The following is a 288,358-nucleotide window of genomic DNA, read 5'->3' as shown; positions in this document are numbered from 1 at the left end:
TGTCTAATCATTATCGGGTTGTTTTCTGTAGAGGTTAACTCTTCAAGCACACTTCAGTGATTTAGAAGCCAAAGGCTCCTTTTAGAAATTACATGCATGTCTAGGAGCCTTAGTCTTTTTGCAAGACACTAAAACTTAAGCTTATCTTGAAAATAGTATCAGTGGTCTTAAAACGGCAAGAGCCTGCACCTGTGTTGTGCAGCATAAAGCCCCCAGATTAGAAAACAAGTCCAAAGCAAATATTTAATTGAGGATAAACAATTAACAGTTCAGGGAGATCAAAGAGAGAACTTACACTTCTGACTAGGATTGTTTAAACTTGCCCAGCTGCAGGTTAGGAGCAGTGACCACTTCGAGGTTGCCTTCACAGGCAGAAGCAACAGCAACAGGAACCTTAACATCTAAGCAATCTCAGATCTCCAGGCTTAAGATCTGTGGAGAGCCCTGAACTCCAAGATAGCTACACATTTTCCAGGCCTGAGGATTTCTAATGTCTCATTTAATAACAATCTCCAACCATGAAAGCCAGTGGTGATCACAAGTTCTTAAACTGTCAGTTATCTGGTATTTGTATCTCTTGTTGAGGGGAAAGAGCAGGGTGTGGAAAAGGGAAAGATGGCATGCAAAGTAAAACTGAAGTCAGAGACATCTGCAAACACACAGGCTAAAAACCCAGCTGTTAAACTATCCTACAATATGGAGACTCAGGAAAAGTTAGTAATGGGGAGCTCTTCTGGAGGTGTCAATACACTGAGAAAGCAAAATGGTAGCATGGCTTAAGGCAGCTTAATGAACTTAATTTTCTTTCCTGACCTTATACTTTAACTTGATTAATTTAATATAACCAAGGAGATTTAATACTTTCATCTTCTGCCTCCCTTGGACATGGTGGTGTCAATTAAAAATTTGAGACACAAAGGTATGTCATCATCATATATTCTTGGCTAAACTTAAAGACCTCGCCTTGTAATGTGAGTAACAAAAAAAATATCATTAATCCTAGCTTTCTGAGAGACAAGTATTTTCCATGAGGAGGAGAGATGATTTGAACAGAAAAATATCTAAATATCAATACAAGAGACTCATAGGTTACCTTCTTTCTGTGTCTTGCTAGTGGAACATGACCGAATGTGTCAGGGCTTGCTGATGGACCTGGTGACCTGACCACACCAGGCCTTCATACTGTGAAGTTTCGGGATTCTGTCTGAGGCTCTGGAACAGCTGGACAATGCTGTTCCAGTCAATGTTCCTCCCAGTTCACTGCCTTGAAAATATTAACAGCAACAAGCTTCTTCTCTGTCAGTAGAAGGGCTAGCATACAATAAAATGACCAAGATGAAGGTACAGAAGGACCTTAATGCACTTGAAAATAAAGACTACCCTGTGTGCAAAACAATATGTAAAATACAGAACTGATGTCTTTTTACAGTTCAAAATGGAAAAGTCAGGGCTCCAAAATAATAATTTTAAAAGATGTGTTTCTTGTGCACATTGTACAGCCTTTACCCCCAGTCTTATTCGCCCAGCACATGTGCCAGCATGAATGAGATGACATGGTAGAGAGCTCCCAGGTGTCCCAAAGGTTACAAAGTCCTACTGTACTAAGGCTCTGCCCCACAGCCAGCATCTCTCCCCTGTCCCACTGCAACTGTTCTTGTGGCCGCAGGTATTCTTTACCTTTCCTTTTATCTTTGGATAGTTGATGTACATCAGCTACCCCAAGGTTAAAAAAAAAAATAAATGAGTAGAAAAAGCAGCGTTTAGCACTGAAGACAAGCCCTAAGGAGATACTGACAAGCAATCTGTCTTGGGGGGGTAATTTCCAGATGGATCCAGTGCAGAAACCACATTCCTGAAACTAGTAGATGAAAGCATGGCAGCTGATACAGCTTAAATCTGTGACTCGGGCAAATCTGTGTTTACCAAGGTAGGATTAGTGCTGATACCAGCCAGAACTGCAGTCACTTAGTGCCAGCAGTAAGAGTTCTGGGGTTGTCCATCTAAAATGACTACTTGCTCTACTGGCTGCTGTGAATACACCATTGATTTCTTCACTTATTTAAAAAATGACAAAACAAACACTCCTTATACAATCTGGGCTTTCATTTGCAGGAGGGCTGAGCTGGTTCAGGCAGGTTACAGTAATTTGTCTGTTGACATTCTTCTGATGGACAAAATGCCTAGTATAAATAGGTTTGTTGCTTCTCCCACTCTAGTGGCCTCTCGCCAAAGGTATGGTCTGATACTGACTTTAAGAGTTTGCTCTGAAGATACAGTGCTCCCAATGCAGTGCAGCTCCGAACACTAAGAGAAAATTAATCAGACATACCACCAAGTAGAAAAGGGAATTTTAGAAGGTTAAATCTTTCCACAGTGGAGTGGAAGAGATGGGAGGCACGTGTCCTTCAGTGGATGGTGAATTCAAAGCCTATGAAGCTCTTACATCCCATTTACCACGAAAAAAAAAAAAAGGATGTAAATGGTCCATAGGCCTGCAAGTGACCTAGGTGGTTTCCAAAAAAAATAATTTAAAACACTGATCTCTTTAAACCAGCTCATCTCACAAACCAGGTCATATTTCAGACATAGAAATATTAGTTCTAGCACAAGGAAGAAGGAAGGAATATGAAATTGGGAAGGAGAGAAAGGAGAAGTTAAGACTAAGGCTGCCCAAACTTAAATCAGCTCAAGGTGCCTGGAACCCTACTGAGAGTTTCAGCATATGCCTTTCAAGGTCTCACATGCTTTGAGACCAATGCAAAAATGAACTGAAATGCTACATGTCTGTTGAGCTGATGTGTCTGCAATTGTATTAATTGTATCAGAGAACCAAACATCATTCATTTCCCAGGGTCCAGCACTCTTCAATTTACTTCCATCTCTAATGCACACTTACTCAAAACCCCTTTACATGTTTAACTACAAAAAGTTTTCAGGATCAAAGCTTGCAGCAATAAGATGACACAAGGTGACAAAAAGGGGCTAGGAAATTCCATCCCTCTTCCCGACCCCTCTGCTTACCAGAGGGAATCAAAAGCGGAGAGGCACGCTGCTGTCCCAGGCACCAAGCAGGATGCCCAGGGACCGCCACAGGACCATGGCGAGCCACTTCTGCAAATCCAGAATGGAGAACAGAAGAGCATGATAAATGATCAAAACCTCTCACAGGAATAGAGATTGGAAAGACTGATATTTTCATAGATCAGAGGCAAGTAGGAGCTACATGAGAAAAGTACGGAACATGGCAATTGATCTGGAAAAAGAAGGAGACTAGGAAATAAACTAAAAGAACAGGAGAATATCTTCGATCTTACAGCCCAGTACTTAAACCACTCTGGAGCAGATGGATTTCCATCTGCCTGCTGCAGGCTTCTTCTGCCTACCTTGTTAACCTCTGGTCTGACCACAGTCTCAGGTGGGCTTGGACTAGCTGGATGTTCAATCTGATTTCTCTTGGAAATTCCTCTGTTCTTCTAATTGAACAAGGCTCTTCATTCAAGGTTCAAATCTGATTGCTGTGGTGATCTTTAAACACATGTTTAAATGCCTTGCTAAACCAGATTTTATGTTGGTACCTATTCTGGGCATTGCAGAAGTTGCACCACTCAGAGGAACAGGCCTCTGGCCACTCAGGATGGGAAAAGATGCAGGCACATGACTATTACCTCTGCTGGATTGATTAACACATGTTAACCACTTGGTCGGATGTTTATTTAAAACCATCTGCTCTGTTAATCTGTGTAACTATCTGAAACAACTCCCGAGGTCAGTCTTTTAAAGAAAGGGATTGTACAAATGGTCAGCTTTGCGATGCAGGTGGAGCACTACAGGTTTGAGGAAGCAGACTTAATTCCAATATACCTTGAATTACCCACTTTTCTTGCAGTTGTTGGATTGTTAGAGCTGTTGCATCAGTTCCCAGGCGGTGCTTCTGGTAACATAATCATATTAATTCATGCTGCTAGTAAGGTCTAACATCTGAGACCAAACATTAGGGTATATGCATTTGGACAATAGTTTCACTGCTCAGCTTCCAACTACCACCCCACAATTAGCAGCTGCTGCCTATTCAGCTGAAAAAGCAGAACCGTCCGAGTGTGGACAGCTTTAGACCCCTTCTTGAGGACATTTAGACCTGGCTGCTTAGTTTGCACTGCTGTGACTTACTACGGTTGTGATCAGTTGCTGCATCTTAGCTCAAGTGAAGTGAAACTAGCCTCTGGGGGCTGCTAACTCCTTAAATTAACTGAAGAGAACAACTGACTCACTTATTACTTCTGTAGGCTTTGCCTGGGTAAAGTCAAGCCAACAGCCTCCCTACCTGTGTCTCATTTGCTCTATTTACAAAGGAAAGTGATAGCACATATCTGGCTCCTCCATGATGCATGCAACATAATGAGAAAATACCCACATTTTCTAAAAACATCCATAAAAACACAGATTGTTCTCTAGTTCTTGCAGGGGTACCACATATTGAGCACAGAAATCCCATCAGAAAAGAACAAGCTATGTTTGGACATTTTGATTGTCCTTGAAATCTTACAGAAATGTGAGAGCCAAATGGTAGGTAAATAGTTAAAAATATCTGTTTGGCAATGAGGTTATCTGTTTACAGTGTGATTTTTTGGTAAAATCTGTTCTAAGCAATTTCATCAGACACATCTACTATATAGCTGTCCAAATAATTGATTCTGTGGCTTGGCAGACAAATAAAAATTTGAGGGAAAATTCAGCTGGGATCAAACAGAATTTGAATCTTCTTGCCAAACAAAAATTAGAAATTTATTTAATTTGACATGTCATGTTCTAGCTAACACGAATTATTTCATTTGAAGAATTTTCACAGAAGCAGAATTATAAATATGTAGAGAGGTAGTAGTTCTCAGAACTGTTGCTGGGGACAATGTTGCCCCCTCGTTCTGTGTCTCAGGGGCTGTAGCACTTGCAGAGGACATGAGCTGTCCAGATTCAACTCTGTCCTCTGTCTCCATTGCTCACCTCCTGGAAAAGTGGCATAATCACCACATGTGGTTAAAGAGCTGCTCTCCAGTTATCTGCTGATGCACTTTCGCTTTGGATAAACATTTGCAGGAGCACAGATTGGAGCTCCAGCCTTATAGGGAGTTTATCACACATCAGGTGGAGGTGCACTCCTGAACAATTTTCTGTGGTCTTTCTTTTGTAATATTTAAATGTTTTATGTAAAGCAGAGTTGTGGTGCTAACCCAGGGTTACTCACAGCCCAGATAAATACTCTGCTCTCAGGCTGTTAGATAAATCCAATATCTGTCACCTCCTCCTTTATCTTTGTGGTAAAAGAAGAGGAGGACCAGGTTCTAGCCAAAGTTACCTAATTAATTAAAACTGAATTTGTAAATAACATTGGGACAAAGAATCCAAACATACTTTGCTGAAAACTGGTCTAGTTCTGGTAATTTCTTTGCAAACTCTTGAGGAAGGAACACATGTTATATATATTGTCTGACACTGGAAAGCTTAGAGGATCCAAGGAGATGGACCATGGTCAAAAGGTTTTAATTTGATCTCCAATGAATGTTTACAGTATATAATAGTCTGCACGAATATATGAGAGTTACATGAATTAAATACAAAATACCTGTCTGGCCTGGGCAAGACAAATTGAATATAAAATTTGCATTAAAGTGACTGTCATTAAACATTTTTATACTTCAGATGTACAGTCATATCTCCTGAAAAAATTAATGCACATTCATTGGGAATATATTGATCCTAGCCTCTAAAATACGACATCTCTGTACTCCTTATCAAAGCGGTTGTCAATTAGCTACTTTTAAATTCAAAAAACTGTGTAGAGAAGACAAATAGAGGCAACTCTTTTAAGGGGTCATTTGAAAAAGATCTAAGAAGGCATGCTGTCTCATGTGTTGCTGCTGATGCACAAAAAAACTCCCTGGAAGAAACCAACACAGTGTCAAGAATGCTGGCATAAGTAGATGAATGACCAGTGCCTTTGGGGCACTGATGTTTCATTACATAGACAATAATAGACAAGACCATCACATGCATTCACATGTAGCAGGAATGAGGAAAAATTCTGATTCTTTCTCAATGTAAAGAATCTAACCCAGGAGACATTTTGAAATACATTAACAGATCACAAGATGAAGAGGAAAAAGGAGGGCACGCAGTGGCTTTCATCTTAATTTTCACTCTTGCAAAAATCAATTAATTAATGAAAATAAGTCATATTTTAGACCACACCAGAAATTACTGCAGTCTAGTGCTACCAACCTTAGATGTAGGTTGAAACGTAAACTCTGGTCAAAGGTGATATCAAGACCTTTCCACTTGGATACAACAGCTTTATAACTGAGGCACAACTTAGTGTTGTATATTCCTGGTGACTAGTGGTGGCAGGAAGAAGAAACCCAGCCCAGCCAAACCAGCTTCTGCTTTGTGTAAAATTCCAGGCTGCTAACATTGTACTTAGGACAAAACAACAGTGGCCAAGTTTCCAGCAGATGGGAACAACCCAGTCCACTGGCTAGCCAAAATACCTGCTCAGCTACAAGCGAGGATACTAAGGAAGTTGGCTGGTTCCCTAAGAAGCTAGCCAGACTGTGAGCCCATCAGGCAGTCACACCTTTAACCAGGCAGCCAACTCGCCTGACTTCTGCCAAAAGCTTTCAAAGTGCCAATATGTCTCCAGAGGGGAAAAAAAAAAAAAGAAAAAAAAAGTTTAAAAGTTACCAGTGAAAAAGAGATATTTTCTGGAAAATGTGTTTTGGTGGAAAAATTGTGGCCAGGTCAAGAGGCAATTCTGTCTGTGGTGCTTAAATAGCCTCCATTGCCTGAGGCCTGGAATCATTACAAAATATTGCTGATGCCAAAAGGGAGGTACACACTGGAAATATGGTACGTGATGTTGAAGGACTAACTGGTGAGGTAGATGGTAGTCGGACTCAAAAGGCTAGCCACAGACAATACACAGAAGCCTACCATGCTAATAGCACTACACTGAATAAGGAATTGCTGTTCTTCATATTCTCATTACTAGCTGGTGTTACCCATGGGGATAGAGCACTTGAGAAATTTTGCCTCTAAATTTGCATGCTTGCAAATACAGGGTAATAAAAGCATTTGCTAATATTTACAAACTTCATACAGGGTATGTTTAATATGCAACAGGACTACACCAAGAATCACATATGTCTGAGGCATAGCTGACTCCAGCCACAGTCCAAAAGTTAGACATTTTATTTTTGTAAAACAACCTCTTTATTATAACTTACACTTGGCTTGCACACTTACATGTCCTAGGTTGACCCTCATTTGGGGTGAGTATTGAATAGAAATCTTCTCTTCTTGTTTGCTCCAGTAAGTTTCTCCCTAAATGTTCCTTTTATGATGCTTCCATAATGTGTCATAAAGACTTAATGGCTGTCACTAGAACTTTATGGGACTCGATAGTCAGAAATAACAAGGGCCATTGAACTGTGATGGACCACTTACAGACCCTTGAGTACTCTCCACTTTCCACTTGTACTTTTAACTGACAGAAGCTAGTGGGAATATATAGCAGAAATAAGGCACATTCTTTGCAGCACAAATCACACAACCGTGACAAGTTAGACATTAAAGTGTGTCACTGAGAAACAGCAACTTTACCTTTAAAGAAAATTTTCACTAGTGCTAAGTATTATTCCTGCCCTGATCAGAATTCACATATCCTGCCAGTATCCAAAGACCAGCCAGTTTCCAGCTCTCAGAGGGACTGCAGTTGATATTGGAACCTTTGATTTAGCCAACACAGACCTTGAGAGTATCCCCATTTTCATATTTATATAATAGAAATACTTTGCATTCCTCTAGCACCTTTTATCAGAGGATTGATCTCCTTTACAGACAGTAATGAATTAATGCACGCAATGCCAATGTAAATTGGCATTTGTTTTCCTTGTTCTGCAGATGGGAAAGAATGAAGCACAAAGATGATGCAACTCATTTAAAGAAGGCCTGGCAGAGCCAGGCATAGAATCCAGATCTCCTGATACCTGAGCCAGTGCCTTCACCTCGCTATCATTACCCTTTCACCCGCACTCTGTGCAACAGGCTTTCAAGCTGGACACAAATAAAAAGAAAAGCTTCACCTGTTTTTAGAAATGGATGCCTAAACTCATGGGCTCGTAGCTAGACACCAAGTGTGCTAAATGTCCAGGACACCTTTGGGCATGAGATTTCACTAGCTCCAAAAAGCACAACTTAGTGCCTAAATAAGGATTAAGAACCCTAGTTGTATAAATGCATTTTTTAAAAAAATAAATCTTTCCCATTTCTAGTAAGCACTTCTAAGTGGCTATCCTGAATGTAAAAGTATCACAGAAAAGAAAACTGATATTGTGAAAAGAAGAAGAATCACACAGAATCACAGAATCTTCTAGGTTGGAAGGGACCTTAAAGATCATCTTGTCCAACCGTCAACCTCACTGACAAATAGATACTGCTATTAGAAGGAAGGTTACCACAACATTTAACATTACAAGAAAATACTTGACCAATGGACTTTTAAGTACAAGCAATTATCATGCCTGCAGCAGTGCCTCAATTAGGGATCATTTCATCTAGGCATGACTAAGAGAGACTGCAGGCTAGGGATAGAGCCGGCATATGACCCTAAGTGGCTGCTGCAGCAGTACTCCAGGACAGTATGTCTTTGTTACTGTGAGAATAAAATTAGCATATATTCTTCTGAACACCAAGACAGCTAGCATGGGTCCTACATGAACAGCAGCGGGACAGAAACTGGGGTATTTTATATTTTCTAGACTAAACTGTATCAAGATTGTAGGGAGTCAATAATTCAGGACAGAACGCACTAAAGATGTGGAGTTCCTCAACGAACAAGTTAAGCAATCCCAGAAAGCCTGGTGTCTATATGTCTATCTGAGATGTCGTTATAACCAAGGCTGAATTTATTTGTAAACATTTGGCAAAGCTTCCAGGAAATATGTGCACGCACTATACCTGACAGTATGAAGTTTTGAACATAGAAGCCCAAGTTTTTTCATAGGTTGACTATCAGTAGAGCATCCTGTACCATGCAGCCACCTTTTTTTTATCCTACCCAATTGTTGTGTGAAAACATTTCTAAGGTACATCACAATGGCACTATCTCATTTCCCACTTACACCAACTTACATTCACACGTCATGTCTATGCCAGCCAGACAAATTACTAATATTTGAAGAAATAAAAAACCCGTAATTGACATCGTGTGACACTCAAATCCTATGTGCACCGAAGACCTTGTTGGTTACTGTGATGTGGATGTATTCCTTCATCGAAGGAACACGTGCTAAGCATTGTTCCAGTGAAAATAAACAAAAGCAGGTATAACCTCGAATACATCCCCATGCCTACCCCCCCAGTAATTCTGTGGTCCTGAGCACTTTTTCTTTCACGTTTGAGGTTGTTTCTGTTGACATCTGCCTGTTCTTGTTCCTCTTCACACACAGGGAGACATAGCCTCTGTGAATCCACTGATTTAAGGGATATAGCTTCAGATCCAACCTTTTTTGGGCTGAAAGTTGCTGTTCAGCTCCTGATGTTTCCTTAAATCCTGCTCAGAGAAGAGTTCTCAAAACTCCTGTGGCTTCATCCAGAGCCACAACTGACAACGGTTATTAAAAAAAAACAAAAAACCAAAACAAACCAAACAAAAAACCAAACAAAAAACCCCCAAAAAACAACAACAAAAAAACCCAAACACACAAGGATTTAAAACTTTCTAGCTTGAAGACAAGATAACTGGGAATAATAGATGATTTTACAACACAAGGATCTTTCTTTTTCTCTTGTAGACATCATTTGAGAAGTCAGCATGGGTTTCCCCGTGACAACACTAAAGAAAAAGACTGAATGCCACTATTTAGCCAGTTTGTTGTTTTTTTTTAAACTGTGTTTGCTTCATCTTTGCCATAGCTACTGGTCTGTTCTGTCATAATTTCAAGCCATATGGAGACTATGTACAGAAGGAGTCCATTCCTGTCAGCTACGGTTGTTTACTGAGATCTGAGGGAGAAAAAAAAAAATCCTACTGGTATTAAAATATACTATGAAGGCAATTCACTCTAGCTTGAAGGTCTTCTCCAGTCTATAGAATTTTTTTCCATTAGCAATTCCTTTACTTTCCTGTCTGAATGGGCTTTTTGACATTAATTACATTGTATTTCTAGTAAAAATCCAGTCTCTACAAAAGCCAGCTTTTCTGATGTTATCTCTGACAAAAATTGTTGTCAGTAAATACACCAATAGATTACCGTCCCTGATGTAACTGTACTGTCAGATTAAGGTGTTAGGGTTGGTGTGTGCACTGCTGTGCTAAACACATACAGGCCAGTCTGAGAGCTGTTCAGGCATCCAGACCAAATTCACAAATTCGGAGCTTCCAGGACCAAGAAAGCAAGTTGTCTGCAGTTAGGTGTTTGACTGTGATGCACAGATACTTGATTTGTATCTGTACTAGTATTTACTAATTGCACTGACTTGGCACAAAATTGTATATGGCCACTCATTCCTTGTCTGTTTTTTGGAAATCACTCTGATCCTAACATGTGCTCTGATCCTGGCTCTTCCTGACTTGTTTTTTATGTTTTCATTAATAAGAATGTTATTGCCCTATATATTTATATAGCAAGTGACCACCACAGTCACTCTATTTTTCACAGTCTGTTTCCAAGTCAGATTTCTGTTTCACTCCACCCTGGACTCCGCAGTTCATTCTGCACAAAGTATCTGGGATTTTCAAGCTATAACCTTTGGTCAGGCCACAGACATCCCCCACTACCCTCAGTTTTGTTCTTGTCCTTTTCCACAGATATTCTCTGTATGAACAGTATAAACTGCATAAACTGCTTGTTTCCCCATTCCTTTCGTCTTGCTCATAAAAGCAGTCAATTAACCTTTGAAACAACCAGCCCCAAAACCACCCCCTGGGACCAGCCAGAAGTGAAAGCCTCCCTGCACGCTTCTCTGAGGGGAGGCAATAACCAGCATTCACGATACGATTTTTATATGGCTGGCTACCACATTATACTGCATGAAGAACCTCTCCTACAACAGGGATTTAGGCAGGTGGGTGGGTCAAAGCCCTTCCTTAAAGCAGAGATGTTTTTCCAGTCTTTGGGTTTTCCTAACCTGCCACTGATCCCTGTTTTCCTCCTAGTCACACTGTCACCAACTCTCAAGCAAGCCTACAATGAAACAAAACTTGGACTAAAACCAAGTCCAATTCAGTGGCTTTACACAAAGACAAGGACTCCTCATCTACTCATTGCCGTAAGGAAAGACATGTATGCTGCCGAAATACCTCTCTACAGAGAGCACCTGTGCACGTAGCAGAGCTGAGTCAGCAAAAATAGCCCATCTTTGGGACAGTGAGGTCAGGAAGGCAGGTCAACGTTAGTTTGTTTAACCTAAGGCAGGGACAGAGGTGTCATTTTTTGGCTTGCAGAGACACTAACAATGCAGTTCCTAGGCAAAAGAAAGCAGCAGGGAAAATAAGCACATATTTTTCTTTGGGTGCTTGACTTTATGGAGTACTTTAGTTCAGAATTTGGTTTTCCATCTTTTGTCATCTCTGTTCTTTCTTACAGGTCTCACTGGTTTGCTCTGAGGAAAATATTTCCTAAATATATAGTATTCAGCTCATTCTTATCACTCGGTACATTCAGGTGCTTTTGATTTTAAATTCTGAAGTATCTCCCATAATAGTATGTTTAAGGTTCATAGTCATAACATAGAAATATTTCCGGACACTGATGAAGACAATACATATGCCTGATTTTAACCCTGTTACAGTGCAGCAGCTTTCCTGAAATGCAGTTGCCTTTAAAAACCTAGAAAAATATAGGTGCATTCTGGAAGATGAACTCCAGGACAGCACATTCAGTGCAGCTGGACAACAAGGGTGCACAATTAGCTAACACAATTCCAGCCTCACCTTTCCTAATGTCCAAAGGGGCAAACAGAAATTTATCATCCCGTTGGTTAACTGTGCTAGTTAATCATAATCCTGGGTTATGTATATAGCAAAGGTATTTTCTTACCTCATACAGAGGGTTTGAGGCTTGATGTTTGAGTTCTTTTTGTGGAAGATCACTGACGCGGTAATTCAATGTGCTGGCTAAAGATCCCTGGCTGTTGAAAATCGAGTGGAGGGTGGCAGTAACAAAAGAGGTTGCTTCTATGTTGCAAGGCAAGGTTGTGGGGCTTCTCAGGGACTTCAGCAGGGTAGATAGGACCGATCAGTAATATGCCATTGCTAACATGCAATTAGGAACTACAACTGTAATCAGTTTTGATACAAGTCTGGAACTGTGCAGAATACCCCCAGATTTTCCACTCCCTATTTTTGCATTTTTCAGTGATTGAGAAATCTCATAAAGATTGAAATTTTCTAGCCAAAGTATATGGTAACACTGAGCAGAGATGTTCTCAGACAGAGAACCTGTAATTATGCTTGGCTCATCAGAATGACTGTCTGGGCTTTTGGTTCTGCAAGATATATTTTAATTCACTTATCCTAGGACACATGTACACTAAATAATGGAAAGCAGTACAGAGATTCCTAATTTAGCATCTTCAGGTGGCCCTGTGTGGAGGATAAACACTCGAGACACTTGCTCAGGACCAGAGGCAATATAGGTCCATGATATACCGGCTGATAAGCCCTGCCACTCCACAAGGCTCATTATGACATCTTGGGACAGCCTGGATTTTAGTATCCCTGTCTAGAGTGCATCAGAGATCCCTCGTGAACAAAGACACATTTGTAAACAACATCCCGGCGCACAGGGCCCTGACCTGGGATGGAGCAAGGTGCCACGAATCAGCCATCCCACAACGCTGCGCAGGGAGGCAGCCGCTCCCGGGATTGCTCCACTGCCTCCCTCCCCGTGCAGCTGCAGGAACAAGGCAAAGCTGGGCTGTGAGGCTGGGGGGGACTCGCCAGGGGATGAAGGTGGGAAGGTGGAGGAGCTGGAGCCTGGCTGGGGAAGCGGAACAACCATAGGCATATCAGAGACATACGGTGACATGGTGGAAGAGGTAGTTGAGGTCTCAGACTAAGGTCTGAGCAAAGCAGAGTGTAAGGAGGGATAATTCCCTTTGTGTCTGTGTGTATCCACACTTTCAGCAGCTGCAAGTGCCCATCTTGGCTCATTGCCCTCCAGTAACTGACTGGAGAAACAACGGCTTCGATTCCTTTCACAGCTCTCTGCCACGCCAGGATAACTGCACTGAAGACAGTGATCCCATCTACAGATACCTGAGGCAAAATTTAATCCCCTGTGTTTAAATCACAGCACATGTTTTTCATTTGCCTGCAGCCCTTCTGCATTCAGATGGTTCTGAATTCTGCATTCATCTTGGGTACATGCTGTTTATCTACAAGGAATCCGAAGCATTTAGTGGCACGCCAGCACCAGGCAATTACTGCTGTGCTGGAGCTGCCCCTTGGCTCTGATGTGATATCCTGTCTGAACTGTTGCCAGTGCTCTGGTCTTGCCATTCTCGTGATCCATCTGAATTTGCAACATTCATTTGAAGGTGAGCTGAGGCCACATTATTTTGTGTCTGTTTGAAAAGCTCTGTGTGCATCTTATGGACTATGAGATTCTCCTAGTTTTATCCACCAAATAGTAATGTTTTTTATGTGACAGCCTAAGGATGGCCTGAAAAAGTCATTCTAATTTAACTTGAGAGGTGGATTTATATCAGTGTGGGGAACCCGATATGGTCACTTCCATCACAGCTTTGACAGATGAACACCAACAAAACTCACTTCTCCAGTTCAAGAGCTACTCCCTTTGCACTCGATCACCTTGTTCAGTAGGAAGAAAACCATGATGGGAGTTTATCCACACCCCCCTTACCCCAAAGGGGGACATAATCCCAATTCAGACAGTAACTTTGATATATATTTTTTTCTCTCCAGTTTAGCTTTGGGTTCTTTGAATAATTCAACATTGTAAACTGAAGAGACACTTCTCTTCTATAAAATAAGGTGCATGAACAGTATATATGCTAGTTTAGGGAGGGCTATTGTTTTTTAATGGAAGTTCTATAACAGAAATACATATGTGCCATGAAGTGGATGAACATCCAATACAGTATGGCTCACAGGACTAACTGCACAAACTGCGTAGATTTGATCTGTACAAAACTGGTAGAAGTTTCTCTTTTTTCTTGTTAGATAGTCCAGGCAGAGCTGTACTACTGTAGTAACTGTACATCTGATACTGATACTGGGCATCTGGACACAATCTCTGGGCAGAAAGAGAGGACGCACCTGGGAAGACATGGAAGTATGAAACTCCTAATAGTTAGGGGCGTACACCGTGTTAGGAAGCCTCCAGAGCATAACTGAGCGTGATGATTTTAGTTCCCCAATTCAATTGCAGAATTGCCTACCTGTGTACTCCCTCTGGGTGCCTATATGAGGAAACTGTACCATGCTTTTCATTAGCTAATTATATGAAGATAATGAGAAAAATATGTACCATGTAGGCAAGCACTTGGACAAATCTCTATCTACACTTAATTAAGCCACTAATATTCTGAAATAGGAGTATCTACATAACCTTTTATGTTGTTTAAAAACTCTTCAAGTTACATGAGAGTAGCTTTTCCTTGCAGAGAAACCCAAATTGCTTTGTACAATCCTTTATTGTCACTGATTTGACCTTTTTTCCTTTTCCAGGCCCTAAAAACTGCTTTTATTTTCTTATTTAGATCTTAAGTTCTTTGGAGCAGAAATCCTGTTTGTGTGTCTTTGTACAGCAGAAGCAGGTCTTGCTGTATGACTGTGGTTTGTGAACATTACCACAATATAAATAGTACATTAATCATTAATTATATTGGTGATACATTGCTATGTCTTAAGCGGTGGCACTGTCTATGAGTCTTCAGCTCCTCAGAGAGATGAAGTCAAGACATTTCCAAAATTAAAACATTTGTTTGAACTCATGGTTGCCCCAGATCTTCCTGGAACAGATTCAGAAAGAGAGACTGACATTGTGCTGTGAACTTCAGTTGCCTAAGATAGCAACCATATCACAGATTGGCATATTTTGTGAAACTTCAGGAGATTAAAAAGTATTAGGTTAGGTATGTGCATTAATTCTTGTGCCTCTACACAAAATTTGATGCATGTGAGAATCCCAGGATGCTTTGCAAACATTATTTGGCTTCCTATAATGGCACAAAATACTATAATCTCAGTTTAACTCCAGGATAAACTACCATGTTTGGTTAGCACATTCACAAAATGTAAGAAAGTGGGTAAACTTGTCTGCTTGATGTGTATAAGAAATAGCTAAATACTGGACTCCACAAATTAGGTGCAGATATATTCAATTTCTTGTGATAGCCAATGCCTAAAACATTGAGTTCACTGCTATTTGACCTGAATTGATCTGATTTCCAAGGTCGTGCTGGAAATCTGTGGCAAAGCAAAAAACGAAAGCAGATCTCCTAACTCTCACTAAATAACAGTTTCTGAATTATAGCAACTGATGGTGAGATCCATAACAGCATTTAACCACATAAAGAACAATTTAAGACAATTTCCCAATTACTTGAGGCAAATAAATCTCATCTGAACTGCCTAGGGACACATAGCTTGGACTCTTCTATCTATAGAACAGATCAGCAACACAGAATACCTAACCAAATGTGGCCTAGGAGACACAGGTCCTCCCCTCCTTCCTGAGTGCCCAGGCACTGCACTGTGGTGGCATACCTTGTGTCCCTCTTGCCAAAGCAGGACACATGGTATGCAGGTATAGGTGGACCTGCTTTGGCAGGTGGGTTGGACTAAATGACCTCCGAAGGTACCCTCCAACCCCTGCAATTCTGTGATTCTGTGACATGCAGAGAAGATGCACAGAGAAGGTGCAATGCTTAATTATCAGAGGAAGCAGGAAGTCACTATGGAAGAAATGGCTGGACTTTAAAAAGAAATGTATCAAGGACTTAGAAAACCTTGATTCCTTTTATTACTTCTTGCACAGTAAAGCTATGTGCAAATGGTGTCTCAATGCCTCAGTTCCTCTTCTGCAAAAGGAAGAAGAGTGCTGGTTTGTTCTACATGAGTGCTGTGAGGATAAATTGAAGTATGAAGACAAGATGAGAACAAGGGTCAAAGGCAGAAGTGATAGCCTTGAGTGATTATAAGTCAAGTTTCAAGAACAAATCACATGCATAGGGAGAAATTGCTGTGAACAAGCCCCACCTTGGATGAGGCTTTTTAATTTATCCAGGGGTTGTCATACTGCAGCAGTTAGTTTATCTGCTTCTGAGCATGCACTTAGCAAGATCATGAGGAAATTCTTTGAGCTTTACAGGGAATATGAATCCCCTCTTGAGCTGTGCCTGCTTAAGCCTTTCCTTTCTGACTGTGACGATCATTTGCTACTGTTTGAGTCCCAGCAATCCTACAGGCCTTCATATGTAAACTACAGTTCTAACCCACATCATCCTCAGGCTGCCTCTATGTCACGTGTCTCTAGAGCAGAGAGGTCCAGGCTTTGTCAGGTATAGCCATTTCACGGGCAACGGTAAAACATTGATCAGTAGAACATTAGGATCTGTATGAGTGCTTATTTTCTTTTCCACCCTTATCAGGCACATGTTTCCAAGTCTCTTGAAATCAAGGCGTAAGAGCAATTTCATTGTTTGTTCATTATTAGAAATAACATTCATCATTCAGTAGATGTGTTGATGTTTCTCAGCAGAGATCAAGTGCAGCCGTGTGGGTGGAAGGTATATGCCTAAAGGTTAGATGTCAGACAACCCGTGAAAGCAATAAAGTAAATGGAGGTAGGGGAAAGGTAGGACAAAGGCAACATTTTTCAGCTGGACAGCTAGGGAAAGTGAATACCCAAGTACTTTTCTACCACTTTAAAAGCTCATATTTGGTAGATAATGTTACAGAAACAAGGTTCTGGGAGAGGTCTGGAAGGAGAGACAACAGTCTCAGTAAGCAGAGAGAAGGGGAAGAGTTTCATGGAGGAAAAGAACACAGTAAGGTGAGATCAGCAGAGACTTTTCACCAGGGAGACTTCACTAACAGCACGCAGGCTATCGGCCTGCCCTTGCTGTTCATTTAGAGTAAACCACTAAACTTTTCTTTAGTAGCAGTCATCCATTTTATAGGGGCGTCTTAAATTCACATGCTTATCATATACTACAAATGTACTAGAAGATAATTAACCAACTCTAATGAAAGTTGGCACAGTCAAGTACTCTCTTACAAGATTCAGCTGGGTAAAGGTCAGCAATTCTGAAAAATTAACAGCTTGATTTAGTAAGGCCCTGCACTGCCTCTCATTTTGAAGTTGAACTTAATAGATCCTCAGATACTATTTACCTGTCACTTATGTAAGGTAAGTTATATCCTGTTGTTTCTAGTACCCTGCTTCAATTAAGTTATTTTGCAGCATCATTTTCTACACAATATACAGCTTACTCCTCCAAATAAGTCTTAAAAATATCCTCTCTTTCTGCCACCATAAAATTGGAACATGTAACATTGAAGTCCTGGAAGAATAAGGTGCTCATTCTTGTTAGTGGAAATCAGTGACATTAGAGTAGTAGTAGAACAGCAGCAGCATGCGGGGTGCCCAAGAGAAAATTCCTACTGTTGTGGAGGCTGGAATACACCCAAAAGCAGTGTGCTACGCTGATGCAATCTGACTTCACATCCAGTCAAACTCTCCAGCCAGAACAGAGATAGGATCAAACGGGAAAAGTCTATGGGTTTAGGGCACTTGAAAGCACACAGCTGGAATGAAGGGGATGAAGCATATGATTAGTACATTAATGTGAAGAAATTGGAAGACCAGAAGGGCATAGGCACAAAAGAAGTGCATGAAGATTGAGAAGACCAGGATTAGGTGTATGGGAATATCATGGGTTAGTGTATTTTAAAGATGTTCAGTCTAATTCCTCATCTGAGCAACTGGTGGACAGTCCAGGGTTGCTTGTTACATACCCAGATGGAAACCCTGATTAGTTCTGCCTGTCCTTGACAGGAGCCCTGTAACCCAGACAGACATCCACAGCCGACTTGGGAGGCTCACAGTCACTGGTTGCATCCTATTTGAACTAGGGTGCACTTAGATGGACAGTTGCAGTTTTCAAGTCATACAATAGTTATTCCAGCTAGTGCATATCACTGTCTCTTTAAGGCAATCAATATCAGCAACCCCAAATATTTCAGTCCTATAAATAACAGAAGAATCACTTGAAGATCACATAGATTCCTTTATATTTAACTAGTTGCCATAGCATCTCTACTGTAAAACTGTGATAGCTATGGCTATCTAAATGGTCTCTAACCTTTGCCCGAATCACAGAACTGTAGGTGTTGGAAGGGACCTTTGGAGATCATTTAGTCCAAACCCCCTGCCAAAGCAGGTCCACCTAGAGCAGGCTGGACAGGAACGCATCCAGGTGGGTTTTGAATATCTCCAGAGAAGGAGACTCCACAGCCTCTCTGGGCAGCCTGTTCCAGTGCTCTGCCACCCTCAAAGTAAAGAAGTTTTTCCGCATGTTCAGACAGAACTTCCTGTGTTCCAGCTTGTGCCCGTTGTCCCTTGTCCTGTCACCAGGCACCACTGAGAAGAGCCTGGCCCCATCCTCTTTACAACTGCCCTTTAGATATTTGTAAGCATTGATGCGGTCCCCTCTCAGTCTTCTCTTCTCCAGGCTAAACAGACCCAGGTCTCTCAGCCTTTCCTCAAAAGACAGGTGCTCCATTCCCTTGATCATCTTCACAGCCCTCCACTGGATTCTCTCCAATAGTTCCCCGTCCTTCTTGAACTGGGGGGTGCAGAACTGGACAACAGTACTCCAGAGGTGGCCTCACCAGGGCAGATAGAGGGAGAGGATTACCTCCCCTGACCTGCTGGCCACTCTTTGTAATGCACCTCAAGAGGTGCACCACCATTGGCCTTCTTGGCTACAGGGGCACATTGCTGGCTCAAGGTCAACTTGTTGTCTACCAGGACTCAAAGGTCCTTCTCTACGGAACTGCTTTCCAGCAGGTCAGCCCCTAACCTGTACTGGTGTATGGGATCATTCTTCCTTAGGTGCAGGACCCAATTGTATTTCTCTGTCTGCTTGGAGAAAATAAATAAGGATACGAAATTAACCTTCAAATAATTTTCTTGAAGCGTAGCTAAGACTATCTGATGACGTCATGTGCCTTTTTAGAAAGTATCAAGTCAGAAAAAATCAAGATTATGAACACCAGGAGTGAAGAATTAAAGTACATGTTCAGGCAACCTTTACCCTGCCTGGCTTGTGCAGCCTCTGCTCCGGGAGTAGCTCCCATACCGGAGGGTGTCTTTGAACTATGCAGGGGGGAGGTGGCTACACTTGCCCTCCAGCCAAATTCCTGGCGCGCCTCACCCCCAGAACACCAGATCTCTCACATTTGATAAGTCCTTTGCATCTTTTTTATAGTCTCTTCGCCTTTATGCACTTGACGCAATCTAACTCTACACTCACCTGCCATTAAACTTGTCATGCACAGACACAGTGCTACAGTTGCCTGTTGACTTCCTTATTTATAGGACCAATTCAATGCAGTGCTTAAGTGAGGAGTGTAGGAGCTCTTGAACACACACGGGAGCCCTCCTTTGATCAAAGGAGGGTCCTGTCAAGGAATTTTCTCCCCCATTCACAGATGGGAATGGTCCATCTAGATCACCTTTTAACAGTAATCACAGCTCTGTTGAGCTGCTGTGACTAATCTGTCTATTCACACCTCACACAGGAAAAGCAGCTGGATGATTTGTACATAATTCCAGTCCTATTGACAGGGAAGGGTGAGTGTCAAGGTTTCGAAGATACATCCTTTCATCTTTTATTTCCCATTTTTTCAGATGTAAGAGTTAGACCTGAAGTGTGCCTGAAGGATGTGAAATACCAGTGGACAGCTTTTACTCTGCATTAATGATTCTTTCTCCCAGTGAATGTAGGATCTGGCACCGAATACATGAACCTCCCTGATGTGGGAGCTTGCCAAAGATCTTGTCACCCACTCTAGAAGTACTAAAATGAAGCAGAAAGCTGAGCTGGGAGATGCCAAATAGTCAAAGCTGCATCCTTGTGATGCAAAGATTAGAAGACCAAGGGAACTCACAATGCCCTTTGCACTAGATGTACACGAGCATTCGAATTAACATGCATTTGAATTAACATGGTCTGAGGTCAGAAAGACTCTTTTTCTGCTATTATTTTTTTAATGACAAGACCTAATCCCCAATAAATCTATGACACACCATTCCGTAGCACTATTGTCTGTAAAGCAGTGTTTAACTGTTTGTCTCTTATAAGTGTGCATCAGTTTTTATATTAAAATGAATCTTTGGATAGGTTTCATGATTTAAACGAGGATGAAATACAAGAAGATGAAATGTACCTCTACTTATGACAGCATTTGAGAATTCACCCTGCTTTAGAAGAAATTGCTTTTAAACCATATGAATGGTAGTTTGGGTTTCCTCTTCAGTATATCAGTGAGCACTTTGGAAGTTCTGTGGGCTAAAGAAATAAGTGAAACCAACTGTTCAGAACAATAAAAATATCCTCTTGCTCTGCTGTGTTTCCATCACCTGGCTGCTTGCTGTAGGCCTCTTTCTTATGAGTCACTGTGAGCAGGACAGTTTGCTCAGCTGAATTATCTACTGGAGCTCAGGCTGTGTTGTGAGCAACGTGTGTTATAAATGAAGTTATAGGCAATGTGATGCAACCAAATATTTGCATACCACTGAGGTATGTGCTCTATAAATACATAAAAGCAAACAGACACAATGTTTCCCCTGTGGTCACATTGGTTATTTACTATACAGGTGTCAGCCTCTTGAACAATTAAGATACCAACTAAGTTTAGAAATGGCTTGTATTTATTTATGTCTGTCAGGTATGCAGGTAATATTGAGAAGTAACTACCATTAAAGGGCATTAACCAGCACTGTCTTTTCCAAGCTACGTCTGCTGTATGACAGCAATGCCCCTCCTGAGCTGTTCTCCTGGTAATCCAGTTTTTTCATCAGCACATAAGAGAACATTCAGGTGCTGTTATCTGTTTTCCAGGCTTTGTAAGCATAGCACAAAAAGTGAGAGGGATACTAAGGTTATCATGCGGAACTTGCTAATTAAGTAATATGAATACCTTTTTTGGTAAATATACAAGTTCGAGGTTAGAGCAAAAGGCCAAGTGCTAGGCCTCCTGGGCTCTGATCTCTGGGCAGCTGCTAATGCTGAGCGTCCTTGGACAAATCTCTTGCCAAGCTCCGAGGGAATTTTTTGCTCTTGAAAACACAGTCCTGAATTTACATCCTCCTCTCTTCTGCCACTGAGGGTGCATCTCAGAGACATGGAACAGATTAGCCCTGGTATAGTACTATGAGATCAGCTGAAGAAAAGGACTGGACAAATGCAGTGTTAGAAAATAAATGTATAAGTATATTCAGGACTTCACTTCTTTCCTCACTCCTCCTTCAACACAACATAGAAGCAACAAACACAGCAAAACACTGCAAACACTAAAATCACCTAACGCAACCCTGAACACACTAGAAGGCTATCAGCAATCACTATTTCCTGTTTATCATGCTTCAAAGTAGAATCACATTTTAAAGCACTGCATAGAGCTGGTCAGGGGCTGAAGCACTTCAAATTATTAAGTTCTAATTGCATACTAGCTATCTAAAAGACGTTTTAATATCATACAGGCTGATTATGAACTTCATTTTTAGGACCCTCCAGCTAGTATCAGAACAGAAAGTAACAGTTGTTTTCCCAGTTCTTTTCTCGATAAATGGATGACAGTAAGAGCCTGTTTCACTGCTGTCAACAGCAGTTCACATCTGAGATTTTCAGGTGTAACTGGGTGCCATGCAATTCAAAACTTTTTTCAAAGCTGGACTGATCCAATTCTTGTTCAGTCAAACAGAAAAAAGAAAAAAAAGGGGTGGGAGAATCAATTTGTTTGGCTGTTTTGAATTATAATACCTCTTTTCCTCTTTGCTCTCTCTCAGCTAAGCTGCAGAGCTAACATCCTGCAGAAATAATTGACTACCAGGTTGGATATGCTCTGGGAAAGATTTAAACTTCTTTTTTTCTGAAGGATGTGTGACAGCATCTTGTGTTATAAAAGAGCTCCAGAGGCTAAAGCACAAGATAAATTGGCTGCACTAAGATAAAATTCTTCAGCTGGATTTTGCAGAAGTTGAACAAGAGAATTGTTACAATCTCCTCTGCCATCATTATCTATTAATTTATAAACATGGATTCCTCAAAACATTTTGTCTAACACTTTCCAGCAGCAAACATTTAAATTCAAGGGAAGGTAAAGCCTTTTGTGAGCAAAGTGTACAAAAAGAGATTCAAGCAGCAAAATATCCACAGAAATAACCTTCCAACCCATTAGCTGGAGCACAAAACTTCATGAAGGAGTCCAAAGGGAAATGTGCTCTTCCTAACATCTCATGGTGGCATCCCTTCACACGCTCTGTTGTGGCTGTCATCTGTCCCTCTTCCCTCAGGTTTCCTCCTGTGCTACTTCATTAGGCCATACACTGATTTCCAAGCTATGATCCACCACTCACAGCACTTTGATGAACACTTGGATTACCAGATGTAACTTCAATGATATATAAATCAATTATACCTATTTTGTGTGTTCAATAAAGGGCATACCTAAAACAAGAAAGACCCTCAGTGCCCTTTCCATGATTAGTATGTTTGATCAAAGATCACAAAGCCTATACGATAGAGTAAGTTTGGTCTCTCTTTATTCCCAGTGAGTTGAAGTTCAAAGCAGTCCATCAAGGGCAATAGAGTTTGCAGAGTTTCTTTGGGTTGTGCAGTCAGTGGCTTCATCTCTGTGGCTTCACTTGCAAACAGATTTTAACTCATCTCGCAAAGAACAGTGGTTTCCTGACTGCACTGTAAATTGCATGTGGCAGTTTCAGAAAGTTTTAAGGAGTACCTTTCACTTTTAGATATCTTTCAGATCCTTCTTCTCTTCCAAAACAGACAAAATAGGGCAATTATCTTCTTCCACTAGAAGCAAGACAGAGCCTGTGATTAAACTAGACATGCTCTGGTAGATGAAAAGAGTTAACCAAGCAGGTCCTCATTTCCTACCAAGGCTAACCTGATACCTGAAGTGATGACGGTACGCGGGGAAGGGGGCTGCTAAGAACTCCACAGTGACAGAGGCAGTGTTAGTGATGCAGGAGGCTGGAAATACAGGAAAAACTGGGATAAAATACAGATGTGCAGTTTCCAGATGTGAATGCCATCCATCTCGGAATAAGGTATATATTGCCTGCATTTATGTTTCAAAATACTTAAAAAGCTTTTTTCCTTCTGTTCAAAATACCTGTAAAACCTTCCTCAGCTCCTCTCTGTCTAAGCTGGGCTGGAGCAATATGCTTCTATCCCCATAGCCCAGAGCTGTGGCTCTGACTGAGATAGGGCTGGAGCTGCCAGACCTACTTCAGAACTCCAGGATCAGGAGCCAGCAGAGAAGTGTCTGGCAGTGACAGCGCAGCATTCAGCTGTGCAACACTCCTATCCTCCTAATGCATTTCACACTCAGCAGATTGAATTGCTTTGGTCTTCTCATTTATTTTTCTTCCAGCAAGCAAAACAACTTTTTCCCTCCTTTTCCTTGACAAAGAGTTTTGCCATATGCTCCAAATCAATTGCAACCTTTTTGATGCTTTGTTACCGCCCACATCTTGGGCTGCATTCAAAAAAAAAAAAAAAAAAAAAAAGCTTGTGTAGAATTTAATTATATTGCATAAAATAATGTCTGCAGTAAATTCCTGAAATTAATAGAGTACTTTTTTTTTCTTTTGAGCCAAAGTAACTTTATTTTTACATTTTAATAAATACAAAATTATTGATTGGTCCAATGTGGCGTTTGAGATTTTATATCAATAGAAGTTATGGCAGCCATATTTAACCTTTTCTACAAAGTTATTTTATTAATGGGACCAAATATACCAGATTAAATAAAAGCCGCCTGTACCTTGCCTCCTCTCAGGCTTTACAGCCAGGGTGAGATAAGGATGCAGATTAGCGTCAACCCCACATTTGGGCTCAATAAAAAAAAAAAAAAAAAAAAAAAAGAGGCAGCTTAAGCGTTTCTGTTTCTGCTCCAACCAAACTAAAATTGAAACATTCTGTTCATTAATTCAAGGGTTAATGTGTCTTATCACTCCTCTCTTACTCTGTACACGAGCAACTTCTTAACTAGAACTGAACCAATTCTTTGTTCTAACTAACACATCTACCTGACACATTTTTGTGTTTCTGCATGGATAGTTGTCATGAATAGAAAGGAATTTGCTCATAGTCATTCACCGATCAACATTATTTATTGACTTAAGATATACTTCCCAATTATCTTAATTTGATTTAATGCTGCATTTCATGCATGTCTGTCCTGTCCTATGTGCTGCCACTAATCCTTGTGTACCCACCCAGTCAGCTGGGCCAGAGGGCCTATCTAGGAAGAAACAGCCTTTTTATTGGTAAATCTCACTTTGAGGAGGGGCAGTTACCATGTGAGCATCCCCTAGTGAGTGTCACTGTGGCCCAAAGAATGGGCAGAGCCCTCTACTTTCAGCAGCAGAGGCTTCTTAGACAAACTTCAGCTTTTGCCTGATTCTGGCAAATAGCTATTGGGCTATGATATTCTAGGTGTTAAGGCATCCATACGTCGTATTAACTCCTAGTGAGGAGATACTTATAGGAGTAGAATGGTCCTACACTCAGATATAGTGAACTACCTATTACCTCACTAACTGCACTGGCAACAGCAACTCATTCGGGGAATAACTGGGTCAACCCTAATCTATGTGCAGGCACAGATCATACTGGTGAGGAACCATGCCCTTTCCTCCCCTTAGCTGATAAAAGTAGACCCACAGAAATCTGGTGGGTACTTCAGGATGTGATTTATTTAGAGGAATAAGGAGGAAAAGAATAAGGCGGCAAATAATCAGAGCATGAAAACTTCATTGCTTAGATTTGACCCAAGATTTCTATCTCCACTACCCCACTTCATTATTTCCCCCTTTTCCTCTAGGGCCACTGGGAAGGTCACTCTGTGCCTGGGGATGAGAAAAAGTGAAGCTAGTCCCTAATGCTATGTGTCCAGCTTTGGAGTACCATGAGTATTGCTTTTCATTCCCCTGCTGAAATGGGTTTTACAGGTACCTGGCTACTACTTCCTAAACTGGTTTTACTGAAAACTTTCAGTTATTTGATATGTTCAGGCCTTTTCAGTCTTTGTGTGCAGTCGTTCTGGGAATTGAGAGTTGCATTTTCAAGTTCTATGCTTATTTTTTATTTATCTAATTTTTGCTGCAAATTGACTTTGTTTCTATTAAACTACTTGAGTTTGCCACTGATAATTTTCATGTAAAGCAAAAGAGAAGGGATGCAAGCCCAGAAAAAAGAAGGAAAAATAAAATCATACCTCTACTTATATAGACGCAGTCAAAACAGAAGGAAAAAAAAGGGGGGGTGTGTGGAATTAATCGTTTGGGTCATTTAGTTTATTTAATTCAGCTAATTAGTTTACACCCATCAAGTATGTCTCCAGTAGGAAGACTGTGAGTATAGCTACCCTGGTATAAATATATTCATGGACAAAATCAATTTAAATGTTGAAACGAAAAGCCAAAGCACATTTTTCCTCTACTACTCCAGGTCTGCTTTTGCATTATAAGAGCATAAGCAGCCAAAGTAACCTAACTTAGTTCAATTTACATCATGTGATAGAAAAGTGTTTCTGTCACCTTTTAAATCATAGAATTTTTTTTAATAGCCTTAGTGCTTGCCTGAGGTAAAATGCATTAAATACTTTCCTTATGTTGGTCCTTGAAGACAGCATAGGCATGTTATATGACTGCAAATAGAAGAAAGCAGTTCTTCCTAAAGGAAGGAAAAAGTGAGCCATTCACTGGAAAATTTGAGAACAGCTGACTATGACAGATAACATTTCAGGAGATGTGAATTCTCCCCACCTTTTCTCTTCAGCTCAACATCCATCTTAGCCCAGCTGGTCCCATGCAGCTAAAGCCTATGAAACAGACTGATCATCTTTCCCTTGTTATCTGGGGTGTTAGGAGTTAAGTTATTGATGTCTGTATAGTACATTGGCTTCTGGAGACACAGGCCCCATAGAATTATTACCACTTCAAAGAGGTCAGCTGCTCAAAAAAAGGATGAGCTGAAATGACATGAGGCAGTGGGGGTGAATCTGCACCCATCCGAGTGAGCAAAGGCAGACATTATTTGGATTCACTTCAGATTTTTACATTTATAAGGCATAAAGCCCTGAGTAGCCATACTCATTCATTTCAGTTCAGTTTTTGTTTCCAAGGGCTGTTTCCATAAACTTGCAATCTACAGAAGGTAAAGACTAAATATTCTGTATTACATGGCTTGAGGTTTAATCAGTTCTGGTGTTCAGTCTCCTAAGGGTTTTGTTCCACAAATGCACAATTTGCACATTGGAGTTACAGATGCAGTGCACAAGTGTAAAGAGGGAGGTACACCAGCATCAATCATGCTTGCCATTTTCTACATTTAAATTTAAAAATTTTGGTCTACCCTAGATAGGTTATAAATATGTTGATCAGAGGTGCAGTATCTTGTTTTTTGCCGGAACAATGCTTATGCCGTTAGAAGCCCCAGATAAAGATACCTGACACTAACATAAACTATATTGATTCTCAAGCCAAAATTAACTGCAGCACTTTCAGTTGATATCTTTCTATTCGCGATAAAGCACGGGGAAAGGTTGCTTGCTTTGACTATACAAATACAGTAAAAGCGGCAAAACTTTGTAGAACTAAGGAGCCTTTGGTCATTGAACCTCCTTTTCCCTAAAGTAATGCTTGTTATTCTGGTTAGTTTTTTTTTTCCTTCAAAGTAGATAAGGTTTTATCATCCTTCTCTGGAGTGTCAAATGGAGGGGTAATTGCAATTAACCCTTTGATGGCTGAAGGCAGCTGCAGGGTGTGGCCCCACAATTTCCAAGTTTTCATAAGCACTAAAGCTGGAGAAGGAAATGGGTGTCTTTGCCTGTTCTGTAAGCAATAACAAACATGGAAGAGGAATGCTGTTTATTTGGTGCAGCTGGAAAGAATGAAGATGATCTTCTTCCTTTATCCCTTTCAGGAATTCAGACCATTGTTAGGTAACAAGAAAACTATGCTAATAATTTTCCACCTAAGTAAGCAAGCATTTCACCACTGGTGCAGCAATGGCTTCTCTACTGCTGCCAAGTTGCACAGGTAATGGATGAAGCTCCTATAGGGATCCCAGATCCACAAAGAAACTTTTCTGCCTAACTGCACCATAGAGATTAAAGCATTTGAAGACACTGAGCAGAGGAACAGTCAATTATCTTTTTTAAAAATTATTATTATTTTTAACATGGCTAATATAATTTAAGTGCTTAGTTTTAGGACAAGATCCATTGCTAGACTGTATTCCTTCCCTTGCTTAGACTACGTTCGTTTTTACAGCATTAGATGTAAAGCTTGGCTTTCTCCTCTTCAGGATGTAATTTTCAGAAGTAATGCTTTTAGATTATTTACCCAGTTCTCCAGTTGCACTGGACTCAGGGAGTCGGGGCTGGATGTTGCTCTCAGTGGTAGGACAGCTGAACATTAGACTGCAGTATGAAGTAGCATTTTGCTTTCTAGATTTAGCCCCTGCCTGCTAGCAATGAGGAGGGTGTCTCTAGACAGGTGGGTGCAGATAGTGCCGGGGCTGGTCTGCTTGCTCCCCAAGCTGCCTGGATGCAATCCAGTTCTGATACAGAAGTAATGGTCTTAGTGTGGCACTTCCATCTCAGCTCAGATCCTCTGCTGCTCAGCAGAGCTTATGTGCTCAGAGGCAGGACCATGGTAATGACTGCATGATTTCTGGTTTGGATCTGCTGGCAGCCAGGAGAGACCATGGGGATAGCAGATGTGTGGATGTTTGCACTGGACTGAAGCTGTGCTTCAGTTTCACCACCAATACTAAAGGATTCAGTTTCAGAGAGACCTAGGAAGACTGACAGAACTATTTTGGTTTTGGGCACATAGATAGTGTTTTACTCCAAACCACAATGTGAAGACCATGACCGTAGAAGAGTGGCAGTGTAGGGTAATGCACTCAGTAGATCAACACATGAGCTACTCATGTGGGCACCACTATCAGAAGACTAAGTCAAGGAAGGGAGAGTCTAATAGCGGGTTATGTGAGTGCCAATGGAATTTAAAGGAGACCCTGAAGAAAACAATCATTGTAGGCAGGAAACTGCTAATCATGAAAAGTCCTTTGTTACTCCAGAAGATAAAACAGCTTTTCAGTTTCAGGAACCTGAGATATTCCTTATAGTTGTGCTGTGAAGGGCTAAAGTTAGAAGAGAGAAGCTGCAAGGGGAAATGTTGAAGGGCTCTGTTGTTCCCTTTAACATGCAAAAAATGCCTGGTTTGTGGCTAATGACCTTGATTCATTGAGACACCTGTCCTGCAAAAGGCTCCACATACTATATGCTCCATGCCCTGCCACAGACCACAAACCTCTCTACCATACCCTACAGCCAAACTCAGTCGGGAAGGCTACGACACAAACTGTAGCATAGGAAAACATTAGGTTGTCAAAGGGTGTTACTACTGCCCTGCATTACTGCCCTATAAACGGTATATTAGATAAACAATATGCAGCAGATTTAGGACTGTGGCCCTACATTACAGGAGAGACAAAATTAGATAGATAGATAGACAGACAGACAGACAGATAAAACAGTTCTTGGCAGGTTGAACTGAGGGAAAGTTCCTTCCAGACCCCATATTTTGTAATTGTTAGGCTTCACTCACACACTGGTGGCATATGAATTTTCCAGTGCCAGTGTCACTGGAAGTAACAGTGCATGCCAGTGGCCATCTGACCAAACTGGGGTCGCCAGTAGACACAGAGACCTCCCCCAGCCAAGTTATAGAAAAGGAGCAAATTCTAAAGTGGGAAAACTGAGCTATTATATTTCACCCTTCAGGAGATGGCTTACCTCTCTGACACATGGGGAGACTTAAGGGCAAATACAGTATTTTCCATCATCTGCCTGCATTTGAAACAGGGCCTGTCTTACTCTCTGCGTGTAGTTGTTTGGCAAAATGGCGTGCTGATGTTACTGCTACTGTATCAACTCTCTATCACAGTACAACCCTTAAAACACAAGTCATATTTTCCCCTCAGGACCTTTGCCTGATAGACAGTCTCACTATCACAGGAATAGCCCACATCTTTTCCTTATCTCTCCTGAGTCAGCATGGCCAGCCAGTAATTCAGCACTGACCTGCAGACCTCGCCTTCAGGTGGGACTGGGTGTTGGTTCACTGGCACTACCTGCCCAGGCTGTACTGCCATGAGATGGGGATTTCAGCAATGAACCCACCTGGGGAGCCCCTGCCCCCATCCCATCCATCTTCAGCTGCTCATTCATACCGGCACTTCCACTGCACCAACACAATCATTCGTGGGGCCGTACTGAGAACCACAGCACTGACATGAACCTCAGTAAAAATAGCTATTTGGGGGAAGCACAGGATGCACCTGTTTGCAACTCATCCCCATTCAGTGGTCTAGCCCATGGCATGGCTCCACAAATAGCCATGTCAGCATGAGTGAGGGATCAGCCTGCAGAGCTGTGGGGACAGTACTCCCCAAATCATGACAGGATAGGGTCACCTTCACCTGGTGCTGCTGTCAGAGTGCTTACACTGCTGTGTGACAGCCTCTGTTTGTGCTCCCATTTCTTCCAAACACAAGAGGAACAGGAGGAAGGAAATTACTAACAGTCATCTTGTCAGCATGTGCAAATTTGTTAGAGAGGCAAAGACTTATCAAGGAACTCTTATGTACTGTTAATTACTTCTTTTTGACTGACTATAAATAGTCTAAACTCCTATTACCAGTTTGGGAATAATCTTGCATTTTGTTATGAGAGGAATGACTTTGTTCATAGTGCTGTGTGGACAGTTTCATCAAACGCGGGCTGAAGTAGAACACAAGAACAATTAATTAAGCATATCTGGGTGTGAGAGTGGGAAGGGAATCGCAAGCTTTAAACAGGAAGGTGTATCAGTTTAACAAATAGTACGATGCTGCACAGATTTAGTTGAAGAGCATGATTCTACATAAGAACATTCTGACATTGTCTTATGTGTTGTTTTCACTGGATGTATGCCACAGAAAACAGATATAAATTAAAACTACATGTGCCAGTACTGGGGGTTGGAATTATCTAAGACATAACATCATAATTTCAATTTAAATACAGCAAACCCTTTGAAAGATACATGCTTTAATTCTCATGTATATCATGAAACTATATCTTCTTGTAGGATCCAATTAGTTCTTGATATGGCGAGGACATAGCTTGATCTTGCATGAAATACTTTTAAGTGGTGAATTTTAACCAGACACTTATATCTTTGTGCAGCCGTTGTATAATCTACATCTATATAAGTTCAGGAACTTAACTAAAATAAATCTGCAATCTGATTTGTGCTATAACCATGTTTGGTGCAGTGTGTGTGAAGTGAATTGCATGCCTGTCAGCTAAAAAATGCCAAAAAATAAACCTACAGTATGATAGATTTCTTGGTCTGTAATTCACAGGGAGAATGGGCAAAGCAAAGCCAGAGAGAAAGTCACAGCATACTATTCAGTGGTCAATTAGCAAGCAAAATCATTTTGCTTGGTTGATGGCTGCTGACAACTATGTGGTCACAGTAGATGGGTGGTCCTTTTTCAGCTTATATAAATAAACACTGCAAACTCTGATATGGCTGGACCAGAGTGTCTGTTAGTATAAATCCCATCCTCACAAGAGAAAATATAGTTTGCTTGCTTTGCTGGCAGATATTTCTCAGGCTGGGCTTCCCTGAGATGGTAATTCCACTTTCAGGGCAGATAGTCATGGATCAAAATCATTGCAGTCTCAGGATGCGCTCTCAGGATTACACTTACTCCCTTTCCTGGCTTGAAGATGTTCACACTGTTTTGGAGGGATAGCTCAGCAGGTAAGATCTGCTCTCCTGCAACTAATCTGTCCAAAAGAGCATCCTAACCTCATGACTCATCCATATCAAATGTGCACTGCCACATGATCCTGCAGAGCACAGAAGCTGGTATTGATGGACAGGGAACTGCAGGCTTCTTGTTCCAGCTCAGCTAGAAGATGGTGTAGTGCAGAGTTTCCCCTCCGTTTTAGCCCAGACTCTATTTAAGTTAAAGAAGGAGTATTTTGCAGCACAATTCAGGACAGAGTGGGAGCCCAGTAAGTGACCTGTTGCTTTTAGCACTTCAGAAAGAAATGTGCTTCACAGACTAAGAAAAGCTCACGGAAAGGAAGAAAAAAAAAAAGGGATGTCAAGGCAGACTTTAAAAGATTGTCTGCAGTACATAGGTATAGGGAGAGTCCCCTATTTTAAACATTGTATAATTTCTGAAAATAAAAAACACCTGGAGACGGATGAGGACTGTCAGGGCTGGTAGTTTTAGTTAGGATTCAGATTCTAGTTTGTTGGCTGATCAGAATTACAAAATAGTTTTACACTCAAGAGCGTGGTTCTGTTATTTTGGCAGGCTCTTGGCACAAGAATGAAAGTTATTTCCTTAATATGAAGACCGCATGAGGACAAATGCCTGAAATGGTGGAGGTTTGGCTTCACTGCTTGCTTTGAGGGTATTCATATCATGTAACATTAAACACTTCACTGTCTGGGGTCCCTCTACAATCAATGAAGAGAGATAAGGACTCCTGCTCTCCATCAATCTGAAAGAGCTTATCTCTCCCTAGTGACCACAGAGAAAGCCCAAGAAGATGAGCTAACTGTCTTCGGCTGCAGTTTTACATTAGAAAGAGTTTCACAGCTATTCTGGTTTGAAGTATCATCTCCTTCCTTTCCTTACAGACCCCTCCCCAGAGATGCCTTCTCTCATTTACACCCCATCCAGTGGCACGCTAATCCCTGGGCTGTGCGGCTCCGCTGTAAACAGCCTTGCATAACCACTCCAGTGAGAAAATAACAAAAAGGAAATTATTTTCTAGATGGAGTCTTCCAATCTGGTTCACACAGTGACCACATAAGCAGCAATATCAGCACAACTGGTACACCCTCATCAGGGGCAGGGTAAAGCCGCAAAAGGGTAGAAGCAACAGCACTGGCTTAGGGTAGTCCTAATGTACCTGAGCACCTTGATCTCCCTCTGCGCTTCTGGAAAACACATCCATATTCCTGGGACCGGGACATGTCACAGCTATGTCCAAGGACCTTAACAGGGTAAAGCTTAAGCATGCACTAGGCCCCCTCTGTCTTTTTGTTCCTGTTGTTCCTGTGTTCATGAGAAAAAAAACCCAGGTGAGAGCAGAGCAAGGGTGTGCTCCTGCATGATGCTGCAGGAGCAAGATCCTCTGGCTCCTCTGGCTCATTCTATCTATTAAATCTACAGATATCTACTGTGAGCAAAGTTACATGCCTAAAAATTAAGTTGAGCAGTTTCAATCCCTGCACTGGTGTCTTGCCTTGGGTAGGCATTTGCTTGAGAACCTCCTTTTCCCATATAAAATTAGAACAATAACACTTCTCCGACTTCCAACTTGTATCAAGAGCTGCTATGAAGACAGAGGCCATCAGATCAGTAAGGTTCAGGCAAGCTCAGAAAATCTAGATGACTGTAGTTCCTTTGATGCCAAATTTGTTGATAAGAGAATTCAGTGTAAGTGGGAGCCAAATTCTTCTGGCTGCCTATTAAAAGCAGACTCATGACAGAGCTCTCTTGTGATGTGGCTTTACTCTGTAACTGCTGATTGTCAGCCTCTATTGTAACATCATTCTGCAGTAAGGCATCCATTCCTTGTGGGCAAAAGAAAATGGATGCTTTGTACCAGCAATGAAAGTGCCATTGATTTTGTTGAGAGTTGTTATTACAATTATAAAAAGGTCCCTTCAGACTTGCACACTGACACATGAGGCAGTGAAAATCAAAATCACCCTCTTAACTGCAAACAAGCAGCCTGCTGGAAAAGGGAGCAGAGTAGTGGGAGTCAACTAAAACAACTATGTAGTCATATTCTGAGATACTGCCAGAAGCAAAGTTTGCAGGGGCTTTCAGAAAAGGAGGGGGAGTGACGGCATGAGTTTGATGGTAGGCCCAAAATGTATCTGAACAAAATCACCAACTTACACAAGAACTTTTAACTCCCTCAATGGAAAGGAGCAGAAACAGTATTCAGAAGCAAAGTTTTAAACAACAACTAAACCCCTTGCCTTCAATGCAGTCTGCAATTCAACAGCCAGCAAATATGGGTGTAGAATTCTACGGACAACAACGGGAGGAAAACTCTGGCAACAGATCTTCAAAAAGGATGCTCTCACGTGCACCTTCTCTGCTGCTTAAAACAGTAACAGGATAAATAGGCATGTAGCAGGTGCCAGTTCTCACCTCATGACAGCTTATGAAGATGTGGTAAAACCCACGTGGAGAGCAAGGGAAAAGGTTGAGTGAGCTGCAGATGGGTCTGTGTCTCTTGACCAGGAACGTGCACACAAGACTGGACTATGCTTATGAAGAGAGTATGCACCTGCACCCTGCTACATGTGAACAACTCCTCTCCACCAGTAGACATAAAAGAAGGGCAAACCACTTCTTTGACAGCCGGATTTCTATTTTCTCAGGCTGAAGGCTGAGCTAGCACAAATGCATCAAGCACCACTGGTATTGCAAACTGTCAGAGAGCACCTCCTCTGTGAACAACAGTTTAGACTGAGAAGAAGCCATTCACAATTTGCAGGAATCCTTGATGCAGCAATGCAGAATTGCTCCCCAGCATTGATTAGTTTTTTTGCTTTTTTTGCTTTTTCTCTTTTTTCTTTTTTTAATATAATTATGAGTGAGAAAAACAGACAAATCTAATCACAGAAGCACCAGCATTTAAACAATCCCTACTGATAGCTTTTTTTTATTTAGTTCTAAAACACACTCAGATTTACCCCAAGGAGACAAGTCATTGCCACACTGCTGTGCAGAGCTGCTGTAGGCATGTGTTGCCTACCTGGAAATGACCACCTGAGTGTAGAGGACTGGGAAAGTTATTGTATCCCTTCTGATTTCTCTTTCTTTCAAACTGAACTTCTGCTTGTGATGTCTAGCTGCCATTTTAACCTTATTTAATCTTACCTAATATATTGGATCTTTTGCCTTAATTTCTCATGGTACCATTTTCCAATACAGAGCTGTAATGTGGGCATTGTATTCAATGAGATTGTTTATTTCCTTAGGCCTGTTGAGCCAACGTCTTGCAGCTTCTCACAAGTATCTCCACTTACACAGTTGAAGTTCATTGTCCTCTTACACCTTGATGACTACCATTTCCTCTTTTCCTTCCTCCTCTACTCTAAAGGAAATTTTTATTGAGCCCTGCTTAATTCTACACACTTCATCCCTATTTAGTGCTGTAAGGCTTTCCTGGCTACTCACAGCATTGTGCCTCATAAGGAATAGATCTTAGGGTGGAAATGCTCAAAGGAGCTATCTCTTACTAGCACTCCAATCCTGAGGGATGAGTTTTGCTTATTATGTTTGCATCCACCCAAGCCTGTGGACTCTGCCTGATTAGGGGGCTGGCTGCCAGTGTTAAGAGTGCAGGATCAGCGCCTGAGTAGAGGACTGTTACAAAGAGTATCCACAGCAGTATCAAGGACTGAAAATAATGATAAGAAAACAGGGGAGAGTTTAGAAGGATGATGCATAGGATCTGATGCTTTTGCTTCTTTCAAGATAAAAGCTCCTCACTGTGACCTCAAGTGGTCACAGATCTATGAAAGGAATACAAGCACAGACTGTCCAGCACAGCTCCCTTTGCTTACGGCCTTGCTACAGCACAAGAACATCCACACAGAACACTAGCAGAGTTACTGCAGTTGTGTAAGTGCTCTAACAAGCAAATAACAGTATATTTTTGCATAGACAACTCCTACGGTAATCAAATAACAAATGTTCAATCTGGAAAGAACCTCAGAGTGTGAATGCCACTGAACACAAGAAATTGCTGCACATACTGTTGCTCCGGCTTCTTGAAACATATTGCTTTCTACATCTGTGTCCTCAAATAGGTAAGCTGACGTCTTACCTTTTTTTTTATTAAACTCTGCAGTAGTGTAGAAGACAGAATCAGTCGGTTTGGTTGAGAAAGAAGTGCAAGGCTGGAGAGGCTGTCGGCTGAACACTGACAGGGGTGGGACATGCACTCCTCACACTCATGAGTAATGAAGCTGTTACCAAGTTATGCACGGGCTGATGAGGCCTTGATATTGATAAATGCCAAGAAGTAATGTGAAGCATTAAAGGTATGTGGGGGAGGAGGAAGAAGAAGAAGACAGACATGATATTTTCTATAAAACAGAGGCCAAAAAAAGCCAACCAAAAAAACCTTGCTAAGAATGGGAACTTTTAAACTACAGAACATGTAGTAGCAAGGCAACCATCAGAGATGCTGAGGACATTGCAACTGAACTGATAGCTCTTGTTTGTAGCATAAAGTTAATTACAGAAGGGAGCCTCTGCCCTAAAACTGATGAAACTCTCCTGTTAACAGATGTACCCATATGCAAGTATCCTCCTTGAACAGCTTTCTTTTCAGGGTTGCAGGGCATCCCCAGATAAGGTGCATGGCAATGATGTCACTAAAACTTCGATGACTCAATTGGTGCCAAAGCAGAGATCTCGCTGCCATGTGGGAAGTTGCAGGTTCAAGGATCTGTGTAATCAAAGCTGTGCTGCAGCCAGAAGGGGAGGAAACTGGGCTCTGCTCTAGCACTGCGCTGCCAGCCAGCTAAGGACAAAGTCCTAAGCAGATGCTCTTGTGTAAGACGTCTGAGTTTTGGCAGCTTTATATGCAAAAATTTTTGTAATCTGTTTCTGGCCCAAGAGATAAGATGAACAAGAAAAAATGAAATTAACCTTTTAGTAGAGAGATGAATCATCACTAGTCCATGAGGCTGCTAAAGGGGCTTTTCTTGACTCAAAAGTCTGGGTATTAATATAAGGTGGAGTACACAGCATCATATCATCAGGCATGCTAGCTAAGCAGGATAAATCGAAGCACGAGTTAGGGTGTGTGTAAGGCTCTCAAGGGAGGTGCATGGGAGTGGCTCTTTACATGGCAGAAAAGAACGACAACATTTTGGGAGCAGATTTGTTCAAGGGAAGGCATGGGAGCTGAGGCTGCTCACTGAGGACTCAATTCGGATTTGGCCAACAGGAGGAAATGTGGAACTGGGGAAAAACCAGCCTTGCAAGCAGGACGGTGTTCAGGCACTACCAAGGAACTGAGGTGAGCTGGCTGCTGAAGGACTCCGTGTACGGCTGTCCTGGGTCTGGCAGTGATGGGGTTAATTCTCCCCAGGACCTAGGAGGGACACAAGTATTCCATCCCATGTGAGCCATGCCCAAGGGGTAGCCGGAGCTAGCCGGGAAGGGGAGGGGACAGGAAGTTGGGGAGAGGAGGCGGTGACCCCCGGAGGAGTAGAGCGGTCGGGGGCGTCCCGGGAGCGGTCGGCGCGCGGCGGTATCGAGCGGCGGTATCGTGATCGCGGTTGTATACCCCTCTGTTATTGTTGTTGTTATTGCTCTTTGTTCCGTTCTGTTAAAATTGCCTTTGTCTCAACCCACGAGTTTTGCCTTTTTATTCCCATCTTCCCCTCCCGGCCGCGTGGCCGTGAGGGCTCTATTGTGTGCGAGCGGCTGCACGTGGGCCTTTGTTGCCGTCTGAGGCCAAACCACGACAGTCCTTTTTGGCGCCCAACGTGGGGCACTCGGAGGGTTGAGATTACGGCAGATCCGACCAGGGCATGTTAAAAGGAATTTTGTATCTGTGTTCATTGTATTAGTTGCTGGGCACAATGTTGTTTCGTTTGTTTTCATGGCTGTGTTATGTGAACTCTTACATGCCGTATGTACTGCCCGTGATGATGTTTATCACTTCTGGGAGAGGGATCAGGGTTATAATTTTGCTGTCTTGTGCTATATCAACTTATGATATGATAGCATCTCTGTTCAGATGGTTTTGTTGGGGTGTTTATTCAGCGCTGCTTTCCTGCCCATATCTCGGGGAATTTATTGATAAACACACTGAATCTATGAGGGAAGCAGGGGGGGATATTTTCCCCAGCTCTTTCACCTCCTTTTTTGTGCTGGATATGTCAGTTTTTGAAAATTTTGAATACCCTTGGGACACGCAAACCAGTTTGGTCTTACTGCTAGGTCTCCTGAATGTGTTTCAGATTTTGTTTAAGGTTAAGCAACTATTTAAGGCTACCACCAAGAGATCTGCCCCAAGGCTGGAGGGTCATGGGTGGCATGGCATGTGGGAGAACATGGGCAGGTATCTAGAGACCTTTTCACCTCCAATGGTCTGGGATCTCACCACCGAACAATTACAGGACCCTGATAAAGTGGTAGAATATTTGAAAGGAAAATGCTGTGGCTATTCCAGAGAGGCACAGCTCACTGCATTGTGCTGGGCCTTGGCCAGTATCTACCGAGCACTGCTCAATGTTGTGCAGCATCCTCAGGGGGAGGACATGGAAACCAGGCTGACAGACACTGTGGCTGCTCCAACCCCTGCGACAGACACTGTGGCTGCTCCAACCCCTGCGACAGACACTGTGGCTGCTCCAGCCCCTGCAACCAATGCTGCGGCTGCTCCAGTCCCTGCAACCAATGCTGTGGCTGCCCCAACCCCTGCGACAGACACTGTGGCTGCTCCGACCCCTGCAACCAGTGCTGTGGCTGCTCCGACCCCTGCAACCAATGCTGTGGCTGCTCCAACCCCTGCAGTAGACACTGTGGCTGCTCCAACCCCTGCAACCAGTGCTGTGGCTGCTCCAGCCCCTGCAGCAGGTGCTGCGGCTGCCCCAACCCCAGTGGCAGTCACTGCAACTGAACCAGAAAATCAGCCTGTGCCCGTGTCAGTCGCCCCTATCCAGAAGAAGAAATGCAACAAGAAATCAGTTCGCTTAGTGAGGGATGACAATGAAGCAGGGTCATCACGAGAACAAGAGGAAGAGGCAGAATCAGAGATAATCACTCGATCCCTGTCCCTGAGTGAGCTGCGGGACATGCGGAAAGATTTCGGCCGACTTCCAGGCGAGCACATTGTCACCTGGCTGCTCCGGTGCTGGGATAACGGAGCCAGTAGCTTGGAATTGGAGGGTAGGGAGGCCAGGCAGCTGGGATCTCTGTCTAGAGAGGCGGGCATTGACAAGGCAATTGGGAAGAAGACACAGGTCCTCAGCCTCTGGAGGCGACTCCTATCAGGTGTGAGGGAAAGGTACCCCTTCAGTGAAGATGTTATATGCCATCCGAGCAAGTGGACCACCATGGAGAGAGGTATCCAGTACCTGAGAGAACTAGCCGTGCGGGAGATGATTTATTGTGACCTGGACAATGCACAGTCACCCACAGATCCTGATGAGGTCCAGTGCACAAGGCCCATGTGGCGGAAGTTTGTACGGAGCGCCCCATCGTCATATGCCAACTCATTGGCAGTGATGGAATGGAGAGGCGAAGAGGGACCAACGGTGGATGAGGTGGCTGCCCGACTTCGGCAATATGAAGAAAGTCTCTCTTCTCCCCTTGTCTCAGCTGTGGAGAAACTGTCCCGGAAGGTCCAGCAACTTGAAGAGAATATATCCTCCCCGCCTGTACGAGCCAGTATCTCAGCTGTTAGAAGCAGACACTTCTCCACTCAAGATAGAGAATACAGGGAGTACACACCACGAAACACCCTGTGGTTCTGCCTGCGTGACCACGGAGAGGACATGAGGAAGTGGGATGGACAACCTACTTCAGTCCTACGGGCACGGGTACAGGAACTGCAAGGAAGAACCACCACAAAAGGGGATCCCTCCAGGAAAAGTGCTGCCCCAGTTTCCAATGTGCAGTTCCCCAGACAGTATAGAAGGCCTGAACCTACTTCTGATCCCCTTGAAGGAACCTCCAAATCATTTCTGCAACAAGCAAGTAACGGATACTATGACCACTATTAGGGGGGCCCTGCCTCCGGCCAGGTGGGGGAAAGGGACAACCGGATTTATTGGACAGTGTGGATTCGATGGCCTGGCACGTCAGAGCCACAGGAGTATAGAGCTTTAGTGGACACGGGTGCACAGTGTACCATAATACCATCAAGCCATACAGGGACAGAACGCATCTGTATTTCTGGAGTGACAGGGGGATCCCAAGAGTTGACTGTACTGGAAGCTGAAGTGAGCCTAACTGGAAATGAGTGGCAAAAGCATCCCATTGTGACTGGCCCAGATGCTCCATGTATCCTTGGTATAGATTATCTCAGGAGAGGATATTTTAAGGATCCAAAAGGGTACCGGTGGGCTTTTGGCATAGCTGCATTGGAGGCGGAAGAAGTTAAACAGCTGTCCACCTTGCCTGGTCTTTCAGAGGACCCTTCTGTTGTAGGGCTGTTGAAGGTTGAAGAACAACAGGTGCCAATTGCTACCACAACAGTTCATCGGCGGCAATATCGAACTAACCGAGACTCTCTGATCCCCATCCATGAGCTGATTCGTCAACTAGAGATTCAAGGAGTGATCAGCAAGACTCACTCACCCTTTAACAGTCCCATATGGCCGGTGCGGAAATCTAATGGAGAGTGGAGGCTAACTGTGGACTATCGTGGCCTCAACGAAGTCACGCCACCGCTGAGTGCTGCCGTGCCGGACATGTTAGAACTTCAATACGAACTGGAGTCCAAGGCAGCCAAGTGGTACGCCACAATTGATATCGCCAATGCATTCTTCTCAATCCCTCTGGCAGCAGAGTGCAGGCCCCAGTTTGCTTTCACTTGGAGAGGTGTCCAGTACACCTGGAATCGATTGCCCCAGGGGTGGAAACACAGCCCCACCATTTGCCACGGACTGATCCAGACTGCACTGGAAAAGGGTGAAGCTCCAGAACATCTGCAGTACATTGACGATATTATCATATGGGGCAACACAGCAGAAGAAGTTTTTGAGAAGGGGCATAAAATAATTCAAATCCTTCTGAAAGCTGGTTTTGCTATAAGACGGGGTAAGGTCAAGGGACCTGCACAGGAGATCCAGTTTTTAGGAGTAAAATGGCAAGATGGACGCCGTCAGATCCCAACGGATGTGATCAATAAGATAGCAGCTATGTCCCCACCAACTAGTAAGAAGGAAGCACAAGCTTTCCTAGGCATTGTGGGTTTTTGGAGGATGCATATCCCAGATTACAGTCTGATTGTGAGCCCTCTGTATCAAGTTACCCGGAAGAAGAACGATTTTAAATGGGGTCCTGAGCAACGACAAGCTTTTGAACAAATTAAACAGGAAATAGTCCATGCAGTAGCCCTGGGGCCAGTCCGGGCAGGACAAGATGTTAAAAATGTGCTCTACACCGCAGCTGGGGAGAACGGCCCTACCTGGAGCCTGTGGCAGAAAGCCCCAGGGGAGACACGCGGTCGACCCCTAGGATTTTGGAGTCGGGGATACAGAGGATCCGAAGCCCGCTATACTCCAACAGAAAAGGAGATACTGGCAGCATATGAAGGGGTTCGATCTGCTTCAGAAGTGGTTGGTACAGAAGCACAGCTCCTCTTGGCACCCCGGCTGCCAGTGCTGGGTTGGATGTTCAAAGAAAGAGTCCCTACCACACATCATGCAACGGATGCTACGTGGAGTAAGTGGATTGCACTGATCACTCAGCGAACTCGAATGGGAAACCCCAGTCGCCCAGGAATTCTAGAGGTGATTATGGACTGGCCAGAAGGCAAGGATTTTGGAATGTCACCAGAGGAGGAGGTGATGCGTGCAGAAGAGGCTCCACCATATAATGAACTACCAGAAGATGAGAGGAGATATGCCCTGTTCACTGATGGGTCCTGCCGGATTGTGGGAAAGCATAGGAAGTGGAAGGCTGCTGTGTGGAGTCCTACAAGACAAGTTGCAGAAGCCACTGAAGGACAAGGTGAATCAAGCCAATTTGCAGAGGTGAAAGCAATTCAGCTGGCTTTGGACATTGCCGAGCGGGAAAAATGGCCGGTACTTTATCTCTACACCGACTCATGGATGGTGGCAAATGCTTTGTGGGGGTGGTTACAGCAGTGGAAGCAGCAGAATTGGCAGCGCAGAGGCAAACCTGTCTGGGCTGCGGAATTGTGGCAAGATATCGCTGCCCGGGTAGAGAATCTGGTTGTGAAAGTACGTCATGTAGATGCCCATGTACCCAAGAGCCGGGCCACTGAGGAACATCAGAATAACCAGCAAGTGGATCGGGCTGCCAAGATTGAAGTGGCTCAGGTGGATCTGGACTGGCAACATAAGGGCGAATTATTCTTAGCTCGATGGGCCCATGACTCTTCAGGCCATCAAGGGAGAGATGCTACATATAGATGGGCTCGGGACCGAGGGGTGGATTTGACCATGGACATTATTGCACAGGTCATCCATGAATGTGAGACATGCGCTGCAATCAAGCAAGCCAAGCGATTAAAGCCCCTTTGGTATGGAGGACGATGGCTGAAATACAAATATGGGGAGGCCTGGCAGATTGATTATATTACGCTTCCACAGACCCGTCAAGGCAAGCGCTATGTGCTCACAATGGTGGAAGCAACCACTGGATGGCTGGAAACATACCCTGTGCCCCATGCCACTGCCCGGAATACCATCCTGGGCCTCGAAAAGCAAGTTCTGTGGCGACATGGCACCCCAGAGAGAATTGAGTCGGACAATGGGACTCATTTCCGAAACAGTCTCATTGACACCTGGGCCAAAGAGCATGGTATTGAGTGGGTTTACCACATTCCCTATCATGCACCAGCCTCTGGGAAGGTAGAACGGTACAATGGACTGTTAAAAACTGCACTGAGAGCAATGGGTGGTGGGACTTTTAAAAATTGGGATACACATTTAGCAAAGGCTACCTGGTTAGTTAACACCAGGGGATCTAGCAACCGAGCTGGCCCTGCCCAGTCTAAACCCCCACGTACTGTGGAGGGAGACAGAGTCCCCGTAGTGCACATGAAGAATATGTTGGGGAAGACAGTCTGGGTCAGTCCTGCCTCAGGCAAAGGCAAACCTGTCCGTGGGGTTGCCTTTGCTCAAGGACCCGGATGCACTTGGTGGGTGATGCGGAAGGATGGGGAAGTGCAGTGTGTACCACACGGGAACCTGATTTTGGGCGAGAATAGCCAATGAATGAAACTGTATGATGTTAATTGCTAAATGACCCTGCCATCTCACTTTGGTGACTGCTATTGGTTGTACTATAGTAGGAATCACCCAACTAATGACTGATGGACTCTGATGAGAAATCAAGTACGGTGCAGCCTTGAAGAGACCAGAACTGACCTCAGCAGCTGGCGCCCAGCAATTTCAATGAGACCAACGTCTTCAACCCATGGACATGAGCTACACCGGATACATCAGCCACAAGGCCCAGAGAAAAGATACAACATGCAACAGTCCAGCCCCAACATACACCATCTTGCATGCCCTGAGAGACTGTTCTAACAGATGGAGGTTGAAGTCATGGGTTAAATGAACTCAACAGACATTTTAGAGCGATGGCCCATAGACTAAGGACATTATACCTATATGTGTATATATATATATATGTCAGGAGAAACTGACAGTATACAACTGGAAACTGTAGGATCTGGGCATGGCATGAAATGGTATGGAATAAGGGGTGGATGATGTCCTGGGTCTGGCAGTGATGGGGTTAATTCTCCCCAGGACCTAGGAGGGACACAAGTATTCCATCCCATGTGAGCCATGCCCAAGGGGTAGCCGGAGCTAGCCGGGAAGGGGAGGGGACAGGAAGTTGGGGAGAGGAGGCGGTGACCCCCGGAGGAGTAGAGCGGTCGGGGGCGTCCCGGGAGCGGTCGGCGCGCGGCGGTATCGAGCGGCGGTATCGTGATCGCGGTTGTATACCCCTCTGTTATTGTTGTTGTTATTGCTCTTTGTTCCGTTCTGTTAAAATTGCCTTTGTCTCAACCCACGAGTTTTGCCTTTTTATTCCCATCTTCCCCTCCCGGCCGCGTGGCCGTGAGGGCTCTATTGTGTGCGAGCGGCTGCACGTGGGCCTTTGTTGCCGTCTGAGGCCAAACCACGACAACGGCACTGCTCCACAGAAGGTGCAGAAGACAGACCTGGCCTGGGACATCACACAGATCTACCTTGTCATAAGAGGGTGTCCTAAAGTGTGCTAGCTGAGAGGGACACAGGGCATTCAACCCCCTTGGCAATATGCCTGTTGCACCTCCAGTTCACCGTTTCCTCCAGGTCTGGAAGATGAGCCGAAACAGGCAAAACTCACTGAGAGACAGAAGGAGTTTGGTCCCATTTCACATTCAGAAGAAAGACCTTTAGCTTTTCCTTCAGATACTTGGGCTGTTTCTAGAGAGGTAACTTCTCTCTTGCACTAGCACAGGTGCCTATGTGGCTGAGGGAATACCTGTGTGGCAACACTTGTGCTGCCACTGTGTTAACTAGGCTGGTCATCTCAGCTGGAAAACCTGCGGCTGTAAATATGAGACCAAACAGCGTATGAATAACAACCATTAATGGATTATTTTACAGTGTGCATGTGTATGCATGTGTTTGTGTGGGTGGTGAATGCATACAAGATGTTCCTACAGATTCTTGTAGAACGGAAATTTAAAAGTGGAATTGAAAGTGGTGAAATTACTGTGTGCTGCATGAAAGTTAATAGAAATGTCGTGCAACCAGATGGTTTTTCCGTAAGTCATTGCTATAGACTGGTATTGGCCTCTCTATATTAGTAAGATTATGCTTGCTGGTAAATGTCCATACCAAACTGATGATGCATTAAGGAACAGTGTTTTTAATCAGTAAGTGTTTGTCTGTCTATCGTGTTGATTTTATTCTCCTCGGCATATTCACTTTCGTAGTGGAAAGATCTTAAGATGAATGAGCTACAGCATCAAAAGAAGATGTCAGAAGTATCTTTAGAGGTTAGGATCTTTTATGTGGATTTGGAGGTTTTAGACACTTGTTAAATTTAAGAGTTAAAAGGGAACAGCTTTGACTGATGATGCAATGCAATGTTGGGATTGCAGGAAAAGAAGATCCCAGCAGAAGGCCAGCACACAGATGTGTCGGATGATACTGCATTCCACACACTAGAAGTCACGATCTCCTCACTGAGCCATCAGACCTTCTCACTGAGCCATCAGCGGCATTGCTTGGCCTTCCTTACATTTGAAAGTACTCAGACATACTGGAAGAAATTCCAGTCAGTGCAAATAAATTTAGCCTGCTGCTATAGTAAGTGATAGTACCAATGTTCTTTACTTGGAATCATAATCCTCAAAACAACTGTAAGCTAAGAACACACAGAGTCTGGTCCATTTAAGTATTTTTCTTTGCTTCTTTGTTCTAATGGAGCAAGGGAATTATTTTGTGACTTAACAGTTACATATATTTTTCTGACTGTCCTGTTCTCTGTTATACACAGGAAAGAGAGCCCTTTCAAATATGAAAGATTCTTCAGCCCCAACACTTAAGAGTCACAGAATCACAGACTAATTCAGGCTAGAAGACACCCCTGAGGCCATGGGACCAGACTACCTGCTTATAGCAGGGCTAATTTCAAAACTAGGTCAGCTGTCTCAAGGTCTTGACCAGCTGAGTTTGGAAAATCTCCGAGGACAGGACTCCACAGCCTCTCTGGGCCCTGGTTCCAGATGCATAATCACTTTCAGGATTAAATTTTTTTTCCTCATATCCAGTCAGAGTTTGCCTTACTGCAAAATGTGTCAATTGCCTCTTGTACTTCTGTACCGGAACTTGTACAGACGCCTGGTGCATCTCTGAGAAGAATCTGTCTCTGCCTCCTCTATAGCCTCCTGTCTGGCAGTGGAAGATGGCAATGAGCCTTCCCCTTTCCCTTCTCTTTTTAAAGCTAAACAAACCCTGTTGTCTCAATGTCTCCTCCCATGTCATGTGCCTCCAACCATCCTTGTGGTCCTCTGCTAGACTACCTCATGTAAGCTGGACACAGTTCTCCAAATGCTGCCTCATGAATACCAAAGTGAGGGAAATGTCCTGCTGGCAAGCTTCTTGATAAGATCTTCCTTCTTGCTTTTCTTGGAGGTGGGTGTGACATTTGCCTTTCTTCTTGACATCGGGGACCTCATGAAAGTACCATAATCTTTCAAATATGATAGAGCGTGGCCTTGCAATGACACCAGCCAGCTCCCTCATAAACCTTGGATCCATGCCACCCCATCCCAAGGACTTGTACACATCCCCATGCTTATGCTGATGCATTTGTTTACACAGTCTCTGACTTAATCTTCCCCTACCATTAGCAATATATGTTTCCTACAAACTCTGCCACAAGGCATGCAGCTTCGGGAAGCTGAAGGCAGACTTTGACAGTGAAGACTAACAAACAGAAGAACACGAGATGTTCAGTCTTTTCTCGGTCCCATATTACCAGGTCTTCTGCCTTATTAGATATTGTTTCTAGCTGGTAATACTTTATCCAGAGGAGGTTTGGGTGTTCAGATTCTGCAATAAACTTTCACTTCTGAAAATCAGGTCTGTTTCTGGCATAATTTAAATATAAAAGTTTTGTAAGAGAAAAGAAAGGAAGAGGCTGTTGAACATGAACGTTTGCAGAAAAAGAGAGTTATGGATCTAAACAGACAGTCTCTTGCTGGGCTGTTACTTGTCAGATTATTCCTCACATAATGGCAAACATTTCCCATTTTTAAAATTCAGGTAATAAAAAAAAATCATTATACGGGGAAAACAACCGACAAACCCAACAAGTCTTAATTCATTTCCCAGACTGTAACTCAACACAAAAAGAAAACACAGATGTTTCATAACACAGCTGTAGAGTGAGCTTTTCCAGGTTTGTGAATTTGGCACCCTCCTGCCTCTTCGGGACCCAAATTAATGGCTCAGGGCAGATGGCCCCTCTCTGGATGTAGCTCTGACTGTGCTGCTGCAATAGGGATCAGAAGGTAAGCACAAGCTCCACCAGCACAAGCTCTTGGGATCTGATGGAGACTGAACCTGAGATAATTTGTGCCATGGGTTTCGTTGTTTAGGTTATCCCACAAAATCGTAAGTCATTTGCAACTACATAAGCAACAAACACTGACTTCACAGCCCTGTGCAGGCTGCCCAGACTAGAAATATGACAAAGGGGAATTTGTAAGATTTGTCACCAGTTTAAGCCATTTGTAGAATATGCATGGTAGAGAACGGGTGTAGCTTTTGCTCAATCCTGTGTGCATCAGCTGGAGTTGTATTCCAGTTGCCTGAGGGATGCAGTGACTGTTGTTGGTATAGCTGTAAATTATGACTTGCTTCAAGTGAAAAGGGGGCAGGAAGGCTACTATTATCCAAAAGGGTGCTCTTGAGACAAACTGCCGTGATTGTTCCTGTTAACAGTGATGATAACAGTGCTCTTAACACATATGCCTTGCTGAAGGCAGGTATACCTAGTCATAGTGTGGCTGCCCAGCACAAGGTTCCTTCCTACATGCATTCAGTGACCAGACCAAGAATGTCACTGCATTACAGAACATTATTTTACAAATCTCTGCCATTCCACAACTCCATGATGTAACCTCCTTCATTTCCCTGCTCCTGCAGCCAATTCCTTCTGGTTGCAAAGTCTGTAGCCCCCCTTCCCACCTCTCCTGAACCACATACAAATTCAAACACATCACTTCAAATTCACCTGCATTCAAATACATTTTTTCACAACTAAAATTAGTAGAATTCTATGTCTAATAAAAAAAAAAAAGAAAAAAGAAAAGAAGACGACTTGACGCAGAGGGGTCAAATGATAATTGTTGGAATGAATTCTCTGCAATCTGATACTGCAAAGTAATCAGGTCTATCAGTTCCCATTGCCCCACTGAGAATGAAGGATCATCAGTGTTTCATGGGTTCAGCTGACTACCAAAGAAAGATTTCCTCTGTGAAGAATTAAAATGAACAGAGAAACTCTAGGTACCAGGCAGATCTCCTGTTCTGTAGTCACTGCAGTTTATACAAGGAACCACAGCAATGCAGTAAACTTTCTCCCTGTGGGACCACGGAAATGGGTCAGTCGTATCTTTTTGATGTGCTTTATCCAGATTTGTTTGGCACACCAGCAAGCAGACACTTATTGATTTCCGAGCTTAAAGTTCCGTCATAATAGGGACAAATTTTTCACACGGGATTACTTAGCCTCAAGGGACACAAGGGGACAGAAAAACAACATGACATTTTAAAGAATTAGACATTGCTTTTCCACTAATAGAGTGCGCAATGAAAGCATGTTTGATCTGTTTCTAGAAAATAGATGAAATAAAAAAAGATTTGGATCAAGCAGAAAAGAACAGGATTTGCTGGTAGCAAATAGACAGCATTTTTCACCTCCTGAAATACCTAGCATGCTGTTTGAAGTAGATATGATAATTATGAGCACCATGTCAATGCCCAGAGAGATAGAAGAAAGGAGTCATACCGTCTATCACTGGATAATTAAAATTACCCTTCCATTACCATCCAAGAGGGTGGGATGAGATAAACTGTGTATGTGGCAGGTAGGACGAGCAGAGCAGACCACAGTGGATCAGAGATGTGTGAAGGCAAGAAGCTAACCAGTATGCAAAACCGAGAAATAAGGGTCCAGTAAAAAGAAATACTTCATCTCACTGCCTCCTCTTTCCCTTATGGCAAGCGACAACACCAGAAACTAGAACGTTCTCACTTCCCTCAGCTCTACTTAACATTCTTTAGCACTGCTTCAGCTCCAGGCCTCTTTATTTCCTAGTAAAATCTTGCAATCGTCCCCAAGGAAATGGGCAGTTCTGATAGCTTTCATTTCACTTACGGGGTAACAGAGGCCAAAGATGTAAATGTATTCAGCTATAGAAATCTTCCTCCAGGAATTCTGAAGACAGTTGTTTGATTCAATAGAAGTCAGATATGAAAGGACTTCTGAAATACCCACTAACCACCTGCCTTTTTAGGCACATATATGCTTTTAAAAACTAGATACAAGTGACTCATTTCGAAAAGTGATATAGAAACTTAAGGCTATGCCTTATGCTAGGTCTCCAGGGAGAAAGATCACAGAAGTTACACTTTAAGTGCCCTTAAGTATTTGGGTATTTGCAAACCCTTTGTGGGTCCTGACTTTTAACTTGCCCGGTAGGTCAAGGTAGCTACTCAGCAAGAAATCTGAACTTGATTGTTCATAGATGGAAAGAAAAAATGTCTGACTGGTATAAAGATGACTGCATAACATCCTCAACTCAGCGCCCTTGCTTTGTCTAGAGAATGGCTATGCCACCTCTGACATGAAGTCTGCTACTTTCTCAAACCGCTTAAAAGTTTCTTTAGCGGAGGACCAAATGTCATTACAAAGTTCAGTTTAAAAATAGGAGATGCTACACACAGGAGGGCTGTCTGGCCAAGTCTGTAGACCAAGGAGCAAGGCTTTCACAAAGACTCACTTGGCTTGGCCTCATGTCTTCAGTTTCCTGGGTCTGCTTCATAACAATAAATTCAAGGTCAATAAAATAACTCTTGTGCATTCAATATATTAATCTTGTTGAAAGCACAGATGTCCATTTCTTCAATGGAATAATAATAATAATAATAGCTTGTCTTCCTTAGAGATTGGAGCAGTGTGAATAAAAGAGCTCTGCTAGACAGCAAAGTATGCCAAATGGGCATATTTTACTAGATGAGAAAAACAGCTTGTCACTTCTAATTGTTCAAATTATGTGTGATTCAGTTCTTCCTGCAGTTATTTTTAAAATGTTGTTAGGAGTGTATAATGTGCAGCTAAGAATAAAAAGGGTGTGAAATTGTTAGCTCCCCTGGTAGGTAGGTGGTGATAATGAACATTTCATAAAGTTCTTGCTAACAGACAAATCTCTGTAGTGGTCAGGAAGTCTCTCATAGCGTTAACAGTCTCTCACTAAAGTAATGGTTCTTATGGAATACGCACAGGTTTGGATCTGCTACTTTTACTTCTCTTTCTTTTTTTTTTTTTTTTAAATTATGACTTATAGAAGTGACCTAAAATCAGAGTGAGGGGTCAGAACTCCAGGATAGCAAGCATTATGTATGTTGGTATCCCAAAATGGCATCCAAACCTGCTGGTTGGGACCTCAGTGCATGGTCTGCAGCTGGCTCACAAGTCGCGTTGGTGTGCTCGGCACCGTGCCCATCTCTCTCCATGAGAATGGCTGCAGCAGACACTTCTCTGCTTGCGTGGCAAACCTTGTAGCAGGTCTCACTTTGACAGCACAGCCCACAAGTCTGGCATTTGGAAACTATTGGCTTAGACCTTTTTTGGCCTATTAAGTCTTGTCCTTATGTGGGTATATAAAAGTCCTGCTAGATTTCTCTGGAATATCAGAGGAACCTAGCTCATACTTGGGCAAGATTATTTAGGTTACTGAACCACTACAGTTGACAGCCAGATCTCAGCCATAGACCTCTGCCTAGTGTGGCGGGGCTTGGAGACCAGTGGTCCCTGAAACAGATGGCCATGCCAGCAGAAGTCTTGTGTGCTGATGCAATTTTAGCAGCAGAGCTGTGCTTCACCAGTAGAGCTTGGCTTGTCCCTGAGACTTCACCTGCTGCTGTTTTGCCAGGCCATACAATATCTGCAAACCTACAGGTGGCAATCTCCACACATGCTGTAGTCACCAAAACTCATGTAGTGGTACTTGAACTGACTTCAGACTATTTGCTTCTCATCTCTTCCTCCTGGAACACAGAAATCACTGTATTGAGTAGAGATTGAAACCTGGGATATGGAGGGAATGGAGAGATAGAAGTGGCAGTCTGGAGCCCAAGAATCAATGGGAATGTCAAATCCCATTCAGGCTGGCCCAGAGTCCTTGGAATAGGACTAACTCATAGTGTAGACAGGGGACAAAAACTGTCACTGCTATGGGGAACATCACATCCTCACACAAGAAAGTGCTCACAGAGCTTTCCTGCCTGCATGTCTGACATGGAGGCATTTACAAGGCTGAGTGTATCAGTTTCATAAACATGCTCTTGTCTTGCTAAAGGGCTGCTTTTGCCAGGCTCCTGTGTGGCCTTATCCTGCTGACCTTCGTTCTGGATCAATTATCCAACGTGGTGGATAACCAGAGGCCCCTCAGACTATGCCATACCTTGCTTTTTCTGGCAAGTTTCTTGCAAATCTTGTTATTGGCATTTTAATTGCAAGCTTCCTGCAGGCACTAAAGCTTCTGACTTGTCCAGCATCCTGCAAACACAACTTCTTTTCTGACTGTGGACTCTGGCACTACAGAGTTTGCTTCACAGGGTAACCTCCACATTTGTACTCAACTTTTGTGTGGTATCTCATCTTCTGGGGAAGCTTATCTCATCAACTTTAGATGTTTATGATGTGAATCTCTATCTGAGGTAGTCATGCTAAGCTCACTTTATAGCTAATGGAAATAGATACTATTATAGAAAGATTTATCTGCTTGTCTTTTCACCAGCAACTTAGGAACTAAATGAATCATGCCCTAACCATCTCTTTTTCTCTCTGTTAATTATCAGGGGCACTTAGTACCCCATTCAGATGTGAATGTCCAGACTGAGTAAATATCACCCCATGTGACTCCCTCTGCCAGGTGTTTGTAACATCACCTAATTGTAATTCAGATTTAATTGACATAATTGTAACTAAAAACCTCATTAGTTAGGTCTAGTTTGAGGTTAATGAGTGATTTTCTACCCATGGTCAACTTGTCTGGGTATTGGAATTGATCTGACCTACAAAGCAGAACGAAAAGGGTTCTCAAGACACGGGAGTAGGCTAATACTTTTCTTAAAAATGTCTTGACATGTCTCTTTAAAGAAGTTTGGTTCACATGTGTTTGAAAAACACATTGCCGAGTAAGCAATTTTTAAGATGGGAAGAACTGTCATAGAGACAGGACTTCTGAGTCTTACTCCTACCTGTAGCATCAACTTTGTGGCTTCAGTTGACTTACAGCCAGCCACTGCTCCAGGAGATAATGTGGATTTGCAGCAGAGACAATAAAGAAATAAAATTAATTCTCAATATCTTGAAAATTAGTTTTAACAAAAGTCTCAGACTTGGTGCATAATTGTGATGAAAAACAATTCAGAGTATTGATCTGAGGCTTAATTATCACAACCATAAAAGGCTTTGTGAGCTAGAGAAAGACAAGAAATAGTAATCTCAGTCTTAATCCCATGATGTCAACAGAATTACAGCTACCATGATCTGAGTTTCCAGACTTCATTTTTAACCATTAGTTATTCCAAGCATCCACAAAATACAAGGCACTTGATGGACAGTTCAATAGACATGTTTCTTTCTTGGAAGAACTTAGCAGCCCAATCCATGTGCAATTTGCTATACTCTGCCAATACACCACTCAGGAGCCTGTTACTTCCAAGGTAAAGGATTTTGGCTCTCCACCCTTTTCTGTAAAAGCAGTACTTCTGGGATGCTGTCATTTTTAATGGTGTTAGTGGTACCATACAAACTATGGTTGGGAGCAAGAAAGGGAGAGAAGTTTACACGTACACAAGCTGAACGAAAGCTACAATATCAATTTTCTGCACAACCACTTGGGAGGAATGAGGAAACAACTCTTAATTTCTTTAACTATCTGGTCATCGTTCTGGTTCCTGGTTCACATTCCAGATATGGGTTAAATTATAATCCAATGGGCAAATGACTTTGAAAAGAGTGATTCATTTACTATGTTGAATAACAGAGGTTTGTTTCATGGACAGAACACATCACTGGTCAGATTAGTATCTTGAATTATTGAGGCCTGACACTACTTAATGGTGTCAGGAAACAGCAACAATGTGGACAGATAAAGGGATTCGTGTGGGTCTTCATACCTCTCAACTCATCAGCAAAATTGTCATCAGTAATCACAGCTTTGGAGCAAGCAAAGTGAGTAACCTCATACACTGGACAATAAATTAGCGGCAGCAAAAATTATAACATTCAGACATGAAATACTTGATATTTGCCAGCAATAATTATTGAGAAAAAATGCATAGTAGTGAGGGTGATGAATCCTAATCTCTTAAATATTATTGAAGTGTTAAGAAATTTTTGTAAGAACAGCAACTCCCGTTCTGCCTTGCCTAGAAATGAGACTCAAACCAGCACAAGTCATGGATCAGACTGAGTGGAAAAGAATTAACTTCTGCAACACTCAGCTATCCCAAAGTTTGAGAGATGAAAGGCCTTTATATTGAACCAGTAGGTTTCTTTGCTCATGGTTGAAGCCATTCAGATAACACACATGGAGTACAAACTAGGAAACAATTTCCTCTGCGCTGGGTCCCATTCTGATGGGTTTCGGAAGGACTCTGCAGGCCTCTTGCTCTGGTGCAGCTCCTCCACCATTCCTGGGAGTGAGAGGGCAGAAGAGAAGGCGACAGCTTGGAAATCCCTGCAGCCAGTCACACCAGGACTCTTCACTTTGGAGTGAGGTACAGTGGCCAATAACTGGATGCTGGTGGTTGCATGGTTTGCAAGGAAAGGGGAGAATCTTACATATAATTTTGGTGTCTGCTGTGCCTACCTGGCTCCTGCTTGGCTGCAGCCAGCCGCTACTCTGCCCCTCTTTGTTGGGGGTGATGGTGGTGGTGATGTGGGGGAAGTCTGGGATACAAATTATTTCAGTCCACAGTTCTCCTCAACCCAAGAATACATAACAAACGGCATTCTCAGGAATCCACTGATTAGCAGATGGGAATAGCTTGAGCATTATCACTTAATCCGAGTCAAGCAAACAAGATTTTTGTGCAGACACAGTAGGGGGTTTAGGCAAATGCACCAGCAGAATCACAGTTTAAGACTGCAAACCAGACATACCTTGAAACCTTGATTCCATTGACTTGTATACTTACATCCAGTACAGACTGTGAGTGAAACCCATCAATTCGAATAGACAAGATGAACAAAGAGAGGTACCAGGGTCAAGCAGCAGGTCAAAAAGAAAACAGAACAGAATCCAGATCTCTAAACTACCAGCTAATCATCCAGTTTACTGGTTTGCACTCTTCCTACAATTCACCTCTACGGTTAACATGAGACATGTTCTGCCTCAAGTAATGCAGACAAAGAAAAAACTGAGATTTAGTGTATGAATGCAGATCTTTTTGGTGTAGGTTTCCATATAGGCATGCATGCTTTTATAACAGAAATTATGATCGAAATTGATATCTGGCTTGTCTGTCTGAGTGTGCATGAGTGACCCAGGAATAATAAACTAACCCTTGCATAATTCAGTGTTCACAAACAACAGTACAATACAAAACATCACGCAGGCCAGTTCTCGTGGGCAGCTCTGTAATAACAAAAGGGCAGGCATAGCCCGGCATTCACAAATCACTTTATGGTAATAAACCTGAATACCTAGTACATATGACTTCCCCAGCAACAGCAAGACAGTTTGTACAGCTGCTGACTGTTATGAGCACCCCTCTCATCCCAGAGTATAAAGAAATTCCCACCAGAGACAGGGAAAACCCTGGATCAGGTAACCTTTCTGCTGCAAGGCTGTGAAAGATTACATATAAAGAGAGGGGAAAGACAGTGATATTGAAAGTAATGGAAAATCCTTTCCCAGATGCCAGCTCCAATGATCAGGGTGTTTTGTCCTTGTTTCAGAGCTGCTGAGACCACTAACAATAAGCAGTGGGATGACAGCAGACTTGAGCCTGGCAGCAATAAATGGAGCAGTGGGGAAAGAGAACCATGTTTATGGCTGTTGTTTGGAAGCCATTCAAGGGAAAATGAAGGATTTTACAGCCTGGATAACCTACATCATTTATAGCTGGACAATGCTGCTGCACACCCTCACATCATAGCACTTGTAAACTCTGCCAGAAGACAGGGTGAATTACATTTCATCACTGCTTCATCAACTTCAATGCACTTTGCCACTAGCAGTACTTTGCCTCACCTCTGACTTGCTGCTCTGCCATTCCCAGACTCCCATTACAGACAGCATCCTTGGCAAGGCCTTCAGGATGCCAACTGCTGCATGGCTCTGTAATGCGGTCTCCCACAAAGCAGACCCTGTGCCAAGTGAGGGAGCCCTCAGCACCTCCCATAGCTAAAATCTCAGGAGAGGGACAGGGACCTATCTCAGTCCCCAGGATCATCTCTTTTCTTTTGGTGGGCTCATCAAGAGAAAAAACACCACTGCTCATCGTGTTTTAACTGGCATCTTTGCATCCAGCAGCTCACTCCTTTTGTGCTTTCTTCTGTTCAGGTAACCATGACTTCTGAGCTATGCTCATGTCTCACCCACTAATCTGCTCATTCATCTATCTGTCTGCTCCCCAATCTAACTGCCTTAAAAATCACTTAGAAACTGACACAAAAGCATCCACTCAGACACTGATGTTAATTTAAATGAATCAATCTGGATCATCCCCTTGGGTCTGACTCTCATTTATATTTAAAATTACATTTCATAGATCCAGGAAATGGAAAACTGGATCTTTCCAATTAAATTGGCACTTTCCATTAATGCCTGAGGTCTGCTGTTTAGTGAAGCGGCAATCAAACCAGTTCAACATGTTGATTTCCACATTCTCCAATACTGCAAAGAAAATGATCTTCAAAGAAGTCTGAAAACATCTTAGCTGAAGAAGCAGAAGAGGCTGAACCATTTAATGCATCTATTACAAAGGAAAAATTAGTCCCCACAGATGATGTTATTTGCTTTTGGTGTCTGATGGTGTTATCTTTGAGCTGATTCTTTATCACCTGCTTTCTTCATCTCTGCTGGCCCTAGAATTGCCATGTCTTTGTTATTCATACAGAGACATCCAGCAGGCCTTTTTCTCCTCAGTCTTGATTATCCTATGAAGGAGAAGTCCATGCTCAAAAAATATGGGGTAGTAAAACCTTTCAACAGTATCTATATGGAACATAGAAAACTGAGATAGAATCAGAACAGATACATTCCTGTAACTCATATCTCTGCCCTCAGAGGGACTGGAGAAACCATTACAAGTCAGGTTTGTCTGGCTTCTTAATAGCTGGGTATTGCATTATGTGGTCAGATAGATACATAAATTTAAACCATTTAATTAAAAAAGAGAAAATGCTTAGAGTACAGATGGACTCATCAATGGATTGGAAATGGCTCTTGGCCTACCTACGAGCACCCCTATATTTAGATTATACTGTGCAAGTGAGAATGTGCACATCTGACCTAAAACACGCCTCAAACAACAACAGCATAGACCGGCCAAAGTATTTCAGACAGGTAAGTGGTCTTGTCCAGATCCAGCTCCTGCTTTGTGTCACAGGGAGCCTCCTGTGCTTCGAGGGATGTAGCAGCTGCTGCGTCCACAGAGGAAAAGGGAAAGCAGGAGTGAAAATTAGAGGTGTCCCTCCTGCACCAGGAATGTACAAGACACCACTATTCTTGACTTGGCGCTTAAGTGGGAGGAGCTCTAAGGTCCCAACTGGCCTCCAGTACAAGAAAGACTGGACAACCCTGACTGACTTGCTATGTAAATCGCTCATGTTTATGAGTTAACCTTCAATTCAAGTTGAAAATGTGACTGTAGACCTACATTCTTGGCTGACATAAATTTGTACAAATTTACATTGTTTGAAGATATGATCCACTGCTTTTAATCACCATATGCTCATTTATCCCATCAAGAATCTGGTGTATATTTAGTGTTCTTCCATTATCTTGATCTCTAGACTTTTATGAGGGGGAGGAAGGATGCACATTGGATCTGCAGTTTAAATGAGAACTTCTCAATGGGAAAATGGTTGAAACAAGACTTGGCTTTTAGAATCAATTTGCAGTCAGTGCTGGCTTTAAACGTTCCCTATGATTCCTATTTGGAGGCTCCCAAGAACATATTAAGGTTCCTAAGAACAGCACTCTCCACCACATGGTAATGAAGTGGGGGTGACAGCAGTGTCTTAGTGATGGCTGTTGGCACGTATACATCTCACAGGAGAGCATGGGTGCAGAGACACCTCATCCAGCAGCACTGCAGCCAGCAGCACAAGTTGGAAGGAAGGGTCTTTCCAAGGAAGCTTGCTGCTTCTAACCCAAAGCTATTTTCTCCAAAGACAGCTCCTGTGCATCATTCAGATGCGCCAGCTTACACAGCAGCAGGTCAGCGTTAGTCCATGTAACTGCACGTCCAGGCCTTTTCCAGCTCCCAAAAGGACTGGGCTGTTAAAGAAGAGTTTTAAAAAAACTTCCACCTCCATCAAAACCAAGCACAGAACCACACAAAAATCCTGGGTGAAGTGTGGAAAGAGGAGATCTTTAAACATATGAAGGGTATAGGAATAAGTAGCTTGAGCCTGGAGCTTACATTTTGGGATAGAAAACAAGAAAACTGTTTTACAAAGCGCAAGAGTAAAGAAAAACGTTTGAGTTTTTATCTCTTTGTAAAGAAAATAATTGGCTTGGATTGAGCCCTTCCCCGGGAGTGTTTGCAAACCAAACATTACACAGCTGCCAAGTGCCTGAAAACCAAAATGTGAAACTGACCTAAAACAAAAGCAAAAGCGATTGCTTTATTTCCATTAACACAGAAGAACACTAATCAGAGGCCTAGATGCCGGGTGACTAAAGACTGCTAGGATGTGATTCATCCGACATCTTAATGAGCACAATGCCAAGGCCTCCGATACAGGCAAATGAAAGACATACACGCTGTTCAGGTGATATTCATCTTATCCTAAAAATGGGTCAGAGAAATCATACCCTTGAAGTGCCTCTTATTAAATTATATATAGATGCCTAATACCGAGTGAGATCTTTCCCTAATCTTTAACATAAATCAATCTGCAACATCACAGTGCCCTTTTCAGCCAAAGTAAGCATTTTAGAGAACAGCAGAAGCAGAAACAAGCACAAGATTTTAGAGATGGAGGAGATAAGGGAAGGCTGGGACTGCTCTGTGGTATCTGTGCAGTGACAGCGATTCCCCGGGTTTCTTGTACACCAAAAGATTTTACCAAAGCTACCTCTCGCTGGCCGTTGGGAATTGCATGCCTACAGCCACACACACTAGCTAGAGCTTAGATTGATGTGCCCAAGGAAGCTTCGGGTGCTTCAGACATTTTTCACCAGCAGAAATGGGAACTAGATTACTTCTGAGGAACCAGCAGCCACGCAGACCACGTCTCACTTTCCTCGACAGCTGCGTGGATACTGCCACCAGCTAGAGACACCACCTACTTTAAGGGATTGCGTGGGTGCTGACAGCATGCTAACAGCACTTCGATGCATTAGCAGAGTGCGCTAGAGATCTCATTTCTGAAAATATTGTACACATCTCAAGTAGTGACTTCTCTCAGTATTTCTGGGAGCTACAGAATAAGGAACATTAATTCCATTTTATGATTGGCAAAGTTGAATTACAGAGAAGTAAAAGGCTAAAAAGAGGTCTCACTTCTTGCAAGATTTGCCAGCCTAACTGTGTTGGTCCAGAGAGTGAATTCAGCAGTTATTCCAGTAAGATAAGCCTCTATTTCCTTGGGGAAAGTGATATGAGCTTTATATTTGTTAGGAGGGTTTCCTGGTATAGCAATACCAATTGAAGTTCACTGGCAAATACTTCCTTGTGCAGATAAGATTTGATTTACTCCAGAAACACACGTTCCTACAACATGATCCTATATTTCCCCCTACTGTACTTCGCTGTTTCTCATACACATAACCTATTGCATTCAAAATCCTGCTGCTGTACCTTATTGTGTACCGCTGTGTGTGTCTGCCCACATGTTTCAGCATCCCTTATGGCTCAGGTTAGAAGCGTCCTGACCCACAGCAACTTGCTGAACTGTACAGTGAGGTAACACATCTAAACTGAGACCTAAAGAAACCCTCCCATGCCTGTCTGCATGAAGGCATCTAGGGCTGCAAGCCTGAAAATTAGTACCTGTGTGTGTTAGTAAATCAATAGATTCCTGTGCGGGTCTCAAACCAGATGTGAGGTCACTCACACCAGACCCTGCTTAATCAGCTGGCTTTGCTCAGAAATACGATAAGGGAGGGCAAGGCTGGGAGACGCGGCTCCTATTGGCAGTCTCTGTCAGCTCCCTTTTATTGCAAAGCAAATGGTGTGGAAGATTATAGGTGAGAAACTTGCTCACCCACCCACAGTTTGACTTTTTTCTGCACGTCATTTATTTGTGTAATGGCATTGCACAGTTGTTCCAGCTGTATGTACAGCTACAGCCTTTAAAACAGATCATTCAAGTCTGATGTAACTTGAACGAACTCAGCAGAGCTTAACCATGCTCTGCAGTTCTGCATTTTAGCTGGCATCCTCAGGGCTCTCCAGTGGCAATTGCTCAGTAGGTGCCTCAGCACCCCTATTTAGGGGCTAGTGACCACCTCAAAATTGCTACTAGCTACTCAGCAGGTGCTCACTTGGCATTTGGGGCCAGGATTCGAAGCCTCTGCGCCTCCTGAACTGGGGCTGCTAGGTACCTTAGTTGAGTCTTTTTCAATCTCTGCAGATACACTTCTCCCACTTGGTGTAACTATTTAACATTCATGGGAACGGATCCTAAATGTCACATTTTCACATCCTCCACACCTTCACAAGTGAGCTATAGAGTCAACCACTGGTGCTCTCCTTTTTATTCCTGCAACAAATATCTGGGCTCAGGAGGGTGCAAAAGACTAACTTCTGTTTAGCCTGGGGCCTTTGCTGTGATACAGATTTAAATCCCTTTCTTTTAATCACACAGAAATATGAGCCTGCATTGCTTTGACACAAATGACTTCCTTAACCATTTGGCTGCTGGTTGTTTTGAATTGTCTCTGTTGGGTTTCCACAAAAAGAAAAATCATGTGTAGGTGTCTGTCTGCTGAGGGAAGCGTGACCAAGTGCTGTAGGAAACAGATGCCTATTTGAGTCAGTCAGACGTTTCTGCACCTATTCTTTGCTCTTCCCATTTCACTTTGTTTTTGCAAGCTCACATGGACAATCCTTGCTTAACATCAAGGCCTCACAGTCATGTATTTAAGTATTCCCAACATTATAAGTTGAACACGCTAAGGGCTCTGTACAGGACAAGTCCATCTAATACTAGTACCTGGGAACCAACAAGTATCTAGACTCACGAAGGCTAACTCAACAACATCTGTAACAGCAATTCTCCACACCACTGGCTACTGCCACCCAAGCACTGGACTAGTCTTTCTTTTCCTATTGTAGTCATTCCCTAAGGGCTAAATCCACATAAAGATTTACACATGCAGTGATTCACCATGAGAGAGAGAGGGGAGGTAATAGTTCCACACCTCACGGTCAAGTTAATAATTTATGAGCAGTGAAACAGCTTCAAGGGTGGCTGAGATAGCCTGCCCATGAACCTTAGGTAGATGGCATTCATGTCAGACTGCTCACCTGTCCTACCTGAGCCAGAGTGGAGACTTGAAAACGGGTCCCTCCTTGCCAGGTATGAGCCCTAAGCACTTTAAAAGTGCTGGCTTTACAACTAACATCTGGACATAGTCCAGACAATGCACTTCACTACACTTGAGTAAGACTGGGGTCCCATCCACCTTATTTTGCCTTATTTTTTCCACTGTCTTGGTTAGTTCCTTTCACGGTTTTCTGGATTCAGCGAATCCCACTGTTAGCTACTCTATGCACAGCAGTGAATATTTTACTGTTAGCCTGAAAATTAGAGGTTATATAGGGGGTGATGAGGATAGAGTGGTATATATCCTTATTTGTGAAATCATGCAGGAACTCTGTGACAGGTACCAAACTTTCCAAAGTTTTAGTCCAGTGTCATAACAAGAACACTACACAGTACGCTCTTTTGTGGCTACTAGTTGTCATCGTTATACTTTGTGTCACATCAAAAGATATCCTCATATTCAATCCTTACGCCTTCAACTCATTGCTCAGCTGAAACATTCTGTTCTGAGCTCAAAAGGCGACAGTATCAAGGAACAAATACTAAAACCATCCAGGGTTGCTGGATCTCAAGAGAAATCCCCAGAGAAAACTATTCCCTGCTCAGTTCCCTAGGACACTCATTGCTGCACAGTACTTCCTGGATTACTGCAGCCTAATGCTGTCTCAAAAAGAAGACAAACTTGTGTGAAGCCATCATCACCTTCCTTCAAGCTTTTCCTGAAGATCTTAAGTGTTGCCAAGTCCTTCAAATTTTCCACAAGTCAAATGAGTTTGGAGCATGGCTGCAAATGACACCAAAAGCTTCAGATTTCCAGTAAATTAGAAACAACCTGAAAACAAGCCATCTGAGACTGTCTGGATGCCTTTCCTCCCCTCATGCAGAAGACCAGTGATCAGAAACCTGGTGTGTATATTGGGGAGATCCCAACCCTCTCCAGAGTCAGTATCCTAAAATTAACATCATTAAAAAAGCAGAGACAGTGAGCAGGAAAAGACATTCCTGCAAATCCGGTGCTCATTCCCCCTCTCTTTGTTTTTCATACAATGCTGGCCCCAGCATAGTGGAGAAGACTCTGCTGTATATACTTCTTCCTGGCACAATAGAAGGGTTTGAGCATAGACAAGAAAAGCAAGAGGAGCAGAGCTGATTTTGGCCTGAGAGTGGTGAGGGAACTCACTCAGGAGCAAGACTCATTAGGCAGAAGAACAGAAAAAAGGATGAGAAATAAATGCTTTATGGAGAAATCATGAAAGATTGTTTTATTTGCTGGGAAAGGGATTGGAGCCATATAGGGAATGTGCTGTAAGAATGAATGTGACCTTAATATACTTGGGAACACTGGAAGTACCATTTCTTTTTCTCTTTCTTTCACACAAACAGAGACACAATGCTGTGCATTGCAGTAACAGTTCAAAATGAAAAGGGTAGACATTGAAAAGTATGACTCAGGATTTTTGAATTTCTGGGCTTGAAAATGCTGTAGAACTTCAGAAGTCCCCTCATCCAGATGGTGATGATGCTTGAGTCTCCTTGTTATGCTTCATTAAAGTCTTGACTTACATTCATTGCTTATTAAGGATGAACTCTCCCTTATTTTGAAGCCCATAACTAATTAAACTCCCCACTGTACTTCATTGACAGCAAACCCGTGTAAAATTAAGCTGCTGTCTACGACAGTTCTAGTACATCAAGCAGTCATCCACCCCATTTGCCTTCTAGGATTATATTTTTCTGTGCTATCCCTCATAAAATTAGCATTTTTACATTTTAGCCCAAAGTTTATCAATTTACACTTGTATTTATATAAACATGGTGCCTTCCATTTGAGATGCAGGGGTACTTCATTGCCAGGATAATGTTCTGACTGGGAGGATCCAAAAGAGTAATGGGAAAAGGGATTAACCACAGCATTAATCTGGAAAAGAACTGAAATGCTTTAAACTCATCTTGCAAACTCAACCTGTAATAGAATTACATATCGAGTAATACCAGTTGTGGTACAATCATGCCCTGCTGATCAGTATTTATGCAAATTAAGTTAATCCTAATTCTTTATTGTATTGAAAGCTCCCTCAGTATCCACTCTTCATTTATCATAGCCAGCTGGGCAAATGCTGCCTCACTGGATTTCTGCTTGCTTCAACTCATCTTTCTTTTTGACCCTATCCTCTTTACTGTGTGCCTCCCTGTTCCATTTCCACATCTGTATCTTCTTCAGTTTTGCCTCTGGAGGCAGATTTGTACAAACCCAACTTTATGCATTAGTCCTTTATATTCACTTGGATACTTGGCTGTCCTAAGCCTTCCCATTAATCACTGACTAAACACAAACTGATTTGTTTATTTATGAGATAGTTTTTAAAGGCATTACCAAAAAGAAATGTATGAACCTAATCAAGTTTGATAAGCAGGTTCCTTAGGAATGACTAAGAAACTCCACAGGCTTCTCTCCCTCTCCACATTCTCTTTTCTATTATTTTCCCTCTCTGCTTGCTTCTGTTATAGCTTGCTTTGGTATGCATGTTCCTGTTTTAATTTAAGAACTTTTGGAAAATTGTGTTACTCAAGAACTAAGTCTTATGTTCCAGTGATTTTAAGGCAGTAGCAGGGAACATGGAAGCTGCAGGTGACATGTTACCATAAAAAATAAACCCGTTTCAAAGCCTCTCTTACTTACACTGCATTGCTTCTGCTCCAGCACATAGACTCAAGCACCATGGATCTATCAATCTTTTACTGGGAATGTCATCTTGTACAACTTCCCTTAAAAATAAAGGTACCTTAGCTCAAAACTTGAAAAGGAATAAAAAGTTTTGGAGATCACATCTGCACAATACAATAATCTCTTGAAACCTTGCTCAGCATTGAAAATCTTGAAATAGTTTTCATGGAGTTCATTTTGTCCTATCCCAGTACGCATAGTTTCTGAATGCCATGTTGCTGCTGTCTCTCCAACGACAGTGACAGCTTTTCAATCGCTCTTATTGCGCCATGCATTGAACTTGAAGGTACAAGATCTGCTCTATCTGCTTAGTGCTATCTGAAAACATGTATATCAGTTTATCTCTAAAAAAAAAAACACACAAACACCCAAACTAGCTGTTTGGATCTCCGTCCTGAGAGATGAGAATTTTTAAGGGCCTAGATATTGTTCCATTGTAATCACTCATCTTTCTGAGAAACCTTTGAATCTTTGCCCAGAACTGCACAGCATTACAGATAGCTGCCTAGATGTTCAGACTCAGCTCTGCTTCAACTGTAAGTTTCCACATAGTTATCAGAGATAAAAAAAAAAAAAGTCAAGGAAAAAAGAAACCACCTAAACCCAAAAAGGTACTCAATAGCAATTGCAAAAATGATCTGCCCTGATGCTACCTCTCACACAGCCAGGGCTTCTGGGAGACACTACCAAGCACACGGTTCCCTAGTTCATAGCATAACAGTACTGAAAAAGACCTTTTTATTTTGAAATTGCATCCCCATCTTCTGTTAGGCAGAATATTTAATTTACAGAGATGGCAGGTACCAAGCTCACATTGTAAGACCTAATTACATTAGAATTTTGCCCTAATTCAACTGGTGAGTAGCCAATTAGTACCTTAGTAAGCCTCTAATTTAGAAAGAGTAAACTAAACTAAAAGTGAGGTACAATTTGCCATACCTGAAGTGTCAGAGATGAGGTGTTGAGTCCTTTTGCTGGAACTTGTAGGCAGACACATAACAATGACAGGATGCTACGCCAAGCTGAACATTATTGCACATTTTAGGAACAGCACAATGCACTCTAAACACCTGGAGCAGACACACACACTCGCCCTCACCCCCCACAACTAATTGTATCTGTCTGTACCATCCTATGTATAAAGCTGTTGCAAGATGTCTGAAAAAGAATTAGCGTCTACAAATTGACCAGTGCAATAGAGCCTAAATTTTGGTTGATATCTGCATAGATAAAGGAAAATTCTGTAACTTTTTATTAAAAAAATATACATAAATATATTGAGTGCCATTGATCTCACTTAGACTGGAAAGATCCATTTCTTATCTAGGAAGAATCAGGTCTACCAGGCCTACTGTGAGTACAACCCAAATGCTTATGGAAAGAGTTTGATGACAGTGGTAGACCATGGACTATGAGGAAGAGGATGGCTTGACCTTCAAATGCAGAATTGCAGAATGGTTGAGGTTGGAAGGAACATCTGGAGGTCATCTGGTTGAACTCCCCCGGCTCAAGCAGGGTTACCTACCTCAACCAGGACCGTGTCCAGATGGCTTTTGATTACCTCCAAGGATGGAAACTCCACAGCTTCTCTGGGAAACCTGTGCCAGTGCTGTCATCCTCATAGTGAAAAAGTGTTTTCTGGTGTTCAGAAGGAACTTCCTGTGTTTCAGTTTGTGACCATTGCTTCTGGTCCTGCTACAGGGCACCACTGAAAAGAGCCTGTCTCTGTCCTCTTCATGCTGCATGTATTTATACCTGTAGGTATTTATACACATTGATGAGATCCTCCTGGGTCTTCTCTTCTCCAGGCTGAATAGTTTTAGCTCCCAAATGAGCTGGGACATCAGTTGAAAGGTCATCAGCCCACCACTATGAGAAAAATGACATCCTGGATTTTTTTGACTCAGAGACATTATAGAAAAATGTTTTTTTCTTCTAGTCTAGGGATTTTAAAATACTGTAGTCCACTAGACTATCAAAAACTGTGCCATCTGTACTATGGTGCTGTAACATTACATATTTCTGGATGTATCTCTCCCCAAGGGATAAACATCTCTCTTGGACTAGCTGAAAGAGCCAGTATGAAAAAGACTGAGGCCGAAGACAGGACTTGTCCTTGGAGTAGTGGAGCTAGAGAGAGGCCTGTTTTCTTGCTTTAAGGGATTGATCTCCTGGGAAACTGTATAAAGGTCAGAAGCACATTATGCTCTGTGTGATTGTGAAAAAGCCTCTGGACACTGATGTTACATAAATATTTACAACTACCACTACTAACCAAACCTGTTTCCAGCCCCTGCTCCTCCCAAGGAAGAAAACAGGATAATACAGAAGAATTGACTAGAGAATAATAGCAGTGAAAGTCTAACCCAAAATCACTACTGGAAACTCCCCACTTATACAAACAGGAAGAACCATCAAAAAAAAAACCAACCACACAAAAACCCACAACAACCAAGGAGCATCTGTAATTTTCCAATGCAGATTACAGAAGACTGCAAGTCAGCCGTGACAAGAATGATAACAGCACGATGCTTTTGTTTTCTTTATTTTACCCTTGAGGAGATAACCTTTCATATTTTGGTGGGGTAGACGCATTGGTGATGATATTTGTGTGATGTTGCAAAACTCCACTTTCTTCTCATCCCTCTGGGAACAAATTCATCCATGTCATTAAACCGCAGCACAGCTTTATAAAGAGCAGAAAGACTAGAGGCACAGCAGTTTGTGGGTAGAGACAATAATATCTATTGTCTGTATCAAAAGCCAGCTGAGGAACTGTCAATACAAGGATATTTGTAAGTGACAACGTGCTAATTTAGGGTCAGTGAACCCAGGCAGAGATGATATTTGACTCACTAATTTAATTTTTTTTTTTTAGGTGATCCAGGACACAAGCAGGCAACTTGCAGCTCTGGAGTCACACACGGCTTGCATGCAGTTCAGATGTGTCTCCTGTTAGTGCGTTGTATCAGACGACAGCTAGTGGCAGGACGACACGAGTGGGGAGCTGCTGGATAATCCAACAGCACAGCTGCAGAAGGAAGTGAACCAGCAAGGATCTGAGTCACCTTGAGACCCAGCCACATGCTTAGGTTTGTGGCTGAACACTGATATACAGTAGAAGCACTGAGATCTATGAAAAATTAATGGTTTTAACTTTTTTCAGGACTACTCCTAGAGTTCCTCTTCCTTTTAGCTCTCAGAAGTGTAAATGAGCTGGCCTAAGGCATGCGACTCCAGTGGGACCAAGGTGCCCAAATTTCTAAGGCACTTCTGAAAACCTCATCCACAAACTATAAATACATGGGAATATGAATTCAGTGTAATTAATAAAATAGACATTCAAATCAAGAAGAAAAAAACCTCTTCTCAAGATAAGCCTTCACATCAAAGAGCAGAGCTGGCAGAAATCCCCAGAGCCTGTGACAGCTCAAGATTTCAAATTAAAGTTGAAATAGATTTAGCATAGTCCTTCCCATGCTCTCGACAGTGGAAATTCCTACTACCTTCTGGGCATCCAGATCTTCTGATACAGTTATATTTACTAAGTTTTGCACCTGAAAGAAGGTGAAAAGGATATGCATAAAAGGATATCACATTTTATGCTGTGGAATTGTGATTCACTTAGTTTTAAAGAAATACACTTTGGTCTTACCATAGGCCAGCCCTTTATGAACATTAGTAAAGCCTACTTTATGTACCCATCAGTGAAAATAAACTAGACAAAACACAGAAGAAATATAAAACTTTATGCTAAAGGCTGTTAAAGAAATTACCCAATGCTCAAAAAATTGAAATGTGTTTGTTTTCCAAAATCAGTTTCCTAACTATGAACTGAGATTTCCACTAACTCTCTTTCTTATCTCTGCTGTCTATTGAAACACTATTTGAGAAAACATTTATTACTATGGAGTCAGCAAAAGGCTGACTAAATTTCATCCAGCAGATTTCTTTCCTGCGTTTTCTCCTGTAATCAGTTCTACCACATATCAACAAGTAGACTGGCCTACCCTGGAAATACTTTTTCATGATACATGTTCCAGAACTAGTGTTCCTGAATACCATAAACTTTTCACTCCATTTCTGTGAATCCAGCTATGGATATTTCTAATTCCTGAGTCCCATACTCCAACAGACTGTGTTGTCAGTCTTTTCTCCACTGTCCATGTGGAATCTTTGTCCAATGCAGAAACTGAAAGCTCACCCAAATGCTTCACTCTGGTTTAGTACTATGGTCAAGTTTTTAAAATTAGTGCTCTAGGATGCAGTACATCAGGAATAAGAAAATAAGAAGATTAAATATGGGTATATAAATGGCAGCAGGAGTTAGACTCTGTTGGTCCTTTATAAATGGCATAACTTACCAGAAGATTTCTGAGGATTTAATGGAATTAATTTAAAAAAAAAAACCCTAAACAGTTCTGTTTCATGACTGACACAAAGGTCAAATAAGCAGGTCTGGTATTCCACAGACCAAAAGACAGTTGTACTTTTATAAGAGATATTAGGTAGGACAGAAACACCATTTATGACATTAGAAATTCACCAGAATAGCACCTCTTGCTCGCAGTTGAAGGTTCTTCAGTCTGTTTTTGGGTGAAAGTAGCCCTCGCTAACATTGGCCATGGTATAACATTGGAACAACAGGCACTTAAAACTGCCTCTAGTGCTCCTTCTCTAGCTTCCAAGATGTGGCAAAATAAAATTCTATCTTAAAAGAACTTTCACATTTAGCTGATGACATTTGGTCTACATAATACTTTACAAAGGATGATCCGTATATAAGTTCTGGAATAAGGAATAGACTAACTACCTAGTTTCGTTTTAGTATTAGTGGACTTCTGATGTATAAAATGCTTTTTTTAAATAAAAGAATGATCTGTTTCTATAGGCACCTCTACAGGCGCCTCTATAGGCACCTCAGTGGCCTCCATGTAAAAGAGCAAAAGCATGTTACACCTTTGGCAAGCACAAACATATAAGTGTTGGAGCACATTGCAGTGACTGCCAGGTGGTTTTAAATAGTGCATTTCATTAAGTCTTTTAACAATATGCAATGTATTTTCTGCAGTAAGTGGCACTTATTTTTCTAATTGTGGTATTTGCAAAATGCCATAAGTACAATTAGAAGCTGTAAGAACTTTGCATGCAAAGAGAAGGACAACAGCTAGTGTCGCGTACGGATGCCAAAGTTTACCTCATGTATTGAGGTGAGAAGGTAGGTAATATCTCTGTAAATCTAATTTTGGCTAAGAATGTCACTGGTAATTTTTGGTGCTGCTGCAAATGAAACATTTTGTTGCCATTGCTCAATTCAGAATAGAAACATTTCATGCTCAATAAGCAAGTTTTCACCCCAAACGAACATCAGGACGGCTTCGTTGCCACATTTCTAAGTGGTGCGTCTCCAGTGCACGAAAACCTAAGGGATACCAAGGGCACGTTTCTTCACTAGAGTGCTTCTGCAGGAGCTGTGTAGGTGTGAGATTCATCTGGTCCTTTTGTTTCTGTGTCTTTGTCATTGCAATTATCCACACTGTGAAGTCCCGTTGCACTATTTTTGTTGGCATCCATTAAGTCTTCTGCCATCTCTGTGCTCTTCTTGTTGCACTGACAGAAGTCACTGGAGCTTTCTAGCAAGTTGATGCAAAGTTTGATAACCAGTGCTAGCCAGGCCATCCCAAAGAGGATCCACAGAGAGATTACATTCTTGTACCAGCCTGGATAGGTGCGGTCTGGGTTCATCCCTACAAGAGAATCACCCGAAACTTTTCTAGATTGGATCAAGAGTGCCTCAAAGAAGACATTACATGTAAAGCAAAGACAGCAGAAATATAAAACATGAGTATGCCATCTACTTAGCATGAACAGACATTGTAAACAAGTATGTTTCCTGACAAGTCAGCAACAGTCTAGAACTCCCTAGGAATTGTAAAGATTACTCATAAGAAAGAAAACTAAATGTGAAATTATTTACATTTAAACGCATGGTTTAATTTCTCTACTTAACACTCAGCATCACAATATTGTATTAGTATGTGACGGGGGTCCCCTGCAGGCAGTGATGTCCAAAGTGATCATCAGACATCACTCCTGACACGTGATATACCCCAGAATTTACCTGACACAGAACAGTGCCAGAGATCACACCAGTGGGGAAAAAATATGACAGTCACAAAAATAGTGACAGTCACTTGAACCCATGCCCTGGTCCTGCTCATTTTAAAGTTGAGACAAACCACAAACACAGGATTGTAAGGCCAAAATGGTTTGGCGTCTACACACCACAAGTCACTGATGTATTTAGGTATATGTACCTAGCGTAACTATGGCAGCACGCCAGTCACAAAGGTACCATACAGATGAAGGTATGCCTGGAAGTAGGAGGTATACTAGAGAAGAGCTTCAAAGTTAGATATCGGGAACCGAGAGACGGAAAGTTGCTGCAGCACAGAGTTCAACATCATCTATAAAATCAACACAGGAAAACAGTGAGCTAGCTAGCTTTTGTTAAGCTCCATCTGGCTACCCTTACCTAAGCCAACCTGATTCCAGCTCATTCTAATGTGCCTACATAAGCTCTCGTCATTACTTTGACACATTATAGACAAGTCCTAAGATAACCCCCACTTAGTTGTCAAAGCATCAAGCAAGCACTACGAAGAAAAGAAAATAAAGAATCCATAATAAGGTGTTTTAGTCCTTCTGTCTCCCAGGGATTCAAGGGTGCATGTGTTTCTATAATCAATTTGTTTTTAATGAGAAAGTCTTTATCAAAAAGGTGTGTCCTGTGTTTCAGCAAATGCATCGGGCGTGGGTCCAAACCCATTTCCTCTGGCAAAGGGTTTTGGCAACCAGAACAAGGCTGTGCCTGGTGCCTGACAGTCTACACCTAAGTGACTTAAGCTGCCTTTTAGAAAGCAGTTTTCTGGGTTTTGACAGAGGAAATGGTTACTGTTTGTTAGCGGTGGCGTGGAGTAGCATCTGCTTAAAACTAATCACTCCCAATGCACCGAAGCACACCAAGTGTGCCACCAGCAAGTGACTGCTGTGATTGAAAACACAGCACTCCAGTCTGGTGGTGTAGTCATTCAAGGGACAGACCACATGAATGCTGGAAGGTTACTCGTTGACTAGGAAATTATTTCTTAGCAATGCCACATGTGGAAGAACAATCTCAGAAATCATGTCTTCTCCAACCTATCAAATACCTAACACAACATATTTATCATCAGGTCTGTGGATTGCTGGTGGTGTAAAACTGCCAAGTTGGGAGCTTCGTAGGCGACACATTTGGCTTTGATGTTTAGAAGGTGAAAGCAACAAAATGTGAACTACTCACCAATCACATAATCTCCAAACCCTATAGTGCTGAGGGTAATGAAGGAATAGTAGAAGCCTTCTTCGTAAGACCAGCCTTCTTTGTCAGAGATCAGCAAGGGAGGTAGCAGGAGGAACAGTAACAGGCCAGTTACCAGCGCAACGGTCTTAACCAGGAGGGAAGCTTTTTTCTGGTAAAATGAGGAAAAAAAGAAAAGGAAGACACTGTCTCAAAATGGGTGGCAGAAAAAAATCCAGCTCAGTTTCTGGTTGAAGATGATGCTGGACTCCATGCAAACACACAAACATTCAAGACGTTTTACTAGAATAAATGGCGCGTCTCTCCCAGTCAACACAAACTGGTCATCACCTTCCTAAATTCATAAATTTAAAGCCTATTCCATAAATGTTCCCATGTAACTTACACGTGCAATTCTAACTATGATGATAAACAGACCAGATATTCTAGGACTGTGCATGTCTCTAAGGTTCTGGCATGTCTGTTGCTGTAGGGGAAGTCATTCATCACAAAAGTTCCCTCAATTAATAAACAACCTTATCTGACACCTCATAGGGATGTCATAAACTAAATTTATTTGCTTCCAGTTATTCCCAAGTATTATTGCCTTTTTGACCAAATAGGTAGGCACGCTCTCCTTGTGAGTCAGAGGATCCCATTTCTGTCTTTTCTTTCCTGAACTTGAGGGCGAGATGTACCTGTCCACGTTGCTTACCTGCCAGTGAAACACTTCCTCTATGCGATGGGCACAACGCTGGACCCCCAACAGCATCAGCTGCCCAATTTCATTCAGAAGTACAAGGTTCAAGGGGATGCCAAAGAGTGCAAACAAGATGCAGAAGATTCGACCAGCCACAGTGCTGGGGCTCAGGTTCCCATAGCCTAGGCAGAGAGAAACGAGGTGTTAAATTTAAAATATTCTCTGCGTGCCCTCCCTCCCCTGGAGGGGTGAACCTCCATCTTCTACAAAAGTTAGACCAGAAGGTCACTACCCCAAAAGGACCTTTTTTATAAATAACTGTAAGTTACATCCATTGTTTGTCATATCCTATTGTAGGCTGAAAAATAACACTTATTTGCCTGCCAATTTTGTTTAGTTCCTTTTCCATTTACCAGTGAATTTCCTCTCCCCTACCCACTGTCCTGGCTGGGATCTGACGTAAATGCAAAACTTCCGTTTAGTTGAGTTTTTGTAAGCGTTGTTGGCATAGGGTTTACTGGTAAATGATCCTGGTTGTCAGATGATCTCTGAATCATAACAATAGTGTTTTAATTATAACAATCTTTTTCTACCTTTGTCCCACAGGACTAGTGACCTTAACACTGCCTGCTTGCTTATACTCCTCTTTGATCCACAAGTACCAAATACACCTTATGCTTAAATTATCAAAATGTTTGCCTAGAGTCAATAAATAAGGAGAAATTACATTTAACCTGAGTAAAATACTTCAATTTCAGACCTAAAGGGAAAAAAAAAAAAAAGAAGCGTTTGAAATTTTGCCTCTTTCTTCTAATCATACAAATTGGTCTAATAAAAGGTACTGCCCTGCAAGCATAGCCTTGCTTGTACCCTTAGGCCATCATTTCTTCAACGCCTCTGCTGTGCTATATGCCTTCATTCCCCACATTTTCTTTTTAAGATGTCCTGTAAATTTGCAGACTTGCACTTCTGTAAATTCAAGTGTTTTATGCCACAGGAAAGTGAGATTTAACTTTGGGTGTATTTTTTTTTTCCCCACAGGATGCTTTTTCAGACAGGGGAATTACTAGCACATGATGAACATTTCAACAGGGACTTAGCCAGCCAAAGACTACATTTCAAAACCACATCCACTCATCAGAGATTTTTGTGTGTCCATATACAAGATGGACATAACCTGGCAAAGCTTATCTTTCCTCCCAGCGACATCGACTGTTGGCTCAGTACAAACACAGAGGTGCTCCCACCACTGATGCCTTCCTACCACGCTTGTAGGTGGCATAGCCCCAGGGCAAGTGAGCAGCCCCCAAGAGGGAGAGGTCCAAGGGCTGGGCTCCATATGCAAGGTAAGTGAGAGCACAAAAATCTGCAGCTGACTAGATGGAGTCCCCTCCCTTCAGTAACCTCTGTTCCACACCAGCCACTGATCAACAACGTAGAAAGCTGTGCCACTCTGAGCTTGGGATATCTACACATTCTGTGCCAAGTCTTGTGCTGACAAAACATCTTGCCATGGACAACTCCACAAATAGTTGATTATGCACGTGCACTGGCAAACTACTCCCAGGAAAAAGTCTGGCAGCAAACTATTTCATAGTATATAGGCTGTCCTTTCATTTCATTCCCACCCCTGCAAATTCAAAAGTCTTCCTATCTGGAGGACTTTCCATCCAGTAATTCTAGGCTTGAATGGTTTGTGAGCCCCAGGGTTTAATGCATGAGGTAACACATAATGTACTTCCAAAACAATAGACCCAGGAGCCTGTCCCTGGGAGGGGGCAGAGCATCCCCTGGGAAGAACGGGCTGCCCTTCAGTAACTATAGGTTGTTTTGAAATACAGTCAAAGGGGATAAATTAAGATACGCAACAGCCATGATTCCAGTGCCATGTTCCTCACCTATGAGCAGCTCCACAATGTTTACACACCTTTCTCTGCCTCCACACCCCGCCTGATATAATCACCGATTTCTGCCAGCATTCACCATTTCTAGACTTACAGGTGAGATTCATGAGACATGCAGGCAAGTACATCTGGTAGATGATCCCATCTAAGTGAATTTAAAGGGTATATGCCTGGTGTGATCTGTTTCACACTGGCTGTGTCACATTTCATTGAATTGATTCCAGTTTCTCTCTGTTATAGAATTTGCATGTTTTTCGGGCTAGTCTGGATCCAGGAGGTGGGCATTTACTGTAAGGCTGGAGGCTGACCATGAGTCACACACATATAGGGCCAGCCACTCCCTGGGTTTTGTTTTTTTTTTGATTTGTGTTATTTTGTTGTTGTTTGTTTCCTTCTTTCCCTTCTAGATCAAGTTTAAAAAGACTGTGCGATGGTTTGGGCAGTTCTTTTTCCCCATAGCTTTCCAGGTTATCTGGTCTCCAGAGGAAAACATCAGATAAGAGAGGAAGAAGGGTGCATGATCTCAAGTCACTATGTGAAGCACACCAGCCTTCAGCATCTTGAGGACCCCACATAGTGCTGATTGGAGAGTACTTAAGGTTAAGCTGTACTTTACAGTTAATTTAGAGCAGCAAATTCAATGATGTAAGAAGGTCCAATGCGGACAGTAAGACCAGCAGACTAAACACCAGATCTGCTTTGCATGTGGTTTATCTGGCTTCCTTTTCCCCTGGGCTCAGCAACTCAAGACGATTTCCTGAAGACTTAGTGAACAGTTGCTGTAAATATGCCAAAAAGCCATGTCCAATAGCTTTTTATACAAGATACAAAGTTTGATCAAACAGCACAGGATACTAATACAAAATAATAATGCAAAATGGCTAGCAATTTAATTCTGACTGATGACACACCCTTGCCTTCGGACTAGACAAACAGATGCCAATTGAGTTTTATATAAACCTCAATCATACAAAACTCAAGCAGGAATGAGTAAATGGGACTTACCCTCTTCCATAAATGGAATGAGGGCAACCAGTGTCTTATACCATGGTGGGCTATACATCAGAAGATATGAACCAAATTCAAAGACTAAAACTGCACTGATGCATCCTTCATGAGTCTGCTACAGGGATGTCACCTGGGACATGTCTGCACCAATAGACACCAAGGGATGCTCACCAAAAACTGCATAGAGGTCAAAGTGTAAGCATTTTCACTGAAGCAGCTGGATTAAATGTCTGTATAGGTTCTCTCATTTTGAAATATAGTACAGTGTAACTTAATCTTCCTTAGAAGAGGCAAAATATGAGTGGCTTTATTTCTAAATGTTCATATCCACACACGTTAACCCATGCACTTCTGTTGCACATATTAAGTAAAGTCAGTTTTGTTTTTCTGCTTGCCTATTACAGCTGTGTACAGAAGGGATTCACAGGCTCTGCAGAGTGAGGATCTGCATCTCTGAGGAGATGACCGATGTGTGATTAATAGATTAGTAATAAAAGATCTCTTCATTCACATGACAGTATTCTACTTGCAATGCCCCTGGTTCAGCCGAGGTTACTGCAACTTCCTTCTGCCCACAATGGGAGGTTTGTTTGGCTCCTGTTCTCACTGCCCAGACATAAGAGTATTTTAAGCAAAAACTACTTAGAATGAAAAAATGTGTCTATCACAGGTTGAAAATCATCTGCAAATTCACCAAATTTCAGCTGTGGGGAAGAAACAGAATTAGATTTAAAAAAAAAAAAAGCTGCAGAAGAGTCACTTCTCTAACCAGTAACTTTATCAGTTATTTGAGCAAGCACATTTTTGGGGAGGTTTAGTTTAATTCTTTCTTCCTGCCTGAATAGACACAAGCCATCACTTCCCACAGGCATGACCTAATCCCAAACTTACAGAATGTTCTTGTTGACAGTATTTTGCCTTGAACACCCAGACGCTCAGCAAAGCCTGGGAGCCAGATGTCATGCCTAACACAGGTGTCTGATCCACAGCGCCACTGGGCAGTTCAATAGCGGGATGCCAATGCTAGAATTACTTTATTTTGCATTACACATTTACATACTCAGAGAAGGATGCTCCACTTAGCAGTTGGGGTGATCTCCAGTGAGCCACAATTGTGTTCCCCAAGCCACAGGAGGAAATTGCACACTGTTCTCTTACATCCTCAAGGAGTGTTCAAACCACAGAGCCTCTCCCACCACTGGCTCCTCCTCTAACACTTTTCAGAGACTCTAAACTTTTCTTTCTCTTGTGCTCCTTGCATGTAATCTAAATGTTTTAATGTGGGTTAAATGAAAGTTCTTCTTCACGACTAATTCAAATGTTGCATTGAGGAAAAAAAATATTCAAATTTAGTTTTGATGGAAAAGATGTCATCTTGTAATTCAGCAAAGTGGGGAAAAAAACAGCCCCAAACAGGCCTATCGATTACTCACACAACCTTAAAATATGTTTGTCTGGTCTTGAAAGTGTGAACATGGGCCCATCTTCGCTGGAAGGTCTCTCTGATAAAGCCCTTGGTAACCTGGTCTGATCTCATAGCTGGCTGCTTTAAGCAGAAGGTTGCATTAGATTAGAGACCTTCTGACATCCCAGGAAACCCAAGTTATCCTATGATTCTTGTAAGCATTAGGATTTCAAAGGTCATTTGGTATCACCCACATTCAACTGAACATTAGCAAGTCTGGGGTTCCTATTCTCCCTCATACTTTTGAATGTCTTCATGAGCACTAGCTACACAAAACAACATGCTTGGCTTCTCAAGCTTCTTGTGAGATTTCCCATTACACCCACCAAGCTTGCTCTAAGTGCAGGAATACTTGCCAGCTGCACATAGTCACTGAGGTCAAAACACCTCAGATGGGAAGTCAGTTCTTTCCAATTCATCCACCCATGGATGATGACTTTCATAAGGGCTTCCAACTGTGGCAGAGGCAGGAACAGGACTCAGCAGCCCCAAGAAGCCCCAGTACTTGCATTGGCATCTCAGCTTTATGAAAAGAACATGCCAAAATTTTTGTTAAAAGCTAGTGTGGCAGAATCTCAGGATCTGTGTCTTATATGGAAAAGCTCACTGGGACTCTGGCAGGTTGAGCCAGGGCACACGTGGGAAGCACATGTCACTATTCGTTGTAGCTGGTACTGTGATGAAGTAGAGACCAATAACAAACCCTGGTAGGCTGAAAAACATGTGTGAACAGAGTTATTAACAATGTTAACACTATGAAGTTCCAGGCAACAGCAACATTTGGTTGCACACTCCTTCAGTAAAAGGCCAGAAAAGTGCTTGGGATAAGTATACTGCAGTCTTCTTCTATTTGTTATATTTGTACCCAGAAGCAGGGTAGTGCACTTAGTCTCAATAGGGCGAGATGGCATGCAGTCAGAAGAGCAGACCATATTTGCTAGTGCTCAGGAGACATCTCAGAGGATGTTGTTGTGAGTGCAACCCCAGTGACCTCCCACAGACCATTGTGTCATGTCCCACTTGGGCAAGCCTGTTCTGCCAGCTGCCACAGCACAAGAAAGAGATCAACGCATCAAAGGTGTGGGGGTCCTCAGCAGAGAACTCCCCTAAACAAACCTGAGATTCACAGGATTCAAATGTCAATGCAGCCCTAGGCTCTTACTCCATGCTTTAACTACTTCAAGACATCAGGTTGCTTTAACCAGATTTCCCAATATGGCAGGTTCTCAGGAGCTCCACCACATTCTGGGCAGCACTACAGAGGGTGCTTAGAGAAACTCTTGCTGGACCAAAGCTCTATATTGCCAGGACTTCACAGCCTGTTGTTTTTCCCCCCATGGGAACCGTCTGTGACAATGTACTAAATACCACCCCTCACTCAGTAGCTTACTCTTTGCCCCTCAGTCCTTTGGGGGGATTGCTGTTAGGAACTATTTCACTGTGTTAACAAGAGAAGGGAAGTACAGGAGGAAGGTTTTCCCCTTTTTTTTCCACTGTGAGATCACTTACTTGCTTTTACTACTCTATCTTATGTTTAAAAGAGGCCCTTTGAAATTCTTACCAGTGAGTGCTTAAGCTTTGCCAGCAGAAAATGGGATGGCAGCACACACTCAGATAGAGGAGGATGTTCAGGCTAGAGAGGACAATACTCTTCCTTCTGTTCTTGGACTAGCATAGACAACCTCAGTCTCATCACAAATCCTTTCCCTAGCACCTTCTCTGAATTTACACCACCCTGAGGTGCTTTGACTTTAGGAACTTTCATCTTGTGCCCCATTCTGAACTTGCTTTAGCCTCTGCCTTGTTAGTCTAAATTAACTAGGAGGAGAGTAAAGACAGAGAGATTGTGTCAGCAAGGGACAAAAGACATCTGAGGAATAAAACTAGCAGCAAACTAACTTCTGTTTCTTTAATCATGTTTAGTACTATAGCTCTAAGGGAACTCTGAGGATGATTCTTCAAGGCATTGAACAGAGAGTGGTCCTATGGAAGGAACTGCTGCAGAAAATGAGGTAACACACAAGATCTGGGATGATGTGACATGTAAAAGACAGCAATGAAAAAACCACAGAGGCATAACAGGGAGAGGAATCAGCAGAAGGCCAGGGTTGCTCATCCCACATGATCAAAAGTTATAAATGCAGTTTCATTCAAATCACAAAATTGACCAAAAGCTTCATATGCTTTGGGGCACTTTAAACAACAGATTTTGGTTCATACCCCAATTCCAAACATTTAAAGAACAGATGTGTATCAAGTGTGTCCAGCCTGCAAGTTAGACCTTAGCTTTGCTTTTTAAATAAAATTTGCAAACTGCTTTTAATCACTACTGGAAACAGATGAGGCTGTCATTTAAATGGAAGAAGGGTACAGCACAGAAGATACTGCAACAGGAGACATGGTGATTCAAAATGTGTTGGTGAGGAAAGAAGCAAGTGTCCCTCAGTTGCTGTTAATCAGTAAAGAAGTAACCCCTTTCCCAATGAGACAGTGCTCTGGTGAGGATTTGAGAAACAGCCCAAGCCTTCTGGATGGGGGTTAAAGCAGAAAACAGAAGCTGACGGAGTGGAAAGAGCATCTCATAAAGGAAAGTAATAAAAGTAAATGTGATAATGGCTTTAGCAGAACTGTTTGAGAAGATTAAGGAAGAAAAGCTGATGCAAAAGCCACAAAGACATTACATCTCTTAAGCTGCCAGCAAGGCATGAATAGCACTAGTTGCAGAGAAAGAATACGGAAGACAAACAGGACAAAGAAAGACTTGCAGCAGTCTGAGCACATGGAATAGAGTTCACCCAGATTCTTCAAAGTCTTTATGTGGTACCCCTAAATTCCTGAGAATCTTTTTTCCCCATTACCACTTTAACTCTATTCTTTCTGAACTCATTTGCCAGGATGCCTTGGCTTAACTCCTATACATTAATCTTGTGAGGCTGGACCTGTTTTCAATGGTTCCACACTCACAGCCTGGGTTAAACTCTTCCTTGCCATCTAAGGCACACAAATCTCAACAAACCCTTATCAAAAAACCTTGACAACTGTGTCATTTATCCTACAGCCATGCCTTGGCACATGAAGCTTCCTACTGCGAATCAATCCTCTGAACTTACATTAAGTTCTTTGGAAAGGACCTTGTCTCTTTACTTGACATCATCAATTATCCTTCTCAGTCATGCAGTGATGTCTGGGTCAATGAGGCCGCACCACCCACTATGTCAAGAATTTGCATGAAGTAAGAGGATGGGAAACAAACTCAAGGTAAGACTATCTGTATTTTGCTCTTCTACTACATACTATTATCAGTGTTAAGATACTGACCTGCACACAATTAACAATTTAACTTAAAAAACCCAACAAAGTCAAGCACCCAGTTGTCTCAAGCTGTCTGCGAGAAGAAATTTATACAGCATTCTCAGCTTCTTAATTGAGAAATCATGAATAAGCCCCTACAGTCACAGCATCAGCTTTAAAACAATGAGATATAGACAGCTGTAATATTTGGCTCTTTATTTGCTCCCTGCTATCAAGTTATTCCACGCACACAGAACCATCAGGGCAAGGAGTTTACTTAAAGAAAAAAGGAAAAAGAGTAGCTTAGTAACAGCCAGAAATGTTTAGTCTAGACCTCTGCCAGCATCACAAAACCCCTTATATTTTAACATGACAAATTTGATTCTTCCTGAATGTGGTTAACTTAAATTGGTTGTGGTAAAACAGTCACTCTGACAGTTTAGAAACTAATCAGGATTAACTACAGAGGCAGAAAAAGCAGCTCTCAGCATGTGTTGCTTTGTACCAGAAGCTGGAAGGAACTGCCCCAGCTTTATGCTGGAAACCCACAGCCCGTGTAGCCCTGTCTAATGAGTCTCCACTGCCATCATCTGGTACAACCCGTACCTGGTAGTACAACACACCAAACATAGCTCCCAACCAGGACAAAACATGTGCAAAAGAGCAGGGCAGAAAGATGTAGTGAGTCACAGGAAGGTTTGGAGACTTCCACCCCACAAAAACCTCTCCTTTCACAGAGGTCTTGTTTTGGGGCTTAACATTCTGAAATCAACACATCTTCAACAACAATCAGAAATCAAACAAAGACCCCACCTGGATGCACAAAGAAAATTCTCAAAGGTATTTGAAATTGAAGAGAATTGACAGATTCAACACAGATCAGGAAACCTGAATGGGTTTTGATATTCAACAACTATCTCCACATATTCTCACCCCATGGTTTTTATAATACTGGGTCACACAGTAAGAAAAAGATGCCAGCGCAAGTTATTAATGGTTTTGTAGACATGCACTGATAATTAATAGGATCTGCCTTAAGTACCACTGTACCTAAATACATTTCATTGTTTCCATTCTCTTCCCCTCATCTCCCCAGGCTCATTTTGATCATTCTTTTATGGCTTTGCATTACTCTGATGCTGAAACTTGACTCATCTGAACTGTTTCATGTATCCAGGTATTTGACTTTCACCTAAGCAAGCAGGACCTCAGGCAATACAGGCAGTAATAAGAAAGAATAATTACAAAAACAGCCTCTAAGGAGTCAACAGCCAATATTAAGAGTTTTCCAAAACTCTTCCCTCTCCTTGTGACAGGGAAAGCTTATTTCAATGCACAATTCAACTCAGACCTCTCAGAGAGCACTAGACTTTGAAAAGTACAGGCAGTGCAGCACCATGAAGTGGTGCTGATCACTTCAGCATCTGATCATATAGGTCCTCATTCCCACTCCTCTCCCACCTATGAAGTGGTCCTGAGAGCAGGGAACTCTTACCAATGGTTGTTATTGCAGAGATGGAGAAGAAGAAAGACCCACTGAAGTCCCACCTGCCTAGGCTTGTGGTGTTTCCCTGGAGGGTTATGCCACTCTTGTAGGCTTCGATGATACCCTGCAAAGAGACAATAATGTGAGATCCCACAAACCCCCTTGTGGCAAGTTCATGTGGCTAGCATTTTCAGTACTAGCTGGTAAAGTCACAAACTACTACTTCCAACTGTTTCCCTTTTAACAGAGGATATCCTGTGCCTTAGGGACCAAAAAGTTGAAAAGTCAGAAAAGCAAAAAGCCAGCAACTTTTTTCTAAGGAAAGAGCATCCACAGAATAAAAGAACGTTGCACATGGTAGATCAAACAGGTAGATGTGGAAGAGATTGGAGGGCAAGACCTACCTACAGAAAGCCTAGCAAGATAGTTATTGAGACTGCCTTATGACACATTCATTACAAAAAGAAAGTGTTTCCAGATAGGATATTCTGATGGTAGAATTCCCAAAGCAGAAAAAAAATGAACATTACATAGATCCCTTGCCTGTACTGGGGAGGAATATATATGGTGTAATGTTGGAGATGGAGACAACACTATGGCCAGTCTACTAGTGCTGGGCAGTATGTCCCCACATCAGGGCTATAAATATGAATAAACGGACTAGATTAGCACGATGCCTGATTCTGTTCAATCCACCTGGGAAAGACTCAGAAGTCACTGTGCTGAATTGTGCAAGGTTATGTCAAAATAAGTTACCAGATGTCTTAACAGTGCCCACATCTAACCATACCTTCTCATGGCAACTTTAGTTCATGATATTGAACTGACTTGTGTCTAAAACAACACTAATCACAGCACATACAGTAAACATTTCACACCCACTGACCAAGAATTCTTGAGAGTTGATTATCCTTCAACACAAAGCCTGGCCTAGAATAAACAAAATTGCCTCTTCTTCCAGGGCTGGTATCTGCATTAGGGTTTGTCCCGTTGTATAGGATGCAGGCTGTGACCTTTTTCTGTTCTCCTTGATCTCTGAGAACACTTGACCTCAGGTTTAAGTAGTCTGCAGAACTTCCTATACAATGCCCTAGTCAGGAATCATAGTCCCCATGAACATAAAATAACTCCAAAACTAAACCATATGGCAAGGGAGACACTGGAAATTTATGAAGTTGACCTGTATGTTTTTCTCCCCTCCAGAAACTAGTGGTTACATTTGAAAAATAAAAATCTTGTTATTCTCTCAACCTTTCCTTCTGTAGCCTGTGACTTCCACAGTTCTAAGTAGTTGGCCTTGAACACATACCTGCTGCAACAGCAACAGTCCAGCTCGCAGATATATTTATTATCAGCTTGATCAGAGATTCAAAAAACCTACACATGCAGCATGTTTGTTGTCTGGTCTCCTGTCTGATGCAAGCTCAGCAGTTGACAACATTACACACAACAACAAGCTTTTACAGCCAGAAACACTAAGGACCAGAGAAAACTGTAAAACTGTGGCTGAACTGGCCCAAATAAAAGGAAATTTCTTCATGCAGAAAGCAGAACTAAGAAGCCTGCACAAGACATCACGTGAGAAGCAAGCAGCAGTAACCAAGTCATTAAGCATCTAATTTCACATCAATGCAACACTTCCGTTCTGCAGAGTTGAGAACCAAGAGACTGAGCAGTTGTGAGCACCCATGCCAGCTTTGCAGTGATTTATAACAGTGCAGCATCTCAGAGTCCTTGTCTTAACTTTCTCCGAGGTGATGCTACTGCCAGGAAATACAGCTTTTGTCTTAAGAGTTTGTAGATAGGCTGAAGTATTTCCACTAAAGGGCATGATGATCCTGCACTCACCTCAATGGGAAGGAAGGTGCTGTGTAGCTGTTAGTCACTGGCAAAGAGCAAAGACTGAGCTTGCAGCTGTTTTCTGGGATTGAAGCACTTTTAAATTTGCAGTAGGTCTTCAAAAGCCTTCAGCAATAAGCCTCTGGATAAGCATTTCCTTGTTAAATCTTGTTAGCAAACATCCAGATAACATCATTAACCATTAAGCCCACTGTACCTCTCACAGCCTGATAAGGGGACCACTGAGTGCTCATGCAAATCAAAGTCACTTGAATAAACTGATACTCCCAGCAGACATTTCAAGTTCATTACTGTTAGGAAGAAAAAGCTACTGATGCTATCCTTAAAGGAGAGGCTTTGTAGAGGGTAGAGATAAAGATACGGGCTTTTGCTTTGTGGTTTAAGTAAAAAAAATGTTTTATTATATCTAGAATCAACCTCTAACAGCAAAAATGATAAAAATTAAGACTGATACTTCTGAGAACAGTAGAACCAATGGAGCTTGCCTTTGTACAGACGCACACACAGAGGCAGATCCATGACAAATCCACAGACAGCTATTAACACACAGAAAATACTTCTGGCACAGGAAGTCATTGGATTGCAAACTCCTGGAGGCTGAGAGAGCACTCAGGAAGGTATCAGTGTGTAGTTGCCCTAACAATATGTTCCTCTAGACTTCAGTTTTTGGCTAGTGCTCTTTTGCACAGAAAAATTTTAAGTGGCTTATTTTTCTTAAAACACAGGAAAACCCCAGCTAATAAACACTCTAATAGAACAGCTGAATTCTCCCTACTTTTCCCATTGAAGGGGCTCCAATGTGTCTCTGCTTCTGATTTTCGAAAAAAAAAAACCTGAAGTACACTTTGGCCTGTTGGTTCAAGATTTACTGAAGAGGAACAGAATCACACATAGTGGGTCACATCGGCTCAATTTCCTTAGCCTGCCTTTCTGAGAACCAGAAACACTTCTTTGTTTTGCTTCAAATTGATCTTGAGATCAAGTTCTAGGTATTTTCCCTTTTCTCTTAATTAGGCTAGCAATTTATATGATGTCTGCCCCAAAACCTGATGCGTTAAGAAGTAGTATCTCAAATCCAGTGTTTGAAAGCAGGTATCTACCTGATCTAAGACTCCAGTCAATACCACCAACTGCTCAAACACAACAAATCTTGAAATTGTGGTGCTTCAGCTTGATATTTTGGGAACTTGAAAGGTCATGTGCACGACTCAAAGAACAGGAAGGAAACAGGTGGGTGGTTAAAATGATCAGTAAGAGGCAGAACTCAGTTCCACTTTGGTTTCTACTGACAGACAAGCTACACAAGATAAAAGTAAAGTAATTTCACTTCACTGCACTTATTCCCGCCCCCCAAATGCTGATAAATTACAGCTCACAGCAACGACTGCATTTCTAGCTGACAATGCTTATGTCATTTGAAACTACAGATAAAAGTTTTTGTGGAAACTGCTATAAGATTTATAAATCAGAATGTTTCAGATTCTTACTCCTTCATGAGTCAATGAAACTTTATTTGCTGGCTGCCACATTTTCTCATCAGGTAGGCTGTTCAATGTCTTGATAGCACCATGTAAAGCCTACTTTCATGGTCAAATATTGTCATAGCTGGTAATTAAAAGAAACCAAACCAGCATGACTTCCATTCAAAGTAGTCCATTTAAATACTGATGTCTGTCCTATTACCTTTGGTATAAAACATGCCTCAGAATACCCAAATTGGGCCTTCAGCTCTGTTTTGGTCAACTGTAACTCTGAAGTTTCACTTAGGAACATCATAAACTAATGCTTGCAAAATGCACACTTTATGTGAGATCATGATATCCCAGTGCAATCAAAGCCTAGTTTTGTGCATCCTTCTGCCGGGAATTACCTCCTTTAGTTCAAGCTCACTGGTAACTCCACGAGGAAACTGGATTTTTGCTGATTCCCTTATCTAACATATCTCTGGCTTAAAGTTATTTTATGACAGCAACACCTGTTCTTTCCTTCTCATCCACCACCAATTAGATTAATTATTTCTCATTCTTCCTGTAGAAGCATCTAAACACAACATTGTCCCCGCTTCCTTATTGAATCAATTTTTTAAAAGAAATTTAAATAAAATAATCATTGTTTCAGCCTGACTGCCTTTTAGCTCTTCACAACTCTGGGGCTGTATTGCCACAAGTGATTGATAATGAACGCCTCATCTATCTTGGAAAAGTCTCACAAATCCATACAACTTTGAGCCAACAGACTCAATGTGGCTACAGTCATACTAGCAAAAATTAAACCACCGGATTGAATTACACTCTCAAAAAAGCTCTTGTGTTCATATTGTCTAGTTTAAAAAAAAAGAACAGAACAAAAAACACACACAAAAGGTGAGGTTGCTGATTCTACCAGGACACCCACTTAAGTATCCAGAAGCTTAATGCAGACTCAGCCTACAGAGTTCAGTTCCCTCTTGACAATATGAGAGTTAGGTCTTTTTCTTCCCTGCAAAAAGCAGGTTTATTCTTTTCTATTTGCTGTGGGGTCACTCTATGCTTCAGTCATACTCCTAAGTCTCTCATTTACCATGAGTGCTGTGGTATCAGTTCTAGGCAACTCCCAGCTCTCAGCTCACACACTTTTCTTCTAAAACCCTCTTATCACCTGTGAGCCCCTCCACCTTCAACTTATGGCTGCAGCAGTTTCTGATCACCAAGTCCTTAGCACCAGCTACAAATTTCATCTTTGCCCTCTGCACTGAGTCACAGCTGCATGTGACAAGGGTACAGCTTTCAAAAAAGGCATTCAAATCAGCAATAAGGACTGAATGCATGTGTACATGTGAACTGAGGCACCGCTTTCCTTGCAATCTCCATCTTCAGAGAACTATGTTGCTCTTTTATAATCTTTACAGGAAAAAACCACCTTTATATGACTGACTAATCAGACCAATTCTAATCTATCTGCCTCCCATAAAAACTGCGAGATATAAATTGAAAAGGGGCAAACTAAAGCCCTGGAAGATTATGACCATGCCAAGGATCTCTGCAAGAATGACTCTCAAGCTCAAAATCTCTTATTTCAGGAGGCAGGGGGCATGGGGAACAAACCACGTTTTTCTGGAGCAGAGTATCATGGAAGGAGTCATACAAATGACCCTTTTATAAAGCACAGCTCCAGCCACTGTCCTTGCCCTGTGCTTCTGAACTATGGCATTTTGGCCAGAGTTCACAGGAATCTTGAGATAACTAAGAAATACTGCTTTTTCCCGCAAAGGTGTATTTGAAAGCAATTCTCAAGGAAGATAGAAAGCATGAAAGTGGACTGGAATAATAAACTTAATTCCCAAGTTTAGCTGAAATTTACATGTTCACATATATCTAAATATCAACTTTTCCAGGGAGCACATGCCTTCCAGAAAACTGTTTGCTTCATTTCAGACACTTCCTGTGCTCACCTCTGCAATCTATCAATGAAGGGAAGGAGGTGTTCCCAAGGCACTAGACTACCATTTAGTTTAATGGGAATATAAAACTCACATAAATGTAGTGCCCTGGAAGTTCTGTGCAATGTTGGTGTATAAACATTAATTTACATCTCACAGAATACCAGACATGAATCAGAAGAAAACAGTTAACATTAACCTTGGCATCAAATTGTGATGATAAATGTCAATTGACTTCAAATTAATTAAAAAAGATTATGAATCACACCTTTCCCAGCCATGAGCTCTGATCCTGTCCTTGCATGAAGTGGAAAGTTAGCTGAATTCTGACCAAAAGAAGAGCAGACACAAGATGCATTATGAATTCAATGGAACCCAGCTGTTTTTTTAAGTTCATGTCACCTGAATAACCTGAGACCTGATCAAGTAACTGCCACCACCCTCGCCCTATTTGCTAATATAATTGGTAGTATTTCCTCTAAACTACATGAATCTTGCCAGTAAAAGCACTTTTACTCTGTGGCTGGGCCTGCACTACAGTCTAGAATTTATCTAAATTCGCTCTTCAACAGAAAAGGAGCAAGAGGTGTAGCAAAGCACAGTAATGCTGCAACCAATGCTACTCTAAGCCACTAGTACTTTTTCTGAAAATTAAGGTTTTATATCAAGAACAAACCTGCAGCATGATTCATGGGACAAAGCATTGCTGAATTCCAATTGCTTCCCAAACACCAGTGATACAAGTAACTTGAGAGTTGGGGTGCAACAGAAGTAAGTAGGGCCTACTAAAAAGGAGCTGTCTATATAATTTACGGAACAGAGCACAGCAGGTTGCATTGCATCATCCTTGTAAAACTGAGAAGTTCTTTCTCTAGCAGTTATTTTTCTTTTAGTTGCATTTAAGATAAATAGAATACAATGAGCAAGTACTTTGAAGAGTAACCCACATCTTCAAACAACTGACAAGAATTACTATTTCTCTTTTTAGAAGGCATTTCCCTCCCCACGTCTTCAGATATCCACAGCTAATAGTGTGTCTCAAACCTGCCCAGACAGATTGAGACAGTTATTAGTTAATTCTGCTTGCTATACTTCCTTACTTGTTACTTCCCACTAAGCCAGACCAGCTGAGAATTTCATAATATCAAACATACCTCTTTAGGCAGAAGCATATAAATATAATAGGTGCCTTTGCTTCCTCACACCACCCCTCTTCTCTTTTTTAACACAGGTACTATACACTACATCATTGACCAGAAGACCTAGGAGTGAGTCAAATAACCAGAAACAATAGTTCATCAGTAGGTCTCCTCCTCACCTTATGGGAAGTCTGACATTACTGCACTAGGCTATTGCCTTACAGAATACTATATGCCTACTGCCTTATACTATAAAGATGTTCTTTTGGACAGCTTCTGGCAAAGGTACACCATAACAGGATATTATTAGCACAGAACACACATTCTTGGTAAGGTACCCACCGTTCTTTTAAATTAATAGGTCTGGAGAAGAACTGGCTACAACTTCACCAGAATAGTAGCACATTTTTATAAGAAGGAAATTGGAAAGAACAGTCACAGAGGATCAGCCTGTGACAAGCCAATGGATATTTTACTAAAGAGGGTTCTATACAGATGTCACTGCTCCACAATACCAAGAGCCAACACTGTTCCTTAAAGTTCCTTATCACTACAGGCGATCTCCGATACTGTATTTGCAGGGCTGTATTTCCTGACAGCTGGTACAAGTCTCTGCTGGTTCAATGTCAGTGCAAGACAAGGTATTGATGAGGATCTGTCAGCCACATGGGATCTCATTGCTCTTGTAAACATGAACTGAGGCACTCTGTGTAGCTCTAGCTGTTGACTCTGGAGATAACAGTATCTAGATGCACCTGCAGGCTTTCGTTTATGGCCTGCCCTTTAGATTTAGGTCCTTTTCACTGCACCTGAAGTCTTGCTAGACAAAAATATATTTATTTAATTTAGTTCAGTTTTCATTTTCTCCTTCCCAGTTTATGTAAGTAACTGGGTTTAAATACATTACATACCCACTATAATAGAAAGTGGGTAAAACAATACAATAAATACAGAAAACAACTGTATTAGGGAAATATGTATATAACAAAAAAGTTTATAATGGAAAAGGAAGGGTAGTATGAAAAGGATGTTGTGGTAACAGCCTAGCAGAAAATGCACTGTTCCAAGCCAGGTTGTATGAACAATCATCTGACAAAAGGGATGCTGAAAAGTAGAGCAGCTATAGCTACACTGGATCACTGAAAACAATGCAGGAAAAGGAGTTTGGAGGACACCTAGGCTGGAGCACAGCTGTATATATTCACCTCTCACCAGTAAAACTGAGACACCTACACACTAGAAGCACATCATGCTGGGTAGCACGTCTAGGTGACTACCAGCCCCAAAAGAGTCAGAGAGGGTCTCAGCTCTAAGAGATATGCCAGTACAGAGAGCACACTCTGTGCGTGCAGCCTCACTCCCCAGACACTTCTTAAATCTGGAACCAACATAGTTTTTGCCTGGACAGAGACTCTTACTGTTTTCCCCTGAGGGGAGCTAGTAGTTTTCACTGTACTGAAGCAACATCACCTGAAACGTGCCTTATCATTGCATCTATTTACATCTTCTGTGACTCTTACCATAAGAGCTTCCTTTGATGTGACCTCAGAGCAAAAAATTCTGTGATGTAAATACCATCACCGTATTTATAATAAAAGCCAGGAATTGCCATCTTTGTACATTGCCTAATAGTTCTTGAGAAACTGTTTTCTCTGGATGTTGTTCCTCCATGATTAAGCCACTGTCTGTCGTATTTACAGCTAGTAAGGAAAACCAATAAAAATCTGAATCTGTCTTCCCTATATATGTACACACATGTATAAACAAGCAAGCATGCAGTTTGCTTATACAGGAAGCTTTGCACACAGTACCCTCAGCTATTCCGACAATGTGGGACTGTTCAGCTTCCTGGAGGGTTAGAGCCAGCTCATCCCTTAAGGCAACCCCCCTGCCCCCCCAAAAAAAACAGCTGTGGGAAGCAGGGATCCACCACTACATGTGTCACACACTTTTTAACACTTTCTCTTCTGCTGTTCAGTTTTTGCTACTCTGCTATTTCCATCTTCTTCTGTCTTCTTAGTGAACTAGAAAAGTACATCTTCACTGGAAAGGGCCTGAGCCATAGAAATTACTCAATGAGAATTCAGTGGTGCAGCCACCACAGCACTGTCTGTTTGCCTTTGCATTTTCTCCCGCCCATCCTCACCCTTTGCTCTCCTGCTAGCTCCTCAAAGCAGGACCTAGCTATTGCTCCCCACCTCTGCAAGGGCTGGAACAGTGGATTTCCACTCCCAGTTGGTAACTAGGAATTGATAAACAGATTATAAAATTATGTTTGTACATTGCTTAGCAAACTGGGATTTTATTCCCTATTGGCCCCATACACTTAAACAAAGTTTCAAATTATCTAGGATGAAAGAGCTGTAAGAAAACAGTGAGGAATTGCCAGTAATGTCAAAGTAATTAAAATCTGCAGGATGTTTTATGTTTTCACAAACACTCTTTATAGGTCTTTCTTAATTAGCAAATAATCAGATGTGTATCTAGAATACAAATTTATTATCTGAAGAGAGCCAGTGATGACACTGCCTGATAAACTGTGCAATTTACTGCAATGAGTTTGCTGCACAGCAAAGTGTCTCATTTTTTGAGCACAGTGACAGTATCCAAGCAATTGCCACACAGGAAATTAGAGCATAGGAAAGAAGCAATCCTGCGAATTATCTGTTTAAAATTAATTTCTCACTGTGAAAGTTATTTTTCATAACACACAAAGCCATTCAAACTCAGACTATGGTTCCTCAAAGCATGGAGACATGCACAGACACTCAACAAAATGAAACAAAACGTCTTTGGAACTTCCTCATCTAGGGCTTGCTCAGGTCACAACTAAGCACTTGCACTGTACTGTAACAGTGGCTGCTATGAAGGGATTTGGGCAGCTAGCCTGTTCTCTCCACTACCAAGCAGTACCAAGAATTAGTAGAGGACACCATACAGTAAACCATACCATCAGAACAAAATTAGAAAGGCTTTTCTACTTACTCAGTTGTGATCATCTTCTCTCCACTACTAGCATCTCCTTACTCTAATTCAAGCAAGACCTTTTCAGTCCCAGAGCAAGGGAGATGCCTAGTGCTCACTGCTCAGTGGACCAGTGCTGAATGAAACTCAGCTTAGAGCTGCATTTATGCCAGACTGGTCTTCTCTGATGTATTTCTCACATATTTCTGTCTATTTATATTCCACAGCTGGCACAGTACACAGCACATAATATAAGCAATGAGCAGATATCCCAGTAGCTTTCAAGGACTCTAATATCATGTCTTCAATATACTACCGACTGCCACAGAAAATTTACAAATTTACCACCTAGGAAGTTAAGGGATGAGAGCCTAACATAGGCTATCAGCATAATGTTGTCTGCCAGAGCCTTGCTGAAACTCCTGACAAGATTATCTGATAGTTTCTGTGTTTTTCTCTCTGCTGAAAAAAACCCCTGAAAACACTTTTCCAAGTCCCTTTTAGGTCCTTAGAACTCAGGTGGCCGATAACTAAGGTTTCAGCCACCACTAAACACCATTTTTACCAAAGAACAAGAGTGTTTATTTGTTTGGCAACATCTTTTTCAGGCCAACAGCCAAAAGCAAGCAGTACCTATTCAACCACCATCACCTGCTGAACAAGAATGGTTTGGTTCAATATTCAAGTCACTTCAATATTGTAGGTTTTTCTTTTTCTGTCAAAAGCTGAGTAAGGAAACATCCCATTCATCCCCCTTTGCTCATACCTATATCATAAAATGCACCTGCTTGTAATTGAGTAAGATTGCGTTTGGTCCTGCTCCACATCTTGCAACCACCCTGTTAATACCCTCAGAAGCATTTTAAGGCTCTAATTTACATTGCAAGGATTTTTCCGTATCCTTTTAAACAGCGAGTAGAAAACTGAAAAAGTTGGACACTTGTATAAAAAAAACCAATTAAACTTACCACAAAAAAGCCTTTCCACTAGAATATACCATTGAATATAGAAGAGAATATAGAATATAGCCATAGGCTATAACCCATTCTTAAGAAGTTCACCAGCAAGGGGAAACCACCTGCAGCTAACCCCAGGGCATCCCCTACCCGGCTCCCCTGCCCACGGAGCACAGAAGTTTTTCCACGCTGCGGGCAGGACGGCGTGGGCGCATAAAGATACGGAAAGAGTTGAGGGTTTGCTTTTTCCCTTTAAAAAGAAAAAGGGTATTACCGGCAGACAGGAGGGCAGGTTGGGGCCGTTACCGCCCCCCATCGGCCGCCCCCCATCGGCTGCCCCCCGGCTCCCAGCCCGGCGGAGCGGGGGCTCACCTCGATGAGCCGCTGCAGCGCGGGCCCCCGCAGGCAGGTGTAGTTGGCGAGCAGCTCCCAGTGCTCCCGGAGGAGGTGTTGTGCCGCCCGCACCTCGGCCGGCCGCTCCAGCGCCTGCAGCACGCCGGCCCCCAGCCCCACATAGCCCACGTAGGCCACCAGCAGCGCCGGCAGCCCCCAGCGCCGCCGCGCCTGCTGATGGCGCCTCCCCGCCACCATCCGCTCCGCCGACACCGGGGCCGGGAAAAGCTGCGGCGCCGGGAACGGAGAAGCCCGCGGGGGAGAAGAGGAGCGATGAGCCGGGCAGGGCAGGGCTCCCCGGCCGGCCCCCAGCGCCTCCCCCTTCCCACCCTCCGCGGCGCGGAGACAGCCTCGCCGAGCCAGGCAGCTGCTTCGGCTGCTTACCCCTGCGGCAGCCCGCCCTCATCATCCTCTTCTTCCTCTTGTGCCGCTTCCTCGGACGGTCCCCCGTCTCGGGGACGCAAAACTGCCCGAGGGCTCCCACGCGTATCTGGGCACCGGGTGACGGCCGCCCCGGGCAGGGCGCTCTCCGGGCAGGGCGCTGCCCAGCTCCGCTCCCGGCAGCAGAAGCCCTTATGGAGCCAGCTGGGACTCGTTACACATCATCATCCCCACAGCCCGTGTAAACCGAGCATCCTTCACTCAGCTGCTAAAGCCAATTTAAAAGGCAGCAAACAGGTGTTTCCGATAACGGCTCTTCGATAGAAACAATTGCAAAGGCAAGAAGTTTGTGAGAGACTCTTTCCACTGTTTGTGGTTTTTCTATGAACGATAGGAGCCCCTTCTTCATGCGGGTAGTTCCCAACATCTGTTTGATGAATTGTTTTTTTTGTATAAAATTGCATCAAACCTTCCTCTCTGTTCTCTCACCAGTAGAAAAAAAAATAACCAAATTACTTTGGGAGTATAAAAAGTTTGTAATTTATCTATTTTGTTGCAGACTGAGAAAAAGGGGAATAAACCTGCTAAATTTTGGAGCAGGATGCCTTTATACACCATCAGACAGTAATGTCTTTTCATATTGCCCTGTGTGTTCTGGGTTTTGTGTGGTGGTTTTTTTTTTTTGTTGTTGTTTTTTTGGGGGTTATTTTTTGGTGTCAGGGGAGTGTTTGTACTATTACAAATAAAGAAATACCTTTAAACAGGTACTGTGCCACTGGAACAGTCCTGGGAGTATGCTAATTTATGTTTTCCTTAGAGATGCTTTAAACTGACTCATGGTTTTACTGGCAAGATGCAAAAGTTAATATGCAAAGGACAGACCAATTCCGTGGTTTAAAGATATCATCCTGAACACGGTTTTAAAAAATAAAACAGTTATGCTGCTTATTGCTCAGTCTTAACTCTGCCTTTTCAATGTATTCATTACTTAATGATGTTTAAAATGGAAAAGAAAAAAGCCTTCTGTGAAAATATATATGAGAAAGAAAAGATGCAAAGATACTAAAAAGGATACTTAAGTTTCCTCTTTCATTTAAGATCAGAAAATAGACACATCTGAGCTATGTTTTTACGTTTTAACTGCAGTAAAATCAGGTATTTTATACAAAGCACACTACTAAGTATAACCATGCTGAAACATTACAGACTAAACATCTAACATTTAATGTTTCTAGTTAAGATATATTATATAAAACAATTTACAGGGGAGACTCAGGGTTTGTAACAACAGGCAAGACTGGAAATCCAAGACACCAAGCATGTGTGTGCTAGAAGGAATTTAGTGAGGAAGAGGTGAGATCATGATTCACGACAAATCTTCACAGAATCATATAAGATTTTAATGGCTGATTCTCTTGAATATTCTCAGAAATGTCACTTGTGTGTCAACCTTCTATTTACATCTCTAGAGAGAATGGCTCAAATATTTGCCCATGATATTTTGGTGTTGTCTGGAAGGTACCAATAAACCTGAGGATGAGGAAGGGCTTGCTGAGTAGGCTTAAAGGGTTAATGTGAGCCTGGAGGGGCGTTTGCTTCCCGTCCTGTGCTGGACTGCAGGTAGTAGCTGCCCAGGACAACGTGCTACTTTTCCACATTGGAGATGAACACTCCTGGGCTACCACTTCTGCCACGGGCCACAGAGCCACATTCAGAAGCTTCAGAACTTCTGTTTTCCGTGCATCTGACCTGAGCACCTTGTAGCAAGTTGTGTGATCTCCATCCTGTGCAGGATTGCACCACTGGAAAAATGGTGCTATTAAAAGAGCAGAAGAGTCCCTTTTGTGCGCTCCTCTGACTCCTAGTAAGACTTTATGATTGCACAGTTCTTCCATGTTATTTTTCTTAGCTGGTCAATTGAAAGTTGTTGACTACCTCTTTGTTAGAGGAAGGGTACTGGAAAACACTTGATCCATCCACGCTCAAGAACTGGACCACTGTTCCCAGTGTGAATCTCAAAGTAACTTTGATTAGAGATATGCATGGGCTTTAGGATCTTTTCAGGATCTTGAAAAATTGACAAAGTGAGTGAGAAATTTCTATCACTTGTGTAACACAGCAGAGGTCATCAGTATCTTTTCCCTTTTCTGTTCCAACTTCCTCATGTGCTTGATTTTAGGTATCTTTTTGAGTCCTCTGGCAGGCAGCTTGTGAGCTGCTGCAGCTACTCTCAGCCTGACTAAAAGCAGCAGTAGCAAAAAATTCAGATGATAGTCTTACCATGCTGCTACTTTGCAAAATCAGTATCAGGTACAGGAGCAACTTTCTGGATTGCAGTAAAAGCAATCCAAATTCCCTGCTATCAGATGTCAAGTAAGAATGATTTTAATGAACACTTTGCCAGTAAGCAGTGCGTGCATGCTTTCCATCCCTGATAAACCTATTTATCATTTTTTATGGCATGCAGCATGGTGTAAAACCCTGTATAGGATCACTTTAGACTACCGCATGTTTTGTGGCTGCATGTGGCTAGATAAAGTAAGGAAGGCATGGAAAAAGGCAAGGTGATGGGAGCAGGTCAGATACAAGGGTCAGTAGAACTTTGGTTTTGTCTTTCACACAAAAAGGCCTAAAATGTCTTGTGGTGTTGACACAATGCAGGTAACAGAGTATAGTGATGGTAATGATGACAGCAAGTGCAGATGCAATGGTCGAAGAATAGAGAATGCTAAGAGAGAAAGTTTCCTGTGAGATTTGCAAAGACACAAAAAAACAGAGAGGAGAGAATTGGCTGCTCTCAGTGAAAGAGGCACAAAGAAAGGCGTTGCCCAGATTTAGGGGAATAGCTGAGGGCATTGAGGAAGATCAGCGCAAAAGCGGAGGAGGTAAAATCTGTGAGGTAGGTAGTGGTAAGGCATGAGGGAAATCTTAGAAAGGATAAGTATTTGAAAACTCAGTGTTGAAATGAGTTGAATAAACCATAGCTGCCGTTCTTATATGCCAGCATTTCAGATTTGAGTGGCCATGCTGCACTAGGCAGGAGCCAGCAACTAGCAAAGAAAACAAGCACCGAGTCAGAAGTAAGAACAAGTGTCTGTTGTCACCCTCCTCAAAAGTAAAACTCTAGCACAGAAATTACGTGGGAAGAGATTTGGGACCTACACTCGTCTCTACATGTTTTATGAACATTTCCCTGAAGTGGAATATCAAAGCAGCTGCTGAAAAGGCTGACATTTCATGTTACCATAGCCTACCAGCCACAGGCTAGCTTGGGGCTAGTGTACACTCCCAGTCATATTTCACTTACACTTTTCATTCAAGTTCCACTTCTAAATGAGTTTAAAAGGAATAATCGATGGTTAGTATGGGTTGTAAACATGCTGAATAAACAGCAGTATGTACATAATCACAAGCATACCCACGGAACACGTTAGTGATGGTCATAAACAATCTCCTGTGGTACTCAATGAAAGGATAAATTGTTTTATCAAGCTTTTATAGTTTTCACTCAGAGTGTGACTGCAGTTTTATACCTCAGTAACTAGCCTGTCATCAGGTGCTTATACCTCCTTCTTTGGCTTTTCTGCTTCCTTGGAGAGGACTACTGACTTACAATAACTGTGATAAAATCAAACTCCCTGTTTCTCACAGGTGACACTATGAGCGTGACCGAGGATCAGATGTAACACAGGAGCCATCATCAGCCTTGGCTAGAGGTGAAGGGACAGCATCAGCCCTGGACGGTGCATGATAGTTCTTCAATGATCTGGCCCAAAGCAAGTGCCAGACTAATAATATTTGTGATCTGCCTGGAAATAAGGAAGTCTGCTTGTATTTAGATTTAGTGTAAAGTGCTATTTTCAAGTGGCTGTGAAATGAACTGCCATAAGGACCTGCTTTGAGCTGTCAGTTTGCAGCTGAAATGAATTGTAACAGTCCAGGCAGTGCTGGATAGACACATAATGTCTGCAAAATTTAAGAGAGAAGCATTTTAGTGCCGAAATTATCATTTTATATGAAAGCTGCTAATTTCAGATGATGTCAAACTAATCTTAATTGGATGGATGTCACTAAGGAGGTGGTCGCTAATATTGCTATTCCTCTGTGGCTTTTTTTTTCTGTTTGGAAATGAAGGAAGATTTCTGTACCTGACTTCTTCTATTTGAGATTCTTGGTGACATGACTTCTCATTGGAGCTGGGAGGCAGTCACTCTGGATTTTTTGAAAACGAGTGACCATAAGAACTGAATTCCACTAGAGAAAGGATAATTGATTACTTCAGAGGAAGTTGCCTTTGTTGAATGAGAAGTGTAAAATGAATCCTGGGACCATTGTTTTATCGTGAGTGCTACTTCTTTGGAGGTTCTGATTGGCTGATGCCTACATAATGAGTAAAAATTTCAATGTATCAGAAACATTTCCTCCTCAGGAAACAGTCCACTAAATCTGTGGTTTAGTCCTTTATCCACAGGGCTTGCTTAGTGAGATATAGACGAATGATGTGCTTTCAAGACTGCTTTCTGTGTATCTTGCTCAGCTGGGGATGTGGATCCTAGGCTGCTCAGGTTCATCTTCCAGTTTGATTGTAGCTCCTTCTGCCAAGCTTAAGTCAGGCTTGTGCCAGTTCAACTGAAGGAATTTTTCCATCAAGTCAGCTCCTACATTGAAGACCAGAGCCAGCCAGGCCAAGCCAAAAACAATCCAAATTGCAGTTAAGCTCCTGTACACTGGGATATAGTGCTTGTTAGGGTTTGTGCCTGAAAAATCCAGGAAACTTTGCATATTAATCTCGATAGCTTCAGTCTGCCAGACAACATACATACTCATACACCCTCTTCGCCCCCTGCAAAAGCACATGTTTAACATGTTTGCCTGATCTATGAGCATTCTTCTTTTTTCTTTTCGTGTTCCAACTCTCAGGTTAAGCTCAGGACATTTGGCATCAAATCTCTGAAGCCAAGGGTATATAATAAAAATATCCATGTCTAGTGTTAGTCAGGCTTGCACAAAATTGAGTGTTCCTAGCCACTGACAAAGGAAAAAATAATTTTGGAAACCCAATGTTGAGTCATATTAGCCATATTTTACTCAAAAGATACACAAGGGATCTCAGATGATTTTGAAAGATACAGTTTACTATCTCAGTGATACGGTGATTGATTTTATATGGGAAATGCAGCCATTTTAGGTAAGTTGTTATGGAAACCTTAATTCCCAGTTTGATATTTCCACAGCATGCACAACTGTTACAGCTGATACAGGCACAAGACAGAGATACCACCCATCACTCATTGATCACATTCATACCAGCTTGGACATAGCCTGTTGAATGGGTGGTCAGTGGCATTTGTGAAATGAGTTTGGTGACTCTCAGCTTAGCTGCTGAGAGCAAAATGCCCATGTCATATAGTACATTAGCTCATTATTGCCAGTCTGGCTCAGCTCACTCAGGTACCAGATTTATAGTGGAATGGATATCTCTGCCCTCTGTATTTAGCTTTATACTAGTGTAACTAATTTCAACAAAGCTCAATCCAGTTCACCTTCTTTATTACCTACTACATAGTCCCCAAATCCAATGGTGCTCAGGGTGATGAAGGTGAAGTAAAAGCCTTCTCCATAGCTCCAGCCTTCTACGTAACTGAAGACCAATGGTGGAAACACTAGAAAAAGCAAGGTCCCAGTGGTCAGGAAGATGGCCACTGCTAGTGTTTGAACCACCTGAAAGATAAAAGGAAGACGGCAGCTAAATGGCACTCAGCAGTTGTCTAGTGGAAGTCGCTGGATTTGTTTTGCTCTTGAATCACAAATCCACTCCAGCTGGGAGCAATGTCCAAAAAAGGAAGGATAAACCAATGCTTCCATTCAATACAGGCTCACCTTGCTGTTTACCCTGCACATAGGTATTTTACCTAATCATAATTCCAAACCCTCTCAAAATCAGGAAAACAAGGAGGACTTTTTAAGATTTTTGCAATGAGTTTTAAAGTATGCTCAAGTCATATTTTCAAACTTATTATGGCAACCACAGGAATAAAATACTCACTTTACGATTTCAATTCAAGTAGAGATGTTCTCATAATCTCTGAGGCTCCTGTCTTTGAGGAAAATCACCAAGTATTGCATAACTCATGATACAAAGATTGGCAACAAATTAGGGTTCTCTTCCTCACAACTGCTTCCAAAGATTTATAAAGTGCCTTGCAAGAGCTCAGCCAAAAATATGTTTGGACGAAATCTAAAGAAAGTCAGTTTGCCTGCTTTTATTTTTAACTTCCAGGCACTCAGAGCAGAACTGTTTTCTGTCAGCACAGGGCAGAGCTGTGTCTCTCAGTACAAACATCTGCCTTCTGGAAGATAAGTTACCACATATGTGGCTGCAATATATAGGTACACAGAACGGTCAGTGGATGGGTCATGACATGAGACTTCAGCATTAAGGATCAGGTACTCATGGATTTCCAGGGAACACAATCTGGTGAATTTTTGACTAGTGATTCAAACTCATTGCAATTGTTTAAAAAGGCCCTTGAGGGCATTCAGATCAGAGTGTGATTTTCTATGCATGTGCCTATTGTGACTGGATGAGAAGCCAAACCACTGTTTTTAAAGTGGAAGGTCCAGGTATCATGTTTTCCTTTCTCGCTTTGTATTATCTCACATATAAAATGGTCCGCTGAGCTTGAGAAACTTGGCATGAGCCTATTGAGTGACTTTGACAAATCACTTCTGTATTATGTACCACGTCTCTCCAGCTGTATAATAATACTTACCTCATTTGCAAAGCACTTTGAGAATTACTGATCGACATAGTTGGTATCTGTTCTCATTTAGTTTATTCCAGAAGTATGATAGCTTTTAATTAGGTAGTAAAGTTTGCACAAATTTGTATATTGAAATACATAACACTACCTTTTGCTGTGGCTTTTAAGAACTTTCTGGTACAAACCTATAACATAGGGGACAGTAAGTTAGGAATGAGGAAGAACTGATTGTAATTAATTTCCAAAAGCATGATTAAATTGTATATAAAAGGAGATGAATTAACTTTCTGGAAGAGGCTTTTCAGAGTGAACAAGCAGATAGAGCTCCAAAGCTCTGTCTGATCGTAAGAGTTTTGCCAGAAATTAGGAACTAATTCAGAAGTGAAAAGAAAACAGACAAGAAAAAAGAGATGCAGCTATACTAGCATGAAAATCTTCCTGGTGGTAGAGCTGCATGTATCTGGGGAATGGACACAGGTAATGCAGCTAAAGAACTTCTTGCTCATATAACCGTGTCTGCATTTGACACCTTTATAGCTTTACCAGCAAACATTGCCCAGTGTAGGTGGCAGTGACTCAGAGATTTTACAAATTTTACTCAGAGAGTAGAATGCAGTGACTTGGAGATTTTACAAATGAATAAGAGAAAAAAACGGAAATATTTTAACATATCTAACATATCTAATCTCCTTTTCTCTAACTTAAGGGATCAATTAATTGAACCTTTACTCAGAAACATGCACTAACTTTATTATAAATGACCTTCATGTATTTTCTATTATCAGTGCTTTCCTAATTCCAATACATCTGGACTAGTTCAATGACTCACCAAAAAACTATAACTAAGGAGAAGGAGCATTTATTTACATTTCAAGAAAAGAAAAGGAAATGCTAAATTGCTGGCACAATCAGAGAAGGCAATTCAAGACCGATTAGCAGGCCAATAAAAATAAATTGTCTTTACACAGTGTAAAGATAGATTTTGGATAGATACTAGCATAGGCTAGATAAGAAGAGCTGGATTCAGCAATGGGTTCTGTATTCTGCGTGTGCATGTATTCTGCTGAGGTCACCAGAGTTTAAGGACCCTGCTCAAAATTGAGGCTGTGCTTGCTTAACAGTTTTGCTGAATCAAATTTCAAAAAGGCAAATCTAGACTCCCTCAAGCAAAAGCAAATTTCTTTAAAGCTATCATAGATAAATCACATATATCAAGTTTCCGGTATAAAGGATCATGTAATTGCTGTGATTCAGAAAAATTTAGGCACACACAAGGAAACCAAATCTAGCATTGGCAGTATCTATCTGAGAAGAGAAATCTAATTAGTTTCAAAATAGTGGAAATAAATGATAGATTGACCCTGTACCTGGGCACGGCCTGGCTTTTGCACCCATCTTTCCAGGGTAATCAGCTGAGCATTGAGGCCCTTCCCCAATTGATTAAGGAAAGCCAGGTTGAGTGGCACTCCAAATAAGGCATAGAATACACAGAAGATCTGCCCTGCCACTGTGCTGGGGGACAGGTTACCATAACCTGGAAAAAAAGAAGAAAACAGCTACATGAAAAGGCTTTACAGTCAGGCTGCAGGCCACGATGGGAAGTTTTAGGCTTGGAAGCTCAACTATGTTAAGCTTCAGAAATGTGGAGACCTGTGATTTTCTGCAATTAATTCTGCCAACAAATTGATGATAGAGCCCTGTGCATTAGCTACTACTAACAGAAAATCCAACATGAAAAATATTACTTACAAAGAGTATTGTAATTTTTTACAGGTCTCTGATTTTGTGGTGAGTACAACTGAGGGCTTCAAAGCAACCTCAAGTTGTGCTGTGCATGTACAAAATCATATTACATGTACCAAGTAGGCACTCAGCTTTTTTGCAGGTAAAATATGCTGAACACACAATAATAACAAGTATAATTGGAAACCAATAGAAAAACGTAACCCATAGTAGTCAAGATTGTCTTGCAGGTGTATTCTGTCCACCAGATGTAGATTTCTGGGGGCCTTACAGGACAGCTGGAGTAATCCCCAATTTACAAGGAAAGAAAATACCTCACCTATAGTGGTGACAACAGTTCCTGCAAAAAAGAAGGAGTTGCTGAAGTCCCAGTTACTGGGATTCGTAGAGTTTCCTTCTGGGTTGACTCCTTTTTCCCATGCTTCCATGAGGACCTGAGGCAGAAGAAGTCAAAGCAGCAAAGGCAAGCAAGCCATTGGATCAAATCAGGAATAATGCCAAAAAAAAAAAAAAAAAAAAAAAAAGAATTTTTCACTGAATTTCACTGAATTTCTAGAGTTGGAAGGGACCATAGAGATCATCTAGTCCAACTCCCCTGCTGAAGCAGGATTGCCCAGAGCTAGAGCATGTTACTCAGGACTGCATCCAGGCGGGTTTTGAAAATCTCCAAAGAAGGGGACTCCACAGCCTCCCTGGGCAGCCTGTTCCAGGGCTCTGTCACCCTCACCGTGAAGAAGTTTCTCCTCATATTTGAGTGGAACCTCTTATGTTCCAACTTGTGCCCGTTGCCCCTCGTCCTCTCCCTGGGAACCACTGAAAAGAGTCTGGCTCCCTCCTCCTTCACCCCTCCCTTGAGATACTTGTAGGCGTTGATAAGGGCTCCCCTCAGCCTTCTCTTCTCCAGACTAAAGAGTCCCAGCTCTCTCAGTCTCTCCTCATAAGGGAGATGCTCCAATCCTTGAATCATCTTTGTAGCCCTACGCTGGACTCTTTCCAGTAGTTCCCGGTCCCTCTTGAACTGGGGAGCCCAGAACTGGACACAGTACTCCAGTTGTGGCCTCACCAGTGCAGAGTAGAGGGGGAGAATGACTTCCCTTGACCTGCTGGTTACACTCTTCCCTATACAACCCAAGATACCATTGGCCTTCCTGGCCGCAAGAGCACACTGTTTACTCATTGTCATTTTACTTTCCACCAGGACCCCCAGCTCTTTTTCTTCAGTAGTTGCCTCTAGCGGGTCCACCCCTAACCTATACTGGTACCTGACATTTTTCTTCCCCAGGTGCAGGACCCTACACTTTTCCCTGTTGAACCTCATGAGGTTCTTCTTTGCCCAGCCCTCCAGCCTGTCCAAGTCTCGCTGGATGGCAGCACAGCCCTCCGGGGTGTCAGCCACTCCTCCCAGTTTGGTATCATCAGCAAACTTGCTGAGGATACACTCTGTCCCCTCGTCCAGGTCACTGATGAATATATTAAACAGCACGGGTCCAAGTATTGACCCCTGGGGGACTCCACTGGTTACAGAAGTCAATATTGCTTTCCATCTTGAGCAAGCAGAGCAATAAACAGTGTAGATAACAGGGGAGAGTTTGACTAAAATGGCCCTGTGCTGACATGGCAAAACTTGAACTGGCCATTGAAGAGGACAGGTTCCATAGTAAGTTGAAAGGCTAAGGAGAAGGGAGTGGAGGGAGTCCCCAAAATGATCGAACAGGGAAAAGAAAGTGAAATTATGCCATAAAAAAAAAGGCAGTTCCTCTTTTCTCCTTCTGTAGTCCAGTTTTTAATTTGGGCATGTATAAATGTATGGTTGTGTCTGTGGGGAGGGGCATGGGCAACGTGCTTATTTCTGTTTCTGTCATGTAAGTACTAGTGAAGATGAATTATTATTTTTGACTATGACTTCCCAATAATTTTCATGGAATATGAGGCTTCTCCTAGTCTGAAAGATTAGCTAATGAAATATTTTCTGCTGTTCCATATAGCTCTTACCAGATGACCAAAGCTATCACGTGCAAAAGACCTGCTGCTCCTATTTATGCATCAAATATCTTGTTTACTGCCTTCGTGAAGGTTGTGTTCCTTTGTTCTCTCCAAGGATTTCTCTGAAGGACACTGGTTACCTTCTGCTCAGTGGCTGGGTTTCAAGAATCTCTCTGTTTGTTCCATACCAATTTTGAGGTCCAGGTCACAGCCCTCATAATTTTGCCCAATGCCTGAAGGAATTACTTGTTCACCTCTTCTAGAGACTTTTATGTGATGCAAGATATGAGCAGGATTCCACAGCAACCTCAGCTTAATTTTGTTCCAGGAGTATGAGTCCAAAGAAGATATTCTTTTTTGATTCAAATGTGGACCACTGCCAGAAAGATTGCCTATCTGATTAACATACCCCCTGCAAGGTATCTGATTTTGCATATGTTCTGCAATATTAGCTGATCTGCGCTGGTGGATTGAGTATCCTAAGTTTAAAAGCTAATGTTATTCTTTCAGTAAAAAAACCTACAGCATTGGTCAAGTCCATCAGATCCAGCTGCTAGACAATTGTCACATGTGAACTCATGATTCAAGTGCTAGCAGAGTTTCTTTTCAATATGACAAAGAACTTTACGTTATCCATTAAAAGCCTGTTCTCAGAATGGGAAGAATTTGACATGTCTATCCAGAGTTTACAATTTTATTTGCTGGCTAGAAGGAACACCTAGAAGCTACTGAGGTGTAAATCTTTTGAAATGTCTAAAACAATCACAGGTTTAATTCATCCCTGCAAGGAATTTCTATCCATTTCAATGCACAAGAGTTCAGAGGAGCTACATTCACATCATGAAAGCCAACATGGAAGAGTAAGGTAATGTTGAACAGTTCAGACAGTCTGCCAAGATCAAATTTCTTTGCATGATGGCTGCTTTTAAGTAGAATGCCATGAAAGAAATGGCATCCTGGCCCCCAGGAGAATCATTCCTAAACAAACAGGTTCATGTGGGACAGTTATCATGGCTCCTAGCTCCTTTCCACCTACACCTCAGGTAGCAGTTATGGCTGGAGTAAGAACAGAGCAGCTGTTGAATGGTTGGTGAACATTAGCTGTTGCCTTTGGGAGCAGAAGTAGCCAGTAAGTAAAAGCAATGTGCTATAATTTACAGTAAGGGTATGGAGCCTACATAAAGTTATACTAGGATGTGGACAAAATAAAAGCTGCCTGCCATTTCTGCTCCTGTCCCCCTCTCAATGAACACTGCAGCTACTTGGGGTCATAGATAAAGATTTGGTCAAGATTTATGAGTTCCTTTGGGGCTGAAAAAGTATGGACATAATCAAAACTGGGACTTTAAAAATATACCTCCTTATTCAGTGAATCTGCCTCTCAGTTACGCTGTCAGAATGGCATAATTTCCTGACCAAAGTATGTTTACCAGAGACACATTAGATCACAGAGTTTAGATTTGCACTTTCCCAAAGCTCCAGGCTGTTCACCTTAGGAGCTCAGGCTCACCTCTCAGCTATGCAGTTTTAGCCAAGCAGAGCCAATGCAGATTATGGACATGGAATGGCAGAATTTGCTTCGTGCACAACCAAGTCAACAAGTGGTAACTCTATTCTTAGTGAAAATCAATACACAAAAAGAAAACTCTGGGTTGATTCTCAGATTCCAGGATTTAGGCTTAAAGAACTGGCAATAAGACAAGGCAGTTTATACTTGTCAGCTGAGCAGACTGGATCTAGTGGCTGTGTCTCACCACAGAATGAACACTTTTCAGACTAGAACTTCTGACATGATGAATACTCCACCTTAACCATATAGTTAAAAGTACAGATAGATGATTGCTTCCTTGCATTGCTTTTAGAGCTTTAATATGGAAAGAATTCAATTCCCCACTATTACTAAGAGCTGGACAAATTTCTTAAGAGGCCTTATGAATGACAGGTAAGCCACAGGGCACCTGCACTTACATTTACCTTAAGGACCGTTAAGTCTAAGTACGTTGAAGCTTGATTTATTGTAGCTGATAATCTAGCGCCCTCAGCCGGTTTTGTGTGGAACAATTTACAAGCGAAATGTAATTCAGCAGAGAGACAAAAAAATGCGAGTGGCCTGGCATTGCTAAGCAAGCTCCACTGAAACCAGAGAGAGGAGAATCTGAAAACTGTAAACCCTCCCTAAAGTTTCTAGGGTACCGGAGATTTAACTAAAACTTTCAATTCAATGATGTGTCTCAATTTGGTTTACAATGAGAATCAGGGATTTCTTCTCTACCATCATTGTCACAGAGCTAAGGGAAAGACAGGTAACATCACCAACAGGTGAAGTTGAAAGAAAGGCATGTTTTTAGGCATGTCAGCTTTTGAAAATGCTAGTAATTTTCTGGCCAATGCCAAATGCTCTACAAGAAACATATCACGGTATTAGTAGAGGAACATTGTCCTTGTAGACAGAAGTTCAGACACCTTCTCTTCCCTTTCTGATCTGAATTTCACTGTTTGCTTAAATCCATTTACAGAATCTCATCTTTCTGTTGATCAAAAGTGTACACCTTCATGGTCTTCTGACTTGGACAGTGCAAACTTATAGCATGTTTAGAATTTCTTTCAGGTTTAATGACGTGGTAGAAAGCGTTCAAACCATCTCTACACCCACCTCTGCAACTGGGTAAGTTTGGAGCATGAAGAAAGTGATAGTTCAATGACTTCTGTTGAGTTCTTGCAATATGAGAATGACAGGATTTGTCTATAATAATACCAAGAATGTTCTTGTAATTTATCTCTAGCCTGTTTTGAGGAATAGCTTAAAATGTAATTGAAGATGTCACTAATTAAGAACCCACATTGAACAAGAAACCTTTCTCTCTTATAATAAAGTGACAGACAACACAGCTCATGAGGGTTGACTGTATCTTTTCTTTAGAAGCCTGGAAGTACAAGACCACCTCCAAAGGTGGTAGAAAATTTCTGGTAGAAAATACTTGCACAGATTTGGGCTGAAGTGTCATGGTAGGGCAAATTACTTCTTGTAGGTTTGGTTCTTGGCTTTTGTCCCAATGTATAATTCCCATGTAATAATTAAAAAAGGACATGAAAACCATGAAGTTGAAATTATTGCAAGATAGCATGAAGGTGCATCAGCAGATTTGCAAATTTTGAGAGTTCATGACTGCAAAAAGGAAGTACAATAGATCAAGATAAAGAGGTATGCAAATGGGCTTGAGAAACCTGCCTTTCTCTTGTTCAGTTAGTCCTTTAATCTCATGGACAACAGATCAATTTATGACATGCATGGCCAAAACAGTATAATTTCTTTTAACTGAAATAATGCTTGAGCCAAAATAATGAGACCTCGTTCCTCTTACCTGTACGAATTGCTCCAGGGCTTGCCTGTCCAAGCATGTGTAGTTCTGCAGGAACTTGAGCTTCTCCAGCTGGAACTGGTCCCGAAAATGGGTCTCTGCCTGCTTCTCCAGCAGCTGGAACACCATAGCGCCCAGGAGGAGGTAAAAGAGATACCCCAGTACCAGCAGCGGAGTCCAGCTGATCTGCTGGTTGTGTACGGTGAGGAGGGGCATGCTGCTGCTCTGGTGCTGCCAGTCCCTGCTTGGTACTTAATAGGTTACTGCCCCAAGATGTGTGCTACCAGGGACACCCGGGAATCAAACACCCATGTTCCCACCTACTGCCCTGGAGAATTTTTTAACAGAACATATGGGAATCAGGGCAGGTAACAAGGCTACACAAAATGAGACTAACAGGCAAATTTTAAACCTCCACATCTTTTCTCTATCCAAAATAAATAGAGAGCGTTTACAGCTCAATAAGAATGAATGTGAATCGTAGTGTCTTTCTCCTGTTAAAACAACTTTTATCCAGAAATCTCAATCAAATCAATGAAGCCTGACACAAGCCCTCTGAGACTGGTATTGTCTTCCAGGCTGGGAAAGCTGAAGTAAAACTGTGGCTCAATGACTTACCCAGGCTCATATGAATAGAGTCACAAATAGACTCTTAAAGTCTTGACAAGTAAAGCCTTGCTCTAAACACTAGACTTCTGTACAAGAAAACACTATAAACTCTCTAACTAGAGCAGACTCCCAAGAACAAAGAAAAGTATGGAGCTGAATAAATGGAAAAGTCAATAGGTGCTGTCTGTACCAGACAAACATTGCTGGCACCAGTGGGACCAGCATGATGAAGCTCATAAACATCCTGAATTCACCCTGGTCACAAGACTGACCTTATCTTTCTTTTCTAACGCCAAGAAGATCACTCCCCTCACTGCCTGGCCTACCACTCGTGAATTCTTTGTGGGATGACTCCACCCTTTAGTCCATAGAGTTAGAGAATGAACCACTCATGCCTCCTGCTTTCAATCTCTGTATTGCCCTTTTAATCCAAATACATAAAGGGGAAGGAAGGCTTAAGGTTAATCGTTAGCTAAAAAACTATCAGCGGTTCACTCATGGGAGCCTAAATGATTATCACACAGTGGAAATGAGCTGGGCTTGCATATTTTTCTGTAGGAAGAGTTTTATGGCTAGTGTCATCTATGCCACACTCCTTCTCAAAGAAAATGCACACACGCAGAGCAAGAGGGCCATGTGGCTAGCCCTGCAATTTTGTTATTAAACTCCCCTCCCATTAAAGTGTTCTGGATACAGATATCCCTCCTTTGCTTAATATTCAGACTGTTTTTCACCTACCTTCAAACAAGAGGTAGTGCTCAGAAAAAAAGAATAAAAAAATAATTTAATTCATATCTGTATCTGGGAAAACTCTGGTACTTGCCATTTGAACTGTGCTCCTAGCCTAGGGCCAGTCATGTCCACCCAGAAGAGGATGACTGACTGGCAGCAGAAGGGCACTTGTCACTCTGAAAAGTGAAAAGCATTATGGAGAACTCCCAGAAGACCTTTGTCTGGGACCACTCTGTTGCTGTGACTGGGGGACAGAAAGAATTCAGTAGAGAAGTTCACCATGCAAGGACTCAGAGCCTTGGTGCTCTGGTGTTTCTTTTCAGTTGAAGTGAAACATTTGGGAGACAGAAGCTATAGTGTCATTGATATCACCAAGCGCTGCAATAACACTATGAAACAAACTGATCTTAGGCAACTGAGACATCCAATGGAAGGCCCTCTAACTTATCACTAATGGAAGGCCTTCTCTTGGTCTATTCTAAGGATGATAATTACTTTCAGAGTACCTAACCAGAACTTCTCTCTTGCATCTGATTTCCATAATTAAAAGGTGCAGGTTGCTGTTCCATACCTTGTGAAATGATGCAAAAAATAAAAAAAAATCAATTGTATGTGCACAAGAAACTGCAGAGTAACCATGCAGTTAGAGATGAACCACTTCATAGGTGAATGACTCACAGATAAATGCAAGTGCAAAATCATGAAGTACATGTTTAAGAAAGTATATTCATAAACATGCACAATTCCATACAGGTGAGCAAAGTAGTGTGCTCTGAAAACGTGAAAAAAACCCAGCCTGTAAGTTGTAAGATGCTGCCATATTTACTCCCATGGAAAAGCTATAGAAATATGTACCTATAGATTTCAAGTTACAGATATCATAAATCTTCTGTCTGCAAAGGTGGTTGGTTTTTTTTTTTTTTTACCCTACTGTCAGGTTGCAACATAGGAATAAAACAAAACAAGATTCTGTGCAGTAGCCCAGAAGTTAGGTCTTGCCACAGGAACAAAGAAACTCAAATACGTTGAGTCCCTACTTCCAATGTATGCCATTTGGAAGTAAACTGACGCCTTAAGATTTCTAAGTGAGTCCTGAATCTGGAAGAGGGAGCTCAGCATGGCTTACCACATTGGAAATGAAATTTGGCTTCCAGGTAAAAAGGCATAATAGTACAGTATGGCAAAATAACGATACTAGCAGATCCTTTTGATGATGGGATGACAAAGCACACTGTCTAATCTAACTTCTCTTGTTGCTCTTTTAATGTTCTTCTGATTAAAAAATAAACAAAACCTGAGATCACAAACATTAGAAATAAAAAATGCTAAAAGCAAAAAACTTATTAGTAGAGAGTAGCTGAACTTGAAAGTTCACTATTACTTGGAGGTTCTGCTGTTCCAGTGCTCTCTGCCAATGTTAAACACAAGAGTGTATTTGATCTCAAATCTAAGGAATGAATTCCCACAAAACATATTTTAAATCCAGAGCTGAACATGAGCTCCATGATTACTCCTTCAGTTATCATATTTTCCTCCCTCAATGCTGTTGTAATATGTGACTGATGCAATAGGATCCAGCTTTTCACAGAGAAAATTTGAGCCACTCTGGAAAGGACAGATACCAAAACAACATCCTGGTCTACTGTCAAGATAACGAATCACTTCATGTATATTACCTGGAGCAAATCAAAGGATTCAGGGTTCTCCCATTGCTGTTGTTACAGTCCCTAACAATTCTTAAATACGGACAGATGCTAAACAAAAGATAGGCCAAAAATAACTGACATGGTTTCCTGACTCTGTATTTCAAAAGCCAGAAAAAATACCATAGTGATCAGTAAGAATATAATTTACACAGACACAAATAAGCTGTTTCTAAAATAAGTAATTAAATGGTTGGAAGATACCTTGGCTGATCCTGTCATCCTCAAACTTCTGATGAAGTGAAGATTTTTAGACTAGATTCTCTGGAAGAAATGTCTCTGTACAGAACTAGATGACAAACTGGATGCAAAGATCCAGGGACCCATTCTTCCACAGGGTATGCATTTCAACCTGAATAGTTTGTACGTGGAAATACTGATTTATTTTTAATTTGCTTCGCTCCTTGAATGACTTTTAAACCCTGCACTTCAAAGAAGAGTTAAGGAAATTATTTTAGAACCAAGTTAAATATAAGTAACAGTAACATTGTATTTCTTCAGGCATGACACTGCCATCTGGCAATTTTCTAGTTCTAATTTTGTTCTCACTCCAAATTTAAACCAATCATTTTGACTTCCTGATTTACACTCACATAGGTGAAAACATGAAGTGTTTTCAGATAAAAGGTAGAAAGAGTTCCAAGATTTCAGTAGTATTTTTCTCACACAGCTTCTATTAAAAAAAAAAAAAAGTTTCCTTGAGTAATGTAATTAGTGTTTTGGTGGTAGAACTTGTTGTTTCTGTTTTTTAACTGCATAAATGCATTTGGGTAAACCCACTGCTAGCCCACAAATATTTGTTTAGTTCACCATTTGTGTCAAATGAAGACATCATCTGCCCCCAAAAATGAACAGAAGATAATCTTCAAAAAATCTCAGGTGTAGGCCCTGAGATTTCTCTCAAGGAAAGGGAAAATGAGGTTTTAGTTGAAAGTCTTCAATTTTATTGGGGTGGTGTCAGATCAAGGCATGGCATGGATAGTAACTATTATAAATATCTAGTTTACATTGCTTGCCTTATTAGTGAGGTTTCAAAGCGAACATTGCAGGAAGTGAAACAGAAAAAATATCAGAAAAAAATCATTTAACATTGATTTAAACAACAATAAAAGTGATTCATATGAAATCATCTAAAACCCGAAGTTCAATTGTTGTTGTTATTTAAAATGGACTTTGAAATGACAAACACAGCTACCAAACATATTCTATGTAACTAGGCATTCTCAGATTTTCGTCTTGTTGGCACCCATATTCACCAGCTGGGTATTTGGTACAGGCAACATTTAAAAGATCTTAACATTTTATTACATTGAAGGGCTCTCAGTTATACTATTGACAAAAAACATTTGCATCCTATGATTGATTAAACCAGATAAGAACAATAAAATCTTTTGCTGGAAAGCTATTACAATATATACTTACACTGTTACATGTGTGAACATTGTCACTTCAAAGCCTTTTTCATAATAAAACGCAGGAGTGAAAAAAGGAGATTGAATTAGGCATGTCCATCTTCCAAGCAAGAGAAACTCAAAATAAAGTTTTATCGTTTTTTCTTTGGAGCTCTCTGGAAACCTGCAGTGGTCAGGAAGCGATGAAAAAGCCCAAGCCAAAAGTTGGTGAGCTCAAGGGTTTCACTAGTGTGGTTCCAGATTGTGTAGAGGTCCTTGGCAGATAGGCAAGCATAAATAGAACAGACCCTTTGGGTTATATACTGACCTTCCCAGAAGCTCTGTTTCTTTAGGAGACCAGCAGAAGTCTATCTTCTACTGAAATAAACTATATAGAAGGTTTGGAAATGCCTTGAAAGAAGAGATGAGATGATCCACAACGTCTGGCATAAATTAATCCTGGAAATATCTGTATGGTATCTAGCACTGTGGAGCTATTTCCCCAAGAAATCTCGACAGAAAAGATATTTGGATTTATTCTGGTTGGAGGAAATAAATAAATTGTATTTACCATATAAACATTTAAGAAACCAACAGCTAGATATTATTGTGAATAGATAGGAGTCAGATATGCATGAGAATCTCTATGCTTAGCAATAGTGTTTTACAGATGGCTTAGGCAGTAGTCAAGACCATTATAAATGCAGGCCTCTGATTGTGTCTGCAGTGTGGTGAATGCTTGGGTTATTTCAAATTAATCTAGAAATTATATGAAGATATTTTATCGAAATACATAACTTTGTTAATCTGTGGCCAGACAAACTTTCTTGAAGCAATAAATGCTTTTATGAAGACAAGAAGACTTAGAGAAAAAACCCAGTGGCCTTCCAACACCTGTGAGAAGGCCATCAAGAATATGGAGGAGGCTTTTGACAGAGGGGCATGTGAGAAGAAGAGAGACAATGGGCAAAAAATAAGAGTTCAGGCTCGACATAAGGAAAAACTTTTTCATGATGAGGACAGTCAAGCACTGGAACAGATTGCTTAGAAAGGTTATGCAGTCTCCATCTTTGCCGGGTTTCAAGATAGACTGAACAAAGCCCTCAGCAGCTTAGTTTGGTCTCATAGACGATGCTGCTTTGAGAAAGAGGTGGCATTAAAGACCTACTGAGGTCTTTCCAACCCGAATTTTTCTACAAACCCAAGACGCAAACTTTGAAGAGTGGAGGCAATTTTTTTTAAAAAGTGTATGCTTTACTTCTTAAGACTATTATGTACTAAATGAGAAGATTTTCTGTCCACATGATATGAAAATTTCCAGAAGCAGCAAGAAAGGCTTTATATTTATTTATATGGTTTTATATATTTATATCGTTTTCTATTATTGGATGCACTTATGTCCAAGCTCTTCTTATGCATTTGGTATATTCTTAATCTCAGACCATTCTGCCAGTCAGGTATTACTTTGCTGATAGTGATTGAATTTCACACCAATTTTACAACATTGTAAGGAAAGACTACAGAGTTTTGAAATAGGACAGCAAGTAATCTTTTCTCTTTGTGAGTTAGATATGTGGCAAACTGAGATTAAAACAATTAATATGTATTCGTCAAATAGTAGCAGTGTCACATAGATCACACCAGGACAGCACTGAGATCCTTCTCTTTACCAGTTAATGAAAGCTATTGGAACTGCTTCAATGTCAAAAGAAATGAGCTGTCGTACCAGTATTTCTCTTTTGGCCACCTTCAAATGAATTCACTATAAAGGGGATTTTACTGAAAACTAAAAAAGATGGCTGTTTCACCCACAAATGGTTTGGAACCTTTGCTTCTTCTCTGGATGGATGGAGGCAAGGTGGTGGCCCTGCTCTCCTCAACAAAGCTGTATAGACACTAATTCAGCATACATTTAATACAGTGTTCATATATAGCAGAGTAAGAAGAAGAAAAATAAATACAGACAGAAAAAGATTCTAGCAGAAGAAGGACATTTTAATATAATCTCCAACAAAGCAGACATACAAAAGGGGGAAGACCTGTGGATTTTCCCATCTCTGATCAAATCCTTGAACTCTCTCTTCCCAAAGCAACAGTAAATCTGACTTATATCTCACCCTGTACATCCTAAATTCTGCATAAAGCTTACCAATTTATGTGGTAGCTGTGCTAACTTTTACAGAAAATTAAAATGTAGAAAAAGGTATAACTAATACTTCTTGATTGCATCTTAGTTGTTAATTTGTTAAATAAATACCTTCTGTAGGTTTGAACATACCAATTCTCCAAGTACTTTGGAATAATTATGAATTTGCCACAGAATTAAGTATCAGCAGCTTAAGGAAATACACATTCTTGACAATGAAGTGTGATTTCTGCCGATATATTGCTTTTCTTTTATGCAAACAACCCAAACCTTTTTAAATGCATTACTATAAGCTTATCACTAGCATGAAAAATGATGTCTTCAACCTGGAAGTCTGTATATCTCAGAGAAATAGACTGTATTTTACATTGCATTTTCTGATTTGTTTTAGTCCAAAAAAGTCATTGCATAACTGGATATTATACTATAAATTAGTACTGAGTCAATAGTGAACTTATGTTGTATATAATATAAAACTGCATTTAAATTTTCACATCTTATTTGTATTTTACAACTATTTGTCCTGTTTTACTTTACACCTATCAAGTGTCATTGTTTCTTCTGAAATTTGTATATTCCGGGTGGTTGCATATTTTGTACAACATTTAATGTATTCAAATGAAAAAAAACAGTTGGGAAATTTAGACTTAATTACTTTCTACTAAAAAATTATTTTCATATTACAATTAAATCTCATTATTCTAATAATCTGATACAAAACCTACTACTTCTTGGTGAAAAAATTAAAAATCAGCAAAAGGTCTCAAATGTAACTTTATAGACTTTTGTAACTCAAATAACTATTTTTGCACAGACATCTCTGGATGCCAGCTAGATGTAATTAATAAAGCCTGATGCAAATCCATGCAAATAAAATTACCATCAGTAGTAATAAGTGTTCCCTGGATTAAAGATGTAGAAGAGCATTAATACATTAGATAATTTTAACTTTTAGAAAACATACAATGTATTCACAATAAACAAACATATTTGGCAAACTCCTGATTAGTTATTTTAGTTTTGTTTAATCTTAATGCGAGCTGAAGATACCAAGTGCAAATATTGAAATATCATTCCCTGGAGAAACTGATTTTGTTGTCAAAGACAAATAACTTCTGTATCTGTAACAATTAAATCTGTACATCTAAGGTAGTTATTTGTACCTGTTTCTGAACAGAAGAGGAGAGCAAAGAATAAAGGTCTTTATTTCTAAAAGGAAATAGTGGACTTCAACAGGAATGTTATTTGTTCCCCAAGCCTGAAAGAACATAAAGAATATATTAGACTATATTTCAGGTTGTGCTGTCAGTTTTAAAATGAACTTCAGAAACATAAAACAAAAGAAAGAAGAAAAAAAAAATTTAATTCAAAACTTTTAAGATAAAAACATCACGCATCTTCTCTTCCGCATTTTCATTTTTCTACTGAAGACTGAACAAGGCAATAAAAGCATATGTTTGCAGAGTAGCCCTTTGTAAAAAGCTTTCCAATGCTTTAACAACCCCAGCAAGCCCCTGTCAATGTACCTGCTTTAATTCCTCTGTTTAGAGAGCAAATGATAGCGACCTACAAACCTTGAGGCCTTCCCTGAGACCTCTCATTCCCCACCCCCCCGACCCTGCATTACTGTCACTAAGGATATTGAGCATTCCCATGCTTTCTGTTTATAAAACACATTTTCCACTCTGTTGGCTTCTGCACACATTCATCTTCCCCTTCCTTCCCCCCTTCCCTCCCTCCCTCCATCCCCACCCTGCTAATGTAAAGTGGGGCCCTCGGTTTGCTTCTAAGATACTGATATAACAGTTTGAAAGGGTCAGGATCAATAAAGGAAAGAGCAGTAAGTATGTTGACATTTTTTAGACCTAGCAGACTTTGGTTTGGCCACACTTTCTCATGTTGTTTCCTGCAGGACACTCTGTGTGTAACAGTCATGCTGGGAGTGAATACATTCACGTGCAAATACAGAAATGCTTATTGAACATCTCAGTTGAAGAAAGTTTGGGAAGGAGACAACACAGCACTGGAACAGGACTCAGCAAACTTAGCTTCTATATGAAGCTGTCTGACTCGCATTAGTGGCTCTGGGCAAATATTTTCTCTATAAATTATTTTGTATGTGTTCAAAATTTATTGAGGAAAAGTTCTGTGTGACCCTGATAACACATCACTTTTTCCCCCAAAGTATTCAGTCCCCTTCTACTCTTCCTCTCTGCTAAACTCTACTTTACTTCTGATAGTTTGTTTTTATCAACAAAGCCAAGTCCCCATCCCCACCTCCTAAAAGAAACCCCTCCAGTTCTCCTTTGCTTTGGATACAACTGTTACTGGAAACTATATAGCCAACAATGCACAAATACTACAGCAGCTACTGTGCCTCTCATCTCCTTTAGTCTAGAAACAAGTCAGGTAAGAGTGAAGCAATGTGCTCATGGGAAAAGGGAACACGTATCACAGGTATGGGAATAGTGGAGTCTCAGCCCATTTTCCTCTCCCAGTTAGAAAGGCTACCACTGCACCTCATAAATGTCCTCAGGTTTCACTGTGGTGTTGAAGCATAAAGTACTTCCTTACTAGTTCCTTCCTTACTAGTAAAATCCATAGATTTTACTCTCCTTCATCTTGCTAAATTAGAATTTACAAACTTTTTTTGATTAACAGTTTCTGCTATTAGTGGCTTTATCCTTCAAATCTGGGAGGGTTTACATTTCCTCACAAGCAGTGAAGAAAAAAAGCCTTCTGTTATCTGCCAGGTTGACTCCAAATCCTTCCCACAACTTGCTGCCGAGCTGTCTCTTATCTACGACACGTCGGGTCCCTACAGGTTTGTAATATGCTGCTCATACTTACGAAGCCTCTTTACTTTGTGTTCCCCTGGCTATGCTTAGTTATTGGTTGTGTCATCCAGCCCTGCACCGCCAGGATGACCAAATGTTACTCCGTTCCTTATCAGCTACTTCGGGCAGCAGGTAGCTCATCTTGTCTAACTGAGCTTCAGAACAATTTTAAAAGTGTTGACCGTCCTTTGTTCTGCAAGAATACCTTTTATAACTTGGGGTCTATTAGTCGTCAATGTTCATAATGCCTAGCGCCTTCTGAAACTGATGGATGACGCTAAGTAATAGCCTGTGGCTGAAAAACACTCAGGATGGAAAAGGCATTTGAGACAGACATTCCTGATATGGTATGATTTAGGAGGTGATCACAGGACAAGATGTGCTCTTGTTAGTTAGATCACTGTACTTCACAGAATGAGTCAGATTTGACCCCTCTAAAGGCTTGAAATGTTTGTTCTAAGACACTTATCTCTAACCTGCTTCTGGTGAGCTGCCTATAAATTCAACTTAATTTCATTTGCAGAAGAAACCTGACAACAGCTTTTCTAAATAAAGACAAAAGGGATCCCAAAGCCTAAGCGTGTTAAGTGTTTGCTTTGGATGAGTGTAGGGAGGCTGTTTTTTCAGCCACTGTGTGTTTACCTGACAGTTTTCTGATAAGAAGTGTGATACCAAAACCCCACTTTGTGACAGTGCTAACACCATCTGCCAGGTGCTGATAGCTTGCTGAATAATGCTGTCATCAGCACTCAAGTGCTGATGGAAAGTTATTGCTTCAGTAACCACTACCGCTTTCATCTTCTGTCTAACTGGTTACTGCCACTAAAAACTATTATTCCAGAAAAAAAAAAAAGAAAAGAAAATCATAGGTCATTTTTCTTTATCATGATGAATTACTTTTAGGCTGCCTCGCAGTGCCACCATTGTGTATTTATTGCTTTCTGCTTCCTGCCAATTTTACTTATCTATACTATAGAGTGAACTTTATTGCCTGCCTATGATTGCTCTCAGTACCTGATTTGGTGACAAATACCCATAGAAAGTTTCACTAGACCTTGATATAGTGAAATACTTCTTAAGGGCATACTCTGCTAGACCCAGCGGGCCAGTCTGCCTCATGAGGAATCATTTGCGTAACCTTTATTTCACGTAAATTGTTACAGCTAAAATTGTATTAACTAAAAACCAGGCCAATTTAAAGAAAATGCATACAGAAAATTTTGGAAGTATTTTCATAACCCAGAAACCACATTCAAACGCATTCACTTAAGTGTAAAGAAATACACTGTGCAGGCTCCATGCCTGCCCCAGAAAATTCACTGATGGTGGCTGAGAAAAACGGAAAGCCTTCATATTTTTACACTATAGCATTGAGCTACTAAAATAAATACACATGAAGAACCTCAAGTGTTTAGAACAGCTAAGAACATGTAATATAATTTAAGCCAGAATCAGTTCTCACTCACGTCAATATAAATGTGGACTAAAGCTATTTTGGCTTTAAAATGCCGTACTGAAGATTTTGGTTTGGTTTCCTATTTTTTGGCAGGATTTACCTTTCTTTTGCAGGATGTTCTGTCTTGCTTTAATGAAAGCTAGGATGTCAGCATCAGCCTGGCTGTCTCCAGTCAGAGGAACAGATGTACTTGAACTTGGTGGGGTCCTGAAATAAGAAAGTATACTTGTGGACACAACTGAGTGAGAAGGTTATTTTTCTGTTCCATTATCTCCTCTCTTTTTTCTGCATGGAGGACTTTCTTCTCCAGATACATTGTTAGAGATGGCACAGTTCAGAGAAGAGCCAAGGCCAGGGCTTCTTACTGCTCTTATGTAAATTATTAAGAGTAGCTAATATCTTTTTAGTTTGGTAGGGCCACATGCTTATGAGCTATCAAATCTCTCACAAAGGTTTAAAAATATTTTACTGCTGAGTCAAAGACTTACTGCTGAGCGGAAAAGACTAATATAGTGAGTTTGCCAAAGAAATGATTGATGTGTCTATGCCATGTGTTTGTTTACTTCAGGAAAAAAATGCTGCTGTTTATTTCAACAGATCAATAGTATTTTTGCCTACTGTAAGGGAATTAAGTTTTCATACATACCCAGAAGTAAATAATCACATGACATTCACGACATCTGCTGACAGGGGCAGCTCATTTCTGCTGCTGAGGCTCCAGTCCCAGCTGAGATCTTGTATCTGTGCAGTTAAATCATTGACTTATCTCTGCTTTTGTCAGACCCTCTAGTGGTATAAAACGATGTAGTACAATGAAGCTATTCTAATCAGCTAGAAATTTGGCTCCGTGTCTTTAGCCTTGTTTAAAGATCAAACACTAACGATGAATGAGAAATATAGTGATATAAATTACAATGTGGAAGGAAAAGTGGAACTAAAAGGAGAAACTTTTTTTTACATATCCTACCTCTGTAATTGTACTTATTTCCGCTGTTCCTTACTGTCTATTGCAGTAGAATGTAATTGTGCCTGCATAAAACGGAAGTCTGATACCTTTTTTTTGTGCTACTAATTAAGTCCCCCGTTTCTGAATTAGCAAACAGAAATTCTGGAAAAAATTCCAGAAATGGCTATGAACTTAATAAAATTTCTCTATTTATGTAATTTACAAGGTCATTTCAGAACACTAATAAAGGACTATTTGCTTAATTGATTTTCATTTGATTAGTATCAACATAAAATAAAAAATACACAATATATTTGAGAAGGTAATGTTTAAATTCCATTTTAGCTTCTCTTTTTCTTATGCACAAATGCAATTTAAAACATAGGTTTTGGGGGATGAAATTTTCTGTTATTTTTCTCTGTTCCAGAAATGGATTGCTTTGGAAAATGAAAAAAACCCTTCTGATTTGTTCTTCCTAATGCAGTAGGAAAAACAGTAACTTAACCATATTTTCCTAAGGACCTTAATAGCCAGCACTGTTGAGCACAATAAGAATGTAGCTTCTGGAAGTATATGAACTTGGCATGATGTTTTGGTAGGGGAAAAGAAGACGGAAATGAGCACATTAGAAAAAATAGAGAAGCTGTCAAAAAAAAAAGAAAAGTAGTTTCCATTAATGTGCTAAGCTAATTTTCATAAAGCAGTACCTCTTTTGAGAAAACATGACATGTAACCTTTGCCAAGGCTGACACACCCAGGCTGTCCATGGCATTTTATTTTACCAGAGTAATTTGTAGGAGGGGGACTCAATGTATTTTATGGATAAAATCATGGGACTGAAAAAAACTCTGCGTGGTTCCTGCATTCTGCAATACTTACATACTCTGATCTCTCTTCCTTTTAAATGCTTTTATTTACTCTTTCAGGGTCCCTTTCTCTTGCTAAGAAGGCACAGCTGTGAGGATTCATAAGCTCATAGGGAAAAAAGCCACAGGCCAAACAAGGAACCACCTCTTTAATATTGATAATGCAGCTACTTGGTGAAAAGCTATGGGTCAGCTTTGGTGTTGTTTTGGAATCTGGAGGAAAATCTGCATTTTCAGATTTATTTTTGTTTTTCAAGGAGACTGTTGTTGAAGTGCCTGATAGAGGGTTATCTAAGTATTATATTACTTACTGTTTTGCTTTCTTCTCTGAATAGCCCATATACGCTTCTTACCTTGTTTTTAAAGTAGGATTACTAGAACTGGTTGAATTGTTTTTCCCAGCTGGATCTTCATCAGGGCTGATTCTTGTGGTCTCTGAAAAACTGGAATAGGAGCAGAAATGAAGGAAAGAATATAGCCCTTGTGGAGGGAATATTAATACATGCTAAGTAACTACAAATAAGCTGTTTTTCAAGAGGGGTTTTTTTATCTATATAAAGCACTTGTTTACTGGAAGAGGATTTTCAGTTTAATCCAAGTGATGATTAGGCTTATGTAGAGAACGTGGCTATGAAAGAATGACAAACAAACTCATAAAGATTATACTTTTAGTATTTGCCTTCTAAGCAGGGCTTGTAAAACACTTTGATGTATCTGATGTACAGTTTGTAATGGTATATTTAGTTCACATACTGACTATTAGCCAAGTGAGCCCTTAGCTCATTTTCCACTCTTTCTTTAGTCAAGTAAAATTATTACTGAAATCAGTGGGAGACTGGATAAAAACTCAGTGAGGACTTTGGGATGTGGCTTGTTGATGATAACCAGAAATATTGCAAACATCTGTTGTGCATTCTTGTCCCGGCAGATACTGTTATCAAGGAAGCTCTCTGCTAGGAAGGCAGATTTCTGCCACAGGATGTCCAGGGACTCTCGCCTTTCCTCAGGGGTTGTGTATGCTGCTGGATCAGATGCCAATCTTAGAGAGAGTGGAAACACTGAATTACTCAGTTTTAGGATTTTTCCAGTAGATGGCAGGATTGGCAAGTTCTTGCTTTCCTAACTGCAGTAATTTGTTCATTGTTGGCTGATGAATTGATTTTTCTGGCAGAGATCTCAAAAAAGGAAAGAAATTTATTACTAAAATTTTACTGTATTACACTGTGCCAGGTTCAGTTTTGCAGAAGATATTGTGCCCAAGAGTGTAAGTCATTTCCAAATGAACAGCTCCAGGTTTCCTGACTGTTTCTCTTTAACTCCTCAAGTCCCATAGCATTTGCACCTGCCTAAATGGATTAAAATGACCTCAAGACTCAGCCTAATTCAACTAAAGCAATATCATATTTAATGTTAATAATATTCAGTACTTTATTACACCTACATATTACAAGAGCTAGAAAGGATGTGTGATGTTATTACCTACTATGTGGTTTAACAATATCTGGGAATTTCACATCATCTTTCTGCTTTAGGATTTCCTGAACATTTTTTCCATTGATTTGGCAGTTCTTAAAAACTAAGTGATTTGGATCTTAAATTCAATTTTCTAAAAGGACTCTGTGTCTGTGTCCTGAGATACCTAGGCATCCAAGTCATGTAACCACGGTTTAATAAATCACTACACATCAACTGAACCATAGCAACCATCCATGGCTGTTCTTAGCCTGCAACAAATGTAAGGTAATGTAACTTAATGTGATCCTTTTTCATTGTTTTCTTTTCACTGAAATAAGCTGCTTTGCTTTTTATTTGCCGTGAACAGAATGAATAATTTTATAAATATTATGAGTTAGCTGAAGTAATTTATATGTTTGAATTAATTTTTTTCCATTGAATTTAAACAATAATTATTCTCCAAAATTTTTAAATCCCCATTCTAAAGGGGTCTTAGATCCAGATCTGTTAAAAAAACTAGACACTACAGGTGACCTCTAGGGATCTCACTTTCAAGTACATTCCTAGACCCAGGATGACAATAAGTCAAAACTTGACTTAGAGTGCTCTGGAAGAACCAGGCAACTGCAGAAGGTGATAGTAAAAAAAACCCTTAGACTGAATAAGGTGATGCCCAGAATCAGGAAATTAACATTATTGTGCTCAGAGATGGACCTTAAATTCCCAGTCTCTGCCTGTGGAGTTACAGCAAGACATTTTGTCTATGGGATGCAGACTCTTCTCCTGCAAGTTAAAGACATTTATAAGGAAGTTTATAACTATTTTCTGTAATGATTCAAAATGCTGCTTCCATATAAGAGGTTAACAATTACAGTACTAATCTAACAAATGAGTCCTTCAGTTTGGCAGAATTCAAATCCATGGTTTACATATCCCAGAGATTTCTCTAATCCTTAGGCCAGGGATGACCTGTATGGGGATAATTTGCATCCTTCATACTGTAAATGTTTCTATGGCATTGCAAGATACTGATATTAAATCATAATGGGGTGAAAGGGTGTAATTTTGCTGTGCAGTGGTTTGTACACTCAGATAGAACTTGCTCCTAGCCTGTTCTCAGAAGCCAGGACTCTCCTCCTTCATCTGAGTGTTAGATGCTGTTCCAGTGATAAGAAAAGATAAAAAATGTTGCTAGTACTGCTCTAAATTTAATGGAAAATCATTATGACAGCACGGGGGTGTCTCCGTGTTAAGCCTGAAGGACTGGACATCTCAGGATGCTCAACAAAGCCAGATAAAACTGTATTTGAACTGAGTGAGTGATCATAGCCGTATAAGAAAGAAGCTAGTCCAGAGATCTCTAAAGGTGCCTTCCAACCAACATTTCTGTAATGTATAAAAACGCACTCCTGGATCACGGTTTTGGATTTGGATGGACGTACAAAGTGCAGAAGTCCTGTCTCTTTGCCTGCCTCCTATGTTCTAACATCAATCAGTTTCTTTTGACAATGTGTAATTCCTATTTTCCTTCTGAATCTATCTGATTTTTCCTTGAGTTGAATTTAAGAAGTCCCTAAGCACAGTCTCCTGATGGCTTCAGTAAAATTCCTACTTTTTCTGGAGATTACAGACAGTCTGTCAACTTCATATGTCTCAGTTCTTTTTTAACCTAGTACCTGAAGTTTCACTGAGTTGAAAACTTGCATTTTTTGAGGGGTCATCTATTGGGGGTATATGCGTCAGTTACGCATGGGGCAGCAGCTACAGAGATGTACACTGTATTGTGGGAGTGTCTCACTTGCTGTAGGAGCTCAAGGGCCAGAGACAACTGTCCCATGGACTGACCAGCTCCATCAAGCACATAAGGTAGACGAGCCAGAGAGATGATGGATGTCATGGTATAAATGTTTGATTCAACAGCTGAAAAAAAGTGGACAATCAGGTAGATTAAAATGGAAGGTGTAAAATTGTAATGTTAAAAACCCCTCAGCTGCAGTTGTCCAGTCATCTGAGCCTTGGACATGTGGGGAACAGATGTTCTGCGTAAAGGTAGGCAAGATTCAAGCTACTTAATATCTGAGCATTTTAGTATTTAGTTACAAAATGAAATTTGGCTGCAAATTCATAGATAAATTGCTCAAGTTAAATTGTTACCAACAGAATGTGAAAACCTTCGAAATGACATTGATCATTGATGTTATTCCCAGATTATATTTTATCGTCACGTAAAACTGAGGAAAATTGGCAGGAAAGAAAAATTATTATCACAAAAAATGCTGCAAAATATGTAAAGATTTCCCTTGTTTCATATAGCATTAATATAGGGAGTAAAGTAAAAAAGCAATCCAGGACAATAAATGTTAAAAAATCCGATGCTCCAAGTCATCGTAGAACATGAAGAGTTATCTGAAAATATTTCCAAGGGAATCTGAATTATCAGAAAGATTTTGAAGAAGAAGCTGGAGAGCCAAGGAGTCTGAGATAGTAGATATTGTGGAGCTTATTGGAACAGGACAAATGAGATTCAGTAAAAGGGAATGAGTGAGGTTACGAAAGATCTGACGGAATTAAAAAGGAATGCATTCCTTCTGAGAGAAGGAAAAAAATACAATTTTTTTCAGAAGATTTGAGTAACTATCCAACATTTGTTTCATTCAAGTGGAATACAAGAACAACTCAACACTATTGAAATTAAATATTCAGTGAGAGAAGTAACTTGAACAGACAAGGATCTGTTAAATTTCTTAAATTAAAGCCAATATGGGAGAAGACTATATGAGGATGAACAAAACACTGTGCTTGAATTCTGAAGTGGAGCAGGCATGGAGTGCTTATCCTAACATGCATTTCAGGACTTTTTGCAGTCTTGACAGGAACACATTAAGAGACATAAACATACATAGAGTTCGAGTTGCAGTTAGCACCACAACTTTATAGTAGAGACAATATGGACAGGTAGGCTATTCTCTTTCAAGTTTGAGGGATTTTATTCAGTATTCCTTTTGACTAAAATAACTTCTTGATGATTATTTTAAGTTCCTCTTCCTTTCTGTTTGTAATGTGACTCTGGGATTGCTGATTAGACCCTTTTCTGTCTGAAATACAGAGATGGGTCATTCATTCTCCAATTTGCACAGTTGTTCTTCATTTTAGGTAATGTGTTCAGATCAGATGAGATTTACTATTTCTGCAACCTTCATGTGAAAGACACAAGCAAAGATAAATATAGTCTGGAAAACTTCTGAATGTACTCAACAAGTTAATGAGAACAAGTCTGTAGGCCTCTACAATATACAAACTACTGGTTTCAGCTATTTGAAATGCATCAGATTTGGTAGTGTTTTGAATCTGTTCAACAAATAACCTTTCCTATGCCGACATGCTTTTTCTTATGCCAAACCCACTGATAAACCTGATGCCACCCTTTTCCCCACTTCAGCTCTGTGGTCACTGAAATAAATGTTTTCCTTCTTACTCTAGTGGGAGTAGGATCAAACTTTCAAATCATACTGACTAAGGCAGAAATGTTCACTGTTCAAATTTTTATTAACACAGACTCATTTCAATGCTTAACAATTCAGCCTTTTTTTTTCAATTGAAAGAGAGACCTTTGGCCATGAATCAAGTGCCTTTTATATGTGTGTATCCTTCTTAAGCCTCAAAAGGATTACCAGCTTCCCTTCTCTGTTATTTTAGTTATAAATTGATTTAATATAAAATACAATTTGAGGCTATCACGTTCCCTTCCCGAGGCTTAATTTTCTCTGGTAACACGACTAAGGTGTGTCAAACAATAATAATCCGCTTGAATTGTGCACTAGAAGGTGATCAAAGGTTTTTGTTCAAACACATAAATAAAACTCAAGAAAGATTATGGAATATACCTGTATCCTTTATATGCAGAGATAAATAATTTATTACTTCTAATCCTGAAGATTGTATTTATATCCATTCATGCTCGGGAGTTTGTCTGAATGGTTTTACTGCATGCTTACCCTGTCAACAGCAGTCTTAGATTTCTGACACACAGCCCACTAAGCTTTAGGTCTTATATCTATTGAACACACCTGTGAAGTGAATACCACCTTGGAAACAGGTTTTATTTACACCACATTATATCAAGTATAATTCATGTCAGTTTCTGCTTTTGTGACCAGTTATTCTGCTGGGTGAAGATAGCAATACCATTGCAGAGAAAGAGATTGTTGATTTCTAGGTGAATTAGAAACAAAGAGCCATTTGTGTCTTCAGACTACGTAACCAAGAGGAGCAATTGCAGCTTGGAGTCATCCTACACAATCATGGGAACTGGTAAGTAAAGTTCCTGTGTCAACTGGGGTCAAAGAAATCCCTGGGAAATAAATATTCTACTTTTTTATACTCTTAAAGCCTGTGAAATTGGAAACTTTTACTCTGAAACGTTATTGCCTCAAGTAGGAGGAAATGTAAATTTTCATGCACAGTGGGATGTTAAGTCTGCAACTCCCACCTCACAAAACTCAGAAATAGTGTTTCTGCTTCCATATATATCACACTGGAAATGTACTGGTGCAAAATATGTTTAAACAGCCTAACACAAAATAAGATCAGCTTTATGGAACTGTAAGGAGGGAAGAGTAGTTAACTTCAAAAGATCATTGCAAGAAACTTGACAGAGATGGGAGAAAAAAACTATATTCATCCTGATTCCTTCTACAATTTAAATTCAAGAAGATGAACGTTCTGGGTCTGCGATATGTACACAAGGATCATCCAGACAATTTCAGTCAACTTGTCTAGAGTGAAACTGTTCATTAGACTCAGAACTATTCATCATTCTCTTAGACACAGAGAAATTGTTCATTATAAAGCACATGTGATTTTTCACAAGAGACCACATGGAGCAGTACAAGACTCTGAAGTAAGTATGGCAGCTGAAAGCAACCAGGCACCTTCCCCTGTTCTATCCAAAATGCTAGACAAACACACTTTTCCGAGACCTGTCCTCTGTTTAATTCTAGCTTAGACTGCAAAAGATACCACTCTCCTGAGCAATGCATGAGGACATCAACTGGAAATTGTTGTTCCCAAGACCAATGTGGCAGAGAGGTTATGCAAGAGGTCCTTAGTTCAAAGTTAAAGAGAACAACAGTCATGGATTGCTTGAGCTAATTTGGCTGACTTTGTGCTAAGCTAGACCAAAAATGCTCTCACATTCTGTTCCATCAGCTTTTCTGTGGGACAAGTAACCTTCAGCCTAAAACCAGAAATGAAAAGCTCAAATTAGGCCTTAAACCTGCCAGCCATTTGCAAAGCGAATAGTGCTTAAGTCTTGAGAGAACACAGAATAAGAATTGAAGCAGAGAAGACGAGTCAGTTTTCATTGGTTTGAGACATCCTAAAATGCCTTCTTTGACAACTTTAGAGGATTATGAAATTCATTCTCTGTACTGATTATGGAGCATTTATTAGATACACCAAAGTTTACAGAAAAATTAGAATCTATTTTATAATTTTAAGAAAATCCAGGATTTGTTATTTACTGGTATGTAGGATATATTATGTTTGCTGCAAAGCAGGAAACATCATTTATGCAGAGTACTGTTATAAAATCATAGGTAAAACCACTCATCAGAAAGAGAATAACGGCATAATGAGAACAAGGGGGAGAGAGAGGGAGAAAAAGAGAGCAAGAGAGAGGTGTGGAGGGAGAGAGAAAAAGGGAAGGAGAGAGAACGCTTCCAGTTATTGTCAACGAATATGGAAACCTGCACATTCATGTTTGTTTTCCTGTACTCTACTTTGCTTGAAGGCTATGAAAGATCTATTACTACAAATTTACAGTAGAGATTTTGAAATCAGAAGTGACTGATGATGAAACAACCAAGACGACTATGTTTTTCTGCTATAGAGGATGCACCAAAGTTTTACAATATCAAACACAATATCATTGTTGAATAGCATGCTGCATAAATGTAGCACCAGGACATTTTAAATCAGCAAATCTATCTAGGCTATAAATTAAATACTTTTAAAATTATTTTCTTTTTTGTGGTTTGCAGTCCCCTGAATATGTTCCAAAGGAGATATACTCTCCTCATATAGCAAAATTGACTGATAAAAGGCTTGCTTTTCTTATATTCTTGTCATGGGGTCCATAGTGACAGGCTTCCAGGGACCCAGGACCAACAAGTCAAAACAACTGAATTACAATAAACTGCCTTCAATACAATTGCAAAATAACCAAATGATAAAAAATTCATTTTCTACACAGTCATTTCTCTTGCAAGTAGAAATGCAGTGTTTGAGTGGGATATTTGCAAAAGCATTCTGTGAACTGCACTCCTACTAAACCAGCATTTTCTTACAACTAAGGAAGGAAGAAAAAATTACCAATTTACCTGTTAGTTGATAGATGTTGTGAGGATTTGATAAACTGGGGATAAACAGTTGTGGTATTTGGTGAGATAACCATCTCTGGCTTTTCCTGCTGGGTTTAGATTGAAAAAAAATATGTAAGATTATGTTGGCCTACAGGTCTCAGCAATACCAAGGTAGGCAATGACTCATTCAGAAAACACTGAGTCTCAATCACACAGTATTTTCTTCACTTGGACAAACACTTCTGAACAAAGAGGAAAGTGTTTAGGATAGGTTCAAGTATTTTTAAGCTCAAGTTACAGGTTTTTAATATGTAACAGCATGTGTTTGCCGATTTGAGTTTCTTAGGGAGCTCAGATGTATAGATAGGTCAAGATCCAAGAAATCAATCCCAATTATTTTTTCCAGTTTTCTAATCTTCTGCTGATGAATCATGAGAGACTGAATCCTGGCCCTCTCGTGTTAAGTGATAGAGAAAAATGTGCTCCAGTAGATTCAAGAATATTATTTGCAGTGCTTTGAAAAGCCCAAATATTTAGATAGGAATGTGGCTAAAACATGATCCTCTTTGCCACTAATATGGTTAGGGATTTTAACCTTAAAAGTATATGGCAAAGATAACTTGAAGTTAAGCTAGTTAGGTGGCACATTATGGAAAACTAAGTCCTTTGTGTTAAGGTCTGTATCTATTTTAGGCTGTTTTCTTAAAAACACAGTTTAAATTTTTACTCATGAGAATTAAACAAAATACTGGCTAAACAATTCTTTGTTTATAACAACTTTTCCCCAAGGAGTAAATCTTCTTTTCCAGTTAATAATGAATGACATGGGATAGACTGCACTTAGCACTCTTTTTCATTAGGCTGATGTGCATTTCATGGCAGTGCTTTGCTTTGAGATGCCATGTCACTAATTGGAAGACATTAAAAAGTGTCAGAAGGGGAGCATAAGAAAGCTATATTTTTGTTTCAGTTGATCCCCCTCTGGACCCTCTTGTACTGTCTCTTGTGTTCGTGAAACTGTAGCTTTCAGACTGACTGTGTTATGAACTTCTAATACATTGTTTAAAATGGCATTTCTTTAGCTTTTACACAAGTCATTAAATTACAGCACTCTGTTTCTGCTGGGTTCTTGAACAGGCAATGATGGCAGTGGTGGGCCTCAGAGAGTGAGGGGACACATGCTCTGTGCTGAGAGCTGCTGACCCTCTGGCAGCTTAGGAAAACTGAAAGGTTACTGGAGTCTTCGCAAACAAAGGAAGATAAAAAACAATTATATTTGCTGGGATTTGTCCATATTACAGCTATGACTGTCATCTTCTAACACATGTCATCAACCTGATGAAATCATAGTTTTGCTAGCAGTAAAAAAGATTATTTTTTCCCAATCATCTCCTCTGTTTTATTTTCCTTCAGAGTTATCAGCATTTTCTTGGCTTTCAATCAAGTTGTTTACGGAAATGTCAAAAAAGAAAATAGAGCAGAAAGCAAGGCTTTTGCTTCATTTATGTTAGCTTCATACAAGCATAATTCATATTACTTTTGCCTGATTTACATTGGCACAAGCACAGGTGAATAGGGCCCAAAATCCCATCCTTCATAGTCCTTTATATCTAGTCAGTTAACTAGTTCTGAAATGACTGAAGATGTTACATTTACATGAAAATGGAAGAAACACAAAGCTATTTCATACCTGTAGATTTATTGCCTCTTCAGACCACCAGACTTCAAAGTCTTTTCGCAGCTTCATTTTGACTTTTTCCATAAGAAGCTGCAGGTGCTCAATCTCTACCTTCAGCCCTCTCAAGCGATTGAACATTGTTTTATAACTAATATGAGCAGAAGAAAGTGTATTACAGATCTTTCAACACATATCTGAACAAAGCTTTATCCTACCTAGAACACTTACAGATTTAAACTACAAAGACTGTATAATAATCAGAGATGCAGGAGACACAGGCGAAGCAGTGGCAGGAAGACATCTCATGTTTTATAAAAGCTTCACTGGGTAGAAAGTACAAGAAACTTATCCCACAAAGCTTTTTATTTCACTAAATAAGTTAGTGAAATTCAAGCAGGATCACTATTGCTTAATAATTAAATACAGGTTCAATCAAATATGTCAATTACTTCTTTTGATTTCTCAGTATGTTACCATTAATAAACAACTGATCGCCAGAGCCCTGGATTCAGGTAAGAGCTGAGACTGATTCCCCTTTCAGATGGAAGCTTCATTAATGAGGCCTCCTGGCTAACATATAGTTGGAGATTTACCAGTAGAATGAAAGAGCCAGAAGTTTCCTCACAGATTGCACATAACATAAATGTTAGCAAATTACTTAGAACTGATATCTTTGCATGTATTTTCTTTTATCCTCCTGGTTACAGTGACATTAGAGCAAGAAATGGTTAAGCAATCTGTATTCTACATATTATTTACATATAGTCAATGCTATATAGCCTAAAGGTTTTCCTTAGGTCAAGGAAAGCAGGATATTTCTGAATCAACCAAAAAGGTTCACAATACATTTGAATTCAAACAAATTTTTAACACTAATCCTCAGGGAGGATTAAGCTATTTTTATTTATTTTTAGCCATCAGCCCAATCATAAATTTCTTCCCACTCAGGTACTGTGGCATCTTACAGACAAAACAACAGCATATACAAAAATTTAAAAACTATTAGGGAACCACAAAGCTGACATTTTGAAAATGTCAGAGGTAACCCTGAGGGTAGCTGTGTGTGCAGAATTGTAACTGGAATATACTATAGTATAATTTATCTTCTGAAGGATGGCAGAAGTTTGAGGCAGAAGTAATACCTTTTTTTTTCTTCTTCAATTTGCTTTCGAAGTTTCTCTTCTACTGGATCAAGCATATTTAGCTCTTCAGAAGGACTGGAAACAGCTATAGGACAAATGATCAGATGTAAGATATGACCGTATTTGATTAGAATGAAAACTATTTTTTAAGACGTAGGTAATGAAATGGGGGTCATTAACCATTTCTCTCCTCTGGAAATGCTTCTTCAAATTCCTTATTTAGGCCTTACTTAGTATGAGATGCTTGATAACTAGTGGTTTGAACTAAGTTGCCTTTTTTTTTTTTTCTTTTTTCTTTTTTTTTCCAGTAAAGCCTGGAATATTCATTTTGAATATGAATAAAAGTGAGTTTGTCAGCCCATTTTAAAAGTCCATCTTTGGCATAAAACCCTACCAAATGCATTCAACCTGACAATTTTGGCTACAAAGACAAGACCAGAACAGCAATGTTGTTGTGAAAAGAAGATACAGCATTATCTGTGCTGGTGCCTGTAAATAGAGTATCAGAAAGAACAGTGAAAGCCAAGTCCTGAAGGAGAAATTAACTTTGGTAAGCATTAAATTCAGACAATTAGTATAAATAAGGAAAATGTTATGAAACTAGGTGAGAAATTTTTCAAGGTAAAGGAGAACTGAGGAAATGCCTTAAAAGTAGCCTAAGTTAACCTAAGAAAGCAGCTTAGGATTTCCCTATACTGTAACAGAGCTAGTGTGTAATACACAATATGCTTATTCTGAGAGATGGCAAAACAGTCTTTCCATCATGGGTTATATGTTCCACAGTGAAAGGAAATGTAAAATTACCTACTAGTGTTACAACAGTTTCTATTTCTAGGATGAATGAGAATAGTTTAAGCTTCCCAAGAAAACACGTTGAACCTTTTTAACTGATGAAAAATGAAAGAAACAAAGATTTGCTGTATAATACATGTAAGTTTCCATCCCGACTATTATTTCTGCCAAGAAAATAAATTCTACATCAACCTGTCATGAGGCCTGGGGAGTGCACCCTCTCTTCAAGGAGAGGAATTCTGTCTGGAATAAAAGGGCAGTAATGACCCCTCTCTGCTTGTCAGAGCGCCAGCTGAAACCATTAATCTTTTGTTGTAGCACCCTGTAGCTTAATATAGATGAAGCTGAAAAGCATTTTATTTCATTTAGAGTACTTAGGTCAAGCATGTTAATATAGACAGCCAAGGCGGAGACAAAGCCCATGCTCAATTCTCACTTCATACACCAAAAGGCTTTGCTGGATGTGCAGATTACAAAAGAAGGACAGGTTGAAGACATTTGTCATGGAGAGGGTACCCTCAAAAGATTTAAAAATAAACTGCTTGGAATGTTTAAGCGAATGCACAAACAAGGAGGTGCAAGCATCACAGCAGAGGAGATGCTACAACAGTGGCATTATACAAGTTATACCCAAACACAATGGATAATAAGAAAGCCATCATAATCATGCCAGAACCTTTAAGGAAAGCAGTAAACCTTCCAATGATTACAGGTGATGAGGATTTTCTGGTTTGTGAGATTTCATCCTCAGGAGAAGGCATAATGTGGGAAACCACAGAGCTACACAGGGAACTTGTGGGGAGACACTTAGAATCATAGAATTGTCTAGGTTGGAAGGGACCTTTAAGATCATCTAGTCCACTTACTGCAGAGCCCCTGAGGCTTCACACTTGTTCTGACCTTCATAAATACACAGCATCAAGGCTTGAGAGAAATGTGCTCTTGTGGAACAAACTGAAATGATTTAGGGAGTTACTGCCTCCCAAGTGAGCCATGCTCACAGACCATGTGAGCATCCTTAATATGTTTCCAAGGAAAGGCAGCCAGACGTGGCTTGAGCCGTCTTCAGCAGTGGTTAAAGGGGACTCTCCTGAGCACACTGAAGTACAATTTGGCCTATTTGCACAACATGTTACAGTGTCTGAGTTGAGGAGGTAGCGGCTCTACCCTCTTATAATGAAGGGAAATAACACAGAGTGAAAGATGTATTAACATCTTGACATATTAATGTTGTTTCTGAAGTGAGGACTTCCCTACATGAAAGCATCACCAAATTCTGCTAGTCATTACAGAGCAATGCAAAGCCATAATATTGCAACTTTCCTTCCCTGATTGATTTGGACATACAGTACCTGGAAAAATATTTTTTCACTAGCTCTGAAAGAGCAGCCAAACTTAGGCATATATATATATGACATTTTTTTTGTCATATATAAAACTATCAAGAAAAATGTTTTTCTGCTGCTGCTTACAAGCTGTAGAAGGGATCATTTGGTTGCAAGTTGCCTTCAGAAATAATAGTAAAGCCTGTTACGTGAGACGAGCACCTCTTATCACACAAAGGCCCCAGCATACTCAACCCTGAATACAGCTGCATCCCTTATCTCTAGCCAATATGCTGGTGATGAAAGCAAGAAACACAGCTGTGGGCAAGGTGAGCAGCACAAAGTTTTGTATATGTACAGAATGGAAAGAGGTGAGTACACTGCAAGCTGATGGGCCCCCAGCAGCAAAAGCAGCATTAGATTAGATCTGCATCAAGCAAATGGCTGGGGTAGTTCAGTCTGAAGAAGAGAAGGCTGAGGGGAGACCTTATCACTCTCTACAAGTAACTGAAAGGAGGGTGTAGAGAGGTGGGGATTGGGCTTTTCTCCCAAGTCACAGGCGATAGGACAAGAGGAAATGGCCTCAAGTTGCACCAGGGGAGGTTCAGGTTGGATGTTAGGAAAAATTTCTTCACGGAAAGGGTTATCCAGCATTGGAATGGGCTGCCCAGGGAAGTGGTTGAGGCACCATCCCTGGAGATATTCAAAAGACGAGTTGACACAGTGCTTGGGGATATGGTTCAGTGTTGGTTGTTGGTGTGTGGGTGTGGTGTGTGGTTGTGTGGTGGTTTTTTTTTTTTTATGGTTGGACTAGATGATCTTAAAGGTCCCTTCCAACCTAGGTGATTCTGTATTTCAACCCTTTGGTTTGCTGCTGCTTCTGCCTTCTCCTCATTCCCTGCTACTTCTTTTCTCCCCTCTCCCCTTTACCTTTCCTGAATCCCCGCAGTGGCCTCTTTCTGCCCCTGGGCTCTTCCTGCCTCCCACCTCTCTCCTCCTGCCTCAGCTACAGCTGAAGCTAGGAAGCTAAGGCAGAGGTTACTGGCTCACTGTATCTCGTGTCTAATGTTAGCATTCTTCAGTATGCAGGTTCAGTTACTTTAAAATAACATGACACGGCCAACTGAGTGAATAGCCAGTAAAACCCAGAAAGCATAATATTTAATCATAAATTTAAGATAGATACCTAAGAAGAAATACTTTCTTTGTGCTACAGGTTTTTATTACTCTGAAGAGTTTCCTTTTATAGTATATATCTGCCTGCCTATGCAGAATAAGAAAATGTTTATTAAAACATCAAATAATTTTATGTTTGTATTAACCACATATATACAAAGTACACATAAATTATGAAAAACTGAAAATTTACGATAACCTATTTTTGCCCATATACATTACAAATTTGCAAAACTGCAGAGGTGCTACTGCTGAAATATTAACTATCTGATATAATTTCTGCAATTGCACAAAAGAACACAAAGTCCTATCTGCTTTGTTCACTCAGGGTTGACTTTGAATTCATTGATTGACTGTTTGTCATATGAAACTTGATTGTACAGCTTAGGTCTATGTTTTTAGTGCATCAGTTGAGATGAGCCACTCAGCTGATGTGCAATATCACATGCAGTTTTAGTGCCCCAGTGACTTATCCTGGGAAACAAATATAGTTGCTGCAATTTGATCCTGGATAATGCAGACCCAGGTTTAAAGGATGCAGGGGAGGTATGATGTGTATGTTTAGGAAAACATTGCCTCTATGTATATTAGGGGTTTCTGTTGGCATAACTCCATCCAATTTACACAACAGAGTTATTTTAGCAGGTCAGCAACGTACTCATAAAGAGTATTAGTTCCTTTATGTTAGCGTAACTGCACATGCAGCTGAGTGGCAAAACTTATGAATCCTATGTTCTGAAGTCTTTTGTTAGAAGTACTGAGTCACACCATGTAAAGAAGAGACTGACAGTGCTATATTGGGTAGAGAAACAGCTAGCAACTTTTAGCTTCAGGCTAACTGTTTTCGTTTCATCTTCAGACACAACTCAACGGGTGAAGTGAGGCACAGGACACAATTGATACCAGCTGCCTGCTTAGAGAGGAAGGGGAACTCTGCAGAAGTTGACACTCAGTTCATATCATAAAGGTTTGTGGTTTTTTTTCATAAAGAAGATTTTAAGAGATAATGATTTTATTTTAATGAAAGGGCCAATTTTGGAGCACAGGATGTAGTAAATTTTACAACACATTCCAAATCACCAAATCACACAGTATCAGAAGAAATGATAGCACCTGCTAACTGGATCACTATTTCAAAGCAACGTGGCAAGCATGGATGAAAAGCACTATATCTAGCATGAGATGCCAAGTGTTATCATCATAGTTTTCTGCAAGCTGGCAATAACTTGAAATACTCTGACAGATTCTTGTCTACAGTCAGAAAATTCTGCAAGAAACTCTCTGTGACCCTGAACTTTATACTCTCTGGGGCGCTCATATATTTCGCGACCTGAGTGTATCCTAGAAGTCAAACTCCGAGGGATTTATTGTCTTGTGCCTCAAATAACATTGTGCCCTGCCCTCCAGCTGTACTTTCGCAGTCAAAGATTTTCATTTTTTCACTGGATAGTCTTGTGTTTATCTGCTTAAATTTATAGTCACTTCAAGTAACCACATTTAGAATTGACTTCAGTATCCAGTTCATATTTTTGCTGCTTTATTTATCAGCTTTGCAGCTTTTGGCAAAGTTGGGCTTTAGTGCTTTCAAACTGGAGCATATGCTGTCATTCGGGATTTTTAAAAAGAACTACCCATCCATTGCTATTCAGGATAAGCTTACAAGTAATTCTCCCCTTCTTTCTTATTTCTCCCGTGGGCCATGTCAACCTTTGTTTGTCACCAAATACCATGTGTGTACCTTATACGAAAGCAAAGATGGGTATGTACAATGAAACTCAGGAGAAGATGAAAATACCCTAGTGTCTGGAATGGTTTACATTGCAGGTTTTAGAGAAATTTACCCCTTATCCTAATGCAATAGATTTTTAAAAATTTCAGCCAGTTGGTCATGAGCATACACTGAAACAAACTGTCCTATTTTCAGTACTTTATAAATTTGTGCGTGTGGGGGGTACTAAGGGCATGTGTATTTTGTTGATTCTTATTTTTACTTTAATTACTGAATTTAGTAAAAGGGTCCATCGGTATTCTGCTTTTATTTGTATCATTGTATTGTTTATTGATTTATTGGCTACATATTGGCTCAAACTAACTGACTTCCAATGCACACCTGGAAAGTGGAGCTGTTTTTTCCAATCTCCTGTGAGCTGTTTTGGCTAAATACAGACTCACACTTCAATTCCCTCAAGTTTCTTCTTTGAAACTAGTCATCTATATATTTGGTCCTGAAAATACATGGCATATAAAACAGAAGGCGTTGCCTTCATGTCAGCTGCACTCAAACCATAAAAGTTTCTGAAACCATTGTGGCCAGAAGTTCTCTGCTGGTTTCCAAATATAAAAGTAAAATATACTGAAAAAAAAAAAATTAAAGGCAGCTTCAAATTTAATATATTCCATACACACCAGTTGACCTAGTGGACTGGTAACATAGCTGGGTCTTAGTCAGGAAATCCCTATTAACTCAGATTCTTGCCTACACTTAATAAATGCATTTTACTATTTGATTACATGAGATTATTGTTGCATAATTTATCTTGTTCATAATATTAGATAAAACCATGCCTGATATTTGAATGATCTTTTTCTGCCTCCTAAGAAGGGGTGTGGTTTGTCATCCATAAATTTTGAGGCTTCATTATCATTCATTTCTACAACATCCAAGAGCTTTCATGGAAAAAAAAATATCTTTCTGCTAAGTTTTGTCATGCTCTTCTTGAAAGGAAATGATGGAAAATACTTCTGAAGTTGTTTGCTTATCATGAAACTCAGACATTAGGAATACACTGCCACCAATGTGCAGGCTGCAGTTGCAATAAGAATGTAACTTTCATAAATCTAAAATAAGAACTTTCACAGTAAGAACTTGACTGAGAATAACATAGCACAACTTTACTGACAATAAGAAACACTTAAGGGTGCTGAAGGTGTGGTCACGCTGAGTGTCACACAGCACAGAAGAGATTGTGGAGCTTAGTGCATCCACTTTTCTTGCTGGGGATCGTCAGATAAGCAGATGTGGAGTTCTCAGTTCTGAGAAGTGCCAGCTTTACCGTGCATGAGCAATATACATAGGCATGCACAGTAAATCCTCTGCTTGCAGGTCACACTTCGGAATGCAGTGCACACAGCAACTGTGGGATGAATTCAACAGGCCTAATGTTTTCTAAAAATGAATGGTTTACCTGTATTGTGTGTGGAACTCTGGCTGCGGTTGTCAGTACTAACACTATTTACAATGCACAAAAACATTTATTTTGGACTGTACACTGAATGTATATCAATGCCATTCGAAAGAACACTACGGAAAAACAAGCATACATGTTTTATACTTAACTGCTTCTGTTTCAGCTACTTATAGGTATACATGAGTCATGCAACTTACGTGTCACTTCCAGTTAGACAATAAAGAAAAAGTTTTGACTTGATTCAAGAAGTGAATTCTAACCAAAAAAAGGTATATGGTAGTATCAGCTTGAAAAAGTTTGATCTTTCTGCTACAAGGTATTAGTAAAAGACATTTTATCTGCAAAAGAGAAGTAGAGGAGATGGAAACCAGAAAGGAATATTACATCATTGTTGATGAAATCAATATATTATGAGCATGGAGTTGTACCATAAAGTGTGTAGTCTAACTCTTGCCCCAAATAAGACAAAAAGGTGTTGGGCCTGAAGCACCTCTACCACAGATCTGATTTTTTTTTCTGTGCAAATAGCAGAGAATATGTTTTAAGACCTCACATGAGTTAAGTGTACAATAAAGACCAAAGTACCACAGAAGTTTTGTTTCCACTTTCTCACCTGGCTCCTCCATTAGCCCTTAAAAGAGTTTCTTGAATGCTATTCTAAACGTTGCTATGATGTACGAGTTTTACAGAACATTTCTGAAGCCACAACCATAGGATTTCATGTCAGCAGGAATGTTATTCTTTAAGATCCATTTTGTTGTTGTCCAGTGTTCTGGCACATGTGCTAGATCAGGGCCATATGTGCCATATACAACCTGGGCAGTTACGGGGACCAGATTATGGTCTTAGGACCCTCTGTCCCTGCTAGCCACTCTCATAACACACACTGAGTGCCACGCTTTTGCTGGTCCTCCCATGCACACACCCATTGGCTGCAGGTGCAGAACAGCTAGGGTCTCTGTGGTGGGCTACCAGCTCAAGAAAGTGCAAGAAGTATACAGGTATTTAGGCATTTCTCATTGTTTAGACAGCTCTTTCCTATGACCTATGAAGGAAAGGACATCAAGCTCAATGTTCTGGTAGTTGCCAGCTGAATTACATTGTACTGTATACAGGTAAGAGAGAATCCTGACATATCCAGAAACAATTACAACTTATCCACAAGATTCTTATCTGGAGAAGTATATCCAATCTCTGCACATTTGTGGGATATTGTTAGTGACTACTTGTTCCAAGTCTTTATTTTCTTTGACCTTAAACATGCAAAAATTTTTCAGCAAAGAAGCAGTGAATTAATTCTTTTAGCCATTTCAGCAAAACATAAGATGGAAGAAGTTTTTCACCAGATTTTCAGCCTGTTCTGAAATACAGTTTGTCACATTCGCCATGCTATTTCTCATTCACTCCTTGTCCTGTGCTTTAGATGATCAGATAGAAATTGCTATTCTAGGTCTGACCTTTACCTTGAAAAAATAAAGCAAATACAGATGTGAAAGAGCTCCATTTGTTGTTTTCAGTTCATTAGATTACAGAACTTCTGTTTGTTACAAAGAGTGCTTACAGAGGAAACCTTGACTGACAGGGAACTAGTCAAACTACCCAACACACCCACTGGACATGGCCAAGAAGAAAGAAGTTTTCAGGATCTTAAACTGTAAGTTACTCTTAGAGCTAATAGAGAGAGGCTACTCTGAGATACACTAAAGCAAAAACAAACAAGCTGAGGCCTAGAATCAGCAGACTGTGTGCATTAACCCAAATTTATGTTTTGCTCACTCCACCTCACCTGATGTCTTAGAATTACAGGATCATTCTGGTTGGAAAGGATCTTGGAAGGCTGCGTGGTCCAACCTGCTGCTCAAAGTTGGGTGAAAACTGAATCAGACTAGGCTGTCCTGACGTGGAAAATTCCAAGGACAGAGATCCTTCAAACTTCTCTGAGGACCTCTTTCAGTGTGTAACTATTCTCTTAACATCTTTTTCCTAATTTCTTAATTTTAGTACAAATTAGAGAACTGAGAACTTCATCTTCAGATTCCACCTTGCTTACTTGCTAGTCACCAGAAAGAGTCTCTAAATAATAATGCAATTCACACTGAATTTTTCAGTGTTTCAGAAGAAATATTTACTGCAGGAAAGCTTACAGAGACTGCAAGCTGTTCCAACAGCAGTGAAATCCTGAAGTGTCAATAAAACTGAGAACTAGATAGCTGTGCTACAAGTTCATGACTCCTAATAAAATTATCACTTGATCCAAAGATGTCTTTGCTCTTTTTTGACATCTGATAAGCTGAAGTTGAGTGGATCACATAGGAAGCTTAACAGGAACCCATGAGTAGTGTCGGAATTTTCTTTGACAGTTCAGGATAACATTTTTGCAAGGATTTCCAGTAAAGATGCAGTATTCTCTTTCTTGAAGACACAATGTAAGGGAAAACTCATGCCCGCCTCTAGAATTTAGCATTGCACCTGTTAAAATCTGCTAAAAAGAGTAACAGAAAAAACACAGCAACAAATAAAACTACAAAACACCCTGGAAACACTGAAGAGAAACTTATGCAAAGAAATGCCTGTGTAGGCTTGAGGCCTGAAGGAGCAGGCTTAAGAAATGTCTTCTTATTAGAATACGCTCCTACAGTTTTAAACGTCATTCCTACTTAACACTGGGAAAAACCCAAAACATACTACCTAAGAAGAAACATCAAGTGCTGTCACCAGGGTATCATTGCTGCTTGTCCAGCTGCTGCTTTGATTCCATGGTTCTTTTTCCTGACTGTGATCATCTCTACAGAAGAACTTGGTACACACAAAAATATGGAAGCTCTTCAGGAGCTCCTATACTCTGGTTAACATATACTCTGGTGACCTAAAGCACAAAATAGCACATGAAACCAAGAGTGTAAGTCTGTTAGGGTGTGTAACTTCACAGTTACCACAGACTAAAGTCTATGCTTTTTTCCTCCAAGACAAATCTGGAATTGGAATAACTACAATGACTTAAATACAGTGCAGTAAAAAGAAGCTATAAAGATCCTCTAATCTACTTATAATATCCTATGTGAGTACTTATATATGTCTTCAAAATTGATCGTCCACCAGTATTTCAAGCATTTGTTTAAAAACTGATTTGGTAAATATTTCTAAAAGCACTTCATATGTTACAGTAATTGCACAAAGCAAATTCAAAAGTAACTTTATCTTTGTCAGAGTAAAACCCCTATTTTTAAAACAGCAAAGAGGTACTGGTTTCTGAATTGTCAGCCAGTTTTTCTACTGATATCTTTGTCTTAACAATAATGAAAAATCATTATCCTGTTTAACAAGCACAATCTTACCAGCTTTCTATCAGTCTCAGAATTCCAAAAAATAAACCTTAATGCAAAACATTTCTGATTTTTTTTCTTTAAAATAAAAAGACTGAAGAAATAAAACCCATCACTAAAAAGAGTGGCCTTGATACCACTAGAGGTCACCATAGGAATAAAATCAATGCCCTGCAGGCACAAGAACAGCAAACTTTGTAATAAAACAGTGCTTTTGCTTGAGATTTCAAGCACAAATATATAGAAGAATATAACACACAGAAACATCGTGCATATCAAAACTGTGATGAAATGTGAGAAAAATCTTTTGCTTATTCCCTTATTCTGAGGGCATTGCAAAGTGACTACACTGCTCCTTTTTTTTTTCTTTTTCTAGAAGTACACATTTTACAGACTGGAAATACATCAATCCACATACACGGTTTTAGAGAAAGAATCTTTGGACATGCTGCTTTATCTCTTGTAAAAAAATATATATATTAAAATTCTGGATTTCAAACAGATTATTTCTCTTTATTCAGCCCATACATAAGATACCTATAATTTTTCAGCACCCAGAATGATGGTCTCAAAAGAGGCCATCTATTATTCTTCATGGATGGTGTTGGATTTGTGTGGGAAAACACAGGCTGCCACTTTGCTCAGCTTCTGTCATTTTGTGATTGAAAACACTTGTGTGTCTTCATTTCATGGCATTAGTAGAGATCAAAACTCTCCGGCTTCATATGAATAAAGTTAAAAGGCATCTTGGTTACAAGATGTAAAGCAGTGAAATAAACTGTGCTCATTTTATTTAAATATGGAGTTATTTAAATAAGAGATTAACTCTGATGCAAACCAGCAGTTTGGAAGTGCTATGTGTTTTCCATTCACACAGATCAGAGCAGATGAGTTCAAGACATTTATTAATTATTAGCCTAATCAATGTTATATATGTTTGTAGGATTCTGCTATGGTTGCAGAGAAAATGACCATAAACTTCATAAACTATCCTCACCAGAAAAAAACCATGGTGGCCCAGCCTTTCTAGTGGCTATATAGCATGGGCTATATTCAAAGTATTCCAAGGTCAGGTTGGATGGGGCTTTCAGCAACATGAACTAGTGCAAGATGTCCCTGCCCATGACAGAGGGGTTGGACTGTATGATCTTCAAAGGTCCCCTCCAAACCATTCTGTGATTGTATGGTATCTCACTCTGGACAAGCGAGAGCAACAGTTCCCAATTCTATCTCTACGTATCTCTCCAGATATGCAGAAATGCATCAGACAACATATTTGCATCCCATCAGGTACGGGATATACAGTAGTGGCAGCTTCTCAGAGCAGCACAAACTAGTGCATTGGAGGAATAGTTTCTTTGAAATTCTTTCCTAACGCTGGTTGGATTATTCCTGCAGTAGTACCCTGATGCATTATACAGCACTGTCTGTCTGTGCTTTATTCAGGTACTGATCATGCTGTTCTTTCACTTCTAATCAAGGAAAGATGAGGAAGCAGAATCAAACACTATAAAGAAACACATAGCAGGACAGGAACAAGGGCATAAACTGATACCAATATCTTTAGACCAGGTATATAACTTTGAAAATGTAGGAAAAGATGATGTAGACAAACCTATAGACAGAACAAAGATAAAGAAAAAGCTCCCTATTTTTGCTTAAAACAAATGTGTGTTACAAATCCAAATATAAAAATAACAGATGCCAAAATCCTTACTCTCCAGCATTTGCCACTCTAAATCAAATGCTTGTATGCATTTTGGGGGATCCAAATATATCTGTTATTTCTAGTAATTTTATTTTTCATGAGGAATAGGCTTTTTCACAGGAAGTTTGCTCAAAAAAGAACTTGGGAACAGCTCTTTGAATAACAGCAGAAATATAAAATCTTATTTCTTAAAGCCATGTTACAAAATCTGGGAAAACAAGTCATTTCTTTAAATGAAAAGTTTATAAAACTGGGCCTTAATGGTGAACTCCTTCCAAAGGATGCAGATTCATTACAAAGACCCATATTTGTCATATTTACCTGTGTTAGATTGTACTATTTTTTTCGTTTCAAATATCTTTACAGATACAATGGAGTTGGACAGAAAGAGATTAATTAGGTCCCAACAAACCTCTGCAGAAGCAGAAATGTTTTGCCATCTCTTAATGTTTTCAGAAGAGTCCCAAAAGAACTGAAAGGCTGCTGCTAGCCCAGATTTCAAAACGTACATAAAAAAGAAGTGAGGCTCATGGAGAACCAGAAGAATAAAAAAAAGTATTTGAAATGGAAAGCTGTAAAATGGCATTTCAACTAAACTGATAAAGTAACTGCAACTATCAAGAATGATGGGCATGCTGTGCTGAAGATGCTGCATTGCTGGCATCAGACTCTACTGTTCACGTGAATTTAGAAAGCACGTTTCATACTGCACATAATGAATGACCCTTCTGTATATGAAGCTTTGTGAGGATCTGCTAGAAGCTGACTGAAGAGCCTGGGGGACTTGTAAATTTATTAAACATTTCTGCTGATATGGGCAGATCAGGCAGGAGTATGTTCAAGGATCCTCCCTAAGTTCCAGAGCTGACCCAACAGAGCCCTCTACTTGAGATTTAGCTGAACAGGCAAAACTGTGCTTAGCCTCAGTTCAGTTGCTTCTGTTATGGAAAGTTATTGTAGAAAACATCTGCTAGCGCGTCGGCATCCTCATAGAAGTATCTTCCCATTACAAGATGTCATAGGATTTCCTATGCCATCAGGCAGGTCCAACCTAGGATTCAGTCTTCACTCAGTGCTGGTGAATATTATATTAGCCTGATTGTTTGTAATCATGTTCTATCAATGCAAAATTGGAATGAGATAATGAAGACTCAGGTCCTGTATTTTACTGAAATGTTAGTTGAAAGCATCTTAAGACAATGCTTCATTGGAATCATAAAAATAATAAAATATGAGTTTTCCTTCTACAACATTGCAACCACCAGCAAAAGCTTTTGTTTCCACTCTTTTCTCCCATCTTTTCCACCCAGAGGCATTCTGGTGACCCAATGTTTTTGCTCTGTCAGTACTTCAATAGCGTGCACATTATTTCATTTTAAACACTGCCCCAAAAATGCAGTTAAGCATGCAAAAGGAATTTTAAATAGTGCCTAAAAATGCAGTTAAGCATGTTATTCTGAAAGATCTTACTGAATAAAAGAAGTTATTTGCATAATAAGGTATTCTTACAATTAATAAAGATAAAAGTCAAACTGAGTGCGAATCCTTGCAATTTTATACAAAGTATTTGATGTTTCTGGTTGTGTACTGAAACCCATGAAACGCTGAAAAACATGGAGCACTCACTTGCCTGCAAAGAAACCTCCCATCTATTTGTGTCCTTTGTTAACTTCCAGCATATGGTGTTTAAAAGAGATCACTAAGAACAATGGGCTAAGTAGTGGAGTTTTCCTTCAATAAGAAATCCACATCTTAAGCATAGCCATGAGGGAAACAGATCTACACTGTTTAAAATCCAACTAGCTTCTTAAAAAGTTTTAACCATAAAATGCTTTAAGTTAAGAAAAAAAAAAAGTCAGCTGGAAGATGTTAACTTGGTTTCTAATTGAAACAATGGTGTGTTTTATTTCATGTTGGGATTTCAACAGATTCTTAGACTTTTTACCATGCAGTTTTCACTTAAAAATATCTTGATGACATTTTGGTCATCAAGAAGATCCTGGGAGACTTGACACCTGTTACTCCTTGGAAGAACATTCATCCAAAAAGGCAGGCAAGCAAATAATACTCCCTAATTCACAGAATAAATATTAAGTCAAAATATCCAGAGTATTTAAAAGAATAATGAAGGGGAAAAAAAGTCTGGAAAATACTTTGCACGGTCCAGACTTAGTGATGATAAGCAGATAGCAATGCTCAAAACAAAAGCCAAAAACACATGGACTGCCTGTTATGTTGTGGAATACTAATAGGATATTTACAATGTGAATATATAGCTGGTAAAGTCACTACTATGTCATTTCCTAGGGACATGAAAAAATTTTGCTTACCTATTTTATAAAAAGCAGCTTAGTTATTGAAAACGGCATTTGCACCACAATTTTCTATTTAGTAAGAAATCAGTATACAAAACCAGATGTTATTATGCAGATTGAAACACAAAGTCAGAATACACCAATACTTTTTTTGAAAAACTGAATAAAGAATTCTCATAAACAGCATTGATGTGCTTCATCTTGATATAACTACTTAAAGTGTCATAAAATTAGTAAATAGTATTAAAACCTGGAGTGAATTAAAGAAAGAATTCATGTTATACTGAAGATATCACCTTTAGATTTAACTTTGGATACTAGAATAGAATAGAATAGAACAGAACAGAACAGAACAATTCAGTTGGATGGGATCTACAACGATCATCTAGTCCAACTGCCTGATCACTTCTTGGCTGAACAAGTTAAAGCACGTTATTAAGAGCATTGTCCAAATGCTTCTTAAATGGCATCGACCACCTCTCTAGGAAGCCTGTTACAGTGTTTGACCACCTTCTTGGTAAAGAAACATTTCCTAATATCAAGTCTGAACCTCCCCTGATGCAGCTTTGAACCATTCCCATGTATCCTGTCCCTGGATAGCGGGGAGAAGAGATCAGCACCTCCTTCACTTCTCCTTCTCATGCTGATCAAAATAAACTGACTTTAACTCTTGGGCTTTATTGACATGGACAGCATTAATTTTCAATGCTGATTAAAAAAAAAAAAAAAAGGATAAAGGTATGAAATAATAACATCATCAACAGAACTTAAGATGCATGGCTAAATTACATAGAGAAAGTGGAATCTCATTCACTATTCTGCAGTAACTTATTTTCCTTTTGGGAGAAAGGAAAGCCCCCAAATTTTCTGTCTCTTATTAAGAGACAAATATTGTTCACTGTGTTATGTATACACAGAAACAAAGCCATCAACTGCAAGCTGGTCTGATTTAGCTCCACCTTTTATGTGAAGAAGGTCCATGAAGGCACATTTGGGGATTCTTTTGTAGACCTAAGTGAGGGGGGCTTCAAGTGTTACTGCCCCAGCAGTTTTCTGACACATTTTAGCTGAAGTTTACTGTCCTCAGAGTGGGATTCTCATATGAACACTTGTAGGCTGTTTCAGTACAGAGTTGGTGGAGTCAGCTTAAAGCATCTTAAACTAAATTTGGATGACTTTACATTTATTTGAACAACTTACATAGACACTTTTAGCTTCACAGCTGTGTCAACAGAAACTGCAAGAAATAACTTTTCAACTTCTATAACTACATGCAAAAGAAATGACCTTCAGTCCCTCTTGGAAGGAGGAAAATTAAAACGGTTGTTAGGCAGATTGTCGCAACATGGGAAGAAACTCATTCTCAGGACAAATCAACCTCTGTTAATGGGAATTCAAATTAGAGTCATCAGAAAAAAAAAAAAAAAAACAACACCTAAAAATGAGAAGCGCTTAGATGTCTCTGTTCTTGTTTTGGTCACCTTGAAAAGAAAGCAAGCCAATACCAAACCCCCAAACCTATGAGACTTTTGCATTGTGTTTCTCACCACGCATAAAATCAGATACCTTTTGAGCCAAATCTCTGGCAAAGTTCACAGAGTCCTTGATCTTTATGGCATGGAATACTGTAGAAACATCGTGGCAAAAACTGTCATAGAAAATACAACCACAAGCAGATTCAGCCCTGGGAGAGAGATCATTGTCCCTGTTGTATCCTATTATATCTGAAATTTTTTGCTCTTACCTAGAGCCGCCCTCTGAATGTGCCTCTGGGTTATTTCTCCTTTCAGATGGTCTGCAAAAGATACAAAATGTGAATAGCTAGAATTCAAAATGTCAAAAAACAATGAAGTCATATCTTACTTCCCACCATTGAAAAACCCTGTGCTGCTTGCCAATTTAAGGGGATTTTTTGTGATCCACAGGACAAGCAGTTTTCTAAGCTCTCTCCTTCTTGCTACTGCAAGTAAACAAGTAGGAATATTTGGGTCTACATATCCTCAGATTTAACAGAAAATGAAGCTATTCACTGTCAAGAACTTTCACAGGATAATGATCTCCTGCTGCTAGATACAAAAGAAGTCCAAGTGAGGTTAGAAGACATACAGAATTCTAAGTATTTATTCAACCAGACTCATAGGCGCTAGCAGTGGAAATGAGATACTAGCTCATCCAGTCCACCTCTCTGCCAGCAAAGAACTGGTTCCCTACCATCCATTTGTTCCTGTTCATCCAGCTTAACTTTAAATATTCCATGTGCTAGAGCTTCTGCAAGTTCTACTACTCAACAGAACTTGCTGTGTAGATGCTGTTGGTCTTTGATCAAAATTTTTCTTTAATTTCACTATCTCATTATTCCTAGTTAGGCTCTCATGCTCCATACAATTCACCTTTACCCTTCTTTTATTAATTTCCTCCTTGATCTATGACACTGTTCCAGTTCACCAATTATTTCAAACAATAATTAGATTACCACATGGGAAGCCATTATTCATAGATATTAATGGAACCAATAAAGGAAAAACATAACCCTAAATGTGCAATTTCAGCAGTATATGTGTTCTGAGGGAGGATGGGATTATGTCTTTCAAGTTTTCAAATCAAAACAATTTCTAAGCAGAGACGTGTTCATAATCTTTACTAAGACATACATCTGGATACCAGGGAAAGAAAAAAAATCCATGATAGATTTACTTTTTTTCCCCCAGACCTGTGATTATGTATATTATATCAGCATGCATTCTGAATTAAAAAAATCCTTTTGCTTACAAGCAAAGCCTTATAGACTAAACTAATCAGAGAAAATTAAGTCATTAAAAGCTGCCAAATGCTTAACAATGTATGTGAACAATCATTTAAATTCACAAATCATGAGAACTAGACTGTTCTATAAGCACCAAAGAGCCATGAAAAATTAAACTTCTTTGGGAATTATGGTAATAATTTAAAAGTATTTAGCAGCCAAAACCAGCCCAAACCCAGCCCAAACCATGGTACATTGTAGAACAGGTATTATATGCAATACATTGCAGTAAAACAGCCAAGTTATGTTGCTTTCAATGTTTTTAGAAAGCAAACCAAACAAAACCAAAGAACCCTACCTACTCCTCATCTATAAATTGGATTATTGCAGATATTGCAGATCGATATTTTTCTGCAGAGGAAGTTTTATTCTTTTCAATTATTTCTATTTAAAACAATGAATTCTTCTGTGCTTAAAGTTATCTATAAAATTAAGAAAAGCCTTTACCTACTAAGAAGCAGGCTAACTGAAAGAACTAACCTCATCTACCTCAGCTATACCAAATAAATCTTCCATCTCAGCTGTACTAACACAACCAAAAAATGCCAATCAGATAAGTAAGCTCCCTATTTTTGTAACTACAGACAAAAATTAATAATTTTTACCAGTAAAGGCCCAGTTAAATAATAAACATTCATGCTGTTTGTCCTTTGAAAGCTTTATATAGCAACTCAGTTGATGTCAATACTCAGTGAAATGTGATTAAATGTACCATTTTTTCCCTTAAATTGCTTTTTGCTATTCTGGATATTTATATCCTTTATTCTATTGTACTGTATCACACAGGGTGTTGTTACTCACTCAATATTGAGCCATGAGAAAGTTATGAAACAATTTGTAGTAAACTTGAGGATCATCTCAATGGATTACCATTTGTTCAGGTGCCACAGAATGCAATCTAGTCAGGTATCTTCATGTGAGGACTCGGAAACTCACTTTCTTAAGCACTGCAGAAGGCAATGCCACTGTCATTTGAAAAAATGGTTCTAGTAGTGAGAACATGCTATTCATCAAGAATCAACTGAAAATAAAGGTGACATACAAGTTCTCTGTCCTGTCAATACATGTTTTTAGTAGCGTCTCTTGGGTTTGCAAGGAAATGGTTTTAACAGTGGGGACTATAGGAGTGGCTTCCATGAAAAACTGCTAGAAGCTTCCCCTATAACCGATAGAGCCGATGTCAGACAGTTCCAAGACAGACCTGCTAGTGGCCAAGGCCGAGCCCAACAGCAATGGTGGTAGCATCTCTGGAATAACATATTTAAGAAGGTGAAGGGAGAGTAGTGAGAATATGTGACAGAAACAAGTCTGCAGGCACCAAAGTCAGTGAAGAAGTGAAAATGTTTTGCATAAACTTCTATCAAATAAGGCAATGAGGGCAACAGAAAAACAGCAAGCCAAACAAGTCAATGAAAATAAGATTGAAGAGATAGATAACAGTTTGCAGTCAATACAAATATGTGGAAACAGAAGAAAATGGGAACTAGTTTTTACATGATTACAGCCAAGAGACTTGACTTCCAATTACCTAGAATTTGCTCTCAGTACAGCTGAGACAGAAAGCATGGAGGCTTCAGAAGCTCTACTTTTATTGCAAGCTTTGTTAGGCAAGTCAGCGTGTGGAACTGTCCCAAATGCTCCTCCCTCCCTTCATTCTAGCCTTCCCACACTTCTGCTCCATCCATGACATGGACCGTGATGGTGTAAGAAATCTCATCCTTCTTCTATTTGGCAGATTTATGAAAGAATTAAAAGTTGGAACCAGACCACCTGTAATCAGAGGGGAACCATAGAAAACTTCTCCTTCTGCTAGAAAAATAAAAATGCAGTCTAACTATTCTTATAGAAAAAGACTTCTTTTTTTCTTCTATGCATAGAAATAGAAAGGTGACATTTACCCAATTCATATAGTCCAAACTATCTTTTCAGGGCAGCAAAAACTGAACTTCATTTTGCAGAAAACTTCCTGAGGAGAAACTGTAATTGTATTACGGGAAAAGTAGCCCAAACAGGAATTCTGGTTCAAAGGACATGATGGTACCATAAGGCACCTGACTATAATTCCATACCAAGACTTAGCCAGATATGATTTAATCTTCCAATTTGTTTTAATCCAATTTGAAATTTGACAGTTTATTTAGATTTCATTTGGAAAAAAAACCTGTTTTTCATGTACAAACTTTTAATTTTGACAAAACCTTAACATTTTCTGTACATGTTTTTGATTAAACTGATCTCGTTCTGTTTTCACTACAAATACTTGTGGGGGAGAATGAATGTTTCTGACCTGCTCTACTTTTCTGCCTCTGAGAGCGCCATCACCCCAATGCAAGGCTTGAAGTTCATAAGTGACAGAAGTAGGGGGTGATTCCAGTACTGTTGCCTGCACAAACCTTCCCATATAAACAAATGGAAGATTTCAGTCTTTAGTACTGCCAGTTCTACAACCTTCATAAACACAAATATTTACTCAAAGAAATATGAAGAATCACATTGCCATAAAAAATCCCCATGTCTTCTGATTCCAGCAGTGTAAAGTTGTAGACAAGGTAGTGCTTAAATGTGGTTTGCAAAAATTGAATTTAAGACCTGGCAAACATCTCTCAACATATGGCTAATTATGTTTTCTGAAGTTCCACCAAACAAGAAGCTAAAAATAGGTCTGCAGCTGATACCAAATATTTTTTTTTCCAGTGGAGTCATTCTTCATTTGGAGATAACAGTCCCAATAAAATGTTGAACGCTGCAACTCCACATGTTTTGGCAAACAAAGTAGTTTTGGGGAATTTAGGAATTCACTCAGCATGCAGCCAGCTGTCATTAAGGCTGTGATAAATCTGTTGCTTTTGGCCTGTGTTTCTGGACACATGTACCATCCTGAGGTATGGAAAAGAGATGAACTGGTAACACAGAACTTAAGCTTTGTGACAGGAGACAAAAGCAAGGAGAGAAACAGAGAAGACAAAATGGAATGGAGAAGTCCAGTTAAGACTGATGTAAACCAGAGGACAGTAACCTATATGCTGACTAAATATGACAGAATCTATAACTTGAATAGTACAGCTGTCCTCTAACTTCTTGTCTTTGTGTTCTTCCAGACTGTTTCAAGGAGCTGAAATTATTTTGCAATTTATTACAGACAATGAACGCTTTGACACTACTGCATATGCTTCAGGGCAATACAAAAATGAGTATGTTACAATTAAAGAAATACTGTTTTTAAAAAGTGGTTTGGTTTTGTCTGAGTCCACACTACAGGTTTTAACGCTTCTCTTATGTTTTATCAGACCTTCCTTATAATACTATTATAAGGTTTCAAAGACTGCTAACTTGAAGCATAAAAATATTGGACAACGTATGAATACACATGCAACCTTAACTCCCTCCCTTTGAGAGTATTTGTTGTTATTGATGTGGATGGAGGGTCTCTTCTAACTTAATAATTGATAAGTTGGAGCCTTTGTCAATAACCTCTTATCTCTTGTTATTTTTTATACTTTGCTATTATTTCACATTTTCCAAGCCTGTGTTTAGCTTAAGAAGTCATTTCATCCAGGAGATCCTGAAACCTTCACACCTCAACTAGGATACTGTATCTCTTTCTTTCTCCATCTTTAAATGGAGTTTTGGTGTTGGTTCTTTTTGGTGTTACATAAAATATCTAGCAGAACATCCTCTTATGCATCCAGGGAACCTTTGATTCCTGGAACTCACCCTCTAGGGCATTTTGAGTCCCTAATAATATCATATGGTTTAAGTGTTAGATCTATCTTTTTTTTTTTTTTTTGCTTCTCACACCACCTCTCCAGCGATCAGGCTGAGAATGCACAAGAAGTTGGGAGGAAGCACAGCGAGGACAGCTGACCCCAACTGACCAAAGGGATATTCCATACCATATAACATCATGCTTAGCAAAAAAAAGCTGGGGGGAAGAAAAAGGAAAGAAGGATGTTAAGAGTGATGGTATTTGTCTTCCCAAGTTACTGATGGAGCTCTGCTTTCCTGGGGATGGCTGAACATCAGGCTGCCAATGGGAAGGATTGAAGGAATTCCTTATTTTGCTTTGCTTGCAGGAGTTACTGATGGAGCTCTGCTTTCCTGGGGATGGCTGAACATCAGGCTGCCAATGGGAAGGATTGAAGGAATTCCTTATTTTGCTTTGCTTGCAGGTGCAGCTTTTGCTTTACCTATTGAACTGTCTTTATCCCAACCCATGAGTTTTCTCACTTTTCCAATTCTGTCTCCCATCCCACTGCAGGGGGGAGGTAAGCGAGTCATGGTGTGATGCTCAGCTGCCAGCCAGCCAGGGTTAAACCATGACAGGAAATATGTGGGGCTGTTGTTTGTAATGCAATGCCCCTACATAGGCAGTTGGACCCAGCTATCACCCAATGATGAAGACCTTCTCAAGACTCTGGATCTATTAAATTTGATACATAAAAGCCGCACGCACCTACTTAAGTCGGATAAGGAGTCCTGCTGAATGAGCACAAATTAAAGTTGTAAGCTCAGCAAACAATCACTGAGATAGACTTTTAAGACAGAGAGAAGGGTAATCGCATAATTTCCACAAGCCTTGCAGAGATATATTTTTTAATGAGCTTGAGGCCAAAGTTGTAACAGCTTGCAAAGAATTTCTGAAAGTAGGAGACATTGAACCCAAATGGAGATATTTGAATGGAGTAATTTCTGAAATGGAGAATATTAAGAAATAATTATTCAAAATCTTACCAGATACGTTAGACACTTTTGACAATCTGATGTTGAAATTGTGTGAGAACATCACCTATGATAAAAAGTATCTGACAAGAAAAGTCATGGAATAAAAAAAAGATTCTGTTTTAATTCAAAATCCCACAGCACTAAGAGCAGACAAACTGTTCAGCCTTTCTCTGACCCCGATGAATATTTGGGCCAAATTCCGACTCTTCTTTGCAACCTTTGTACTTCTCTGATAGCAAAAACATGTCAATCAGCTGGCTCTATTAGGGCAATGTGCAGGGGAAAAGAGTCTTCCCTAGTAACTTGGCTTAACACTATTTCGGATGCAAGTGTTCTATTTTGGGATACATGGTTGGCCAAATCCCCATGTAAAGGCCTACCTTTCAGAAAGTCCTCAAAGGCATCAATGAAGAAAAACCACTATTGCAGCACTCAGAGCCTCCTGACTATAGCATACACATTTTCAGTGTGTGAAACACAGCCCTCATCAGCATTAAAAATGCATTAATGAAAATATTTGAAGTAAAATACTGCAAAGCATAACCTGCTGCAGAAGATTTCTGCCTTTTGTTCACAGAAGAAACATCTTCAGCGGCTTAAGATTTTACTGGCTCTCACGTCTTCTTTTTCATTCCTCTTCCCTGCTTCCCAAGGTTTGCTGTCAAAGGTCACTGTCCCTACAGCAGATTTGGTAGAAATGAATGTCTGCCTGCGTTCTGGCTACTCCAGCACAGTTTGGCATCTCAGCACAAACTTAGCAGCGATTTAAGCTGTGACACTGCCACCAAGTCAATTAGAATGTCTCAAATACTAGTAAACACTTTTTGCCAGCTGTGCTGGGAAGAAAGGGTTGGAGACAAGCAAAGAGTTGGCAAAGAAATGTAGCAGACCACTGGGAGCAAGGTTGCTGATGGCATTTAGTAGAACTCATCAGAGGCCCCAGGAAAGATGACAGGTTCAGAATTGGAAGCATGATCCTGACTTCCACACCAAATCCATAGCTGTAAACCACAGCCTGAACTCAACACATGAACAAAAACACTTGGAAATATACAATTTTTCCAACATACTCTCATCCTTTGAAGTTTAAATATCACAGATTCAAATGCATACATTTTACTATGATGTAGGATATTAAACATTTTGAGATTACTGGTTAAAACAGCTGACTGGGGCATGTTCCTTTCCTTGCCATGCTCAGCTGAGACAATCACAATTTTTATAGACACATTTACAGACAGAAAGCTTATGAGATAGCAGTTGTTGTCACTTATTCCTATAGTCACTGTATTTGAGTTCACTGATTATTCCTTGAGCTACTCAATATATAGTCCTCTAAACTCTGTCACCATTTCTATGCAATTATTTCTAACCTCAATGTTAAGTCTCCTCCCCATTTCCTACATGTTCTCATTAGTTCTGGCCAGATTACATCATACCTTTTTTTCTCATAAGATGATTACTTACACTTTCTGATTGATAGACATTCCTCTAACTGTTCGTTGTTTTGCCTGGATTTCCACAGCACCCTTTATCCCACTTTTTTTTTTGTAATAGCCTTTCATACCTTCTGGCTGGTACAGAAAAAAAGTGCTTTTATAGGGATATACAGCAAAACTGTACAGAAATGGAATTAAGTTTTCTGATGACAAAGTTCCGGACTTCCCTCTTCCTCCAAGTATAAACTGCCATTGGCTGTTTAGCTTAATGGCTGAGGTGTTCCCCAAGGTCCCATTCATCTAAATGAGGGAAATGCTAGCATGTACCACACCTCCCATTCACCCAAAGGTACAGCACTCCTTTCCATAGAAAGGGAAGTATGGCAAGTGGCTAGTGCATATAAATTCCTAACAGTCCATGTACATAGACAATATTGGAATATCTAGGGTAACGAACAGAAAGAACTAAGGGCTCTGGACTGCAGTTCAACATCTCCTTGAAACAGGAACTCAGAACCTGGATGCTTTCTGACTTTAGAAACAAATGCTGAGATGTTTATTCTATTGTCGTCCCAAAATTAGCTGTCAGTACCCAGATGGGTATTTTTTAAGTTGAACTCAATGCTGCCCAGGTAGTTTTAGCCAAACATGGATGTTTAGCTGCAAGTGCAGTCCAAGAGTCTTCAGCAGAAGGACACATCATTTCTGGATTCTCAATGGGTACGAGATAGGCAGCTCAGTCAATAAAGCAGCGCTTCTGCATGCACTAGCAAAGGCAGTTTGTTATATCTCAGGAATAGATTTTTTTTCCCTAGATAGCTCTCCTGATTTGGGTGCTTAAATTTCCTTTACACCCTTAGATGTCAGAGTGTTATTTTAGGTGTTGTCCAAAGTTAACAAATATTCTGTGTATCTATTGTCTTTTTATATGCCAGAAAAGAGACAGAAATGATGCACATCTGGAAACTGTTAATCTTTTGTTTATCACATCTATTTTTTCATGAATTAAATATTAAGCAGGCCCCAAAAGTATGGGTAAAAAGCAATGCCATATGGACAAGGAATCATAATCTGTGAATTTAGTACTCTGGATGCTCACATGACTAAATGCAGCTTATCTCTTGAATATGTCTGAGAAATTAATGTGAAGAGAAAGAATAAGGAAAATAAAGTCAGAAAAACCAGCTTTGTATATAGGTCCTTTCTCTTTTTTTTTTTTTTTAATGTCCAAATTTAAGAAGCTTAAAAAATAAATAAAGGGTCTTAAAGCACAAATAGGCAAAGTCAAAGAATTTTAGCCCTCAACAAGTTTTCTGGTAATAACATATCAGTTAATATTTTGAACAGAGAATGAATGTATCCAAGTATAAGACGGACATGGTTATTTGCTGTTATAATACATGGCTTTGTAATTTATATGCAACAATTTGATGTCTAGTTTCATTTTGAGATAATTTTTCTGGCCAGGACTGCCCAACAGCAAACTAAATATACAGTTCCAGGCCTCACTACATACTTCAGTTCCATAACCTTTTAAAATTTCGCTATCTTACCCAAGAAACTGACCCGGAATTGAGCTCATATTGCCATGTGGCTTCTGGTCAGAGGAGACATGCTTAGACTGATGTTAGGAATCTGACAGATATGACATGAAATTAAAAACCAAATAAATGGTAAAAAAATTATGGTGCTGAAGCTGCTTAGATATGCTACCATGTTTTGACGACATGTCAAGGTTTCAGGGTGATGGAAACAAGGTCAGAGTGAGAATGGGTCTATGACATTTTTTAATGCTATTTACTTGTAATATATATACTAGGATTTTGAAAAATGGATTTTTGAGTGTTAGACACATATTAGCATCCCAGTAAAATCTGAAATAGCTTCCTCTAAAGATAAAGTATATATTTTCTGTTGTGGATAAGCCTAAGCCTGCTTCTTGAATTGCTCAGCAGTTTAAAATGCAACCTGATTCAATATAACTGGCATAATGATGTGATCAGCTCTGAACAGACATCCTCCCCCGGCCTTAGCTAAAGTGCTTGAGAACATCTTCATAATAGAGTTATTCTCTGTTGATTGCACTCCTTTGGCAACATTCACAATCAGCTGTGGCAACATCACTAGTTCTACATGATTTAGGAACTAGATTTGATTAGAAAAAAGCTGTTGTATTTTAGTACATGTAAGTACATATGCCTATACTGCAAGTCTGCATGAATGCCGTCCAGATGTATAAATGAACCACAAGATCCTAGGAAAAACAATTTTCTATTTCAGTGCTCATTAAAGGGTATCATTCTTTGCCAGTGCTACTCTGCATAAGCTAAGGTCTACTTCTTTAGAGTTTGCAGGTTTGACTCTTCATTCATAAAATCTTGGGCCATCCAGTACTAGACAGACATGATTAAGGAAAGCTTTTTGTACAAAAGACTGCAAGAGTTAAAAAACCCACCCTATAATACAGCATTAACTGTCATCTAGCCTCTTCTCTTTAAACAGACTGACTTAAGAACTTACTAGCCTAATAAAACAGCAAAACGCAGTGTTGCAATCCAGCAACGACTACCTGTTTTCAGCCTGTAGACAGCCTACAATCAGAAAATCTGTTACTGAGAGATACTGTTCCAAATTTACAGTCATGGCCGTTCGTAGAGTGATTAAATCCAATGAGCTTGGTCCATTTGCTTTTAGTTATTATAGTGAAAACCTTAGGTAAAATGTGTTTACTTGGTTTCTTCCTGAGCATAACTTTTTCCCCTGAAAATACTTCTGTTTCTAAAGAACAGAACATCATTTGTAATAATTAGAAAATGAAAATGTTGCCTGCATATGTAGATTCCAGCACAGATCCAAAGAAAACATTAATGTCTTAGGCCTGGAGTGACTGCTACACTAATAAGGTTCCTCTGTGTAAAGAACAGCGCATCAGGGGAGCATAACAGAGCTCTTCAAATGAATTCATTCAGTTTGGTATTTTCTGAATAAGTCATTTGACAAATCGTGTTTTCTCATTCTAAGAACCCATTCAGCCTATGCACTGTCACCCAGGGACATTGCCTATTGTTTGAAAGTAAAAACAAACATATGTAAGCTACTCCAAAACAATGGACAATATTTAGCATTGGCATAAACATATGCATTGCCCCATTAAGCCAAAAGACTTGTACCTTCCAAAATAAGTCTCCTTGGAGTTGCTGCAAAGACGGTTTTATATTACCGAAGATGGTATCCTCTTCTTATAGGGAGAGGCAGAAAAAGGACAAAGGCTGCCAGAAAGCTGCTAGGATTCTCTTGACAGTCGCAGCTCTAACAGAGCAGGGAAGACAAATCCTATGCCAGCTCAGGACTGACAGAGACATAGAAAATATATCTTTCCTTCTGTCTTTTCTGACAATTGCCCAAGCACGGCCATGCGCTGGAGCAGCAGCAGAACAGACAGCTCTGTTACAGCTGCCATCAATCCAGGTGTACTTCTGAAGTGAGACAAGAGTTAGACCTATAATGTTTATGTTGCTTACATTAAGTATAGCAAAGGATTGTCTCTCCTGAAAGAAGGATTTCAGAAAGGCACAGTAATACTTTACAGGCTATTATAATAGAGTTTATGTTCTTGTTCGGTTTTCTCCTTGTTTGCATGCACAACTATCAGTTTTCTGGGGACTCTCATTCAGCTAAAAATATTACTTTACTATTCATTGCTTAATCATAGGGTGTCAAGAATTATACTTAAGCACTACCCCAACAAAACGCAAGCCCTGTTCACATTGCAGTGAGTTCTGAGACTCTAAGCAAAAATTCTCATGTAAATCAAAAATATGATTTGCTGATTACAAACAAGGCAGTTAATTGATTACTCTGACTCACTATGAACACTGTGAGAAAAAAACCCATCTCATTAACATGAACCTTTCACTGCTAGCAAGAAATAAAAATATATTGCTGTCACTCTCTGCTTTATTTTACTAGCCAACTGGCTGCTCCTAGAATAAGAAAATAGGTTGTGGAAGCTTTCATCACAGTGCTGGGTCTGCCCAAGATGGTAGCAACCAGTTACCATTTTGTAACCATCTATCTGGCAGGCCTGTGTGAAATGCATGAAATCTGTTCTGCATTACAGCACCTTGAGAGAGATCTTATGAAAAATGCTGGGAGAGATCACAGCATTTTTATATTGTACCCAACTGATGCTATGGCTAAACTGAGCCATGAAATCATGCCTGAAGTGAACAGAAAAAGAAGAACCTTAACAGAATCAGGGTGAAAGTAAGTTATATTTCATCACGGAAAGAAGGAAATAAGTTAAAATGGAAGGAGATTAACCAAAGAGAAAAATAAGATGGAACATTCCGCAAAGCAAAGTAAATCACTTTCCCAACAAAGAACAAACTGCAGATGGTGACAAGGTGGTTAAGAAAATAAAATCTGCAGAAACTCAGCTGTTTTTCCTGTGTTTTCAATTCCATGCTTCCAAAAATTGAAATATAACATTTAAAAAATAGATTCCAAAACTGCAGTCATAATGGCACGATGACTAGATATTTATCCAAAACAAACACATAGGAACTATGTTTTTTCAGCATTAGGTTGCAAAACAATTGGGCCAAAAAATTAAGGAGAAAGAATCTGAAGACTGTGTCAGCCATACTGAATGGCTTCAGCTTTAACAACTACTGCTATTTTTGGTGGACACATAAACATGCCTCATTTATTACAAAACTGCTTTGAAACTGACCTGGAGATCAGAAACAGACTGGGACTTCTAGGCACTGGGCCACATTGAATAACATCCCAGCTGGGAAATTACATCTGGGAGACTGTTTGTCCCCGTGGCCTATTTTCTCTTCTGTTTTTCTCACAGATGGCTGCAGGTTTTGCAGAGCTAATGTACTTTGTTATGTTAGTCATAAGTGACATCCCTCAGGATTAAACAGCACAGTTACACCCCCGAGATTAAATATGGCAGAAATACTACTTGTGTTCCTTTTTCTGCCACAACCAAGACTGACTCTGTAAAGTGGCAGAGGACATCTGCAACATGCAGGCAGCTTCCCAGGAGAGAAGAAATCAGTGGAGACTAAGCATAGCGAGGCTTTATTTTTATATATATCTCAGTGCTAGAACAGAAATGGTGAAGCATCAGGCAAGCGACCTCTATTTTTCAGAGAGCTTCCAGTCTACACTGAAGGGTACTTGCCAAATCTCCTACTTTTCATGGCAAACTACTGTTTCAGCTTGTTCTAGATCGCTGATTTTGTTGTTCATCTGGAATTTCTCAGGTACTGAGCAAGCCAGCTGGGGTAGCATCTGCCAGGCAGCCAGAAATCCTGGACACATAAATCATTATACATGCAGAATGCACGCAGAGTGACACTAAGCAGGCTATGTAGAAGTTCATCTGAGCACACACAGTACATCTGACACCTACAGAGTGTGCTGGATGGGTTGCACAGCATGAGCTGCGTGAGTGCCCAGTTGCACATACTCAGCATATCCTGAGCACATTTGATTGACCACACTGCTCAGATTTCTGTCTGTGAAGGAAATCTGGGACCCTTGTTTTTTCAATGTCAAGCATTGATGGAGATGTTAATGCTTGGTTCTCAGGGAGCTTTCCATGTCAAGAACAGACTCTGATCAAAGAACATGATAAACAGTAAATAGCAAATTCTCTTGCTGTTTTTGCAAGTTATGTCTCTCGTGAGGCAGAACTCAGTGTAACGTTTAAGGGCAGTATACAACACTTCCATAGGGTGAAACACTTGCTTGTAAAATAAGAAAAAGCACTTGAAAGACCATGTCATACTTGTCGTATCATTCCTGAAGAGTAGAAATGAGAAAACATTTGAAAGTAACTGGCTTTTAAATAGATGATACTCCTAAAGTGACTGGCTGAGTGCACAACATTGGATTGCTCTTACCATCAGAAGAAGACTGAGCAGCCTCAGTGGTATAAAGTTTGATGCAATTATGAATGCAGCTAGAGGACTGCATCAGTCTCTAAGGCATCTCATGGACTATATTGCAGTATATTTCACAGTGTAAGTGATATTATTTGTCTGTTTAAAACAATCACTACTAGTGCCTGCTGCCCTTAATGAACCAAAACAATAAAGCCCAATGTGGAAATCTTTTCAGAGTTTTCTTTTCAGTTCTTACACAACTAGAATTCAAACTGACCTCAGAGTTAAAGGTCTCTGCTGAAAACAGCAACTTACACAAAGCTACCTGAAGAATTAAATGCTGTGGATGATATTATTGAGTTATCTGTACATTATTGAATTCATTTATTTATGAGTTGTTTGCATCTCATTTGAATCAGATATGCCTGTGTAAAGTAAATTTTCTTCTTGGAGTTTCTCAATCCCTTTTTCAATGCAATCTTGTCATTTTTCTTCTGGACTAGTCATTTCCAGTAAAATTCATTGAGCACATATATCAGATACAAGTCTGTGTAAATATGTGATACTTTCTGGAATTAAACTAGAACAGTGAATTATACTAATCAGCAACTATGAAGCCTCGATATTTATTTCCATAAAAGAACAAGAATATTACACTGAAGAATGGAATGCATTTCAAAGCATGGTAACTTCTCCCTTATTATAGTCTCACTTCATTCATGGCTGAAACGATGTCCAGTAAGCTAATGTCTCTGACTCAGAACATTTATATTAATATAAAATCAATAGATAATACTACCAATAGTATTGGGCTTTACATCACAGCATTTCATTTAGGTGCCATGTGAAGCACAGAATTTTTCTTCAATATTTTTCTTTTGAATAAAAATTCTACCCTTCTCAAGTACATACACTTCTTCAGCAAAAGTTTAAAAAATGCTTTTTGCTCATCCATGGCTTCCCTCAATTCTTTCAGTCCATATAATCATGACCTAAAATATGCATTACATTCCTAATATCATCCTTGGGATCCTAGTTCTTAACTAACTGATTTTCCTTCTTCAAAGTAATTTATTGCCTGCATGTAAACCTAAAACAATGTAGATATACAACATAGCCTACAGAGTGCTCTCAGATTACCTCTGTCTGAAGAATATCACTTCATCATATTTCATCTCTTATCTACTCAAGAAAGTTGCTACCAGTTCCCTTCATAAAGTTGTGCAGGTATAAAGAAAAAACTTGCACAAAATATTCTTACTTTGGAGTTTAAAATGAGGTCTACTTGGCTTATCTCCATAACAAAACAATTTTTTATGTGTGCATACATAAGAGTCTTGAACATAGAGAAAAGGGTGATTATAGATTCAGTTTTTACATTATTTAGGTTCTGATTAGCGTTTGCATCTAACTTTGTATTCACAGAAATAACAGCATGAGGTACAAGGCAGTGAGTCAGAATCAGTATTATCCTTCAGCACTGCTGTGTCTTGTCCTCACTCTCCTCCAGTCCTCACCATTTCAGTGTAGCACTCCATTAACTGTGATACATAAGGTTAATTATTTGAATAATCTGCAAACAAATTAAATGAAGACTCTTCAATAATATTACTTTGCAATAATAGGACATGCCCTCACTAAAGATTATTAATTGGCTTTGCTATCCTATGATCTCGTGCACTAAAATCAAAGCTTGAAATGAGGCAGAACTGTGCGACACGTCAGCATTCCTGTGGGTATAGCTGCATCATCAACATCATGTGCACATAATCCACCCACCTACCCTTCTTCATTCCGAGAGTGCCTGTTTCCTCACACAATTATTACTCCCACGTGAGTTTGCCCTTCCTCTCCCAGCTTCAATCATAATGTTAGCTGATTTCTGGACAGACTAAAAACAACAGCTGCTTCCCTCCGGGCATTAAATACCATTTAGTATGCTTTTTTTCCTTTAGGAAAAAAATAAATCTAATAGTAGTATAAATACCCCAAAACAGACAGACATTTATATGGATAAACTGGAACTCTTTACTAATCTTGAATGCATCTAACACATAGCATATTCTTGTATGTAGGTATCTTTTTTAGTCACTAAATTCTGAATGAATATAGCAGTTTAATTTGTACTGAAAACAGTATTTTTAATCCCCCCAACTCTAATTTGCTATGTGATCAATGCAGTAGAAATTGAGCCTTTTTGTTGTTATTTAATGCTTTGCAGTTTGTTCAGATGTAGACTTCTTACTACCAGAATCCTTTCACACAGAATGTTCTTAATGATGGTGTAAAACCACCTTGTTGATAACAGTGTCCTAGAAATAAGACTCCCACTAATCCTGATAAGGAGAGAAGTTTCGACTTCAGAGGTTTTATCTTTGTTTCTCCAGCTCTCTTTTAATACGCAATAAATTAAATGAATTTACTTCAACTTGAGTCTGTTTTGCCTGCAATGGTAAGTGTTCTCCCCATCTTTCAAACCATGAGCTTTTTGTTCTTACTTTCTCAACCTGACTTGCTGAGGAAGGGGAGAGATAGAGCAGCTGGGTAGGCACCTTACAGCCAGCCAAGGCTGACCCATCAGAATGTGCTAGACACAAGCACTCAATTTTTTGCATGAAGAAATTCTGAAATAAAATCCTTGGCTTCAGATTCAATTTTTCTTCACCAAGACTTTTTCAGTAATACCAAAAGGGTCTATAGTTCTTGTTAGAGACCCTAAGTCTTTGGAAATGGTGCAATACAAAAACACTTGCAGAGGCACAGCTTGTTTTTTCCACAAGAAAATAAAACTTTTTTTTTTTTTTTAAGCTAGTGAAATACATGTCTTTAAGGCTTTTAATGTTGGACTAGAAAGGCGAAAATTTACTTGTATGTCAGTGCTGGCCCACTTTCCACTTCTCCTACGCTGGTTACAGAGTTCTTATTAGTTCCCTGACCTTGCAGTTATTTTTTTCCAGTTTTACTCATGTTGGCTTTCTGTATTTGTCGTTCAAAGTCCAGTCCTTGGGTACATTCTCCAGTCATACGTAAACAATTCTGAATAGTTCACTCAAACCAATCTAGACACATCTATATGTTCAAAAGCCATACTTTCTCTACCTTTTGATTTATTTATATTTATGCAGTATATTGACTTTCAAAAAGAAGTGCCCCTCAATGCTTGCATCAAAGCCCAATGCTCCTTTATTTGTACCTATACAGAAGTTTGTGTGATAATGCAGTAAACAGGATCACTAAAATAACCCGACTTAGAAACTTTTCCCTATTCTTCTTTTTTTTTTTTAAGCAGCAGAAAAAGACAATTTTCATCCAGCAATAAAAGCCACCTTCTTATTTCTAGGAGGTCATTGTGAAAAGTAAGCATTATGTAAAATCCAAGACATACTTATCATTTTCCATAAAAATAATTTTAAAATCTTGGCATTCTCTGCAGGGCTATTAAACATAAAAATAGAGGGAATCCAGGAATATGTGATAGAGTAGCAAAGAGCTACGCTAGCCACAGTGCCTCTTTTCTGATATTACAGTCACTCCACACAAGCTCCATCATACATCTAGACGTTGTTTTCTTTAATCTTTTTACGCACGCAATAACACCAGCAAAAGCCTACCAAGAAAACCCTACTGCAAATTTCTTTTTCCAGTCCTAACTTCCTGATGTTTTTGAAATTCTAGTGTAATTGAGAAGTGCTTGGAGTATTTTGTGTACTTTTTACTGCAAAACACTAATATTTCCAAGGTCAGAATAAAAGAGTATTTATGACATAAAAGTTACAGCCAACTGCTGTCACTATCTCAAAATATAATCAGACTGCATGAAATGGGCTCTGTGGTGCATAGTTTTATACTATTAAGTGGAGCTTAGAAATAACAGAAACTGATATTGATGGGATCTGTTCTTGATTGTGCACAACAAGGCAGCCAGGAATGCTTAGGGAAACCGAAACAACAATAAAAGTAAATTAAAGATCTAGTTGCAGGCCGCAGATGACTCTTATTTCTCCTACCACATTTTCAGTAAAAATTTGGCAGGTCAGTAACTTTACTTAGCATCTTTAATGGTCTTCTGAGCATCTATGCTATGACGAGACAGACTTAACTGAAAAATTGTTTCAGGCTGCTAAACTATATAAACTAGTGCAATTGCACTGGCAAAGCTGAACAAGCTAGAAAGTGTCATACTGGATGCAAAGATTTAATAATTGTTAGAGAAGTGCTAATAGATAGATTTATTAACAACTATGATCAAAATAAGGCTGGATAGGAGAAAAGGACAAATTAATATAAAATAGTATTTATATTAACCTGAGTGCTAATTTTCACATGCTGCATAAAGTTACACAGAAAGAATTAATGGAAGGACTATAAAATATGATCAGTCTCAAGCCCCAGACATCAGTGTTTAAAAACCATCCACAAAGTAGTTTACATCTGCATAATCTGCATAGATCAGCATATGGAAAGCTATAAAAGGATAGAACATGGATGAAATCTCTTGCTTATACAGTAGGATTACAGTATGAACTAAATTAAAAGACTATTTTTCCATTTTACTACCAAAACAAAAAAATGGGGAGTAACAAAATTAATTTTCAATTTGAAAACACTCGTAACTCACTTTATATACCAAACCAAAAACAAAATGTATGATTTTGTGCATTTTTTCTTAGAATTATGGAGACGTTTCTAGTTTGATACTTAAAGGAGTTTTTTAATATTCAGGTGGACTACAAGCTATTACAATTTCCTGAAAGATGCATATAAGCATTGTCAAGTTCAACACAATACTACAGCTGCTTGTTTTGTTCAAGGAATCAGTTTGGTTTTTTAGGTTACATATAGATATGAATATGTACTCAGATTTTTATGTCATTCATATTCCCCAAATAGACTACACTGTTTCACTTCTAACACTGAAGAACTTAATGAAAAACAAATTTTAAAACAGATGCTTTTAATTGCAGCAAAATCCATACTCTGCTGCATTATAGCTATCAGAAGTTTTGCCTAACTTGCTGGGGAAAAACCCGCAGCAATTCAGTCCAAACCAAGGATTTCTTTTAGATTTTGCTGGGATCCATGGCAACAGTCTTGAGAGGCTCCATCTACATTGTTTTGTTACATTATTTCTGAGAGCTGCCACAGCAGACTCCTGCAAGTCTCAAAGGACTTACAGACCACACAAGTCTTGTCCCAGTGTAACACTACAAGTGGTACCTTCAGGACTGGCGTGTGTCCCACCATTTCTTGTACTGTCTCCCACACCCTCCAAACAGATGTTCTCCCCCTCAGACACTTGGAATATATATAAGGTGCATGTAAGGTGGCTGCTAGGCTTCTGTCTTCAAGGAGCAGTTGCACCCCAGGCACTGCGAAAGATGTGCTTGTGTGTGGCTGCTTATTGCTGATGATCACTATGCCTGCTCCAAAATGGATTTCAACTTCAGCAAGTGAAAGAAGTTTGGGACTCAGTGCTGACTTTGGCTCTACCTCATTTAGGCCAAGAAATCTCTTTGGCTTATCACAGAGGAGTAAATCTGGGAGACAGAAGTAAATCAGGGCAACATGGACTTCAAGATGGCAGCAGAGAAAAAGAGGTCATATCCTGATGTGATAGCTCATGGTCACACTTGTGCAGAGAGTTGCCCAAAAGCTGCAGGCATTGTTCACTTTGGAGATGCCTCCTGTTACCTGGAGAATAACATGCATTGTCCTCCATAGTATATTCAACCTGCTTTTCCAAGTTTACCAGGAGAAAAAGCCACCTTGGCAGAATTTAAGTGAGCTTGTATGGACACCAGAGAGACTCATATTTGCAAGGTAGATATTGAAATCCTACTCACATGGGCCAATCTGTGGATACCCATGCACAAGCTCTGTACTGAGATTTATGCTCTGCCCAGTCTGAAGGAGACAAATGAGCCTACTGAGAGAACGCAGGTTGATTCAAGTATCATGTCTTCTAGAAATAACTGAGTGTTCAGAACACTGCAGCAGTAGGGCTCAGCACTTGATGTCTCTGATTCTGGATATCTTCCAAACATCCTTCGTGCTGTGGTTTGAAAACACAGTGCCAACCAACATGGCTGAGGCTTTCCTCATAGCTGACATAACTTTAAATATACTGCATAATATCTCTGAGGGACTTGTGGTGTACCCATAGGTGACTGGGAGGGGAATCTGGCAGTAGCTTCCCTTCACGACCACAGAGAATATAATCATGGCTCTGGTGAAAGTAGAGAGCACTTGTCAGTACTGCCGTGAAATTTTTGTCCTTTCCCAGAACTCAACTACTGTTACAAGACAAGAAGTGGTGATAATGACTTCACCATTTATGTTTGTGCTGGTGCCATCCAGAGGAAGGAGACAGAAACTGAACCTAGATGCTACATTACCTTTAAATCTGGTCCCTCACAGCCTGTATCTGGAAGATGGAAGAGACTTGGTTCATCCGAATGTGTGCATATAGGAGGACATGGACCTGATCTCCAAGGACTTCAGCTGTGTTTCTCATCCAACAGAGAGCTTGGATACCCAATTTTTAGGAAAGAAACTACAGGCTTGGGATCAACTGAACTCAGAAATCAAGGGCTGCTAGGAGGATTGAGTAAGATCCAGTTTGTGGTTGAATGTATCTACAGGTGATTTTTGCTTTGAACAATCTGAAACTGGAGCCAAGCATATGCTGTTGGGGCCTCAAAGCAAAAAATGACAAACCCCCCAACCAAGCTGAGGCACACCTCAAAATTGCTCCAATTAATCTGTACAAAGGAAGTGCAGAGGGGAAATTCAACAATGAAAACTTCTTTTATCAGAAGCTATGTAAATTTATAGATAAATACAATCCTTAATCCACAGATATCACAATTTGAAATTATGGTTTTGGATCCTTTTATTCCAAAATGAAAACCAGAAAACCCAATGTTAATACCTTAACTCTTCCTTTTGATACATTTCAGACATCCTGTCAAGTAAAGAAGGGAGCCATTTTTCACATTATGGTATTTGAAATAATCAAAGCTTGTACATAAAATTATTGCTGCTGTCATCAGATAACAATTTACCTTATTGGAAATCTTAGTAATGCATTGACTTCAGAAACTTTAAAAATTAGAACATCTTCCCATATCCTCTGAATACTGTGATTTCATCAGCTAAAAGGTAAAATGAAGCTAAAATGTACTCACTTATTTTATTTCTCACTTCATTTAACTTTTCTCCAAGGTATTTAGCTTCAGCAAATCTGTCAATGCAAGCATAATGATACAGAGTTATTCTAAGGAACAACTACTTAAACTAGTTGTTCACAATAAAATACAGAGTTTCTCAGGACTACTTTTTTATTTCTAAGTAGAACTATTTGCAAACAATTTACCATCAGAAAGGATTGTCTACTCTAAAAGAAACCATTTCTGAAAGAAACCCATACAACAAGTGGGCTTACTAGACGTAAAAACCAAATTTATCTGACTAAGTTTTAAGAATTATGTTATTTCGATTCTAACAATTGGATTCTCTTAAATATTCATATTAATTTTAATATATTATATTACTTGCAATGTTTTAACATACAGTTATGAAAAAAAGTAAAAGAAAAAAAAATCAAGCAGAGTCAAAATAAAATGTTTTCTTTTGCTCACCAGGAATTTTAAAATTTCAGCCTGTGATTTGCATATTGCTGACAATCATTGTTTACGCTAAGTGAAAATGTACATCACAGTCATTAAGAAACCTCTTAAATAGAAATATAATAACGCATGACAAAACTGAATTATTCTACTCTTTTGCAGATAGTCCTTATGTGAATGAAGACTTTCAGATGATATTCAGCTACTGCTCAAATACTGATAACAAGCCAAAGCTAGCCACATGAAGATATGCAAATAGCAAGCAAGAAGCAGGCTGATAAGGATGGAAACAAATCAATGAATCGGGCTTTGTAAACTTCTTTTTTATAGTATGCAAATAGCTTGACCGCATATAAAAAATGGAAATTAATTTTTTTTTTCAAATGTGAAGTTCCCACCACGTATGTTTAGAAATTAATTCACTGTCCACTTCCTCATTATATTAAAATAATCAAATTTGGCATAGTATATAAAATATTCTGATGATCGTAAGTTACTTTTTTAGCTTGCAACATGGTGTTGCAGTGATGCTCACTTCAGTGATATCAAACACCCTGCTCACTGTATGTCTTGCTCCTTAGGAAACGTGCCATATCCAAGTGTATCCTTAAAAACCAGCTGCCTACAGAGCCTTACAAATTCACTTATATTCTCTACATTCCCTACAGACTGCTACAACTTGATGCCTTCTCCTTTTGTGCCTTTTTTTTTTTCAGTCAGTTTTCCGATTTTTTTACAGCAGTTGCTGTCATAATTATTCTCTTACACTTATTTAACTAAGTATTATATAAAACTGTTTAGGATAAATGGCATACAAATCAGGCTTCAAATGCCAACTATATTCTGCTGTAAAAATAATAACTCAAATCAATGTACAATGGCAAAATCTAAAGTGTCTCTCAGAGAACTGGGGCTTGCTCCAGGAAATATCCATTGTAATAGTCTAAATAGCAATAGTTTAAAATGTAGAAGGACAATTTTTTGCATTGTGACATGTTGTAGGACATTAGGCTCGACATGAAATTCTGAATTGTTACTTGGATGTGTACAAGTTGAACCTTGCTGAATGTGGAGGTGGAACCGTATTACTTAATTGTTAAGTAAGCCTTCAGCTGATCTGGAAGAGTCTTGGTCTAGCCACCAGACAAAGTAACTGAGGAAATCCAAATTGTATTTCTGTCTAACTCAAATAATGGCAAAACAGATTCAAGAAATACAACTTTCCCCTGGGATGGCTTGGTTTGGAAAATTGCCCCTTCTCAATTAGTCCATTTCTCTGTAAAACTGGAAAAGTTAGAATTTCAGATGCCCACATTCTTACTTGCTCACAAACATTTACTGTCAAGGCTGAATTAACATGGCTAAATGGTTGAAGCTGGAAGGTTTCTCAGTGCTTACTGTTTCTTACATAAAGAAGGCAGAAGCCTTTGAAGTATCTGCAAGACTGTTATATAAGCTTTTTCCACTGGTTTTGACTTAGAGCACCCAAACAGGGCTTGAAGATTATGTAAAGATCAAAGGGGAACACCCAAAAGTACCTCTCTCTTTCTTTCCTTCAGCTCCCATGAGCCAAGTACTAAGTTCATCAATTACTTAGTAATTCCTGAGGCAAATCACCAGTTGACTATTGATTCATTCATGTTCACAGAGAGATTTAGCTGGACAAGTTGAAGCCAGCTATCTATCCAGCCCTTATTCATAGGTTACTGCCAACAGCTGAACGGGCCATGCATCTGTTTCTCAAATACCACAGTTTATAAACTGGCACAATAACATAAACTGAAATTTGGCATTAGTTTACGACAGTCCAACGAATTCCATCTGTGACTATGAATCATAGTCAAACAAAATAAAGCAGATAGACACATGAGATTCGATTCTAATATTGAAAGGGAAAAGGCTATTTCTGATAGTCCTCTAATAAAAAGGTGATATTATCTAGCATAAAGCTGATAGTGCTACAAACAGTGATGAGTAAATAATTGTAGTAGCTGAAAAGAGTTCATGTGTATCTTACATGGACAATGCTCCATAGAAAGGCTCAAAATGCCAAATCATGGCTTCTATTACTAAACATAAATATTCCATGATGAAACCCCAAATTTAGCCACTAATTTTAGCAGAACAAGTGCTTTTCACTCTTTGAAGGCAAATGCCAGTAATTAAAAAATAAACATTTTGAAAAACAAATCTCTAACTCATAATGTAAACAAACTCAAAGGCTGTCCAATGAGAGAATGGAGACATTTAGTGGATTATATGAACATTCACCCATTTTTAATTATTAGAAATTACAACAAGTGATGTAAGTGAAACTCTTCCTTTCCATGAACCTCATCCATACGTACTGAAAAAACAAATTAGCTGCTAAACAGCTGAAACACAGAAATCAAGGAAAGAAGAAAATGGAAAAAATTAGTGGAGAACAACAAAATGGAAAAAAATAATGGAGAAAAACAAAACAGAAACTAGACCTACATCACTTCTGTAAGCTCAGTAAAATTTTACTACTGGACATAATGACTAGAATGGGATTTAAAAGCTTTGTGCAGTATGCAATATTACATTGGAGCTGCTGGGAAGATTTCTGGTAGTATATTTCACCAGAAAACGAGAAGCATTTTTCTCCTCCTCAAGAAACAATGCTAAGAGAACATGGTTGCATTGAGAAACAGGATATTATTAAGTTCTCTGGAAGTCAAGTACAGGAAGTCCAAATTGCAGAAATCTAATTCTGTCTGGGCATAAACACAGATTTTTTATTTTTTTTTTTTTTTAAGGAGGGCAGCAGTTACTAATATAGAGAAGAAAAATAAAAAGAATTGCTTTGCATTAACTGCAAACTAAGCTGTAGAAAATCACCTTTTCTGTCTTACAAAGCCATTTCCCATAGGCAATTATCCTTATATGACAGCTTGAATCTATTGTCTTTCACTTGAACGGTAAGCCAGTAAATTAGCTTAAGAGAGAAATTATCCTTAACTATATGTTTCCCCACCTTTCAAATCCAGTGAGCATACTGAGTTACAGTACTGAGCTACTGCCCCTGTAAGGAGCTCTAAAGTAATAGGTGAAGTTTTATGTTAAAAACAGTATTTCTTTTATATATATATATATAAAATTTTATATCATTATATATAATTTATTATATTAAATTATATTAATACTTATTATATTAGTATTACATTAAATATATAGATATATAATTATATATATATTTAAACAAGACAAATGTTTTTCAGTTTTTTAATTAACCAACTGATTACATTTGATTATTTATACACAGGTAGTAACAGGAAAATAAAAGTATACTGTGTATGTATGACTATCATGTTCACATCTATATAATTAAGTTCACAGCCCAAGCAACAGTTGCAACCTTCACAGTCAAACTTCCAACTAGAATCACTAATAGTTCACCATTCAATTAATATCAGAATGATATAATTAGCAATCCAAGAATATCCAAAATACGCAAAAGAAAAAATAAGACAGCTAAAAATAAGTAATTTGTGAACCAAATACTGTTTGTGGTATGACAGAAGTGGTTATGCAACTATAAACAAAATTATTAACATGAGAGGCCTACATATAAAGGGAAGTGATGGTAACCTTTAAACATGTGGTGTCTACACGCTTCTTCCTGTGCAATTTGAACACTGGCTGAGTAACAGAGCTTTTTTTAACTGGTAGTTCAGAGGCTACATTGCAAATTACAGACCGGACTTGATATAAGTCCATTTAAATGAACTCGGTAAACTTGAAGCTATGGACATCTTTGCTAAAAATGACTGCAAATGGCAGGGGAAAACCATTTTGCTTCAGGGTATCAACATTCACATTAGCACTGACTTCAGCAATCAGCTGACGCACATTAGAGAGGGGTTACCCAAGGCACTAATCTGAATCTCTTTGTTCTTTAGGGAACGCAAATCTGGTGTCAAACTTTGTGGGTTTAGCCCTTCTCTATTACATGTTCTGAAACCAGAAGGAAACACTGGTTTGCTTCACAGTAATAACAAAGAGAAAAAATATGGAAGAATTGTGATGAACTGGAGGAAATTTAGGGCATGGTTCAGAATTGTATTGCTCTCATGTCATGCTGTAACCACGAAGCGTTCTGCTCAATGGGCAGTAAAGCCAGAAGCGATTGCAGTGTAATCGTTTATGCAAGGATGTAGCATGATCTGATACACTGAACAAAAGAAAGGCATTATTAAACATCAAGTTCACATGAGTAGCTTCTTACATACATCTAATACCTTAGCAATTTGTGTCCCTATGGTTAAGTTATAGACCCAAGTAGAAAGTTAACCAGTTCAGAAGTGATAAATAGCAAGATCTTGAATAAGTCACAGAGATGTGAAGATCAATTTTTGCCTCAATCTCACTGAAGTAAATGAATATAAGACTGAGTCACCAGGAAAACAATGTCTTTTGTGCCTATTAAGTGGGAAAATTGTGTTGCTAAGAAACCTGGAGAAGGAAGAAACCCAAGGAAACACGAAGCAGGAAACAGGAAACACAAAGCAGGAAACAGGAAACAGGAAAAAGGAAACAGGAAACAGGAAAGCCCCCCAAAACCTGTTATGGTAAATGTTAGTTACAAGGGTAGATTGAGAGATCTGCTTTTGGCATGTCCAATCTCAAAACCTTGTATTTCTCTTGCAGTACACTGGAGGGTTAACACTTGAAAAACTGACACTGAAACAGTGCTACTATCCAATCAACATGGACAAGTGCTGATGGTTTAATTTCTGAGATGTTTAAAATCCACTTTATGAAAATTCATGTTTTCAATGTTTTGCCATGCTCACCATCTTCACTGGAATGGTTTGAAGTGTATTGCCAGCATTAACAATAAATGTGGAGGAGGAAAGTATTATTTCTGTTTTCGAGGGCAAAACTGGCAGAGAAAAGCTAAAATCACTTGGCAAACAAGTTAGGAACAACAGACAGCATATGTTAAACATCTCCTAGCTTACTGTCCAACTCAGTGCTGAAGCCAGTAAAGTATTTTTGACAATGGAAATTACAGTAACTGATTCAGTCACATGGATCCTACTTCCTCCAGATAATTCATGATCATGAATGCCATTTACCACATTGCTTCAGCATGGCTATGAAGATAAGAAGAATAAAACTGGAGGAAAGATGCACTAAGATTACTCATGCTACTTTCATATTCATGCAGATTCTTATTCTGTCACCCACTCAGTGCCTTCTGAATACAAAATATCCCCAGTAAGAAATGGCAAAGTTTCTGTACCAAGATCTCAATTGAAGCCTGGGATGTCTGGTGTAAAATTAACCATTCCTACCCAGAGTCATAATGAACCCTTTACATGTCTGCCTCCAGCTATATCTTGCTGTGACACTCACCTCTGTTTTAAAAGCTGTTTGTTGTCCTCAATAGTTATACTGTCAGCATGCTCCTGCTTGAAAACTTCAAAAGCTTCCTGACATCCAAGTGACATCCTTCCTCCTGCCCCAAGACAAGAAAAAAAAAGGGGGGGAAACTACTTTAGAGTCATTAAAAGACAGACATTTTGCATTTATTCAACTCCTATTTAGACAAATACAGCAAGTCAGCCCAGCGGTCTTAAAGCACCCAGAAGCTCAAGATCAGTGTTCCACCAATGGGAAAGCATTTTTGACAAAAGTTTTCTCTTATCTGACAAATCAATTTAGTTTCATTTCATTTTTCTAAAGTCTGAATGTTTGGGCTGTATAATTTCTCAAGACAACTTAAAATGTTCATAAGCAAAATTTCAAAGATTTAAAATGTGTGAAATATTCTTAAGTGCTCGGCAGAGGTATTTTCACAAGAGCAAACTGCAGTGTGCCTCTATGTCTTTCATCCGTGTTTCTTATTGGCCCCTAAACATACCTTGAATATTATCAGTATTCTTGGAAGAAAAAAATTCAGACTTCTTTTAATTATGTGTGTTTCATCCCTCTTAGTGAATGTTTTTCATCCCCTTTTAAATGAAGCAGGTATTACACCTACAAAAAAGGTTTGTTCTTGCCTTTTACATTTTCAACATGATGTTTGTTTCCTTTTGTGTGTCAGAAGGTCAAGACCTATTTGGCCCCCAAATCTGTTAAAAAAAATCACTACAGAAAGGCATCACAGTCTGTATTACTTATTAGTTCTCAGTGTTAGATGATCTACAGATCCAAGTAAGTCATCCTGCATCTGTATTATCCTTAACAAAAAAATTCAAACGCTTAAGGAGAATGAAAGATTACACCATCATCTGTGTTATCACGAGTACACATATGTCAATAAAAAAGCAAGGAGAAAGGATGAGACTTCCACTTAAATAAATCACAGTAATGAAGATAGTTCAGGAGCAGAAAGGGCAAGGAATTTCACACTAAAACTGTGAAAAATGCAAAATAGCTCCACCTCTAATTCAACCTCATGGTTTGAAGCTAAACCTCAAAATGACATTCCTTAAATTGTAATTTGATAATCCTTAGGGTTTTTTTTCCCCTCTAGAGTCTTTCTTCTTTACTTCCTTCCTGCTTCAGAGCTATCAAGACCCCTCATATCCATTGAGCACAAGAGCTATAAAGTTTCCCGGGAGTTCTGCTGCCCAAGAGTTTTCTATACGTTTTGTGCCAATGGATCAGCATTACCAATAACATATGTGTGCATGTATATCAATTATTTTCTGGGCTACCTGCTTTGCAATTTTGCAATAAGTGAGGATGACACATTAACAAAACATAGCGAAACAGTTTGGGATATGCAACACTGGGATGCTACACCCTACTGGGGTCTAGAGCTGTAAACTGCATTTTATTGTTACTCCAAATATGTTCTGCCATCCCTCATCATACTTGTAATATCAGGAGTACTCCCCACTGACTTCAGTGAGATTTCTGTGGTGCATGACACTGTTTACAGTGAAGGCTGGTAAGAAAAACTAGCACTCAGGGTTCAATAATCAGTAAAAGTTTAAAAAACTTGATTCAAAATATAGTAGAAAAATTTGCCCTCTGTTTCAGTCAAAAGAATCAGCACATCTGTTACTAATTTAAAAATTTTGAGTTGAAAATAAAACCACCAGGAATGTTTGAATGGCAAAGCATGCAGAAATGCTCCACCCTTTTTGAATAAGAAAATCAAAGAAAGATACAGTGCTGTCTTTATTGCTCTGTGATCCAAAGGAGCAAGAGGATTTAGGAAAATATATTTTTCTGTGATGATGACCTGAGAATATAATGTTCATGTTTCATGCTTGCCTTGAAGAAAAACAGACAGCTTTGCAAGCAGAATTTTACAGCACATTCATCCCATCCCTAGCACTAATTTTAATATGCAGCCTGAATTGACCCTCTAGAATTGCTTTTGTTGCAAAAAAAGTTTGCATTAAGTGCAGACAGCCTGGATGAAATTCATGGCTGAGCCTAAAATAAACAATGAAACACCCTTAATCATACGTAACTCTGCAATGTAAAGTATTTAACCCTTCTGGCAATGTGCTGCCTTTGAGAGAAGAAGTAAAAACAGTAGAAGCAAGGTTGGAAAACAAAACTATGATAGTGATTATCCCTTATGCGTGACAGAAATGCATCAACCAAAATTAAAGGTAATCTGATAATCATTTTCCAGCACTATATTAGGAGGCAGCGGATTTGTACAGCCAAAGCACACAAAAATAGATCCCCAGAACTCTTAGGAAGGAGAAATTTTTTGGTTTATATAGCCTGTTTTAAGAAAATAGAGAAATATACGAAGTAGTAAACAATGACATTCTGAAAAAGGTATCTAAGGAAAGGAGCTTAAAAAGGACCATTAAGATTTACCTCAGCATAATATGAGCATAAAATAAGCTATAAGAATGTTGCAGCCTCTGGGTGATGACAAAGACATTTAGGATGATAATAAGGTAATACAGTAATGTTAATACTAGTAAAAGACAGCAAGAAACACTGCAAGCTTAAGGGAGTGGCTGTGTCTTATTTCTACTCAGTAATGAAGATTATTCCTTCTCCATAGATGATGTATCTTCAATTATGCTATTAACATTTCCTTAAATTATCTATAATGGACTCCAAGTGTAAAGGTGCACTAACATGATTGGCATGCTGTTTCTCCTGGGCCTAATTCAAACAAATAAGCTATGTTCGTTTAAAGCAAGGTGTTATTGAATTTCTGTTTTCCTCTAACGATAAATTGAAACTTGTATGTATAGGAATACATATATTACATTAATAAAAGCAGAAGTGAGAGAAGAAATGATTGATGATAACACTTTTTCTGGCAAGATAGTTAACAGTTCAGCTAAAACTGTTAGACTTGTAGAAAAAATTTCTTTTACCCTTACAGATCAATCTCTCCTCTTCTTTAATACTGTGGCACAGTGTTACAAAATAAATATTTGAAAATTCTTATCTAAGGAAGAATCATCATATCCTACAGGATGAGAACCAGGAAACACGTCATCAAGTCATTACAATGTGAACTGGAATAATCATTACCATAAAAATACTTCAGATCATTGGAAAAAGCATAAAAAACTTGCAATCACATTCACAAAACCCCAGTGGACAGGGTTGTGTTAAAAAGTGACAAATTTTGTATCAATTTAATTTTAATTATACCTTTCCTGTTTGTGTAAATTGGTTTTAATATTGAAACACTCACAGATATGCCTAACTCACAATGTGAAATTTACAGCAAACCCATCATTATTTACAGCAAATTCAAACAGTGAAATTTTGGGAAAACTCAGGTTTGACCCACATCCTGAATTTAAATGTTTCAGAGTGTTCTCACTGAAGGTTTAATTTCAGTCTGTGCTCCTATCTAGTGCACTCCACCAACTTTTTCATCAAAGTAAGTTTCAGTTCAATAGGCTCCTTTTGTGAAACGTGCAAATTACAGCTCTCCCACTGAACTTGGGTAAGTCAGAAAGCAGAAAGAGAATGATGGCTCACAAGCTCTGAACTAGAGTAACAAGATCAGAAATGACCAAGAAATACAAGGCTTGCTGTGGGATTGATAATGGGCTCAACTCTTGACATCAGTAATAATTCAAAACACACTGAGCAAAAATGTAATAGGCTTTTGGATGTGGCTGATTACTTTCTGAGGTGATGTGAAAAGATCAAACATTTTCAAGACTCAGTTGCATGTCTACAGCAGGTAGAAGCTTGCATATCAGCAAAGTCCCTGGCTGATATTATGCACCCTATTCTATCACTAATTTAGAGATCACTCATTCTCTGCTGCTACAGATACAAATGCTATTTACAGCCATCCTAAACAACAACTGTTTAGTGCCTCACAAACTTTAATTAGGAAAATAAGTTAAAGGACCATGTAGGGTATAGTGTGGCACTGGGTGTTCAACTACCAGAGAAATTATAGGGCTGAATACTATTTTTAAGTTAAATAGTATCCACTGGGATTACTCAAGGACTATATCTGAGTATGTAAGAGCATGCAAGTGTATAAAATTAGACCTTATTTTGTTACCACAAGTGATTAAACATAGTCATACATATTTAAATGACCATGCTGATTTTTAAGTGTATCCAACACCCACAAATCCTATTGTAGCTTGCTTTAGGAATCCCAGTTTATAAACACTGGACAAATTTTAAGGACTTTATTTTAGTGTTTTTTCATAAAGATGTCAAGTGTGCTGAAACTGGAATGGCACTTCCACTGCCACTTTTTTGGTTTGTTTGTTTGTTGAAACAGAGTTTATTGCTCAGAGGGAGAAGACCCTCATTAAGCTTAATGTGCGAAACCCACAGAAAACATTTACATTGCTCTTCAGCTAAGTATAGAAAAATCTGTCAAATAATAGCATGAAATGGATGTTTTCTCTGTCAGAAAGCAGAATCACAGTGTCTCCTCACAACCCCACCTTCTAACTAGATTTTGGTTCTGGTATGAGAGCTCCAAAGGGGTTCCCAGCAGCCCTCATGCTTGAGGCTTCCAGTTTAACCTGTAAAAAGAATTGGAAACAACTTTCCAGGAGAGAAGAATTAAGGTTGCAAGTTGAGTTGGTCTGAGGGATGAATATTAAGACTGTTAACAAAAGCAAACTCTTGAGAATAGCTGTTCAGATCACGTATTCTGATGAAAAAGGCATCTGTCCACATATCTGCCCACATATCTATTTTGCAGAAACTACATTTCTACAGTCAAAGACTTTGTCTTTGCATTCCTGCTAAGTGCTCTACTGGACAAGAATTGCCAACTTTTCCATTGAAATCAAGAGGAGCAAAAAGTTCCCTTGGCTCAAGAAAAGCTCTCATTCAAGTGAGGGTTGTGTGTAGAATTTCAGGATGGCAGCTAGTGCGAATTGTGAATCTTCATGCTTACCAAGACTGTCAAACTGTTCATACTATTATGTATTTCCTCTTATTCTCAAATACGAAAAAGGGAACTGTGGACAATTCCAAATTAAACTAAAGACATTTTTTTTGGTATTAGAAGTACTTGCATGTAAGCATAATTCATTATGTCTTCACCAGCATTCCTCAAAATATCATAGCCATCTGTTCAGAATGGAAAAAAGCAGATGTAATAGAGTAACAGAGCTTGGGAATAATGAATCAACAAAGAATAAATAATTAAAAATAGGAAAATAAACTCCAAACCAATATACAACAAATATTTCTCCACTACTCGGCTAAATTCTTCATGAAAAGCATGTGTATTACACATGGTTACCTTCATTAGACTGCAATTCAAAAATAGGAAAGACATAAAACAAGGTTGCTCATGGTACCCCTGCATTGTTGAACTACTAACATAGTCTTTGGGAAAGTTAAAAGCCTCAAAGGAAAACAAGAACATTCAGACTCAATGAACTAACTAAAATGTTGGCATAATTTAATTTATCTGTCTCTGGAGTTTCTTTATTTATTTATGGGGAGGAAGAGGGTAAAATGAACAGTTTCTTGAGATTATGAGCATGTTTATTGTGGTAGTGAACATTGGCCTAGGCAGGTCAGACTGCACTCCACAAGTGAAAATTTCTACTATGCAAATCCTTTAGTTAATTGGTGAACGGGTCATTTACCTAGGCATAATTTTGTCCCCATAAAAATAAATAGATTGACAAGAAAAAATATCGCATATATATGCTGAAATAATTTATAAACAGAAGAGAAATCACCACTAAAACACTGCAAATGCCTAACAGAAAAGAACAAACTTGTAGAGGAGCTGTTGGACACAAATCAAAGACAAGTACCACCTCTACTGCAATGAATATTGTTAGAGGAGACATAATCACTAAAACCAGGATTGCTTTAAGATTCCTAAATAAAAGAATAAAAATGAAATGTTACATACAGGACCAACCTTGTAACAGTCAATTTTTATAAATTTCAACTGGAATGCTTCCAAAAACAACCCTAAACTCAACCACGTACAAGAATCCCATTAGGAGTAGTTTTTTACATTAATTAATATTCCTTTGCAGGAATAATAAGGCAAATATTGAAGTGTATTTCAAAAACAAAAGTTAAATAAACTATAAACTTAATTTAAAACAAGATGAAATTGAGTATTTTAATATTGTCCAAGACCACAGAACAACAACAAAATTCCAAACGGGATATGATAGCTGAATGTAATCATGTTGACTTTCTTCAGTTTCATTATTTTAAGAAATCTCAGGTAACAGTACAGGTAAGAAAAATATTTTTCATATTAACTCAGCGGTATGATTTTAATAGCTCTACTTGTGCAACAAAAGCCTTTTGAACTTTAATGCCTAATGACAGTCAGAAATGCAATTTTCAGCTCCTTACTGACGTGGTAAATTTGATATCAGATTGAACCTTAAGGTGATCTCAATGTGAAAAGATTGAAACTATTGAAATATCTTTCTCTCATTTTCCTCTTCTGGAAAATGAGTTTCTTTACCTGTCAAATGTTGCAAAGCTCCATGCTACTGAGCATTACTGGATAAAAGAAAACTGTTAATAGCAACTTAATATACTGTCATCACCTTCACCTGATAGAGCACCAATTTTCTCAGGTTGCGTTCGACTCAGTTAACAGGACCATTTTGGTATGATTGTGTTTCTGTTAGTTACGGATTCTAATAATTTCTCAAATTACACGGCATGGCTTCAAGATGCTGTAGAATATCTCCTCTAGCATTAATCATTTACAGTGTGCATACTTTCATGTTACCTAATTATGTTTTTATATTTTCTTTAAAGATAAAATGGGCAGCAGACTTATCAAATTCAAAGTGGGAGCAGAGGAGCCAAGGGGGCAGTTAGACGCTACTTAGCATGAAGGAAAAGCTTGCAGATATCAGCAGTAGGAACGAAGTAGTATATCTATTGAGACAACCGCATTTTTCTCATGTTTTGATACCAATATTACTGCAGAAATATTTTGCATTTCATGTATGACAGCTTGTATGTCTTAAAAGAGAAAAAAATAATTTTCAGCTACTATTTGCAACCATTTACTTCTTTAAAGCTGCCTGTGAGATCATATTTGATTGTATAATACATACACACATTGAAAGTCCTTAATTAGGAGGTACAAAGAGAGAGCCTGAAATGAAGCATGGTAGGCTTGGCAGAAGCTCAAGGGCTGGATACAAAGGAAAATATGAAGTCAAACCCACAAGAACTTTAGAAGACCCACCCAACGGTGCTGTCACTTCTAAATAAATAAGATTCACTTTTGCCAATGTTGGAATCACACATTTCAGATAACTTCTCATAAAATGGAACATACACTGCATTGTGCAGTTTACATTAGAAATAAACTGTGCATTTCCCTCTCACTGTAGGAGTCTAAATCTGTTTACTTCAAGAGTTGATGCAGTTGTAAAAACTTCACTAAATATAAGAAAAGGCCAATACATTAGGCACTTGAGTCACTTATCAACTTTAGACTCCTCTGCTTAAGATGAAGGTTTCAGTTAAGACTGAGTAATAGCAAATTAAATGGATATGTTTTGACATCCTTCCTGTATTTGGCGTGTTGCAGTAGTCGCCTCTGTTTTAGATCCAAAAAAAGGGCTTTTATGTTCAAAAACTTGTCTGCCTTTTTCAACTAGATGTAACTTTTTTTTTTTTAAAAAGGATAGAATACTCGATATCCCATCCCATCATTCCTCAGTTTTAGAAAAATGATTCTGAATGGTGGAATAAGAATATTTTAAGAGCTCTACCAAATGACAGCCTACATCAATGGAGTCATGACAGCTTGGACCAAATGCAAGTGAAGGTTTTTCTTAAGGACATCTGTAGAGATCTGCATGTATTTTTGGGGCCTGGAGAATCGTCTCCACCACCAATCTTGCCGGTAACACCATAAACCACAAAAGAGGCATACTTCATTTTCCAAGCAGTTTAGCAGCGGAAAAATGACTTGTTATAAACATCAATCTGGTTTTGGAAACTTAATGTACTTTTAATTTCATATTACATTTTAGCTTTATTCTTTATTAAGATACTGAGGTTTTCTGAACTCGAACTCGAAAAGAAGAAAGTGCCTATAGTGGATACACCATCAATTAGTACCAGCTTGGAGCTATCTTAATAGTTCAGGCTATAAACTGCAGGAGTGCTGGAGCTGCTTCATGAGAAATAGGTTTGTCTTTTTTTTGTTTTTCTTCCAGCTGGAATTCCAGCACCAAAAAAATGGGGTATGCTGAGCTAGAGAGGTGAGACAAGAAACTATGTTTCCTATATGAACTATGAACATAGAAACTATATGAACTACAGCTCCATTGTAAGCTACCTCTTCTCACCAGTTAACAACCTAGATTAACTAATTTTAAAATTTGGTATGTATTTACATTCAAAATGAACGAGCTTTAGCAATCCCATTTCTTATTCCTTTTGGCAGCTGAAAATTAGCAATTTAGAAATGAGTGAAACTTCTTCGTAAAAGAATGAACTTCGATTCTTGCTCTGTTGAAGCTATATTGGAGTTTCCCTCTCAGAACGAACATGGTAACCTGTTGTGTACTAATGTCCAGACTTTGAAATGTAATTAGGACATATTATCCTCAGCAATGACCACACTAAATTTCAAGCACTCAGCTACTAAAGAAGCATTTTCCTCCTTCCTGAACAAGTCCTATAACTGCTACATTACAGAGAGCATCCCCCCTTTCTCGTGTCGTTGGTGATGTTTTAAATAACAGTAGTCAAAGCAGTCAATATATATTAAATATACTCTAAATATACACATAAAATTGAGTCTTCAGAAGTTTTAACTGATCTCAGTACCGAAGACTTCTAGACATATAATTTTCAGTTCAGCATAGTCAAAATGGAAATCCTGTGCACATACAACAGCAGCAGTTTAGAGAACACTTGCGTAACTTTTCTCAGGTGCCTGCATGCTCTTAAACGCCTACCATAAGCGTAAATTGTTGAATTCTCTGTAGAATTAAGCACATTGTAACTCTTATGTTACACAAAGCGTACATTTTAGTAAGCCAAAGTAGTTGGTAGTGCATGCAGAAAGAGCGCAGTTACTACCAGGATCTCTAATATATATATTTTTTCATTTTTATCTGTAGTGGTTTTGAAATAGGAGACAAAGTCGAAAAGGAGGTAAAGGGACCTGGACTTACACATAAAAACAAATTGTCCAACTTCTTTCCCTAATGTTCACTTCAGGATTTCAAAACTTTATCAAATTATTCTTCTAAACCTTTTAACTACCTTTAGCTAAAACTTCAGCTCATTATTTGGACTTTCCTCAGCTGTTAAAGGCTTTCTATCTCTTTTCACCGCTTTTGACCACATCTATTTTATTTTGAATGAAAAAAATAATAAAATCTATCTTGAAGGATTCAATTATAAAGAAAATACTAAATCTTTGTACACTGTAAAAAAAAAAGATTCTGAATGCTATATAAATCCTTTTAAACTACTTTTGCCAAACAAAGTATAAGTGTACTTGCCTTCTGAATCAGTGTTAACGTAGTCTAGAAGACTCAGGAGGTTTAAATAAAGCTATAATTTACATTTTTAATAAAAGGTTTTGATGGATGCCTCTATCAAAAAATGTTTTATTAAAAATGAAAATTATAGCTCTTTAAAGTTAGTTTTACCAAAATAATACTACTCACTAAAAATAGGATAAAGTAGAACAAATAGTTTAGGATTCAAATCCATTTTGGTGATAATGACAAACAGCATGCACATTACATTTTTAAGAACAAAATTACGCAACACATTCATACTATTTACTTTTACTATTCTAAGAATAGTAAACAGATTTCTTCAGCAGAAAGGCAAATTTTAACTTGAACATTCTTAATGTACCATAGAAAGTTTACTTAAGTTCACACGGTTTTGAGTTACAGCCATTTAGCAATAGTTGTTTGCAACAGGAGAAATCCTGGCTCTATGGAAATACTGATAAATTAATCAAAATGTAAAGGATTTTAACTATAGATTTTAAGAAGTAAACAGTTTTGTGACAAAAAATATCTAAACAGTTGATCAAATTTTTAGGATACCAAAATGCACTTATATCAAGACCTTTTGCAACGCTGCTGAAAACTGTTAAAAAGAAAGTAATAGATCATTTCCATCCCCTGTAATTTCATTTTGTAGGGACGAATCTTCCCTTTGGCTTTATTAAAATTGCTTGGATATTCATATTGATTGTATGTGAGCTGTATGTTAAACACATATGTACTGATCTTATGTTTAACTGCTGCATTCTTGTATTGGGCTACCTGAAGTGCAACATGGAAAAAATGCCTTAACGTCAAAGACAACAAGAAGGACTTCTCTAAGTACATAGGTGACAAAAGGAAGGCTAGGGAAAATGCAGGCCCCCTGCTGAATGAGGTGGGGGACCCAGATACACAGGAGCTGGAAAAGGCTGGGGTACTGAATGCCGCCTTTGCCTCAGTCTTTACTAGGACGACCAGCCTTCAGTTATCCCAGGGAGGAAGTCTGCATTAATGAAGACATACCCTTCATGGAAGGGGATCAGGTCAGGGAATACTTCACCAAACAGGATTTATGTAAGTCCACGGGCCCTGATGGGATGCATCCATGAGTGCTGAGGGACCTGGATGATCTTATTATGGAGCCATTCTTGATAATCTTTGATCAATCAGGGTGACTGTGAGAAGTGTCAAAAGACTAAAGTAAACATCGCTCATATCTTTAAGAAAGGCAAGGAGGACCCAGGGAACTAGGCCAGTCAGTGTCACCTTGATCTCTGGAAAGATGATGGAGCAACTAACCCTGAAAACCATTTCCAGGCACACGAAGGACAAGAAAATCATTAGAAGTAGTCAGTATGTCTTCACCAAGGGGCAGTGCCACTTTGCCAAGGATTCCAACAAATGAAATAGGATAAGATCAATGTAACAATCATGATGAAGAAATGGTAATCAAATCTTCAACATTGTCTCTGAGACAACAGCAAATTGAGCTCTAAAATTTTCAAACCCAGAGGCTATTTTCTAACTTCACAGTCATTTCTTTCCTACCTTATGATTCTTTTTACGATTTTATAACACAACAAATTTTAATTTATCACTTCCTTTATCCTACTTAGAAAGCTGCTTCTGAATTTCTCACCTGTGATGGATATAAACCTAATTTATTGTCTCATCGTACTCATTACCATTTCACATCAATTTGATATTTTATAATCACTACTACTGCTTACCATATGTAATTTCTCTCTGCTTGATATTTACTCCAAATGGTTTCATAATTCATAGTTACATTTCCCTGCAACTTTCATTAAAAAAGTAAAGGTTTGACTTGCAGTTCTAAAACACTTCCGTTTTCTTACAAAGGCTTTCTTTTCAGCTGTTGACTCAGTTTGATTTCTTTATTTAATTCAAAGTTCTTAAATGTAAACACAACATTCTGAATGAGATCTTACCCACAACTTGTTAATTGAACAAATAAGCAACAGCTCTTTCTTTAGACCCTAAACTCATAACTTTTCAGTTAGTGGGATTTGATTTCATCTCATTTTGCCTACTGTAATCCACAAAAATCATGTAGTTCTTCTTGCAAAATGATCCTTTTGGAGGTCTGTATCGTTAAAATGACCCCAAAACCAAAACAAAAAATCCACAAACCCCTCTGCTATTTGTCATAACTTTTTTAATGCATAAAAATATCGTTGCTACATGGGAACTCCAAGCATGGATATATATCACACTTCTGTTTTGTGCTTGCTGAAGAATTTTACTTTTGTGATTTCACAGAAGAAAAGGTTCTGATAAAACTTTCCAGCCATTCATCTCTACTCCTCTGCGACACTGGCTAGCAGAATTGTTCATATGAGTATACTCCCTCACTGGTTTCAGTCAAAATTTATCAATTTATTTTAACTAGTAAGTCTTTGCATATATAGGTGGATAGGACAGAAGTACAAAGTCTGGCAAGTATAGACAACCAGGGGCAGTAACCTCAGCTGGAAGAGGAGCTGCATCTATAGTAACCTCAAGGAAGGCTGCTGAGAAGGACCCATGTGTTAGACATAAGTGGGACTCCATGGTACAGACACAAACTCCAGCTATATGCTGCTTTGGCCATTCTTCCAATACAGCTCAGGGTCAAGAAGTTCTAAGATAGGTCTGTAGCTTTTATTAGAACTGGTTTACAGACAACTTTGAAAAGTTCCATTTTAATAAAAATGCAATCAGACTCTACTAGTAAATCAGATACTTAAGCAGAGAAACAATCATGTATACTGAATGGAAATAATGCTTTTACTGCCAAAAAAATAACTGACAACAAACTTTATGACAGCTAAGCCCTTGTGAGGTGATTTTTCTTTCTGGTTATAAATCAGTAAGACTTTAATTATTGTTACCCAATACCTATTTACATGCTTCTAAGTTACGAATGTGACAACAGAGTTCCTATCATCTTATTGTATTCGCTGATACCACCTCCCCACTCCCCCCTTTACTTACTTTAGGTATGATGATACTTCTGCTCTGCAATTTCACAACAGAGTTTAAAAATTGTCATTGTAAAGCCACAGGACAACTGCAAAAGGTTAACTATGTGGATGTATTATTTTCTTAGTGTTGATATATAACAAGTTGAACACTCAAAATGTGTAGCTTCCTGCTTCAGTACAGTTCAAAAACTGAGTTAATGAAAAAAAACCCCAACACTTAAATGTTTACGCATGTTTGAGTGAAGGAAGGTGGAAGTTGGGCTAAAGTGTTATCAGGATCAATGAAAGTGAGTATTGTACCACCCAGTCCTATGTATCAGCTAAAAGCCTCTAAAAATGTGTGAGATAAATTTGGTAGTTCTTATGTATAAGGACAAACGTGTGAACACAAAATGATGCAAACAAAAACCTCATTGCTTATCTAAAGACTAAAATATGTGGTAACAGTTATGTTTTTATGGTGTCTCTAGTTTACATCGCTTGAAGGAAACAGAAAGTGCTTGAGAAATTTCATTAATATTACAGAAATATTTCTGGAATTCATGCAAGTATCCTTGTTTATTCCTCTTGGCACAGGCTCTCCTCACAGAAGAACAAGAAACATTTGAAAAAAACCAACCAAGAGGATTCTAAGAAACCATCTGATTTGGAAGCAATACTTAAAACTCTACATTTTAAATTGAAGATGCAATTTAAACCAGGAATATTAAGTTTCCCAACTAGTACTGTCACTTCATGAGCTTGGAAACTTAGTTTCAATTCAGCATTGGTGCAATTTATGTCCGTCATTTTCCCAAACTTCACTGCTATGCATTTTCAAGTGTGTCATTAAAAAAAAAAAAAAGGAGATAAAAGTATTTGCATTACAAAAACCAACCAAACAAAAAACCTCACCTGAAATACAATCTTTAATTTCCAATATTATTGTGAAAATATCCACTCAAATATACACATGTCTCTAGGTCTAAAATTACTAATACTGAATGTGAGAGCTCCCCACTGCCAGTCATGTCATCTTCAAATAGCCAAAATTGGATTATTCTTTACTATACAGTACTACAAGATCTCAAAGCCTCTTCCCTTCAATCCAGGGACTCACCTGGACCTTTTCCTCTTTGCACGTCCATTTTTGGGGCACAGTACACCCACTCCAGGCTGATGAATGAGGAACAACTTTTATGTTTAACTACAGTACTGCACCCAGAACCAAGAAGGAACAAAAGGGAACAAAAGAGGAACATATTCATTAAAAATTAATTCTCTACCTGGTAACCTCAGGCCACATACCTCAGGAACACAACGCATGAGAAGAGGCACGTGGTTGAACACTGCTTACACTATCGTTGCTGCAAAAAGTAATTTTTTTAAAAAAATATATCTACATACACTTTAATAAAGAACTACTACTTAATAATAACATTTGTATTTTGAGCTCAGAGTCAAAAAGCTATGAGGACTGTAAAATTACTGGACAATTTATTCCCAGTCTTCCACAGTCTGCAGGTGAAATCCCATGATTGATATTGGGCCACTGAAATGATTAAGATAGTGATTAAACTAATGATTAAGATTCTTTGAGGGCAGATGCGCTGCACAGAATGAACTTCTCTGTCTTACCAAAGGGAGAATGAATAAGCAGAGACAGCTAAGACCATATAATTGCTGTTCTAATTTGATCAAAGATCTGTGCTATTCACATTATTTTCTGTCCTCAGAGAAAACATTAGAAAAAATCATGTCAGCATTTACAAATATAATTTTGAAACAAAAGTGTACATATTAACTCCAAATTTGATCCCTGAAACCTCACCATGGTAAAATGAATTCAACTTTTTGATCAAGTTTCTATCTTAAATTGTCCCTAGAGGCAGGAAGTGCCTTCTACCCTGTAGTTATGGGTTGGTGTAGTCTATCCCATTAACAGTAAGTCCTGCTGCCCTAACAATAAATATCCACATTCAGCAAAATAATAATTCCTTGTCTTTATGTGCAGCAACCATTCCCCATGAAATAAAAGTCAGAGAGCAATATGAAACTGCAGTGTGGTAAAATAAAGCCTAGGATTTGGCAACATCTACTTGCTTATAATAATTCACAGAGTGTTTGTCTTCCAGAAACCTATCAGTGTATCTTCAGCAATTTCTTGACTATTTATCTTTTGGGAGGATGACTATTTATAGAAATATATATTATCTTTTAAACTCCATGAGGGTACCAAAGATTATAGTTGTCACAGATTATGTACTATTAGATGGATATCTACACTACACAATTACACATTTTTTTAACCATCCTTAACACTAGAGTTAGAAAGTAAATTAATTTAGAAACTATATTCCTGATCCTACAAATAAACATGCACTGGAATTTTTTGTCCCCAAGTACACTCATGGAAATCAGAGAGACAGCTCACATAGGTACATGCACGCACAGATAAGCATGAAGATGCAAAAATCTTTCTCCTTCCTGACAATGAACAAGTGAAAAAAACAAACCCTCTAATATTAGAAGGGAACCTTCTTCTGCATCTTAATTATTGTCTTCTGTTTCTGTGATTTGAAAAACTCACAGTTTAATGAAAACTGATGACATTCTTGTCCCAGTGATATTAATGGCAAAACTGATTGCTCACAGAGGCAAGACTCCCTTGTTGATTCTTTCTGACTCATCATATGACAGCGGTTTTCTCTTGAAAATTCAATGGTCTCAGTATCTGTGTTAGAGAACTTCACTTAAAAAATTAAAATCATGTAATGTAAAATATTTGAGTGAAATTCCATTTCTTATTGGCAGAATTCCCACTGTGAAAAGCTACTTCTTTCAATTCCTTTTCAAGCAAAATTTGTAACCAACTGAACTACATTATTCATTTGCAGCAAAGGATGAAAGGATAATTTTTGCACCAATAACCTCTGTAGCTCTAAATCTGCTTATGTCAAGACATAGAATTAAGAGTGGTTTTGCCCTTTGGAAATCTGTTGAAATAAGTGACTATCACTAGAAAAATAGCATAATTCTTCCTGAATGCCAAGTACACTATGTTTATTTGATGGCTTTAAACTGCTTGTTTTTCTTAAGATCAAAATGGGACAATATATTATGGAAATTCCTTGTCATACAAGCTTACTTCAATATTAAATGTGCTCTGTCTTAGAGCCATGAGCTCTAAGGCTTTAGTTAATTAAATAAACCTGCTGAAAATCAAAAGGATGTCTGCCTGGAACTCTGACTTATTCTTCTAATATTCCCTTATGTAAAGTTGTTTTAACGTTCCTGATATAAAACTGAGACATTCTCCTCCTGTTTCCAAGTACTAGCCATTATTAAAACTGATGTCATTATCTCTCTGTACAATTAAAGATTAAAGCAAATTTCTGAAATATTTAGAACTATTTCTCCCCAGAGCTAAAGCTGGGTATGGCATAAATAAAGGGCAGTGATCAAAGTGGGGAGGTATTGCAGAAGAAAGGATTCCTAATAAAAAATGCAATCACTTTAACACTCAGAACTTTCCCAGTTCGCTCTGAATGCTTTATTCTGCTTTCTTTTACTGATTAAGTAGAGATGGCTTTGCATAAAATATAACACATAATATAAATAGAAATATTCACTCATGCTTGCATTGAATTTTAAGTAGCCAACATAAACTAAATTTTCAACAAAGCTTCCCAAACAAATTTGCTATCAATAAAGAGAAGAAATTTCAAGAACTGTGTTGCAACAATTATGCTGACTGAAAATGAAGAGTCGAGACTTCCAAGGTTTTATATTGGTTTCTGCTTCTAATTCACTGTCTTACTTTCACAAATCATTTCATCTGCTCCTCAATGTTAGAAAAACAAGATTTTGCACTTAGATTTTGCACAAAGATGGTCTTTGAACATGAAATCTCAAAGTGATCAAGAAAGATAAAGCACTCTAATTTATTTTACAGTTGAGGAAACTGGTTCAGAGAGATGAGGTCACTTGTGTAAGTTCACAAACTTAGTAAATAATAAAGACTGAAATAAAAACCAGATGCCTTGCATTTCAGTCTGGGATCTTATTCAATGCAACTTATTGCCTCTATAATGCAATGGAAAGCTGAATTGTTTTATTTATAATTTAAATCCACACAGCAGTAGAAGCATGCAAACAATAGTGAACATGAAGTAAAAATATGACAAACAACAAAAATAAGATTCCAAGCCCGCTAACAACCTCAGTCAGACAATATACTTTATCGCAAGTATACACTGAAAAATCAGAAACATACAAAGGCAAATGTTAACAGAAGCTCATACACTATTCAGGAAATATTCTTATTAAGATTTTCATTTCTTTAGGAGTATCAAGACTGGCAAAAATAGTGAGCGGGCACAACTGCAAACAAGACAACTCTCTGAACTTTCTCTGCATAAGCAACAAAGAAGTGAATATTACAGAACAAAAAATATAGATGATTACACGAAGAATAAAATATCAAAAGAAGTGTTAAAAATAAAAAGGGAATGGCAAAGCTTCCACCCCAAAACAAAGTTACAGCAGCTGCCATTAATGACATAGCAAGCACAGTCTTTGCCTTTTGGGAAAGGTATACAAAAAGTTTCCCTTACCTTTACTGGTGCATTAATTATTGCACTGAATTGCTTCCAAAGCATTTTTCTTGTCTCTTGATACACTACAAGAATCTTTAATGACTTGAAAAAAATTCTACCAAAAGCAACAGTTATCCTAAGTTGTTTCATATATTGTCTTTCTGTTAGTACCCAATTAAATATATTATTAAAAGATATATTCTGATTTCTCCATTATCTGTGAACTTTGTAGCATTTTTTCTGACACTAATGTTCCTTCTGTTTTTTACTTTTATTTACTTTTCTCTCAAAACCCTAGGCTTTTACAACATTATTTATAAGGAAATGGTAATTTCTTCAAGATTTCCATCTGATGCATGACAATATGACTCATTGCTACTATATTTTTCAATGTATGTTTTCCCTATTGACAATTCTGAAATAACCCCTCATTTGCAATAACCCTTTAAAAATCCATTTGATACAAACCAGCTTTTGAACAACTGCTTTTCAAGCATCTGAAAAAGATCTATGATTTGACCCTAAGATTAAGAGCATAGGAAGATGAAGGATGTGCTTATATTGTAGGCAGCTATTTAGCACTCTGAGGAAGGTTGCAGGCACTGTTATTGAAATAGTCAGGATAGTAACCTTAAGAGAGTAGAAAAAAATAGAAAAGGAAAAAAATAAAGTGTGATTCAAACCCAGCAAGTTAGAGCAGAAAAAAATGAATTTGCAATAGCATAGAAAATAGCACCCGACCAGCCAGACAAAATTTTCATCTTTTTAGCACAATACGTTTAATGTTACATCAACTCATGTCTCCTTTTTAACTGAAAATTATACCTGACAACTTCTATTCTCTTTCAATTTTTTGCTTTTTATGGCAGTAAATAGAAGCTTTACTAAACCTCAGATTGCTAATAGGCCTCCATAACCTGTGCAGTTATATAACACATTCTCTTGTATCTCAACTAGTTTATGGCTGCCTTTCCAATAAACACTAAACGCTGTCTCCTTTTTCCAGACAAAATGGACCACTGTGAAATGGACCCTAGTAAAGACAATACTTTCAGTAATTATGTACAGTTATGCTCAACAGATTTTTAATATTATTTTTATTAGATAAACTATCATTTTGCAAAAATAAATTACATTATGTTGTTGTGACTGTATCTAGAAAACATTGAGTTTAATAATTTGGGGAAACTCATTTTCAGAGACTTTTAGGGGTGATCTTTCCTCTACCCCTTAACATCCCTCTTTACACTTTCTTTCCTAAAGTCCACATTTTGCAAAAAAAGCAGATTCCAGGAAATGAAGTTACTTGTTTGGATACAACTGCCAAAGCCACTTCCTGTACGCACTTGGCAGAAATGCTTGAGTAAAAAAAGCCTTATGACATTTTTCAATCTAACCAAGATGGGCATTCCATTCAGCCACACAAAAACTCAATTTAGCCCCAGAACTGTATGCCAGAGTTATATATTTGACTGCTCAAAGTATTACAGCCCGGTAATAATAAATTCAGTTTTACATTTGTCAGGAAAAAGAGCATCAAACAGGTTCCAAACAAACACACCGACTACTTCATCCATGACCTGATATTATTCCACTTTTGGTATTTTGCTGTTTTTCCTCTCTTCTCTCTCTACTGCCTAGCATGTGAACATATTGTAAAAAGTAACTTATGAAAAGTCTGCAAAGAGACCATTGATTGGAACATGGCATAACATAGGCATTGTTATATTTGGCATTGACACTATTTATGCCTCATTAAGTAGCAGATAGACTGAGGCAAAGTAGGCATTGAGCACCTCAGCCTTTTCCTCATCCTTTGTGACCATGTTTCCCTCTGCATCCAATAAAGGAGGGAGATTTTTCCTAATCCTCCTTTTGTTGTTAATGAATTTATAGAAACATTTTTTATTATCCTTAACAGCTGTAGCTAGGTTGAGCTCTAGTTGTGCTTTGGCTCTCCTGATTTTCTCCCTGCATAGCTTCACTACATCTTTATAGCCTTCATGAGAGACCTGCCACCTCTTCCCGCGGTCACAGACTCTCCTTTTGTTCTTGAGATTCAGCCAAGGGTCTCTATTTAGTCAGGTCGGTCTCCTTCCCCGCCTACTTGCTTTTTGGCACATGGGGACAGCCTCCTCCTGTGCCTTCAAGACTTCTCTCTTGAAGTATGTCCAGCCTTCCTGGACTCCTATATCCTTCAGGGAAGCCTCCCAAGGGATTTTGTCAAGCAGTCTTCTGAACAGGTCAAAGTTTGCCCTCCGGAAGCTTAAGGTGGCAGCTTTACTAACCCCTTTCCTTGTTTCTCCAAGAATTGAAAACTCAATCATCTTATGATCACTGTGCCCTAGACGGCCTCCAACCTTTACTTCCCCCACAAGTTCTTCCCTGTTCACAAGAAGCAGGTCCAGGAGGGCACCTTCCCTGGTCAGCTCACTTAGCAGCTATGTGAGAAAGTTATCCTCCACACATTCCAGGAACCCCTGGATTGTTCCCTCTCTGCTGTGTTGTATTCCCAGCAGACATCCGGGAGATTAAACTCCCCCACAAGAACAATGGCAAGTGACTGCAAGATTTCTCCCAACTGCTTATAGAAAGCTTCATCCATCTCACTGCTTTGGTTGGGAGGTCTATAGCAGACTCCCACAGCAATATCAGCTTTATTGGCCCTTAAGCTAATCCAAACGCTCTCAACTCTGTCATCACTATACTTGCTTTCTGAGCTCTCATAGCATTAGTTAACGTACAGGGCCACTCCACTAAGATAGTAACAGTAAATAAGGTCAGCAACATGAAGAGATGGCAGCAGTTCAAGGGCCTGGAGATGACCAAATGAAAAGCTAAGAGATTATTATACTCTAGACACAATCAAGTAAAAGAGTAAGCACACTGGCTATAGAAAATGATTGGAAACTAGAATGATGATTAGGAAACTAGAAAAGATATTAAAGACTGTTTTCAATGTAGGTCAGTAGATGGTTACAGAAGAACTTCTCAGCCCCAGATTGGTAAAACCAGCCCTGCCATGAAAATCAGTTAGAGCTTTTATTTCAGCTAGAAGTAAAATCTACCAAACTTATGGCACAATATCACCTTTTTCAGTGGTGCCCAGTGAGAGGACAAGAGGTAACGGGCACAAACTTGAACATAAGAAGTTCCATCTAAGCATGAGGAGGAACTTCTTTACTTTGAGGGTGGCAGAGCATTGGAACAGGCTGCCCAGAGAGGTGGTGGAGTCTCTGTCTTTGGAGACATTCAAAACCCGCCTGGACACATTCCTGTGCAACCTGCTCTAGGTGGACCTGATTTGGGAGGGGATTTGGACTAGATGATCCTTGGTCCCTTCCAACCCCACATCATTTTGTAAATCTGTGAAAAATGAGTATCACCTCAGCTCTAATTATCTAGCTCATCTCTAATAATTTGCTTAGTCTTTTCTTTCACACAAAAGCCAATAATGGTCCAAGTTTTCCCACATTAACCTGAATACCACATAATCCTCTGCTAACGTTATATTATTCTTTTAAAAGTATATTTCTGAACTTAAAACACTGGCTGAAAACAAACAAAATAAAGGGAGAGTTACTAAATAGATGTTCGAGGGGTAAAAGCATAAAAGCCAAAAAGATGATGAATTAGAGATAAGCGAACTGTATAATGTTTAATTTTTTCAGCAAAAGCATCCAAAACTTGAGAGCCCATTCTTACTGAAGCAAGCAGTCATAGCTCCACTAGCTATGGAAAAATCTTATAATAACTGAAGCACAAAATTGGCCTGAAACATTTGTATGAAACTTATCTTAACCTGTTAAATGTATTGCTAATACCAGGAAAAAGTAGGGGGGTTTTGTGACATATTTCCAATAATTTCTAGTTTAGTTTTATATTCAAATATGCTGAGACTAATCTCTTAAAAAAGTATCTCTTTCTGTTAGGAATAGGACATTAAAAGGCATTTTTTAGATTAAATACACAAACAAAAGTGAAATAGAACTGAAGACTATTCTATTATTTAGCAGAATCAGTATTATCTGCACAGAAATATCTAAAGATTAAGCTAATAGGAAGAGCTTCTAGTCTTTTGTATTCCCCATATGCAGACATAATGTGCATGTAGTGGCTCGATTAAAAGGCATTTGTGTCTCTTGGGATGTTCATTACAATAACAATATGGAAGAAGTTCCACAGATGCATTTGCCAAACCTGACAGTCAATATATACAGGAATTCAATCACCCTTCAAGTATGTAGAAACTTTCAGAAGCATATTTTACCTCTAAAATATCAAGAATCGAAGAGCTTCAGTCACAAAACCCAAAACACCTTTAAGAAGTTAGCCTGGAAGATCCAATAGCATTTTCAAACAGCCAAAATATGGCTAACGAATCAGGAAGCCAAAAACATTTGAAATAGTAGAGAACTTCCAGGGAACACTAGGTTACATTTCAGCACACTAATCTGGATAAGGGAACAGTAAACTAGCATAAAAATACTGGAAAGTTTCCCCATCTAAACAGAGTCAAGAGGAAGACAGTAAAAACTGCCAAAAGCATCTTTAACAAGCTTCCAAACATACGTTCCACATCAGAAGACATTCCCAGCTGAGAAGTGGAAAGAAAGACATGATGGGCATCTTAGAAAAACCAGAAATCTTTTGTAAAACTAAATAAATGTGGAGAAAGACAAAGCTGTTGATGGTCGTATAAGCAGTAAGTGGTTTTACATAACAGCATTTTCAATATATCAGATAATTGAGTTTCAACATCTCTGAAAAATTAATGAAAGTACTGTAATGATCCACTCTCCCCTCTCATTAAATCCTTACAGCTTACAAAATCTGCCTTTGATGCTGCAAATGGAGACTGAGCTCCAAAAAGCAAAATCTGGGCTTCATCTCCTAAAAATAACTCTATGTTCATATTTATAAACACTTAGTTAAGACGACAAAAATCCTAACACACAGGGCTTTATCATGGAATACCAATTGCAAAAGCTCACTTAACTTTAAATCTTACAACATGTATCTATATTTCTTTGTAACAAAGACTGGTCATCTGTTGCTGCTTACATAGATGTTTCTACAGAGCCTCAAGCTTCTTAATGTAATTGTTTTTTACTGTTCACTAACGTCGGTCAGTTCAGTTCACTGAAGCAAAACTCACAGTGGACTCACTGTGAATTCCAAAATAAAGCTCTTGGAATCAGTACAGATTGAAAAATAGATTTTGAAAAACAACCCCAAACAAACCGAAAACCAAACCCCAGAAGTTAGTTGAGTCTCCTGTAAATTCGCAGAGGTAGTCTTCTTGGTATTTATTGCAATCAATATACTTTTAAAATAAGAAATTTTGTTCTAGAAACTACTTCAAATTTTAATTTTTGCTTTTTGTTCATTTCAAAGGATTAAAAAGGGAAGTAAAACTGTGATCTTTAAGATAGCCAGAAATACCAAAATGTACAAAGGCACATGACAAATTCAAAAATTACCACAATTACATGCAACAAAACATGTGCCTGAAGATAGATGTGCGTTCATATTTATGACAGTGCGGTCGACACACTGGAGGGAGAGGATGCCATCCAGAGGGACCTGGACAGGCTTGAGAGGCGGGCTCATGCAAATCACATGAAGTTTAACCAAGCCAAGTGCAGGGTCCTGCACCTGGGACATGGCAATCCCAAGCACAAATACAGGTTGGGCGGAGAATGGCTAGAGAGCAGCCCTGAGGAGGACTTGGGGGTGTTGGTGGATGAAAAGCTTAACATGAACCAGCAATGTGCACTGGGCAGCCCAGAAAGCCAACCGCATCCTGGGATGCATCAAGAGAAACGTGGCCAGCAGGTCACAGGAGGCGATTCTGCCCCTCTACACTGCACTCCTGAGACACCACCTAGAGTACTGTGTCCAGCTTTGGAGTCTTCAACACAGTAAGGACATGGATCTGCTGGAATGGGTCCAGCCAAGAAAATCAGAGGGATGGAACACCTCTCCTATGAGGACAAGCTGAGAGAGCTGGGGTTGTTCAGCCGGGAGAAGAGAAGGCTCCTGGGAGACCTTATAGCAGCCTTTCAATATCTGAAGGGAGCCTACACGAGAGCCGGAGAGGGACTCTTTGTCACGTAGTGCAGTGACAGGACAAGGGGTAATGGTTTTAAACTGGAAGAGGAGAGATTTAGATTAGATACTAGAAAGAAATTGTTTCCTGTGAGGGTGGTGAGACACTGGAACAGGTTGCCCAGGGAGGTTGTGGATGCCCCATCCCTGGAGTGTTCAAGGCCAGGCTGGATAGGGTTTTGGGCAACCTGGTCTGGTGGGAGGTGTCCCTGCCTGCAGCAGGGGGGTTAGAACTAGATGATCTTTAAGGTCCCTTCCAACCCATACGATTCTATGATTCTAGACATAAATTGGAGCCTTAGCAATATATGCTTTATCTGGTGACTTGAAATACCAGAAAATGACTTTGTTAAACTTATCAGAAGTCCTATTAAATTGTTCAAAAGCATATACTGACTGTTAATGTTTGCTGCATTTATTTTGAAGGCTTTTTCAAATACCTAAATCATAAGCAGTGAAGTCTGATACTTCCTGCTTGGTCCTTAAACTTGGCAATAATAAAAATTTATCATGGCAAATAATCACTCTATGTTATAGAATGCTTAGAAATTAGCAAAACAAAATGTCTTTCTTCAAATATTAGTTACAAACGTTTAACAGTAGCAGTGAAATATTCACTACATCTTACTAAGAACTGGTAGGAGTTCAGCTGGAGAGCAAATGGAATGTATACTTTTTCCTGAACCTGTAACAGAAAACGTAGCACATACTTTCTTTTCTGACTATTGAGAAAGATCAACAGTAAGCCTGAACAACTCCCTGAATGCACCAACGAGCTCTTTTACTGACCAAATAGCAATAGAATGGGTACATCTGTTTGTTGACAAAAGATCTGTCACAAGCACAGTGCCAAGAGTCTGTCCCCAGATATCCCAAAGCACTACTGGACACAGAAAAGACTCCAAGAAACATATAGGTTTGCTAAGCACATAATTTTTTCTGGAGAGCTGAGAACTGCCTTTTTCTGAACTGAATGACACAGAAGAGATTCTGATAGAAAACGTCAGTCAGTCCTTTCCATTAGGTAGCTTTCTGTGGCTTTTCCAACAACGGAAGGACGGTTTTCCCCTCAAATTATTACATAAATATATATCTAATAGCCAAGATAAATATTTTGAGAAGTCTTAATACAAGATGAAAATATTTAGTGTTTAGAATTGAGTTGGTGTGTTATCATCGCTAGTTTTCTGCTATTCATAATCACCATGTGTTTATAGAAACCAGCTCCCACCTTTCATTTTAACGTCAGCTTGTCTGCCCTTTGGTAGGAAAGCTCTTTTTTATACATGCTTGCATGGTGCTTAGAAGAATGTCATCTTAAACTCTGAGTGGGATGCACAGCAGGTAAATTCTTCACCAAACTCTCAACAAACTTCACCACTTCTCAATGAAAGATAAAGGAAATGGCCGAAAATGGTCAAAATACAGTCCTAATAAAATCTTTTGTGAGAACAAAATAATCCCTCTCAAGGCCACCAGCATATACAATTATTTGAAGCTCTTACTAAGATTTATTGTGTTCTTTGAATGTCACAATATTCACACTGTTTTCTGGTACCCAAACTGTTTATATTTCAGGAGAAAAACAAGTCCAGCAGGAGGAAAAACGGTATCACACAACTCTTACACTGACAGAATTACGGTAGAAGCAAGCAGCAGTTTGAGACCTATTTCAAAATAAGACTTATATGTACAGAAGAAGGGATACAGTATGATAAAAGTAAAATAAAACAAAATGTTTATCACTCCAATGATCATGATACTATTGAAGTCTGATTTCTTCTTATTTTGCCAGCTTCGTTCCTACTTCATTCATACTTATCCTGAAACTACTAATTCATAATAATTGACACCATCTCCTGAGAAAGATTACATGTAGTTCTACATTTGGATTTGGTCTTCACATTCAATATCTCTATCAGATATGAATTATGAATAAAAATAAAGCTGCAGTAGAAACTTTATGATGAATTAAATCACTGTATTAAAAATAAAAGCATTGACGCATTTCTAAAGCTCAGGTTATTATGCCAATAACTTATCTTTGCATTTTCTGGAATGCTCATTTGAAACAAATTAAATTCATAGCCAGAGAGTTATGTCTGTTTCAGATTTATGAAAGATATTATGATGCAATAAATAACAGCAGCTACTGAGTATGTTAGTGTTTTGCTCACTCTTACTCATGTAGTTATGGAATTATAATTTAGAGTGTTCTGTGATCAAGATGGCTATTGAAAAGCTCATTCTCCCTTTTCATGGTATAACACTTGGACTAAGATAAAAAGTTCTGGTCTGTTCACTCTAAGCTGTTTTATGAAATCCGTAAAACCTCCTCAGTGATGGGAGCCGGCTTGCCAAAATGTCAGCAACAGGCAGCCTTCCACTGCTTCCAGGCAGCTACCTACCACTCCCTCCTAAAAGAGATCTTTTGGGATCCAAGAAAAACAAATCTGTCAGCATGTAAACTGGTATAATTTTTAGCTGAAGAATTCAATGCTATGTAGCCCAATGTCATTGCTGAAACCTAGGGCATTACTAGGATGCTACACTTATGTATGCCTCTGCTCTAATCATCAAGGAGAACATCCTAATACAGATTGTAATATACACTGAAAAAAGCACAATACAAAATACAACAACCATCCACGTGTCCAACTTTCAGTCATTCTTATTAGGTCTTCCACTGGTATCAAACCTCATGTTCGACATCATTTTACTAACAAAATTATTTTGAATATGAGCTCCGATATTTAAACAAGCAGTTAAAGACATTACTCTTCAGAAAAAGTACCAGGAGTTGTTTTACTGATGTGATGAGATTAAGATCAAAATTTTCCTCTTAACATAGATTACTAATGCATGCTCAGAGGTGAAACAGTAGTGGCTATATTTCTCCTGCTCAAATCATTGCCTGGATAGAATAGACTAGAAACATCATTACCTATATCTTTCAATGCAGAAAAGATGGTACGAATAAGTTTCACCATACAGAGACAGCAGTTCTATGAAATAATGCATTTTTTACCATACAGAGAAACAAACTCTGCCTGCACAAGGATGCCTGAATTCTTATAATTCATCTACTTTTCATAAATTTAGCAGCATAAATGACTGTTGGACTGGGTAACAAGTAAGTCTGGAGATTTTACAATGCAAAAGCAGCAGCAAATTTTGCATGAAAGTAACAGAACGAAATAATTCTATTTTCTATCACAAAAGTGTAAAGATCTGTTTCTGGGCAAACAATTATTAAGTCTACAAACACATCAACTGCAAAACAAATGAAACGTTCTAAATTAAATAATTTGTCTTTTAAGAAACTGATTATTAGCTAGACTTCCCACAACTACTTCACTAAACTAAATATTTTGTTCCTATACTTTCTGTTGATTTTCTAGTTCAATTGTTTTCAGGATAAGGAAATGAGATAGATAGGAAAGTGGAAAACACATTAGAGACATGATTAGAGACATTAGAGACACTAGAAATACCATTTTATATTGCATTGAAACAGGCTGATTTTAGAGTTGAGAGAACAGAAGCAAAAAAAAAAAAGCTTGCAAACTAACTAAACTGTTAAAATAGTTAACATATGATATAGCCTACATGCTGTAAATTGAAATCTGCTTAAATGACATAAGGTATGCAAAGTGTTTAAATGATGAAGAATAGCTTTAATATTACACTAAAGGTTCTACTTGGGAGTTCAACCCTGGCTCAGGCCCAAGCCCTTTCACACATCTTTAGCAAATCCTTAATGCCTATAGACTAGAAGACATATGTATACAGCGCAGATGGATTTTGAAATGAATGGATAACTTTATAATATGACTATTATTTGCAGGTTTGGAACATGTGAAAAACGAGGCCTTGTGCTCAAGTGAAAATGACACCTCATTTCCACTTTTATTTGATGAAATGTCAGGACAGAATCAAAGGCAGGTCATCATCCAAACTTTTTCTGAAATACCAGCCCTTGCTGACTGCAGGACATAAGGTTCAACAATCCAATCAATTTGAGTTGATATGCTGGTTCCTGCTTTATATTCAAAGAAAACTCACATGTACATAAGCAACTGTTTGCAAAAAGAGAAAGCACAGTATCAAAGCTGAGAATTTGCTAATGCTTCTGAGATACATGTACCAATGTATCTTTGCACTGTCAAATCTTTATAACAAAGTAGAAAAATAGTAATAACCACAGTGAGACCTTTTTCAACATTTTCTGATGAACCGTCTGAATATGTTTACAAGTGTTTTTCTCAAACATGCCTCTAATAACATGGAGAATCAAACTGTGAAAGCCCTACTAGGTGATTTGAAAAACATATACTCTCCAGTCTACAAGAATTTTTTAATATAAATCTTAGCTAAATTATTAAGATAAATATTGTTACTTTCAGAACTTTAAAAGATAGAACAAAAGAAATAGAAAAAAAAAAAAAGTTGTTTATATATTAGTTAGAAAATACTGTTGGTTCCAGAGACACAAAGGTGCAAAAGAGCTTGGACACCCAGTTACATTCTTGCAGGGGCAATTGATCTTCTGAGGTTGTGTTTAAGGCACACTGGCATGTGTGTATCTGCTTTGTCATTAACCATGTTTCTACTACTTTTTATGTCTGCCATTCTAAGTATTACCTGAGAACAATAAAGCAAGTGTTTTAAGAAATAATGTTTTAAGGCTTTATCCTTATAACAGCTACACAGAATACTGTAAGTCCAAATGTTGCCAATATTACTGGACTAGACTTGGAGTAGAATGTCAGGCCACACTAAAGGAATGCAAAGATATATGGCAACCTAAAATAGTCCAAAAATAACTTTTTATTTACCTGTAGCCCTCAAGTAATATGACTGAAAAGTTTAAAAATAAATTAACTATAAGTGAACCTAAGGGAGGACTTTCAGGTTCACACTTAGCATCTTGGTTATTGAGGACTTCATCGTTTTCATGTCCACATGGAGTGACACAGAATATCAGAACCTGACCGGAAAACTGATTGAAAAGAGGGCTCAAAAGAAGAAAGTAAGTTTCTAGCTACTTTCAGAATGATAAAACCACATAATGTGCAATCCAATCAAATTCATGTCTTATCTCAAAACATACTACTTTCTCACCTGAGACATGTCCATCTAAAACTCATTATCCAAACAGGATGTGAATCAATTACATTTACTTATTGATTAACCAAAGACAATGCTTCATCTTTGTGGCAGATTCCCTGTGCCAACCATCTGTACCACGTAATTCTTTTTTCAATGAACAGTATTTGATATGCTCACATATTAAATTTTACAAAACAGCTAAATAAGAATAAAGCATGAATAACAATACGTTCGATTTACCATAAGAGATAAAAAATTTTATCAGTTACCTGTGGACAAATAGTACTCATCTGCTCGTGAAGGCATGGCATATGTTAAAATGGTATTGAGTGTGTTAGCTGTCCTAGATGAATACATTATTTATGAATTCACCTCTAACTTGTTTGCAAACAATGTGAATTATTAAACTACTTAAGAAACAATTAAAAAATATATTTTTAAATACATCAGCATAAGAATTTTTATTTTGTTCACACTTACTAAAGAATTGCTCCAGAAAGGTACCGTTTCACTAAAGCTACTCACATGCACAAAGATGGAGCTATTTGTCATTTCTTGAACCAAGGTTTCAGTTCACTTAATCACATTCAATTTTTTTAACAAAAGAAATAACCACTATGATTTATTAAAATGCTAAATAAAGCCCAGATATCTGAAGTGTATCATATAAAAAAATCTCTAAAATATAATCACAATACGTTTTGTGTTTACAATCTGATATTGGAGCTAGAAGCATAATTAATGAAATTTCATTTTAGTTGCACGTAAGATTTCTCTGCTAGGCTGGAAGATTTAAAAAAAAGAAAAAATAAATTGTGTTTATTGGTGTTTAAGGACACTGTGCAATTAATAATTGTTGCACAAAAATTCTCTCAGTATCTGCAGCTCTGGTTTAGATTTCTTTTTTGTTAAAAGTCAGTACTTTTAAATCTTCCAGAGTAAAAATATTATTTCCTGGTATTTTTGTATGAATTATGCTGAAAAATTATTTTTTTTTCCAATTCATTCAGATTCAAGGCCCAGCAACTGATTTTATACTCTGGGTTTGTTGGACTATTCAACAGACCATTCACATCAGCTTGTAAAAGCCATCAGTGCTTTGAGAAGGCTATAAATTTTAATCCCTGCATTTGTGGATGAAGAATTAGCACAATATGGCTGATACTGAAAACTTTCCTGTTCTGGCACATATTTGAATGATATGCTGTACATCATATTGTAAAAATCCAATAACTGCTCAGTTAATTAATTACACTAACCTGTTTCTCTGGAAAGGAAAGGTAGTCTGTGAAGTGAAGAGTTGAAATCTTTTGCCTCTTTCAGAATAAAACAGCTTGATGGGCTCTGACTTTCTTCCAAGTTTACAGTCTCGGAGCAGTCTCTTTCTATAGAACCAGCAGAGGCAGCCTTAAGCTGGAAAAGAGCATCTTGTGCTTTCTTTTTTTCCTTTTTTAGCATATTTACCAGAATATCTGCAAGATACATTAAGGAAATCATCAAGGACCTTTTTTTTTTTTTTTTTTAATAAAGCAACAACCATCTTTGTTTATGCCTAAATCCCTTTTTTCCAAGTGGAACAATTCAGATTATGGAAGCCTTTATGTGAATGTGAACTTGGAGTTGGGCATATTCTTTGCAATTATATTCATCCACCTTAGTTTTTGCAAACTGCAGTAACAAATTCACAGACTGACCACAATATTGATCCCCTTCAATCAACACCTGATGAAAGCATTTACAGACAAACAGGAATGCAAACTCTAGTATCTTATTGCCATTGTGTGACACTCCATTTTTTAATTTTAAATTCTGTAATAAACAAAATTTCAAAAAAAACCCCAAACAAACAACAAAAAAACCCACCTTAACTTATGGGTAGCCTGGAAAGTGCATCACAGCTATAAGCTTTTCACAATAAGGTTTACTAAAATGCAGAACAGGTCTTTAGGAAATTTCTTCCAATAACATTGTGTATTTACTGGAAGTATATTTGGTATAGAGGGCTTACAATGAAAATCCTGTCCCTGTGATGGTTTTTGATATGCTGTTCATTTTAATCCTAATTAATCTTCTAAATAAACAGCAAAAAATTTAAGTAGTCTTTGGAAAATATTAACTGGACTAGGTAGCAATAATAAAAGACTTTACAATTCAGTTGTTACGATAGCTCCTAGCTACCACAGACAAGGAGGACCTCATAGTTTATTTACTAAACAGCTTCCATACTTCCCACCACTTCATCACATTAGACATGTTATTAATTTTCTAATGATGATATACTGTCACTTAGTGGCTGCAGACTCCGTAAATCACTGTTGTGTTCAAAGCCGTAATTCTTATACTCTTTCTATAGCAATCTAACATGGATTTATACAGGTTTCTTCCTTGTACTTCTGCAAGCAAAGCTTTAAATATATCTATCAAGCACAAGTGCATTTGATAGAGACATTTTGCTCTTTTTCATTATCAGTCTCATACTAATAAAATATTTTATTTCAGGAAGAAGTGTTTCTGGGAATCTGGACCTTAAAATTGACATGAAAACTGAAGAATTTTTTAAAAGGAATGATAAGTCAGTGTTACAGCTAAATTTATTTGAAATGCACATCATCTCTTCTTTGACAGAGCAGAAATAGAGAAGCTTTCCTGCCACCTCAATTCAGACTGGTAGCATGCTATAGCCTGATGTAAAATGCCATTCTCATTTGATATATAAAATTGATCTGGTGTTGTTGACAACAAAGGATGCAACTGACTTTGCTTTTCTACTAGTAACTGTGAAAGAATCTTTGTCACTTATAAACTCAAAGCCAAAACAAAACCATTTTTTCAATTCTCTGCCATATTCAAATTTTACTTACCAAGTAGCCACAAAGGTAGGGAAACAGTGATGCTACAGTCTGCCCACGGTTCTGTCAACCTGCTAAAAGTTAACTCCCACCCATCGTGCAACAGTGCAACTACTCACGTGTTTCCTATGAGGCACTGAAATGGACAAAGCATGTCTGAGCAGTCTAGTATTTTTATATGCAAAAAGCTTTAGCTTTAATTTAAATTTTAAAATTGCATGTAAAGAGTACAAGTTTTATATGTATTCTGAAGGCAAATAGCCCAGTACTCCCCAAAGCAACACTTCATTTGGCTAAAAATATCACCTACAGGAAATTCTATTTTTTGTAAGGTAATAAATTGATCTTTATATAGCAACAGTTTCTCATCCTAAAAAATGGTTTCATTTGCTTGAGGAGAGTATTTTAGGTGTGGCCTGATCCACAGTATTTTGATCTTGGCTGGACCCTTCTAAAGCTAATAGTGCTCGGATCCAGGAGGTCAAAACTGAAATAGAAGCAGGTGCAAAGCACGAGCCCTGCCACATAAAAGTTGGGAATTGAGTAACTGCTTTGACACAGTGGGATTAGTAGAGAGAATTTCCTTCCATACAGCTAATGCCTATCTCACACACACAAAAACCATTGTAGCCAGATCAACTCAAACCCAAATATCTTTTTTTTTTTCCTCAGAAAGGATACTGATTTCATTGTCTCTTTGCCACAATAATTCTTTCAGTTTTTTCAATTCTTCTTCTCCTGCTTCTTTGTTAGTGTCTTTTTCTTCAGAGATGTGTTGTGATTGCAGTTTTTTATCAGAAATCTTTGAATGATTCATTAGTTCCTATTAGGAGAAACAAAAAGAGCACACTCATGTATTTATTCTACTCTGAGACTGCCTAGTATGGTAGAAAAGATAAGGGCTTTCTAGACTCTTGATAGAACAAAATCCTGCCACCAGTTGACTGTTAAGTTATATGTGTTGTGTAAAGTATGGGAAAAGTTGTATTTGTCAATCTTCGCTACCAAGCATATGATTTACTTTACTCTTTCTACACATGAATTCCAGTGTTCGCTAGTATCACAGAGCTTTCAGTATTAATAATATAATTAAAACCTAATTACTTAAAGACAATAAATTAAGATTAGGAATGCATACATTGTTATATTAGAAAACTATATCCCAAAATACAGAAAAGTATATATTATCTTCTGTTGCTGTCCCTATCAATTTCACTTGTTCTTCCCAGTTAACACGTATCTTGTCTGCTCAAGGATTTAGAAGGGCTTACAACATCCTTGGGAAAGTTAGTGTAACAGATTTGGTGATACCATGTCTTTGGTCTTTATTTTAATCTTTCAACATCATTTGTCCAAAATATAGCCTCCATACTGCTGGGAATACTGATGGATACATCTATCCATATACAAATAACTTGTCTGTGTTGATTCCAATAACTTTCAGTGTTCTCTTACTATTTACCACATCTTGAAATTCTTGCTTGGGTTTCCACAAAATGTTGCTGATTTTTTTCCACCTAAATTTCAAGTTTCTATCAGTCCTCCATGCACTTCACATTTCAATTGTTTTACCCTTTTCCAATGCCTCTCAACTATACTGCACTTCTTTTGACACTTTTGAACCATTAATATCTTCAAGTTATTTTCAGTGCCAGCTGCACTTCCATCTGTTTTAAAAAGAAATACCTTCATATGAATGAAGCAATACTTGATCTTGCGCATGTCAGCACCAACATCCAGAGGGCTATCAGGATCGTTATCTTTGAGAAATGTTTCAATTAACTCATCCAACCTGAAAATACATAACATTTTTAAGGGGAAAAAAAAAAAAGGCACAAACAAACATACAATTCTGGAAAGTAATGCATCAAATACAATACAAGGTACAATACAATACCAAGCTGACAATATTGATAGACTATTTTCCTTCAAGGTGCGTGCAATTGCAATGTACTTTTGTCCCTGTTGCTAAATCCTGGGTTTGATACTGGAGATTCTAAGACTCCACATCAGAACATACTGCACATGCTAAGGGATAGTTCTAGAACTAAAGCATTTAAGAAGTAATCTCTTATTTTTCTCATTTATTTTATAACCTTCTGCTCTTCTATCATCTCATAATTGAAAAGATCTAAAGCTTGCCCTCTCAGAAGACTAGATTTTTTAGAAGCTTTGGGCATAGGATTTTTTAAGATATATGATTATTTGAGCGAAAGAAAAATCTAATTCCATTTCTATTACAAGTCAGCAGATAGCATAGCTTTTATACATAAAATTACCTGCTGAAATCACCAAGCAAAGCAACATATTTTTTGATACAGATTCTCCAAGATCTATTGCTCTGCTTTCCGATGAATGAAATTTGGTTAATCTTTTATTCTCTTGTAATTTGTTCTTATTTAACAAACATCTGACATCCCCAGGCAAGGAGCAGTTCTTATTTTGGTAATTCAGTCTTCATAGGAAAATCTGGCACGCAGAAGAATCCTCTTGTTTTTTCAAAACCAAATTAAAATATTCAGACTGGAAATCTACACAGGTATAATATACTATGCCTCTGGGCTGGATGTCACAGCTATACGGATAGAGTCAGCTTTCTTCTTGCACGCTCTCACCAGCTTTTCAGGTCTTGCAGTCCAGGATGGATGACAGATCATCCTCAAGACAGAGGCCAGATTATTTCTAAACCAAAACTAGTCCTTATCCCGCTTACTAAGGTATGTTTCTGGAAAACAGCAAGTGAAGTTTGAACTTCAAATTGTCTTATATTGAAGGCTTCCTGGTTCCTGATAAATGCTATTACCATTAAGTTAGTGGGCAACAATGACAGTCATATGCCCTGTAAAGTGTAATTCTATGATTTTAGATGTTTATTTAGGTTATTATCCTCAGAAGATGAACTTAGGTTCAAACTTGAGTGAGCCAAGATATCCAAGGTACTTGCATCAACTGCCAGAGAGGGGCAGGGGTTCAGAACCATCTCTGTGCCTAGTAGTGCTTTCAGGCTAGTTTTGTTCAGCTCCTCACTTAATATGCAATTCTTCTGAATGTCACTTAATAGCAATTTATCCTTTTCAATTACAGGACTGGGAATCTTGTTGCCATTTGATTATCTGAATCACTTTGCTGTAACCACATACCAAAATTTTAGGCATTGTTGTAACACAGTATCTAAAGTTGACCCTAAAGTAGGTGGCTAAGATAATTGCCCTGCTTTTGAAGACTTGTCTTACTGAGATTCCTCACATTACTATACTGCAGTAACAATTCCCTGCTGGAGGGTGAAACAACAAGATGCACAACAAACAGAACAAAAATTTATCATTATTTTCAGGAGATAAATATCTGAAAATCAGGAGCTGTAAGACTGGAATGCGAACTGGAAGACATAACAGATAGGTTTGGTTATTTATCTCTTTCAAAGTTCACTGTGGGTGTCAATTCTCAGAACAGGAGAAAAAAGGACAGAAAAGAAGACAGCAGCCCTCAGTTAATTTTAGACAAACTGTGCTTTCCAATTGTCATTATTTCAGTTAAAGAACAGGAGACAGATGTCCTGCCTAGACCATTCATCATATCTGCAAAATTCACACTTTCTGAATTTATAGAACATAGCCTGAAGTCAATGTGAGCTGTACATGTGGCGAGCTTAAGGAAGAGGATATTTGAAGAGAAACATTAGTTACGGAAGCGTTACTGACATTGACTTGCTTCTCAAGTTAAGAGAGTACAAAAATTACTGGGTAAAAAAGACCAAAATTTTACTTATTGCTACATGATTTTTTCTGCATGAAGAGTTGAACAGAACAGAGGCCAGCAGTACAAGAGGTTATTCATCCTGAGACACACTAAGCACAATGTGCAGGAGAATTAATCCTTCATATGTGGAAGCAGTCACAAAGAAAGTCAGCATTTGTCACTATCTTAAATGCCTTATTGATTTCAGTAAGAAGAAACAAATAAAAATAGATGGACTAGAGGGACTATAAGAAGTCATCTATGAAAAAGGGGCTTTAATCTTGAAGTAGAAATTAGAAAGGAATAGGCTGCCCAGGGAAGTGGTTGAGGCACCAACCCTGGAGGCGTTCAAAAGACGGGTTGACATGGTCCTCAGGAATATGGTTTAGTGACTTTTTTATTGCTTATTTCTTATTTATTTTTTTGTCAGAGTTAGGTTGATGGTTGGACTAGATGATCTTTAAGCTCCCTTCCAACCTAGACTATTCTATGATTCTATGATTTTAACCTCTCTTAACCTAACTAAGATTACCTATTGCCAGGGACTTACCCATACTCAGATTACCATAGGTTTAGGGTACAGGGATCAATCAAAAAAAAAAAAAAGAAAAAATTACACTAACTTGTACCGTTACCAGAAATCAACTGCAGAAAGTTAAATTTTTCAAGAGAATGAAAATTAATATATAATTCTCCTAAAATAATGCTCTATTTTTGAAAATTATTATTTGCCAATAGAAAGTGAAGGTTAATTTGTCAAGAGTAACAAATTAGACAAGCTGTAGTTATAGATATGAGCTACTATTTCCTCTTGCTTACATTACCTTTAATGTGTTTGGCATTCTTGAAAAAACACAGCAGCCCAATCAATTTTTGGTATCCCAAGGACTACACAGAAGCCAAAGAAAATTTAAGCACAAGATGACTGAGTCAAGTCTGAAATAGCAGAATGTAAATCAGAAGTTATAAACCAATTCAGCCTCTTTGCCAATTCCAGGAAACAGAATAATCTTCAGTGTATTTTAAGACACAATTTAAAAATTTCCTCTTTAGGAATTAGGACAAGAACAGACCAAGCTAGTCTAAACACTATGAACAAAAACAAAAGAAAAAAAAAAAAAGAAGAGCAACAATGAAAATCCCCATGAATACCAGCAAATGAAATCACTGCATCCCTCACATTTTTTTAAGTTTCCATATAAAAAGTACCAGAACTCCTTCTAAAATAAACACACAGTCTAATAACACTCTGGATATTCTGGGAGTTCATCCAGTATACTGGAGTATTAAACAAAGGTGAAAAATTAACTGACAATATGATACAGATGCAACTTGAAGTTTCTCTTTTTAATGAACAGATCTTAGCTAACTGAACCTTTCCCTCCCCCCTGAGTGATATATTAGCTTGAGGATTGTGATAACAATTGAAACATTCTCCTATGAATTTATACAATGGCAAGATTTGCACTTTTACAAATGAAAAAAACCAATGCTACTTCCAATTCTTTTCCAGAGATGTTCACAGAATAAATCAAGGAGAAAATAAAGAATCACAGGATGAGTGAAAAACAAACCACCCCAAAATAGAGAATAAGAGAAAAAAAGGAATACTGACTATGCTTTTACTTTTTCCTAACCTATCAGGCTAGGTAGATCTGCTTGCAGGTGACTCTGAAACAAAGGACAATATAATTCTACAAGATTAATATGTTTTTCCTTCTCATATTCCTGACTCAAATAGCTTATTATATTTGTCTTTATAAATATCCACAAAAATAAAATTAAATATATGGAATATATGAAAACTAGAGCACAGAATTATATAAAATAAGGTTGTAAAAGATTTAAGAAATTCATACAGGGCATCTACAGTTGCAACTCCAAGACATTCTTTCTTGTCAGAATATCACACACAGGCTGTAATCTTCCTCCTATTAAGAGGCAGAGCAAGAAAACCCTTTTTGTAAGTAAAGGCGAGACAAAATGGCTTTAAGTTTTCATTCAGTTACCTTCAAGAGATGGATAATACCTTTCTCCTTAGCAATAATATCTTCTGAGATAGTCAACTAATTGCTGATCCTTAGTTATTTACCAGAGGCTTGCATATTAAAAGTTTTCCTCCAGTCAAAGACTGTTGCAGGAATATACGTCAACAAGATCAAACCAGAAAAACATAAAATGGCCCAGCATTGAACAAATTTGGGCCTAAATGTTTAAAAGGAACAAGAAACACAAAGAGAACAAAAAATCCAGAGAATTTCCTAGCAAATCTTGCTTTAGTTGCCTACTCAGAGGCATGCATATGTAGCACAGCAAAGTTAATGAGATTATGAGGTAAAATAACAGTATCCTCTTTCTTAGGGACTTTTTTCACTTCAGCTTCATTAGAATAACTAAAAACGCATAGGAAACAAAGTATTTTTCATCAGTAGTTGTGGCTCAGCCCTGAGACCATATATTAGACTTCTCTTAGTCAGTATGTTCTATTTCCTGAAAAGTTAACTATAATTTCTTTTCAAAAAGACATGAGCAATCGATCCTTACATTTACTGATTACCAGCTTCTGCTATTATGCCAAGGATAATGGTTAATATTTGCATGCTTTCTCAAAACACAAATTAGGAAATTAAGTTGCCCAAAGAAGAGAGTTTTGAAAATGAACTTGCAAAAGGAATGAGCATGCTTGGCACAGAATACATAACATACTTGAAAAATTCCTGTTTCAAAGCTTATCTTTACCCAAAGCATCTCAGGCTGAACGTGCATTTCCCCACTACACCTACTGCCACAAGTAAATAGGAAAATAAGCTAGAAAAATCAAAGGTATTCATGTACATAGGCTTTATGGCATGGCTGAGGGTGCTTATGATGAAAACCAGATAGAATCAAGCAGAAAAAAAATGAATCAACTAAGAAACATACAACCCCCCCTTCCATAGCATTTATGAACACTGATACTTTCAGTATGAGATTTTTTTTATTTTCTTGATGTTATTTACAAAGACTAGCAGTACAGTGTTGGACTTCATTGCTTTTATATGAGACCAATTAAGATTAAAATTAAAGATAATCAACCCAAAGACCTAATAATGAAATAACAACAAAAAGCCTATTAAAAGATACCCCTCAGTCACTGGAGCAGAAACCTTAATAAAGAGATAGTCTCTATACTATTGTCTCAACTTCAACAACAGGAATTCTATTTCACACTGGAAAGACCTTTATAAAAAATACTTAGCCCCCAGTCTTCTCACTGCTTAGCTTAGAAAGTCACATTGCACTCAGCTTGATGGGAAAAAGCAATGATGGAAACTGAATTAATTAACTGAAATTCAATGGAAACCTAATTATGGGGTTAGCGACAAATACAGAATTGAAAATTACTGAATTGCTTACAAGTCACAATTAATTGTTTCAGTGGAAATATGCAGCATGTATCTTTACTTCAGAATTTGATGCTTTTTAAGGTAAGATGGTCAATTTAAGTTATTTAAATTTAAGGGGGTTTTGTCATACTGGTGAGTTACATTAGAAAAGGCTGCATTAATCTGAAATAGAAGATCGTAGCCACAAGCTACTTGTACTGAAAATAAAAAATTAACATACCCCTTCCACCCCCGAAAGTACAATTTAGAAATGCTAAAATCTCTATTTCTGTGTAGAAACAAATATTATCTAATAGTCTTTTATTTGTTGTAGTTAATAACATTGGCAAACCAGCTGCTGCATTCTTCATTAGATTTAGCTTACTAAGGCTCTCAATAATGTTTCCCTGCAGAATTTGTGCTAATCAAATCTGGAGCATGGATAATCATAGCTAATTTCATACGACAGGAAAAAATATTTAAAATCAGTGTCAGATAAAGATGTCTATTCTAACTTCTGGAGATGCAAAATGTTTTTTTTTTCCTTTTCTCTTGTACATTGTTAATAAAAAAAGGTTATAGACCATTAAATATTTAATATTATTACAGCAAATGAAACCTAAAAAGGGGGTTTTTCATGGGTCTCCATTCTTCCTTTTAGGACTGGGATGTTCTGCCTAAGAACAGCAGGCCTAACTTACACTAATAAGAGAAAGGCTGTGTTGAAGCCAGAACCCTGCTGTACCAGGAAGAATAGTTTTTCCAACAGAAATTCCCCAAAGGAGAAAGAATATGAAAGTACCAAACAAAGACTCATTTTCTGTGATAAACAACAGTAAACAAAGAATGGAGCTTTGCTCATCAGAAAAAAAACTAAAACATGAATAAGAAATTACACACACACAAAAATAATTTTCTAAGTCAGTGCCAAGGGAACAGTATCACATCATTTATGAGATTGATTTCAAACTCACTTTGATAGTGGTCTTATACATATTAACATAGTACAGAAAGAAAGGTATTGCAGTGCTGCTCCGGATGAGTTTGAATCATGATACCAGACTCTTAAAACACAAGCTGTGTAAAGCACAAGTATGTTCTTATGCTGATGTTGGGAAGCAAACTCACAGTAAAATAGTCATAAACAGCTGGGATGGAAAAGTGTTAAACTAACAGTGCTCCCTGACTAGTGGCTGTGAATCAGTTCCAAATTCTTGGTCTAGCATTTCCCTCTTTATATTTGCAAATAATGTAAACACACACTGTACTGCAACTCGCAGACAGCTTCTACATTATCAACTTTCTTTCTCTTCTGTTACTTTCCACCCTTCAGGATTTTTTTTTTTAATGAAGGCTGCTTACCATTTAGACCACACATAAATCACAAAAGCTTTCTATCCACATTACTTTAGATTCCGTGCATTTTCCCTGATAGCCCAACTCCAGAATGACTAGATGAGCACTGTGCTACTTTGATTTTACCCATTCATTAAATAAGACTTCCATGTTTTTAAAAAAATCCACTTCTGAATCAGTCATATGTTTGCATGAACCAAGATGCAAATTTCACAGCTGAAATGCATCAAAAAAGCACTCCTAGCCAACTGAGAGTATGTTTTTAAAGTTGAGAGCTCTCAATAGCATGCAGGATGCATGGTCTCAAAACACAGATTTGGAAGGACTCATTTTGACCTTGCTTTATGTGCCATGATTCATTTTTGGGAGAGCTTGCCTTTTAACCCCTGATCACTGACACTGTATATAATGTATCAAAATTAAGTTTGCTTAAAGAGCAACTAATTGTGTGTATCAGCTGTGAATTCTATGAATTCTCACAAAACAAAACAAAAAGCAACTCAAAACCAAAGAGCCACAGATGTAGTAAAAATTAAGTTTTCATATTTAAAAGTGTAAATAGAACAGATGAAAACAGAGAACACAGCAATATGGCCAATGATTTACATCCACAGACACAACAAACATTGAATGTTGGCTGGTACTTATTGGTCAAATATGAACATGTTGATTAGACCAAATGGTCTTTCCTAACTTCATATTCCTAATTATCTAATATTTTCAGCAGGGACTAGGTGCTTATAAAATAACTGATAATAGACCTAAAGCACAGTCTTCCCTATGGATAATGAGTAGAAACAAATAGATTTTTGAATACCATGTGCATTTTGTTAATATTGTAGGCAACAATTAGTATTTATATGTTGCTTCTTTACCTAGCCAGTACAAAAAGACTAAAGCTGGCTTACACAGGGAAAAAAATGCCTACGCTAATACTACACATGCAGATTTTTTGCAGAGAAAAAGCATGTCAAGTAGCTTGCTGAGTAGATTATTTCCTTCTTTAACAGCACCTTATAATACCAAAGAAAAAGCATGTACATAAAGAAATGCTTCTTACTGCCAGCTAATATTTGTGGCAATAAGAGTAGTCATATTCTAATCACTAGAGTATAATAAAAAGTAGCAAGGGAATACTAAACTTCAGTTTATCAAAATTTGAAAAATATAAATATCTCTCAGGAGAAGGTAGCAAGAACTGGAAATAAAAAGAACATAGGAAAAGCACAGAAATTACTCAAAGAAGTCAAAGGGACTCATACAAATGAACACTGAGGCTTTTCTACAGTACAAAAGAGAGAGGTAGTTTTGAAAAAAAACCATGGGGTGTCTCTTACAGGTTATTAATTAGATGTAAAAGCTCAGAAAAAAGATTTTCAAAAAGTATTTAAAGTGCCAAAAGATGCAAACAGGTATTTAGTGGTATTTTCAGAAGCAACTCAGCTGACTAAGCATTCAACGAATTTCGGTGGGATTCAAAAAGATCAGACACCTTTGAACATATGTATTTGGAAAGCGGCTCCAAGATTTTTTCAAACGTCTAAATAATCAAATTTAGCTATGCTATCTTTTCTCCATACACCTCACTAATATGAGTTACGCTATATTTCACTACCTTTCTTGAAACTACGTGACATTAGATGACTTATACAGTAGAAAAAAGGACATAGTATATTGTCTCCTTTTTTTTCCCCCATGGTAAAACAAACTTGGTAATCTTTGAAAATAACGTTAAATTATCTCTTAATAGTTTCAATGTAAACGGTCATCAGTTTAAAGAATATAAGATTTTTTTTTCTACTTTCAGTGACCTTGGAAAAAATAGTTAGATCAAAGAAAAGCATTTACACTTTAAGTATTCAGCTTAGGTACCTGCATTAGGAATCTGAACTTCCTGTGCTGTCACTAAAGATTTTATACCATGTAAGAGAAAAAAAATGCCCTCTAGAGAAATACATTGATTTAACCGCATTCTAAATCAGGCATCCAAGCTAGAAATTAATGTAAGACATTTTAAGACTACTTTATAGTTAAGGTAGCTTCTTTTCTCTTGAATATCGCCTACACAGCTTATGTCAGTCAGTCTGCTAAATTCTACACAAAACCACTGCCTGCAAAGCTGTGTTGACATAAGGCAAGGTAATACTCTTCTATTTCTTCCACCTTGCAACTGAAATTGAACACTGACATCAGCAAATAAGAACATTTGCTCTGCTTTGTAAATGAAACCATTTGTTTAACAGCTTAAATATGAGTAACTGCTAAAGCTCTATATTGTACAACAGTACAATATTGTTAATACCATGATAGCATACAGATGTCACAATGTTGAAACAGAAAAATGAAAGGCAGAAAGAAGTAATGAGAAATCCAGGACTTGAGTAAGATGAACAATATATGACTGCTGAAGTAAAAAATAGAAGCGCCTGTAATAACATATGTATCTGAAAGAAATAAGGTAAAGTTATTAATAAATTAAAGTGCTAAGCCAGTACTTCCGGTCCTGTTCCTAGAGAATTCCAACTGGCAAAGGCTCTGGAAGCGTGGGTGCTCTGGAACACAGGAACTTGATTTGAAATCCTGACTTTTGGGCACACATTGTAAATTGCTAGTGAGCTCATTTATAACAACAAAAAAAAAATTATTCAAACAAAAAGGACTCTCCCTTTTACTTTTGGCATGCTTCTCACAAGGAAAATAAAATCTATTCATTCTATTCTAAAGCATAACACAAAAGCCTGTGAGATTACAACTCCCTTCTATTTGGGATGTATGTTGCTATTTTTTAAAAATAGTCCAAAGTGCTCCTTTTTTTTCCCATTCCCTAAGCAATAAATTAATTCTCCAGCTCAAAGACATATTTAGAGATCAGGCCTTTACAGCTGAAGAAGTAGATGGTAAGATCCCAAGCAAGCAATTCAGATTTTGGAAGCATTTTATGAATTATGTTTTGAACCACTTGTGTAGCCTAGCTGAATTTTTTTATGCTGCGCTTTTCAAATAAACAAAATGATAGCGGCAGAATTCGTGTGTGTTGAACATTTGTAGCAATAAAATAATAAAATCAAAATTATGACATAGCAATGTAAAAGCTTTCCATTTAACACAGAATTCTGAAGTAAGAATTCCAGACAGCTGTAGCTTTATTCACAGGACTCATAAGTTGTGTTGTATTGAAATTTGGCCTTCACAAGAAAAGTCAAGAACATTTGCTTTCCATTTTGTTTTAAATTTAGTGAATGACAATGTGACATTGTAGTGGTTATGAGGAAAGCCTATTTGACAGATGTTTTTTTCCTTCCATTAAATGAATAAAAAAAAATAAATTTAAAAATCCCCAAAGACACTTCTTTGATTTAAGTGAGAAAAAAAGGATGAAGAATGAACTACAGCTTGAATAGCCCACTGATTTCATTTGGAATGCCCTGAAAGTAAACAAGTGGAATGAAGCACATTACTGTAAGAAATGTTTGGTATTTCTTGACTTCGTAAGTCAAAAAACCATACAAAATATAATTTTAGCATAATGTTAGGATTTATTTCTGGGGCAATCACTAACACGTATTTTCTGCAACAGATGTAGAGAGCAAAAAAACCTATGCATTACTTAATCATTTTATTCGAATTAAAAAAAAAAATATTATTGGTTCTACATATATACCACTGGATCTGTTCCATTTTGGCATCCATCTCCTACTGAAAAGTGCCTGAGATAAAGACTTGTGCAGCGACAACAAAACGAATGTGTACATAGTGTATGGAGTTTGTCATTGACATGTTTTGTACCTTGATCATCTATGTTCAGATTGGCACAGAAATGTTTTCAGAAGATTAATTTTGCTCTGACCTCACTTGAAATATGTATGATGAATCAGAATAAGAACAATTAAAACACATCAAATTTTTATGAGACTATCTTCAGTAACACCTCTCCTTACTAGTTAACGACCTTACTTGTAATAAAATGAATCACAGTTAGACTTTTGTCAAAGTTTAAGAACTTTGAAAAGAACTAATTAAAATGGGGTTCTTTTATATATATACACACATGCATACATATGCAGTTTATTTAAGTTCAAACAGAAGATATCCTAAGCAAGCAGAAATGACTAATTACTATTTTAAATCCATAATGACACCAATTATAATTTCCCCTCTGTGCATATTAAAAAATGCATTAGCCAAAGAAAAAAAACAAACAAAAGATTATTCTGTCTGGAACCCCTTATCACTCCCCTAAGAACCATGCCTGGGTGGCGACTTTACTAATAAAGTGCAACACAGTATATTGCATTATCACCTACACTATGTTTCTTTTCCTCTTCTGTCTTTCCTAACAATCTGACTTATACGTCTCCTGATAAATAATGCTATTTAGGTTTCATTATAGATGCAAAACTAGATGCAAACCACAACATAGGCATTTTCCAGTAATAGTAAACCATGATTTTATCAGCCTTCATCCAAGTCAATACTTCTGTTGGGACTACTTGTATATTTATTCCTCAATGTGAACAAACTCTCCAGATAACGAGTAGTTTAAAACTCAGATAGCCAGTCTCAATAAACAGAGTTGTCATAAAGATTTGCTGTGTTATGCATTGGTAGACTCTAACTGGAGACAGAACACTTAGATGCCATCTGTTGATTTTCATAAACGCTCAGGACATTTACAGACAGGAGGCTGAGAGAGATATAAACCAGCACGGTCACAAATATTATCGCCATACAAAAGCAAGCTCAAAATGTGTATGCGTGCAAAACCACAGAAAGATGTTATTTTCATTGAAGTAGTGGCTTTTTATACTATCATTTCATTATACTTTCATTTGGGTGTTTAGTCCACATCAGCTGTTACCTGGGAAAACTCAGATTGCAAGAACACATAGAAATGTAAAACTCAAAGCCTGACATTTGATATTTTCCCCCACTTGAACTGTTTAAAAAGCAGATTGACTCATCTTTCAACACTCCATTCAACTACAGCATATAGTATTAATAAGCCAGTCTGATTCATGTATATTATAGTTATTCTCTAGCAGTATCTTCCGCTCTTTGCTTGAAACTATGCTACCCATTAAAAATCCCTGTAAATCCAATTATTTTTTTCTATTTTGAATCTGTATTAATAATAATGATCTTTGAACAAAGCCTTTATATGGCATTTGTGACTGATGAGGTCAATTGTTTGACATTCTTCTTCTTTATTATTGATCCTCAGGAAAAGTATTATATCTCAGCCAGCAGTACTTAAGCTTTGTTTTATATTTTAATTGCAGAGCATTTGTTTCAGGAATGAACTTAGCTGAACACAGATGCTACATGAGCCTGAGTAAACATAAATAACTGATAAAATAGAAAAGCTTAAAATTTTGTGTTGTCCTAATATAGCAGAGGTCCTTGAAAGTTTTTTCTCCTTCTGTGTCTTATTACAGACAGAAACTCCTTAAGTCTCCTCCCTGCTTCTCTCTGGGATGCAAAAATTCCTTGCTATGAAATCAGAATCAATATTTTCTGACAAGATAATGCACTATAGATTGTGCTATATAGATAAAGAGGAAAAAGGCTGATACTCTTTTAAACACATTTCTGAAACAAGACCTCCTAAATGTACACAAAATATATGTAACTGTATGCAGATGGTACACTCCTAGTTTTCCTTTGCATATTCATATTAAAAACATATTAATTGTGAAAGTTGATGAAATTCACATTTGCAAGACTACCATTTTCACGGTAAAAAGTCAGATAGGAAATCTTAGGAAGTAACGTTCATGAATGTGGCCTAAAAAAACCTAATGATTTCCAAGAACCCAGTTTCCCTATACAAACTAAACAGCAAACAAGACCACAGTGGAAAATTAATACGACTTATTTTTAAAATAACATTAGGAAAGTAGATCTTTAAATGTTTACGTAGATTATTTAAGTCTATCCGAATAAGGTCACTGAGAGTCACTCATCTTCTGAAGGACTAGTTCTGTCAGTACAGAAAGAAACTAGCTAATAAAGACATTTAAATTTTGCATGTAAAGAAAAAGAAAGATACTTCTCTGTTCTTGTTGCTTCTTTAATTTTCTTTCTATGGCTCGATTTTGTCACATCCAGTGCCTGTAATGTTCTTGGTTCATTTGACTCCTATACTTTTGTGCAGAATGATAAATAAATATTGACACAGTAGCAATTGAGGGGTCATTTCCAGTTAGAAGATTATATTGGTAACTGTCTATGTTGAAAATGACTCAAATTAACTGTGCAGAAGAAATATATACACAATACTATCTAGGTCCTCATTTATTTTCTGAATTAAAACAAAACCAAATCATCAGAACCAAGATTCAAGAATGGCTGCAATCTACAGGAGAAACTCAAGTTCAAAGTAGCAGCTTATCCTCATGTCTCCAGAAACTCATGGTCTATGACAAACTAACACTGCAGCAGGGTACATCTCAGCACAAAGAATATTCCTTGAATTCTACTCAGATTGTATATATAGTTTTGAGAAAGACCATTTTTTTTTTATTCTGCACTATTACACAACAATTCTTTTTGCCTGGCATCTGACAGGCATTCCCATCCTGTGTGTTTACTTTACTTCACTTCCTCAAAGCTGAGGCTGCAAAAACACAGCCAGCAGCCTCATACAGCTTTTCATGGAAAACTGCTATTCTAACCTGGCACCTAGCTTCACATGATTATTCACCCCAAGAAGTTAAAAACTCTGGCATGAATTTAAATATTTATGCCAACAAAGAAACCGATGAAAAGGTTCACCACAAAAGAAGAAAATGAAAATAATGTAAGCCATTACTGAAGTAGCTCTTCTTGTGAAAGCTCTGACGTTCTTTGCTTGCCAGTCACCAGCGCCAGCTCATCCTTCAACTCCTGGATCTCCTTTTGCAGCTGGACAATCATCTACAAACAGCAAGGCATAAACCAAACATCACCTACAAATGAATAGCTAGTTTATGATTTTTGCATCAGAAGGCTGAGTTTAGGGAAATATTATACTTTGGTTTTTGCTTTTTTAAAAACAGTCCAAATGCCTTAAATACACCAAGCACTTTTTTTCATTTCCCATTTAAAAAAACAAGAAAAGTCTTCCAAACTCAGTAAATTCTATGTGTTAGAAGGCATGACTGTACAGAAAGAGTTCAAAAGACTGTTTGTAAAAGAGAAAAATAATTTGCCATAGGAATAAAAAGAGCTTTCTGACTCATTAGTTTTGCCTGTTAGTTATGAAAATACATTTAAAATAGAACTGATGTCTTTGTTAGAGAAAGGACAACCACACAACAAAGTGACTTTTTTTACCTTCCCTTCATAAAAATAAATAAATAAAAATCTTAGTATTTTGATCTTAACTTTTCCTTTCACATAATATTCTAATCATCAGAATGATAGCATACTATAATGTAGGATGTACCAGCTGCTAACAACAAAAACCTAGTACAAATAGTAGAAATCAACATAATGAAATTGAACTGCATTAATGAATAGCAATGATTGAGAAAGTGACTTTGAGAACTGTAGTAGATTTTAAATTCATAGGCACTGGAGCCTATGCTTTTGGAAAAAAAAAGTCTGTATAAAACCATATTTTACAAATCATTAGCCTCCCAAGCCCAAATTCTACAAAACAGGGACAATATGCAAATCCCCAAGTCTAAAACATGAATGAGCAAGTTCTTGAATATTTTATGATTGATCACTTTAATGATGCATCACCTTACAATGTCTCAAATATATCAGGAATCCAATAATATTTTAGATGGATATAAGTACACTGTTTCCATGTGCAAAATAAGTTTCTAAGAGAAGAATGTTTTCAAGGAAAAATGAATCATTCTTGATTGCATGCACTATAAAAATAAGATTGTTGAAACTGATAACACATTTCCACTGAATGTTTTCTTCAAACACCTGTATTTCTTTTAATGCTTAAATTTAAGCATGACTTTCTAAACTTTGAATGTGTATTTTTACTTTAAAAATCAAGCTATTCTAAATGTACATATGATTATTAATTCTATTCTATTAGTATTCTATCAATACTATTAATTCTAAACTTACTGGTAACACATTTGTTACTATAAAGTATGAAAGGTTAAGATACAATATTTTATTTAAGAATCTATTAAGGTGGTGAACTGTTAATTACAGATATTGCAAGACTGCTTAAGAATATTGCAGGCCAAATATTTTAATCTGATTTTAGGCTGCCTCACTGGTGCCTCACTCTGATGTAGTCTATGCCAATTACTGAGTCAATAACATTTGGGGCTGGAGTATAAAAAGGCTGAAAGCTGAACTGATAGTATCAATCTGACAACAACAGAAATACTATTTTCAGGATATGGATAAGAGACTGATTTTCAAATATTAAGAAAAAGAAAAATCTATAGAAGCATAATATTTTCATTTCTTTTTTTAAATGAATGCAGGAGGAGTTTAGGTTTAATTTAGGCTCAACAGTTTGGTTTTCAGTTTAAACCAAATCCTTTGGTAATGAGTAAGAGAAATTTGAATCTGAGTTGCTAAGAAAGTACAATAGGTACAAATTCATCTTCTTAGTAAGATACACGGTCAGAAAGACTCCATTATGGAGAATAAAGTTTACACAACAGTCAGACTTAACTCAGATTTACCAAGGGGTGGTATGCACTCCATTTATAAAGCATGCGTTCAACTTACACATGATAAATACTGAAAATAAATGGCATTTGATTATATGAAAAAAAAATTGTTAAGTCCAGCACTTTACTGAATAATCAGGTTGCACCCTTGGAATATACTTTAGGTAGCTACAATGGGCAACAAATTCCACAATGAGCACAGAGGTATATAAAGTCTAGGTACCTGTGTTCCCCTGCCTTTTCCACAAGAGGGGATGGTTTTCTAACTCTCATGAGTCCACTTTTGCTTTACTTGCTAAACGATCCTGCAGAGTGACACATACCAAACTCATGGAGTATAGCTCCACAGGATGTAGTAAATGTTCAGGAGCCTGCATGTGTTCCACCTCAATCAGAGGCTTCTGTGGCCATGTTCAGTTGTTCAGTTCCTATTTTTTTTTTTTAATTTGTTTATTTTTTGACTGCTCTTTTTTTCACATGTGTGATGCTGTTACCGTTAGAAATTTTGTTTGGAAAGAAAAATAAATAGAATAATAATTTAAAAAGAACACCAGCAGAAACCCTGACAAGAATCTCTTATTCCCTTTGAACTTCCAGGACAAGAGAAAATAAAAGCACAATCATTAACAGTAACTAAAACATGTTAATTGCTGTCAAGTAACAATAAGTGAAATTATTTTTTTTTTTTAATTTGTTTATTTTTTGACTGCTCTTTTTTTCACATGTGTGATGCTGTTACCGTTAGAAATTTTGTTTGGAAAGAAAAATAAATAGAATAATAATTTAAAAAGAACACCAGCAGAAACCCTGACAAGAATCTCTTATTCCCTTTGAACTTCCAGGACAAGAGAAAATAAAAGCACAATCATTAACAGTAACTAAAAGGCGTTAATTGCTGTCAAGTAACAATAAGTGAAATATTCAACCATCTAATCCCTTGATTTTTAGAGAACAAATTTTTCTTATGCTATATAAGCTAGCATTCTGTGGTCTAGCATTCAAGGGAAAAGTATTTCCTAGCCAGATCAGAAGGCCATATGAGAGCAAAATACATAAAACTTGTAATTACAAATTAGTCACAAGAAATTTAGAAATACAGTAATAATTTTTGCCATAAAAAGGATGTTGATGCAGTTAGTATATCGTAAAAACATACAGGACTACTGAAATTAGATCTTTCATTGAGATTTTATATACTTTGGAGGCGAAAAGCTACAGTTCAAACTTACAATTATGCAGTTAAAAACTGTGTTTTAAATATTTTCTGTTTATATAAAAACAGAATAATATAATAGCTTAACCTGAACTTATTTTCCATCTGATGTCTCTGTCACAGAGACAGTGGGTACGCTGAAACGCTGCCATAGTTTTTTCTTCATTATATCCCCATATGCAGCTTTGGCATAACCAGCGTAACCTCAAACATTTCCCGTATCAGAAAATGTCTTTGATATACAGCATGCAACCCAGCTGATCCACTAGCCAGCAATATCTGCGATACTATGTTGAATTAATCAATCCTTAATACGTGTACTTAATATTTACAAAAGAAATAAATTTTCCAGGTAATGCAGAAAGTTACATTAAATAAACTAAGAAAAGCCTCAATATAGAAGAATTTAAGATTACACACCACATCTTCAAACAGATCTGGTATTAACAAGTTAGAAGCATATAAAATCTTTCAAAGGAAAGAATAATCAAACACTAAAAAGAAAAAATAAAGTACCTTTTTGTTATGCACATTAAAAAAACTCCACTTGTTTTCTTTATGTGGATTATTACCTTTATCTTTCTCTGTACTTTCTAAATCCCTGATCCATTCTGCTGAGCTTCTCTGCTCCTCTTTGGAATGTGAATATCAACCTAATACCTTACTGTGGAAATCCTATTTCCACATCACATTTACTTGTCCTCCTTTTTTCCTAATGGTAATTTTACAGAGTTCTTTCTTCCTAGCTAAAATATTCATTGGGCCAATCTCAAGGAAGGACTGTATCTGTACGTTTCTTAGCTTTTAATAAGTGAACTGTTTCAGTGCAGTAGCATGCCTTCATCAAGTGACAGGAATCAGATTTTTTTGAGTTCCAGGGACACCCATTTATCTGTGTTAGAAACTAACACCTTAAGAGAAGCCACACAGACACCACAATGAAAGGGACCATTACTCCTCAGATGCCTTAAGAGCTGAGAAAACCTTTAGAGGTTTTATAAGGGTCCGTTTAATTATAATTATGTAAAAAAAAAAAAAGTAGTTGTTTTATAGAAAAAAAAGGAACTTTCATCTAAAAACAATTTAATGGGATGATTCAGTATAAAATCCTCAAAATGCATTTGACTGCTAGTGATTATTGAAACTTAAAACAAGCAAACTGCCCCCAGACTATTCTTACCAATCTGGGGTCAATTTCTTCATTAAGAACTGCTTCATTCTTAATAAGAGCAACTCGTTGTGCAAATCTGCAGGTTGATATAGATTCCTGGAAGGACAAAAAAAAGAGAAAAAGAGAAAAAAATTCAGTTAGCCTTGTACCAGGTAAGTAGAACAGACTGCTAATGAAGTCTTCAAACTATGTTTGCATTTTTTGTATATTTTACAGAACTAATCTATCATTTCATATTCTAAAACAACACTATACAAGGGAAATTAGGTTAGCATATTAGTGACAGTGACATATAGAACTGTCAAATCATAGTAGGTATTTTATTGACCCAGTCAATCCACCATTCAAATGTGTTTCAAATGAGTCCCCAGCTGGCTCTAAAGCATTTTCAGAAGGTAAAAACTTTTGAATCATGAGAAAGCAAAAATTAACTAAAACTTTTGGTGAACCTAGAACTAGAGAATTATATGTAAAAGAAGCTGGGAAAAGACACGAAGTCCTGGACAAACGAGAAACAAAACCAGAAGGCTTGGAACTAAGGAGGCATTATAGGAGAACTACGATAGCAGATAAAAGACTGTCAGAGAGATAAGATAAGATAGGGTGTGGGAGGACAAAGCCAGGGAAGCTAAAAAAAAAAAAAGAAAAAAAGATACAGGACTGAGTTTGTGAAGGAAACTGTGACAATCAGTGTGTAGTCTCATCCAGGACAAAGAATGAAATCAGGGATCCCTAAGTATTGTTCCCTCTTCTGAGATCAGCCAATACTAACGTGCCAGACTCCACTAGAGAACTTATCTACCTAGTGAATAAAAAGCAAGCCATTGTTCTCATGTTGGCTCAAAAAATAGAATACCACGCAGTAGTCTCGGAAGTTCCAATGATATGTGATAAACTCTATGATAAAATTTTCTGAGATGTGCCAGTCTGAGTTTAAAATGTAAGAATTTACATATAATCCCTAAGAGAACTTTACTAGTTTCACAGACCCATATTTCAGAATTGAAGTAACTGCAGTTTTGAATCCTTCTAGGAAAACACCAATTTTAACATATTGATCGTATACTTCTATTTACACAGGATTTCTGTCTCTTTCCGTCCTCGGAGGGGTGTTATCGGAATGAGGGTTACATGATGAAAGACACTCATGCTTATTGGAGAAGACATAATATATACACGCAGAATCAAAGGAGAGTTTTAAAAGGAAGCAAAAAAGGAGGCCTTACAATTAAGTCAGCTGCACATAGTCCTAGTTGGACCCTATTTTTGCCTCTGCTATACAGCTCCTGTGCTACTATGATCAGCTAATGTGATTTTAATTAAGTTTTATTGTCTACAATTATACATACAGTACACATATTTACATTTCCAATAGACCTCTTGTCCCGGTTCAGTGTGAAGCATGTGTTAAATTAATGAGCAGCTAAATCAATTCAGACTTCAATGTTCAATATGTAAGCTAATCAGAATGGTAATCAAAGCTGACAGCTACTAATTTCCTAATCACTTATTTCTACCATGCTGTTATGGTTTGAGAAAACCCATAACAATCTATTGTCATTTAGACAACTATTCTATCACCCGATGATCCCTCCCCACCCAGAAAGGGGAATTGGGGAACACAAGGAAACCCAAGGGTTGAAATGTAAATAGATTTAATAGACTAAGACTAAATAATTAACAATAATACTAAAGAAACCGTGTTAATCCCGATACTGATATAAGATACAGGAATTATACTCAGCCAATTATATCAGTAGGAAGCTGTGCACTCTCAGCAGTGGAGAGCAAATGGCGGACACTGCGAGCGCAATGCCTTCAGGAGTAAGGGAAGGCCTCAGGGGTCCGGCACCGGGGCAAGGAGTTGTCTGGACGGCCACCATCAAGGGAGAGAGAGCTACGCAGGAAACTTTTCTAATTTATATTGAATGTGACTTTCATGGTATGAAATAATCCTGTTGACCAGCCTGGGTCAAATGCCCAGGCCTTGCTCCTCCTTGTCCCTGCACCTGGCAAGGCTCAAAAACACTAAAACCTTGAATCCCACTGGCTGGCTATAAAGTAAATATTTTCACAAATTCAGACACTAGAGTCTTCTAGAAGTGCAATTTTCCCCAGCATTAGGAGAAAAGTTAGTCCTGTGTCTTTCAACCCAGGACACAGGCTTATAGTTACAGTACCTGAGAGCTTCACAAAAATCAATCAATTAGTACTGTTTTGCCTCAAGTAGGTGAAACGGCCACACTTAACAAAAGGGAAACTGAAGTCAAAAGTAGCAAAAAAAATTTTTTTCTGATTATTATCATTCCATGACCTGCTCAAAACAGCTTCCATCCATGTTCAGTTACAGCTATAATAATTAACATACCTACAATTCAGACTCAACATCTCAACACATAAGACATTGAGGTGCTGGAGTGGGTCCAGAGAAGGGCAACGAAGCTGGTGAGGGATGTGGAGCATAAGTCTTATGAGGAGAGGCTGAGGGAGCTGGGGTTGTTCAGTCTAGAGAAAAGGAGGCTGAGAGGGAGACCTTATTGCTCTCTACAACTACCTGAAAGGAGGGTGTAGGGAGGCGGTGGTCAGTCTCGTCTCCCAAGTCACAGGCGACAGGACTAGAGGAAAGAACCTCAAGTTGCGTCAGGGGAGGTTCAGGTTGGATATTAGGAAAAATTTTTACACTGAAAGGATTATCAAGCATTGGAATGGGCTGACCAGGGAAGTGGTTGAGGCACCAACCCTGGAGGTGTTCAAAAGTCGGGTTGACATGGTGCTGGGGGACATGGTTTAGTGCTGGTTTTTTTGTCAGAGCTGGGTTGATGGTTGGACTAGATGATCTTGAAGGTCCCTTCTAACCTAGATGATTCTATGATCTTCTTCCAACCACTCTGAAAAACTAACATTAAAAATGTAATGCAGGTGGTGTGAGAAGTTGCATACAAACTCTTTGGTAGAGGTGGGAATATCATCTAGTTCTCTAGGATAATATTGTATTTGTCCTCTTCATGAGAGTTCCCTTTCCTACTTTGAATTCTCTACTTCATTGCAATAGACAAAGCTAGGTCCTTAAGAAAGTTCCTTTTATGATACAACTTCAGTTCATACTGGTGGGTAATTCTGCCTTGTGCATACTTCGTGAATGAAATGTATATCCAATGGAAAAGCCCCAACAAAAAAGCAAACAAAACATAACTATGCATAATGACTCACAGAAGTCCAAATTAAAATTGTACAGCTATCCTAATTTTGACATTTTCTCATGTTTAGTAAATGAGTTAACATCTATCCTAATGTTACTTGCACATATCAGATTTTTGGGAGCAGGGTAGAGGTTTTTTGGTTTATTTTTGGGAGGATGGAAGAAGGAGATCTGTTGGGTAGACAATACACACTAAAGCAAGAGCATGAAAACTTTCAGTAGCCTACTCTGGATAATTACTTGGGCTAATATTCCTGTAATCGAAATCTAGATCACAATGTGAGATAGATAACACCTGATGAATTGATATATGAAAGGATGACTATGCCATAGTCTAAAAAAATGCATTAACAAACTTATGCAGGTGCTATCTGCTTGCATAATTACAAGTCCGAACAACAACAACAAAAGCCTTCAACTATGTGAAGTATGGCTTTAGCATAATGCTTTCCACTGTATTTCAGAAAACAATTTTAGGCTTAATAGTTTTTTTCTTGCTTATTCACATTAGAACCTTTTGATGTTATGGAAAAATCAGGAAATAGATTATAAATGTCTTTAAGTGGGGTTCTATGTATTCACATTGCAACATATTTTGGTGAACAAAGAGAAGAAAACATCAATACCTAGAATTCCAGTGCAGAAAATTGGTGAATGAAGACAAAAGTATTTGAAACGTTTCCAAAAATCCCAAATTACCCCACCCAATTCCTTGTCCCCCATAATGAACTCTCCAGTTGTCTACCATACTTAGTGAAATCCCAACTTCACAGACATCTACAGAAGTTCTTCCAAGGGTTTCAGTGTAATCCATAATCTACTTATAGATCTTACTAGTATGTCCTTTGGAAGATTCCTTAGAAATGCCTTTTCATAACTCAAAAGATTTATTCATCAGGAAAACAGTAAATGTTTTAATAAAATGTTAGCTCATTATTAGGTACAAGTCATTTCCCAACTGCTCCTTGACTTGAAATTACTAAGAGAAAAACACATTTCCTAAAGAATTAGTCTACATCTCACTGCAATTTCCATTGATTGTCTTTGTTCTCCTGGAAAGAAAGTTAAATTTTTTTTTGTAGCAATGACAATGAAACCATACACACTTGAACTGCAAACTGTAATAAAAGTCAAAAGAGCAGAATCTTTTAAGAAATGAAAACATTTTTGTTGAAAATAGATGGAAATAACATACATCTATGTTTCTTTTGTCTATAGAGAGCGTTGCTATCATGGTAGTCATGCAGTTTCCTCCCAGGCTGTCTCTTAGCACTGAGGTCATCATAGAGTTTCGGTAAGGAATGTGGGACCGGTTTTTCTCTGCAAGGGCAATTATCACCTGAAACAACAGTAAAAATAGAAAAGGCTTTCAAATTTACATGTGTATCAATGATTGACATAGAAAGAGAATGAAACCAATCTGCTCAGGAACCTAAACTTCTGCTACAACTAAACTATACTTCTGCACACAGTTAGCTGCAAACCCACTGATTTTATTGAATCAATTTCAACGTAAATTTCAGTGTGTTTATATGTCTTTGTAGGAGCTGGACCCGAAAGACTAAATAAATTTAATTTTATCATACGATAGCTTTACAACCTGTCAGCAACATGGAAACAGAAGACGACAAACTAAAAACCCCAGACTTTCCTAAGGCACATTAACTCACTGAAAATTTTCATGTTTTTTCTAGCATCATAATAAATTAAAGTATGGATAGTATTCAAGTAAAAGCTTCCTTAACATTTGCTGAAGCATGTTTTAAAAATTACACATTCTTAAAGCACATGGTTCTTAGAGGTGCCAATGCATTTCTTTCCAAGAAAACGTCTTGAAAAGTACATACACAAATAAAAGGGTGCATGATTACAATGTACTGCTGGAAAGAAATAATTCAGTTTAGAATATATATGCCTTGGCCAAAAAGGAAATGGTACACCTACTATTCTCAGTATCCTTTCTCAGCTGTTTACACTATGGGAACTAATTATTATTAAATAAAAAGCTAGAGTACCCCATGATCTATTGTGATATAAAAGATTTGAACTGATATCTGGCCAACCACTGTACTGACAAACTTTAGCTATATGAGTTGTGCAAGCTATCCCATATGATTAGGACTGATTTTTCCTTTAAGTTACACACCACCATATATTATGTTTATGCTGCACTTCAGAAAATTGTCATTTTAGAAAATTTAGTAGCAACATTTTAGTTGGCATTACTTTCTCTTAATGTTCTTCAGAAAGTTAAAATTTCTCATTACTATAAATCTTACACTGGCAGCCTTGAGAGGCACAAATACATAATACAAAAATTACTGTCTTGTAAAGGAATCTGGAAACCCATTCCTGGATCAAGGTTTTAAAATCTCATATATTACAACTTGTTAGATGGAAATATGTTATAGAATCATAGAACCGTCTAATTTGGAAGAGACCTTTAAGATCATCAAGTCCAACCATTAACCTTACACTGCCAAAACCACCACTAAACCATGTCCCTCAACACCATGTCTACACGTCTTTTAAATAGCTCCAGGGATGGGGATACCTCTGTTGGTTTAAAATATTGCATGGAAACCTCACAGTAGTGTAGAGTATATATTAATAAGCATATTCTCAGTCTCTGACACACAGAGACTACAATCTGAATAGAAAATATGAGAAAAAAGCCAGAGGGAAGATATGTTATTTCCATTAAAAATGGGAACTGTGTTACAGGGAAGTTAATTTTTAATGAAGTCCATGCAGGAAGTCTGTAGCCTGGGTAGAATTTGAACCATCCCACCTTGGCACTGAAAAGCTGTGTGACCAGCTCTCATGATGCAGAAGCCACTGTACTGTCATGTGGCAGAGTCACATAACACAGGTGATGGCTTTAAGTCCCTTTGGTAAAATCATCCACTAACCAATAAAATTTTTCGGCATTCCCTAGATGGAGCACGTGTTAAACGACAGTTAACAGGCTTATTCATCAAAGCAGCAGGAACGTTATAGTCTATTATTTTGGGGCAATATATGTAGTTCTAATTCTACTATAGTGTCAAATCACATGGATGTATTGCTATTCATTTGTAACATCAATTTATTACAGACAGAACCCAACATGCTTATCGACAACTGTATTAATTCTAAAATTGGAGTTAAAAGTTGCATGACAAAATATTAGTATTTTATGCTTCTACAGCACTTCAAACCTGAATCTCTCAAGACTCACTACAAAGATTATTAAATTCAACCTCACATACGCTCAAGCAATGTTGCTTTACAAATACATAAAAATCATATAGAAGGATCCTGAGCACAATTTCTAGGATTCCGAAGGAGTCCAGTTTAGAATCACTTACCTGTATCACCTCCCGTGAGTACAACTGAAATACAGACTTTACTTCAAGGTAAAATTTAAACAAATTGGGGGGTATGAAAAAAAATTCAGTGTAATAGTAAATGACTGACTGCCACCTGCTGTGCCTTAAGCTTCTTTTGACAGATGAAATATCTCTCACTGTAGATTAAATGCAATCTAAGATATCTGTTCTTGTTAACAGAAAAACATACACACAAAAAAGAAAAATACTATTTCTATTAACAGTAAGCAGGACAATCAGTTATATTTCCAAATCTTAAATATAAAGAATTTTCAAAAATTTTCTGTTTTAATGGATTTCCCCAACTGTAACTTTTACTAAATAACACATATACTGGAGTATAAATTAAAAGGGTCAAACCTGAATTTCAGAGTTAAGCGTTTTTCTTCTCCCTCCCACCCTCATTTCTCTCACTAAACGACAGCCTCACAGACCTGCCATTTTCTGATATAAAAGCAACAGGAACAGTGTTTATTGTACTGTGAAAACAGTATTATGTATTCAAACTTAGAAGAACTTAATTTCTCTTACAGGTGTGAAGTCTCGAAATCTTTACTGATTGCAACTTAATAGCACAGCATCCAGAAACCAGATGTCATTGATTACCAAGTGTTTCTTACCCTTGCTTGGAGTTATACAGCATTAGAATACAAAGCACCACAACAGATCAGGGAGACAAAGTGTAGCAAGCATTTATAAATAAGCATAAATGTCTTTTAGTAATGCCACAAATACTAAGCTGAAGAGAAACATGTGAAAGTAAGGAATGCTGTGGAATACAGACAATGCCTATAAACCTGGTGGAAAGAAGAGATATTAGAAAAGTAGGTATTAGTGAGTTTGAACAACCTTCACCATCACACTTAACACATTCACAGAAATTATGAAGATCCTAAGATGCAACACCTTGTTTTTCTAGTCTTGAAGAGAAAATTGTATCAGATCAGTGGAGGAAAAATAATTTAAAAAGTAATAATAATAATAATAACAACAACAGCAACAATAACGCAACAATAACAATAACAGGTAACACCTGTCTCAAAGAGATCAAAGATTCACATTGTTAGAGGAATATAACAACAAATGAGAGAAAAACCTAATAGTGTATGATATTATAATGCTTGAACCAATTGAAAATCAATCACTTCATGTCAACAATTCTTGAGTGATATCGCCTGACCCCAGCTGTGGAAGGGGGTGCTAATCACAAAGAAATACAGCAGAAATGCAGCTCTAATCCTGTAAATATCTTTAGTGATCCAAATGAGACAAAAAAATTATTTTTGAAACACTATATAGCTACTATAACTTTACTGTTTAATTGTTAAGCTTTTCCTAAGTTAAAATATTGTATTTCAAATCAAGAGCTACCAACTCAAACATTTTAAAAAAACACAATAAACACACAGTCCAAATACTGACTATTGGAAGCAAGATTTCCAAAACACTGCACATTGCTAAACAGGAATGTAGTAAAGGGAGAAATGTTTCACGCTATTCCAATTTTACCTGTTCCAAATAATGTAGCGATAGGTTGATATATTTGGCTTCTGTCAATAAGTGACCTCCAACTCCAGTCTTTGCAACACGCTCTGATCCAGCAAGGTCTACTAAGTGTAACTTGGAGCGTCGGATAGTTGCAGATCCAGGTTCCTTGCTGGAGATGTGAATAGTGAAAATGCAGTGAGATCGGGTTGAAGCTTGATTCATTGGTGTCTACAATGACAAGAAAGAAAGAATCCTCAATGTTCATTTAATAAATAAATTTAGCTTTTTGTAGCTCAAAAATCTGGAAATCAAAATCACCTATCCAATCTTTCAGCTATTACACCTGTAACAAATACACAAGAAGAACCCAAAGGATTTTACTTGGCACTCACATTCTGGCCAAATACTTGGATAACTTGGAAATCTGGACAGGTACTGCAAGCAAGTAAGCAATTATCCTTGTTCTAAGATACTCCTACAGTGAGTATATCAGCAAAGCAGCTGGCCTTACTGTGCTGAAGAATGCTGCCAGAAAAGGGCACCTTGATCAGGAGGAAACTTACTAATTCCTGATCTTCAAGAGTTTATCAGTTTCCCCAATGGTAAGCCCATTTTTAATATTTTTTTTTTATTATTTGCCAGATAGCTACCAGTGTAACTAAGACTAGAGCTTCCTATAAGGCTTTAGACTTTCACAGTTTTATTACTTTAATGAAAAAAATTAACGTCATAAATCAGCAACAAAATTTTATATGTCATGACAGACTTATCATTAAAGATTTGGCTTTAAATATATTTATTAGAAATAGCTACTGCCATACTTCCTTAGCTGGAAGGATGGAAATTCTTGGTCAATTTTTAGAGGTGCTCAGCTTTAGTATAACTTTACTGGTGTTGCAGAACAGAAAGTGTTAAATATCTTTCTGATATTTAATTTTAGATTTCAAATGACCATATGCCATCACACATGCAGTTTTCTTTTCATATAAAACATATAAAAAAAATCTTTAAGCATCTAAAGCCTATTTTGTTTAGTTATATCAAGGGGTTGTTAGAAACTTAAAACTAAAACAATTCCTTGTTATCCTCATGTTAGTAAGCTTTAGAATATATATGGAGATTAAAGGTTCATCATACAAATAGTATTTTTATTTATAAACTATTACAAGTATGTTATTAGGGCACAAATACTTGACTTGCAGAAAAATAAGATAGTGAAATTAATAAATAAATATTGAGTTGGCAACTAAATCTTATTTATAGCTGTTTAAAAAGAAGAATAAGAAAAATCCTGTGAAGTTATATACATTAATCTCTTGCCTATTCTTTATTCCTCTATTATTCTAGAGTCATTATTTATCTATGCATATCCTATGGACTAGATATACCAACATATTGCCTTTTTTTATTTCCCCCAAATTCTGTTTGGGTATGAAACATTCTAGATGTTAAAATAGCCTGCGTGTTGCGGGCATTGAAGGTTTTGTTAATCCAGGAAGGATGGCTCTCAACAGAAAGACTGCATGCTGAATACTCCTTTACCAGGAATAATACGAACAGTTATACCTCTTGATTGAATTGTGTTCCCTTCAATTTCCCAGTATTTTTTTCCAGCCTTAATAATGCCAGCACAACTGAACTGTATTTTGGAACTGACCCAGCTCAAAGGAATAAAAAAAATAAAGGAAAAGTCTGCAAACCATAGATATTTAACCTGGATCACTTTCCTGACTCAGTCACAGTGCAGCTGTAGAAAGCAGTTCCGCCAGAATAATTGAAAATGGCAGCATGCAGCGTGTGAACAAGTAGGTGGTGTGCAGGAATAACGTATGCCTGTCGCTGTTGGTGAAAAATCTGTAATGAAATTACAGCCTTAGCACTATTTTATTTGGGGCTGCTCTACCTAATAAAGCCAAGCTCAGAAGGGGAGGGAGAAGAGTTTTGATCATTAGTTTATACAGATGAGAAGTTTTGGAATAATGTAGGCAAGCCACTGGCTCTGCTTAACTGCCAGGTCTCTAAGGATCATTTCTCAATCCTGGGAAATGAGCAGCAGAGCATCAGGGCGCAGTCTCATGACACACTGTCTTCAGAGGCAACGCAGAACAAACGAAGGGGCAGGGAATTGTAGCACTGGAATGGAAGTGAACAGGCTCAGGGAAAGATATAGGCCTGTCAAGCTTTGAAAAGCAAGAAAATACTCCCAAACATATTTAAAATGCAGTTATACTAAGAAAAAGTTATATGCTGTTAAAATGTATTTTATTCAGTAATTCTGATTCCATGGATAATCAGAGCCAGCTTCACTTATTTTATTAGGAGAGCTATGATTTTACTACTTGGTCTCTGTGAAGCACGACAGGATATTTTATTTTTCCAGCTCAAAATCCACAACAGAATTAATATTTAAGGACACTCTCCTCAGCAGAATTGACACCTGAGGACATTTTACACTACAGTCGTGGCATCGGTCACAGTATTCTGCAGACAAGGTTAAGCTAGATCAAAACTCAATACAGGTCTGGCTGGGAAAGCACAAAGTAAAGGTTGCTATGCAAGAAGCAGAAAATCAGCACACTTCAGAATAAGCACTCTTAAGCAAACTTAAGTTTCACTACACAGCAAAACCTGATGCATTTCAAAATGTGCCTTTAGTCACACATGTTTAACCGCAACAGAGGCAAAAAAAAAAAAAAATGCGTAAAAGAACATCATTTCAGGATTCTGAGTTCCAAAAGCTCAGGACAGCACTTGGCCTATTAGATCTTTGTTGTCTATAGCAATACACTACCCACAACTCAGTTTCCCATGTTCCAAGCAGATTCTGCTAGTCTGGGCATTGGAAATTCCACTGCTTTTCTCTCCACAACTTCTGTTTTTTCATGTAAAATGAGCAAAGCTGATTTGAAAGTCATTGGCTAGAATCCTAAACTGCTATTTTTATGAAGTCCCTTTTCAGAGTAGAGCCATGCTTTAATCAGTACACCAACACTCCTTTTCACAATGGGATTTGATCTCCACTTTCTGTGCTCATAGATAGAAAGCTCTATTAAAACTATTGCAGGAAGCAGAAAGCAATAAAAATTTAAACTGTTAAATGAGATGTGATCATGAAATATTAATTGCAGTCATAATCCCCCACACTTTGCTACTTATACCACACAAGTAGACACAAAGCACATAGCAAAAGAAGTGACAACTTGTCAGCATCTTCAGTCCAAAAATAAGTCTTTTTTTGTGGGGGTGGGTTTTTTGGTTAGGTTTTTTGTTGCTTTGTCTTGTTTTATTTTATATTTTACATATGCAACTTCTAAATATCACCATTCAGCTGTTCAGAAAGTTTGAAAACTGAAAACAAACAAACAAATTTTTCTGGGCAGTGTGTCAGAGCCTACTAAAAGGTTCCTTTAGTAGCTTTCAGAGTTCATTTTGGCTTTGGTAGTAGTATTCAAACCATATGTTTATGAAATCATCCTCACGCTAATTTGATGTGATGAAGGAAAAAAGAACGAGGGGAGTGGCCTGGCTCTCAGCAGATGGTTGCTATTGTGAAGGTTATATATAGAACAATTGATGAGCTGCAGTTACTTACAAAGAAATAATTTTTTCCAGGAATTCTGTGACATCATAAACCACATGCACAGACTCTAGATGCTTTGTGATATCACACGAGCACTACAAAGGAATTAATGCCAGGTTATCTGTTGATGCCCATTTGTGGCATGGTAAAAGAGGAATTCAATAACGTATCTTTTCAGATTATGTTTTGGTAAAGCATTAGGTTTTTGTTTGATGTTGGAAAAATATATAACAGGAGATATATCAAGCCATACAAGCCAGTTTCCTTTATTTACAGGACCAGGATATACCTCTGCTTGCTGAAAGTAAATAAACTGTATAGAAGCTTCATGACTTCATGACTGTCAGTGGTGCCCAGTGACAGGACAAGAGGAAATGGGCACAAACCTGAGTATAAGGAGTTCCACCTAAACATGAGGAACTTCTTTACTGTGAGAGTGGTAGAGCACTGGAACAGGCTGCCCAGAGAGGTGGTGGAATCTCCTTCTCTGGAGACATTCAAACCCCACCTGGACAAGTTCCTGTGCAACGTGCTCTAGGTACACCTGTTCCGGCGGGAGCTTGGACTAGATGATCTCCAGAGGTCCCTTCCAACCCCATATTACTCTATGGTTCTATGACTTAAACAATTACATCTATTGATACAACAGCTGTAAGGTGGTTTCTACTTAAACAAGAACCTGCAGCATGGCCATATTGCAAGAAGCATCTGATTTGGGTGTTTCTGTCAAGGCATGCAGGCTCATGAAGGGTCCAAAAATCTTTCTGGAACCTAAGTTATCCATCTTAATCTAATTGTTATCTACCCTAAATCAACAAAACACTGCAGGAATACTTGCCTGTACAAAAATTTATGTATTTCCCAAATCCTTTATTTGTTGCAGCTGTTATTATAAATGTTGTTTTCACTAAGAAGAATAGCCAGAAACAGGATGCTACTGGCCTAAATAGAGCTCTTAATAATTAAGGACCTAAGATGGAGAAAGTTTCTTAAATAGGAGAAAAACAAGTGAAAGGCTGTTTAAACCAACAGAAGCTGCTACTATCTGGAAGAAGAATGTGTTGATTATGGCTGCCAAATATGCGCAGACAGAGAAAATACAGAAAAGAGTTCAAGAAAACTAGTATAAAAAGATTTCACAGGTGATAAATGCAGTTGTTCAGCCCATATTGCAAACCATCTCCACTTGGCAGTTTATACAGCTCCAGTGGAATATTTTCTTCTTTGAATCAAAATATTTAGACATCACAAGAACATGATTTTCCTGTACGAATGAATTAGTGACTACCCAAAGCATAAATGAAGAAAGGTTGATTCTGAATGCTCCCATTTTTTTGAGAGAATGTCTCAGTGAAAAAGTACAAAATTTTGTTTTAAGGAGAATTTCTTTTTCCTCAAGGCTTTTTCATTTTTGAACATTTTGAAGAAGTGCAAGGTAAAAGGGAAAAGAGAAAAGCATGGTAGCATCCAACGTGGATATCAGACTGATTTTCTCTGTTCTCAAGCTACAGTCAGACAGATACTTCTAGGAAGAAGTTCTGGCAGCTTTATTCCTTTCCAAACTCGGAGTATGTAAAAAGAGCTGCTGCATCCAAGAATGGTAACAACAATGATAACAGTTTAACACTGTTTCACTGGTTGAAATTAACCCTTAGAATATTCTGGTGTTTTCACAGTGTTTATAGCACAGAACATAATAACTCTCTACAAGGCTGAAGGAGCAGAGATTCTTCATTGAAAAACAGTGGCTGTATTTGTCTAGTTAATATAAACTCCACCAGTTCCAACAGGACCATGCTATATGGAAAGGTGTGTAAGTTTAAGAATAGGAGGTTCCTGTCTTTGCATCTGGTATATGAGTGAGATATTAATATATCTTTAGTTTCCTTTCTGATTAATATGGTACAAGTGAAGGGGCTCTTCAGGTGTACTTAGGTACACTTGACACAGTTGAAATTGAAAATTTATTGCTATGAAAATATAAGGATCAGAATAAGATGATCTTAAGGATCAGAATAAGATGATCTTAAAGGTCCCTTCTAACCTAGAAAATTCCATGATTCTATGATTCTATAAATGCAATTTGACACTTCCTTGATTTTTAAAAGCAATATTTTACCTTTCCATATTTACTGCAAGTACAGTTTCACAGTTAGACCATGGTAATAGGCAACTTCTGAAGTAATTAATAATCCCTGGGGAGGATATTATTAAACTTTAAGTTACACAGTGTCTTTTATCCCTATAAATCCCAAAGCACTTTAAGGACTATTCAAAGCAGTATGTATGATCGGTGACCGTTTTACCACACACAGAAATGAAAGCGTCTGTGCTGAAATGATGATGCCATTTGGTACTAATGATACTACAGAACAAGTTTGTCAGAGTGGAAATAAATTAACAATTGCCACCAATAAGGAACCTAGGAAAGCAGAAAGCTGCAATCCATTCTGGAATGCAGTTCTAACATGGATAATATGCCTTCTTGGCAAAAGTGTCACTTAATCTCATATGTTCACACATTCAAGTCTTATTTTTCATATTTCATCTAAGTGGCTTTCTAAATATATTCAAGAGAATACGAACGGACAATAAAAATAAATACAAAGGGAATTAGTCCAATTCAGAGGTCACAAGTCAGTCCCCACAACTAGCTTTAAACGTTTAAAAGTTTCATTCTTTCTTGAAATCAACATATTTAAACATTGCCAAAAGCTTACTGCTCGCCCCATGTGTACTTCAAACATTATAAATGATGGAATAATCATACATATATGTAGTAAGCACTGTCTTCCAAATTTTAACAATGGAGTATTACAGATAAAAAACTATGCACTAAAACATTTCCTTCCTCATTAAAATGAAGTAATTTTTCATTAGACAAAAAACAAATGTTGAATATACATGCAACTGCAGTGTTCAGACATATCAATTTCACATAAAGATTTTACAGTTTTTAAATTGATGCATGCCCTTGGGAGACTACTGGGTCTACCTTACTCTGGTATTTTAAGGCAAATACTAAAAAAAGTACTAATTCTCTACGTCACAGAGGTTTAGGCACAGTATTTCAAAGGACACGATCACATGAGATTCCTATCATAAGAACTTAGAAAAGACCACTTCAGCTGAAGACATATTAATAGCATATCTACCAAAATAAAATGGTTTGTGAACACCACCTAAAAGGCCAAACACTTATTTCTGTACATGAGCTCTTTTAGATGCAGCTGCTACCACCTGTGCTGTATGTGCAAATTAGATTTTGGAATCCTTTGTTTACATTTATTTGAAATATCAAAATCAAAGTTGCCTTAAAAAGTCAAAATACAAAAAAAATAAATTCAGATTTCCTTTTTTTGGTTAATAACCTGTTGCTGAGATACTTATGCCTTCAAATGTCACAAGAACCTGTGTTTTATGGGAAAACAAATAGTCCTTCCAGTTGGAAGAGCTTCCAACAAAAGAAACAGTTTTGGGGGTTTGTTCTCTGCCCATTTCTCCCTGCCAAAATGTAAGAGACAAAAACCTCCTATTTGGATTTTTACATGTGAAGTGTTTGTGCACAGATGTCTCCCATCTTACCATTTCCACAACTTGTACTACATGTCAAAACTACAGGAAAGGATTGGTCCTATATTGACCTAAAAACCAATCCTGCACAAATTAGATTAGCTTCCCCTTTTTTTCCTTCTGAAAGGACCTATATAGTCATGTGTGGGAAAGAAGTATTCAGTTATTCCCTTTGGTTCTGACGAATGACCGAATGTGGCTTATAGACTACTTAATATTATGATAACTCTCTTTTTAGCACAGTCAGTGTTGAGAGCAAAACACAGCCCTCAAGTCACAAGTTAGAGAGGCAGAGGCACTGCAGAAATTAAATTGTCATTCAGAATCATTAAATGGTCCTGCAACTCTTCAAAAACAGGTTATCTTGGGAGTAAAGGATTAAATTGCAATTTTAGATGCTGCAGTTCTGTCCCAAATTTTCTGTGTGATCCACGACAGTCATCTTAGCTTTTCCACACCTAAACTCCTCATCATTAAAAAAAATTAATCAAGCATAGTTTTTCTTTTACTTTCTTTTCTAGTTAGGTTTATTAATCTTGTGTCTTTTAAAGTTTACTTAAATAGCGTCTTAATCTTTTTTTTTTTTTTTTTTTTTTTATTCAGGAGGATTAAAAACCTAGCAACCTTCTCTGCCCTTCTGACAATTTCCACTCCGTTTTTTTTTTTTTTTTTTTTTTTTTGAGTCAGGAAGTGTTATCATAATTCAATCAAGGTTTAAAAATATGGATCTCTGGAGAAGTTAAGGTTGATGCCATAAATCCTCTTCCCTAGACCTCTGCAAATGATCCCTCATCTCTGAACAAACACCATTTTCTCATTCTGTTAAGTCATCATATGAAGTACCACAGTGACCTAAAGCCAAAAATGCCAATTGATAATGGCTGACAAATTCTCTAATGGTTGAGAGGAAGCAGCACTCAGTTTGCTCAATGAACTGTACTGCAATGTACCTGCTGCAATTGCAAAGGAACAATGTGTGAGATAACTACATAAATAAAACTTCTACAATGAAGTTTTTTGGAATCTTACTAACATTCCAACTAAGTAAGGTAAATATTGCTGCAATGTGTGGCAGTTATTCCAAGCAAGTATTCTCTGCATTTTTTTCTTTTAAGTACTCTTCATTGAAGACCAATGAAACAATAATTTTATAGTACTTATAAAACAAAAAAAAAACCATTTGCTAACCCAAGCCACTCAGATTAGTAAATTCTCTGCTACTCAGGTCCTACACATTCTCATGTTTATTCTTATGTTTTCTGGCAAGTACTAGCATGATCCAAATAAAATTACCAACTTGTAGATTAAAAATAAGATAAAGGAGATTTTTCTTCATACACCACAGTTAAGTCATGGAACTTCGTCTAACACCAGATTTCATGATAAAAATTTACTGAGGTTAAAAAAAGCATCTGGGCAAATTCATGTAAAATAAAACCACAACAAAAGTTATTAGCTTTAAATAGTCTGAAACACAAACTAATTAAGATTAGAGGATTTTTTTTTTAAATGTATCATTATTTACTTGGTTTATCTTTAACTTTTCTCTATATATTTGCTATTGGCCATTGTTAAAACAGGAAACTGGAGCAGACAAATCTTTGGTCTGACCCATTAAGAATATTCTTTTAGTTTTATTGAGCATTACTTCATTTTGACCTCTAATGACTTACCATCTTCATTAGCCGTGCTATTTGTTCATGACTGTCAGTGTTTGGGATATATTTTCTCTTAACATTTTCCAAATATGTAACACAATTGTCCTTTACAATTGCTGATTTATGACACCATTCTTCAAATTCTGCCTCATTTTCATAAACAGCTCCTCTAAACTGATCAGAGAGTTCCTGAAGATCTTTCTCCATGCAATGAACTTTCTTTTTCTGTTTTTCATTACGAACTGTCATGACAGCTTTTCAGGCTTCTGAACGCAATGCTATCTTTTTCTCTATTACGCTTTTTCAAGTTGTTTTGCCCTAAATTGTATAATTTTTCCATTTGGAATGGAATAGCATATCATCAATGGTTCCTTGCCTCAATATTCCTGTTTACTAATATACCTTAAGTAAAGCTTGATTATCTCTTTCCTTAATGTCTTTCTACCTCTCAAAATGTCACTGCTGAAATAGTCTCTCTTGAGAAAGAGAGAAGAAATCAGATTTTTGCCTATTTGTATTTTGTATTCAAACACTGCTTCTTCTGTGCCCAAGTGTATGTGGTCAGCCAGCAGGAACAGAGCTACTTGAATATTTCATATACTTTAACTATCTCTCTCCTCATCGATTTATTATATATCTTTTTGGTCAGACAGAGGATGAAACTCCACAAATTTCTAAAACAGAATTAGCTGTGTTGTGGTAAAGACACATCAACAGTGCTTACATTATACAACACACGTTTTATATTTACATTCCATTTCCAAGCATGAAGATAAGAAAGAAAAACCCAACCCTACAGATTCTATTAACTGGATATGGAAACACTTGATTTGAATTTTTCAGAAGCAGTAAAAATACTCTTGTCTTTGCATATTGGCAAGTATTTTATTTTTAATGTGCTCTGCACTACCTTTTGACATTTTTTCTTAACACGTAACACCACGTTTAGGCAAAAAGAAGAAAAAAAAAGAAGAGAGGACTGCTAAATCTTACTGTAACTACTTCAAAGGTAATTCAGAACTTCTGTGGGAGTATCTGATAATGCATTGTAAGGCCATGTTTTCTAATCTTTAGATGTGCATGTATGTTGATACATGCCACATTTAATAGTCAGTCTATGGTTTATGAGCAAAGTTTTTTTTCCTACTTATTTTAATTGCAGTAAGTTATGACATCAACAACCACCAATCACATTCACTAAGGAAAAACAGAAAGCACTTTGCAAAATCAAAGCTATAATCAGAGAAATGCTTATTTAATTTCACTGTGGAAATACACTCAGAAAGAAGACATTTACTCATTTATGTCCAAGGACTTCCAAAGTATACATCTTATGTTTATGATAATTTTAACTCTGATAGTGTTAAGAAAGATTTGTACCAGCAATTCCCACCTCAGCGATCATTCTATTGGTGTCTCCCAAGAAGAGCAGGTTTAAGGCTTCCTCTTCATTGGTTGCTTGCTGAAGAGACAAGTTTTTCAGATGAATGTTCTGATCAGAGTCTTCCATTATTGTCACTTTTCTACATGGAAAAAAGCCAACCAAACAACAAAATGAAAATTAGAATTGTTGTAATGTTCTATACCTTCATTTTGATTGTGCCTAAAAGGTGACATCTAAAATCCAAAACCCTATCATAATAAAAGAACCAAAACTGTGAAGAGTAAACCATGCGCATTAAAGGAAGCGCTGAATTATTATTTGTTTTACTGTCACCTGCTTTTTTATTCCTTTATTACAAACCTCCACATAGAATAGGAATATTTAAAATCTATACCAGAGAAAGCTTTGGGAATTTTTTTTAATGAGATATAGTAAAATTTCAAGAGTAAACGATTAGATGAATTGGCACAAACAACAAGTAAGGGTTTGTTTGCCATCACCACAGATATTTAAGTACAAATGATAAATAAAGCATACGATAATCTTGATGAACAAATAAGCATGGAACATCTTAGAAACAACACATCTGTAGCCAACAAGTTTGTAATAACTTTGCATTTGTCAAGATTATTACTATTTGAAAAGAATGAAAAGGGAAATAACTACAAATGTAAATGACCCCTTTCTTTAATTAGAAGCAAGCAAACAGAATGATTTTTTTTTTTTTAATTTCCAGTGAGGTTAGAAATTCTTAGTTGTACTTCTTTAAGCCTTAAAGTTCAAAAAAAAAGGAAGTGACATGGAAGTAGCAAGGATATGGCAAAAGCTCCAGGAGAGCTACCAAATGTTGCCGAAACTCCTTTTCACTGCTCTAGATAGCCCTTTTGCATGAGATTTTTTTCTTTCAATGAGGTTACTGAGAGGTAAATTTTATTGGCTTTACTGAGTAGCCATTAGTGTCTCCTCATTTGGGATATTCTATAGTATCCAACATGGAAGCCAAGTAGTTGCATCACTAGATTTGGAAATTTGGAAAATCCCCAGAGTAAAGACTCTGTTAAAACTGAAGTACGTTAATTCTAAGGATGAACGAGATGTCCTTTTCAGGATTAATTAGATATTCTGAGACAATTTACAACAAGAAAATTAGAACTTTTTTAAAAGTTACAAGTTCGGGTTTTTTTAAAAAAAAAAACAAGATTTTTTTTTTCCCCTGTAAGTACAGATAATACTTTATATATATATATATATGTGTATAGGTATATGCATGTGTATATATATTTTTCCCATATTCTTTGAGGTTAACCACAAGAGGGAGTATGGGGTTTGGGGTTTTATCTCTAGATAGTTCTTGCATATTAATTACTCCAAGCTGCTTCAAAACCACACAGGTTGCATTTTATTCTGCTTGCTTTGTCTTTTTTTTTCCCCAAACTGACAGAATCAATTCAAGCAGCTAAGCAGCATTTCATAGTACTATTCTGAAGTATTAGGGAATTAGTTCACCCTCTGATGGTCAAAACATTGGAATGGACATACAGAAATAATTTGAACACATTGCAATACACTCGCTATTTTCAAGAAAAAAACACATGTAAAAGTATACACAATGCTTTTTTAGTAGTCATAATAATGTTTTTTCCAAGTATAATTGCCTCCTTTTGTGTGACAGGGTGCATTCACAAAACTCTGCTTTCTTCATTCAGCGTATAAACCAAAAAGCAAAATTCTGCTTTTGCATAACAATATTTTGATAATGTCAAGTTGCATTCTGTCAGCAATTCCATCTGTGCATGCATCACACGCTAAAGCTGAGAGTGGTTCAGGTTACAGTATAATGCTTTGACTAATTTTAATATTTTGAAATTGCACAGTAAGCATCATTTATCCCTTTTTAGGAAAACAATGTTGTTTTACTATGCACACTTGGCAAAGCATTTAAACTCTAAGGCTCTTTTCAGACTACATTTTGACCAATGGTTACAAATAATTTCCAGACAACAAAGATATTAGTTTGGACAAAAAGCTCTGGAGGATTACTGTATCAGAAAGGAGATACTGGGGACATCACAAACCAGTGTCAGCCTCCTACACAGTGGCCTTGCATCTATTAAGAGTATTTCCAGATGAAAATCTAAATTTGCACATCTTGGGAGGCATCTGTCAAAACTTCCTCAGGAAGACATGTTCCAAAATGACTACAAAATTATTTATTTTATAGTTCTACAAAGTAACTGTATAATATAATAGATTTCTATAGAACATTTTCTATATTAGTGAAATCTTTAAATTTCATAGCCCTAACTTGGATCATGGAGTAGAAAAGTTCTGTTAAGTTACCCACAATGCCTAAAAGAAGGCAGAGATGAGGTTTTGTTTTCTTTACAAACAAAGAATCTTTTTCCATTTGGCTCAATGGATGGAATTTGTAGCTGACTAGGAAACCTGGAGGATGGGATCAGCCTTTTTTATACCTTTATTAACTCAGGCCCTTTCCTGCATCAACCAAGCTGCCATTAATGCAAGAGAGCCGTACACATTGAATGCTTTCATTTATGAGATTCCTGTTACTGGCAAACAATGAAGTTAAAGCTTCCTTTGATTAATTAATACCATCTCATTAATTTGTGTAATATAAACAAAAAAAATTTAAAGATTTTGGAAAAAAAAATACAATTTAAAAAAATCAATTTTCCTATGATTATATCTGTCTGTAGGGTTTACAATTGAAGACATCTTGAAAAAATATCAAAAACTGTATAAACATTTAAAAATTAATCATAATGATATAAGGAAATAATGTATAAGAATACATATCTTTTATGACATTACATTAGCAGAACATAGTAATAGTATTTCAGCATGAGGAGGATACTCTACAGCCAACAATAAATTTTGGAAAGAGATAAAAGAGAAAACCAGCAAGCATGCATCTTGGGGTCTGTCCAGAACACCACAATAACCAGTGTATAACTACAGCTAGTCTTTGTGTAAAGTTGCAAGGATCTTTAGGTTTTAAGAAACAATGACCAAGACCACCATTTTATACATCATTCCCCCAAAAATTATCTTGCAGAAGTATAGCTCACTGTATACCACATCAGAAGACAAAGTCAACACTGATTCAAGAGACAAGGTTACAAAGTTATTCAGCCACCAGCACAGCTTTTCAACAGCATGGAGAATTAATTTTTCCATTCAAGCATAGACTTAGAGCATAATCTCCTTAGCTTGTGAGACACATCAGAACCATGAGATGATTAAGTATTGGTGCAGGCTATTCTCCTGACACATCATATTGTGATGGGAAATCCTTCCCACTGTCTCCAATGAATTCCACACGAGACAAGAAAAACAATTTGCTTGTTCTACACTTTATGGACATAGGAGTGTATTGATACTGACTGAGAGATTGCTGCATATTTAGGAGTTAATGATCCAACTAACTGCAGCAGGGACAGCCTGTGCTGTGCTGCAGGGAGCCCTGGACTGAAGAATAAATTCAGCCAGGTCATAATAGAAGGGCCTGCAGGCAGCTTCTACCTGGTCATCACATCTCCTGCACGTCCTTGTCTTTATCAAAAAACGCCGCAAGAAGTTCTCATGAGAACACCCTTTAGAAATGCAGCTGGTTTCTTGTAAGGAAATTATATAATAGCTCAAATGACCAAAAGGACAGGATCTGTGCTGCTCTGCACAGTGCGCCATGAGGAAATCCATCCAGGCTCCATCCAATGCTGCACCAACGCAGGTTGCTCAGCATCTGACGGGATGCAAGAGTTACTTGCCATCTATATTCCTCTTTTTATTGTCTTATTAAAGCAGATACCTTATTAACCATTTTGTTGTTGGGCATTTCTTACTGAGATGTGGAAAGAGCCTTGCACACTGTCTCTCTCTTCCCTGTCACCCCATCATGCAAAACGAGTTAGAATTGAAACGACGAGACTGACTGTTCATGTACAAACACACACATAAGATCTGACAGAATCTGCAGGCAACTGCAATAACGTCACTCACAAAAAATGTTTGTTAAATAATACTTTGATAGTCAAAAGTAAAGTTGCCTTGAACAGCACAGCAATAATCTGAACTGAATTAATTTACTCATCCAATGCCTTTAGAAAAGCCATTGTAGAAAAGTTTCACTGACGTCCTCCTGCGGGTTGTCAGGAAAAAAAATTCAAATATGGATGTGAATAAACAATATGTAATGTATGCTGATGTTATTTTACACATTTAAAGTGTAATTTGTCTGAACGGTAATGAACAAAACAATCTTTGAAGAAATGATTCAGAACAGAATTATCAAGCAGAAAAGTTTAAGTTTACAAATCTTAATATTCTCCTAATCTCTAGTATTCAGTAGTAACACCATGAACACTCTTTATTTTGAAAGAATATATTTTATATGAAAAGAGTGAGCTAATAATATTATCACCCTTAGAAACTTTTAAACAATGGCAATTCTGAGAACACCAAAAATATGATTCTTGAAGATCTATGGATGGGGGCCACTTTCTAGATCACACAGCTGGTACTGCCATTGAAAAGGGGAAGGGCTGACATTAACACAGACAGACAGGCAAGAAGTTTATTTGCACCAAAAAAGTCAGACTGAATAAAATATATTTCCTGTATGTTGAAAATTATTCCTTTAGCCTTTTTTTCTTGTTCATTAAGCAGCACAGTTATACCAGTTGGTTTAGAGTATAAACTCATCTGAGATAGTTAACCAATATCTAGCCATAGATTTTTTAAAAAATTAAAGTATTTTACCCCAGACAACATAACAGTTCTGCATGTTACTAATAAATATTGATATAGATATCATTGCTGAAGTCTGAAGTTAATTGGCTCTTTGGTTAATTTATAATTCAAATAAACTTAATCTTTCTGTGCATACCCCCCCCCCCCCCCCCTTTTTTTTTTTCTTTTTCTTGCATTTCCCTGTCAAAGAGGACTTTAAAGAACTTTCACACAAAAACAGGGAATCAGTTATGCTGGCTGGCAGTTAAGATTATGTTTTCCCGTGGCCACATCAATTCTGATTAATGGTTATCTGAGCTCCCTGTGAAGTAGCTCCTCAACTACTGCAGTTTAAAGACTGACTTTTTAAGCTAAAATAGCATTAATTTTAGTTTGCTTTCACATGCAAGTGTCATCTATCATAGTTTGGACAGGTAAAGCAGTAACTTATTGGCTGTCCTGACTTAGTCTATGACTAATGGTTTTATAACTTCAGTCCTTATTTTTGTGTTATTGTTCAATGCCAAGAAAATTCTTAATTCAAATAAATAATGCAACAAATATTCAATATTAAGTTCAATATTGAATAAATATTCAATAACTAATACACAGTAATTAGGGAGAGTTTGTACTGGTAGGTTACAACTGAAGCGAAATTGTTTTGATTCAGTACCATGGAGTTATATAAAATGCAAATATACTGTACAACAGAGAACTTGTTAGAGGAGAAAGACTCTTGCACAACCTCAGAGAAAATGAAAAGCTTCAAAAAATTTTGCCCAGTTGAACAACCCTGCAAATCTTTTTACAAAAACAAGAGATGGCCACAAGAATTCGAAGTCTTTTACCAGCTATATTTTATAGCAATAGTTTTATACTTTTTACATGTTTGAAAACAACTGTAATTTCCTTGTATAAACATGGAACTCTCTCCAGGTACATCAGAATTAGATTGTCAGTATTAAATTAAATTTTTGCATTCTAATAAATAAGATTCTTCAAATGCCTCTGCATCTGCATATGCCACGTTTCAGCTACAGTGTCACAAAATTAGAACACTGTCAACTTTGCCTAAGCAAAACAAGTTACAATTGTTAAAGGCATATTGTCTAAGAAGCATAACGGTATATTCAATGGTATCTTCTATGGGCAATATCCTTACAATTAACCATTAGGAAAACTGTTTTTTTTTTTTCTGTGAAAATGCAAGTGCAACAGGATTTCAAAACCAAATTTAGTTGACATATAAATACCTGCACTTATTAGAAACTTGATACATATTTATATATACATGTATAAATAAATATGCATGCGTATACATATATAAATGAATATGCATATGTATACATGTATCTACATACACAGACATAACTAATTATGTAATTCTCTATATTAATCTATATATGTATATATACAGATAGACAAATTCCTGACAAATGTGTGAATGTAGTTCATATATCTATTTCCAGAAAAGTAGTGATTTTTTTGTGGAAGCCTCTTCCCTTCTGATCTGGCAGACTCTAACGAAATGATTAAGCAGTATTAAGAAGAAAATTTAAGTCTATAGAATATACAAAGGATGGCTACACACAAAACCTTGACTTCAGGAGTTGAGGTTGCAAATCTAATCATGCAACGGTCATGAGTTAATTGACACTGAGATCAGTAGCACAGTTTGAAAAAATCCCCAAACAATGCAACAGGGCATCTGAAAATGATTTCTCTTGTTGTTTTTGATGAATCTCTGTATTTTGCTACTCACGGCAAATCTTCCAATCTGGAGGCCTCATGTCTTGGGTCCAGGAGATCGTAACCACATTCATTGTAGATTTCTAAGTAGGAAACATGAGTTGTATACACTTTACTGCTGTCCTGGATAAGAAAAATAAAAAATAGAAAAAAAGGAAGAGCTATAAAGAGGAGTCAGAGCTAGACTAGAGGACAAATTTATCACTACAGCTTTTACCTTGCTTCCTCACTCTGTCTCTTTTTATTTTCCTGGGTATGGTTTACAATTTCAGTTTGTGATACTTTTCTGTTTTCTGTTTCCATATACATAAAGGCTCAAGAAGAAAAAGGAAAAACCAAACCAAACCAAAACACAGACATACACAAAAGAGACCCAAACCAAAAATCCCTCAAAAGCCCTACTATGTGCCTAAGTTTAGTCTGGGTTTTCTTGTTGGTTCCTTATACCTAGAAAAGTTTGTATACACAAAGAACAATACAGCCTGCTTACAGAACCATGCAAGACACCATTTTTCACACCTATGACAAAAAAAAGAATGTTATTATAAAGAGGTAAACCTTCATAGAAAGATTATGCTTCAAAAACTGAGGAACAACAACAACAACAAAAATAATCAAGGGTTTATATCATTTAAAACATCAGTGACATACTGCTTTCCACTTTCTTTATCATACGATTTAAGCACTGTATATGATGTTGGCTGTTCTCTGTAATCCTCAATTTTTCTGTATAATACATTGCCAAAATGTAACTTAACACAACTGGTTTTCGCAGACAGAATTTTCTCCTGCCCTAAAGCCAACAACATAAACCTCAAAATAATGGGCTACGATTTCAAAAATAAAAGAAAATTAGTCAGTTCTTTTCAGCTGATGAAGCCAGTATGAAAGCACTCACATCATGCTCACAGTAGCGATTTAATAATACAATCTACTACAGTTGTTTTGCAAAGTACTGTGAGATATGAACTTTTCCTTTTCATTGTATAGATGTTTCCCATGTTTTTTTAATGATAAGGACAGTTCACTATTTCAAGGGACATCATTTAAAAAGAACACAGCAGACGGATGGAAAAAATGTAGTAAGGAACTGTTCAAACAGGAAGCTGTGGAAATAGGAGAATTTCTGAAAAATAAATTAAAAGGAGATGTTATTAAAAACAAAGGGCTTGATTTGCCTCTCATTTTGGGTAAAAAGTTTTGTTTCCTTGGTTTCAAATTGCAGTGTCTTAGTGCAAGTAAGAGCTTCAAAAGTCTTGTATTTTTTGTCCCTGAATTCACTTTCTCCTGTTCCATCCTATTTAGGGTTAGGAGGCAGATGACTCTTCTCCACTACATCAGCACTTTCTGAAGTACAGTTATAGATAAAAAGAAATGAAACCATGCCTCTATCCAACTGTATTAAGTGAATCAGATTTTTACTACTGATACCATATACAGATAAAAACAGTCCATACAAGTGCATAAGTGGAGTTAAAAGGAAAACAGAGAAGGAAAATGAACACGAATATCTATTTTCTTGCAAATACTTAAAGCATTTGCATTACTGACTTCAAAAATTGCTTTTCATCATAATTAGATGTATTTAGTATTGTCATTCTTTAGTATATTCTATTTAATAAGAAACATTAGGTAAAAAAAGGCATAAGCTAAATATTTAAAAATTCTTATTATTAATTTTACAGATTGGTTGTTTATTTTTCCCTGAGCATCAGTCAAGGACAAGGAAATTAGGTAATTTATGAAGAGTGAAAATAATGCTCCATCTTTTTTATACAACACTGTTCATTTACATGGGAATCAGATAAATTTTTGTACAAGATGTGCCTATAATACAAAACCAGAGTAGAGCTAATATAAGTGTTAAGACCAGAAATACCAATTACATGATCTGAATGTACGTTGCACCAAGTAAAAAAACACATGGTTTTTAGAACTAAAAAACCCCTCACCAACGATATCCATTATTTTCAGCCTACTGCAACAAACCAGGTAAGCAAAATTATTAGCAATGTATTCTTGCTTAAGTTGTCATGTCAAGTTCAACATTTTCTCCAGCATTAATACTAGGGCTTTCTCTAACGGTATTATTAAGACAGCCTTTTCAATATAATTATGTATTTGTAAACCAGACACTCAAACAGAAAACAATGTCTCATACCTTCTGAAGTTGATCAAAAATATAAGATAGAGTCCTGGGAATAATGCCTCTATCACTGTAACGTTCTGCTCCTCCTGTGATGGTAAAAGTTTTGCCACTGCCTGTCTGACCATATGCAAAGATAGTGCCATTATATCCTGCCAAAACACTATAGAATAAAAAAATGGGGAAATAGATAATTAAAATACAAGGCATAACACGTTTTCCATGATCAAATTTTTATAGAACAAAAATAAAATTAACAGTAATTCAAAAAATATTACTGAAGGCAGCTGCTATGTAATTTAAGAACGCACTTCAAGATATGTATTCTAGATTCAATGAAATTTAAACTATCTAGAACTGAAGGACTTTTTGATGCCTTGACTTACCGCATTATTCAATATCATCATTAGTTGATTATATTTACATTACCTTTTAACACTTCTTTCTTTGGCTGATGATTTTTTGCAAGGATGATACTTAGTCTTTTAAAAGACTATAGATACCATGAATTGTGAACATTAATACATTACAACTAAAGAATCTAGAAATATTTCACATGGGACTTCATTAGTTGCAACGAGAGATGACTATATCATGGTTTGAAACATAGAGAATACTACTATTCTAAACTATCAAACTACACCTAGCTTGGATAAGGGTATGCAGGAGAACCTGTGCTTAGATCAGTGTAATAAAATCTTCATTTACTATCAAAACACACAAAACTACATTGGTAAAAGCATGTTTGTCTGTTAAAAGTGTATCTGTACGAGAAGCTTTGGTAGAACAGCAATAGTAGCTATGCAGAGGTATTGCTTGAAGTGACCCTCAGATTCAAACGTCTTTTTTCCACACCTCTTACTTCCACTTACAGAAGTGCCTAACAAAAATCTAGTTCAAATATCTGTTCTCTAATTCACCACACTTCACTGCTAACTTCCATGTGATTTCCACCAAACTGTAGATAAGCTTAATGACAGTGGTACAGCTACACTCCATGTAGGAAACTGGGGACTTGGCTGCAGCTGACATCGAGCTCAGCAGCCGTGAATGACTAAATGGAATTTTCAAGTTGTGCCTTAACGTATATTGAATTTTTTTTTGGTCCTGATTTTGTTCTAAAGGAAAGGCCTTTAGGCAATGCACAAAAAGCAGTCCTCGAAATTTTGGTGACTGAGATTCCACTACTGGCAAGTCAGTAGAATTTGAAGGAATTATTTTTACATGCAAATATAGCATTTTATTTCTTATTAATATTTGGCAAAGTTTCTTGCACTATTTATGAAGACAGAATCTTATTTTTCTCAATTGAGACCCCTTTGATGGGCTGATGTCTGAAATATAAACACAACAGTTCATTTTCTCCCTGATATTAAAAGTACAATTTCAGGTATCCAAAGTTTAAAATTTCCATTGATACTTACAGATGACTATCATGTATTTCCCTTGTACAGCTCTGTCTCAAAAGACAAAAATACTAAAAATCTATTACTACATTTCTAAGTTCACTTTTTGTTAATTATTGTGAACTGCACTGAACTTGAAAAATATTTTAAGTGGTCTAAGATTTTATGAACAATCTTCACTGATCAGCAATAAAAAATGAGGTTAAAATGGAGGAGGATATAATTATTTTGCATTTTTCACTTGTCTGTGAAGCAAACAAAAACTGAATAAAATTATCAAAAATTATTAGAATCACAAATTAAATAGCAATGAAATCTCTTACTGACCGTAATATTCAGATGGTAAATCAAAACAGAATTCATGAGTCTATATTTGACAGGATATATCATAAAGAAATTAGACTGTCAAGCTGTTTTCTTTCCTTTCAGCAGTTGTCAATTACAAAATACTTCCCAGATTCATCCATCTCAAAATTGTTCTATCATGATTCCAGCATCTCCTGACAAAGTACATGAAGGGAGTATTTGAAAACAAATAAAGTAATCAAGAAATATATATATTTTTTTAATAAAACTTATCAGAAGCAAAATCTACTTTGGCTTTGATTTATTATGCTTAAGGACCTACCAATCTTGCTAAAGAAAAAGAAAGGCTAAAATTATTCTTCTGCATTTTGTTTATTGAAAAAGTGATAAATAATCTAAGATTTAAAAAATAAAAGGGGGGAAACAACCCTTGCATAAGACGAAAGAACCACGTATAGATAGTTGCTGGTCTGGCGCCATGAGAGATGCAATGGTTCTCCAACTTATTAAAGTTTATTTAAAGGCCTGAGTAGTTGCCAAATTGCTTATATTAATCCATTACAGTAGGATGTCAGAGACAAAAAAAGAAACATGTTGAAAGGAACTACAGGAACATCTGCTCCCAAAGACCAAAACGCCCAAAGACAGCATATATAGAGATTTTAGATTCCAGATGTTAAAAATCAAAATAACTATTATTATAAAACACTTCATTCATCTAGCTTAGGAATTTCTAATACCCATCATCACAGTATCTGACTGCTGAAGACAGTAACGAGTTGTCACAAGGTAGGAGGTATCAAAAGAAGCTCAGAGATGACAGGGACAAAAAAAGCAAGGGGAAATGATTCTTCATGCAAAATGTACTTAATCTGTGAAACTCCTTGCAATAGGACGTTTTGGATACTAAAAGTTCACCCAGGCTTCAGTAGAGACTGGTGTAATTAATGAAAAAAAAAAAATGAAAATTCTCTGAAGCCTACTAAACACAGAGAAATCAGAAAGTCTTTGCACTACAAACGACTACAGGCTAACAGAGTACTTGAGGAAAGTAGCTCTATACCCTGTGCTGTTGGCTTTTTTTTTTCCTGATCTTTGACTGTTAGTCCCACACTGGGCTGCACAGAACTTTGGTCTGACCCATATGGTTGCTCTTCTGGTTTTACATCTTTGCTCTTTGGCTCTTCTAAATGTAGCATTTTAGGTTGTTAAGTTTTCTTATTCCTCCTCTTTTTAAAAGTTGTTAAAGGTGTATCTTTTCAATTACTGTGACATGGCTCCTGCAGAAAGGTGTGTTTTGCAATGTATGTTAAAAAAAAAGCAGTAAAGGTGTGGCTGCAAACTATTGAGTTCCCTGTTCTTCACAAAAAGGTGTTGATTAGGATCACCACACATGAAAACACAGGATAAAATATCACATACCACACATCGTCAATGCAACTACAAAAGTCCGTGAATTTTCCTTGTGGTTTGATTCATATATTTCTTTTATTTATTGCAGTGCACCAGCACAGTTCTGAACTGTTTTCCAGAAAACACTGAAAGTTCAGAAAATAATGTATTCTCACAGTCCAGTGTAATTATAGGTAATATTAATATTGCATTCCACAGATGCAGTATGAAACTGCTGGTTATGATTCCACAGCTGGGTTCCAAGATGAAAATCATTCTTATTTTTCATACGTGTGTATATAATTATACATACAATTGCATCCTGTCCATAGTTACAGCACTAATTTCTTTTATTCAGACAATATTAAAACTAATAACCAAGCCAATTTAAGAAAAGCCTGCTTGAGGTGCTAAGGAAGGCTACAAAGCAAGAAGACCAATCATATCAGTGAAACTCCTGGCAAAGCCTTCTCAGAGCCAAGCATAACCCCATAAAGACAGGATGTAGAATAAATTCCCCTTTTAAGTCTAAGAAGAAATCCACCTTTATGATGGAGCTCCTTTGGCTTAGAAGCAAGCTGAAGACTATGACCTCCGCTCCTGAAAAGTGTAGATGGGAAGACAAACCAAAAAGGAAAAGTCTCTACTGGATCAGCTTGTTCACAAAGAATTAAACTTATGAAAGAAACAGAACTATAGCTTACATGCACATATACATGTTTATGAAAGAAAATATTTCAAAACTGAAGAGGTGTAACCATCAATCTGGGTATAATATTCTGAATATTAGTTAATGTCAATTTTGAAGCTATGTGAGAAAGTCTACATGGATGAAGTCATTTAAAATCCATACCTGGTGTTACTAATTTACATTTCTTTTAAGGAACTTCTCTTGGAATCAATGAGAATACAGGATGTTTCAGCAATGAGGCTTGTGGAGAAACTATTATCATAGCAAATACTTGTAAAAGATATACTTTGCCCTTTTCCCACTTCTAAGAACTTCAAATAAAAAATAAGTACCAAACTTCATGAATCTCATTTTAGTTGATTGTCCCAAGGAGTTTTACACTAAAATGGTAACAATAGCTGTACAGAACAAAGTGTAATGGTTTTAAACAGGAAGAGGGGAGATTTAGATTAGATACTAAAAAGAAATTCTTTACTGTGAGGGTGGTGAGACACCGGAACAGGTTGCCCAGGGAGGTCGTGGATGCCCCATCCGTGGAGGTGTTCAAGGCCAGGCTGGATGGGGCTTTGGGCAACCTGGTCTAGTGGGAGGTGTCCCTGCCCGTGGCAGGGGGGTTGGAACTAGATTATCTTTAAGGTCCCTTCCAACCCAAACCATTCAATGATTCTATGTACACGGACCAATACTTGATAAATCAATTAAACCAATATCTATTTACTAAATAATCAGGAAGTTTAGGCATGTACTATCTGTTTTCAACCTAGGATGCACATCTCCTTTAGGAAAATAAAAACATAGAAAGCCTCATAACCCTTTAGCCACCCATACAATGTTATTTAAAAGCAGCAAACAACTACATTGCAGAATTACTCTTGAAAAAGTGAAAGTGTCTCAGATGATAAGTGTTAGTACAGAGAGCAGAAAATATATACATTCTCGCTTTCATCATGACATGTAATTTCAACAGGTACCTAAAGAAGTTGGCAACACCAATTATGAGATGACAAGAGAGTGTATTTTCCAAATAGTGTCCACCAAAAGGATTCTTGAAGATTCTCACCTGCTAATTAAAGCTGTCCCTTAAAGTAGTGGAACTGGTTCTCTACCGGGAAAGGAGGTAGAGAATCAGCAGCTTTTTTTCTGCCTATTCTGCAAAATACATTTGGCAAGATGTTGGTTCACCCAGGCAAAGCCTGCATCTTTGCTTTTTAAATTATCTACACAAAAATCCCAAACCTTTCTTAGGCTTAGTATTTGAAAGTACACAGGTTGACATGGGTGTTGACAGTAGTCTTGTGAAAACTTTAAAATATGCATACATAAAAATCATACGCTAAAAGGATATTTTCAGTCGCATCCTCTTGCTGTTATCAAAATATCCAGAACTTTACATTTTTTTTTTCTCCCAGGAAGATGAGTTTTGGTATGGTTAAGGAGACACTTTGTTGACTAAATTATCTCTTTGCTACCTCAAACAAGACACATCAAAGACACGTAATGCAAGGAGAGGCCTTGCTGAAAAGATCTTTCATGATCTTACGCAATATTGTATTAGCTCCCTGTTCAGAAGTTTATGGACGACTTCCAGACAGATTAGCTAAAATGTTGCTGGAAAAATCTGTCTCTGGTGTATTTTAGTGAAGTTACTCCTGTTATCATTGTCAGAGTTCCTAGAGAACTTTCATTTTTTTAATAATACCAAGCTCAGAACTACAAGGCCTACTACAGAGGAAAATAAGTTTTTAAAATACGCAACTAAAACTTGTCCAAATTTGTCCATTCGTTTCACATAGGAAACGCAGAGTTCATTTTCCTTACAGGTTAAAGCACATAGAGGTATGTTTCTAACACTTTCTGATAGACTTAGCATTTATAAAAAGAAAGTGCTATTCATCACAAACCACGTAAAACAATCTTTACATAGCAAAATGCATATCACTTTTACCTACAAAAATATTTAACATTAACCCAAACAAATACAGGAAAAATGGATATTAAAAACATAAATTTGTAAAAAGTAATTTGTTGTTTCAGCTTTGTTCCTACTGCTTAACAACCTGGTATGCTATGTTCCTATCTAGAAAATATGGATCAATTTAAATTTGTAAAGGAAAAACCTAAGTTGTCATACGCATGAGCAGTAAGTCCCACGTATTGAACTTCATACTTGTGAACAAAAAAATCCATTGAATATCGACAAGTGTCCTTGGCCTGAATTTCTACATGTAAAGAAGTGTCAAGACTTCAAATTCTGTGAAGACAAGATTTCCAGAAAAAAGATGACATTTCTGGGAAAACATAGACATATAACAGTTCTACAAACAATATTTTAATCTCATAATACACTGAGCTTTCTTCATATCTTGTTATTAATGTGTAACAGACCTAGGTTCCACGACTGCCAAGAAAGGCCTGAAATGGTCATACCATACAAATTATAGTAGAATAAAATATTTCAGTTGAAAGAAACCTGCAACGATCACCTAGTCCAAATGCCTTCACTATTCAGGGCTGACCAAAAGTTAAAGCAAAAGCATGAGAACAACTAAACAAATTGAATCTCAGTATTTCAGATATAACTTACGATGCCAGAATATTAGGCTTTTCCATATTTTGTAGCATAATTAATAACTGTGTCAGTATTTGGTAAATATGTATTTCCAAATTGTGTATCTATTTTTGTGTTTCAGTGAAAATACATCTGGTCAAACCATACAAAGACTCACATACCACAAAGCTATATGCAATAGAAAAATTGCAATATTTTCTGCATACAGTAACCTGAAATTGAAACATGAATGTCTCTGTGACACTTTATTTACATACGCATATTGTATCTAAAGGTGTATTGGATGCTAAATTTCAGACTCGTTTTTAATCACTGTAAGAAAAGTCAATTTAAAACAAAATATTGGTGAGGAAACATCATGATTACCTGCTAAGTATTCTGAATCATCAACAAGTATTTATGTAATAAGCAACTCTGCTTTGCAAAGTTGGTATCATTAAACAATCTAAAATTATACAACATAGGTTTGCCTTAGTGGAAGTCAGAGCAAGAGAAAAAAAAATAATCCCCAAACAAAAAAACCCACATAACAACAACAAAAGGAGGAAATATTCTTAAACCAACAAGAAAACAGTAATAACAGCTAATATCAATTTTAATTAAATAACATCATAAATTGCAGGCAAACAATTAATTTGTGAATAAGTATTACTTTATTGCCATCTTAAATCTTCTTTATATTTTTATTCTGCAGTATAATTTCTATTCTACTTCAAGATGATTTTAACACAGAAAAAGGTTAGATCTATTCTTACATTTTGCTCAAAGTACTGAATGCTTCTTTTCTGGCTATGCACCAATAAATTCCTGTTGGCTTTTAGAAACACAACAGCTTTTGCTTGACAGTAAAAAGCTAATCAGCAAAATGTTTAAACACAAAGGAAATATTGAATATGTCCTCTGTATTGTATACAATTGAAAGCACACCTTTTCCAAGTGAGACGTAGCTTGTACTCAGCTAAGGAAATTAATTTGATTAAACTGCTATATAAACCTAACCATATAATATGACAGCAACATAATTTAGGATGATGTGATGGGACAAACCAAAAATTTTGAAGTTTTACCTCCAGGCTATGACACAGACTACCAAGAAAGTCTCCCATAATGACAATCCTTTCAGTATTTTTCTAACCAGAATATTGAAGTAACCAGTAGAGGTTTAGAAAACACACCAAGAAAGAGTTTTCCACCTGCAAAGTATTAAGTAAGATCATGACCCAAACCTTATTCAAGTCAACAAACACCTGTCCAATAGTCTCACTGACTTTTAGTGGGATCCAAATCGTGTAACACTTTGATGCAGATTTTTTGCTGGTGTAAATGCTTAAACACACTGCAGCATTAAACACATCTGCATGTTTCAAAAGTATTTCTAATACTTTATGAAGTCCCATCATACATTCTACAAAATATTTTTCCAATTAACTCAGAATTTTCTTAATTTTAATTCTTATTTTGGAGAACAGACATAATAAAAAAAGCAGCAAGCTGAATTAAATGTTCCTTACTTATTCCACTTTTAGCACGACCTTAACACTAGTTCACAACCCAAGTACTGTTCAACAGAAGCTTACTTAATGATGCTCACTCAAGAAAATAAGTTTGAGCTTTATGAAAAATGAATTACAATATGCTTTCTCTTCTGCCCTTTGGACTTTAAGAAACAGATAAAAAATATAAATCAATCATTGATTAAAACAGTAAGGTTTCAATATTTTAGAAGTCTCCCCTTATCAGTGGTAAGACAGTCAAAAAAATTCTCAGAAGCAAGATAAAAAAATTGTTAATAAGAAGTGGTCATTACATGTAAGGATTTAGCCAGTAACACCGAGGAGGAATAAAAGATGCTGTAACACTGTAGCTGCAACTATGATGGTCTAAAAGTATAAGAAAAAACAGGTATTTGGAGAAGGTAGCATTTTTTATTAGACTGACTAATATAGTTTGGGGAAAACAAAACTAGGCTCAGGGTTTCAGTGGATTATTGGCTTTTTGGTTACTTAGAAAGGTCCTGCCTCTTCCTTTATAATCTTGCTAAGCAAAAGCTGCCAGTACAATTTGGTGTCAGTTCTCAGAAATAGGATAACTTTCTAGCATGGACTCAGATTTAAACATAGGAAAAGCAAGGCCATATGGGTTTTTTTTCTGAAATTTTCTTACTCACTTATCAGTTAACTTGCACTTTCTAACCTATAATTAGTGGCAATTTAAACACATGCACAGTGAGAAATACATTTTTCATGAAAAAATTAATTTTAGATCCTTGTTTAAAAAAAAAGGCTGTCACAGAGTTCTGTACTGGTATTTTCAGTCGCCCAACTGACCTGCCTCATGCCCAAAAGATGTCCAATCCCTAAATAAAAAGGGTGGGATACAGAAGCTTAACTCATGCAAGCAATTCCACTTACATTGATAGATCCGTTACATTTACAACTGCTTAACATTCCTCAAGTGAGAAATTCCTCAAGTGAAAGCTAGACAATTTATGGGTAGTTACTGCAGTTTAAAATATCATTCAGTACTTGGTCCTTGAATATCTGAGACAATATAAATAGGGGTAAAATAGCCCAGTGACAGTAGACAGGGGTTGAAAGCAGACTGAGGTTTTTTTATTGTGGTCGGTTTTTCTGGCTACATTTTGTTTTAATTTCCAGTGAAGATCATTTGTTCTATTTAAAGTTTATGGACACAGAACTTTTCATTTGTTTCTGTCTCGCTGTTAACAAGACTTCAGGCAGGCTTCTGCCTAAGTATTACAAAGAACTCTGCTTCCTCTGCTGCTACACGGGTTTTGCTGAATCGAACAGAACAGTTACCATAAAAATTTGTAAAAAATAAAACAAATTCTCCCCCTTGGGTTCTCTTTTGGACTCCCTATAAGAATGATGCTATAAAGAAACTGAAGTGAGCCTGACAGTACCAAGTTCATTTGGCACTTCACACGCAAGGGGAAGCCAAGGGAACTGTTTTCTATCAATCTGGAGAAGGCTATACATAAACCTAATTACCATCTTCCATTATACAATGGATCAGTACAGAAATGGACTCAGACTCTTCTCAAAGGCTTACAGCAATAGGACAAGAGACAGTGGTCACAAGTTCAAGATGGGAAATTCCAGGTGGATATAAGGAAAATTTCCTTCACAGTGACAGCAGCTAAGCCCTAGAACAGATGCCCAGATGGGTTATGGAATGCCCATCCTTGCCATTTTCAAAGCTTTAATGGACAAGGGTCTGAACAACCTGATCTAACCTTGAAGCCAGACCTGCTTTCTTCAGGAGGTTGGATCAGATGACCTACAGAGATCCCTTCTGACTTAATTATTCTAATTTGTTAGAAGTAGGCATAATTCACATAGAATCATCATCAGAAGATGGAAAAAGTAAACAGTCCTTATCAGTCCCTGAAAACATGCTACAAACTCTGCTCTATTTCAGAGTAGTCTCAATGCATCAGTTCTATAATCACCACAACAGTCTTCCTCAGAGAAGTCAGAGTGTTCTGATTCCTTCTGTGTTACTCCAAACTTCATTATGAAAAAGATGAAGAAACAGTAACAATCTTATTCTCAGGCTTTTGAAACCAGCAGGTATTACAGACAAATACAGAAGTCTCACCTCAGCAATTGGTAAATGAAACCTCTCCAGAACACCAAAAGGCATCACAGCAACAATGAATATGACATCTAAGCAAACAGATTTGCTTGCTCCAAAACTTAATTCCTATTACAAGACATACTTCTCAGTTTTCAAAAGGATTAAAAATATCATTCTAGTAGATGCATTTAAGCCATCTGTAATCTTCATTATTGTCTTGTTTTGAAAAGAAAAAGTTCAAAGTCAAAGGTTTTTACTAAGTTTATAATATGAATAAATAAAACATGTCTAAATGTTTAAATGAAAAAAAAAAAAGGTCTTAAGTAAGGACTAAATTCTGTGAGTGTTTATATGTAGATAAGAGAAGATCCTGGGAACAAGAAAAAATTTTGGCTTTAAAAATTAATTACTTTGATTTTCTTAGATTATTTCAGCATATTATTCTAATGAGTTCTGACATCGTCATTTTAAATGACCGGTAACATAAAGGTATGTGGTTGGAACAAATATTCATTAAATATTAAAATACTAGAATAATGAAAAAAGCAGAAAAAACCAATCTCTTTGATCTTAGGATAATGTCAGTCCTTTTCTCATCTCAGTTCTTGCTGACCTGAAATATTTTACCAATGTCTCTCACTTTCCTTCTTTTTATCTCAGAAAACCTCAATTCATAGTTATTTTATTAAAAAAAAAAAAAAGAAATAAAATCCAGTCCTGGCAAAACCATCCCCCAGACATGATATTTGAAATAAAAATAAGGAAGAACTTCATTTGCAAGATCTGGAAAACAAGTTTTCAGGGAGGATTTGTCTTTACAGAGACTTAGTATTTAGGTATCTTTTATCACTTGGAGCTCAGATTAAAGTTTCTTTTAATTAAAATAAGCAAAGTATCTCACTATGACATTTTTTTCTTTATGCCTTTGCCAGATTTATGGAACAAGTCTAATTTGGCAATGCCTCATCTTTCAAAAACAATACTAATTTCCAAATGTGCATGTAACTGTGTTTTTGAAAGCTTAATGCAAGTGAGTTTCCTTAGAAATTTCAAAAGGGCTTTCCTAAAAAAATAAAATAAGGTACAATACAATTTCTTAATTTAACTAAAATATCTAAATATATTTAGAATTCTACCATAAGCACTGCAGAAGCTAAGTGACACAAAAATATTCTGAATCAAAGCTATCAAATTGTAACCTAGAATAAGCAGGCTTCTTGAATTATTTTAAACTGTACAATTTAAGTCAAAATAAACATGAGCAACTATGTAATTTGAAATGAAACATTAATGAAACTTTTCACTTTTTATTGCCCCATAATTGTACACACTTTCAGGGAGAACTGCTAACATTACTGCTCCAATTTCTCAATTTAGGGGAAATTTTAAGCTACATTTATTTCAAGCTGGCATCCAAAAAAATAAACTTCCTTCACTATATGTAGATTCTACAGGTCTTTTGTACCTCACACCCACACTAGCAGTACCCACATTAGCAGCAATACAGCTGTGATGCAAGGTTATCTGCAAGAGAGCCAAGCCACTACTTCCCACACTGTGTCACAAATATATCCAGGTCAGAATGGATAATTGTTCACACAAGACATCCTTTAGTTAGTAAACAAGGACTATCTTCTAGAAAATCCATGTGCTTACAGGCCTGATGCTTACACCTTAACAAAATTCCAGAAAAATCCCCTTCTACTACTAGAGCAGTTTTTTCACTATGCAGTCTTTATTTTAACCATATTAGTGTGAAAACTTCACAAGTCTTTATAGAAAGGCCAGTTTTGATCATTGTAGCAAATACTGTATCCTGATGATGATACCAGGAGACTTTGACCTGCTTGGGGAGTCAGTGTGCCAGGACCATAAAAAGCAAGTAATTGACCTGTATCACAAGGGTCTTAAAACATTTTAACCCTTCAATCCTTTTGCATTACAACATCAGTGAGTTGACATATATATTGAAATTGCAGTACCAAAACGGTACGAGTCTTTATTGAGCTCACTGTGTTGGAAACAATCCACCCTATAAGGGCACGCAGCAACCTTCTGTACCAGCCAACACCACCTGCAGACACAGAGGCAACACGCTGCAGTTGCACTAAACAAGCCTAAACAGAGAGGAGGGGCAGAGGGGAAGGGAATATGGGGCAAAAGGGTGGAGAAACAGCTCCCTATACATGACACACGATATATAGTTATAAGCAAGATTTTGCCCCAGGTGAGTCCAAATAAGAGATCTAAGTTCTTTAGAGTGGAAAATAGCTCTTAAAAAGGTTTTTTTTGAGACACAATAATTAACCAATTTAATGTTGGGTTCTGGCTACTACATAGTGAATAAATAATCATGACTGACTTATGTTTTTCTGTTCTCCTGTCTCATATACTTCCTGCTGCTGTATTTTAAAATTTTCCTGAAGATAGTTTAGACTCTTATAACTAGTGTTATTAAAACTATTTTAAGCATCCTATATGTTTCATATGTATAATTATACTGTTAAATACTGGAAAAAAAAAAGAAAAAGAGAGAAACCTTGTATTTCAAATTATACACAAGTAAAAATAAAGTCCATTAAAAAAATAATCTGGAATTCCAGTTGCACAATAATGATCTTTTCCCCGAAAGCCAAACATGTGCATGATTTGCATAATAACTTCATACAAGAATTGAAATTAAGGAGGTTCTGAAAGGGCCATGACAAAGCAAAAAGAACTATATATTTCCCTATGTAAAAACAAATTATTATAGCATTTCAGATACGTGGATTTTATTTTTCTTTTTCCACAATTTAAGGTCTACATCACAAAGAAAATAAAAATTGCATCGTGTTTCGAAACATGACGAAGTCTGCAGGTTAAGTACTATCAAAGGAACAGCCCCACTAATTCCACATTCTTCTTGTTAGGAGGAATTTATACTAAGGTATCGTATATGAAAAGAGCTTCTAAGAAAATCAAAAAGAGAATGTTCCTTTTGCTGTAAAAAGATGTAAAGGTGTGACTTTTATCTGTTCCTAATAATTTGTTTTAAAAGTAACGAAGCAGCATAAAAAATTCAGAATTAAGAATGTAGGGTTTTTAAGAATCTCTCATTTTTTTTTTACTCTATGATGTTTAAAAACAGAGGTCATAATTTATTTGGAACTTTTATTTGCAATAAATAAAATAGTGTATTTATTTATTACAAAACCTTGTAAAATAAGTTAGATGTAACGTTTCAAGTAATTTCTTATCTAATGGTTCAAATTTCAGAGCAATTATCAATCCATAAGTCTATCAAAGTCAGTGAAAGCAAAGCACATTCAGTATTACTGTACCTTAAATGGTCAAAAGGAACACATGATTCGCGGGAAAATTAAGATGCTTTTACAAACTACTGAAATTTCATTAGTTTGAAGAAACTTGTAGATATTTTATTTTCTTTGAATGCATAATAAAACACAAATCCCTGAGTTATTAGTGAGAGAGAAATAAAAAAACCCACAAAACCCAAACAAACCACCAAACAGCAAATACTTTTATTATATCATCTTATTCACAGACTTAAACAGGAAGAAAAAAAAAAGTAGAAAAGCAAAGGATGGTCACTGGATCTCTGCTAGCATATTTAGTAAAGCTAGAAATGTCCTATTAGGATGTTTAGTCTACATCCTGTGGCTCTGTATCACAAGGCAATCTAATGATGTAAATATGTTTTCCAAACATTTTCAGTTACTGGTAAAATGTTTTCTAAAATTGGAAAGCGGGACATTACAAAATACAGTCAACATTACAATGATGCTGTTCTGCAAAATATCTTGACCACATTTTCTGTAAGAATAAGCAGCAGAAAAAAAAGAAAAGAGTAAAGGGAAGTAGTTTGTATATTACAGATGTTAATTCTTAGGATAAACACAGCACACAAGAAGAAACTAAAATCTGTGGCAATGGGAGTGTTATCCTGGAAGCTATCAGATCTTTCAAAAAAACAGAGGTGACTGCCATCACATCACAGCTGAGCTATTTTGTATTTGCACCATACATCTGAAGGGAAATATATTTTCAATGTTATTCCTTAATAAATCAAGACAAAACATTGGCCATATTGGACCTGAAAACAAAACTAATTCCAAAGCAGTAAGATTTTCTACTTAGTTAATTAATCATCATAACACTAATATTTGAAGCACTGCAAGAGTAAACTTGTTCTGTTGTTAGACTAAACTAATGCTTAATTGTTAGAAAACTGTAAAAGAAGAATGTTATATATTTTCTCTATTTTTGATAGAGCAATAGAGTTAGTGCTACTTCTTAGAGATCAAGTTGGCTCTGCACAAAAAAAATATCAAGAATATATATTTAAAATGAAAAGGAAAAGAGCAAAGTACAAACGATAAAAAGAAACCAAGTAAGAGATGACTTGAGCATTAATAAAATAATAAAAAAAATAACTAAGCAAATCACATGCTTATAATGGTTTACAGAGGCTGGCACTTTTGACTGAAGAAGCAAATTAAATGAACTAATGTCTGGTGCCTTTGAAACCACAAGCAAGATGACAATGTAACTGGACTTAAAGAGAGAAAAGCAGTGGCCCAACATCAAAGAAAGTAGACTTAAAAAGAAAAATAAAAAAAAAAAGAAAGAAAAAAGAAAGTTGCATCCAATTTCCATCTACCCAAGAACAAACGAGGAAGATTTTAGAATCCCAAACACTGCATTGCTGTTTTTAGTTTAAACAATGCCCAAGATTTTTCTTCTGAGCATTCAAGTCTAATGAATGTTCTCATGACTGCAAGTACGCGTGGCAAAGAGCCTCAAAATGTCACTGAACTATTTCATTGATACTTTCCTGCTACTTCCTTTTCCCTGGCAATATACACACAAAACCTGTTCCCTCAGTAAACTGACTGGAATAACAGAGATTTTCATTTTCAACATTTTTCCTTGCAAGAGAACATTGACTTAGAAAGAAACAAATAGCGAAGAACACTTTGCTATGAAAAACTATGATCTTTCAGAGAAAACAGGGCAGTTCTTATTGTCCCACAATGGAAAGGAAAATTGAGTCATTAACTACAGGGTGAAATAAATTTCAGGCACAGTTAAGGACTCCATTAGCCAAGGAACCTCATGACTATGAAGACATTTTGAAACACATATTTTTGCCTCAGGAAAGGTAAAAATGAAGGAAGAACACGAGAAAGAGGAACATACTTCAGGTATTGCCTACTCTACTATAAAAACAAAAGCATAATTATCCTTCAATACTATAAGTAACAACAAAAACATCAGTTAGAATACAAGTTTCAACATGCTGTAACAGAGTGAAAATAGTCTTCATTCAGTTAAAATGATTTTATAAATCAATTTTTAACATCGAAAACTCAGCTGTTTGTAGAAAATCATATGCCTAAACACCACTGATTTTAATAGCATTTAAGTACTTAAAAACATCTAAAAATCAAAACTAAACCATATATAATGGAACAAATCAATGTATAAAAATGTTTTATCAGCCAACACTGAAACAAAGGAAAAGAATACCACTTCCTGTTTGTTAGAGCACCACATAGGTGAATTATTCAACTGGAAAACCTTTCCATATTCTAGCAAAACACTCTAAAGGAAAAAAATCAGTCAGTCTGTTGCTAGTTAGCTTTGATGCTCTGAGTTTTTGTTGAGGATAATTCAATCCATAGCGTGTAACAATGAGAGTTTTAACTCTTATCTTTCCAAGCGCATAAGACACAAAAGTTTTTGTCTGCAGCTAACATTAAATTCAGAAATATTTGAAGTTAAATGAGTTAACCTGAAGTTATATGTTATGAAGTTAAATAAGCACAGAAATCCCTTTTGGGTGAAGGAAGAACATAACATTTTTTTAAAAAGAAGATTCAAATCCACTGGCTCTTCATTTTCACTTTCAATTACCCTCCTGCTTTATGTGGGACTTTGAAGAAAAAAAAAGAGAGGGGGAAATGAAGAAAATGACATTTTCTTGAGCTAGGTAAATTTTTACTTCCAAGTAACAATTTGAGAAAGACTAAGTGTCGAACTGAGGATGTCCCTTTTCCTGCAGTGCAAAACACGTGGCAGTGCAACAGGCTGAAGAATAACTTGCAGAATCGTAGCTTATGGATAGGTCACACAATGAATGAGAAAGTAGGTAGGTACCTAAAGTAACACTTCCAAACTCACTACAAGTTTGGATTCTGACCAATAAGTCTGATAAACAAACAAATATTATGCAGAAATTTTGCTTTCTCCAGTGTGGGATTTTCTCCCCAACTAAAACCGGTCCTAACTTTTGCAATGTGGGCATAAGCTGCGCAAAGTAAACAGCATATTGGAAAATCCACCCAGTTCAGAGTGGCATTCAATCCACACAATGAATGAAGAGAACTTCCACATCAGTCTTAAATGCTTGCCTTTGCAAACTTTAAAATATGAGCATTGTTTGATTAGTATAAGGCGAAGAAAAACAAAACCAGTGCCAAAATCACTGCCCTACACATTAAGACAAAAATAATTAGAGCAAAATTTGATAGTATCTCCACAGGTATTAATTCATGAGTGTCCCTTCATGGAACTATATAGGGAATACTTTTCTAATGCAATGAAGGGAGCTTATATTACAGACAAAATACTAACTAGACATGGATTTCTATGCCTATGCAACAAAATGGGCAACAGTAGGAGTGCTATTTTAGGAGATAATAATTGAACCTTACCACACATAAAATTCTCAGGGGATTGTTGCAAATCGCCTAGATTCAGACATGTGAATATTTCGAAAACTAAAACATCAATCCACTTTTACAACAGTGAGACAAACATTTGCCAGCTCTGCTCCAAGTAATACAATGAAAGCTGGTTTTGACCCTGCATTACCCCGATTACTGCAAGATCAACAACGTACCATTCTGCTACTGGTCTGGCAATGCTGTCAAAAACCACATCTTGTTTTGCTTCTTGATCAAAAATTTTCTGAAATCTGAAAATATTAAGCAAATAATAATTGCTCAGAATCTTAAAACACTACTTGATTCATTTATTTGTGTTTGTGTTTGTAATAGTCAATGTTTACATCATTAGGCTTACATAACTTAGTACAATGTTTTCCCTGTAGTCTTAACCACAGCGTGCTGTTGTGCTATTGTACATAAATAGGCTGTACACAGTGCTGCTTTGACAAGATCTGTACAATAAAATCCTCTGATAAAATGATGTGGCTTAGAAAAAAAATGAACCGCATTTCAAATCTATCAAGAGAATCGGTGTTTGTAACTGGCACCACACTGAAACCTGGATAAATAGATTACACTATAACCAAATACAGCATCCCACCAGTATAGCCAGACTCACATTTTTTGTAAGTACTTCCTTCATTCTGCTGCAGTTACTGTAAGTCACAAGGAGATATTTAATTCACTCCAAGTCTTGTCACCTCCTATATAAAATATCTGCAGTTGACTTACAGTATCAAAGAACACTCCAGGTTGGAAGGGACCATCTATTCCAATCACCCTGCTCGTAGAATGGTCTGTAGGGTCAGGTTTTGATTATCTTCATGCATGGAGGCTCCACAACCTCTCTGGGCAATATTTGATCAGACCCCAATAAAAGTTGTTTTTTTTTTTTTAATATTTCCTGTATTTCAATTTGTGCCCATTAACTCTTGTCCTGTCCCTGATCACCACTGAGAAGCATCTGGCCCCATCTTCTTTAATCTCTCTCTCCCCATCAGTTGTTTACACACATTGATAAGATCCCTTTGAGCCTTCTCTTCTCCAGAATAAACAGTCCCAGGTTGCTCAGCCTCTCCTCACGTCAGATGCTCCAGTCCCTTAATTATCTTTGTGTCCCTTTGCTGGAGCCCAGAAGTGGACACAGAACTTTGTATGTGATCTCACTGGTGACTAGAAGGGAAGGATCAACTTCCTTGACCTGCTGGCAATACTCTGCCTAATGAGGCCCAGAGGCTGTTTCCCTGGCGTGGTGCTGACTTATGTTCAACTTTCTGTCTATGAGGACTCCAGGTCCTTTTCTGTAAACCTGCTTTCAGTCAACCCTGAGCCTGTCCTGGTTATTTCTCACCAGGAGCAGGAGTTGGCATTTCACTGAGTTGAACTTAATAAGATTCGTATCGGCCCATTTCTCCAGCCTCTTGAGGTTCCTCTGAATGGCAGCACAACTATCTGGTGCATCAACCAACACTCCCAGCTTCATATTGTCTGTGAACTTGCTGAAGCTTCACTCGGTCCCATAACCCAGGTCATTAATGCTAAAGAGTACTGGATCACAGCATCAGTTACACCAGTAGTGACAGCTGGACTTTGTACCCCTGATGACAGCCCTCTGAGCCCAGCAGCTCAGCTCATTTTCATCACCCTTCACTGTGCACTTATCTAGGCTTTCCTGATGCCATTTCTCAGACAGCCTTCCTGGGTCACCTGATCCTGCTCCCACCTCTTGTACATGGCCTTTTCACGTCTGCGTTTAGTCAGGACCTGCTTGCTCATTCACACAGGCCTCCTGCTGTCTTTCTGTCCTTCCTGCTCATCAGGATGGACTGTTCTTGAGCTTTGAGGAGGTGAGCCTTGAAAATATGCTGGCTCTCCTGGACTTCTCTGCAGGGCTGTGACTCATGGGATTCTTTCAAGCAAGTTCCCGAACAGGCCAAAGTTTGCTCTCCTAAATCCAAGGTTGTAATCCTGCTTTCTGCCTTGCTCCCTTCTCTCAAGATCCTGAATTTCACTATCTGATGGCCACTGCAGCCAAGACTATGTCCAGGTTTCACATCCCTGATCAGTTCTTCCATGTTTGCAAATATGAAGTGCAGCAGACTTCTCATTTCATTGGCTCTTGAATGATATATTAGGAAGTTGTCACTAATAACATTCCAGAAACCTCTTGGACTGCTTGTGCCCTGCTGTGTTGTCCCTCCTATCTGGAACTGTATACTCACATAGAATTTCACAGGGTATATAGAAAAGCAATATGGACTGCAAGGTATTATGCATATGTACAACATCACAGACACATGCAATACACAAAGTAGAGAGGCATATATTCTATCCTGCTGACCCTTAATCTGTCAAGTAATTCAAACTATTGTGTTTGATTCCCATATAAGAAAGTAAGAACAAAGGAGAATAATGTTTGAGGTGACCAGGCAGAAAGACTGCATGAAAGTATGAGTTTTAGAAAAAGAAATGCTTGCTCCATAGCATTATTTTTGCATTGTCTTAAGGATAATAAGGCATGGTCTTTCTCAAACTGCATCTCTACAGACTAGTTAATAAAGTGATAAAGTCAGGAAAAAAATACCAGCATTCATTACAGCTGCCTTGGGCATCTGCAACCTAAGCTAGTTTTGCATATTAACCTAGTCAGAGAGGGCAGCTCCTTGCTTCCCAAGCAAAACAAATTTCTTTAGCTGATGTAAAATGACATCAGTCTGAGCTGCAGATGTTTATCTGGGGCTCTCTTTTTTTAATAGCATAGAGCAACAAGTGTACTTGATTTGGTGCTATAAAAAATAAAGAATATTCAAGTTGGAAAAAAACAATCTCTACCTAACCAGGTGGCTACATCTAGCTTTCTTTTTGATCGGAATTTTAAAATGTTGCCTCCAAGTTTTCAGTTGAAAAGATAAAAATATTTGATTGATATTCCTGGTACTTATTTTTAGTTTCTAAAAAATATTTACATTCTACTGTTATGGTTTTGTTTCTTTCAACAATCTCTGGTTTTCTTTATTGTGTTTTAGTTACGTCTGAAACACAGTTTCTAAACAGAGTGTTTTACATCAAGACATCTTTACCCAGCCTATGTCAACTCATTAGATCACAAGGGAACACACAGTCCTGCATTCAATTTTCATACACAAATTCAAAACAAGCTGTGAAAGAGGAAGAACTGATAAACGAAGATGCAGTCTTTGAGATGAGGCTTAGAAATGTAGAATGACTTGCAATGGACAGACAAAAATCCCACAGGTTTATCAAACACTATGAAATTCGTTGAGGTGCAGAACATAATATGCTGGAGTATTTCTCTTGTTAATGGAGTTGCATATAAAACTAAAGCTTTATTTTAAGAATAGGCTTTTCCAGGTTCTATAAATCTGTATCACTACACAGTGATATCAAGCACTAAGGGCAGAAGATACAAAGGTAAGGCTTTTACTTACTTGAACCTGTAGCTCTCCCGTTTATTATTGATGAACCCATCTGCTAAATCACGTGGCACAGTGATCTCCAGACTGGACAGAGGTTTCTCATCATCATCAACTGAATAAATCTAATAAGCACGGTTAAGAATTAACAAAATAATTTTGCCAATAGAACAGCACAGCCCTTCAGTATAACACTTATGTATGCTTCGCACCTGTAACTGCCCAAAGGAAGACTTCACACAAATTTCAGAATTGCATTGTGTACCCTGGCTAATCAGTATATTAAAACAACAGAGCAAACCAGACTAGTTCTGCCTACTTCAAAAGCCCTTCATACACGAGCAGATCCTCCTTCAGCTATTATAGAATAAAACGAGCACATACGAACACTATTGTTACCATAAAACACCACAATAAGTTTTGAAACAGAAACATAGTCTCTTTAACGTAGTTTGCTTACTAAACTGCTTTAATATCTGAGCTGTTTTAAAAAACAAAGCACAGCCACCATTGCAACCTCCTCCAAACACCTGGGAGAATATATTAGGGAAGACAGCAACAGAACATGTAAAGCTGGTTCAAAATGAGAAGACAATGAAGGACACCTAAACGCACACTTTCTGAGGAATGCTTTCATTATCTTTATTATCCCTTGCAAGGACAGCTGATGCCTGGGAGCTACAAGTTCCCCACCAACGTTCAGAGCACTGTTGACCTGCAGAAACCCAGAGACCAGCGTGATTTTCCTGCAGAGCCTGTCTCTACCAACCGGGCAGGACAGAAGTTCCTCACCCCCCTTCCCCGGCATTTACAGTCAAAGTCCCAGTACTTCCCCGTTCTACTGACTTCTTCAGGCTCCGGAGAACAGCACAGGGCTGTGGCTGCCCGCGCCGCATCCCACCACGGGCAAACCCCTCAGCCCTCAACACGGCGGCCGGGCCTCTTGCGGGGGGAGACCACGGTCACGGTCATGGTCATGGTCGCTGCCCCTTCCCTCCCGCCTTCGGGCGGCCCCGCCGCACTCAGCCCCACGGGACGCCGTTCGGCTGGCCCCTGCCGTCCCCCCGGCAGCGCAGCGGCCCGCTCCCCGTCCTACCCCCGCCTGCTGCCGCCTGCCCAGCGGCTTCACCCGCGCGTACACCCGGACCGTCTCCTTCACCATCGCCGCCGCCCGCCTAGCAACGGTAACGCTACCCAGCCTGCACCGCGGCGGGCGGCAAGCAGCGCCCGCCACCCGGCGCGCTCAGCCGGGCCTGGGTCCGGCTCGTGCCCCAGGCGCTTCAGGCTCGCGGGGCCTCTGCACGGCCCTCGGGGGGCTTTGGCGGGGCGCCGTGTTGCTCCCTGGCGGGGCGTGGAGGAGAAGGGAGCAACCGAGCTCCACCTGCGAGGGGTGTCTGTCTGCCTGAGTGGCCGTTAACGGTAATTCCCTGCCAGCTGCGTTCCCCGAAGCCCAGGTGTGACGGGTGGGAGACAAGGGAGCTTAGAAGGGAACGCTGCCCACCCGGGAGCTGGGGGGCTCCGTGGGCACAACAGCGTTTCCCCGCCAGGTCTGTGGGGCTGGGGGTTCCCTCTGTGTCCAGGTGGCCCTCCGGCTGAAACCACCCTCGTCAAGCCACCTGGATCAAGAGGAGTGTCTGTTGACTTAACCAGTTGAAACATCAGGATTTTTTTTTTTTTTTTTTTTTTTTTCAACAGCGTTTCCCCGCCAGGTCTGTGGGGCTGGGGGTTCCCTCTGTGTCCAGGTGGCCCTCCGGCTGAAACCACCCTCGTCAAGCCACCTGGATCAAGAGGAGTGTCTGTTGACTTATTGTAAAATTAGGGTTTTTTTTTTTTTTTTTTTTTTTAATTCTAATATAAAAAAAAGGTTCTGAAAAAACTGGTAGTGGGAAATAAAGGGCATTGGCTTGTTATCATAGCAAAACTCATTCAGCAGTAGTAGTAGGACCCTGTTATTCTATGAAGCGGTTCCCAAAGAGTCACACAAACAACACGACAGTATTTTGGCCTTAGTTTTGGTGAGACGCGGTGGTAAAGATCAGATTACAGTGATTACAAGTCCACTAATTTAAATTAAGTGGAAAATCAGGGATTTGATTACAGAGGAGGATAGAGATTTCTTTAAGTCAGATATGGTTAAAGTATGTTGGACTTGTATTCCAAATAAAAAAAACAGTGGGGGAAAGGTTTCCTCTCCCAACTGAACAAATCACTGTCTCAGAAAGCACATGAGGCATAAGTAGTGAGCCTTCAGGGAATGAAATGGAAAAGGACTAATCACCAACTAAAATCGAGTGCAAAAGTCAAAAGGGTAGAAATGAAAACAAATGGAAAATATTACTTGGTTATTAAATAGAGAGTGAAGGAAAATCAGGACACTGGAATGGGATAATGGAATAAATACTGAGTATCTTCTCAGCATTGCTCCAAAATGGCAAAAAAAAAAAATTGTCCCTTGTCAGTAGGGACAGCGATGCTGAAGGTGATGTTAGAGGTAGAAATGACTAACAGGAAGGAGGTGTGAGAAGGAAATTGATGCAGCCAAGAGGGAAGCAGAACCCACAAGACTCAATGACTTTAGACTGGGAGAAAGGGATTTGGGAGAGCTGATAAATTCAGTCCTAGAATTCTGAAAGAATTGAGATGTTTAATTGAAGATCTGGGAACTGTGTTTGTTTTTGTATTGAAGCAGATGCAGGAGATTACAGTATGCTTGGAAAACAGCAAATGTAATTGTCAACAGTGTTATTTAACAGCTTAGCTGAATTGTGAATTAACGGGGTAGTGGACATTGAAAGTTAGCTGTGTGGAAAGCCATGTTGTGTCTGCTGGTGTTCAGTAGCTGACATACAGAGTTGAGTGAATGACATGATATTGGTTTTGGGACAAAGTCTGGTCTGCAAATGGTTCATATGCCCTTCTTTAATACAGTCTGAGCTATAAACTATGAACCAATGGCAGGGTGGAGAGACACCCACCTGGGTTTGCATAGGACTAGTCTGAATATGATATGGTCTGCACCAAGAAGCCAATGAGCCATCTCAGACTCAAGCTGGTTCCAGCATAAAAGCACAGTCTGAATTTCTGAAAGAGGAGAAGAACAAAGATAACACAAAGGACTCACAATTATCTTCTAAATCACCCCTTTTATTACACAGCTGTCCTTGCAGAAATGCTAGAGTGTTTCTGTGTTGTGCTCCACAATATATTGCTTTCAAGAATGGCTTGTTAGCCTGGTGGCACCCAGCTCAGAATTAGATCTTTTTAGGCTTATTGGTCCTTCTGCAAAACAAAAGCTGCATCATTAATTTGAGCATCAAAATTATCCCTTAAAAACCAGATTAAAAAAAATAATGAAAATTCTTTACTGAAGTATGTGGTGTGTTGACTACAGAACTTAGAGATCAGTGGAAGTATTATAAAACGGGTGAGAACCTAGTTAAAGCTGATCTGTTATAGTTTGTTAAGGGAAAGGGTACTCTTGGGCTATAAGGAAATCACTAGTAGACTTTTGAGAGGAAGCAGATCTTATGTAATATTTAGATTAATAGCTTTGTGCCAAAAATGAAAGTGTATATTACTCTGATGGCATGGCTGAGAGTCGTATGTGCTGAAGAGGATTGAGATATCTAGAAGATGAATAACTGTGATTAGAGGAATAGATATAGATAACCATTACATGTAGTGCAAGTTGCAAAATCAGGCAGGCATGTAAGATTGTGGACTAGTGACAACACATTCTGCTACAGTCTGGAATCCATTCAGCTAGAAGTGTCAGAAGATTTTCTGGTTGTTGGAAGTCCAGATGACAGCTGCCAGTGAAAAAAGGCAGCTGTGGTTCTTCAATGAATTGGGAATATGTCTTACAAAGGAAACAAAGCATTCACAGTATTGTACAGGGTCCTGGTTGAAACCTCCAGCATACTTATTTTGTGTGTTTATCGTCAGTTCTTTTTATTTCTTCAAGTGTTTGAATATGCGGGCTACCAGAATGATTAGGCTGATGGAGAATTTGCTGTAAGAGAACAGACCAGTAGACTTGATTTATCTAGCAAAGGCTAAATATGAGAGGCTATATGTGTGTGTGTAAGCACACTATGGGGAATTGATGTGGGAGTAAAAGAATCTTCTAAGATTCTGAGGAAAGATGGAAATACTTTAATGTGAATAAATGTACACTGGAAATCAAAAGAAAATTAAAAGCACTAACTGCTTGATTGGTCCCTTTGGATACTGGAGAAAACATGCTAAAATTCTGAAAGAGTACTTCATGATCACGTATGTTAGCAGAGGTTTGACCCAGAAGGTGAAATCAAGAATATCTATTCCAAAAAGTCTTTTTAAAGAACATTGAAATGTCTTTCTAGAACCACACTGGAAACGAGAAGGCAAAGACAGTGTGAGTACTTTCTCTTCCCCCAAGCCACTTTCCAGAACTCTACCTTATTTTGTTGTCTTAACCATACTAGTATCTCCCTGCCTGGATATAATGTACATCTTTCTTTAGTATAAGGTCAATGTCAATGTATAATGTGGAGTTTGTTAAAAGCCCATGCTCTCAGATATAATTTTTAGGCTGTAGGGAACCTCTGGTCAACTTCAGAATTTGAAAAGCTACAAGGCATGCAGTGCTCCAAATTAGATCAGTGAACAGGTGTACATATCCCAGAAAATATAAAATAAATAACTTCAAGTCAAAGAACTTCCACAGATTGATTATTTATCTTATTATGCATCTATTAGTCTTCTTCTCATCTGTAGGAAATCAACCTTTCTCATTTTACTGACTGTAATTTTCCTAGTCCCTAAGGTATTTGTCTATTTCAAGTTGTCCAGAACAGAAGATAGTAAGAAACTGGATATGGTTCTTCTACATCTCAACACCGTTGTTTCCATTTTCATGTAGAGCTCCTGAGGTATTTAAATCCAAGTTTCAAAATAATGTAGCAGTGGAAGCAAAGTTGTTTGCTGCTTCTAAGGGAGGAGTAGCTTTGGGGCTCACTGAAACGCTGAGATGCTTCGAGGTTAAGAGTTGGTAGAGCATTTTATCTTACCTTTTAAGGCAAACCTATACACTCAAGTATGGTCAAGAAAGAAAAGAAATGACAAAACTTTTCCTCACTTGTTTGAATCATTCCAGCGACATAAGAACAAAGGGGTGCTGTCTGCACTTATTTCAGTAGGTTGAATGTGCTTAGGAATGCTCTTTTGCTTAGGAGCAAGTGCTGATGAGCACTGTATGAGATTCAAAGCTTTCAGGTTCATTTTGTCCTTGAGAGAAATTCTAGTTCAATAATAAAGTATTGATTTGCTTTAGGAATTAATGGACAAAGTTTTATGTTGTGTGTTATACAAAAGGTTAGACTTCATAGCTTTAAAGATATTTCTAATTTGAAGCTAGATAACCTCTGTTTTTTTGTATCCTGGAGTTACAACTAGCTTATATGTGAGTATTTTTGTATAGGATTTGAAAAGTGTCAAGTAAAGGAAAATTTGTGCTGTTGTGGAAGGTAAAAGTGTAGCAGACTCCCATTTTTGCAACTCTTGAGAAATGTGCATTTGAGAGTGAAGACATATGGAGACTTACTAAAATCCCTAATATCCTAATATCTTGTAATAATATTTACTGTCTCCTAGTATCTTATTTGCTGAAGTGATATGGGTATTAATAGGACTGCTACATTGTCAAAGGCATTAGTCATCAGGAAATTTTCTCTAAACTAGTGTTCTTTTTACAGAAAAAAATATATAAATTAGCAAAGTAGTATGTGCAGGTATATATGAGGACAGAAATTATTCTGTACATTTAAAAGCTAATTAAATGGTTAAATAAACTTTTTTTTTGTTTGAAGCTGTAAAAATAACACAAGTAACAAAATAGTAATAAAACCCCACAAAATAACACAAAAATCTCATTAGCCAAGAGAGATTAAGATATCTGTCTCAATCTTTTCACTATATATATATATGATATAACTTAATTTTTATATAAACAAGGATTTGATTAGAGTCCCTACTGTGATAAGTCTACACACCATCTCCAGTGCTTGCTAGAAGCATGAATCTTCACACTTAAAAAAAAAGAAAAAAAAAAAAGAAAAAAATAGAAAAAAGGGAACAGCAGTTTTCCAACCTCTAAGAGAAAATAAAGTAGAAAGATACAAGAAGAAGATGATCAACAAAAAAAAATATGTTTTAATCTACAATTTCAGACTTCCTGCTTAACAGAAATCTTTTCTTGATGTCTAGCTAAAGAACTAAATTTGCTTTTAAAATTTTCCCAAGATTTGGAAAAGAGGTCCGTTAGGAGAGGTAACGAGCTGATTACAAAGATGCAGGAATTGTAGGACATATTTCTGTTATTACCAAACAAAAAGAACTGTTTTCAGCATTTATATTTCCTACAGCTTTGAAGAAAATCTTGGACAGCGGAGTCTGAAGTTGACAGCTAACCATTCCAGTTAAAATACTAGTCTAGAGATTGCATCTTATGCTGGAGGCCTGAAAAGATTTGGTTTGCTTTAAATTTACTGTGTTTAAGATCTTCTTTCTGTCTTTCCTGGGAAATTACCTTGTACTTGAAGAATTTTAAGCATTTTCATTTATGCTAAACCTCAGAGATGTGTCAAACTCTCTTCGTCTCTAGTACTTGAGAAAGGGCACCACAAAATATGAGTGACCTACAGGCTTGAAACAATTATGTGACTGTATAAGTTATAGGATCTGGCAATTACAAGTTATATAAAGGTCAGCCATTGCATTCTGAATTCACAGTTACAACATCACAACTAGTAGTCTGCCTTTACCACTGTAGTTTTCTTCTGATTAAAAAAATAATACGGGTCGTATTATATACCGGAGCTGGCAGCTCAAGGACTTGTGCTCCATTATGTCACCTAGCAACTTAATATGCTTCCAAATAAACAGCCTTGTAGGGTTCATAATAGCCCGAACTTTCAGGTCCTTTCTTTTTTTCCAAAGTTTTACTTTTCATAGACTTTCCTTATTCTTGGCAACTGTCATGCCATTTGGCTGAGATAATGATTAGAAGTCAAAACATTAAAATCTTTCCATAGATCAACTGGACAGGATGAAGGGCCAAAACTCTTGCCAAAGTCTGAGTTTGTCTCATCATACAACTCCTGGAAACGTTAGTGCCAAATGTGTATCTTCTACATGACCAGAAACCCTTCTTAAATGACCAGAACTTCAGATCTGAAACTTGGCCTGAATTTATTTGTAATATCTGTTGAGTATGTTATAGGAGCACTGCCAGAAAGAGTACAGTCTATATTTGTAAAAGGTGTGGTGATATAGAAACTTGTGTTCCTATATTTGAATGGAACATTAAAAAGTTGTATGTTTCAGGTACCATCCCAAAGCCCTGTCACCTTTGGTTTTGCTGCTTATGTGTTCAGTATTAAAATGTAAATTCATGTAAACTGCCTTGTTCAGCTGTTAATAGTCCATCCTTGTGAGAAGAGCAGGGACGTTTCTGTCTTTCAGGCTTCTGTTGCAATCTGTTTCTTAGAGAAGAGTGCTACATCTTCACATATGTTAGAGTCACATTTGGAAAGTACCTTAAAATTTGACTGCTGTTCTGACATTCTTACCAAACACATTTATATGTTTCCTTAAAATTGTGTCTCAGTTGACTCAGCTAAGACAGAAAATCTTAAAATATCCTCCCAAGGGCATGTATATGCATACGTGTATACATATGTGTATTTATTTTTTTGTCTGGTTTAGAGTGAACCAAAATTCCGTGGAGAAATTTAGGGATCCTTAGGACTCTGACTGCAACAGGCAACAAATCTTGGGGTTTTTTTGGTTTTGTTTTTTTTTTCATCTTTTCATCTTCTAAATGCTTAACTGCCCCCTTTGTTGCAAACTACAATGTAAGAAGTGTTAGCAGGAGTCATTAACATGCTTCTAATGCAATGCTGATGTTATTTTCACTATTTTCTCTACCTCCCTCCCACATTTGTCTTTAGCATTATAGTTTTTCTTATTTGTGATTTTGTCATGAAATCTTCTAAGTCCATTATTGATTTGTCTTTGACCAAGGAACAGACAAAATGCTGGGTGACCATGAGTAGAAAAGGTGGTGGGATTTTTAGGTTTTTTTTGATCTGAAAAGTGGTGAGAAATTTAGATTCTTGTGTTCAGTTCTACTCAACAAATAATTCCTTTCATAGTCATCATATAACTAGTGTGTGTATACTCTTGTTTGAAGGGGTTACAATCCCAAGTGTTTCAACAGCACATTATGAAACATAATGATTAGTCATCATTGATTTATTATATATTGGAAATTGAATCTGTGGATTAGAATTTCTATTGGGCACTGGGTAAGTTTAGAGTTTTTTTTTAAAAAAAAAAAAGGGGAGAAATATCCCTGTATCAGACAACTCTTGCTGTCAAAATTTAGGACAGGAGGCAATGCAGAAAAAGAGGAAAATATAAGGAAATAACATGGATAATATTAGCACAGTAGTCAGAGTCTGGGATTCTCCTATCAAGCTGTTGTACAGACATTACTGTAAAGAGGATTTAAAGACCAATCTGTAATTTTACAGATTTTTGTGAAAAGCTGATTTTTGAGGGAATGAAAACTAACATAGCAGAGAGCAGGGAAAGATTCATTTGAATGTGTAACGTGAAACTGATACTATAGATTGGTCATAAAACAGAAACCTACCTGCAACTTGGTGATGAATAAGGTATTACAGAATGGACAAAGATCTTAAAGGCAAACCAAGTAATGTAATAAAGAAGGGAGGGTTACTGGAGGAGGCACAATTACCTGCAGCATAATCTGAGTGATACCTGAAAGGTTGATAATAGCAACAGCATTCTGAGAGTCAGTGTGTGAGGTGGGAGGACAGGATTTCATTCATTGGGGCTAGGTAGAAGGAAAACACAACGATGTGATGGCAGGTGATTACAGCCATGGAGTAAAATTAAGTTTTGTAGTTCAGAAGGGTAAGGATAAAGGCCTGGATTTCAGTTTCAAAATTATCATTAAGTGAAAATAGAGGGCATGATGCAGGGATGTATATTGAAGGAATCTCTAGAATATATTATATTATATGTATATTCGATATATATATTTTTACTGGCTGGAGAGCTCTGGACAGTAAAAATAAGATGCATGTTTTAGGAAATGTGAAAAAGAAAAGGAGAGAGGAAAATTAAGTATTACTTTGGAGGCAAAGGGAAACAGAGGTAGCAGACCACTTGACAGCTTTTTATTCTGCCTATTTATTTCAATGGAAAAGACTGAAGTATGGTGTTAGTGTGGGGAGAGTGAAAAGACACAGGAGAGTGAGTAATTAAGAAAAATACAGAAGGATGATAGTTGATCTCATCAGAAGATGGATTAGGATGTGGTGACTAGTATTTGTGTAAGTAAGCAGATGGGAAACTTTTGTATCTAGAATGAGATGAAGGGAGATGTACAGGAAGAGAAGGCCATCCATAGGGAAGCAACAGTTTGCATCATGGTCTAAGTACCATAACATAGCTAAAACTAAGGGAAATTGTCATTCCTGGGTACACTAATCTCAAGAAGCTGCCATAATGAGTACATATAAGTACTTACACAGGCTCACTGCTGCTTCAATGTGAATCTAATATGCTCCAACCAGGCATGCCAGACATTAACATGTTTAGCTGCAGAGTTGGTACACGCCTTTTTCTTAAAGGAGAAAATTAAGACATGGAGAAATTGAGCAATGTGTGCAGTTATGCAAGTACAGCCTGCCGTGAAGCCAGAGAAAATGGTGTCTTTGGTACCAAGCCACCGAGTACCTTAAAAGACCAAGATCAACCTTCCCAGTAAACATAAACAGGGACAAACAGGACAACGCACAAATCAGTGCACCTGTATTCATGTGCTCTCATTTGCAAAGTAGCTGGTTTTCCCAGAGTTTGGTTTTGAATACTGTTTTCCCTCTGTATAATCCTGTGAATAGGTGGGATAAATGCACGCTGTTACTGAAGCATACAGCATCCCAATAGCTACAGAAAGTAGTATTTCCAAACTAACAACAACAAATAAAAGATTTGTAGAAGACTAACATCAAAGCAATGTAAAATTAAGAAGTACTCTCGGACTGTTTGAAACCAATGAATAGCTGTTATTTAAGCACATTGCACATTTACAGTCTTTTTTTTTTCTTTTTACAAGACTAAATATTTTCAAGTAATAAAGGAAAAAAGTTGTTTTGTTTTGTTTTGTTTTGTTTTTCCCCAACATCTAGTTTTAGTTTAAAATAAGCCAACTACTATTGCTCATTCAAGTCTCAAATGCCAGATGCGTTTAAGGCTGGGTGATTTTATCACATGCTGATGTGCGTCTGCAGTTGAGAAATCTTATAAATGGGTAAGGGTTGGTATCCAGGGACTGCAGACATCAGTTATTTGCCAATGAAGAGGCAGACTTCCTGTCTAAGTCACTATATTAAAATACAAAATGTTAATTTACCCAATGTTGATTTTATCTCTCTATCTTGGCCTTGGATTATGTATTTAGTCGTTGTTTAGACTTTCCTAGCATCTTTCATTTAAGAATCCCCAAGCATGCATGAATTAGTGAGTTTCAGTTCTTTTGCATTTGGAAGTAAATCCTCCTCAAATTAAGGCTAATTCTAAGATTAGAAGCAGAAGCGATAATATATGCTTTTTTTGGGGTGTATGACTGAAGAACACAGAGGTAAAGTAAATTGAATGAAGTTGAAAATGGTATAAGCCATCTTTTCTAAGTTAATAACTGGACTGCACTTTATCTCCATTATTTCTTCACTGAATCAAAGTCTTATTGTAAGCACTGTCAACAATTTTGATCTTTCACATGTTGTTTATAACCAAGATGGTGAGTTATAAATTTGACATCACTCTATATACTGTAGATCCTTGTTTCAGAAAGTAAAGTTCATAAGGACCTTGGAGATAATTTGACAGACAAATATATACCAGAGTGTTTGTTCATGTTAAGTTATTAATAATCTAATAGTTTATCTTTTACTTGAGATACTGTGACAAAATCAGGAGCTCTGTAGCTTTTGCTCAAGTTTGCTTTGTTCTGTGACCCCCAGGAGAGGGCAGTGATTTGTACACACTCCAGTCAGATTTTTCCAAAGCTAATAAACACCAAGTACTAGATATGATATTTGAAAACATAGGTCAATGTGTATATCAGCTTGCCTCTATGAATAATGAGTTTCAGCAGTACGTATATTAATTTATGAGATTTTCTTGAGAACATAATTTTTTTTGCAAATGACTAGTATGTAGATACTTGCTTTTAACATAACAGATATAATTGTTCACAGTTACTGTCATTGAAGAAGCTGTGAAAAAATCCACTTTTCCAGTTGCATAAATCTAGTGAGATGAATAAGGGCTACCTACAAAAGTTTTTGTTTTTACAGAGATCAAGTCTGATTCACTGAGATGCGTGAACAAGAAATGCTGCATGAGAAAGAAAAGAAACAAAACCAAATCCCTGTCTACTGCCTACTTTCAGGTAAATAATGCTTTTTTTGCTAATGAACAGAAATCCACATATATGGAGTTGGGTCAATCATTGCCAAACGGGATACTCCAATAATCTCCCTTGAGAGAATGATTTGAGTGATTGAAAGAGAAAGAAACTCCAGGTGAGTTACACGGCTAGTTTAACAAACTAAATTGTTACTAGGAATATAACATTTACCTTTCAACGGAGCTCATATTATTTGCAGTATCCATTGAAGGGTTTATCAGAAAAGTTGCGTAAGTAAAACATAGTTTGGTGCAAATCATGAGGCACTAAAAGGATTAACCATTTTACCTTGAAAGGGGGTAGTGTTATTTTGTCTCAGTTTAAGTAGTTTAAGAACAGACATAAATTTAATCCAGAAGGTCAGTTTAAGTACACTGGGTTTTACCTGCTTTTATTATTAGTTATTGAACATTTAAAATTCTTATTTTACAGTTATGAAGTTTTTGCAGGCCTTGGCTCCTTGGCCTTACTAGGTCCTAGCGTATGCTGAAGCACCTCCAGAAGCATAATCCCATGTTGTGGAAGCGAATGTGATTTGAATGTAGTCCAAATGATGGCTGCAAGAGAAAAAAAAAATGATAGAAGGATTGTGTAACATCTCAGAAAATAGCTAAACTGTCTGATAAACAATCCTTTAAATTACTTATTGGAGTTCCAGAATAATGCCACATAAAACGGAATCATGTTGACATGAGGCATCTTACAAATAATTGTTTTGTATCACAATTGTTAACCAATTTGTACAGTTATTGCAATACTTTTCTTAGCATTTTAAAGTCTCCAGGTGCCAAATGTGTACCATAATTTTCTTCCACTGCACATAAAATTACTTAATGAATACTGGCTTGCAGGATTATTATCCTTCCAGCTAATTCCCAATCCAACTCAACTTGCCTTTTCCTGGGCTTCTTGCCACATTCCATTTTTCCCTGTGCTGTTGATGTTATGTAGGACTGAAATATGGAATTATCTACAGTTCATAAAAGAATCAAGTACCTTAGGCTGTTGTGTTCATCTATTATTAATGGACAGTAAATGCAAACACGAGCTAACAAAAGGCAAAGGATAAACACATTTAAGGCAGACCAGTTCCCAGAGAAATAATTTAAAAACTTGTCAAACAATTCTTGAAACATGGAAGAATGATGATTTCCCATAGATTCATTGTATATATTCTGGCACTGTAACTTTTGCTTTATATAATATTTTTTTGAAACTTGCATAGTAAATTCCATTGGAAGATCTCAAAGAGATTTACAGATACTAACAAAATCAGACTTGTAACACCAGTGTGAAGAAAAGAAGCCGGTCAAGCTATTTGTTGCCAAAAACATATCCTTGTCCCAGTTAGCTGCTTTGTGCTCTTCTGCCAGCACAAAGTTTCACAAAATACTTCATTCACCGATTCCTAATTATTCTCCTGCATTTGGATTGCTTTTACATCCCCTAGTTTCTGAGCAGGCTCGTGACTAGCCTTTCAGATAAATTAATTATCCACAGAGGGCTTGATTCTATGCAAAGGAAGCCACTCACTTGTGATCCCTTCTACTACTTCCAAACATTACTGCACTCCAGTGGTCCTGCGCTTCTGGAATGGCTTCTGAGGGCTACTGTGGCTGGGTGTAATGTTGAGCAGTTTTCATCAGGTTTCAGAGATGAGGAGGAAGCAAAAATGTCTTCATCCATTTTTTTCAGGGAAACTAAGCATCTCTGCCAGTACTTAGTTGATCATTTGTTAGTTGTGATTCCCTGTTTAGCAGCCCCCGCACGATGAATCCAAAATCTTCCCACAGGTTCACTGTCTGTATCCTACCTTTCAGCCCTCAATGTATTTTTCAAATCATTTAAGATGGTATTATTTTTATCTTATCATATGTTTAAGCCTTTAGAAAATGCTTTTTGCCTTCAGCTATATAATATTATTATCATTTTATAATATTATAGTTCTTATAAGTAATATTCTATTGTATGATTATATATATGTTGACTATAGACCACTGAGTGTTCAGAATCTTTGAGCATTTCTCCTCTGAGCAACTTGTGTTTTCATAAAAAAATAAACAAAATACAGAGAAAATACACCCCAAAAGAAGTCCTCTAGAGAATGTATCAGTTGTCCATTTGATTACTGCTAAGCCCTACTTATGCCTGAGTAAGGTATAGCCAGTTCCACAGATGGCCATAATCAATTTCCTTGAAAATGAAGGCTTTATAATCCACACTTGCTGAAGACTCCCACATGAACTTGATCTGTGGAGTACCCTACCAGTTACATATAGAAAGGAACCCAGACAGCCCCTTTATGCTTAATAAATGTATCCCAGAACCTTCCTCCTCAATTGCTTCTCTGCCTGCTCAGCCAGTGCCCTTTTTACCCACCACGTGACTTTTTCTTTCTCCCAACTCCAACTTATATTTAGCGTATATATGCTTGACATTAGCCAGTCAAGCCTCTAACTTTAATCCTTTTAACCCTGAATGTGGTAACCTTGAAGCTCTATCTGTATCCATGCTTTACTCAAGTCTGGCCCAGATCACTGTTGGTACTGCTTATGTCTCAGTCTCTGGCATCCTTCCATTTCAGCATTTTAATTCTTCAATAAAATATTAATCAAATGAGATATATCTATACAATTTGCCAATTCTAAGCTATTAATGTTTGATGAGGAAACATTTGCTTTTTTGTTGTTAATAATATCTGATAGCATCAGGTAACTTGCTTGCTGTTAAAAAGTCATGAGTCAGTGGTCCTTCAGCTATGAAAGCATAGATCTTATCCATAAAATACTCTGTGACATAAAAATTCTTCTGAGAATGGAAATAAGTGATGTTTTTCAGAATTAAGGCTAAATTAAATGTTCTCTGTCATTTTTTTTGAGAATAGCATGGGGTATCTGTGCTGCAGGGTTTCAGCTTGTCTATCCGTGAGTTTGTACTGGTAGGTCCAGAAATTTTCGATATTCAATGGCCCTGCACCAACATTTCATTCTCATTGCATAGAAGTCCTGTGGGAAGAACTTCACATCAGCTGGCGTGGAATGTGCAGAGAAGTGTAGAAGGCTTGACTAAGCCCTTGACTAAGGGCTGACTGGCAGCCCTTTCCTCAAAGGGTAGGCAGCCTCTTCCTCCAAGCAAGAGTAAGAACTTCTGAATTTTGGAAATTGTATTAAGAGAGATGAGTGAGAAATTCACTGTTACTGCCTTCTCCACTTGTGTATTTGAGAACTGTTTAAATAAGTATAATCTCTGGAAAGCAAAATATTATATTTTGTGCATCCGTTTGACTGTTTTGGCTTTCTGACACTTGCCTTGAGTATGTGTCTTTCCTGTCCTAAAAACAATACATTTGGCATACCAAATCTGAAAATTGTACAAAGACTTATGTAATTACATCCACACCAGTGGTCTCTCTTCTGTAAGCTAATTCTGTGTAACTTATGTTAGTTTAACATGACATGACATGCACACAGAAAACTATTTGTCATTTCCTTGTATTACACAAAAGATTTTTCCTGCTATCAAGGCATTCAGGAAGTCAAGCACAGTCATCAGAAATAATTGCTTCATTGGTGTCTTTAGCCCATATGAAACAAATTATCTGAAACCCTGTCAACTTGTGTATCAGAGGCACAAGTAGTGGATAAATTTGTTGTTCTTCACTTTTTTCCAGTCTGAGGAGCTCACAGGTCTTTACAAGAGGGATGAGATTAAGCTCACAGCATCCACATCAAGCACTCAATTCTCCAATTCCCATTTTGCAGATGACTAAGCAGACTCAGAGAAATAAAGAATTCTGTCAAAGAGACTGAAACATATGTATGTGTTTTATATACACTGCCACTTTCATGTCTTGACTAAGTTGATCCAAATGTAATAAGTTAAATTGTTACACATTCCTGGATCTGCCACATTAATTTGGAAAAAAAAAGTGCGGTACCAAAACTTCCAGGTTTTAGATACTTCCTGTACCTATTCAGGACAAGAATCTTCTAGTAACAATGTTTATGACATAAATTGTATGAAATGACACAAAAAGTTATAGAGTTATTTGTTAAAGCCTGCCACCTTTCTGTCTATACTTGAAATAATGGAAGGAAATGACAAATCAAAGATACATACCCTTTTCTTGTGACAATGGTTAACAAAATTTTATCTGAACTGGTTCACCAGTGCTAATTTTCATCAATGATCCATCTTCTTCTATAAAGAAATGGATTACTTTAGAGGACGTTTGACAATGTCATATCTTGGTCTTTGAGTATGCTGAGCATCCCAACTTTATTTCAAACTGCTTTGGGATCCTAAGGAATACATTCTGGGATTTAGGAGATCAGTGGGTTTAGACACGTGAGAATTGTTATTCTGGTTTATTTTTTAGAATTTCTAGCTCATCAAGTTTTAGTAAAGTTTTGGATGAGTTTTTATTGTGTGAAACACGATAGCCATCCCATTACATAATATAACCCCGCACTTGCCCTAGTGACGTGCTTCTTTTCCTTCTTGTGGTTCAGGGACAATTTTAAGTCCCCCCTCATTCTTCTGTACAGTTCAAGTTCTTTTAAGCTTCCTCTGCTCAGTTCTGTTCTGTGTCTGCTGCTGTTTAAAAACGATGCGACAAAGAGTCCAGACTCAGATTAATCCATTCAGCTGTGGGCCTATTCCTTTGACACATTCCTTCTCAGCGCCTTCAGCAAAGTCAGTATTTGCAGCTCCCCACCAGATACTTCTTCATAGCTGTCTCCTCTCTTAAAGAAGCTGCAAAACTCATTTTCCAGCCTTTGTATTCATAGGACTTAAGTCCCAATTCTGTGTAGTCTTTGTGAAAATAATATGGAAGTAGCACTTGTCTCTTCTAAAGACAGTCATAGCTGTTCAGTGTCTCATTGTTTTGTTTGCTCTGCTTCAGACACAAAAACCTGGTGCTGTGGAATATTGAATGTCTTTAACCATGGCTAAATTAACAGTGACTAAGACCCTGGAGAATCGGTATGCTCTTAGCATGAGTATATAAAGCTGTTGTTCTTGCCTGTCTTCACCAGAAGTCTAATTATACTGCTGTCATATGTCACCCTTCCCCAAGTCCAGTAAAAAACCGAATTCTTCATATGAGTATTCTGTCTTCAAACTTTCATTAATTTATAAGACCAGCTTTCATTCTATCTGGAAAGAAAAAGAAAAAACTGGAGTTCAGTGGCTCTCTGTTTAATCCTGTGGCTTTACTCATTTCTATAGATTATTAGGCAGGAGATAGAAACAAACATTCACAATAAACATATGTGTCACATAAAAAATATTTCTGCGTTTTTGGTATTTAATTAGTACAAAGGAGACAGAATGGCTAAATGTTATGGTTTAAATTTGTTCTGTTTGCTTGTTTCATTTCTTATGTTATAAAAGATTATGAAATGCTTCTTGATATTATCAGTTAAGATCTTGTGCCCTTATCTTGTAGACAGCCTGTCTTAATTCCTTCGTCTGCAGGTGAGGTAACCAAGGATACACAAGGTCACTTTTGGCTGGTCGGTAATAAAACGTGGGGCTCAAGCATAGCAGTCTCTACAGTTCACATATCTTCCGACAGCAATTGTGCCAAGCCTTTGTGTCTAAGTCCATAATACTGTACCATACTTCAGAAGCAGAACTCAAGAACTTTATTATATTTTCCTGCCTGAGAAAACACTTGTATATTTCATAGTCAGACTGCATTACATTGTGAAATGGCAACTTTACAAGAGGAGAGCAGTATGGTGATATGACAGGAGTAGAATAAAACTCTTACGTTCAGGAGACTTCAGGGATTATACTGATATCTCATAAATTCAGTAGGATTACATGTATGAAAGTTTTGGAACTGGTACTTTTTTTTTTTCTTTTTTTTTTTTTAAATTAGCAAATAATATAGAAAGAACAACAGTAAAGAGCACAAACATTGGTAAACCAAAGCACCTAAAAGTGTGGAAGTGCCAAAATTACAGCACTAACTCTGACTGTGAGCTCACATTTTAGAGATACTTGCTTCATCCCATGTATCAGGCTCACATCAAGTGTGGCAAGAGCTGCAAGGAAAAAGTGAATTATCTTGAGCTAAAAGTCTTGAACTAAGATGCAGGCAGCTGGGTCCCATCCCACATTCTGCCACAGCTGTTTTACATGGCTGGCGGATAAACATATCCATATCATAATGTGTTTGATATTTTCCAACATCTAATTTTCCAGCCTAGGTATTCTTTCAATGTTATTAAAAATGTAATGTAGTTAGCTGTAGATCATTACTCCTTTTGGGTTTACTGGTTCAGCTCTGTGGGCCACTGATGTACTTGCATCCACACCCACAGAAGAGATTTTCTGAAAAGTTGTTTTAAACCAGTGTAGGAAGTGACTCAGGATAATTGCTAGTCTAATAGGCTCTCTTGGCTTCCTGGAGTCTTTTAAAAATAAATCCTTTGCAAGAAGTGGAAATGTCTAGGAAAGAAAAGACAAAAAATTATGCCAGTCAAGACACTTAAATTTGATACAGTCCACATAATTTAACTCTCCTTCCAACTCAGGCTCCCCTGATGTTTTGTAGCACATGATGATTGCTGTTAATATAGTAAATCATTGGTGTCATTTTTGTTTGCATAGCTGTCTACTGCGTGCGTACGTTCTTTTCACCCAAGTTGTATCTCTGGCTTGTTTGAAGCATCGGTTCTTTAACAGTCATCAATCCAGTATGTGTGTGAAAGAAGCCAAGAAACTGTTGTCCCACAAAGGTCTCAAAGGACCCTGGTTAATCTGAATTTACTATATAGTTTTTGGTAGGAAACAAAATGAAGCTAAGTTAGGTCTGGGAATAGCTAGTTGGGCTGTGATATATTACAAAAATGTTGTTTAATTCTGTTATTATATATCTGCAGAAGAATTTTAGGTTATAACTGTCCAAATAGTCTGGCCTACTCAATTCTCTTTGGTCTAGTTGACTGCTGCAAAGGAGTCAGAGCCTTGCCACAACTCCCTGTGTGGGACAGAGCTCACTCTTTCCTGCTTCTTCTTCTGCCAGTGGTGGAGGCAGGGTGTTCTCAGCCTGTGTTGCCTTCTGTCTACCCTCTTGCATGAGCACTGTCCGTCAAGGCTAAGACTATTGCTAAATTTAGTTTGAGGAGTTCACCCTGTCCCTCAGTCTCTGAGTTCAGTCACAGTGCACTGCAGAGATGCTGGCTTTGTAAGTCTTACTCTAATGCTGCACTGCTTTTAATTGGAAGCACTCCTTCAGTTGTGAGAGCCTCATTCTCCCCTGATTCTCACTTTTTATTGACTTTGATACTGGAGGAAACTGGGTCTAAAATGCAGTCGCTTCATTGCCTAGCTGTAAATACAAGTTTATCCAGTGTCATGTGTTGATTATGATACTCAGACACTTATCATCCTCTGTACGATCCTCATGGGACACCTCAGCTATACTGTGCTACAGAACCAGAAAGTGCTTCCTTCCTCCTTTCCTGATATGCAGGGGACAATCCCTTACACGGGCCAAAAATGGCTGTGGCAGTGTCTTAGAATGATCCTTTTTGCTGGCGCATATGTGTCTGTGACACATTATCATCTTCCCTTCCCATCACTTAGACTGTTTCCTAGCACCTGTAAGCCGTGGTACTGCTTCAGACCTTGGAAATAAAGATGTCTATGAGATCTGTAAGTTGTTTCACTCTGGTCAGCACAGTGGAGAATTAAATCTGGAGGCCAAAGGTACACAGAGAATAGATTTCTGTCATGCAAAGTGGAAGGAAAATCACTGGGTGGATTTAAAAACTATGGCCAAGGCTGTGTGCATCTGAGGACAAAGACAGAGCTCTCTGCATGCTTTGGTGTGTGCTATACTTTTGAACATATGCCATAACTTTGCATTTCCTGACTTCAGTGGATTGGAAAAAAATCTGGCAGGTTCCCAAAACTGAAATATATGCAGAAATAACATTCAGAGCAATACCAGTGCAAGGAAAAAACCTCAGTGTCTGAAACAACCTCATGCTTTGGGGTGTAAACTGATCAGCTGCGGGGTTCGAGAAAGACTTTCTCTTCCCTCTTTACCCCTCAGTTCTTAGGTAATATTCCAGCCCACAACTAGTTGGATGTAGTGTGTTTTCCATTCTTCATACTCTGAATCATCAGGTATCTAACCGCTGCTTGAGGCAGTGTACTAGACTAGAGAGCTGAATGGTCTGTTCCACTATGGCAGCAATAACAGTATTTTAATATGGTTTCATTTCCTTTGGTTTATTATTTTGTTATGTAGCACTAAGGGAGTGACAACTGGACTGCTGTAGTTACTCATGTGAACATGCATTGAGACTGGCTGGGATCTGAGGAACACACGCTCTCTTGTTTTGTCAGTCATGTGCTAGTGATGCAGAAGGTCTCACTGTTTTCCCTATTTTTTAGGGCTGAGCAATGCCTATGCTTGCGTTGGTCCAGTGCAGAAAGTTTATTTTCACTCTCCAAAAATGCTTGCCTCGTATGAGCTCTGGTATCCTACAGAGAAGCCCTGAATCACTCTGCCCTTTGGAGATCTCTGGGGATATCTATGGGATAGGCTGCCAACAGGTAGCAATGTAACTCCAGGGATGATCTTCAGTCAGAGTAGTATGCAGAATGGCAGTGTGGGGACTCATGCCCTGAATTATCCTTATTGATCTTCAGTAGTGTTGTGGTTTAACCCCAGCCAGCAATCAGGGGTATGCAGCAGCTTGCGCAGTTTGCCCTATTCCCCCTAGAAGGGTAGGGAGAAGAAGGAGAAAAGGAGGGGGAAGCAAAGGCAAAAAAAATCCTCATGGGTTTAGAAAAAGACAGTTTAATAGAACAATATCAGAAAAGGAAAGTATCAATAATAATAATACTAATAATACTAAAAGATTTTACAAGACACATGTCACTCTTACCACCTGGTAAATTGGTGAATTGGCACCATCCAGAGCAGTGATAACAGGTTCCTCCCCTACCAGCCAACCACATTAATATACCGAACATGACATCCGTGGAACAGAATATTGCATAGGCCATTCTGTTGTTCTGTCTATGCTTTTTCTCGGCTTCTATGGGAACCTGAAAAGAGTCCTTGAAAAGTGTAAACATTGCTTAGCAACAACTAAAACAGTGCATTATTGAGATGCCTTTCGCAGTGATCGACAGAAAGAAAATTACCTCTTTCCCAGCTGAAACCAGGACAAGTACACAAGTGGCAGATCTGATGGCCAAAGGGAACAACAATGCCACTTGTTCAATGCTTGGGTTGCATTGTCAAAACTGGGTTCTTTTTATTATTTTTCATTATACATGAAAGTATTTTACTTCTTTTGCTTGACAGAATACTGCATTGAGGCTAGGAATATTTGCATCTGCCAGATTCTTAGACCTATATTTTAAGTATAAAGGTGGAAATCTATTCAAAGAGACACCATTTTCTTCTGGAATTTATCTTAGGGCTTTCGGTCATAGTGATGATATGGCAATGTATGGGGCTAGCTGCCATTAGAAAATTATCAGAGCAAACTTGAAGCCTTTTGAAGTAGATCAGATGATTTTTATTGATTTCAAAGAGCTGTGGCT

At 38.3% G+C, this 288,358-nt stretch overlaps 4 protein-coding genes across 6 annotated transcripts; 1 reads left to right on the top strand and 3 right to left on the bottom strand.

Moving 5' to 3' along the window:
• Window positions 1-37,491: 37,491 nt before the first annotated feature.
• LOC106892907 lies at window positions 37,492-43,178 on the top strand. The gene is made up of 3 exons (XM_014950477.1): window positions 37,492-37,525; window positions 38,032-39,008; window positions 39,192-43,178. The coding sequence occupies exons 1-3, from the start codon at window positions 37,492-37,494 to the stop codon at window positions 42,375-42,377; spliced, it is 4,197 nt and encodes a 1,398-aa protein (XP_014805963.1). The 3' UTR covers window positions 42,378-43,178.
• Window positions 43,179-64,896: 21,718 nt separating this feature from the next.
• LOC106892906 (potassium channel subfamily K member 17-like) lies at window positions 64,897-92,558 on the bottom strand. Its single transcript, XM_014950476.1, has 6 exons — window positions 92,186-92,558; window positions 90,262-90,668; window positions 79,562-79,676; window positions 70,414-70,580; window positions 69,702-69,870; window positions 64,897-68,106 (listed from the first exon to the last, which is right to left on the bottom strand). Exons 1-6 carry the CDS (start codon window positions 92,556-92,558, stop codon window positions 67,811-67,813), a joined length of 1,527 nt encoding a protein of 508 aa, XP_014805962.1. The 3' UTR covers window positions 64,897-67,810.
• A 2,638-nt stretch (window positions 92,559-95,196) lies between these two features.
• LOC106893018 (potassium channel subfamily K member 16-like) lies at window positions 95,197-104,728 on the bottom strand. The gene is made up of 5 exons (XM_014950603.1): window positions 104,516-104,728; window positions 99,490-99,604; window positions 98,795-98,961; window positions 96,219-96,384; window positions 95,197-95,420 (listed from the first exon to the last, which is right to left on the bottom strand). The coding sequence occupies exons 1-5, from the start codon at window positions 104,726-104,728 to the stop codon at window positions 95,197-95,199; spliced, it is 885 nt and encodes a 294-aa protein (XP_014806089.1).
• A 4,723-nt stretch (window positions 104,729-109,451) lies between these two features.
• On the bottom strand, window positions 109,452-268,393 carry KIF6 (kinesin family member 6). Of its 3 annotated transcripts, XR_001412954.1 has the most exons (23): window positions 268,328-268,393; window positions 267,247-267,356; window positions 263,971-264,045; window positions 247,115-247,262; window positions 244,967-245,076; window positions 238,465-238,594; window positions 228,282-228,488; window positions 224,597-224,740; window positions 220,212-220,298; window positions 215,994-216,097; window positions 202,410-202,515; window positions 201,405-201,546; window positions 199,134-199,346; window positions 169,540-169,642; window positions 163,717-163,772; window positions 143,407-143,457; window positions 127,836-127,920; window positions 126,706-126,841; window positions 125,034-125,122; window positions 117,552-117,641; window positions 115,487-115,593; window positions 112,257-112,351; window positions 109,452-109,486 (listed from the first exon to the last, which is right to left on the bottom strand). XR_001412954.1 is itself a non-coding variant. In XM_014950568.1 (22 exons), exons 1-22 carry the CDS (start codon window positions 268,391-268,393, stop codon window positions 112,335-112,337), a joined length of 2,376 nt encoding a protein of 791 aa, XP_014806054.1. In that variant the 3' UTR covers window positions 110,887-112,334. The 3 variants fall into 3 exon arrangements, 2 of the variants coding, with proteins under 2 accessions (XP_014806054.1, XP_014806055.1); XM_014950568.1 differs by lacking the exon at window positions 109,452-109,486 and having other exon boundaries at window positions 110,887-112,351; XM_014950569.1 differs by lacking the exon at window positions 109,452-109,486 and having other exon boundaries at window positions 110,887-112,351; window positions 125,034-125,119.
• Between the last annotated feature and the right edge of the window lie 19,965 nt (window positions 268,394-288,358).

This window comes from Calidris pugnax, unplaced genomic scaffold (assembly GCF_001431845.1).
Source record: "Calidris pugnax isolate Ruff unplaced genomic scaffold, ASM143184v1 scaffold24, whole genome shotgun sequence".
NCBI lineage: Eukaryota > Metazoa > Chordata > Aves > Charadriiformes > Scolopacidae > Calidris > Calidris pugnax.
Note: the sequence above shows the minus strand (reverse complement) of the source record. Positions and strands in the feature narration are given on the sequence as shown.

Bases quoted from the DNA above. Each gene is read 5' to 3' on its own strand.
- LOC106892907 (XM_014950477.1), top strand. From the start codon at position 37,492: ATGGGTGGCATGGCATGTGGGAGAACATGGGCAG. The intron at 37,526-38,031 runs GTATCTAGAGAC...TGGCTGCTCCAG, and splicing joins ATGTGGGAGAACATGGGCAG to CCCCTGCAGCAGGTGCTGCG. The intron at 39,009-39,191 runs GTACAGGAACTG...GACCACTATTAG, and splicing joins CTTCAGTCCTACGGGCACGG to GGGGGCCCTGCCTCCGGCCA.
- KIF6 (XM_014950568.1), bottom strand. From the start codon at position 268,393: ATGGTGAAGGAGACGGTCCGGGTGTACGCGCGGGTGAAGCCGCTGGGC. The intron at 245,077-247,114 runs GTATGAGACATT...TTTCTTATCCAG, and splicing joins TTTTTGATCAACTTCAGAAG to GACAGCAGTAAAGTGTATAC. The intron at 238,595-244,966 runs GTGAGTAGCAAA...TTTTCCATGTAG, and splicing joins TCCAGATTGGAAGATTTGCC to AAAAGTGACAATAATGGAAG.
- LOC106892906 (XM_014950476.1), bottom strand. From the start codon at position 92,558: ATGGAAGAACTGTGCAATCATAAAGTCTTACTAGGAGTCAGAGGAGCG. The intron at 70,581-79,561 runs GTAAGAGTTCCC...CTCTCTGCCTAG, and splicing joins CTCTGCAATAACAACCATTG to GCTATGGGAACCTGAGCCCC. The intron at 69,871-70,413 runs GTAAGCAACGTG...TCATTTTACCAG, and splicing joins AGGAAGTGTTTCACTGGCAG to AAAAAAGCTTCCCTCCTGGT.
- LOC106893018 (XM_014950603.1), bottom strand. From the start codon at position 104,728: ATGCCCCTCCTCACCGTACACAACCAGCAGATCAGCTGGACTCCGCTG. The intron at 98,962-99,489 runs GTGAGGTATTTT...CTTTTTTTCCAG, and splicing joins AACTGTTGTCACCACTATAG to GTTATGGTAACCTGTCCCCC. The intron at 95,421-96,218 runs GTAATAAAGAAG...TGGATTTTTCAG, and splicing joins ATTTGGGGACTATGTAGTAG to GCACAAACCCTAACAAGCAC.